Here is a 288,358-nt window from a genome sequence, read left to right as displayed (position 1 = left end):
AGAAATTAGGGGAGCTTTGAACTGCCTTGGAAGATTCCAGAAGCACCCTGGTAATTAAATGAGAGGGTTAATGAACTAATGAAAATGACTGCTGTGAGTTGAAGCAGACTGTGGTCTTTTGAAATCACAGTGAAACCTGCAAGTGACTCCAAACCCGCCCTTCCCCCTGTGGCACAGCTGGGTGGAGGCTCTGCTGCTCAGACCTGAGCTCTGCCACTGTGCAGCAGAGTTTTTGTGAAAAGACAAAAGGAGGGGAAGAAAACAAACTGGGTGTAACTTCTTGGGGATTTGTATTTGTCTGGGTGGTAAAAAGCTGAGGGCAAAGTGTGGACAGTTGGGAAGCAGACAGAAAGCTCAGCCAAGCTGTTCCTCTGCTTAAAAAGGGAGAAAAGAAAGAAAAGAGGAGTTTGTGCTACTGCCATGAAGCCAAATTGAAGTGTTCAGATGTTCTACTTGAAGAGATTAAGGGAAGGTCTCTGAAATGACAGGGACAGTCAGAACTTCTGCCACCACAGATGGTGGCTTTCACACTGCCACCTTCTCCTCCATCAGACAGGATGAATGTGACAGTGCCAGAAACAGAGGACGGTGCACGGTGGTGAGGAAGGAGAGCTTCCCTGTCAGCAGCAATGAACGGGGAGATGAGCTCAGCAGCCACCTACAGAACTCCTGCCTTGGCTGAAACCTCCCAGAGAAACACAAATGTCTCTGTGCCCCTCACCAAGCCTTGGGACCTCTCCTGTTTCCTGAAGAGCCATTTGACAAAGTGCTAAGCTCAGCTGAAATCAGAAGCAAATCTGCCTGAGAAACAGAGAAGACTGACCCACACACAAGCATGGGAACTGCACATAAAGAAGTGAACGGGCTCACAGAGCAGCTCAGTAAAACGTCTCTGGCTCCCACTGATGTATAAGAGAGAGAGAGAGGCAACTACTTGGTCTGACACTTCTTTACTGTACCCACTCCTCTCTGCTGTGGGAGGTTCAGAACAGTTGTACTTACACAAAGGTATTTTCCTTTATTTCAGTGGCACGATACGCAGGTATTCTGGAGAGGGAGCAGCGTTAGATATTCACTCTTGGCCAGGGCACACCAATTCAGAGTACCAAAAAGCAAAGGCTGCTTCTTCAGCAGAGGCATCACGTGTTGGTTTGGCTCATATTTGAACCACTGATTTGGAATTCTCCTTCCCTCAACAATCTAGGCTCTCCTGTCCTGGGAGCCTAAGGATTGCTCCCCATCACACAGCAGTCCCAGCCAAAATGGGGCACGTAGACAGATTTCTACTGCAATGTGATCACTCTGTAGTCATTTCCTGATTCTGGTGCACCAGATAGAAACTGTTCCAGGTTTTTTAGAGTAATTTGAGCACAAGACATATTGTCAGGTCTGAAAGGCAAAATATGTGGCAAGATTCATGGGTAAAATCTAAGCTGGTGGCTAATTCCCATTTTAGCAGAAGGGCTTGCTGTTACATCAGAGGCAAAAAGTGTAACTGTTTTATCTTTGAAAAGAAACACCATTTAATTAGCAGAGTGCATGCTCACAGTAAATCCATGGGCAGTTAGATCCTTGCACTGGCAGAAATAGGGTGTGCTTGGAGAGACAGAGCCAGACCTTAATTACAGGAATGCTTCTGGAGTGTTCACAGTGGCAAGCTGGTTACCGAAATAGCAAACCACACTTTTTACAAGTTCTTAAGGTTTTTTTACTTTGTTGTATCCAATTGGATTTGCTTGGATTTGGAGCATTTGGGCCACACCACAGGGGGATTTTCAAGAGAGTAAATAATATGTCTGACTCAAAATCACAGGAAAGGGATCTTGGCTGAAATACTGAATTCACGAGGTAGAAGCAGTTTGCTACAATCTCGACATTTGCATAAGAAAATCTGACATGCTCCATGTTTGCCCTGCTCTGACCAGTGAGTAAGTCTGAGCAGAAAAATGTGTGATCCATACATCCCAATTTGTTTTACCAATTATTTATTCATGAGCACGGTATAGCCCAAGGTAGAACTATATCACAAGATTATCAAAAGGCAGCATTTGCTTGGATCATCTATTGCAAATAATATTGCTTCTGGTTCTCTTCCTCAGACTAAGAGTTCTGCAACTTTTTGAAAGATTTTGAAATCCAAAAATATCAATAAAATATTTTAAGAGTATCCTTTTGCTTTTAATCATTCCTGTTATGTACTTGTTCTGAAATATATCATCAAATAAAAACAAGCTGAATTACGCCTACCTATGGCCCACGAATGTCTGGCAGTCAGACTTCTATTTTAACTAGGAGGCTGTAACTGTGAGAAAGGCATTGCTAGAAGAAATGGACAATGAAAAAATTCTGGCTTTATTATAATAAATATTTATGAAACCTTTCTCAAAGGATTTTCTCTGCTCTTCTCAGTATACCCTTGCTCATATTTTTAAATAAGGGGTTTTTTGCTGAGATGTTGTTCATATCATGGAACTTGGATGAAATCATGCTCCTTACAGCCCCAGCTATTTTCCAGGTCATGACTCAAGGTGAAGTATTATGATTATTATCAAAAGGCAGAGATTCAAGTCCTAATCCAGCTTGGGCATTTCTGTAGAAGGGACATTTCACGAGGAAGATTTTACTCTCTTTTCTGAGCCAGCACTTAGGTTAAAACATCCCTATACTACTGATATTAACCAGCTTTTCTTTATTACCACCGGTGAGCAAAGCATCTTATATACCTCAGAATGCACTGTGAGGCAGCAGGAAGAAAAACTCCCATGTGTGTAGAATGGTGGCAGGGAGAGAAAAATGAAACAGTATGAGACAAACAGCACAGAAAAAAATTGTAAGGGAGATGATAAAGTTTTGTGAGACCTTGTAAGGACAGTGACACTAAAAGAGAAAGATTTCAATGCAAGATTTTCTTCAACTTCAGATGACAGACCATGTGATACCAGGAGAAATTTCCAGTGCCAGAAAATGGTCTCAAATGCTCTCCCATCTGAGTGCAGTATAGCCATGTGGGGTAAATGGTAGAGAGAAAGGCACCCTGGGAATGAGCCAGTTCTGGGACTTTCTGCACCAGAAATGCAGCTAAAAACAGTGTGGAGAAATCTAACATGTCTGTATGTCTGCTAAAACCAGCTAGCATCTGTCCTTTCTCATTTATAATGAAAATGCACATCAGAATAGCTCATCATAGAATGTTATGGGGTTGGAAGGGCCCTAGAAGCCCAGCCAGTCCCATGCCCTGCCATGGGCAGGGACATTTCCAGTCTCCCAGGTTGCTCCAAGCCCCGTCCAGCCTGGCCTGGAGCCCTTCCAGGGGTGGGGCAGCCACAGGTTCACGGGCAGCCCGTGCCAGGCGTGAGCCCCTCACAGGGAAGAGAGGGCTGCTGAGGCTGGAAGGAGCCTGTGGCAGGCACAAGGAAACCTCGGCCCAGGCCGCTGGGGAAGCTGGTGTGCACACATCAGAATGGAGGAAAGCGGCAAACCACAGCAGGAAGTTACTGGTTGTGGCTGCCCACATGTGGCTGCAGTGCTTGGAAGCTTTGGGTTCCCTGCCCCGGCCTTTGCTGCCCTGTGCCAGGCCCGTGACTGCAGGGCAGAGCTGGTGCATGCCCGTGCTCCCAGTGCCAGCCCCTTTTCCTTTCTGGGGACTCCTAGAGCAGTGCCAGCGCTGCTCCCACCGCAGGGATGCACACACAAAGCACACCCGGGGCCGGTGACACGGGAGCTGTCAGCCCAGCCCGGTGCTCATGCTGCTCCTCTTTTCACTGCAGCACCACTAAAATGTGTGATCTGCTGTGTGAAGCTGTTGTACTCGGTCCTTGTGATGGCAGGAATGGCACATAGAATCAGACATTTTCTATTATGGGCTATCCAGCTCCTTTCTGCAAACTGCTGCAAGCACTCGTGTTCTTTAGTGACTTCATCTTGTTCAGACAATAAATCACAGAAAATTGATTTCAAATTTACAATCTCATTACTAAACTCTAAACCACCAAATACCAAAGAACATTTGTTTTTTACTCAGTTAATTCTAAGCATATATTCATGGCTTATGACTATCTGCTAATTAATTAGGCCTGGGTCCTACACCACCCACTGATTACTGCCTGATGTACAAGAATAAGTCATTAAAAATCTTTAAGCGAAGTCCTATCAATCATCCTACAATAGCTCTTCACCAACTTGCAATTTATGTGCTGTGTTTCTGCATAAACAATTTGCATCTTGTGTTCCTAGGTACGAAACTCATAAAAAGTAGATTTTATTTCAGCATCAGTCTACTGTAAGGACTCAAGCTGCCAGATTCTGGTCTTCCTGCAAAAAGAACCAGACAGAACCATTCTAACTTCTACTGTGTCTGAGTGTGTGTTAAGAATTGCCAGACATGGAGCAGGACACGTGTACCTTCTCCCAGAGTATATGTACAACCACATTGAAATCAAATGGGAATAAAAATATGGTGATAGCTGTGAGGCAAAATCAGTTCCAAAATTCTACCTACTACTTTTCAAAAGAATTTAGGATATTTTGTAGAAATTACAATGATTGCTGTTTCTCATGGCTGGATGAGCAGGATTTGATCTGGCTGCATGAAATCATATTTTATATACATAGCTCCAGCTCCCCAAAGCTCCAGATGGCCCTGTGCAGCCTCTGTGCCCTACCATCATTTCCCATTGCAGTCTGTGTCACTGGCCCATTTTATCCGCCCTGGCTCGGTGTTTGCTCCCAAAGCAGCGCTTGGCCTGGCGGCCTTCTCTGCCCACTTCGCATCCTGCACTTCCACAATTACCCTGCCTGAGTGGCTGAGTTGGAAGCTCTTTCTTGCCATTGTGTTTGTTTATTTGAACCAGGTTTCATTAGCATCTCTGCAAGACAGGAGACAGCATCAACTGATTTAAAAGCTGCCAAAACCTATAAAATCCAATCAAGAAAACAATCCCTAAGGGAGAAAATGATGGAGTGCCTATAAAGGTACCAAGTTCTTCTACCCAGATGGATTTTTTTTTAATAGATCTCTGCTCTATAAAGCCACTTACAGTGCAATTCTGGCACCATTGGGTGAGGCCTCATTACTTGGGAGATGAGGGGACTGTTTACAAGGAGAGGGAGAGCTCGGGGCCACTGAGTGGGTTAGAAGAGTGCTTCATTTGAGAACTGTCAGGTCAAATTGCTTCCACTTCTTATGTTCTCCAACTGTGAAAAATATCCGTATGCACGCCAGGTAGAACAACAGACTAAATAAATATAATAAAAGAAAAAGTTCTCCCTCAAGCCAAGGGGGGCTTTGCAGTATTTGTGATGTGTAGTTACAACAGACAAGATACCTCCTAGGAGAACCTTCCTCCTTAAGAGCCAGAGTTAAAGTAAAGCTTGAGTGAGCGAAGAAGGTGTGTGGCTGTGGCCAGTCACACTGTGCTAACACAGGGTGTTTGCAGGGCTGAGACAAATGAGGGAGGAAACAGGAAATATTCTTGAGAGTCTTGTAAATATTTATGTTGCAGCAAAGTATCCTTGGCAGCTTAGGCAGAGGTTTATAAAACATGAAGATAGAAAAGTCCAACCAGATGGGGTTTGGCAGAATGTGACCGAATAATTCCCAGATTCTATAAAGGGATTACCTGACTCATCCCTGGAGCACAGCAATCTGTGGGCTGAATAGAGGCAGCCCCTGGGTGCTGCAGGCTCTTTGGAAGGAAGGAAAGATTCACTCAGGGGAGAAGAGCACCAGTCAGATACTCTGCTCTTCTGTACCAAGTGTCTGGCAGGCTCTGCTGTGCTCCAGTGCAGCTCTGCAGACCCCAGGCAGGCAGCATGCACACAGACACATGTGCTACCTGGCACCACACCTCGTGTGTGCTGCCCAGTCTGAGTGTCCAGGCTACAGCAGGACAGCCCTAGCAAGGGCTCTCAGACGCCCAGGAGCCAGAGGATAAAGAGGGACACGTCTTCCACGCCTCTCCACGTGCAAGGAAATGCTGTCACTGCTTCTAAGTCAAAAACCTGCTATGGAACAACCACTTCTGTGAATAAAGCTGATTCTGAACATTTACCTGTTGCCTTTGCTCATTTGAACTGACTGTTCAGACTTACTCAGTAAAAGAATGGAAGATCTGTAGTGACCTCTCTAATCACTCCCTAGAAATTGCTGATCAGCTTTTGTGAGCAAAACCTCTCAGCTCCAAGTGTCTCCTGGGGAAGCCTGACTCCTGATCTCCCCAGGAAATCAGCAGGGCAGGGAGCCAGTTATGGCTGCATTCACCTTGCCAGCACAGCACAACAAAAACACACACCAAGGATTGTAAAAACAGCAATTGCAGTAAATCCACACCCTGGGGAGCAGGTATTGCTTTTTGCACAAACAAACCCCCGAGGGAAAGTCTCTGGCTGTACAAGTACAGGTCATTGCAAGCAGGTGAGAGGAGGAACAGAGCATGCTGTGACAGTGGCTGCAGTCTCCACTAGGAACAGAGTCTGCCTTCTGACCAGCCCGTGGTCAGACTGAGAAGGCCACAGAACAGCCAAGGGTTTGCTCCTGTGTTACCACCTCTAGCCAGGCTGGCTAGCTGTGGAGAGCTCAAATAACTGCTCCAAGGCAGCAGCTTGGATCAACGGTGAAGAAAAGATGATAATGGTTTTTTAAGACTGTGCATATATAGGAAAAATACCCCCAAATTTTCTCAAATTGTTCACTAGTACAGATCCATTGTACTTGTCATCATTAGATTTTTATGACAACTCTTTACATTCTCCTTTTTTTGCTTGAAGTCACCAAGAAGTTATTCAGAACATATCAATTCACTTATCTTGTGTTTGGTTCCTCATAAGAATGATAAATATTTCAGAAAGTTCTGATTTCTCATTGTTATTATCACCTTCATGCCTATTCAATCCTCACTTTTTCCTTTGGCATAAGTGTGGGAAGCTGCCAAAAGGATGAGTTTTGACAGCTCTAGCTCTTTTTTGTTTGTATTGACAGAAAACTTTCTTGTTTTGTAAATGATAATGACTATCTAGGAATGCAGATGAGCACGTGGGTACTGTGCTGCTGGAACAGAGAGAACAGGATGTTCTGTCACTGGGAACTGAGCAGGAACAGCCCACCTGGCAAGAGGAGCCAGCACACAAACAAGTGACAGTGTCTGGGTGCTTACAGAGGTGCTACAGCAAGGCTTTGTACTTCCCAAAGTAAGCTCCCATTGCTGCACCACACAACCCCCTCTGAAAAGCCATCTGATCTGGGGTTCCTCCTCTCCTCAGGGAGCCATGTGCTTATGCCTGTTACCCTCACAAATGAACTGGTGCATTTGAAAAGCACCTTCTTCAAATCTTTTCATGAGCACAACACAGCAAACCAGGCAGAGTTTAGGGATCTGATGACAAACACTTGGTGTTATCATTTCCACAGAGGAAAACCCTACATTGCTGTAAAGCCTGAAGTGGGACCAGCCAAGAGCAGCACGTGAGCAATGCCAAAGTTGTGCTCCAGGGAATCGGGATGTCCTGAGAGTTCTGCCAAACACGAGGAAACAAAACACAAGCACCACAGAACAAAAGCAGTAAAAAGAATTTAAGCCAATGTAGTCAAAGCAGAAAAAAGTCCCTAATAACAGTGTAATAAGGCAGGTAGATCTCAACCATACCATCTCTGATTTGGATGTGAGGGTTGCCCTTCAGAAATGGGCAAGGGGAGGGAAACTGCTCCTGGGGATTGATGTACCAGTTCTGTGGGCCATGAGGCTTGTGAGATTCCACTCATTGTGAATCCCCACTGCACAGAAGCCCTCCTTTAAAAGCCTCTGCATCCTATCAGACTTCATTCTACCATTCTCTGTTTTACATTTAAAAGCTCTGGATGGCCACCCAGCATTTTTGTCAGGGTACATACAAAGAAGGTCTGCATTTTCTTTTTCCCCTACACTGACACAAATAAACAGAAGTGCTCTTTAATACAGGACTAAATAAAAAGCCGAACAAACAGAACTTCCAAACAAAAATGAATGGCATACTTTGTTAGGGAAAAGAACCCCAAATCTCAGAACAGATAAGGAGGGACTGTATTCAAGGGACAGAGAGGAATAAAATGCCAGCACGAATTTGTGAGGGAGAAATTATGCCAATTCAATTTACTTGTAGAGCACTGAGACCTGGGATCACAAAGAAAACACAAGTTACCCTTAAATTTATCATAGTGTCACAGTATTAATGAGATACATTAAAATATCTTTAAGGTTAACACTGACTAAACCTGCAGTAGAACATTTTGATCAGCTCGGATGCTGAGTAAAAACATGGAAGAATTGGATAAAGTTCAAAGGAAATCAGCAGAAATTGTAACAGGTCTGGAAGACATGGCTCAAAGGAAATAATAAATGCTGGATTAGGATTATGCAAGTATTAGTGCATTCCTGACCACCTAATAGAAGTAAGTGCTGTGAAATGGAAGAGAGTGATTCTCTTTCTTCATGTATATGTTGGATAAAACAAAGAAAAAAGGATTGAATTGGATCAAGGAAGATTTATGAAAATCTTCATATTACAAAATGCCCTGCAAGACTGATTCAGGAGGTTTTGGAACATCACCACTGGAAATTTTAGAAAAAGCCTGACAGCTGTGTCAGGAATGACAAATACATTTGGTACACTGTTGTGGGGGAAAGGGAATGGACTAAATCATCTCTTGAAGTTGCTTCCAGGCCTGTGATTCTCTGATTTCATGGTACTTTCCTTTACACCACAGAGCTAAATGTTTAACATTGTACTGTTTAGAGCATTTCTCTCAGGAATTATATAATTTTCCTTTATTATTTACACTTACTATAGTCCATTCACTTAATATTCAGTATAAATATTGCAACATTGCACTCTCCTAAGTGAGTTTTTTATTTCATTAAACATTTTCCTCTGTGAAATACCTTCTTCAATAAAGCATGGCAGCAATAATAAATGACCCACGGCAAGAGGAGGAGTGGAATGGGAAAAGTATAACAGGAGGAATTCTCCTGGTTCATATACATTCCATTAATTTATTTCCAGCAGCAAACTCCATTTCCCTCTCAGCAGTGCAAACCCTGAACTGTGGCTCAGGAAATGCTCTTATGGTAGAGGCTCAAATAAACGCCTCTCAATTTTCTACCGACACCTCCTCAATAGCCAAAGAGGCTCCTCTGCCAAACGGGCAAAGTCACAGCGTTCACACTCAGCATCACCACATCCATCAGCAGGAAAACGCAAAGTTTCAGCATCTGTGAGTGTTGATGGAAACCAAAGAAATGCCAGGTGAGATTAGTGGCTGCAGGCTGAACAGGTGACACCCCGCTGGAAACCCAAGGTGCCACCCAGTGCTGAGTCACCCCCAGGCACTGCCACCACCTTCCACAGCGTTAGTAACACAACATCAATCCTTCCAAACGCTCGCGGCATTCAGCTCTGCCCTCAGCCCTGAGCTGCTTCGCAGTTCCACTTTCCACCAGGGAAAGTCTTGGGCCCAACCCTAAACCTGTTGGTTAGCACTGAAAAAGAGAAAGCCCTCTAATACTCTCCTTTTGTAATTACAGCCCCAACAGTTCAGGGAAAGTGCTTGACTAATATTTATGAATGAAGGCTTACAATGCTTCTTCCTTGTCCCCAGGCACAGATCACTGACAAGAGCAAAAAAATCCCAGAAGAGGTAAGTGATTTCTCAGAGTTACAGAATCAGCTTGTGGGAACACTTAGTTTTAACCACTCTCTGCCCAAACTGTGCTATTCCTGCTGCAGCCCTCACTAAACACACATCCCCAGGATTATCAAAATGTCTTTAGGATGTAAAATCCTTTTACATTTGCCATTTTTATGCAGGGGTTGTTAGCCTTCACTGAAATACTACGTATGCTCAAATATCAGAGTCACTTTATCTCAGCCTGCTCCTTCATTGCTGGACTACGTTTTCAAGGAGAAACCTTTACCAGTCACCACTGCACAGTGTCTCTTCAAAAGGAGCTGGCAGTACCTGTTTTCCATGGTCTTTTTGAGCATGTTCTTTCATTCCAAATCCAATTTGGATTCTTTCAGATCCCGGAAAGATCACTTGAATCTTATGCTAAACCCTTTATCGCAACAGGGCTAAGGACTCACACAGAACTGAAGCACAAATAGTTTGCTGTGAAGAGGGAGCCTTTACAGACCTGTTTTCAAGGTGAATGTTTCTGTACAAAACACTAGTTCAAGATTCAGGTTTTCTTAGAGCGCTGTAGCAGAAAGGCAGAAGTATTTTAGTGTGTTTTAGAACTCGGTGCCCAAAACTGGACGGATCCCGGGTGCACAGGTTCTTCTATACATTTTCCCTAAGATCCTCTCCTTGCACAATCAAGTCCTTTTGTGTTCCTACACAAATATATCTGTTTAGAATTTGGGTAATTTCAAAACCAGATGAAATGAACATATGAGCAATGGGAAATCAGTGTCTATTCTGGAAAATGAACTTGGGCAGAAAAGCAATGAAGATGTTGGCCAGTTTCCTCTATCAGGAGATGCTCCCTGAGCCCATCATTTGCTGTCCACAGGGAAAAAGAGTGAGATCTCCATGTAAACTTAGATCTTGTGATTTTCATCAGCTGCCTCTCTGGTGCTTCTGTGAGGCATTTAAGACTCAATGTCAGCTTTGGCATGTTTTTAAAAATCAGTGAAGTGGTAAGTTCAAAGCAGCTTCTGACCACACTGTGCTTTAGAACATTTAAGAAAGCCTCATAGACCATTGAGTCATTATCCTGATATTTATAATATTAAGAATAATAACATTCTGAGGGATGAGAGGCTACAGAGAGCATGTACAGTCATCCTCTAACAGAACAGCTTCAGCAGAGGAAGATGCTGTTAGAATAATCTCCCTGATTACAGTCAGGAAAGGACATAAATTGCAGAACAGATCACAGTCTTCCCTCAGCCTTTTGGGAAAGTGCTGACAAATTCCACTTGACAAGCCCTTTGCAAGATGTGAGCAAGAGATCCACAAGAGGATTTAGAGTTCAAATGAAAACCTCAGTTATACACAAGCATCCAGTCAATGGTGACCTCAATTAGTAGATTCTGTAAGCATCAAGTAAAAGCAGCAAATGAAAACCTGTGCAGGTTTATTTAGATAGCCTGTGGTAATGAAGTTTCTAATGTTTCTGTGTCATACTGTTTCTCTGAGCAGTCAGTGTGGCCCTATTGGTCCCCCATACTCAACTTCACATTTAATTGTCTCCTAACTGGACAGTGAAATTCTGTGTAAATGTATTTCTATTGTCATTCTTTGCACCATGCGACACAGCTGACCCTGAGCTAGAGCATCTAGGGGCAAATAATGCAGATTTGTAACCACAGAAGACTGTCTCAATCAGATTTAGGAAACGCATATTATTTCAATGTTCAATTGTTTCTATCACCAAAGCTCCTCTGAGGCTACCATAATATCCTCTGTGTGCTTTTCCTTTTAATTTTATGTATACAGCTAGTATCTCATTAGCCACATATCTGTCATGTCTCTACTCAGAGACTGCAGTTCAGTTCCTGACTCTTTTCCTTAAAAGACATGCCAGGAAAGGACTTTTAAAGAAACATTAGTACCCCTGCAGTGTCCCAGGCATTGTGTGAGGGCCACTGGAAAAGCAGCCCCAAGGACTCCTGCCACAGAGCTCTGCTCTTTTGCTGAGTCTGCACAGATCTGCTCCTGGCAGTGTCACACACAAGGACTCTTTATGTCAAGTGCCCTAACTGGGAAAGGGGAGCAGCCAAAAGTTCTTGCAAACCCTCTGTTCCCAGCATTTCCCTTCATACCCCGTTTCCAAAACACTGAATTTAAATGTCACTTTGCTAATCCCTTCATACATAGTTATCCATTGTAAAACCAAGGAAGCAATTCTAATCTTTGTTGGTAACGAATGAAAAAATGCTCTCAGGGCTGACATGACAACAAAGGCTTCCCAAACCAGATGCCTTTCCCCAGGCTGGCTGAGCAGTCCTCACAGCAAGGGTGTTAAAGCTCCCAGCTCAGTAAAAGGAAATGAAGCTGAAGAAAGGAGAACAGGAATCATCAGGACTGACAGGCTGGGTTTGGGGTGCAGTAGAGGAAGTGTTAACACGATTGAGCTGAGGTCTGTTTTCCTGGCTGCTTGTTCTCAGGACAGGAGACAGCGCCAGCATCCCGCCCGCTCTGTGCAGCCCCCTGAGGCAGCAGCACCGCCAGAGACCTGCCCGGCCTGCAGGCAGCCAGGAAAAGCCAGGAGCCCTCCAGCGGCCAGAGCTGCCTCAGCTCCTCACACGGCTCCAGGCTTGTTTACCTCCCCCGTGCAGAACTTTATTGGAAATGGGTGCTATTTTTACCCGTTTTGACACTGTTGATGGATGGAGTCCCTGACAGGATCAAAAGGCTGCTATTTTCTTGGGACTGTTCCTTGGCTCTCAAACTTGTCCTGCTTTCAGATAACCCAGATCTTTTCACTAACCATGGATGCTGGAAAGTATTGCTTTAGCTGGGCTTTTGGGAAATTAGGAAAGTGATTTATTCTTTGATTGTTCCAATACAAAAATTAGTAAAGGACACTGGCAGAAAACTTGAGTACCTTGGTAGAATTTTAAATTCGCAAACTAAGTATTTAATGAGGCTCACATGTACCCTTGTAGCCACAAAACCATCTACTCACAATGTACTCTGCACTCTCTTCTTTGTGATATAAATTCAATTTTCTTTCACTGCAATGCAAATACCTTCATTCCATAGGTTACAGGAACTGGTCTCTAAAGAAGAGTGAAGGCTTTCCAGTGTACCAATCTCTGTGGGGCTCAGGGGTCAGTGTAACACTGATCTTGAATAACATGGCCCCAACTTGAGGAGCATTAATGGTCTCTCTTAATGTTCTTTTACACCTTGAATTGTGCTTTCCTCTGCAATACCCTCGGATACTTCAGGTTACTTAGAAAGCAGGGCCCTACCCTTTGCAAGCCAGAACTCGCTGAGACAACACACCCAAAGCACAGAGATGAAAAGAATTCAGCTGCAGCAGATCTTATCAAGGCACGGGATAATCTGAGCACGATGAAGTGAAGGGGGAACTGTCACTTATTTCCCCTTCTCTGGAGCTTCAAGGGAAAGCAAATCTCATTCCTGCCGGCCAGCCTTTTATGTAATGTCCTTAAATTGTCAAGTGCATGCCCAATAATGAGGAACAGAGCTGCTGCCCAGGGTTTTGGCATGACAGTGACCAAACACTGAAGTCCCTGTGTTTCCTTACGAAGACATGAAGCTCCAAGGCAAGGTGTCATATTTTGGACAGCCTTCAGCTGGTGATGACGTATATTCTTTGGAGAACTTATAGAAAAGCAGAAGACAATGTTATGTTATTTTTTCCCCATTTTGCTGCTCCATTACTTTCAGAAAAACACCCCATATATAGATTACAGGTTATAGAGGCAGCATCTGTGTTCTCACCAGAAGCACATGTGGCTGGTTAGCTCTTCCAGAGGAACTGACTGACTCAGACAACTTTATCCATGGCTGTGAAGATGAGTTACACCTTTTCCCCTCACCACACATTGCAGCTGCAGTACCCCAGCTGTCTGGGACACCCTTAGATCTCTTCAGCACACTTTGAGCCAGATTCTCGACTCAGGGAACTTTCCCTGATTTACCAAGCTACAGACCCAAATTGGTGTATCCTGTTTAACAGGAGATGAGGAACAGTGTAGTGTTCCCTAGATGAACATCACACTGGATGAAAAGCTTTAGGAATTACAGTTGTTAAGTAAATACATTTGAAACCCAGAAGACTATTGCCATATTTTTGATACAAACATCCATCACTTCTCAGTTTCTTTTAGCTGAAAAAGAGTGATGGATCACTTGTGCTCTCCTGACTTCAAATCTTAATTCTGCCTCATGAAAACCACTGCTTTTACACCACAGTTGAATTTGCTGTTGTAATTTGAGACAGCAGAGAGGCTGGAGAGTTATAACAGGTATTCTTGCCCAAAATAATCCACATTTGCCCTCCTTTTCTTGTTAATTACTATTTTATGAGATACTAATTCTTGGCCCAGATGACATATTGATATAATCACAAAGACTTGGAAGAATTGTTCCTGCTATAGAAAGACTGACTTAAGCATTTTTACTTGCTGAAATAATTTTTAAGCCCCCATTTTACAAAACCTGCAAAATCCTATCTCAATAATAGATCTTTTAGCTCTGCAGAAGAATGTGAGTGTGTTATAAATAAGCTATAGCTCTGTCCTGCTTTATGGCAAGTGAAGATTAGCTTTTTCCAGATATTACTTACTGTGAAGTAAATATACTGGCGTCCTGCTGATAAGTCCATTATTCCTTTATAGCTGCAAATAAAGCCTGTTCCCCCTTATAGATGCCTCTGACAAGCTCCTGAAAATATGCCTCACACAGACACTGCCAGTGAGTCACCCACAGTATTGCCCCAAGTGTAGTTGAAGCCTCTGTACTTTCAAAAGTGTTCCAGAAACTCAGCTCACCTCCGCTCTTCACAGCCTGTACCTGAGGAATAAAAACCTTGATAGGCAGTCAGAAACCTGGCCAGCTGTTGCCAAACACTGGGGAGGGATTTCCAAAGGTGTGCAGGCCTTTCCAAGAGAACCTTCGCAACCACCCAATTTTAAATGAAATATCTCTGTGGATCACAACTGTGATGCAGTTCATGCAATGTGTCATTAGTCTGGAGCTCTGGGGAATGGCTGCTTCTGCTCCAGAGTTATGGACTTCGACACAAGGAATTCTTTTCCATCGCCCCAGGTGCAGCTGGGAAAGAAACAAAGTTTGCCAAGAGTGCAAGGAATGTCAAGACAGCAAGTGCTGCAGGTGGCTCTTGACAGCAATTCAGCAGGGGCGTCTCTGATTTGGGATCAGAGCTGCTGCGGCTGGAATCTGTCAGCAGCCAGTGGACATACTCTGAGAGAAAAGTGGGACAGATCTTTTCAAAGGTGTATGATGACATTTATTTCACTTAATCAAGGGCTGTAAAAGCATTAAGCACACAGTGCCTAAAAGCCTGAGGTGTCTGCTGCAATGCTTGCGGGCTGGAAAGGTCCTGTGATTTTGGCATGCAAAACCAGGGCTCCAAAGAACATCACAAGTTTGCTGAACATACCAGCGGCCAGCTTGGGCCTCTTCTGCTAAGGGAGGAGTTCCCATGCAAGGCATGGAGCTGAGCAGACGCTCCAAGTCCCTGGGAATAGCAGTGGACAAACCAAAGGGGCTGCAGGAGCCCCATGGCGAGGCTGTGATCTGGCTGACCATGCTGGACAAGGATCCTGAAGGAAGAAGGTTTTGGCGTCTGGGCTGCTCTCATCTCTGACTCCCAAAGTCCTTCAGTCTCTGATGGCTCTCAGGAATACACAGCACAGAGCTGCTGGAGCTCTGACACAGGAGGGTGGGAGCATTTTAGCCACCCTAGCCACGTGAGTCCTCACTTAGCAGGCAGCCATTAACCTCTCCCACTGACATCAGCCATCCCTCAGCTTTCTCAGAACCTTCCAAATGGGATTTTTGACTCAAGCTCTTTGAGTAGTGTCCATATACTGAAGGGAGAGGGAAGCTATAAGTAAATGCAGCGATTTTTCACTTTTTCAACATGGAAAAGCATTGCATGCCAAGAAACGTCCTCTTTGTACTTGTTCAGACAAGTTGCTAACGTCTATATTGCAAGATTCAGGAGATAAAATAATCTCTGTTCTGCGTGCACATGTGGGAAGGAGAAGGGCTAGCAGAAAGTAAATTTTGACTCTGTTGAAAGCATGGCCCTGTGGGAATAACGCCCTGCCCTGCTCAGCTGCAATGAGGAAGCACTGCTGGAGAGAAGAATCAGGAGACTCTTGTGAGTGCTGCCCTTTCCCCTCTGTGCCTGTCATATTTAGCAAGTCTTTCCCCAGAATATTGGTGGAGTTGGGAGTGATCTGTTCTCCAACAGGGTGGGAAAGGACAGCTCTTTATTTCAAACACATGGTGAAAACGCTGAATATAATGTTGGGAATTTGCAGCTGGGAACCGGATAGCAAAAAGGATGTGAATTAAAAAAAATAACCCAACAATTAAATCATAGCTCAAAAAGAAGTAAGCAAAATCTTTGCAGCTGGAAGAGGGCAGGAAGATAGAATGGATTTGCACATTCAGTTTATTTATCATTCCAAAATAAACCGAAAACCAGGCTTAGAAGTGCAAATGGGCAGCCCAGCACTGGAAGGGTGGGCAATGGTTGTACAGAACATTCTTTAAAGATTAGTCACTTTAATATGCCCATATGTATCTTCAAAAAGTGGACCAGATTCTCTGTGGGTGTAAAGGCAGCAGTTCACAGAACTCAATTATTTATACTAGCAGATAGTCCAGATAATGTTTCTACTCCTGGCAAACGCCAAAGCATGAAAACTTGACAAAAATACACACAGAACAGCAAAGGGAGGAAGAGCAGACCTTGCAAAAAGTGCTTCTCTTCCTGCTAAAAATACACATTAGATTTTCCTTGTAGTTTAAAAAGGATTTTGCTCTAGAAGTCTACTTTCCCCAAGCTGTGCAGCTAATTTTAGTGGCTTCCACACGTCACAACACTACACAATTGTGCCAGCCTGCCCATTCCTAATAGAGGGTATTTATCTGTTTGCTTTCCAAGCAGTCACCGAGGTGGAACCTACCTGGCAAAATTGAGCATACTGAGAAGAGAAAACCAGCTCTGGTGCCCATAGATATCAACTTCTGCAGAGTAACCAACTAAGCCAGCTCCCGTTAGCAGTATCTCTGAGAACCATGGGTGTATTTGTAACCCCAGCTACCCTTGGGCTCCTGTGTCCATCTGTGGTGTTCTGGCCTTTTCTCTGTTTTGTGACCCCTCCCTCCTTAGAATGAAAATAAATTATCACGGTCAGAAAAGAGACTTAGTCTAGGCTGCACTAAAAGCAAAAAATCCAAATGCCTCCCAGCCAGACTGCCATTCTCTCTTTCTCTGACAGTGGCAATGGCATTCAATCAGAGAAGGGGGAAGTTCAAACTGAGGAGGAGTCACTGATGCAGAGCTGTGTGTAACTGGTGGGTAAAGTTTTGCCAATACTCTTCACCATTTGGAATTTCACATTCATGCTTTTATCCTCTGCTAAGGATAACTACGTATGTGAAACTCTAAGTAGAATTCATTTGTCTAGGGCTTTTTTAGCCCAGCTCACCATTTACCATTAATCCACCTGTCCTAGTATGAATTTTCTGCTCATCAATTTTTGGCATAACTCCCTATTTTTCCTCAGTATTTTTTTAGAAAGAAGTTGAAAAAATAAAGTAGATACGTTATGCTTAATACACACAAGCTGTGACCAGAGTCTGACCTATTGTTCTTCTTTGGGACTTCCAAGAGGGAAAATAGGGATTTTTCATCAATAATTTGATCAAATGCAAACCCGCGAACTTTCCTCTTTTATAACACACCAATACAAAACTGGAATCATACAAATGCTTGAGAAAACATTTCTCAAAAAAAGTCAATTGTAAAGGACAATTAACGCTTTGCAGTGGTACAAAGTAAACTTTTTACAGGACTTAGAACTTGTGTGCCAATATTTACCAAACAAAGCATCACAAGCCACACAATGACCCGAATTCATTTGCCATTTACAGCCATGCAAATCCTTCTGAAGTATAAAGAATTACACTATCTCAAAATAAATCTAGCCTTACATCAAGACGTGAGATTAGCATCCTGCTTGAGAAATGTACATTATAACCTGAGAGAAAGAAGTCTTCTAAGCAGCTCTGACACGGTATTTGGACAGCTGTTTAATAACAACATAAAATCCTGCTAGTTGAGGTCTATTATAGTTTCTCCTTGTGCTTCCAGCTGGCCGCTGCCTGGTCTAAGGGGACCAGAGAGCAGAGCCAAAGATACACATTGCTCTGTGCGAGAATCAGGGAAAGGAAAGGCTGGGAGCCAAATCAGCCCCTCTGCTGCTGGGTGCCTTGGGCTGGAATTCACACCAGCCCGGCCGGAAAGGGCCTGGAATCCTGTCACGAAAGGCACACACAGATGTCACATTTTTCCATACGTGGTCCAAGGCCACTGCACACCTTCTGTGGCTCTTGGGTCTGACACCCTGTGGGATCACCCACCTCCCTCGGGGATGAGGTTCCGACCCCTCTGGAAAACCCAGCTTTGAAACTTGCCAGGCCTTCACTACGGAAAACTGACTCTGATCTCCCACAGCAAACCTGGGCCCCGAGCCCATGACAGGAAATGTTGTGATGGATAAAGGCTCCTTCATGCTTATATACGCAGAGCGTCATCGGGGAGGGTGACACCATCCAAAGAGGAAACGTCAGTGCATACAGCTTGCTGGAAAAACAGCACTGGAGGCACGCTCCATCTGAGTATGCCAATCGAGCCAAGTCAAAACTGGGAGAATGAATGGCTTTTATCTCCTTTTGTTTCAGGAGAAAGCAGAACAATAGTTTAAAACATGTCACTGCAAAAATGAAGTGATTTTGTGTTTAAAATACCAAACATTTTCTCTTTGTAAAGGATTCTGAAATGCTAGCATTTTGTTCCACTCCGCAGTGTGACCAGTCTTCGAAATTTGTAAAACTTCCCCTGAAAGAAACTCTGGTTTTGCACAGCTCCAAAATTTAGACTGCCAGCTCCTAAAGCATTTTATGACCTATGTCCTACAACTATAATGGAGGAGAAACAAGGACACTAAGAAAGCCTCTTGCCTTATTTCTTGCCCCAGTCTGGCAGCCTCTGGCTTTAATCCCATCACAGAATTCAGTATCAGTGCAAGCCCTCACTTTGTTTATACACAAACCCTGCAGTACTGCGGATGTAGAGAGACAAGCAGCGCAGTCTTTGACTCCATCAGACCATACACATTTTAATGTCATGTGTGAGCAGTAATGTTCAACCTCCGAGTTATATTTGCCCTAACCATGACTAAGGTCCTGTGCAGACTAAGGATGTTGAGCAGCTGATAGAGGAGCTCTGTACACAAAACTTTCCTTTCCCCATTGACCCCCCAGAGTGATTTATTGAGAATTCTGCCCAGATGCATTTGCCTGATGTGGAGCCTCTGCACGATGCCCTCCTCTTTAATCAGTGTTCTACAGGACCTGCTTTCCTGTCTGGCCATCACCCAGAAACGGCTTTTGGGCAAAATGAGAAAACACATCAAATAAGCATTAAATATAAATCAGGTGGGATTTGATATGCTTCACATGGAGAGCTCCTCCTTGATTTAAATATGTGTCAGATCAAGTGTCTTGAGCATTTTTCACCAGAAGCCAGGGACCTGGGAATGAGTCCCTGAAGGTCCCGGCCCAGCTGCAAATGCTCAGGAGCAGCCTCTCCTGGAATGGCTCTGGGGCAATTAACTCATGCTGGGCAATGCACACTTCCCATAACTGTGTGCCTACTCTTCCCATTTAATGTTTTATATACTACTCTTTCTGCTCATTTGAGGCATGTTCAAAGTAACATTTTGCTGAAGCAATTAGTAGATTTGTCACAGGTTAAAAAAGTCAGGGTGGTTTTCATTTTTTGTTCCTTCAAAGATTTTTTTACTATTAATGGATGAATTTCCCAATCTACTCAATTGCTCCCATGAGCAATTTTTTACCTAACTAAACTGTTCCTAATATCTACATTTCAAAGTCCTGCCTTGCATATTTGCCTCAAGGTAGTGTAGATCAGTGTTAGCACCAAAACCCTTAACAGAACTGGAGGTACCAGGCATACACAGGGATTGTTTCAATGTGTGTCATGTTCTGTGGAAAGACACCAAGAAATTCTCCAAGCTGGGATTCCCATCCAGCTGTCAGTCCAGCCATTCAAATGTAGGTGCAGGAAAAATCACTCTAACTTCACAACTGCCTCCTGAATTTAGTTCATTCTAACATCTTAATATGCAACAACCTGGATAGAAATTATATGATTAATTAATCATATTTGATTTTACCCTCTTAGCAACAAGGAAAAAAACCCCACACCCAGTGCAATACCACCTTGCAAGACAGAGAAACTGAAACTCAATATCATTTTATTCAAGAGGACAAAAAATCACAGTTTTTATATGAAGCACCCTTGGTTTGCACAGATCCCTATCACCCTGCAGCATAACTCCCTGATGTTATGCAGTTGGAATTAAATATGGGAAGCCAAATCTAATGCTTTTCTACTTTTAGAACACCTGCTTCCTGCATTTATCTGCACCTGAAGAACTGGACTTATTTCTCATACATATGAAAAAGAGAAATAAGAGAAAATGGAATTTAGATGCTAGATTTAAAGTGACAACATAAGCATTTAAATTCCAGCAGTGGATGACTGCTGGCTTCCTCACCCAGTAGAACGCAGGATTTAGGCCAGAAACCACTGGATGAAATCTATACTTAAAGAAGCAAGACATCAGTTGAGAATATCCAAGAGGCTTCTGCCATCAAAGTCCTCTGACTGCATCTAAACCTTCCATTTTCTGCTCGCACTCGACACCTTTACCAATGCAGGCTGAGGTGGCACATTCAGGTGAGACCCTGTGGTTAAAAGGAATAATTGTCATAGCTCAGTGGTTTCCTCATGCACATGGTGGCACCTTTCTGAAATATTAATGATAGTTGTTGGAAGATCACTGCCAGGCCTGGACTGCTTGCAGGATGGCTGTGATGTTTGCTGGGGAACAGAATGTGGTGTTCAGATGCTGGAAAACGTAAATGAAGTGGCAGGACAGTGGTATGAATTAAAATAACTGAGCCAAGGAAGAGAGGAGGAGGTTTGACCTTAGGAAGAGTAATGAATACCATGTGAGCTGACTTGCACAGTTATTTAAAGAAATTAGAGTATCTAGGTAAGAGAGGAGGATTTTTACATCATCAGGAGATGGTTAAGCCTGAAGGTCTGGGTGAATATCTGCTCCCCAGCCAGCTGAGCATCACGGGTCACAGAAAGAGCCCTGAAACCTTGGAACCCATTCATGTGCTCATGTCAGTACCACAAGCCCAACAGTAAAGGCTGAAGTTTGGTTCTGTCTGTGCAATGAGCAGAAGTTATCTGGGATAGAATCTTGTGCATTTTTGTATTTTTATGTTAAGGTATGCACTGAAATGCTGGGCAGACTCTTCAGATGACGAAGGGAGAAACCAGGAAACTCCTTAGGAGGCAACCTTCTTCAGAAAGCTCATTTGTGCACCCGCCAATCCTCGGGCACAGCGAGTTTGGAACTGGCCAGGAGAAATGAATCTGACTCACAAGGAACTGCAGCAACCAGCTGAAGGGCAGAATACAACTGCAGGATAACAAGGTAGGCTGAGAATCTTGTGGTTCTCCAAGGTCTGGGTAACTAACAGCCAGGAAACAGTTTGCTCTGTCAGAGACCACAGCTGGCCAGGAACTCATTTATTGAAGAGGAGACCCCCTGCACTCTTGGTTTTTTATAGCATCTGCAACTTCACCTCTTTAAGCTGGTACCTGTGGAAAAATGCAACCCTGATTTTTGGCCCATGGGTTTTTTGCTATTTCACTCCAAAGAGAACTCAGCAGGCAAAACATGACACCTCCCCAGTAATTTTCACACCTCAAACAGGCAGTGATATTTTTCTAATACTACATATTTCTCTATTTGCACTTTACTCGCCAAATATTCCTGAGTTGAAGGCAGCAGATTCATATTTGTGATAAACACGTTGCAGTAAAGAATATTCTGTGATTCTAAAGAACAAGAATATCCCTGAGACTGGAAAGGTGCAAAGAGAAACAAGCCAACCCTCAAAAGAGACTGGTACTGAACTATTTGTGAGGAATTGAAGGTGAAAAGGCTGAAAAGAATCTGTAAACTCCAGAAGTCTTTAAAGTCTATTTTTGGAGCATTTGAAAGAATGCTAGACTAAGACAGCTGATACTGAAATTACAACAGCAAACCTGAGTGCAAGCTGGGCATTAATTGCTGCACCATTCCTCGCTGCCCTTGAGGTGAGCTGCAGCAGCCTTCACACGAGTTACTGCCAACAACCAAATGAGACCAAAGAAACAAAGCAGAATTGTTTAGTGAAATAGCAAAGGGAAGCATCTTGGCCCAAAACCTGGTACTTAGGTATAATCTCTACCCAACAGGTCCACATCCACACCTCAGCTGACACAGGTTATCCATTTTGCTATTTATTAATGGTTTGTGTAATTCAAAGCACTCTGGTACTCCAGGAACTTTTATGTAGCAAACATCCTCTCTGTTTTTCAGAAGACACTTTAGTGGCTCTTTTCTCTCAATGCTTAAACAATGGTTTATATTGTTTATCCTATACTTCTCCATTTATTAATTTAAGCAGAAAATTATTCAGGAGTTTAAAATCAGAATATATTAGTTTCTCTTTTCTTTGAGCTGCAGTCTGCCTTTGAAAGAAACTGAAGATCTCTTTTGATTGAAGGCATTCTGCCTTCATCAGACAGAATAAATTTATGCAGAACAGAAGGTGCTGAAGGTGGGTGTATTTAACTACTAAAGGAATTGGCAGATAATAATGACATTCATGAAAGATTTGTCAAATTCAAGGTTGTACTTGTTGAAGTTTGTTGCTCCTGTTAGCCTTCTAGAATAACAGAATACCTGCTTGTCAAAAAAAAAAATCTTTCTATTTGGATCCCTTGAAATCCAGGGAAAAAAGAATCAAAACATCACTCTTTCACTTAGAATTTTTTCTTCCCTACTTGTACTACAAAATTGCTTTTCCTTTTTAAGACAAGAAATCACAGTGGCTAATAATCAATACCACTCAATTATTTACACCAAATGGTAACTTATTACTATGATTTAATGAGAGGGTAATTTATATTGTTTCATTACTGGCTCATGAATAATCTTGACTTACATTGCTAATATGGCAGGTAATTAATTTGCTTCATGCCATTCAAGAATTTTAACCTGTGACTGTATTAAGATCATGATTTCACTTAATGCTTTCATATCAGAATTCAAAGAAGTAGAAGCAATAAGTACAGAGATAAATTGATTCTAGCCTGGTTGTGTTCCCTGTATGCTGGGGTGTGTTTATATCAGATTTGAAACTGAAACAGTGACAAAATAGCTGATGCAGAGAAGAAAGAAATTGCCATGTCTGTAGCTCAGGAAAAAACTGACAGCTGCCAGTATGAATTTATCTTGTCATTTATAAAATAATTAAAGATGGGTTTCTGTGGTGGAAAGCAGAGGAAAGAAGGGTTCAGTCCAGCAGAAGCTGTGCCTGATATTTGTCTGTGGAGAGGAAGCTGAGGAGATGGGTTTCCTTACCCCCTCGGGACTAGCAGTGTGTGCCCTGTCCTCGCGTGTGCTGAACTCCACATCCATCCTCACCGCAGTGCCCTCCCTTTGAAGGACAGCCCCGTGCTTGTCACTGAACGCTTGCAGGGACAGAGCTGTGCACAGGCAGTGGCAGTGGAAGGGCCGAGGGGAGTTCCTGCCCTTTCCCTGGGGATGGCAGGCTCAGAGCGCAGCTCCTGCCCCCGGAGGCTGCCACCCCTCCGGCACAGGAGCTGCCCCGCGGCTCCCACCACACTTCTGACCCGCAGCGAGAGCCGAGGCTGCAGAACCAAGCGCTCCCCCAGACAGGGACAACAGAGATTCCAAGGGCAGTGCCATGTGCCTACAATAGCTCATGGTTGTTTTAAGGATTAAGCTGGATTAAAGCAGCAAATTGAGCTGAAAACCCCATTAGTTAACATTTTCTACTAAATATACTCCAACAGAGGGGAAAATTCACTTTTAAGAGTGAGTTGGCTGGTGGCTGTCTGCTTAAAGCTTGACCACGACTAAATTAAATCTCTCCATTCACTGACCTGTACCTCAGCCCCAGAACTGCTGCAGCAACGAAACTTTTCCTGAGTCAAGAGTTCCTTCAAGGAGCTCTTTGCACCAGCCATCCCTATCTGCTCAATTTATGAGCCCATTTGAAAAGTTCCTGCAAAACCCAGAGCGTTCTCAATACTCAATTTGGAATGCTCATAACTCAATCCAATGAAAACCAATTTTCTCCAGAGAACTCAAAAGCCTTTCTTCTTGGTGAGAGCAATTTCCAAGCCGTATTTCAAGTTTCAGCTCCCATCGGTTTTGGCTGTAAAAGTGTTTAAAAAGAGTCACTTTCTCTATAAATATAAATGCATATAAATATTACACTTATATTTTACTTCGGTATAGATATTTTTTAACCTCTCAATTTCATCAGATACAGGAATAGCTGAATGCCCTCCACTCAGGAGCTTCCAGGCAAACTAAGATCACCATGAGTTTCAGGAAGAGACAGGTTGAAATATTTAGGAATCAAAGGTGAAACTGCAGAAAAAATTACACTTGACAGAAATGGAAATCTTATCGTTGTTTGTTTTGCTTTCCATGGACCTCCAGGGTCCCCAGAAATTCTACACTGAGCTCAAGACTCCTTGTACTTGTCACTCTGCAGGAAAACACATATTCAGAAATAGTTCTTTCCTCAGTAACAATCTAAATGTACTCCGTTAACGGCGAGAGAAGGAACTGAACTGAAATCGAAATCCCAATAAATCATCCAACCCTCATATAATTCAACAGTTTAGCCACAAATTAAATTCAAGCCGCCAGCCTGATTGTCCTATATTCCAAATCAACATAATTCTGTTTCTCACTTATTATTTGTTTGTCTAGCACAATTTCAGTTACTTCTAATACACTACAGGCTTTGTTGAGAGATCTGATGCTTCCATGTCTTTCTCCTTCCACGTTTGCCTCCTCTCGTGTCCAATGTGCACTTTTACTTGTTCATATCAGCAGGGACAGATTCAGCCCTTGGCAGCCAACAGATTTTAAAATATCCCCTAGTTCCTTTCTGGAAAGGCTGATATTGTGATAAACAAGATGTGATAGAGATCCCACACAGATGAATCCTGGCTTTTGTAAACCACATTAGAGTAGGAGGAAAACTATTTTTGTATCTCTGAACATTTCAGAAATATCGTTTTTTCCACTTTTTGTGTGTGCAGACAGTTGGAAATCTCAACCTGTTACAAGCCAAACTCCTAGTCACTTGTTGAGTAGTTCAAAAATTTTCAGTGTGAATAAAACCACCGCAAAACTTATCACTGTTCTTGTTAGCCCTACCTGACATTTCCAAACTAGGACTTAATCAAATATTAAATAAATGTCCCACATTATCTTTCATACTGAAGACTGCAAATATTTTTCTGATAAATTCAAAATCTTCTGATTGCAAAAACTTTTTGCCTTATTCCATTCTCTTTGCCTTGACTTTTGTTTCAACAAATTTCAACAACATCCAACCCGTTGTGCCCCCAAGGCACTGCAATTCTGCAATGCTGGTTCTCATCTTGCAGCTAAATTTTGATGCAATCTGTATTTCCTTGCTCTGCCAGTTCACATTATTTCAGTGGATTTTGGATATAATAACCACTGCCACATGCAAACATGAAGTTAACAACCGAGCCATGATTTTACATCTGCAAATCAATGGCAAGCAATCAGGAGTTAAGTGTAATAAAGGTTGGGACAATATCAGAAGCCACAGCTTGGTTCACTTACTACTAAAATTTCCTGCAGGAACTCTGGTCACTTTGACAGCTGATGAAATATTAGCCTAAGCAAAACACATCAGCACTTGTACATGTTTGAGAAGAGTAATTTATCAGAAATACAATAAATGCCAGCTGTAATTCTCTCAGAGGTCATTAGAACTTGGAAGTTAAAATTTAGATTTTTTTTATCACAAGGAGAATTTACATTGGATTGAATTAATTTTGGTATGTCCATGAATCATTTGGTTTTAATGGAGTTTCATCAATTTATAGCAGCAAATGATTTATACCATTGGCATGAGACCCTCCTAGGTTTCAAAACTTCTGAAATGAAGTGTTGGAATATTCCCTGTGGTCATTGTATCATTTTGAAACCTTGCAATAGTCTGCATCCCTTGGACAGAAAACCACGCAGTAGCATTTCTTTCAGCCAGAAGACGAGGCTGGAGACAGACTCTGCTGAGAAACAGGTATCCAGCTGAAATAGCTGGCATCAGAGCTGAAATGAGCATTTCTCTAAAACCTACCCTCCAGCACACAAAACCAAACAGAACCAGTGGTCATGTCTGAAATGGTACTGAAGGATTCATTCCTCCAGTATTTACCCTTACAGACTGCAATAAAACATTGCTGCACTTACTCTGACAGTATTTTACAGGTATGAACTTCCTAAAAAGAACTTCAAAATATCTCACCAACTTTGTTCTTTTCAGCTCTGCTTTTATATTTCTGATTATTTCTCAAGTTTTGTAATGTTTTCAGTTTTAAAACTTCTTCAGAATATATTCAATAAAATGTTACAGAGACACGAAAAGACCTTCTATACACTGCAGAGAGTCAATTATGTATGATTCAGCTTGGGTGGAAAAAAAAAGGGATACTGTAAGCACGATGATTTCATGTTGCTTGCTAAAAAACTAAGGCTTCCTGGTATTTTCACCCACAAACTTTGCTTCTTTTTCCCAAGAGTGGGCTGAAAATTGGTTGTTTTCCCAAGTACTACTGTGCAAAATAGTTGGTAAATATATTTTTTAGTAGTAACTATTCCATAGACAGCTAAGCTGGAAAATTATCCAGGGTGATGCTTTCAAAGGCAGCTTCTATTCACCTTGGTTAAACTAGTTTAGAAAAGTTTCTGCTTTCCCGCCTAGAAGACTGGGCAGCAAAGTTTTGAACCTTGATTTCATAGAGGTAACTCCTTTTTGTTTCCAACACGTGGAGTTTCTCTGTCTACACACAAGCATCAGTGAAAGGGAATGCTCAGGTGAGTAAGAACTGCAAGTCTCTTTAATTAAAAAAGCTATCCTACACATACCACAAGATCATCCCACGAATTTTATCTCAACTGGAACCTCGCACATGCACATGAAAATAACCAGAAATCCACCTAAATAAACATGAATCCATAAAAGCAGTGGGAAAACACCTTGACCTTTTCTAGACATCTCTTGAAAGTGTTTTCAAGGATTCATGGGCAGGCCTCACCTATGTGACAGTGCCACTGATGGTTCCTAACTGTGGGAATGGTATTTACTGGCACATCTCTTGAGCATTATCTGCACAGGGTGATGTCTCTGCCACAAATACTGAATATACTGAGCAGACTGACCTGCCTGATATCAGTAACTTGGAATCAGCTGCAGCACACAGTCAGTGACAGCTCCCAGCAGGAACACAGCGGCTACTCTGGCTCCCTTTTGATGGCTGAATGTGTCTGGCATTTTCTGCAACACTGGACAGTAAGACGAGATCTACACCAGTGGAAAGGACCTGTCTTTATACTCTCTGGAGTGTATTTCTCACCCAAGGGTACTTCCAGCTCTCAAAGAGCCCTTGCAGCAAGGGCAGCTGCCTAGTGCAAATTGTAGGTGAGTCCTTACTGACCTAGTCACACCAGCAGAAATGGCTGGCCGTGCTGAAAAAGCCTCCTCAGTGCACTCATTGAGGAAAGATTAATGGAACTGACATTTGTGAGAGCAAAGATAAAGCTGAAAGCCAAGAGAAACAGATCAAAACGTGCATCAGCAGACCAGAACATAAGTGTTTTTTCTATACTGCCTCATTCTCTGTCCAGAACTACAGATTTACATGAGATGTTACCTATAACTCACAAACAAAGGGAAAAAGCAGAACCTCTAACAAATACTTTGACTTCTTGGGTTCAGAGTTGGGACTTCCTGCTGGAAGAGACTGGAGAAGAGAAAGACTAGTACAGAAAGAGCAATTAAATTTCTCAGATTGAGTTTTGATACTCAAAACTGTGACTAACTTGTGGGTGACTGACAGCAAAGTGAGAACTGGCAGCATTCCCTTCAAAGAAAAATCACTGCACAGCCTAGTAGAATATTATTTTAAGGTATGACTTCTCTTATTTGAAAAACAGGATTGACAAATGCTATTTCTGTCCTGGATCCATTTTGAAGAGTTTCCACTTTTTAGCAGCAACTTCAGCTTCAACCTGAGTGCTTGCTGCTGGAAAACACAGGGAAGTCACGGCTTCAGGAGCGTGGCTACTACAGACCACCTCCTGTGAGCCACATCCAAGCATTCTTCACAGATAAAGCTAAAGCTGGTTTTGAGTTCACTGAGAGACCTCACTTACATAAAGCTGGTGTGCTACAGATGCCTTTAGAACAGATACCTGCTCCCACTGAAGGCAGCAGCGTTACCATTGACATTAGCAAGATCAGGCCTGGAGGTTAAACACTGCCCTGTGGTACAAGTACTGATTTTCTGTGCCTTGTAGGTTCTTACCTTAAACATTACTGAGCTGAAAAGAAGTGTTTTAAAAACCTCTTTGCCAATGCATGTCCTTGACTGGAGAAAGAATTCTCTATCCTTTGCACTTGTAAAATCACTAAACAGAGATGTTCCACAAAAATACTAAATAATAAATCAGTTCTCTTTTGCTAACAGATTAGATGAATTAATTAAAAAGCCCTCAAGCTTTCAGAAATGCATATATATTTTGCATAATCTCCTTGGATATGTTTTAGCAAATTAATAAATGAAGGTTTACAGTTTCCTTTCCCCTGTACTTCCCAACTAATGTGCTTATCTGTAAAATTCAGCAGTGGGAAAGGATAATTATCCCTGATAGCTGTATGTGGAGAGCAAGACATGCAGAAGCCAAGTGTCTGTGTGCAGACTCTGCTGTGATGGAAGCAGGTTCAGCCTTCCCGAGGTACAAACCCCTTCCAGACTGGGAATGACACAGGTCCCACAACGGGAGGGCACACGGCACCTGGAGTTTATTTACAGTAACCACAGCACAGCCAAAACCCCAAACACCGAGAGAGTGAACTTGGGTCTCTGCAGCCTCAAAAATACAGCCTGGCCTTACAGGGAGTCACAGCAAATAACTGCTCTGGCTCTCCCAGCTCTCCAACTCATAGCATGAGCCTCAGAACAACCTCACTTCATAGAGTGTAAAAGTTCACATCTCATTTGATTTTGGGCTGATAAGAGCAGTACTTACAGCACTTGGAACTTCTGCTTAGTGCCACTTAGGAATTTACCAATAACCCAGGCTATTAAAAAGTATGATCTAACAGGGAAGACTTGGATTTCAGTATCTTTTTCCTTTCAATATTATTAATTTTTAAATGGTGGCTTTTGAACATCGCAACAACCCATAAAAGAAAATCTTCCACATTTTTAGTATCTTTAATTTAAACTGTTGTATCTTGAGACCTCTGATCTTGCGCACAGAGCTTTTGAGAGCAGTTTGTTTGGCTTAATGAAATTTCTGCTGAGGAATAAGCTGAGGAGTTCCTAATGTACCATTTTATTTAACGGTCCTTTTTTAACACAAGCAGCAACCTACTGGATTTCTCTTTGCTTTGGCAAGCTTTGAGCACCTACCCTTTCATCATTCTTTGATCTCCATCTCTTCCTAGCTCTCTCCCCGTATTGTGCCACCAACGCCTTTGATGTCACAGGGCTGTGCCATGTCAGACACCACAGAATGCTCACCACGAGCTCATTAACTCATGGGGCAAACTGCACTGCTGTGCCATGCAAAAATTTACAGAGTATCCCCTTTTTTTGTAGCATTGCCCAAAAGACTGTAAAAGGCATCATTACAAAGTGGGGCAGACATCTCAATGCTCATTTTTAGTTTATGTGGCTTTGGTTATCTTTGGTAGTTTCTCACATCCTTGTTAAAAGCCATTAACACTGTAGAAATATATACATGCCTGTATGTTTTGTGAAAATTTTTGTTTTTCAGATGCAGCATATTGTACCTCTTAGTGTGGACTGCTATAACTTCAGCACAAAAAGTCCTGCAGCACTTCAGAAACCACTTTGAAGATTGAACTTTCTGCTGGCACAGCTCTCCGTAACAGGCTATGATTTATCTGACAGATGTTTCATATTGTTTGATAGGGAGAAACACATTCAAGATCATAGCTTACCCTTTCAGCAAGACATTTGTGCAGCCTCGTGGATGTGGTGTGAGCACACTCCTGGCAGTCACCAGCACATGTGGCAGTGCTCAGTGTGAGCTAGGAGCTCCCAGCCCCTGTCCTGTCGGAGCTCTGCGTGTCTCACCAGGCATCGTGGGCCCTTGCGAGAAGGGCCAATAACCAAGGAGCTCAGGAATCACAAGACTGGACTTTTATGTTAATGGACAGTCCCTCACAGCCCAGAAAGCATGACAATTCCATAAATTATGCACCTGCCAGATCACAGCGTTAGCAGCAGCTGGCTATGCCAATGAATCCCATACGAATTCCTGCCATTCTCCAGGGAACGGCAGCATAAAAGCCTCAAACAGAGATTAGGCAAAAGAGCTCACCCAAAGCGCTGAGGATTCAACAATTAACTGAGAGCTGTGTATTTGCTGGGGGACCCAGCACAGCTGAACTTGTCCCATGACATCCCATGGCTAACAAAAACCTCAGGAGCCCAAGAGCAAAGCATAGAAGCATTTTGCTTGTAAATAAATGGTATAAAAAGGCACATGCTGGCAAAATCACTCACTGGGGGGAAGACAGCAAGCGTGCTGGCAGCACACTTTCACCAAAATAAAGAAAAGTTAATAATTCCAAATTCTTTTTTTAAAGGAAACAGAATATTTCACCTGAATTTTGTATTTTTGAAAGATTTCTAGAAAACTCTGCAAATAAATTCAGATCCTGGATTCTCCTGAGAACACAATGTATCCAGGGAGGATCAGGAGGCATATTTGTTTCTAATTTCCCTCCTATGCTCTCCTCCCTTTCTTTCCTGCTCAAGTGACAATTCTCCCCATGTTAATTCCTCTTAGTGGTCCTTAGCTGTTACATAAAATGCTTTGAATGTATTTGCTGCAGATGCTTAACTTGGCATAGTTTGAAATGTGAGAATAAAAATAATAAAAATGCAAGGCTGACTCTGGTGTGAAAGGGTGAGATAATGGCAGATACACCTCACTGCTAATTCCCATCATTGGCAGCACATCTGACAGAGCCATCCCGAGTCATGTGCACTCCACACACCTGAACCAGGATGTTCCAGTAGCCAGAACTTCATTTGCTCTCGGAAAATCCTTGGAGACTGATTTTTAGTCTTGTTTTTTGGGCTTCAGTGAATCCTTAGATTAATGGTCTCTGGAATATTTAAAATACATCTATGTTAGCATTGATTGATAAGAGTCAGTGAAGTAATTTATCTCTGTTACACTTTGGAAAAATAATTATGACCATGTGCAGCAGAAAAACATTTTTCAGCTTTCTTGGTCTGGATGTAGACTTTTGAAATTTTTTTCATATCTTACAAACTAATGTTATGCCTATTAGTAATTATAAAAGACATTTCAAATATGTTTTAATGGGATAGGGTTCTTTTTATATCTTCTGCCGTCTTGCACACCTTCATTGATGTCTATAAATTTTAAAAATTACTCAAAAATATTTATGCCACATATGAGGCTTCATTTTTAACACTTCATTTTTTAACATTTTGGGTAAAGTCATAACTTTACCTACTTTTAGACAAAATGACTAGGTCTCTAATAATTCAGTTGCTTTTAACATTTCTAAATGGTTTTAAAAGTAGGCTTGTATCTTTATTGCCTTAGCCAATTTAGAATGAACAGACGTTTCCAGACCTCAATTTTATTAAACCCACCATTCACCGTCACTCCAAATAGAAAAAGCCATTGCTAATCATTGCACAGAAGAGGAGCTACAGCTTTGCATAGTTTGTTATATGAGAACAAACAAAAAATGCATTCTTTGCTTAATAGTCAACACAAATTCTAAGGTTGCTGTTGCAGGCCACAGGAAAACTGAGAGATAAAACACGATTTAGTCAATAAATGCTACCTAATATGTGGAGTTTAATTCCAGAAATAAAGCAGAATACAGCCATGCCAATTTTCATGCCAAGAGAGGTATTTTAAAACACAAGCAGGCAGTTCTAAAGTGACCCACAGACACATTACTGCACTGCAAATATCGTTAGTTTTAATTGTGACACACAAGGGGAATACAGGAGAATCGCAACTAGACAGAAAATGCATGAGTAGCTGCATCTCCTGCCATGACTGAAAGGAAGGGCTCAGAGCAGGATTCAATCAGGAGAATCCCTGATTAAAGCAGCTGCACAAGACAATCACACAGATTCCTGACTGCCATGGGCACATCCATTGACTGCACCGAGAGCTGAACGACGAGGTCCATAAGTCACAAAATGATTTGAGCTGGAAGGGCCTCAAAGCTCATCCAGTTCCATGGGCAGGAAAAGTCCCCAGGAGTAAATCTCTACTGATTTTTCAAATATATTTTGGTAGAACTTTCTAAGTGAGAAGCTTTACTTAACTTGTTATTGAAGTAACAAAACATTCAGAAAAGACTGAGAAAGGAAAGCATTTGTAATAGCAAAACTGAAGTCCTGAGTGTTTTTAAAATTATAATTTACAACTGAAAATATGCTCAGATAATGGAAAGCCTAGAGAAGAAACCAGAAGCCAAAAAGATGCTTATGATTTTGTGCTACATCATTGGTCTTCCCAACCTAACAGTGTTTGTGCCTTCAAAGATCTTGTCAGAACCCTTCAGTGCATTTTTATTATGAGTGTTATATTATTCAGATAATTTCCTTTCCCTTTCACTTGGTAAAATAAGTTCCATTACAGATTTTCATATCAAGGCAGGCAGGGGATGTTGAGTTGGAGCTGGAAGTGCAAGAATCCATAACACTGAGAAAGTTTAATGTACTGAATTGGCCTTTGGCACTGCAGTTCAGTAAGAGCCACACTTTTACAACAGAACTCTGCCTCTGGAAAGATGTGAAAGGTAAAGACAAGATCTATACTCACATGAAGGACAAATTCAGCTTAGTTATGTTTTGTGAGGGATATAACTTCATCTCTTCCCATCATCTATCTTCTAATCATGTTTGTGTAGTATAGGGCAGTATAAGCCCCCAGTGCTACATAAACAATGGATAACGAATGAGTGCACGTAATCCATCTCCAACAATTCTATTATGATCTCAGGAGTTACCTGGAAGCCACCCTGGAAACATCAGGGCAAAAATGCAGTGAAAAAGAGACATAGAAATTACATTTCCTTTTCTTCTAATTAGACCTATCAGAGCCCCATCTCTTTTCCAGAGCATAATGAAGTATCATTAGCTGGAGTGGGATCCTGTCTGACAGAACTGTTGAATTTCTTTTGATTTATAGCATAGACTGTCTGCAGCATCTATTGTGAGCCTGCCTGGTTTTGTCTGCCTCCTTCAGAGCCAGGAGCTGTGTGCAAAGCCAGGGAGGTTGGGCAAGCAGGGACAGCACTTCCAGTTGCGACACTTCAGGCACGGGAAGGAGCTCTCAGGACTCCCCACAGCCTTCTCTTGCCCAGGCTGAACCTCCCCAGCTCTGAGCCTTTCCTCATAGAAGAGAACCTCCAGCCCTCAGGGCCTCCCCTCAACTTGCTCCAGCAGTTCCAACAACAAACCTTGCTTTGAAATGGCATTTCACAAACATCAAGTTACCTGGGTTTAAGGCTGGATGGCAATTCCCTAGTTTTTCAGTGCTCTGCCTAAAAGGCTGACTCAAACAGCAGTTTCAGTCAGAGCCTCAGTTCACTGGAGGAGGGATCTGAAGCCTGGGAGCAGCACAGGGGTGTCATGCCCTCCTTTTCAGGGGAATCTGGGTTGTCTGAGAACAACAAGCCTCCGAGCAACACAGCCACATGTCCAAGGAAGAAGCAGCGTGCCAAGTCATACTCATGGCACGTACTCATCGACATGGCCAAACACTGTCCACAGATCTGGCTCTCTGATCACTTCTAAGATACTCCAGTCAGCCACAAACTGTCAGACACTCCCTCAGGGAAGCAGAGCTCCTGGAGACATGGCTGAAACATCCGTGCCTGTGGGTATTTCTGCCAGTGTATCCTGCCATAAGAGTCTCTCTCATCTTGGGAGATCTCGGCACGTTTTTCCAAAGTTAGTAGGCATTCCAACAAATTTCAATGGATCAAATTACTTGAGGCAAATATTTCACTGAAGCCCAAATAAAACATGCAACTGCAAGCAGAGTGGTGAGCAGTGGTAGGAATATGAGGCAAATATTTGACTTCTACACGTGAAGCTCAGGCTAAGTTTATGACAAAGTCCTTCTCCTGGAGGGAATGGGTTGGGAATCACAGCAGACACAAGGCATCCTGTGTGTGCTCCACAGGCATCGCTGTCCTCGCATGAAGGACAGGGGGCCATGGGGAGAGCAGCTCTCAGGCTCCTCAGGAATGGCCCAGAGGTTAAACCACAAAATGCAGGTGCATAACCCTCCTGAAGGCAAAAACTATTCCAGGGTGATAGGGGTCATCAATACACTCCATTCCTCCTTTGCTTTGGTTTAGAGCTGCAGCAGCCAGTCTGCAGCTCAGCCTGTGACAGCATCAGCCATGGAGAAACAACTGCAGAACTCTGCTTGTACTCACAACAGCAGACCCAGGTTCATGTAACCTGCTCATTAAACCATCATGTAAAATTACAGAAGGACGGAAAGAAAACTCCCTAGTCCTTGGAAAATAAACTTGAATACATTTGGAAGCTACTGTTCCCATTTGCACAGAATAAAGCAAAGCCTTTGAGTTGCATATCATTCCTCTGTCTCTGTGTAACATTTCAATCCAGCTGGCCCCATAGACCCAAGGACAATTAATTCCCAAACTGTTGCTAGTGGTACTCCCACAACAGTTCACATTTTAAGGCAGTTCAGCACACATCCATCCAGAATCCTGTATTTACCAAAGGCTAAGATTTTAAAGCTCAATGTCAAAGTCCTGGGCCCTAAAAATATAATCCCCCTCTGGTTTATTACATTGAAGGAACATGGGAAATTAGCCTTATAAGACAAGGATGAAACAAGCCCCTAGGATTTTTATGGAGGTCTGAGAGGTAAAGACTGAACATATTTAGTTTATGCTGCTCTCTGTTGCCCTTGAGGAATATGGGGCACACTGTCTCAATTATTACTTTTTTTATTACTACTCCTTTTGGCTTTTGTGATCTTGTCAGAAGGTTAGTCCTTTATAAGGGCAAGTGTGCTTAGCAGAAAATGGTAGCCTAAAGTCTATTCACCTCCTAAACACCTGCTTCAGATTAAATTGCTGTTACTTATCAAGCTCAACTGAATTTACACAGTAAATAAACACAGCAGAAGATGGACAGAAGGGCATATAAAACAAGCAAAAGAGTGGAGCTGCGTACTTACATTTGTTACACCTGCTTTTATTTCCCTTCTCGTTTCTTTCATTTCTGGCCCTGATCAGCCCTTAAATTTTGAGAAACATTGGACTCAATTTTTGATGTACAAGATCAGACAACTAAAATATTAGCCAGTTGTGAAATGCCTTCAAAAACACCCCCTGCCTATCTAGAAGTCTGCCCCTCAGACTGCTGGGGATGGATTTCCTCCCTGTACAGAAATCAAACAAATGTAAGATACTCAGAGTCATCCCTGTTATTGTAGCACCAGCATATTCCTGTGAGTAAGGACAGGAGGGTTATTTTACACAGGTTGTTTTTCCAGGTATCCAGAGCTCACTGGGTCTGAACGCAGAACAGCAGCAGCCACTCTCCTGCAACTACAAGAGCACAAAAGCACCAGGGCACCTCTTCTCTTTCTGGGGCAGACCTCTCTTGTTTCTATAGAAAAGGGAGGTAGCTCTCAGGTTTATACCATCACTCTCATATCTCAAGTGAACAGACACAACACCTCTACTTTCCTGGTCTACTGCTCCTGCTGCATTCCAGCTCTGCAATCAGACTAATCAGGCTGCTAAGAACTTTTCAGGGAGCACAAATGCCATTATTAATCCTTCTTTGGCTCCACGGCTAAGAACTCGGCAGCTCTCAGCCCGCACAGACCTCAGCCACACAGCAAAGCTCTGAACCTCTGAAAATGGCTCTGAAATGGGACGTGGCACAGCACAACCGGCCCTCTGAGGCTTTCAGCAGCAATCTCGGTATGATGCCAAGCTGTGTAAAATACAGCGTAATTCAGAGTGTTCCTCTGCTACCAGAAGGAATAATTAATGCAAGCAGTTATTATGGAAGGCCACAGCAAACCTCATTTGCATTGGTGGTACTCTGCCAAACTCTTTACATTTGTGATAAATCACGATTTCCAGGCCATTTTAGAGTCCCTTTGCATGAGCAATGTGAAGAGCAGAAGAAAAAAAAAATGAGAAGGTCTGAAATATGAATTAATTTTAATGTGAGGAGTTGGACATTTTTAGGTACATTAAATTTCATATTGAGCATGAAAACACCAAAAGAACCCTTGAAATTTTGTTCTAGTTTGGTTACTGTGTAAACCCTGTCTCAGGAAAGGTCTAAAAATAATTGATGCTGCAGCTACTGAAGATTTGTCCACAACATAATGAAAACCACTTCATGAACTCTCAGTTTCTCAGAGCTGCATGATCAAAGTGAGCGACATCATTAATCTGCTTTTGTAAGGAAATGTGTGAGACATCTGCTGGTAGCACATTCAAAAACCAGATTTTTTTCTTACTGGTTAAAGCAAGAGCAGAGTCTAAAGTCTAGTTCAAAACCCAGTAAGATTAGTAAAGTTAGTTCTGTTAGCTTCAGTGGGTTTGTTATTTTTTTTAATTTGGCCCCTGATATATTAAAAAAGTTCAAAAGACAGCAAGTATGCTTGTCCTTTTTTGGTTTTTTTCTTCTTTTTTTGGGTAGCTGTAGCCTTCTGCCCTCCTTGCTCTGCAGTGCTGAAATGCAAATTGAAGACTTGCAGTGCTCCCAGTATAAACAGTTGAAGAACACAAAAACAAACAATTTTCAAAAGAAACAAGTAAGAACTTGGAAAATAGCTTTCCAATATAGGTTGTAAGTCTCTTACTCCACAAAGCCCAGAAGATGCACATTTGGACAAGGGGTACTAGCAATACTGGCCTTTATAGATGATATCACTGAGCTTCACCTAACAACCTTCAACTCTTGTGGTTTTCAGGTTGTTTTGCTCTAACCCCCAGAAGCCATTACAGTGGAAAAGAGCTGATTCACTGCTGTTGTGGGGGGCCATTCAACTTGAAATAAAGACTGCCCAATTTCTATCTGCTCTCTGCATACATGCTCAGTGGAGTGATGCTGACATATCTAGATGGAAGCAGAGACAAATGGAAACAAACCACCCAGTCCTCCCCACACATTTCAGTTTCTGGCACGATGATTTGAAATTAATTACTGTTTGCATAACAACAACTGAAAGGTTTAATTAATTCTTTCAAAACCACATCAAATTAAACACCCTGTGTACAGTCTACATTCTGGTGTGGTATGTGTGACAGGGATACACCGAGCACATTGAACTGGGTAGAGGAGCTTATGTCTACCAGGAAATAATTACTGAAATGATGACCAGGTGTTTCACTGGATCTGCCAGGTAAAAAGTTCATAAAGAGAATTGTTTTCCTGTGGCAAACAGCAGAACATCTTGCATGCACCCACCCAGAATTACCTGCCAGAAAATATCACCCTGAAATATTTTCTCTTAGGGTTTCTCACTCCTTTTCCTCTGTCCTTAAGATACATTTGAGGCATACCTTTTCAGATTTATTAGCACTACAGCAAATAAATTTGCTAAGTTTCAAAAGTTAAGGATGACACATAAGTGTTCTTGAAAGACAGAATCCAGGCATCTTTGTCAGCATTAAACCTGCCGCGTTTCTTTCAAAGTTTCATTGGAAACCCATCCTTCTTTCTAGAGAGACCCACTTCAGCATCAAAATCTCCTGGCAGCAGAAGATGACATTAAGTACTGACAGACCAAGATATGATAATAGCAATAAATGTGATGGCATAAAAAGGAAGAATAAGGCTAATTATTCCCTATAGCCAGTGTTAACTCTGTTGAGTTGCCACATAGGTCACATCATTTGAAGGGTTGTTGTTATTGTGCTTTGCTTTTAAACTCTAGAGAAATAAGCAGTTCCTCCTCACCCTTGACATAATTCCCAATAAATATCCACAATTAAGTAAGGTCTGAGAGGCAGTGACACAAAACACAATGAATTCAGCCCTTTCAAAGGCATTTGTGCAGAAATGACAATTTTTTAAAGCTGAGTCAAGGGTGCAATTTTGACAGGGCGAACAAAACACTCATGGAATACAAAGCTGTGGAAAAGGGAACTTGTAAAGAGCCTCTGAGGAAAGAAACCACCTGAGCTCAGAAAAGAGCTATATTCTAAGCAGTAATTACAAGACTGATTTTTCAGTTGTTCCAATTAACGCTACAGCTTGAAATTTCTGATTTGGTTTCTGTTCAGAAATGATTAACTGGCTTCACTGGACTGCTTAAAAGACTAGCAGAGGCCCATGTGAGCCAGCCCTCGCTCAGGAGCAAATGCAGACAGTGAACAGTCAGGTGCCAAAGGCACTGCATCAGTGCCATACCTGGGCAGCCCTGAACACCGAGAGCAAACACACAAAAATCCTCCCTCTCCCCCACTGAAAGCTGCCACCATTGCCACTCATGCACACAGTGCTCACAGACAAACCTTCCCTGGCACTTACAAACATCAGCTCCACAAAGATGCTGCATTTTCTGGAGGCGGGGCAGGAATCTACCACAGGCAAGATAATTTCTCCACAGCTGCCTCATGTGTGCAGCTTAAGGGTAGGACTACAGAGAAGAGTTAAAAGGCAGTAGGGAATTGGGATGAACTATTTGAGACATTTCAGTCCCAAACAAGCCCTACTGGAGAAAGCTAACAAAACTCTATATAGTTACATAAAACAGAATATACATTGCAAACATAAGTCAAACTCTTTCACATGTGACAGCAGAGTCTCATTTTCCTCAATTTCCTGCCCCAATACCTACCTATTTGTACAAAATATTGGTGTTTGATAAGAGGCTTTCTTAAAATACTTCAGTTGCATTTGAATACAGAACTCTGCTGTGCCTAAATGGCAGCAGAGCTGTAAGCACAGGTCTTTCCCATTCCAGCTAAGAGTACAAACCACGACACCAATGGAAATGCCAATTGCTGCCAATCCAGCCATGCATTTTTCTCTCATCAAATTCTCTCTCAGCTCCACTGCCTCCACCGTTGTGCCTTTCAGTTCTCACTACACATCTGTTGGAGCAGTCCTTGCAGACAGATACAATGAGAAAAGCTGATAAATCCTTTTAAGACAGCCTTCTTCATGGGTTTAGAGCATACGAAATGCTTTGGATCATGTTCACCCTGGAGCAGCACACAGTCATCATCATATCAAGCCTGAAACCATTACAGAAAAGAACCATTCCAAATTCCCATACTTCACATTCCTTCATAAAAGAGGATATAAAACGATCAGATTTGCCTCAGCTATTATTTCCTGCTGTGCACACTTCATGCCTTTTTCAATCTGCCCCCCTAATTAAAGACATTACATTATCATGACTGTGAAGAACTTTTCCCACTTCAGCCAGATAAAGAAAGTGACTGGGCAAGCCACCACACTTGAACTGCACAGGCTGAGTTCTCCAGGAGCCAGATATGCTCAAGGGCAGCAGAGTCCTGGTGCTGGAGCCCTGCCTGCACACACCCCTTGTTGTGTTTGAGCCTGTGACTGTTGTGCCAGCTCTCCTCACGCTGAGCACTTGAAAAGCCCTCCTTGATTTCACACATCACAGCAACACCATCAGGAACAACTTCAAGGGGCTCTGCTGTAGACCAAGAACATTCCTAATAAAAAAGAAACTTGCCACAAACTGTGAGCACTTCAGTGGGCTGGTGGAGAGAGGAGCTGAGCTGGGACTGACAGTGAGGTGTCCAGTCCTGCTGGCTGCTCCTTTACTCAGTGCTGCAAGCAGTGACAGGAATGTTCGTGAGCTCCAACTCCTGGCAAACCCCTCCTGCCTGCAAACAGCTAAAACTGCAACATAAGCAATTCTCACTTGTGCCTTCCTGCAAGGAGTCAGCTAAAAGCCTTGGATCCAGATGTTGCAATCAGTGTTTTCAATTTACTCCTGTTCATAAACCAAACGTGTCCCGGGGATGACTCGCACATCCCCTATATACTTTTATGTATGACCTACTCCATACAGACTTCTATTGCGTGAGGAGTGCTTTGCCAAGAAGGTTACTCTGAACATCAGAAATTAAAAAAAACAGCGCTCCAGGCCAATTTTGAACAACTTCTACCATAAACCCCCTGTTTCCTAATTATTTTTTTATACACAGAGTGCTGAGAAAGCCACAAAAGCAGGTTTCCCAGGGCAGCATGCTGATAATTGGTTGCATTTTTGTTTTAGCAAGTCATCATCTTTTCTCTACCAAGAAGTTGAGCTAATTTTGTCTCCTGTCCAGTCCCAAGGCTTTGGAGCAAAGAAAGCTTCCCAGGTGAACCACCTGCCTTTTCCAGCCCAGATGATGACTAAGCACAATCTATTTCACACAGATTTCTTCCCTAAGTAAAATCAGTATTTGTACGTTTTAATTAAGAATAGCAAGTTTCACATGAGGCATTATCGAACTCATGATCACAAGTGATAGAGACTGAAAGTAGGAGATGAGAAACAAAAATAAGAGATGAATTTGACTTTTCCTGAACTTGACAGCATCCTGACTTGTTTGAGAATGAATCTGTTCTCTAATTAAGGCTTGGGAGTGCTCCGGGAAGATGGATTTTCCCAGAATCTTTGCTGACTAACAGAGTAACCTCATCCCTCAGCTTTGACAAGACAGAAATGCTTGATGAGCTTTCCTGGCACACTCTGCCTTGTGCCAGACACATCTGACTAGGCGAGTGATGCTGGCTGCAGACTGATGGACTCTTTGGTAGGCACTGAGGCAGCAGGGGAAGGATTAGAGGCTCTAGGATGTGCCCTGGCATTTAGAAACCAACTCCCAGTCCAGAAAAACAAATGCTGAACTGCATCCAGCCCAGCTGGGGAGCCGAGAGAAAACAGATTCATTGTGTAAGAAACAAAAATTTTCAGAAGCAGATCCTGTGTGCTAGGATCAAGGGGCTGGTAAATTAAGGCCACTCTCTAGCAGTAGAATAAATTAAGTGTCATAAGGCAATGATATTTATGAGGTTTTCCTGTGGCAGAAGATCTCTCTACATTCCAAAAACTGAATCCAAATAATTAGAAATTAATAATAATTCTTCTTCAGAGCTACTGTTACATTGCTGCAGGATTTTGGCCCATATATCAATAATCCTATTTCATCTGCATGGCCACAGACCTCTTACTGGGAGAAAGACCAGTCGAGTTTTTGGGTGCTGGGCAAGTTACAGCTTTCAGCAACATCCAGAGTCTTCTCTGGTGACAATGCTGAGCTTTCCACACCTGAGATAAAGACAAAGGCAAGTTTATTTACGTGGGAAATCCCACTGATTTTTACCTAGACCCTCAGGTGAAAACCCTCAGCTTCTTCAGGCTGAGAAGCCTGAGACAACCCATAGTGGGTTTCTTTCTTTTAGGAATAAGTGGAACATTCCTCTCCAAAGTGAAGTCAGAAGTGAGCTAGCTTTCCCAAGTTTCAGAAATAATTCCTGCCTCAACACTGCTCAGCCCTACAGGGCTGAATCCATATGCCCTGATAAACTGCTGAGATTCCCAAGCATTTCATGCAGTAAACAAAACACTACCAGGGATGCAGTTGCTGCAAATACTCAGTACTCCTTGGCTTTTCATCTTGAACTGAGATTTTTTTTTCCTCTTTCAAACTGTAACAGTTCAACACCAGGTACAGCCTCATGTGGATCTAATTATCACAGGAAAAGCAATCAAGCTCATTACCTAAAACAAGCAAGCAGCTGCCACATCCCCTTTCCCCCAGCCCCCCTTCCCTAAACAGGTTTTCTTCACCCAAAGCATTGCCTGAGAACATGACCAACTCTTGAGTGTTTTGTGTATTATTAGGGATATGAATACTGACTAAAGAGAAGAGAATAAAGCAATAAATTATTTAGCCAACTCATGAGCTTTACATGACTCAACCTCATTGGCATTGATCCTGAATTTTTCCTCACTTGAAGGATGAATTGTAGTCACTTTCTCTCATGTCAGTTACTTCATATAAATTGAAGAGGAATAAAAGATGTTGGGTTAAAAAGTTTTTCCAACAGCCTTTGAACTGAAAGGGGGGAAATTAGGTCCTATTTTCTTTCATGTCCTTGAATCTGAGTTTCTACCAAGGCACACTGATACTGGCAAACTTGTATATGTGTTTTTATTCCATCAACTCCTCACACACATTCTGGACACCCTTGTTCAGTATTTTATATACATAAACCCAGAGATACTGCACAAATGCTGAAGTACCAGTAGAGCCTGGTTTCAGAGACCAGAGCAGTAAAGATGTGCTAAGTCAAAGGAATATCTCAAACCAGCAGCTAGGTTTGCCCAGTCTCACCATCCTATCACAGGCTTTTATGAGATTTGGTAGTAAAACACCAGGGAGAAAAATCAAATACCTTCTACTACTGACAGGGATGATCCTGTGGCTGTGCCCTGTACAAGATTTAAAGCAACTACTTTCTGTGTTACCTTGGGAAATTCCAAACCAGGAGGCTACAAAGTGCCACATACTTGAGGCACTTGAGGAAGGGGGTGCTATCTTTTCCTCCAACAGATTTCAGAAGCAGCTTGTATTTGATGAGCAGATGTCTATTTTCTCTCACTTTCATCCCTGCAATTTTGATTCCTGTTACACAGCTGCCACCTTGAATTCATTTCTTGCACCTGACAGAGCTGTTCTGAGGTCACTGATATTTTGGCTGTGGTTCTGCCTGCTCTTCCAGCAGCAAACCAGGAACCGGTCACGCCCTTTTCCTGTCGGGGAAGCCAAAAGAAGGGAAACTAGAAATGGGCTGCAGTTGGTATTGATTGTCTGAGTCAAGCTGAGAAGAGACAAGGCTCCTTCTCACCAATTCACTACATGCTGAGTGTGTAAAACCATGCAGATGCAAGAAGAAATAATTATAAACTGATCCTTGATAAGCTTAGGCTGGAAATTAGGAAATCTGAAATTATTCAAGACATGAAATTTTGTATTTAACTTTCACAATGTTTCATCAGAGTTCAAAGGACAAAGCAGCCAGCCAGTTCAGGTACAGGTGACAATACAATACTCTTTTCATAAAGGCATTCTGAGTGTCTTCCACAGAGTTCAACACTTCTCTTAAATCCCTCAGCTACTAAAGGGAATGGTGTTAAGAGTGTTTTACAGAGTTGACCACTACATGACTTGACATATCTAACAGAAAATAATTTTCCATGAAGAAGGTGTATTTCGGTGAATAAATGAGATTGAAACACGGCATTTCTCAGTTCCCATTCCCTTTCCGTTCAAAGAGCCTCCAGCGCTCGGTAACCAAGGCAGGCAGCGATGCCCTGCCTCGATCCGCGGTGCCCCAGCGCTGCCTTGCGGGCACCCCCTGCGGGTGCACCCGGATCGGCTCCCCCGCCTCACGCTAAAGAGCGGGGAAAGGAAAACACCAACTCTGCTCATTTCTTGTCTCCCCGAGAGTAAAATGGCACTGTCAGTTTTGAAGGGGAAGGTGCGAGTCCCTCCGACATCTTGCAGAGACTTTTCACCCATGACCGCAGCTGTAATGTTCAGCCTTCACCCCAATGACACAAAAGCTCGTGCTCACCTCACTGTTTGATCTCCTTATAACATGAAAATTAGATTATGTACTTGGTCAGAGCGAGTTGCTGCACTTAGGGACACTTTAGAGCTTTAGAACTAAAGCTCTCCTAGTTCAGCAGGACTGGCTGAGGACCTGCCCACGGTGACCCTGCCTTTGCCTTTCCTGTGACTCTGAACAGCCCAAATGTCTGCACACAAATCACAGGTTTTTTCATCTTTTACCAGACTGACTGCCCAAGCACAGAAATTACATAACTCGTACCCTGCATCACAAATAAAAGTACTTAAATCACTAGGTTCCAATAAATTTCCTTTGATATAAATATTAAATGAGGGAATCCTGGGTTGTCTTCACTCTCTCATTTTTCCACTAATACACCTGCTCAACTGTTATGTGATATGTCCCAGCAAAGGGACTGGGTACTTGGCAGCTGCTGGTCTGCTAGGACTATTTTATCACAAAAGAAGTGAGAGTAGCTGCCTGTATTTGCTTCTCAGCCTCCTCTCCTTTAGATTTTATATTATTTCAGGTTATCAAAGATATTTACCATATGCAAAATCTCCTCAGTTCTCCTTTCTAGAGCTGGACTCAAAATTTCTACAGGAAATTAAATAATTATAAAGAGCATGTAAGAAGTGCAATCAAAGAAGACTCACATAAAAATAGTAGACTTCCTTCATGGCAATGTACAACTCCTAGAACAGTATTAAGTACTTATTCTGACAAAAACAATTAGCAGGCTTTAATCATCTGTTTCAGTAGGGTTTGGCTCAATAACTGTAGAACACTGACATCTTCAGGTGGAAGAGCTATTGAAATACATATACAGTAGGACAGGCTGAATATAAACCATTCAAATATGAAATAATAATTGAACCAGGTTTTCCTTCCCAGATACCCTCATTTGGCTCTTTTCTCTGTGAAAGAATTACACATGGCTCCAGAGACATTTCCAAAGTGTTGGCATAGGCATGGAAACACCTGCAGCCTTTCCAATATGTGACTTGAGCAATGCTTGCACGGTGTCAGAAGGGTTCCTCACAAAATATTCTACTGCCAAAATATCCTAAGTGCCAATAAAATCTACAGCTCTTTGAGACATTTTCCCAAGGATTTATTTATAATGGGAAAGCCAACATTTTCTGATCAATTCATAGTCTTGGTACAGGGAAGCAAAACACATTTCTTTTAGTTTCTTCTATTTGTTTCTAGCAGCGGTTTTTCATGACACGCACTCTCAATATTTGGATTTATTTGACTCAAGGCAAGTAAAGAGGCTAATTCTGAATTTACAATCATGACAGAAAATACTGAAACTTTGTGGTCCCGTTGGTAACTTCACTATATCCAAGGAACAATTAATCTGCTTTTGGCACTCAGCACACAGATACTCAAGTGACATTTCAAGCAGGTGTTGTTAAAGATTTTTCCTAATAAGGGCGTTTGGTGAATTTAATTCTGAATTTGAAGGCCATAATTTTATAGGCTAGCAAATGATGGTTCTCAGATGTCTCAGTAAGAGGTGATTCAAGTAATGTTAACCTTTTTGAGAAATTAACTTACTATTTACTTTACTTTAATCAAGTCCGTACAATTTAAAGCATTTTACTATTTAATCTGTTTATCTCCAAGTCAAAGTATTAGCATAAACATTTTTTATTAAAAACCCACCAAGCAAGTGCTCATTTCTCTAAATAAAACCACCCCAACCCAAATACAGGAACATAAGGACACAGACGCTGCAGCTGCCTGGTTAAACAGAATACTGTTAAATATTCTCCCTATCTGGAATCAATTCAGCTAACACACATTTTTACTCATCATGAATGAGAGAGAAGGAATAAAAATGGCAGAACAATTAAAAAGCAATAAAAAGCACATAGATGTAACCAGTGCCCCTACTGTAAAATGAAGGAGGTGAAATAGGCCTGTTAAAGACTGAGAAGGAATCTCAATATAAACATTCCTGATCCTCCACGCAATGCAGCCATTCCTACTCCAGGGCACTCTGCACAAATGATCCCTTCATAAACCCCAAGGCTGCAAGGAAGACTGGCATGTTATTTATGAAATGACACCTGCACTTAGATAAGAATGGCTAATATGAGTAGCAAATGCACCAAAATCAGGTATTTACTGACAAGATAGCACATTTTAGTCACATATGAAGATGGATTTCAAACACCAGTGCAGGTCGTCTAGCATCCAATCCCTGTATCAAGGAAAATTGTTATCTACGTGCTCAGACACGTCTGTAATTAGAACAGAAATTGAAAGTTCGTGTGGACGCATGAACAGTCAAACTCAAGAAGACTCAACTCCAATGTAAATGAAAGCCTTTAGCACCTATGGGTTTCTCACAGGGACTCTGCTGCGCACGCTGCAGGAACACAGTACAGGAGGGAATGACCATTTATACTTTTGCTCGCTAGAGGTCCTCCACGAGCTGTAAATGCCTTCAGGTTCTGGCTGTTCCGTGGCGCTGAGCGGCACCGGGAGCTGCAGCTTGGATTCTCTGCGTACCTAAGACACCATAATCTCTCTCTGCATTCACCCAAACAGCGCTGACCCTGCATTTCAACCTGTGCCCAGCTGAGAATTCGGTGCCAGTGCCTGTCACACGCATGTCCCAAACTAGCAGCTGTCACTAATACAGAAGAGTTAATTAAGCTTCAACAGGGAGAGGTGCTTTCTGGCCCTGCCATGCATCTTCATTTCTGGCAATGACAGCACAAAGCAGCCTCTGCTTGTATCAGCCTGAAAGCACAGCCCAGAGCCAGCGTGCCTGTGGAAACCACCAAATACAGACTGTGATGCTACCTTACATCTACCCAGGGAGGAAGAGAACACATCAAAATGAAAGGTTTTCTGAATTAATTTCAGCAGGACAACTCAGGAGTACATGCAGCCAAGACAAGGGGTAATGTGGGCAGTAAGGAAATTTACTCTCCCAATGAAGAATATAAAGCAGAATATGGGACACGCCTCAAAGACATCATCAGGTAACTGAACTTACTTGGTTATCAGCAGATGACAAATCCCTTTTCTGCCACTAAAGCACAAGAACTGAACAGCACCATGGGCATGCTGCAGCAGCCTTCATTTCAACTGCCTTGGCTTTGTTGTAGACCTCTTCCCCTAACCAAGCAGAAATAAGTAGAACTCAATAATTGTAAATGGAGCTCCATTAACTTATGTCTGCTGATTTAAAAAGGTCATATATCCAACAAGATGAGGAAGAAAAATTTAAATGCAGGAAAGCAAGGCTTTATGTATATGGACACTCCCAAACAGTACTAATTTAAAGCAACACTTTCCACTCTAGTTCTCTGGAGTTCTAATTGAAGTTCTAGCCCCAAAGTGCTCTTCCTTCCTCACTGGAAGGCTTGCCTCACCCACCGCTGCATGGCAGGGGCCCCACTGCAGACCTTGGGCACTTCTGAGCTGCCATCAGAGCTCCTGCTCAGCAGCACAACGCCATCTACCCGGGAGTAAGGACACGGGACCTCTTCCCTGCCATCTGCCTGAGAAACAGCAATCCTGGGGGAGCAGTGACCTCCTCCTTGGTCAGCAGGCAGCCTTCATGTCGGGCCCTGTGTCTGCCAACACTGCTGCTAATTGCAGGCTTGGCCCCAGGCTAACCCGGCCTGCCGATGCTGCCAACTCCCCTTATCCTCCATCTCACCTTCCCCACCCCAGTGCAATTAGCTGGGAGGTACCTGCGGGCAGGGACCAGGCCTCTCACACCAGGGCCCAGGGAGATTTGTGGGTGTCCCTGAAACACAAATGATAACCTTGGCTCCTGATTACTCCACAAAACACAGCCCCTGCTTAAGAGATGATAATGAAATGTTGTTTACTGGATGTTAGCATAAGGAGCTTGACTTTATTTTTTAAGCAGATAGCTATCAGATTCTCACAGCTTTTTACTCTCAAGGGATACGTAACTATTTAATGGACGACTTGAAGTGATAAAATGTTATTCAAGTAATAGAAACTATTTCCAAACCTTGTTTCCTCTTCTAGTCAATTACTAATATATCCTCCACTCTTACACTAGAAGACTCTAGTCATAAGGACAATTGCTGCAAGACCATTCAGTGTAGTCTAAAATGCCAAATGCTTCAATGAAAATGTCCACAAGGACTCAATTCTGCATTGCATCCTCACTACAACACTTCTCCAAAAGCCTTTGCCCAGCTGACCTGTGCTAACAGTACTTCCCCCCCCGTTTGTGGATCCCCCTAAAGAACACCACCAGAGTACAAAAACAATTCCAGGAACAAAAGCCAGGATTGCTTTCACATCATTCATTCAAGACTTCTTTCCCTTTTCTTTGCTATCTGCTTAACTTCCAGATCCATCAGGAAAATTAGCTGACCTGTGTTTTTTTTGAAGCTGTTGCATTGACAAGAACACCAATGTACAGTCAAATGAAATTGTAGATATACAATTTATACACCAAGCATTGACTGAGGCCTGCAAAAGCATAATTATTCCGATAATAGCATTGACAGGTTGAAAGATTAGACCCCATAAATGCTGCAATGTGTGAAGACCATGTTTTATGTTCTGTCTCCAAGATGTTTTTGTAACTGGCTGGCCCACACTGCTCTGAGTTGCAGTATTCAGTAGGAACAGATAACTGGGAGTTACTTACCCTACACAAATACTGGGAAACCTCTTCTAACTGCCCAGCATTTTTAGTTGCTACCTAAGCAACTATGACAAGGAATTCTGATCCATTTTTCACATGTGCTCTCCTGAGAGCTTCACCTGCACTCACAGTTAACCTCGAGGACACACCTCTCTTACCTAATCCCCGTACAAAGGAGCCAGAACCTCATTCTATATTCCTTTGAGGTTAATTACCCCTACTACTTCTAAGAACAAAACTTTAGTTTACTAGAAACCTTTTGTTATCCTCAAGTATTTTGACTTGCTCAATTATTTTTGAATTACAGAATACCTAAAACATTCCAAGAAACAGATGGAAAGACAGAACCAGTTCTCCTCACAAAGAACCATTTTTTTCTGTAGCACGGGGGTGTAGAATATTTGTGATGTTGACATTTGTGACTTGGTAAATACCAGAATGTATACTTTGTACCACACAAGCCTACTCAGCAAGAACTCATACATACCTGACCGTTCACAGGGAGCTGTAAAAGGAGCCATCCTGTGTCACAACTGAAAACTGAAATCAGGGCAGGGCAGCTGACTCCAGATCCTCATGAGTAACCTGACTAATGGGATTGTACAAGAGCATTGTAAAAAAAAAAAAAATAGGGACACAGGACAATTACAAGTGATTTTCCACTCGTTACAGATGAGGGCATGGATTTTGCATATGGATTTTAATGCCATAGGAGAAAAAGTGTTCTGAAACATTGGCTTACACATGTCAAACATTTAAACAGTCTCAATAAACCGACCAATCCAAACTTGTATTATTCAAAAGCCTGCACAGAAGTTACAGTAAGGAAAAGCCTAGCATTTTCAAGATTTAATAGTTCTTTTAATCCTGAATTTATCCCATGTGCAGAATGGGATAATTATACCCATTGTCCCAGATAATCTGGGAAAATGCACGTTTTTGTATTAGAGGATCACAAAGATTTCTATATTTGTTCCTTCACTGTGAAATCAGTATGGAGAGAAAGCAGTAAGGCTGCTCAATCAACAATTCTTGTCATAACTGCAAAAGCCACGTCTGAGGAATGCCTGTGCCTTTGAGACAATACTCACATGCTCTGGTATGTAAGGCAGAGTTGTACTTCAACCAAACCCACTGATGTCTAGGTTTCTGTTCAAGCCTATTCTTCAGTACTGTGTAAACTGGCACACATTCAACAGTATTACTACAGATTAATATGATAGTCACACATTCTTCTCTCTAGAAACACAGGAAAAGGTATTCAAAATAAGCACTTAAATATATGAAAAGGAACACACTAGCTAAAAACAGCTTCCACATGTTTTCATGATTTTTCACTAGCAGTTTAGGATCTCATCTGCCTTTGCCAGTGGAGGGTTCAGGAATGGCTGTTCCCTGACACACAGCTGCAGGCCAGAACCTTTCCTCCTGCAAAACAATGCTTTTGGGATGGTTTATAGCCAGTTTTGTAACACTCATGTGGATCATGTTGCTGCATTGGGTCCTTCTACCCTTCTCCCACGTGTACATAAATCAACCTTTATTCATGGGTGGACACAGTTGTCCCCATTCCCTCAGGCTGCCTCATGACACACACTTCTGCTCTGACATCTGCAAACACCCAAGATCTGATACCTCACCCATGACTCGTTGGTCTGCATCACCTGAGCACACCATGGTGCACGTACACACTTCTGGCACTTCCAGCAGCTTTCTACCAGAAGGAAAAAACATCCAGGTTAAATGTGCATTGGAAGGTCTCTTAGTCAGTAACATACGTAACATTAAACACACAGTAATTTGTTTTGGTGACTTCACAGCATTTTTGAGGCACGTCATTCCTTTTCCATGACACCATTTAGATACGGGAATTTGGGAGGGCTTGCAGATCCCGAATGCTGGATGCATATCCTGAGAGCATCCTGACTTGGTGTTGTAATCTGACCTCATAATTTATTCTGTGCTGGGCAAAACAAACAAATGAACAGCTCTCCAGACACACAAGATAATGGAGAAACAACACGTGGAGGCAAGCGAGTGATCTGGACGAGCTGGGACCTGGAACATCAGGGTTGCCACAGAGCACCCCTGTGGACAAAGGCTGATACACCCTGACCTCTTTCAAGAGCCACTCGTAACACTGCAGGTTGCAGCCTGTAAAAAAAGAAATTAAAAGATTGAGAGCACCAATGCTATTACACGATGATTTTAATTCTTATGTGGATGTTGATCATGGATTACAGCAGGGTTTGATTCAGCCACTCCCTACCTAAATCTGAGGTATTGCTTGGCATTTCCAGAAGTGTTTGCAGTAAAACTGACTTCCCAACCAGAGGAGACAGCACACCAAATTACAACCTGCAACCCACTGTTTGCTCTTGTGCCAGCACATTGTACTTATTTTCTTAATATGCATTTTAATATGGGGCTTGCTACACAAGTTGGGTGCTTTTTTCCATGAAGCAGCAGAACCAGCTGATGATCTTACTGACTGGTGAGCTAACTGATACAAGATGCTAAAGATCAGAACAAATACTTGGTTTTCACAGTGTATTTGTTCCTGTTGTAATTAGCTCAAGAATAGCTGTCTCAGAACCCAGACCACCAAATCACTGCTCGTTAAGCCTTGGCCCTTGTTTGAAAATGCAGGAGAGTATCAGAATATGAATAACAGAACAGAAACCACAATTTAGTATGACACTGCTGCGTCCTTGGTGTCACTGCTCAGGGTCCCTAAACAGATAACAAACATCAAGTATTTCTTCTTCTTTCTGTCCCTGTCTCATGTGATTTTTTAAGGCACAGGCAACCTCAAGTCAAGGGACATAAATAATAAACTTGGTAAGCAGGCTCATAAAAGAAAGCAGAGGACAGACACCACCAGCTCCATGTCACCCAGCCAGGGTGACAGCAAAGGTTATTTCCAGCAATGCAGGAACTGTGCAGCTGCAGAAGCAAACTGCTCTACTGCACCATAGTGAGGTATGCAGAGGCAGGTGTCCTGCTATTGCAGGACTGGATATGCACAGACTGCCAGGATTAAGACATTCCCAGGGAAATAGTCAGGAATATTTGTCTCTTCCCCTTTGCCTCTCCTGTCATCATTCACCCATTTCAGCTCCCTTACTGTGCTTGTCACTTGATTTCTTAATTCTCTAATCTTTGAGAAGCAAATGGAATCTAATAAAAATCTCCATTAAATCAGTGGTTCTGAATATTCCATCCTGCTGACAGAAGGACAGCTTATCACATTACGCAGACAACAAAGCAACACAGAAGGACTAAGAAAATCAAAACAAATCCTCAGATGACCATGTGGCCTACACACATTTTTTTGAGTTCATTTGCTCCATTCTGGGCACTGGCAGAGAGTTGTTTTCCAGGACACCCACTCATTTTTTTTGTATGGTGGAACGAAACAATTAGCTGAACCTCCATCATATTTAACATTTGTTTTAGTAAGTAGAAGAAACCTTTCACAAATGGTTACTACCAACTAGCATTACTACCTGTAGCATAACTGCAGTCAATTCTTTCTTCCTCTCTCTTGCTTTCTTCCCCCTTTTTTATTTCCAGGTTAAAACAAATGCCTTCAGCATCCTTGCTGCAATAAGCAGCTGTTTCTGGCAACTAAAGCTACTAAAGGGCATTTTGAACTGCACAGAGAACACTATCCAACACTTGTGACTTATGGATCAATAAGCCGGTCCAGATAGCAAAAAGGATATATATACATGGTCTTAAAGGAAACTATCGAGTGTTGAAGAGAAAAATCACTGCCTTCAGAAAAGCAAAACTGCCTGATTATGCAAGTTGTCTCCAACACAGACATTGTATATTCTTTGGAGGGTAAGGCAGCAGGGGAGGCCCATGTACATTCCTCTTAAAGCCCACTCCCACTAGCTGGGAGGGAATGTGTGTTGCTAGGACATTCTTCAGGCTTCTGAGAGTCAGCACCATCTGCAGCACACTGCAATAAACTGCGGAAGAATGACAACCATCTCAGTAGAAGCCTCCGTGTGTTTGTGCATACACACGCCCGAGTTTGGAAATGCCACTGTGGTCAGCCTGATGTTATTGGAGATCCTGGCCACAGCTCCCAAAACATTCAGGACCCATCTCTTTTTCCTAGGGATGGAGTCATACATGGCATGGAAACAGAAAGAGCAAAGAAAATAATTTCTGTACATCCATGGTGGGCTGGTTACAGTCTCAAATAGGCCATGAGAACCTAAATTCAAAGACTGGGGTTTTCTGCAGAAAGATAAACCCACTTTGCAGCAAGGATAATTTCAACACCTTTCATTTGATAATTATGCTATTGAGAGCATTACCCAACTTCCAGAAGTAGACCTAGATGTGACTGTTTAGATTCTGTGGCAACCCTGCAAGCTCTGCAGAACCGAACGTGCTGTGGGACCTCAGAGCTGTTTATGCTGTGAGCCCAGCATGGGCAATTCCTGTCATTTCACATTAAGTGCAAACGCTGCTTTGTGCTCTAGGAAATGCTTTCTGCACAAAGAGGACAGGGGTGCAATGCAAATGCCACAGAGTTCTGCCCTTCACACAAGAAGCCTTCTCCAGAACTCCAGAACGGGTGGAAACAGGTAACACACGAACAGGAAGTCAGTGACTGCTCCCAAGGGCTTCATTTACATCCCAGCAGGATTCGCGTACTCCAGAGTGCTTAGGCTACCCCCTGAACACCCGGTAACAAAACAAACCTCGCCAGCCCCGTTCAGAGCGGGCAGGGTCTCCTTGGACTACGGCTGCTCAGTGACCCGCGCACAGGAACACCCCTAGAGCCAGAGCGATTGCAGCAGGCTCTTGTCACAAGCGCAGGCACCCTCCGAGTGACAGTGAGGGATGCACAGAGGGCATCAAGCGTACCACGGCCTTGGCGTTCCACTCCCCTGCTACCACTGGTTTTGGCTAAGCATCGCCGGGGTGTGAATCACCCCCTTGTCGCAATTGCCGATCACAGTTAATGAGATGGGAAGAAAAGAACTTGCAACAAATCCCTTTGCTGAACGCAGCACCTTGTTCACGATCCGAAGACTGACAATACAATTATAGCTTATTGAAAGTTCCCCTATATTTTTGCTTGGCCTAAGCACATAAATACAATTATTTAGCTACAGCCTTGCCAACTGATCGTTAAGTGTTTATCCCTTTCCAATGTTTTGTCACCTCCATGCTGGTTTGGACGCACAAACTTATGACATACAAGCTTCTGGAGTTTCATAATCATCAATTCTGGCACTGCACTTTACATTTCGCAAAAATCTCTGCAAACGAGACGTGCTGCAAGAAGCAAGAAGGATTTCAAGCTGAGCAGTGCACAAGCTCATGATGAACTATTCTCCCCTGTGAATGGCTTATGGCTGGAGCAGGGTGTATTCATAGAACCATGGGTGTTATCTTAAATTCAGGTACCTCACAAACTTGGTGGTTTTTTTAGACCAGTGCTTCTTATGGCTTAACTGTGTCCCCCACAATAATTTAAAATCAGGCAAATGACACACAAGACTTAAGTACCATACATGCAACTCATTTTTATACATACTCCTGCATTGCATGGGCTTTTCATCATACACAGTAGCTAAGAAATCACCCCAAATCCTTGTTGCAAAGCCAATGAGTTATCAAGGACAAACGCCCTAGCTCCCATCTCCCAGCTGGCATGACTGTACCACAGAGTGCCAAGAACTTGGATCACAGCACAGGAACAGGAAGGGCTATCTTCAGGCCTTATCCCCATTCCAGGCTGGGAATCCATACAGACCTCTGTGCTGGGATGTGATTTCACAGCCCACATGATAGGCACAGGTCCGTGTGGAGGAGCATGACACAGAACCCAGCCCTTTGCAAATTCTCTCATCATGACATCAATGAGGGCAGCAACTGCAACTGTCCAACAACATTTGATTACAATCAAGTCTAAACATTCGTGTGCTGCAGCAACAGCAACCACAAGGTTTGACTTCTCCCAGCCAGAGTATTCAGGCACTACTGGAATATCTGGCACACATGGCAGCCGCTGAAGTGTGGTGTGATACCCTGTGATAAGTGACGTGTCACAGCTCAATAAGCTCATGGCTCAACCAGGAGCTGTGTTCACCTAATACTGAATGAGTCTGTGGCTTATAAATCACCCAGCTACCACACCCCTAGCTGTGACACACACCCCAAATCAGGCACATCAACTTAGGTGCAGCATTGCAAACAGAAGAGTTCTGATCTGTAAACGCCAAGCATTGGTTCATTTTCCCTGTTCACACACGACCCCTCCAATGTGTATCAATATTCTCTCAAACACTCCCAGCCCCGCAGAGATTTCCCTCTCTTGGTCACTGACAGCTGCTGTTCAGACCATCAGAAGCAGCACACTTGGGTTGTTCTGCACTGCTGAGGGTGGCCAGCTGCCCAGGCCCCACGCTCTGCACATCCTGCTCCCAAGGGTGGTTGTGGCAGTGCTCGAGCTCTTTCTTCCATCAGCAGCTCTTTCACTTCCGACATCTCTCTTGCTGATACACAAGGAGCAGTCACAGATTTGCCTAATGCATTCCTGCAAGTTCAATGGGATACAAGAGTGTAACAGAATACCACAGAGGGTGGTAACCAGGGACACAAAAGACCTGCATACTGCTCAGAGGAACAATTCCAATTCTCTTGGTAGCTAAAAAAAAATTTTAAATGCATATATATGTTTCCAGGTGATGACTGCATAAAGCTAACACTGTCAGTGACACTGTAAAGATGTGCCCTGCACTACCTTCACCCACTACTCTGACAAAGATTTCATTCTCATGTCCTTGGGAACATCTTGCAGCATTGCTTACATTTGCATAAGCCATTACACCATTTTTTGGTTTGTTTTTAATAAAATTGTCTTGAATTCAAAGGCAAAGTAACTCAAGAGGTCATATTTCCTATACTGTAATTTCTCACCAAATAAGCATAGCTGGAAACTCAGTTTTCCACGCTAAGTGCATGCCTTAGTAGTGGATGTGGCCAATGCTCCTTAATTCTTAGCATCTGATTCTACTGGACATAATTCTTACTCTAATTTTCAATTCTTCCTGTCCCCACTTGTCATTCATGTTTCTGAAGCAAAGGTGCAGTATAACCTCCCAAATGCTATAAAATCTCTTACAAGAACATCAAACTACTTTTCTAGTTCAAACATATCTTATACATTGACACAAACACAAATCTCAGAAGAAAAAAATTCTGCCCATGTAGCATTTCAGTGGTCAACTTCAGCTACAGTTAAAAATACAGCACTTCATTCATACTTGGCATTCCTAACATTCTGAGTTGATTATTCGTACTAGTTTTGTCTGGTGAAACCACGGTGGGATACAATTACTGTGCTTAGATGGCAAGTGTTTGGAGGATCCTCATAACTTCAGGGCAGATGACTTTCTGTTCAGTGTACCAGCTTCAGAACTGAAAGTCTCCAGGTAGTTAATGCAGACCAATCTTCAACCTCGCATATTCAGGAACTTGACTTGTTATTGGATTAGTTGGGATTTGGAGTGTCACAGCACACAGGCCTGTAGGGAACAGCACCAGAGCTGCAGGCAGGACAGCAGCAACAAGAACAATCAAGTGCCACTCATTTTATACTGTTACACACCCCATAGAGAAACTTTTCCTTAGTTCAACCTTGTGCAATAAAACCCTCTCTCAGAAGCAATGACAAATCCCCGTGACAGGCTCACTCCATAACTGCCTTCTTTTTTCCATTTGGAAGAGAAAGCTTTTGGCACTAGTTCCCTGATTATAATTGTGCCAATTTATCAGTATGAAAAGGAATAGGAACAACACTGATAATAACAGAGAAATACCAGAACCACTTCAAGTTCTTCTATCTTTTTTTTCCCCCATCAACTCCCTCATTTTCTTGGAATCACTTTCTTCAGTATACTAATGGGAGAGCAGAACAGGTACATACCTAAGAGCAAACATGTATTTTACTGGCACAAACTTGTTAAAGTCATGTTTTACAAAGCCAAAGATGAGTAACAGAGCAGTGAAGTTCATTTTGCTCCCTCATATGCATAAGGCACAGCAGAGTGTTCATTTACAGGCAGAAACTGATTCTGGGGATCTCTGTTCCAGAAACAATCAGTGCCACAATCACCTCTGCCCATCAGGGGATCCAATTGCAGCAAAGGGTTTCTTAGTGACTGCAGTCCTAGGTGTGCTGAATACAGCACCAGCCTCGGTACAATTTAACTTCCAAGCTCTCCAAGTCTCTACTCGGGCACTTTCACGTCTACAGGGTAAAAATCTGTCAATGACAGATTGACATGCATATGTATATTTTTTCATTAAACTATTCCACTATCAAATGCCAAATTCATGCTTTCCAGAATAGCGGTAGTACAGCTTTACCGATTCTCAACATTTTATACTCGCACTTTGGCCAAGCAGGGTACTTTTCCTGATCTCCCTTTTCAAGTAGCCTACATATCATAGCCAAAATCATATCATTACAACTCCAGAAAAGCATGGAAAAAAATCTCAATTCAAGCCCAAGAGAGAAAATACTTTAACATGCTCTAAGATGGGATTTTAGAATGCAAAGCCATTACAACAACAGATGGCACTATCACTTTCTTCTGTAATTAATACTTATGATCTATGTATATTTGTGATAACGTTTTTCAGGATAAAAATATTTAGATTTTTCACACACTTATAGTATTTCTCTTGCTACACAAAACACCTGCACCATCTTTGATAAAGCACTACAGAGTTTAGTTAAACATAGGTTAAGAAAACAATTTTATTAAACAATTAATTCTTTTGAAAACAAACTTGTGCTGAACAGTGTAAACTAGCAGCAGAGAGAAAACACCCCAGACCATTTTTCAACTGCAAAGCACAGGGAAGGCAAAAAGACAGTCAAAACACTGAATGTTTGACTGACATTGAATTGAAAAGGAGCTTAAGTTACAGCATTCACCTAAGTGATCAAGCAGCCTTCCTGGCACCAAGCCCAAAGCAAGGAAGAACCACGACACGGAGCTGGAAGGCTTTGCCTCTCCTCATTAAAGACTCACATTTCCTGTTCTACTGAAAGCAGCAGCCAGAAGTGCATTCCTCAGTGCTGATGGTAGAGATGGGGGTTGGCATCGCTTTGGTGAACATCCCTAAAAATATAAATCTAACTGACACATTAAAGTAAGAGGGAAGAATTGCAAGTTGCAGAAGTTATTTTGGGAAATAAACTCCCAAGAACTCTGCCCAGTGATGGGACAGAATTGCAGGGTATGGAGGAGACCCAGTGTTTGTCACAGGTTTGCAGTGGGTATAACAACGTGGGTGGTTATAGACACATCATACTTGATTTCAGACCAAATTCACAAAATTCATCAAGAATTCTAAAATACCCTTAAACACACTTCCTTTTTCATTGCTTGTTAAGAATAAAAGAGATGCTCATTCCCTAGAAAGTCACCACCCTGATTCTCACCCACTTTAACTAATATAATGTCACTGATCATTTCTTGCATTCCTCCTGCTTGTGCATTTTTAACAATACCTGATGTATCTTGCCAGTGAATTCTTTTTCTTTAAAAGCGTGATTGTTTTAGCATGAATTTGAAAAAAAAAAACTCCATCAGAATACAAGTGCTTTCCTAACTCCTTTCTGAATGGCTTTTAAATGCACCTGTATTCCCAGAGAACCACAGCTGTACCACTGCACCTTTGCTCTCCAGAGGCAAGCCGTGGTTCATGAACTAGTTGCAAGTCTGAAAGCAGCCCACATCCACAGCACAAGTGCTCCTGGAATCCAGTGATGACATCATTCCACAAAGTAAGAAATGCTCATTACAAAAAGTCACAGATCCCCAAGAATTGTAAAGCCAAGTGTCTGTGAAAGTGCCTCTAACTCCTCTATCAATCAACTCAGTATTTCTTGATAATCAAACCTATCAGCCCTGTTATATTTATGCTCTCCTGCTGCCTTGGGATCACCCTGAGTAGGTTATCACCTGCCCTGAGACAGGAGGCAGCAGGCATTTTGCCTACCTACCAAAGCTATCCCTCTTCCCATGTTCTTCCCATTTTGTAATGCAAACCACTCCCTAAGCTGGCTGCTCTCACTGGGGCCCTGCCAGTTCTGTCCCAGGCACAGAGGGCTCTCCATAAGCAGGCGTTTCCAAGGTAGGGCTCAACCAGCAAAGGGAGGTGTCCCCAAGCTGCTTCCAACGGCGAGTGAGTGAGAGCTGTTCTGTCAGCCACAGCAGAGGTCAGCCACCATGTTCAGAGCATCCTCACCATCACTGTGGTGACCACTTACCTTTCCTGCCTCATTGCAACACTCAGAACAGCTTCTAGAGGCTCACACCTTCAAATTTATTTTCCTGCTCTGTCAAATCAAATTCATCAGTGATCTTTAAATTCTACAGCCCCTTTCATTCTCCAAGTTGAATTTTGTTTGTCCTTCCCCTGCTGGCCTCTTGAAGCCTTTTCCCCAATATTTGCATTATAAAAACAGAAGAAAGCAAAGGTCACATGATGCATATGTGTATTGCACTTCCCAGGGCAAAAGAGCACTAGGAAACTAGTACACAACTTAATCTTGAACTAAATGTTGATAACCCTAATGAAAAATTAACCCTAGGACGAGAAAAGGAACCAGCCAGGAGAGGCAAACAAATTCACCCCAAAGTTGTATCATCAGTTGGAGTTGCCCCGTTTCTATGCCATTGACTTCTGATGCTACAGAAATCACAAAAAGCACATTGTTTCTTAAACACTACTCTGCAAACAGAACTAGCAAGTTGCCATCATCTTGATTCTTCTTTTTCTTATTAGTACATATCAAAAGCCCCATAACATGGCAGCACTGAGCCTACTGGCTGCAAGTTCAAACCTGCTTTTTATCTGTGCTCACAGCTGGAAAAAACATCAGCTGTGCACTTCCTCCTGTGCCAAATATCTTTTGTAAGCGAGCCAGACAAAATGCAAGACAACCATGGAAGTTTGGTAGCCTAACTACTAGAGCCTATCTCTCACTGTGCCTCACTGCAGGAAGAAAAAAGAAATTAAAAAATCCAACCATAGAGCCATATAAGCCACACTGGTCCCTGTGACAGTTGGCTTAGAATTCTGTAAAATTACTTGGGGGATGCACAGGAATGTGTGGATATGTAGCGAAAGAAATGTTTCAAGAGAGTGTAATAAAATAAAGGAGGGAAATCACAAAGTAATCTTATAGCTGCTCAAGAATTAAAATAAAATAAACTTGCATGACCTTGTCCATGAACTCAGATACAGCCTAAATTTAACCTTTGCTCATTAAAGTAAATGTAGTTATTGGCTGGGAAATTTAAAAGATGTGTTACCCTAAGAGAGCAGAACAGCAGCAATAAATAGCAGCATCTCATCTGTTCCATTGGCTCATTTCATGATAGAAACTGGGCTTCAGTCATACACATCACATCCACAACTTGTGCCCATTAGCAACATAATACAGTTTAAGTATAAAGCAATACTTTAATCTTTGTTCACAGTTCTCTCTGCCTCCCAGGGATACACACGAGAAAGAAGGATGTACTACAGCAATACACACTTAAGTAACTCATAACTTGTGTGACTAATGCCTAAAGCAATAACAAACAACACTTCCATCCTCCTTGCATCAGCTCCACTGCTCCAAGCCTGATTTACAGACTGAATCCCATTAGGAAAAGAGTAGCAAACAAATGCACTGTCAGAGGGAAAAAAAGCTACCCAGTGCCACAAAGCTGTGCTGGTGCTCACACCAAAGGGGATGCAGCAATTCCACTGGAATGGGACATGTCCAACTGCTTCAAATTGTTTACGTAAATACTATCAATACACAAGTTTATTTCAATTACAGTATCCTATGTATTCTACAATTTTTAGTGCATTAAAGGATTACAAAGAGAGGAGCTGTAAGAAAAGAACTCTTTTTGGAGATGAGTTGCACTGTTTTTAACAACTAACAAGAAAATATGCTTGGTGTAGGGGAAGAGCAGCAGCAGTTCATCCATCTGCAGGGTTAGATCCCCTCACAGCCCTGCATTCCCCACTTCCCATCCCAGCAGCACTCCTTTTCCCATTTATAACCAATGGCACACTGGCAAACCCCATCTGAGACAAACTGAGGTGCTTCCCATGGCACTGACTTCACACATGAAGCACACAGTGACACAAGCACACACGAGTGTCACTGCTACCCCTCCCTCAGCAGTCCCCACTCAGTAGAAACCGCTATTGTGCTTACTCACCACAGCGTACTGAGAGACAGATGATCATCATTCACAAAGGAAGTTGCATCCACTTCTGCTCCGCTGTGCTATGCGCCTTCATTGCCTGTCAATCAGGAATTGTCCAAAACACACGTTTACCTGTCCAACTTGCACTCTGTGCTCCTAAAGAAGCACCACATAGCATTGTTACCTCTCACTGTACTGCAAAACTTGAATCCCAGCACCGCCTTTCACCTGTAACAAAGTGCTTCCACAAAATACTTTGTTAGCTTCTTTTTCTTCCTATATTTAAGCTCACATCTGTAATGTGGGATTTGCATTAGGTTACAAATGAAAAGGCTTTCAATCAAACTCATCTGGAAAACAGCTCCAGGTGAAATTCAACGCATGGGCTCAGACCAGAAAGGGATTTAAGAGGATCAGCTTCTGAGATGTAAGCTGTCATGCTTTTATTTGCAGTGATGAATGACATCTGAAGTGGATTGTGTATTGCTGCAGTTGCCATAAGGAAGGGACCTGCTCACACATAGCTTTAAATTTTATACACAACACACCAAGCAGAGAATACAATGCAAACAACAATGCAACCATGTCAATAAAAAAGAAAGGTAAGTTGGGAAGGAAAAAGAAAAGAATAAATGAAGAAAACAATGCTGTATCATTTTACGTTCAATCTGTTTTTCCCCTTCTGTGGAGGGCTTGGATCTTTGTGCTATTTTAATGCTCAGCTACCGTTTTCCGAAAGCACTTGAATGAACACTGAAGGACAAAGGTGTCGTTCTGGAAGATGCAGCTTCTGCAGTGAGGTAGCTCTGAGATGTTGATTCTGTTGATTCAGTGTCTCTTCAGCCCAGATGAGTGATAGGAAATCCATCTGTCAGCAACTCTGACTTCATCTGTACTGCCAAAGCAAGGAGCTCAGCAGCATGGGAGTGGAACCCAGGGACAGCCCACAGCCTCGCTACTGAGGAGACAACCGAACGGGATACACCATTAAACGAGCTAACAACTCTCATACCCAAATTCACAGGCTCAAGTCTGCTCCAGATTGCTAAATTTTCCTTTTGAAGGAAAACTAGAGGCTGACTTCCAGCTGCTTTATTGTTTAGATGACCCAGATCGTGTTTTTAAGCACATTTGCTCAGCTGAGCTATGAATTGGTTTCTTTGGGGAACAAGAATTAAGCAGAGCATTAAGACCGATTATGAGACACCTTCTTTCATTTCAGAATTCAGAGAAGTCCCGCAATATTAAGGAAAACTGGTCATGAAGATCAAAGGAGAAGGGAAGGCAATTAGCAGATTGTTTCTTTTGAAGAGGGATAAGTGCCAGTTTCGCAGCTTTTATTGATAAGAACAGGTGACAGCCATTATTTTGAGGGGCTGTTAGGAAACTACTGCAAATCACAGGGACATCAGTTGGAGGCTTGTCAAAGATCTCTGCTTACTTTAAAATCTGAAATTGTGGGAAATATTGCCTATTACAGTGAGGCAAGAAACTCAATATTCTAATGAACAGAGATAATGCAAAAACATCAAAGAAGGGATAGTGCAGTCTGCACAAAGTTTGGAAAGCTGACACTAAAGGAAGGGCATATTAAGTGTTGACAGCTACTTTCACTGAAACCCAAGAAAGCCAAATATAGTCAATCTTATACCCAGTCCATCTTGTTTGCAGTACAGATAAATAAATTTCATATTGAAGGTCCCAGTAATGACTGAAGATGTAAATGGCAATGAGCCAGACAAGGTGGGCTTACCTGATTTTATACATTCCATAAAGCAGCAAAAGCTCTCCAGTTGTCATTGGAAAAGAGGAGACTAAACACAGGTATAAACCAGGAAAAGATGCACATGCAGAAAGAGCTGATAAATTCTTGTTGGGGATGTCAACCACCAAGCTGTGCCCAAGGTGTACCGGGTGGTAAAGCAAATCAAGACATTCCTGGGTACCTCTCAGGGAGGTTTTCTGAGTGCATGAAATCCCAGCAAATGGGGACAGGACAGTTGTAGCTTGTGCTGTTTCTGCACTCTCTCCTCAGCACCATCACATGAATGACACCACAGCCAGGAGGAAATCTTGGCTGAGTTCTGGGCTACACTCAAAGGATTCAAAAATGTATTCAGCCAAGCTAAAATACAGCTGATTCTGTAAGACAGTATGCAAACTGAAGCAGAAATGCAACTACCCCTTACTAGCCAAATGTTCTGTCTTCAAATATACGGACAGAAAGTCCTAATTAATCTTTTGAGTTTTGTCTCCAAGAAGGAACTCATGGATATACTCGATCAAAAAATAGGAAAATAGATGAATTCATTATGCAGGAATGGAAAAGGCAATGTGGAAGTCAAAGATGAAGCTGGCATTTGCAGTCTCAGGCACTGAAAAAAAATCACATATTTGAGAAGGCTTTTGGATTTCAGTTAAACACAGAACTATGTAACAGAAAAGCAGATAATAGAATTTATGATACTATGTGGGACAGAGAATACTACTGACTCCTGAAAAGTGTTGTCAACACAAAACTGGAATTAATAGATGTCAGCTCCTAACTTTCAAAGGAACAAATTTCACCTATAACTGAAGCTCAAGAAACAGCAGATCACAAGGGCTGTGGGAGATGCACTGCAAGTGTTTCATCCAGGGCTTCTCAAAAAGGATCCCAAACTGTCAAAAAATTGCAAATCACACATTCCAAAAAACCAACTAGCTACCCAACACAAGAACTCACTCCAAAAAAAAAACCCTCAAGCCAACAAAAAGAAAATCAGTCCAATCTCAGTCACATTGCTATTTTGTCCATGAGATTGTTAATCAGGGCATAGTTGTCCTTATTTATTTGTATAGACCTTTAATGCATCCTGACGAAAGGCAGCTTTTTAGTCAGGTGCCAGGGCAGAGCAGGCTGTGCTGTGACCTGACAAAAGCCCTGCTGCATCCCAAAGGATGCGAGCGCTCACACTGAGCTCACGGGTGATCCGTGCAGCCAAGAGCAGCACCGACACCGACCCGCGGCTCATGCGGCACACTGCCGACCGCGGGACACGTGAGGTGCCAGGCTTGGCTCAGGGCATCCTTTGGGAGAAGGGAAAAGCAAAAAATAGAGAGGATCTTTGTTTTGATGGCTTTACCTTAGCAATAGCCAGCAGCCCTTGCAGAAAGAGAATAATGTGCAAGGTAGGAAAGGGCCCACTCATTGATGTCAGACTGATTCTGACTGCCCAGGTGGCTTGAAAGGTCATAGCCTTCAATCTGCTCTTCTCTTCATTCCCATTCTTCTCCCAAACTGTCACAGTTCTGTCAAAAAAATCTGACACACAAGCTGCCAAATATGTACATTTTCTTATTTAATGTAAAAAGTCACACAGGCTCATTTTGGGGAAACTATCCTGTCACATGCACACCAAAAAATAAAAAAATCATGTCACTTGTTCCCAGCAGTGCTTCTCTCCTCTGGCACACAGTAACTGTGGAAAGCATGCAGGGACATAAGAACTGCTCCAACTTGGCATAGCAGGCTCCCAACACAAGCACATTATCCCACAGCACTGAAAGCAAACAGGTGATGCTCCAAGGAGTTTGAACATGAAATACATCATCTGTATCATGTTTAATTCAAATAACTCCTTCACCAGAAAACCTCAACCACATTACTGCTAACCATGAACAACACTTGCATTTTGTTGCTTTGAAGCATTAGGAGCAACATGGCTGAAAATGCACCTGAAATTCCCTGTTTATGGAAAAGACATAAGATCTCCAACTCCTGGCCTATTCTAGGAGTGCATTTGACATAGGAAATCCAAATAAATATATTTATGGAGAACTGGTCAACATGCAGCTGTTAATCCAGCTTCAGTTCAGGTGTTACCTTCTCATTACAAATGACTTTAGAATAACTTTAGGTTTGGAGGCCCACACTAGAACTGCCCAGATATGAAAGCTGCAATACATAATAAAAAATTTAGCACCCCACTTATGTTGTAGGGCCTGCACACCTACAGGATGCATATAACTTGCATCTGTTGCTGAAAGTGGTCCTTTCAGTTTAGGTATCTGGTTTAAGGATCAGTAGACAATTAACAATTGATAAGCAGCTCAAATAACTCACTTGATATCTCTGTCTCTGAGCACACTCCCACACTGTCAGTGTCTCAGTTCGCTCTCTCAGCTACACTGAACAATAACTCCAAATCAAAACAGAGGCAGCTGCACTAACAATGTCAACATGAAGACTGCTTTAGTGCTGCCTTAAAAAGTTACAATCAAATAAATCAGCATTTATCAGCTACATTTCCATTAACCTTGAAGCCTTAACGCATTCTCTTATAAACAAGTTATTAGCGGTAGATGATGTTCTGCAATGTTTGTGAATTGCTGCTTAACTGCATTTAAATAATTGAGAACGGAAAATTTTATCACTGTGTACTAGAACCTTGTCAGGATGAAGTGCTGGGGAGCCAAAATTTGCTTTAGTTTGGTGTTTTATTTTAGAATGAGAGAATTCTGGCTTTAGCTTCTTTTAATTGAATTATTTAAACTATCTAATAGGCTTGTTAATTTTTAAGGGCAATGCACAAGGTAAGAAGCAACTTGTTAAGAAAAGGCCAAGTCAATTGCCCCATAAGTTACATCAGGGACAAATGCAAAGGGAATGTGTGCATCCATCAGTCCCAGCTCTGGAAAGAGCAGACTGCAGTGTGCCAAGCAGCTCGGAGGCGTCTCCTCCATGCACCCCTCCTCCTGCACAGGGCAATCAGTGTCCCTCACTGCTGAAAAGAGATCACATTCCTAGAGAAGAGGTTTAGAACCAGCTCTCCCAATGGACAGTGGTAAAGCACACAAATTGCCCCTGCTGTATAATTTTTATCTGTTGATTCATCATCATTTAAGAAAATTAAAAACCAAGCAGTATTGATGTCAGTGATCAAAAAGAATAAGAAAATACAATTGAAAAATACAACCCGCTCTGATAGTTAAAATTCCTCTAAGTACATACCCACTTCGCATCTCCCATTTGTTTTCCCTTCTGCAAGCCACACACATTTTCCCTGTTTTCCTCATTGATAAGACAAGAGTCATCCCTTTTAGGAAATAGATTAGAAATAAGAAATGCTTGGATTAACCAGGCCTTACTGACCTTCCTTCATGAATAAACAATGAGCTTCTCCAGAACTGTGAGAGAAATGCATTCCATAAAATGAATGTGTTTCTTTGTTGTCAGACAAAAAAAAAAAATCCAGCACAGAATCAAAGCACTTTGTTCTAGGCTACTTGCACTTAGCATGGGTTTTAAATCTTGAACTTCTGGAGAGAGGAATTAACCCTGTCAGACAAAGGAGCCTCAACACTTGTCCATACAAGTCTCAAAAATTACACTGAAATCAACTACATGGAGTAAATTTGCCTTGCTGGAACTCCTGACATGGGGTAGATTTAACCACAACAGGAATACACAGGAATACACTATTTTTCCCCTCTTACCTTTGGAGCTTTTCCCCTTTCTTTTCCCCACCTGAATTAAAGCAGGAAAGTGTTAAAACTAAAGAAACCAATTAAATTCATGGTTTAGGACCCTGGTTACAAGCAATGCAAAACCCAGTGAAAAAAACACACAAGAGTGTTTAGTCTGCTTCTCTCATAAATAGGTTCTATATTTCCTAACGTAAACAAAGTTGTTTATTAATTATTTTCTCCTCTAGAGTATTCAGAAAAAATTGTTAAAATAAACTTCTCACGCAACTACAAACAAAATTTTTTCTGTGCATATTTCTCGGTTTCAAAATAAAACTGTGGTAGAGAGAGGCACCATCCTCTGTGCAATAATAAAACCCTGCTTAGCAGAAGGTGCTCTTCATGAAGAAGTGAAAAAAAGGAGGGCTCAGCTCTTCCTGTATCAGGTCCCAGGGCTACAAACCAGCTGTGATTCATGGAGCAACCCTGACTTCCAGTGAGTATTTACTCCCAAGGGAAACAGGAGGGCCCACCCCAAGGACAGCCAGCAGGATATGCAGAAACAGACCCCAGGGTCAGTCAATTGTACTGGTTCCAGAGCCTCAGCCTCTACCTCCACGCTCGACATGGATTTGGAGTGGTCCTTTTTGGGGAGTAGTTGGGGGATAGCAGACAGGAGGAAGGAAGAAACATCATCCTGTTCTACCAGCACCTCCTGTTACACAGATGTTCCCATCATCATCATCCAAGGAGCCAAAACCCAAATCCTAGCCTATACTTAATGCTTGAATCACAAGCATCATCAAATGATTAGACAGTAAGGGAACTGCATCAGGGAATAACAGGATGAAGCAGCTTCTTAGAGAATTCATCTCCTATCTAATTCATATTATTCAGAGCTTGACACATTTTTACTCCTAATAAAGCAGTACTGCTGACATGCCACGCTTCATGAAACTCTTCTTTCATAATCACATGGTTGTGATAAATACAACAGGGAAAAAAGACCAACTGATTTTGTATCAGTAATTTGAAATGTATTCATAAGCGCTGCTGTAAAAAATAGATTCTGCAAGTTCCAGGGACTAAGTACAAAATTCTATTCATAACAGTTCTTCAGCTTATAAGCTATTTTTGGACTACATTGGTCAAAGTTACAATACAAATAATGGAGGAAAAAGGACAAACTACTGAGATATGATTGATTATAAATCTATTTGTCAAACCAGATTAGAATGACAGACAGCACGTGTGCCAGAAAAGCCACACACCAGGAAGCCTGCCTCTAAATAATACAAACTTCTATGGGGAAAAACATGCAGCTTTCCTTTCCCATTTGTACCTGCAGGTTTTCTTTTCTAGAGCCATTCACTACATCAATTTCTTCTCAGGATCCCAATTTCCTCTTTACTCACCATGAACCCTGAAGAACAATTCTTAGGTTTTGGCCACGGACCATTTTTAAGTGCAGTTAAAAACAGCACTGGCAAATCATCACGAACTGTGGTTACAGCTGAGAACATTCAAGTCCCCATTACCCAGAGGCACCTGTATCAGCAGCAGGCTGAGACTCTGGCTACGAATTCTGGGCTGATGCTGAGCACAGCTGGGCTCACTGCATGCTTATGGTATAATGGCATTGCTGCCAGAAGACATTTGCACAATTCTAGCTGTTGCTATGGCCTCTACTCAGTTAGTAAGAGACCATGAATTAGCTTGGATTGAGTGAGTCAGAAGAACACAAATGGCTCTCCATTACAGTTCAAGCAACCTAACAATTCAAGAAATATTGCATAATTTTATCTATGGTTGTCTCTTCTTAAATGTGTGATGTCCAGCAGATTTTGCTTTTCCATACAGAAATAGAAGCTTTCCATCTTCATTCCCATTCCATTTCCTTTTAGAACCTACATCCCATGTTCTATACTATGTATTGTTATCTCTAATACTATGTGGACACAGACAGAGAAGTACTTGTGTATAGAATATTACCAACACAGCCCCTTTGGAATGACAGTCATTTTCCTATCCAAGAGGGAAAAGTAGTAGAAATGACAAGCTGTTATTTTTAACTACAATGCTAACTGCTATTCCTCAGCAGCCTCTGTTCACCCGAGCTGGGCTGGAACAGATGAGATTTTAAAAACGCAGCTGACGCACGTTTGCTGTGGAGCACTAACAGTGCAGCAAGTTCTTGGGGCTTCCTTTCCTTGCTTCTTCCACAGCCAGAACAGAATGCACACAACACAGGACAACCCTTACTACGTGCACAGCAGGGCATTATGTGTTTAACAGTGAGAAAAGCTGGGAAGATACAGCTTTTTCTCAGTCCCACAGGCCACAAACTTTCAGTTGGACATCCCCATGAGGACAGAGTTAGGGAAACGAAATTTCCACAAGAGTGTACAGCACTATTAGCTCTGCAACAACAGCATATTTTCAGGAAACAGGAAGAGCTGTAGCTACCATTATTACAATTATGGCATGAATGAGATGCAAGCCTATGAAACATGCCAAAAAAGGTATCAAAAGTAATTAAGGAAATTTTTAAAAGATCAATATCGAGTATTTTGTATACCAACAACTTGATCATACTGCCTTAATCTAAGTCTTCTAAATGTGAACTAAGTATGCTCATTCATCAAATAACATCTTTTGTTTAAAACTGAAATGAAGACCTACATCATACCCTTGCTTCTCTAAACCTAATTAGTTATTTAGTAAAATTAATGAGTTATTGCTCTCATCTGCATTTTCAGACACTCCCAGAACCCAGGTACTGCTTTGCTAAGATACAGAAACACAGTTGAGAAGAAATGCTTATTTCAGGGTTCAAATTCTACTTAATAGTATAATACTGGCTAATTACAGGGAAAACAACTTCCATTTAATTGTTACCTTGCAACATCTTAAGTCCTTAATATCACCTAATTGCAGAAATAATTAAATGCAATTATGTCATTGATTGTTGATGATAGATATCAATTATGCATTAATCATGATCCTGACCTAACCCAAGTACCTCACGCTGGACACCACAACAAAGTTTGTAATTAAAATAGAGAAAATCCCATTGCAGAATGGCAGCCCAGAAGCTGGATAGAATAACTTGAGGTCCCTGGAATCACGGAATGCTTTGGGTTTGAAGGGACCTTTCAAGATCATCTCATTCCAACCCCCTGTCGTGTGCAGGGACATCTTGCACTAGATTAGGCTGCCCCAAGCCCCAGCCAATGTGGCCTCAAACGCTTCCAAGGATGGGGCATCGACAGCTTCTCTAGGCAACCTGTCTCATCACCTTCATAAAAGAGTTATTCCTCATATCCCACATAAAACTATCCTCTTCTCAGTTTAAACCCATTGCTCCTCCTCCGCATTCCCACAGCCAGCCTTCTCTGCACTGGAAGCACTGATACACACTCCCCAAGGAAGAAGGAAGAAGTCCATTTTCTGTGCAAACAGTTTTTCTGAAAACTAGTAAGTTTTCCAAATACTATCAATACAGACCATACAGAAGAGCTTGCATACACATCATAATTCCTTGGAAGAAAAAGCCCAACTACACCAAATGGTGCTGTGAGACCTTGAGGAGTGACCTCAAAGCTGCTGCAATGCTGTGAGCAATTGTGCTACTCAGGCTGTTCAAATTAGGCTCTTCTTGCTGTGACAGCAGTTCCCGGTGCATGCCTGACTGAGCTTTCAGAAGGGATGTATTTGTTGTTTCAGTGTGGACCCTTTGGAAACAACCAGGACTTCAGAATCCAAAATGCATCATTTTTTGCTATCCTGCACACTACTGCTGGTGCTTGGAACCAGAGTGCAGCTGTATCTGTAATTTCCTAGTAACTCGACCTACCCTGATTTTGTAGCAACTCTGCAATAGCAAGAAAAATTTCTGGACCCTAATTTAAGGATTAGAGCTCAGAAGTTGATCAACTCACAACAGAGGGAAAACAAAGCATCTTTTATTATTTCTACCTGGGATCAGACAGCAATTTCTCACATATGATATTTAATATATTTCACATAAAGCTCTTCTCTCTTTATTTCCCCAAACTAACCCGCAATAAAATACAGTACAGCACACACAGGGCGTACATCCTGTGATGCAATCACCCAGGATCTGTGGTGTTCACCAGGCTACTCTTCCAAAGAGCAGTAACACCTGCCTCCCCTTTTACCAACACAAGCAGTATCTGTAAATGAGTTACTTCTGTCACTATGAACTGAATTCTGGTTGGAGACTGAGGTTCCCCAAAACTCAACCTGCCAGACAGCTGTGACTGTAGAAATAAAGAATATAACACTTCTGTACAATTATTTTGCCATTCAGAAACCTGTTTTGGATGAACACAGAGAAATAACTAAGCTGATCAATAAAATTACAGTATCTCTAATCTAGTATCAGATCAGAGACTCAGCTGCCATATAGAAAATCAGGAGCTGTACTTTGGCTTTTAAATTGATAGATGAATCTCTGCTAATAACTGTAAAATGTACAATAAGTTACTCATTAAAATGAGACCTTACATCTGAGGTGTAATAACATCTCTACTCAATTTCTAAGCACTAACATAACTGGGAATGCAAACATCCCAAACTCAGCAAGCACCAGAAAAGAAAAAACCCAACACAACAGAAAGCTAAGAAAGTAGAAACAGTTTAGTTTTGTCACAATGACTCACCTTCAGGTTTAGCTTGCCCTTTTCCTTACCCTTACACATCATCTCCCAAAAACATCCCATCCAATTGCCCAAGCTCCAAGGAAGAAGTTTACAATTAAATCTATGCAGTTCATCAAACAGATAACATGCCTTGCTCCAGCTGTACAGCTCACCTGCCTGAAGCAATGCATCACTAAAACCCATCACTTTATGCTCTGTGATTATAACCTTGATTTTTTCCCCCATGATAATAAAATTTGACTGCAACAAAGCTAAATATATGGCTTCCCTTGTGGAAGAACGCTGTCTTTTAGCAAGGGGCTGCCTTTGATCTGCCAATAGCAGGGATGCAGCAGCAGTGTCCCCAGACATGTCCCGAGTCTCATGCCCATTTCTCCCTGGGTGTGGAACTCCCAGGGCAGCTCAGAGGCAGGCCCCGGGCACACAGCTTGCCTGGGGCTAGCAGCGTGCCCTCACTTGGTGCCGGCAGCTCAGGCGGATGCAGGAACTCCCCAGGCTGCAGTTTCCGTGCCCTGGAGCCCCGGGTAACACTTGCGGCTCCATCGAGGCAGCAGAGCGCATTACAAGTCCCATTTGCTCCCGCATAAGAAATGAAGCTGGTTTTTCTCCCCTCAGCCTCACCTTCTGCATTGTGATACCTCTGGAATCAGCCATGCCTTGGCCTGTCTCTTGTAAACAGCAACGGCAAGATAGCACTCAAACTTTTCCCTCAAAAAGGGAAAGCCAAGTTTCGTGCCACAATATTCTGACACTCAACAGTTTTAAAAGCAGCTTGTGGCCCCAGCAGGGGTCATCACCGTTTGGTTTCACAGGAGATGAATCCAAATCTGATAACCCTCCATGGACAGAGAAAGGTAGACGTTGATTGTCATCCCTGCTTAATTTCTTATTTCATTCTGCATCTCTCTTTCCCACAAAACGACGCATAAAAAGGGTACTTTCCAACAGCTTGGGACTCCCAGCGAGCCATTAGCACCTCCTCGGCCACTGAGGGACCTGCGTAGAGAGGACATTCGTGCTTCCCAACAGCAATGGGAGAGAGGAAATTACTCCTACTGCATAAAGAGTGCTTCTTGTTTGCACGGGAAGAAGATGCCCAGTGGAGGTACATTATTCAGAAGAACCCCCTGTTTTAGTGGAGCTGCTTCCGCTCAGTGTCACTGCCCTGCTCATCACAGCAACACGTGTTTAAAAAAACCTTTTCAGGACCACATCAAAGAACAACTTAAATATTATTGGTAGTTACAGTTCAAGTCAAGAGTAAATTAAACTTTTCTGCTTAACTATACTGAAATTTAAGACAATCTGTATTTCAGTAATTTACTTCATAGCAAAGCAGGAGCACAGGAAAGCTCTGTGCCACTAACTTTGCCCACCAAAATTTTTACCAATGTGTGTGGCTCTAACATCACCTTTTTACTACCAATATCTACATTCCCATCTTTAAAGCAGATATTGAGATGCACTATTTCAGATAACTCCCAGAACTAGACCTGAAAAGGGGAATGTGTGCAGCAAAAAGCTGAAGTATAGTTTAAGAATGAAATGCAAGAGATCAGAGAATGTTCCCTGGGGACTTTGCTGCGCAGTGGGCAACACCCAGGAAAGTACAGTTTATGAATAGCTAAGTGCAGGTTATACCTTTGAAACCAGTTTGATTTGCTTCCCTCCAACCGCTCTAAATCCTGGGAAGGGAAGGCTAACAGAGCTAGTCAGAGGTTTGTACTAAAACAAACGGTGTCCCTAAAAACACCTTAACATTTACAGAGAGCTTCAGAAGCCTTACTGAGGTAAACAGATAGAGCTTTTTTTTTTTTTTTGAGGGAGAATGGAGCTTTCCCAATAGTCAAGATCACCATCAGACGTCAGAAGCTGTGAACACTAAATGTCTTTACACAGTCAAATTGTCTGAGCAGTAAGAAAGTTTAGGATCTTTTTATTCTAAGCCATATTTTAGTAATTTTTAAATAATTAGGACAACTCCTCACCACATCTAGATATATACCCATGTTGGTATTTTTACTTCCAACTTACTATCCTCCAAGCCTGTTACTCTTTTAAGATGTATATGGGCACGTTACCAAACTTTTCCCTGAATATCTCTAATACTTTAATTACAAGGAGATCTGATCATAAAGACCTCACATAAATCAGCTTGATGGAGAAAAATAGATGTTTCTTATTTTGTTTTAAACTCCCCTGACAAATATTTTGAAATTTACCAGTCATTCTGTTACACAAGTGATTTTACTGACTTTCCTTTAGTGGATCCAGAGTATTTGAGACTACAGCACTGATATCTCTATCTATAGAGGGAGAGAAAACTTTAATATCAAAACTCTTGGATGCTTCTCCCTACCACAAAATTAACAATAGTTAATGCAAGGCCAGAGACAGAGCTCTGAAAACCACACAGCATAGGCCCAAAGAAACCAAAATCTTCAAGATGATTTGAACCTTTCCCTCTGATGATTTGCTGCTAAAACCAGCATCTCCTCTGTGTCTAGACCTAATGTGCTCGTGATCTTGTGTGCGATGAACACCAGTAAACTAAAACCAGGTAAGCAGCTACTAAATATCCTGAAAGAAGGGAAATTCATTGTAATAAGGAAAATAGACAAAAAAGGACTCAGTGTTATGATCCCAGTTTTGCTGCCATAAATTCTTCATAAACATAATTAGTGTAGCTAACAAGTCATCGCTACCAAAGCAGCCAGTGGTTTCAGTTGCTTGACTTTCACTGCCATCATTTACTTCATTTTGCACTGGAATCCTCCTGGCAAGCTCAGAAACAAGGAGAAACTAAGAATTTCAAGTACTTAATCTCTGTTTTAATTGCTCATCCTCCCACTAAGTGTGCCTTTCCAACTGAACAAATTTTGAGAAGCTGCTAAATCTCTCATCTGTATTTACATTCATTTGGAAATCTTCAGGGCTGCTACTTCACAGCTGTTCCATGGAAAAATTTTATTAGATCAGCCAAATGACTTCTCATTACTCATTTCATAAGGTCAAAAATGCAGAAAAGAACCCCCTTTTTTCCATGATACCTGATGACATAGTGCTATACAGTCTCTGCAGAAGAGATTAAATCACCAGCCATTTGGGATCTGTGCAAGTATGAAGCACTTCCTGTGAGCAATGTGCAAATTCAGTTCTTGGACTTCCCAAAGTCGTAATACATAACAGAAAAATCTACTACACAAGAAGCAATGTGAGAATGAAATCATGAAGCCAGGCACCTAAGGCAGCAGCACCACAATACTCCTCAGACAATAACTGCCCTAAGAAGAACTAAACAATAGTCTTCATTATCTACAAACAGCCTGACTAAGTAGTGTGTTCTGGGGGGTTTTCTGATCAGAACAACAATAATATGTATTATTTCCTACTATTTTGCATTATTAATACATATTATTTCCTATGTTCACAAACACACTCAAGGTTGTAGTCTTTATGTAACAACCTGTCCCTTACCAGGCACAAACACCACAGACTGCTCTGCAGAGCCACAGCTAAGATAAATTCTAGGGTTCTCAGAGTCCTGCTTCGGAGGAGCAGTGCTGTGAAAATGGCAAGTGGGCTTTTAATGGCTCATAAGACTGGTTAATGAGTGACATTAAAATACATCTGTTGTTTGGAAAACCTTGAGCAGTCCTACTTCCTGGTATCTGGTAAGGAGTGCAGCATTTAACACCATAGTGAAGTCAGAGACAAGACAGATACAACAAAAGCCTTTCAAACTAATCTAAAAATCCCATTGAGTAGAAAAACACAAAATAGTTTAACACAGGTAGGATTTTAGATTTTGATTGCATATTGGATTATTAAATTCTTACAATTATTCTTCATAGGTCTGAAGACTGCATACAATTTATATCAGCAAGAAGAACAACTTAGAATTCTCACAAGTTAATGAGAAAGCTTGCAGACCCCCAGACAGAAGTTACTTGGATTCCTGTAGCATCAATCCTCTTCACCCAAAAGAATTTCATTGTTTGTCCAGTAAGCATCATTAAAAGTGTTTTTCTATAAATACACAAAGTAACTGGCTGACAGATTCACAGAAATGAGGTGACTTAACCAGACATTCCTAGCCCAAGTACCATTTTAGCCATGGGTAGCAGCTAGGTCACACTTTTCCACACTAATGTGCGTATTTAGCAGAGGCAGAGCTTAAACCTTCAAAGCATAACTGATTTGATCCTGTGATGCCCCTGTTCATGAATCATTAACGCCATCACAGACTGAGGTTGGAAGGAACTCCTGAAGTTACGCTCTGATGCCTTTGGAGGGTTCTTGGTGCTGTCCCAGGCTTGCTCCCAGACCTGCCTGTGACTTAGTGGACACCACACTGCTCCAGCCAACCTGTGCCGGTGCTCCATCACCCTCACTGCAGAAGAATGTTTCCTGCTGTTCAGAAGAGAAGTCCCCTGTTTCATTTAGTGCTCAGGGGCTCTGGGTCTGGCAGCAGCAGCAAAGGCAGCCAGATCCTGTCTCCTGTGTACCCTCCCCACAGCTATTTGTCCCCCGAGCCCTCTCTTCTGAGCAGAAGAACCACAGTGCTCCCAGCCATTCCCTGCAGACAGGACGGTGCTTTTCCTTCAACACCTTCCCGGCCCTTGGCTGCACCCTCTCCAGTATGTCCATGTCTCTCCTGTGCTGAGGAGCCCACAGTATCCAGGGCGTGCTCCCAACAGTGTTTAACACCTTAGAAAAAGCTGCTACAAGTCAGGAATGGCTCCATACAGGAAGTGTGTAAAGCTAAGTCAACTTTTCTTAAAGCATGCCAGCACACAGTAGGTTTCCTAATACCACAGATTACCATTATCTGACTTAGCTTTAACATCTCTGACCACATTCCTGACCCAGATGTTAAATAAAAAATCCGTCCTTAATGTTATAGTTCAACAGAGGAAGTCCAAGACAACATTTTAGCATCAAGTTGCTTTCCAATAAAATTACTTCAAAAACACCCTGCATTCTTAGTTTTGGCCACTTTACATTTTAAACTAATAAATGCCATTTAGCACTGAAAATATGAAGTTACATATCTAGAATAATTTCCTAATGTTGAACACAGACCTCCAAAAAGGTCTATTCCATAAAGTTAACATAGCCTTTGATTGTCTGGGGATCTCTTCCTGTCACACACTGAGAAGAATCGCTATGCAATACACAGATGATGATACAATCTCTACTTTTGGCATTTGTCTCCTCAGTAAATTTTCTGAATGACACCACAAATTTAATAGCACTCCTTTCCCAATCCTACTAAGGAGAACATCTGAAATTAGTCATTATCTCTTATGCCTCAGCAACAGCTAGGAAAAGTTTAGGGAAGAAATAAGTTGGTTTATGTTGATTTCCAAGGCAGTAAATTGAGACAGTAAAAGATAAGTAATCTGAGTGTGTCAGAAAAATTTGGCAATGGAATAAACCAGAACTTTATTTCCTGAGTTCTGACCCAGAGCCTTTTGAACTTAAGCTACAAACTTGTTGATTGCACCATTTGTATACCAAAGGCACCATGCACAAAAGCACATGGAGTCAGGAATTAGAATGATGCACGATAATACAGCTTCTACCAGCAATCTATTAATGCTTTCCTAATCTGTGACTGTACTGCAGTAACACTTGGGGAGGGGTGTAGGTATGTATTGGGCTCTTTTTCCTCCAAGTAATCATGCAAAGGATAAGCAGTGCATGTCAGGCTTCTGCTCCAAGTCCTCACAACACCTTGGCACAGACAAATGGCCAAAGCATACCTGTGACTCCAGCGATCCACAGAGGCAAGCACAATGACCCCTAGCCTGTGAACCTCGCAGAGATGCCATCGGTGCACTGACATCGCTGACATCCCCACACCTGCCTGGGCAGAACCCAGCACAGCACCCGTGGTCAGGCTGCATCCACTGCCCAGGCAAACGCCAGGCTGTGACACAACCCAGTAGCTCTGCCCAGGGGGGAGCATGTCAAGCATGGAGATGAAGAGAACTGTGTTTAGCACGCTTTTGTTCCCGTACCATAAACAAAGGAAACTGAAATATTCGCCCAGAACTTCCTTGTGATTCACAGTGAGTTTCCCTGGCAGACTAGGTGACAGTTACTGAGAAGCCAGAGAAATGTCTGCAGTACCCAGTGCCTGATGTCCTCCAACACTGACTGTACAGGCAATCCGAATGCTCAGCATGGCCCTCAGGAGCTTGGTACTGTAGTATTCCTCACACACTATCACATATCAACCCTTTCCTTCCCCTGCAGTCTGAGAGATACTTAAAACAATGTATTATAGCAGGAAGCTTGCCTCACTGAAGTCCTTGCAGCATCTCACAAAAAAAGTCATAATCAATTTTATGGTTCTGTGTTTAAATTCTCATCCTAATTTCACTCACCACAATGTTTCAGAATTAAGGGGAGAGAAAGACTGAACACTTGGGTCCAGATTATCTTTTTAAATATACACACATACTGATTCTTATGTATATAATACACATAAAATTTGTAATATAATTTTGACAGACAAATCACATAAACATTTAAATGGAAGCAATAGCAAGGTGGGTTGAGCTGGAGGAAGACTAAAGAACAAACAGACCAAGTAAATAGCAAGTGGCACAGAGATATCTTATCCTATAATAAAGGGACATCTTTATTATTACAGAGTATAATAAAAAGAAGAACTACATTGGAATGGAGAAACCCCATGGATAATGCTTCACACATTTCACAGCATTCCCCTTATGGAGAACAAGAACAGATGAAGCCATCTTTCTCATTTACACTGAGATATTATCAACTACTCTGACTGGAGAGATTCTGAGAAAGAAGGGGAAAAACACAAGACTTGCGAAGTTTTTGTACATCTAAAAACATGTGAGTAGACCTACAGCTTACCTGGAGAATTACAGGTTAGAAACTCTTGCACTAATAAATCCATTTTAGAGTTCTGTTCCCAAAAAATACCGTAAGGAGCAAAGTGCATTCCCCAAAAACCAAATTGGCTTATCTTACCCCAGATCCTTTGGTGGAACCTAATAAAATTCCCAAGTTCACTTTTGTGTTCTCTTTAATTGCCATGCACTTGGAAGTCACTGCCTCAGACAGCTAATTGGCTCTTTGGAGCAAGATATGCAGATACATATCCCAAAAGCTGTGCCAATCAAAGATTTTCACAATAAATTGAGATAGTAATTCTACTGCTGTGGTGACCTAACAGAGGTCAGGCTTGTAGGAACAGGTAGCCTTGTTAGGCAAACCCTTGGGCATGCAGTCACAGAAGACTCAGTAAAAGGTCACCTTTGTGAACTCACACAGGTTGAAAAACACCAGAATAAGAGGACTGAGCAAGCAAAAATTTATTGTGAAATTTAATAATGGGGCCACATGTGAGTTCTGCCATGTGAAAAGGAGTATTCCTGTCCCATCAGCATTACAATAAAACTACAGACTCCCACATGCAGATGTTCTGGAAGCTGGGAAATGAAAGCCTTTGCATACAATGACACACATGCAAGACATCATCCATCTGATGAGGCTTTTGGGTCCAGAGGCTGAAACTGGTTCAGGAGCTGACAGCTCAGAAAATGATCCCTTACTTAGCAATTAACTTTTCATGGTGCAAACACTGCTCTCTTGCCTGGCACACAGGTGCTTTCAGCGCATTGCACAGCACACGGCTCCAAGCTGCTTCTGGACCTTCACCCATTTTGGAATGACTATCCTTTGAAATATCACTACACGCACTGTTTATGTCAGTCTGAACACAACCACCACTAAAGTCACATTTGGGAAGACCTTTGCCAATAAAGCCACTCTTTTAAAAGCTATCAGCTCATGTAGTCAGATCAGTGGGCAGCCAACATTTCTGGTAGCCCAGCTGCACTGTAGTGGAATGGGACTGAGGGGAATGTGTCACAACTTCCCTTCCAAGTTAAGATTAGCAGCATTACAGAAAGTAAAGAAAATAATTTCACAAGCCATTACAAAGAACAGCCCAAGAAAGGGCAAATAAAACCCCAAAGCACCAATGTAACTATGACTGGGGAAATACATTTATTCATCAACTACAACACCATGGCACAGGTGCCAGTGAGGAACTGAAAACCACAGAGATGAAATTCAATTCAGACTAAATAACAAAAGAAATTAATTGATTGACTTGCAAAGAGACACAATCAAAGACAGCTGCAGTGATTACTTCACCTTACTGGCATAAAAGGCCCTAAAAAGATTACTTGTTTTTATTTAGTCTTTAACCTGGTCAGAATCAGCAAGTACATCAAGTGTTAGCTACAACAAATAATTCCACCCCACAAAGCAAGGGGTTTTTTCCTGGGTTTTTTTTCGGTTTGGGTTTTTGTTTGTTTGATTGGTTGTGGGTTTTTCATTTTGGTTGACTGGAGGTTTTTTGGTGATGTTTGGGTTTTTTGGCTTGTGGGTTGTTTGGGGTTTTTGTTTCTGTGTTTAATACTGCTCCTTTTTTTTGTTTGGAGCTTGTGTGTGTGTGTGTAGTGTACCAAGAGCAGAACACCAGTACAATACCAGTAGAGGTCCTTGGTTTTCAGGGCTAACCTTCACTGTTCCAGGCCCTAAATGTTCTCAGACTTGACCAGGTAAATATAACCTGCCTACAACAGGAAGTTCCAAGCATGGTCTATTGCTTCCCACCTCACAGAGTTGGTCTCTAAATAAATCCCTTTTCTCAAACAATTTGATACTGCATCTCTACACAACCCTTTCCTTAATGCAAACGGAATCTCACCACATCTCCCAACTTCTGGCATTTATTTCTTTCCAGTTGAGTCACTATTTACAAAATGCTTCATCTACTATGATGTTGCAATTTTGGAATAGGAGCTGGTAACTTATTGTGGCAAGGTTCACATACTTAAATTTCACTTACCTCAGCAATGTTCCAGGTGTGAAGAATTTCCACAATTTGCCCACTGTCCTCTCCCTGTTTCAGTCTGTAGATTTTCTCTTTCTGCGTTTCCTTCTGGGCATATACTGTCACAAGATGAAATAAAACACAATGGAATTTATGTTGCTAATGCCATGCATTAAGTGGTGGTACTGTTATGCATTGCACACACACAAAAATATACATGTTTCACCTTCATTATCCAACTATAGCCATTCCCTCTATAGTCAAAGCAGTTGGTCCCTCTTGCTTATTGAGTGTATCTTTGAAGCTAAGCTGTCTGTTTGAAAACCATCTCAGCTCTGTTGTAACCAAGAGCTTCACAGTGAAGCATAACACTAACAAGCAGCTTTTTTCTTTCATTTCTGATTGTTGACTTTACCACAAACCTCATATCAGTGGAAAACTGAATGAGGTTAGGCTGAAAATGTTTCTAGGATCAAAAGCATTACAGGCATTATTTTCATCTCGGTAATTATGTGTCATTTTCATGGGCCAAACCCCACATGATTTCAAATTCCTTTCTACTGAAAGATGCTCAAACTCAGATTTTGCCCTCCAAATGCTCAAACAAGCAGGTTGTCCCACACTACAGGACAAGTCTTTTATGATGGATCTGTCAAGATGCTGCCCTTCCATATTCACATATTTACTGAGCATCAGAAAGCACTTTTTCCTTGATATTTTTAAGGACATTGAAAGATGCCTCTGGTGCTCTATATGGTGACAATAAAAAGGGCAGGTAGTGTTAATCTGGGAGGGAGAGAGAAATTTTCCAAGGGTTTGTCCCATTACCAGTCACACAAAGTGTTTAATCCAGGCAAGATAGCAAGGTGTGACACCATCTGCCCATCACTGTGGTTGTCAATGGTAATGAAATTTAGTTGTTCATGAACATTTCCTCTGTTTTGCTACTAGAACACTACTGTGTAGTCAGAATGAAATACTGCTCATTTTACAGTGCTGCATGTATTTGTGTTTTGTTCAGTGACCAGAACAAATAAATTATTGGCACAATGACGTCCATCCTGTTAAACCCGGGCTGTCATATGGAAACAAGACAGCAACAACTGCCAGCCCTGGTCACCAACATGTGTGAGTCACTTCACAAATTCTTTGATGACTTGTCCTGACTTCTCCATTGACTCTTCACACATGAGCACTGATGTATCCAGCTGCCTTTAATTCGCTGACTTCCCACTGATATTCTCCAGGATTTATCATTCCTACCGTTCCTTACTTTCTGGCTCCTGGTCACTTCCAGGCCTGTATCCCATGGTGCTTGCTTGCTTCTGCAATAGGTGGTAGAAGCTGTCTCTGTCTGCAGCTGCCATCCTTGTTCTCGTTTCACATCCTGCTTAAGCGTGCACTCATTGCTTCTTGAGTGCCACTCCTCTTGTCCTTACACCTTACTGCTTGGCTGTATCCAAAATACGCATAAACCACCTGGGAAAGAATCCCAGAACAGTTCCCAGAACAGCAGCTCTCCTCCCCCTACCCTTCCCACAGACTCATCTCTGCCTCTAGAGCACACCACAGTGCAGAGCCGCCTGTTTCTCTAACACAGCAATCACCTTTTGTACTTATCATTGGTCACTTCTTGGAAATCAATCCATTTGACTTACACTCCTATCAAAAAAAATTTTACAAAGGCACCACAGAGGTGGGACACAGCCAAATTCTTCCGAATGTGAACTAGGCTGGAAGGGAATCTGGAGAAATGCTCTTGAGCCTTATTTTTGCTCTGAGCCAAGACAAAACAAGAGACAGATTTACCCCAGAAAGAAGCAACAGAACGTATTCCTTAATTTCTTGATGAGCTTGTACCACTGGATGGTACTCTCAAGAGAACCAAACAACTCAAGTCAAAGCAACAGGCAAGGTCAACACACCAGAACTGAGAGAAAAAAGCACAACAAATCAAACTAAAAGCATACCCTTATGTTGTTAAACTCGCATTCTAGTCCACGTTGTGGTTCTCTGGCAGAGAGAGCCTTAACACACCCTGTCATCACAACAGGGACATGATGAACAGTGACGCGGTAATAAATATTCTGAGCTCTCAATCGCTTCCAGCAAAGGATAGCAGGGCATGGAGAGAAGAAAATAGACTCGAGCACCCTCTGGGCAAGCAGATGTCATTTTCAGAAAAGAGATGAATTACACTCCAAGTGACCTGAAGCCATCTCACTTACCACCTGTCATAGTCCCTCCAAGCACAGCACTGGATCGCTGGGCTCAGCGGTCTGGGGAAAAAAGGAAAAAAGTTGGTGTTTGTCCTTATGAATAAGCATGAACTGAGAACTTTTCTGGTTATTTCCACCATTCAGAAGCTCGTTAAATAAACTGTAAGAAAAGCTTGGCAACTGCCTTTTTAATCATGTTTTAAAACACATGTAACATTGCTGTACAGATACACAGCTCAGCCAGCTGGAAGCCTCAGGATGTGTTGTTTTGCCTCATGCTCCAATCAGGTAATGAATAGAACATGGCACAGAACAAATATATACATTTTAATTTCAGTCTTTGCACTGTTTTATTGTTTGTTTAAGCCAGCCCAACTGAGACTCCTTGCACTATACGCCCCTGGTTGCATTCCATTGGAAACAAAGGCATATTTGAGGGAAGTACCTCTCACAAAGAGGTATTGATGAACCAGAAATCAGAGTCTGGACAAATGACCGTTTTTCTATAAACACAGCTCTATTGTTTCAGCTGTTCTTCTCCAAGGGAATAAATATTTCATTATTCAAAGCAGTGGATGAAAAAGCAGAACAACTCCTCCCCCTTCAACCAATAATCTTTCCCTCTCCACTCCAGAAAAACCAAACTCCATGGTATCTGTGATACCTCTCTTGCAATATTTGTATTAATTTTTTCACTCCTACCTTGTCCACAAACATTACTGTGGAGTTAGAAAGAGAAAGTCTGAGCCAATTAAGACGTGTACAGTAATTTCTGTGATCCCTTGCCCACCACACATTAATTCCAACATGCTCTTTCTCTTTGCATCTTCACCACCTCCATTTAACTCTTGGTTTTGCTACTACCAATGCCTTTGTTTTCACTAATCCTATCTTTTTTTCCTTTATTCCATTACTCGAGCTGCCTCTTCTGCAAGAACTTCCTTCTCAAGTGTGTTCTCATCCATTTCACAGACAAAATCAAAGGGAGGAACCAATTCTGTCCTCTCTCCAGCCCTAGCAGATTTTAACATCTAACCTGAGTCAGGAACACTTTCTTTCTGGTATTCACCGTTTCTGATCCCCATGAACCCCACAGCACCAGAGTTCCAGAACAAGACAAGATTTTTGTAGGATTGGAGGGATATTTCCATGCTAACACCCAAACCCCACACTCTGGCAAGACAGAAGGAATGCCAGTGAATAACTTCTCTTGTGTCCTGTATGTCAAGAGAGCTGAGGGGAGAACTCACTACTGTCTTCAGCTGTCCAGTGGGGTTGGGTAATGGAACAGCAAAACTTTTTGGGAAGTGCTCAGTGATAGTATGAAAGGCAAGGGACTCAAAGGCCAAAAAGAGCTGCCTAGCTGCTTGAAAAAAACAATATTATTGTCAAACACTGAGAAAGGCTGCCCAAATAGGCTGTGGAACTGCATACTCAAACGTTCCAGACAGAAGCAGCCAGGCCCTAAGTACCCAAAACTAATATGATCAGTTGTGGGCAGGGGTGGGATTAGACCTCCAGACATAGCTTCCAACCTGGATTATTTTAGGATCCCCATGCTCAAGGGTGCCTGTGTCTGGATTAACTGTAGCCAGTAACCATCTCCAAAACTGTGTTCCAAAACTTCTGCAAGGGGAACATGAAGCAGCAGACTTCTACAGCAGGAAGACGGGTTAAGGCTCCCAAATATTCAAATCTACACATGCCAGTTCTAGAATGGATTTTAGTACACTTCTCCATTCACAGCACTGAAAATCAAAAACCTCAATAATCAGTTACTAAGTCTCAGTTAATAATCACATATAGAAAAATATCCAACCCCTACAATCAATCACAACAATTTACAACACAACAAAAGGAAAAAAAATACTTTAACTGCAAACTGATCAAGCTTTACCATGCTTTATCAATTAAAAAAACCCTTTCAAAATCACAGGTAAAAGCACAGTGTAGGAGGAGAGCTTAATCATGAAATGACAATTTTTTTCTTCCCTAAACATACACTTTCATCAGCTGCAGTGCAGTCACTACAGCTAGAGTAACAGGACAAATGAAGTGCAACAGTTCACTGCTCCAAACATTTTCATGCTCTTGCATATATTTAAAACACTCTTGATATGCAATAAGCTCCAGGCTCCCTTAGCAAAGCATTCAGTGTATTACTCCATGTCCCCAGGAGAGCTTTAATAGGGATACACTCAGCAAGAGACAACAGCTCCAAATTAAATCACTGAGGGCTGAGTAAAGGATGAGGCCCTGCAGAGGAAGATGGTTGATAAGAGGAGACAGGCACAGGAAACACATCGTTATGTGATGATATCAGCCCGGGCTGCAGAGGGATGGAGCCGTTCTGTACTGAGAAGTGCCTGCTCTCCCCGTCACAAGTTCAGGCCAACACCTCTGTCTGCAGTTATGGTATTCCCATCCCGTTTTGGTGTACCTGCTACAGCACAAGGGCAATGGGCTTACACAGATACACCATACAAGCTAGTTAGCTCCACTTCCACACAACTACTTGAGACTGTAGTAATCAAAAAACAATGCAAAGAAAATAAACAGAGGATTAACGCAAGGCTAATTCCCCCTCCAAGAGAAGAAAAGAAGAAAAGATTCCTAGAAAACAAAAGCAGATAAAGTGCTTATTGAAAAAGAAAACACAGATTTTCAATAATAGAAAATATTAACTGCTTTTTTCTGCAATTGTTTAAAACTGACTCTGTGGAGTTTGTGCAAATCTTGTTGCTGGTATTCTTTACAAACTTGCCACTTGCTTAAAGATATTGCACTGTTCTATTTAATACTGTTATTGGAATGTAGCCTTTAACATTACATTATTCAGAGTTACATCAACATCATTAAATGCACGAAAAGTTCAAAAGTTAGTACATAAACTCATGAAGAACTTGGACAAATACACATACAATGACTCATTTGAGACCTTTGACTTGACAGAAACCAGTATGTCAGAAGGGGCATGACATGGCACACCAACAGATTTCTAATATCTACACATATAATTAAAAATTTCTTTTTAGCTTGTTGGGGCTTTAAGTTAGTAAGGCTTAGTTTTGTGAGGAATGGAAATGGGTTCCTGACAATTCTTAGAAGTGTCTTTCCAGCTCTTCTTTTGGTATTTAGTTCATCTTCTAAATAAAAGGGAAGAAGAAAGTCTTCACTGAAAACTAAATTAACGAGAGCAGTTTCGAGGGAAAATGACTTTCAATTTGTTCTCTCTTCCAAAGCCGATGGCCTGCCCTAAATGATTCATTCCACACTTCAGGCCTCCAAGCTCCCTGGTTGCCTCAAGCACAAAGACAGCATGAAATAATTGAAACCAACAACAAAGAAAAAACTTGACATTGTAGGAAATGGTACTGGACACACTTTTTAAAACCAGATAAACCAGTAAGAAATGGTAAAGCCACAAAAGGGTCAATGTTAAATGACCCAGCAGGTATTCTAAAAAGTGTAGCTATTAAAGAAAGACAACTTCAGCTGCAAAAGGCTGTGGTTCCTCAAACAGATTTTGATGTAGAATTGGACAGTATGATACATTTCTTAGGCCCAAGCAGAAGTTGCACCTAAGTAAAAAAGGCTTCTGCAGCATTCAGAAAACAGCTTGACAGAATGCTTTTATTACACGGGCTACTTAAAAGCACAGACAAGGGAAAGCAGTTGGTAAGGCAGACAGGAATGCATAAAGATGAAAGTCTGTTACTGTAAACATTGACTAGAGAAACAGGACAAGTTTCTGGGAAGCCTGCTTCTCCACCTGAAGCACAAAGAGGTCCTCAGATACTGGAAGTGATGCCAGTACTATATTCTCAGAGCCTTGCACAATGCCTGCAGAATGAAACACACCGACACACAAGTGAGGAACTTGCTTGGAAGGTCTGGCATGAGGATGTGGTGGTGGCTACCCAAACCCCAAACATTGGGAAACAACCTCTTGGCCTGTGGTAGGTACAGAGGGACTTGGGCGCTTCCCCATCACACCCAACAGCAGAGATACAACAAGGTGAACCAGCACTGCTGGTGAGGGCCCACAGCTGCGCAAGAAGTTCAGTAATGGAAATTCCTGGCTTCCCAAAGCACTACAGAGCTGAGATATGCTTGTGGCAACTGGAATGCCATATCCTGTCCCCTCTCTGGACTCACATCAGTGGCCATACTTGATTCCCATAGCAGACTGGATTCACCAGAGTTGGGTTATTTTGCTTCTCACCCTTTGCCAGAAGTCACTGTCCCCAAGCCCTCCCAGCTTTGTATATAACTGTATTTCTATTAGTCACTTGGCACTGGAGCTAAAACTCAGAATCTCTGCCCTATAACCCTTGCAAACACCCCAAAAAGAAGGCTGGAGAGCCCTGTTCTGGTTCTTAATCTCTCACTGCTCATAAATATCTATTCAGCAATTCAGGATTGAAAGGGACCTCCTGAGCTGGGACTATGTACCCATACAGAAGCCAGTCCTAGAGGAGCTTTTACAGACCCATCATGTTCACGTTAAAATCAGAGCAGCTTTCTAACAAAGACAACACTACAACAGGTTACAGTCATAATTAGTTTACCAAGTAGAGCTCAGCACTACCTGAAGAGACAGAACACATCACATGAAGGAAGGACATGTCTTTTCAGCAGCCTCTTAATACTGTTTAACAAACATTTTCAGACAGCTGCTTAGACTCATCTTCGACTAAAAAGACTTCAAAATGCCAAGCCCAATAGGGCCTGATAACACATGGAAGAAAAAAAAATAAGGAAAAAGAGAAAAGGAATCAACTGCGTGAGACACAAAGAAAATGCAGAACTTCATTAAAGAGGTTCAAAACTAATCTTCTGTCAAGCTTATACTACTCTACAGCCAAGGCTATGAAGACTCTCTTATACTAATTTATAAAACAGAAAAGCAAACATGCACACACTGCACCACACCCCTATCACCTGTGTCAGCATGGAACTACCAAGCAGATCCCAGTTCATTCAACTGTTTCCTTGAGGCCCTTCTGAGGTGCTGCACACTCACTCTGCTCCTTACAGTTACTGCTCAGATGGGCTAAGGAGAACAAACGATGCACAGAGCTTTGGCATTTGGTGTTTTCTTAACAGGTGTGGCAAGAGCTCTTTTATCAATGAGAAATGGTGCAAGAACCAAACACAATACAATACTGCTGGAGCAATACGTTTGTTTGTTTTACTGCTCTTTTTTTCCTGTCACTCAAACACCAACACCTTTTAGAAGAGCATTCAGGCACTATTAATTATTTGACTTATTACATATGAACTAACCTTTCCTGCTAACCCACAAAAGATACATAAAGCATAGCTTACTATCATGGACAATTTAAGTTAGAACCATAAATGCAAAACTAAGCAGTGCTTCCTGAAGCTACTCACAAGGAAGTGTAAAAGCAGAATACAATCAAGCACCTAGTTGGATTGGTTCACTTTCTCTGCAGCCAGTTTTTGAATTCAGTACTTATTAAAATACGTACATAATGACTGTGGGATCCGAAAAAGCTTCTTGCAAAGGCTAGGTATAAAATTAGTACTAGCTCCAAGCTAGTATTTTAGAAATTCTTCTGCCTTGTAAAATAAAGCTGTTATAGTAGCCTTTTGCAATTACTTCTTCCTGTTCAATGAACTAATTACAACAAGCAACCCCCCCCGGGTAACAGACTTGGAATACCTTTTGATATTTTAAACTGAAAAAAGACCACCACCAATAGCTGTTCCATGTTGCTTTCCTCAAATTTAAAGATATAAAGTTCTAATGCTTCTCTCTGAAGAGGAGTGAAGAGACCTATACATAGTCTTTTTTGCTAAGGTAATAAAAACCTGTGAAATAGCAAACTACATGTACAAACATTTTTAACTGCAATAAGAGAACAAGGTTTTCACATGCAGGTTTTTTACAAACTTAATGAATAATCTTATGAAATTGAATTTAAAACAACTTTCATGAAAGCATGAACAGAAACATTCTTCTGTTTCTATATTTCTTTTTAAAAGTACACTGAGGAATATGCTACCACACAGTTCAAGAAGTGACTAAGAAACTGGAGAGGAACCATATTCAAACACAGGAATGAAACTGAGAGTTACACAGGCTTTAAACCCACTTCCTTAAATCTACATTAAGTGCAGAAAAAACTCCAAGTGAATAAAAGGTCACCAAAACAAATGACATAAAACCCACTATACAGCTAAGAAGCACCCACACCATACCTAATACTTCCTCCCTACTTGTGTTTCAGCATTATCCTAGAACTTGAAAATGCTCAGGGATAAACATAGCCTAAGTTCCCAGAAGTAACTTATATAAAAATCTATTATCTCCACTTACTAACAGGAAAACCACTCCAAGAGTCTTTCCATTCTCTAACTATATTTTCACACACAGAGTTCTGCCTAAAGCAGGAAAAAGATTAGGAAAAAGAACTTAATGAGTGCTCTGCTCTCTAGATTAGAGTTCTCAACACCAGAAATACTCTAAGGGTTAGCAAAGTTCTTCTAGGCCACTATTGAGTTTCTAACAGCAGAAAAAGACCCTTGAGAGACAGCATAACTCCTTCTGACAACCACTCCCCTCATTATTCACTCACAATGCTCGGTTACTGTATTTGCACAGCAACAGGCTCAAAGCCTACCTCCAGAGCTGAATTACAGCACTGCCACCCACATTGCTGCTCTCACTCCGCTACTAACCTTGCTCAACCAGCCTGCCTTTTTAACTTCTCGCGGCAATAAAGGAAATCAAGATCAGCTGCTTCTCATGAAAACTTTCTTCTCACCTCTTTAACCTGCTTTGGTTACTGTCACCTGTTCTTAAATCACAGCTTCCAGTGAATAGCAGCTGTGTACCCCTCTCTACCCCCTTCCTGGTTTTGCAGATCTTGACCAAATCCTCTCTCAGCTATTCCCTTTCCACACAGAAGGCTTACACCTTCTTCAGTCTTTCCTCATAAGAGAGCTGCTAGATCTGCTCAAATGCTTTAAGTGCTCCTCCCCGTGCCTTCTTTGACCACAGAAGGACCCTCATAACAAGGCACAGCAATGTGGGATTTAGCTACATTAAAGTGTCCTGACCCCATGGTCAACAAACCTCGGAAACTTACAGTACTGCCAGACAAGGAAGGTCTCAACTAAATTTGTCCATAAAGGATTCCTTCTTCCTTTGTTAAAATTTTTGCCCCAGGAAATAGAAGTTTCTGTTTTGTAATTACACAGGCTGTACTGAAAGAACAGCTGCAGGCACATCACAGATTTGTCACCTAGGAGAAAAACTGTCTGCTGCTACCCAAACATACATTAGTTAACTAGAAATTACCATTTCACACCTACACGAGCCGCAGAGCAGGGGGTGATCGCGGTAGTTCTCTGTCGGGAACCATTTACAGCTGCAATACACAGTCATGGGGCCCACCCATTCGGGTAGAATCAACCTGTGTGTTAGTGTCACCTGTGTGAGACAATAAGGCCAACAGTTTGCTACAGCAAAGGCAGACGCGTTTGTACATTCTTCTTGCTTTTATGAGGATCTGTGAGCAGGTTCCAAAGAGTGGAAAGCAGATCTAGAAGTGCTGGTTGTCTGGTAACACTGCAGTTAAATTGGGTACTATACATTTCAGATGATTAATTCCTTCTGGCATATTGGAAAAGCTAAAGAACTACAAACCCTATTTAAATAAATTAGTTTGGCTGCTTACGACTGCATATCAATTAGGAAGCAAAAGCAGCTAAGAGTGTCTTGGAATCTGAGTTACAAGGAAGGAAGGTGGTACTTGTACTTTGCTCTGTAAAAACTCTTGATCTATGTGCATGTATAGCCAAAACAATCAAAGCTGAGGGAAAAAAACACTTGAAAAACTCAATTTGAATCATCATGATCCAGCAATATTCTGGAGAAATTCCCTCCTCTTTGGCCAGACCTGTACAAATCAGTGGAAAAGCACAAGGGGCATAATCTTCAATATAATTTACACATATTGTCCAGTTCAATTAACCGGATTTGCAGAATCACAAATCTGGAATTAACAGGGTAGTACTTCTTGATTCTTATGAGCATGATAAAAACTCCACCAGGACAAAAACACAACAGGGAACCATTGTCTTCCTCCAACTTAATCAAGTTCTAACTTAACTCTGTTGGATGAAGGCACTCTACAACCTCAGAGAAATATGTCACGTCAAGAGGCATTTCTTGTTCCTCAGTCAGTAAAAATAACTTTGATGATATCACTGTCCAAATTAAAAGCAAATTAATTAAATTCCTCTCTTGAAAAATAATATGAAGGTTGCCCTTTGGACAACAATAGAAGGGTGTTCAAAAATGCTTTGAAGTGTTTATTAGCTCAGTAAAGCTTTAATAAAAATTAAGAATGCTTCATATTTGTAGCATTTTATGATTTTTTTACTATTTTATTTGAATCTGATTTCCTTAGCACAATTTTGGATGCCAGGACTCCAAAACTTTTGCAGCACAGAATTTCTTTGTTAGGATCTGGAATATACTGGAGAACAAAAAATCCCCAGTATTTTGCTGTATATTGTGTACCTTAGAGTTATAATCATAGCTTAGCTAATAACAAATGCCTCATATTTACTTTGAAAGAAACACAAAACTGTTAAATACAATATTACTGTATATATGATATATCCATATCTGGAGTCTAAAATAAAATCAATTTGGCAATAGAATGGAACCATAACATGGAAAGACAGGACAACATGATGTACATAGCTATAGCTACAGCTGAGGAAAACTCAAGGAAAGTTGCCATTACAAGGCAAGGAAAGATGCCATTACAATAAATGTAGGATGTTATGAGAAAATCATTAAGTCCTGAGCACATTAATTTTCAATAAAATGTGTCTGACATATTTCATCTGTTCAAGATAGGAAACTGGGAAGGCAGAACAATGACAAAATCAAGCAAGTATGACATATTGACAGGAAAGGTAGAGTGGGTGGGGAATAATACAAAAGCTTTTAGAAGTTGCATTGATTCCTGAGCTCGTATTAAATAGCACACAATAATGAAATTCAAAGTTAAATTAAACTCAATGCCACCACTGTGAGACATTTTCAGTACAACATTCCATGTGGACACCTTTAATTTTCCCCCAAGGTCTGGTAAATAATTGTGATAGCGTTGCCCAGGTGGGTGCACTGATTGCCACTTTCACAGCGAGAACAGCGCTCTGGAGCTGCTACCCAAGAAACCACAGAACACTGCCAAACGTGCAGGGGATCCCAGCTCAGCGCAGGCAGGGCTGAACAAACCTACACTGGCTTCACATCTACACCTGTGCCCACGCTTATGCCTTAAGAATGGCTCTGCTGGTTCTGGATTTACTGAATCGGTTCCCACTGGAATAAGGTGGTCATTTGGATTTGCAGAGGAACTGAATTTATTCAATTCTTACCTAATATAAATTGAAATTTATTTTGCCTATAAGCAACTAAACCTTTCAACACAATAGTGCGAATATGGTTGATTTTGGGACGTTTAACTTCAGAACTTCATTTCTAGAGTTCAATATCTACCTTAAGCCAAGGGCCACCATTAGCTTGTAGAATTTCAGTACCACCCATGAAAGCTTAACACGATTTAATGTTAACTGGACATCAAAAGGGGCCTAAGATTTGAGAAGCTTTAATGATTTGTTCTATATGTGAGAAAAAAATGAGCTTTTAAAAATCTCTATAATGAATATTAAAAAAAATTATGTCCCAAATAAAATGGATTAATCTAAATGAAAGTGAAGTTTCATTTTCTTTTGCAAGTCATCTTGACTAGAATGGAGAATAATTTAAAGCTTATGTTCATTTTTCTTATCATGCCATTTCATTAACCTATCATTCCAATTTCATTAACTTTTTTGTTTTGTCTGATGAAACTTAAACCTTCACTTTTATTAAAGGAGTAACTTGATCTGTCAAATCAGGAAAACAATCTGACACTTCTTGTCCTTTAACGTTCATTGCAAAAACTCCAGCAAATGTGTAAATTAAAAGAAACAGAGAAACTTTCAATTTTAGTGTGTGAAAAGTGAGGGGAAAATCTTGTTGTTTCAAAGAGCTTTACTGTCAGCTATAAGAACACAGCTTTATTATATTTTCATAGATCTTTAATAGATAATAAGTAAATAACAGGGGAAAAAAACCCAAATCCACATCCACCCAAACCACACACACACAAAACCAATTGGGTAATTGGCGTTTGTATTTAAAGCCTGTTGTGTGAGAGAAGACGGGGTAACTATACTGTTTAGTTGTCGCTTAACTAGCCAAGTCGCTGGATGTTGCCCGAAGCACCCTGGTGCGGGAGTAGCTCTCCCTGCCTATGGCGCGGGGCTGGGACCGAAAAGCCGCCGCGCTGGAGCTGATTGGAAAAGGCGGCCCCGGTCCCACCCGCCAGGGGCGGGCACAGGGGACCTGCCCTGTGCCGGGAGCTGCCCGCCGTCCCGGCAGCGGGGCAGTGCATGGGGCGGGAGGGCAGCCGAGCCTTTCCCCGGACGCGGGGGCCAGCGGCAGCGCCGGTGCATGCGGTGGGGCGGAGCGGGGGCAGCCCGGAGTGATGCGAAGTTGAGGGAGGACGGAGCGAGGGAGCCTCCTCTGCTCGCAGGGCAGCTCAGCCCCGCAGCAGGTGCAGCAGAGCCCGGGCGGAGGCACCGGCGGGCCCGGCGCTCTCGGCGCCGCAGCAGCGCCGCAGCCCGGGCCGGGCGGACCCGGCTGAAGGACAAGAGCCCCGAGCGGAGCTGCGGTCGTGGGCTCCTTACCAGAGGCAGCGACGCGGAGGAGCGGCCCTGAAGGGAGAGCGGTGAGGGGCCTCGGCGGTACCGAGGGGGCCGGGCTGAGGGTCCGGGTGGGGAGGTGGAGAGGGGCTGTCGTTCCACCTCGCCGCTTGCCCTAGCCTACCTTCTCCTCTTCCCTCCCGCAGCGCAGGGGAAGCCTCCGGGCGCCCGCGGCGGAGGGTCTGGTGTAGCGGGAGGAGGGAGAGCCATTCAAGGAGGGGGTGAGAGTGGAGGGGCTGAGGGGAAGAGATGTGGAAGGGGTATGAGAGCCGAAGGGCTGAGAGGAAGAGTGATGGAAGTGGGGGTAAGAATTGGGGATCTAAGGGGAAGAGCCGTGTAGTGGCGTGAGAGCCGAGAGAAGGAGCCGCAGGGGAGCCGCGTTGATGCGGTGTCTCCGAGCGAGGGGACGGTGTGACCTGAGGAGGGAGCTGAGGGGTGTGGGGGAGCGCCATGTCCTGAGGGGCGCCAGAAGGACACGTCCCTTCCCGCCTTTTTCGTGAGGGGCGCTCGGGCGGGGAGACAAGAGGGGCCCGGCGGCGGCGCGCACGGTACCTGTGCGGCGCGGCGGGCGGGCGCTCATCGGGCGGGCTCTGGCGTGGTCGTTGTCCGGCGCCGCAGCGACGAGTGCGGGGAAGCCCGGTAGGTGCCGACGCTGCTCCCTGAGGAAGTTTGAGCGCCGTGAGGGAAGAGGGGAGCGGGAAGGCTGAGGGGGCGCCCGCCCGCGGGGTCCCTCAGCGGCGGCTCCGCAGCCCTGAGGGGAGGCGCGCGCGCGGCGCTTGGCGCGCGCGGGGCGCTGAGGGCGGGAGCGGGGCCGCGGGGAGCGGCGCCTCCCGGACACCGAGCCCGGCTCGTCTCGGCGGGGCCCCGGTGACTGCCCGGGGTCGCCGTGAGGGGCTGTCGCCGACAGCCGCCCCGCGGTGGTGCCACCGCCGTGTGCGGGTGCAGAGCCCCCCTTGTCGGGCTGCCCGTTTGGGGACGGTGGTGTGAGGGACATCGTAGAGCTGGGATGGCTCCCGGAGCGCCTGGGATGCAGTGCCCTCCCTGGATGTTCCCCGAGTTTCCATCCCAGCCGCCTCAGAAGCCACAGCGTTGCGTAATTGCTGCTGCGCCTCCCGGTTGGGCTCAGAAAAGAGGAAAACGGTCAAGCGTGAACTTTTCCGGCGACATGTCGCTAAAGTTGCGGTGTTTAGGCGGGTTGCAGTGGCATCTTGTCTCTTACTGTCTGCCTACTCGTTTGAGCCCTGGCCGTGGAACAGCAGGGACTCGTTGGGAATTGCGCAGCCCGTTTTGCAGGCTCATCAGAGTTCCCTGGGGATGGACAGCAGGGAGCAACTCTAGTAGTAGGCATCCTTGAAGGTCTCCTCCCACAAAGCAAACACCTTGAAATTAATATTTTTTGGGTTTTTTTGGTTTTTTTTCATGTTACATCTAAATTACTTAGTTTTGGGAATAACTCACGTTATATTATTTATTTCCAGACTTTTATTGCCAGCATTTTCTCAGTTCACGTTTCCAGTGTGAAGCTGCCTGCCTGCTTTTCGAAGCAATTATCCCACAAGGTCACTTGGATTTTTAGCTGAGCTAGTTTTAAAGCACCGACACTACATCGCGTGCAATTAACCTTTGCTTCACGTTTCCTTGTTTTTGTTCCTTTGTTTTAGTCATTGATCCAGGCTGAACACTGGATACTGCAGTGGCTTTTCTTTTCCAAGAGACCAACCAGTTTGTGCCGGAGTCTTGTGTTCTGAGACTATTTTCATGCTGTTTTGAAAATACTTCAGTTGAAATACAGGAAAATGAGTATTTAGCCTAAAATTCTTGTGATTTATTTTTTCTCTTTTTTTGCATGTTTCCTGTTAACAGAAGCTCTTTATAGAAAGTGAGAAAAGAAAATATTTTTTTTTGTGATGCATCTGTTAAATATTGAGACTGAGGTAAGAATCATGACAGTTTTGTAAACAGTAGATTTTATTTTCATAGGGTGCTTCTAAACAGTTGGGTTGTTTTAAAGCAGGATTTGGGTGGAGAAACCCATGGGATTAAGCAGGGCTGGAGGAGAGGCCATCTGAAATGATCCTGCATCCTTCTTTTGTGCAGGGTGATGTCACCTGAGCTCTGAGGCCTCTCCATGCCCGTGTGAGTGGGTTGGAGGGAAGGGACCTGCTGAGGAAGTGCCGAGGAAGCAGTGGGTTGGTTTTGGTGGATTGATTTGATGGCAATTTCGGCTTGGTCCCTAGCTCTTGTGCCTTGCTGGCATAGCCTTGTGCATGGCCTTCTCTGTACCTGTTGAGATGTGCACCGTGGATAGGACTTGCTGGAATACTCTTTCAACTACTTGAAAACTGTTCTGCAATTAAAAGTGTAACAACTTCTGTGCTGACTTGGTTATTTTCTAATTGATGCTCTTAAGCATGAGATACTTTAGTTCTGACTTAAACTGCAGAGTGTTTATTGCCCGCTTTTTGTGATGCTTTCCACTTTTGCCTCTTTAAAGAAATTTTGGCTACATCGCTGATGTAGCCACGTTTGCTCCCTTCAGAACGGTACAGGAATTTACCTGGGTTTATTCCTACTGGTCAAGTCCTTTGTAATTTTCTTACAAGAGAAATCTCACTGCAGTATTAAAGCCTATTGGGTGGTTTGTGGTGAGATCAAATCCGTGAGATGCTTAGCAAATGAAATAACTTTTTTTCTCCAGCTCTAGACTTTCAACACTTTTATTTTGGTTTGATTATTACAAAGTCATATCTGTGAAGAGAACAGAACTGTGTTTGAGAAATGCCGATACATGAGAAGCGTTTGACATCATTCACCTCCTTTGTTGGTATTTCTAGTCCTCAGAAAAATTTCAGCATGGATTGACCACTTATTGTTGTTTTAGGAGGTATCTTTGGGCTGAAAACTGACATTCTGATACAGCTCCAAGGGTTTGTGAATAGGTATTGTAGAGGGCTCTTCTCCCTCTTTTCCAGGAAGTAAAATACACTGGAAGCATTAAATAGAATTCGCTGTCCTTCCCCAGGACAGCTTTGCTGGGAGGCAATTTCCAAGACTTGTGACATGAGGTTTCTGGAACCCTTGGACAAATTATTTGTGATCTTTTAAGACACTTGGATGTATGTATGTTAAAATGCTCAGGGTGTGAGGTCCTGATAGTCCTTGTAAGAAATAAGCATTTAAATGGCGTGTAGCCCAAACTGTGGCTATAAACTGGTTTGTTGTGGCCATTTCTCTTAAGCAGCACAGTTGTCATGCTCATAATTTTATTTGTATAGGGAAACAAGCATTGCTTTCTTCTTTGCTCTGTGCTGGTTTTTCCTCCCATGAATGGATGGTTCAGCTTCACAAAAAATAAGCAACTTGAGACTATTTTCCCTTCTTACTCAGTAACTAAAGGGAGAGTTAATGGGAAGTCTTGAGTCAGCTTCAGATTCTGAGCTGGAAGTGAGCCTTAATGCCCTGCAGAAGCAGCATGCTTTAAAACAATTCAAATATTAAGGGTCTGTCTCAATGTATTTAGAGGGAGGTAACAGAGTGAATATAGAAGTTGGAGGACCTTCCAAGTCCTAATTTAGAGAAATTATTTTTAATATTATTTAATATAATTATATATAATATATATAAATATATATAATTATTTAATATAATTATATTTACCAGCAGTCTAGAAAAAGTTATTTATTTGTTATACCTGAAGGTGGAGTGCATAAGTGTAACCAAAACTTCAGACATTAAATTTAGACATCCAGGATTTTAGATTAAAATGTGGTTACGTATTCTGTGTTTGATTTGTTCTGGGTTTTTTTCCACAGCCCCCATCCAGTTTGAAAGTTATTTGACTTAAGTCAAATAGTGCTTCTATGCCAAGAGCACTAGTTTGTGAAATAAGACATTTTACAAAGTATTGCAAAATCTTTGAAGAAAAATTAAGTGCTATCTTAAAAAAATCACAAAAACCTAGCACAATGCAAACAAAAAGAGAAAAAAAGGCCTCAAGAAAACACGTGGCCTGTACTCATGTGTTCTTACTTGCTCTTAGCTTTATTTTCAGGATATCGTTGTTGTCTTCCCATTTTAATGTTTCAACTGAGAAATACTCAAATCTGAGGCAAAGTGAGGTCTGGTTGCCACTGCAAAATGAGGTTTTGTGGCTGACACTGCAAGTGAGATGAAAGGAGCCTCTCTCTGAATGAAATCTGTGAGGAGCAGGAGTCCTGCCCGGGATGCTGCTTTCAACACGAGATGCACAGCTTGCTGGTGAGGTGGGAAGTGTGGCAGCACAGCCAACCCCAGCAGCTGTGGCAGTCCTTCAGGTAGTATCTGCTTCACATTTCTATGTGCTGGAGATTTTTTAAATGAGATAGCTGTTAGACAGTGTAGGTGCTGTTTGCAAGGAGCTAAATGGCTTTTTTTTGTAGGTTTGCTTGGGAAGCCACTTCTGCCAGTTTATCATGATGCAAGCATCAGCTCAAAAGTCCCTTTTTAACAGCGTGGTGTGCTGATGTGGACCTTGTGGCAGTATCCTCAGCAGTGTTCTTGGCTGGAAGGTTGCTGCCACTGAAAAGCTGGGTTTGGCATGGTCCAGTGTCATGGAGTTTGGTTAAAACCTGTACAGCAATGCACTGTAAATGCCAGCAAAGCTTTGGTGGAGAATTACACCCCGATGAAGCCTTGCTGGGCCTTAGAAGAACATTATTTCCAGAAACTGAGCTTTGAGGGGTGTGTGGTGATGTGTATGGCGTTTGGTCCCTGGGTGCAAAACTTTATCATAAGTAATCGAGCTTAAAATGCTTGTGTGAAGTTCTGTCCTCACGCATTTTGTTTCCCAGCAGTGCAAAGTGGAAAATTCTACGTGTGCTTCAGTGACGTGTCTGGATAGGCCAGTCTAGAGCTTGGGGCATCCGTGACTCGTGGGGCTAAGAGTAAATGGGAGCTGCTGGTGTCAATCTTGTGAGGACTTGTGTGGAAACTTGCCCAAGGACGGTTGATGATTATCTGAATTTTTTTTTTTTTCAAGTTGAGAATCTGGTAAAACAGATCTGAGTGTGTCAAATATAGTAGTAAAGCTGTCATATTTCTTTAACCACTCCTAATGACAAATCATTAATTGCTGTGCTTTGTGATGCTTTGGTACTTATTTTCCTTGTTTATCAATTAGCTTTATTTTTATGGAAGTACACTTGAGGATTGGAGTATTGCGAATCATTATATCTCAGCCTATGCTTTTATTAGACAGTGAGTTTTGCCTTAAGCTGCTTACTAATGAAATGATTACAGATACAGGCTACAAATTTATTTCTGTTTTAAACTCCCGTCAGGTTTGAATTACTATGTAGTGTTCATGTTGAAAAAGGTCTAGTTGCTTTCCAGAAGTGGAGGAATACCCAAGAAGTGCCTATTTGGTGGGTAGGAACAGACATGTGCACACTTGGGGGGTGCCTGGACGGGTAATTGTTCATTTGTTTTGGTTTTACACCCAGATTATTCTGGGAATTGTCTTGGAGATCGGAACCATCTTCCTCTTGGCCCTTGTAAGCTTTGGATTTGTCTTCTCTTTTCCTAATATTTGTGAATTAACAGATTGTACTGAAGTCTCAGGCTGTCTTTGAAAATCTACAAACCCTGTCTTTAGACCATTCCTTTCTTGAATTATACTCTAGGCTTACTCAACTACCGGTGCTAGAAATTTGCAGGAAGCTTATGTGTATTTTAAAATCTTTATACAGCTACCAAAAAAAAAATCCCCAACCCTTACTGGGGTGTATTTTGCACCTTTTAGAAGATTGCCAAGTTGATTTCTGTCCCTTGCAGCTCTGGTAGGTGATGTGGTCTTGCTCTTAAAATCAGAATCTCAGGATTAAACTGTACAGGAAAGTTGTTGCATTACTTTTACCCTTACTCTAGTCCCAGGTTCTACTAGGAGATAGTTCAAAGCAGACACTCAAAATATGAATTTGAAAGCAACAGACAACAACTGAATTTGAAGAAAACTGACCTGTAAATTTCATAACCGGACCTATTAATTATCATACTGAATAATCTAATTGTTTTTGGCATGTGTGGTATTGCTGCAATTATTTTAATTGAGCTGAATAAGAGCAAAACATGATGAAACAAAGTGTTTTTACTTTATTCCAAGTTGTATTTCCCAGTGCCGAAACAAACCTGGGATGGTTTCCTTTGTGATTGTGTTTGTGTGGCTTGTTAAAATGTGCTTATTTGCTATAGGATGAAGTCAGAAATGGAACAAAGCAATTCATTGAGTGCTTCTGGGTGTCATGTGATGGCGTGACCAGGGAGAGCTTGTACCAAGCTGAAGCCAGCTGGACTGAAAAGCAAAGCATCCCCCCAATAATTACTGAAGTGAAGTGAAAATCCCAGTGAAATGGGTTTAAGTTTAAAACTAATGTTGTTTTAGGTCCTGAGGCTTGCTCATGAGGCAAAATTCATGCTTGGGTGATGGGAGCATGTAACTACAGGCACCAACAAATTAGGCTTACAACAAAGTGCATTGCAGTTTCTTCCAGCTCCTTCTTCAGAGAGTCATTATATCAGAGGAGATCCAGTATTAATTAAAGTGTTGAAAATCAGAGTCAGGTTTTGTCTTTCTTTCTGTTTTCCATGTTTTTAGCACTTCATTCAGCCACTATTTCAGCCTGTCTTTTGATGCCAGTGTGAGAGCAAAGACTTCATGGGTGGCCTTGACCCTTCAGTGGGGGCATCTTTATCTCCATCAGCTGCTGTGGCACTGAGGCCTTCTCCTCTCTGCGGGTAGAAAGTTTCCTTTTATTTCAGCACTTAGTCCTGTGGCGAGTTCTTCTGTTCCTGGTGTCTTCAGGGCACGGAGGTCACACAGCAGGAGCAGGGATGAAAAGCCATTGTCACCAGCACTGGTGTCCCCTGAAAATGTGCAGTGACCTGTTGGCTTGTGTCTGCTAATACCCCAGCCCTGATGTCACAGCAATATTTCTGGTTCTCTCTGGTGCAAAATGGCTGCAGCGGGGTGAGAAACTTACGGATTCAGGTCTGGGTACCTGGAGGAGAGGTCTCCAGGAGCTGAGGGGACTTCACCAAGGGACTTGAATGTTGTTGCCAAAACACCGTGTCTTGTGTGAGCTCCCGGTAGGGGGGAAGGAGAACGCGTAATTTGTGAGGAAAGGTTCTCACGTCACGTTGGATGAAGCAGACAAATCTGTCCACCAGGAATACACGTGTCTTGCTTGCAAACAGATGGCTCTTGGCTGTGTGCAGTCAGCAGTTGTCTTTGCAAGGTGCTGGGGGTGGGATAACCGTGGGCAGCGAGGAGCAGAGCCGCAGCATGGAGAGCGCCAATGCGGAGAAATGCGAGCTGCTGGCACGGCGCGTCGGGCTGCCCGCGGTGGAAGGCACGCGGGCTTTGGAGCAACGTGTGAGCCCTTGGCTTGGCTAATCCTCGCTATGTAAAGTGTTACAAATTATGGGCATCTTGAAATGCCCGGTTTGAGATGAGCAGTGCAAAACAGGACGAAAAGCACTGGCTGTTCGTGCTCTATTTGCTTTTATTTGGGTTATTAAAATGCCTCAAGAATATCTTTTAATTTGTTTTGACTACCCTACCTGGTAGGTCTGCAGAGGTTAATGTTTCACAGGTTTCAAATCTTGATGAAACTCAATTCCATGCAGTTAGTTGGGCTGAACTTGGAAAATGGATACTCATAAAATACTGACCTTCAATAAAGTTTAATTTTTTTACTGTGTATTGTTTGCTCAGTTTTAGTGTGTAGAGTATTAAGGAATGTAGGTCACGTGGAGTGGAAGATGCCTTTGCCCTGTTGGAACTTAGTTCACGTTATGAAAATATTTAATTAGACTTGAGTCCTTTACTCTAAGGGAAATCAGATTTTGGCTGATACAGTCACTACTGCAGCATTATGACCCCAAAGCATGCAGGGTTTGCTTGGGTTTGTAAGGGACTTGATTAAAAAATCAAATTATTGCTATTAATATATGTGAGTGTCCTGAGTACATTTAGAATATAACCATTTCATAAAGATAGTATCTGTAAATATTTAATCTTTTTATAGATATGATTTGTCTTCTCAGAAGTTTGGGACACTTTTCCACAGCCATGGAGAATCACAGAGCACTGCTTTCCAAAAGCCAGTGGTGAGGTGCCACCAGGAGTGTTATACTTTGGCCACTTGCTGTAAAGTCATCTTAATAGGACAGAATGCATTGCATAATAGTTATATTCCCATGCAACTTCTGAAATACCTATCTACTAGTATGCTTATTGAAAATATTTTGTGTATGAACTGTAGAACCTGTATTTTGAAGAAGTGCCTCTTCTGCCATGCTACCTGTGAAGTGAGGATTTTTAAAATCCTTTTTCTGCTGTGGTTGAGTACAAAAGCTTAGGTAAAACCCTTCGATGTTTGATAAAACCTGTTGCATGTACAATAAGTGGTTACTAAAACTGGTTTTACAAATTGCAGATCCTTTTGACTCCCTCTTAATAAATAGCTCCTTTGCTGTTTGCATAGCTGGCACAGTAAGTCTTAACAGAGGATTGCAGTGACATTGTAATGCCTATAAATCTTCCTCTTTTGTCGGTGAATGTTCTTGTAGTCATTGAAATGCTTCAGTCATTGGATAGATGATGTTTGGGAGACTGTACAAAGTACATGCAAAAGCCTGCTCTTGATACATGTGTCTTACTGATTTCTTAATTTATTCATTTAGTTGAAAAAGGAGCCTGTGGTTGAAAGCCAGATCACACCACTCATCTAAAACATTGCAACACAGAATAGCAATCACAGCACAGCCTGTGCCTCAGCAATTAGTAACAGGATGTGTGATAGGGAAAATTTAAGGACATAAATCCAAAGGTTGTACAATACCTGGTACCAGAGTCTCTTCCCAGGTAATTTCCTGGATTGTTGCTCTGAGACTCTGCACGTTTCTGCATTTCTGGTGGGGTTTTGCTGCTTTTCAGCACGTGGGCTGCTTAGTACCAAGTGCTTCCTGATCTTAAACTGCAGTTTGGTGCCTGAAGTCAGCTTGTGGGCCTGGTTTACTGTTAATGCTCCTAAAGGATTAGGGAGTAGTATTTTGGATTTCCTGTGGAATATGTACAGCACAGCAAACAGTTTTATGGGTTAAGAACATGTTCTACCATTCCCAGCTTAAAGGAATGGTTAGGAGGCAAGTTTTAGCTTGAAGGTCATGGTCTTCCATACTGTCATCTGTTGTGCCACTAACTAAAACCTTCCTGTCTCCATGATAAAATTATTTTCTGAAGTTCGCTGTCAGACATAATTTGGTCAGTGCATTTCCTTACACAGGTAGCATTTCTGGGTGCTGGGTGAAAAAGCATGGATGTGGACTGCTGTTAAATCCTAAAATCTTTGGGAGGAATGTGAAAATTGGAGATTTTGAAGGATGTGTAGAAGGGAAGAGTTTTCCTTTTCTCTGGTCATTCCTTCATAGTTTGGAATCAATGCACTTCTTGCATATTTGTGTGTATGTGTATCTGTATTTTGCCTTGAAATCAACTGCATGTATTTGGCTAAGATTTGATGAGTACATGTATTTTTAGCATAGAATCCTGGCGTCATTATTAGTGAAACTTTGTCTTTGTCTTGAAATATTTGCCTTGTCTTTCAGCATTAGACTTAACTGCAAGCACCTTCTGTTAGTCATTCCTGGCTATCTTGGGCTTGATAAAAGGCTTTGCTTATGGGCCTTTGGTCATGCAGCCTGGGCTGTGGGGCTTGGCCCTGTATTTGTGTAACTGAGGTGTTAACAAGCCTCTGGAGGATGGGTACCGTGTTCTACCTGTAAAACTGTTTTTAATAGTAGCTAAAACAAACAGAACTGCACATGAGGTAAGTTCATGTCAATGGGGTTTGGAGTGGGCAGGGCTGGAGCCGCAGTGGGTTGGGTAATGTCAGGTAACAATCTGAGATCAGTGGTCACTTCTTTCCCTGTTTAATGCTTCCTCTCTGTTAAGAGCAGTAGTAAACTGTAATCAGCAGCTGCTTGTGTTGGTTTTTTTGGTTTGGTTTTTTTTCCCAGAGGCAGTTTCTAGTGCTCTCCATGACCAGTTTTTCTTCAGCTTCCCTCAGCATTTCTCTTGCTATGCTTTCAACCACATCTCCTCCTACAGCTACAGTACATCTGATCTTCAGAGGAATAAACACCCTGCTTATGTTTATCTTGGTGAAGGCTGCAGCTGGGCATGGTAGGGTGGGATTGGCTCCTGAGGTGACCCTACCCTGCTCATGGTTCCAGTTTTTGACCTCAGGTGGGATAAGTGAGGGTCAAATATGCCTTAGTGGGAAAAAAGCAACTGGCTCTGGAGCCTGGCATGGGTGGTTGCTGTATGTAGCTGAAAATTGGTCAAGGTCCCTCTGCCTACGTGGAAACTGCATCAGATCTGCAGCTTTTAATGGAAGTTTAGTTGCTGATTAAATGCATCTTTCTTCTGAAAAAAAAATTAAAAATTGTGTTTCTGCCTTTTTGTTCCAGCTGGGTCAGACACTGATGTGAAGTTTTGAAGAGTTTACAGCTCCTAGGAGCAGAGTTTGTGTTCTTCCTCCTAAAATACTGAGTTTTGTGTAATGAGGTGTAGTAAAGAGAGGGAGACAACACTGAGAGCAAGATGAAGGAATAAATCTGCACATTAACACCACAACTGGCAATTTGTAGTATGCACTGTTTATTAAAAGACATGAAAATTTTACATTTCCCCTTTTTAACAAACAATAATATTGCACACATTAGCTTTCCGTTTCGGTATGGTAATTTCATTGCTAATTAGCTCCCACCTTCGGGTTGCAGAGGTGGCAGCCTGTTCCTTTAACCTGCGCTGTCTCTGTGGAATGGTAATGAGTAATTTGAGCCCTTTGGGTAAGGTGAGAGTGATCAGCAGCTCAGAGATTGCTCCTGTGCTGTCAGAGGAGAGCTGCTGCTGGGGATGAAGGGCACCTTTCCCGGCAGAGGTCCCGCTCAGGCTGCCCAGGTAAACTCGGCAAATCTAAAGAAAAGCTGAACAGAAGGGAGGAGCTGAAAAACGCCAATTGCATCGCTGAACTCAAACTCGGTAAAACTTCCTTTGCTGCTTTTGAAGACAGCGGTGCTCTTGGTTAGTGAATAAAAAAGACTCTATATCCTTATTTGTAAGTGCCTAAGAACTGTTTAAGCTTTTGAGTAGTGATAAATGTGGGAACAGTTTGCATTCATGCTGTGCTGGATGCAGGTGAATGAGAGGCTCTTCTGCTTTTGGATCTCTCTACGATGGAGGAAAATGTGGACAATGGTATTGCTGGCTTGAAAATAGCTATTTCAGAGTTTCAGAAATAGCAGGTAGGCAGCCAGGGGTGTAAAGCAGAAAAAAAATGCCTCAAACATGCCAAAAAGTTCTATTAGCAGTGATTAGCAAATTATTAAAGATTGGCAGCAAATCTAAAAGTAATCTTGGGTATGTGTTCCAGGACTGTAATTGACTGTTATACCAATTATTAATTGGAATCTATCTAAAATAATTTAAGGTTGATGTTTATATAGATGACATTGTTAATGCTTAAATCATTATTCTAAAAGTCAACTAGCACTACACTTATTTCAATGTCATTCAGTTCATTTCCACATTCAGTTCATTTCCACATTTCTTCAAGTATCAGAGCTTTGTGAAGGAGAGGGAAAGATCCTTCCTCCTATTTTTTTTTCTTCTGAAAGTCATTTTATTTCCTGTGTAGTCACACCTCTTGTTGTAGGTCCTGCTTGGTTCTTCCGGGTGGATGGAAAAATACTTCCTTAAAACAAATAAATCACGATTTAGAAGTGTTTGGTCAGCTGAAAACTTCTCCAACAATCTGACAGTCAGGAGTGTGCTTGACTTTCTGTAACTCTAAAACTCTCACTTCTTTTTTTCAGTGGAAAACCCCCACATACAGGCTATTAAACCTACTCCAACAGCTACTCATGAAGTTAAACATTAACTTGTTGGTGTGTCTTTAACTTTTTCTTGCTGCGCTCCAATAGGAGAACCCTTTACAATCAGCAGTTGGTTTCACTACTATGAAGCCATTCTGCATCTGGTTCTTCTCCATATCCTTGGTTTTAGGGCTTTTTGACTGAAAGGAATGGCTTCAATTCAGTGATCATTTTGTGGGTGGTGTTTGGTTTGGGGGTTATGTTATATTTTGGGGTTTTTTTTAATGTTAGCAAGTTTGGGGTTTCCTTTTTACTCTCTGTGATAAAAGGATGTTGCATGCTGGTTGAGATGCCAAAACAGCCTTGTTTAATGGAGGCAAAGCCTAAGAAGAAGGACTTATGATAGAGGTACAAAGTGGTTTTATGTTAACTGTCCTGGAGAAATGCATCATTCTCTGTGTCTGGGTTTTTCTTTCCTCTTTTCTGTCATGATACCTGGCAATTCTTTTTCACGCTCCTGGTGTGCAGAAACAGAAGGCAGTTGCGTTGGATGTTGATTGTTTTTATTTATTTTGGCAAGTGGTTTGTTCTGGGAGTTGACTGCTGGAGTGTGGCTGGGAGTTAGCAGGAGGAATCCCTGAGCTGTAGCTGAGATCAGCTGGCTCCCTGCTGGGCACTGCCTTGGCGCTGTGCTGGCCCTTGGGAAGCGCCTGGGCGCTGCTGTGGGAGATGAGCGCAGTCAGAAATCCCCAGTGGCACAGGCAGGCCTGTCCCAGCGGGAGTGCCCGCTGTGCTGAGGGCAGTTGAGTGTCTGGGAGGGAGCCTGGAGCTGAGTTCAGCTGGTTGATGCCCTGCTGATGGCACCAGGCACGTGCCTGTTCCCCAGCCCCAGTCTGCCAAATGGGAATTAGGCTCACGGTTAATTGGCTTACAGAATGCTGTTACCTATTGCCCTTGTTCCTGCTGAATTCAAACCCGAGCTCCCTGCTTCTGTCTGGCCCGGGCGTGAAGTGATGAGGCTGCAGGTTCCTGCCAGAAGTTCAATAGAAGGTCACTGCAATTTTTCCCGGTAAAAATGTCACTTAATCGGCATTTCTCTAATAGCATCATGTGTTTAACATCCCTATGGCTTGGCAGGTCCTGTACATATATTTTCCAGCTTGTGTTGAAAAGGGGAGTTGCATAATAGGTTTTTGGGAAGTGATTATTGTTTTACCAGTTCTGAAGATACCACAGGCTGCCAGGGAAGTGTGTTGTCATCTCTTGACACTGATACACTGCAAGAGGATAAAAAATAAGGTTTGGTGGATGGTTTTAGTTGCATTGCCAGGTTTTCATGTTAGTGTCTAGAATACCTTCACAAGGAGTAAAATGGCCAATGTGATTCCTTCCCATTTAGAACTTGGCTGCCAGATCAGTGTGGGGAAGCACTGTCAACATCCTAGGGAAGGATAGCTGTAGTTGCCATGGCTTTTGGTGGCATGTGTGTCACCCCAGTCTATTTTCCTTAAGGAAAATATGCCTTAGGGCTAAGGATTGTCTCTTCTGTGCTGTGCCCTAGGCCTTGGATCAGGAGATGAAGGAGAGCCAGCCTGTGGCAGCGTGTTGGATCATGAGGAGCCCTTAGGCTCCTGTAACCTTTGATTTCTGCTGCTGATAGAAACGGAGCTAAGCTTCCCAGTCCTGTGCCTCCATTCATGGTTTTGTAATATCTCTCTTGTTGACAGGAGCAGTAACTCAATACCGTGGGAATGCTTCTAGCATGGAGAGATGGAATCAATAAGGGGATTTTTCCAAGTTTGAGTAATCATTTTTCGTGGATGTTTCATTGGCAAACCATACATACTTACTTCTTCTAACACCTCTCTTGGCTAAGGAGTGTTGCCCTCGGGCCGGGTCCTGTTCAGGATAACTGAGCATGGGCCAGGGCAGTGATTCTCCCTCGGTACTTGGCACTTTGAGACCACACCTCGAGTGCCGTGTCCAGTTCTGGGCCTCTCACCTCATAAACCATATGCAGGTGCTGGAGCACATCCTGGCAAGGGCAGTGAAGCTGGGCAAGGATCTGGAAAACAAGTCCTGTGAGGAGTAACTGAGGGAGCTGGGGGTGTTTAGCCTGGAGAAAAAGAAGCTCTGGAGACACCTAACTTCTGTCTACAACTGCCTGAAAGGGATAGCCTTCAGAAAACTTATTACAGAGTAATGGAACTCAAAAAAACCCTTCAACTTTTTACATAATAAACATATAGGAATATAGTCATTTATAAATAGCTGTATAAAATATGAGGTGCTGTATTTGTTAGCTGGTAACCCATGTAACATTAACTAAGAAAAGGGCCTGAGCAATCTCTTGTAGGAGGGTTATGTGATTATACCATAGGGAGATAACAAGGACTCAGTAGCAGTTATCTCTTGTTCTTATTTATGAAGGATACTGCAACAGACTCAGGCTTCCACGTGGATTGATTTGGCACGAGGAAAGAGCAGATTGTTTGGTTTGGCTTGTACTTGTTTCTCTGTCCTAGGAGGGTGATGGTGACTGAGGAGTTCCTGACATGTCCTCATTGTGCTTCTAAGGCACTTTGCTTTCCTCTGCTGCATACAGAATTTTAAATCACCCAACCACGCATAAAAAATATTTTCCCTTTCCCCAGCGGTGTGCTGCTGTGGGGAATTGTGCATTTAGGATGGCAGTGGGGTTTTTCAGCCTAGGTAGAGCTGGTGTTCAAGTGGGTGTTTAAGTGCTGATTTAAGTAGGTTCAGAATCAAGTACCTGTTAAAGTGCTTCAGTGGTAGTTGCAGTGCTTGTGTGTGCAGTACTAACTCCTGTTACTACACTGGTTCTTGTAAGCAGAATGTCATTTTTGGAAGCTCAGAGCTTAGCTATGGTAGCATCTTCCTGCATGATTTTTTGCTTTCCACCCCTATGTGTCTGATCAGCATTGATACTAAAGAGAAACATGGCATGAATTTACATGTCCTTTTGGGAGGAAAAAAGCTCTCTGTGTTCTTTGTCCTGTATGATGTCCTCTGTTTTGTATGAAAACAAACCCCAGAAAACGTATGCTAAAGTCAGAGTGGAGAGTTGCAGCTTGAAGCGTGTGGGTGACGGTCAGACGAGACCTCGCAGTGGAAGCGCGCATAACCGTGCGAATGAAGGGGTGGTGTGCTTAAGCTGCAAAATGTGCTCCTGTTGTCTGGGATGTAATGCTCTTCTTTCTCCTTTCAGCTATGAAGCCGTACACTCCAGCCTTCATTCTCCTGTGGAGCGCTGTCGGGATAGCCAGGGCTGCCAAAATCGTTGTTGTGCCGCCAATTATGTTTGAAAGCCATCTTTATATTTTCAAGACTCTGGCCTCAGCCTTGCATGACCAAGGTCACCAGACAGTGTTTCTCCTCTCTGAGGGCAGAGAGATTCCTCCATCTAATCACTACAGACTTCAGCGCTACCCAGGGATCTTTAACAGCAGCACCTCGGATGATTTCCTCCAGTCCAAGATGAGGAGTATCTTCTCGGGGAGGCTGACCGCCCTCGAACTGTTCGATATCCTGGACCACTATTCCAAGAACTGCGACATGATCGTTGGCAACCAAAACCTCATGCGTGCCCTCAAACAGGAGAAGTTTGACCTGCTCCTGGTAGATCCCAACGAGATGTGTGGATTTGTTATAGCCCATCTTTTAGGGGTTAAATACGCCGTGTTTTCCACTGGCCTCTGGTATCCAGCAGAAGTGGGTGCTCCAGCTCCCCTGTCCTACGTTCCAGAATTTAACTCCCTGCTCACAGATCACATGAACCTATTCGAGAGGATTAAAAATACTGTTGTTTATCTTATTTCAAGGTTTGGAGTCAGTTTTTTGGTTCTGCCAAAATATGAAAGGATAATGCAGAAACACAAGGTTCTTCCAGAACGGTCCATGTATGACTTGGTCCATGGGTCCAGCCTGTGGATGCTTTGCACTGACGTGGCACTGGAGTTTCCCAGACCTACGCTGCCCAACGTTGTTTATGTGGGAGGAATCCTAACGAAGCCGGCCAGCCCTCTGCCAGAAGTAAGGTTTGCTGAGTTTTGCAGTAGTTTCTGTGGTTTCTGCTTCAACTCATGTGATGAGTGGCAGCTTTTAAAAGCAGTGATTCTCAGATGAGACCTGTTCTGAGCTTGCTTGGTGAAATATTCCCTGGGAGTCGCTTCATGTGGTGGTGAGGGGAAGTGTTGGTCTTAAATTCAACAAAATGAATCTTTTTTGGATGCAGGAAGTATTTTGCTCTTGAGTGAAGTTCTTAGTGCTGCACTAGAGGTGAAAGACAGTGTACTCTGTCTTGGAAGTCACATCAGTAGCTTTTAACCAAACATGGTTTAAAATGAACATGAGGGAGAATGGATGAATTCTGTTTATGCTTAAAGAAGCCTGCTGGTAGGTTATACTAGGTAATTTCATGGTATGGCTGTCTTTATGGTATTTGTTTTTATGGCTCCCTTAGGTTTGATAGTGACTATAAGATTACATGCACATAAGCATGAAAAGATTGTACCAAGTGAGAAATGGAGATAAGAGTTGGCATAAATGGCACTATGGCTGCACTCAGATTGGAATTTTTACTGTGCATGTGCAGAACATCAGATTCTGAACTTCAGACTGAAACAGTGATAGTGACTGGACTGACTCCAGAAATCCTGGCTGCACAGATTAATTATTGAATTTGATTAGTTCAGTGATCTTTGATACGTATACCTAAGAATGCCTCTGAGCAATGCATTGGTGAGTGACAGGCAGAACAAGCTCACAGAAAACCATGTCATTTACACTTGTGTTTATGTGTACATAAACAAATAGATCTTGAATTGGAGTGATTTTTAATGGATGCTTTTGGCTGGATGGTAAAAAGGGCTAGGTAGACCTGCAGTGCTCAACAATTTGCTTCCTAAAATGGTTCTTTCAGCCCTGTGCTTTTTGTGTGAACAGTGCTATTGTCTGTTCTCCAGGGCATCATCAGAGGTGACCATAGCTGTGCTGCTCCTAACTGGTTCTTTCCATGTCTGCATCACTGTGTTTGTGTTTAGGAATGCTCGGGTATCCTGAGAGAGCTGACTGAAGGTACCCTTGTGCTGTCTAGAAGTTCATCCCTGTTTTCCCTCTGGGAAAACTTTGCTGGCTGGATTGAGGTTTTTTCTTTGTTTTCCGGGCTGATGTTTCCTTTTTCTGTAAGAGAAAAAAGGTATTTCTGTAATCAGTATGGGCAATAGGTTAACATTTTCTGGTTTTGTGTCTTTTGATGCTCAGTAAAACAGGAGTGAGTGACCTTGAAGCAGACCTGTAGGTCAAGTAAGTGGTGGTAAATGTTTGCTACAGTGGGGAAATAAACTACCAATAATAATTTGTGAGCTGAGGCATTATTTACCTTCTTTTCAGTTTTATCAGGCAATTTATTCTTTGTGTTTGAAGCATGAGCTTTCATTGAATGTGAGACGGGGACCAAGTGAGCATGTTAGTCTTTTAGCCTGTAATTTGTCCATGCCTGTTATACATATCCCTGTGGTGTGTGTATTGTGTGGGAATTATTGGGCAATCAGTTTGTTTCTGTGAGCAATTGGATGAAATTCATAACTGTCCTGGCAGATGAAAACTGTGAGTGCAGACAGCGAGTGCTGCGGCTCTTCCTGCTCTCGCTGCATCTCCAAGGCAGCAGCCTTGGCTAATTTATTTTCTGCAGCTCCTAGTTTGGTGCATTAAGGTGAGCCAGAGGCAGAGCTACTTTATGTTTCTGTGCTGGTGATGCTTCAGCAGCTCTCTCAAGTAATTTTCTTGTCCATGGACGATGATTAGAGAAGGCGAGCATATAGATTGGCACAGTAGCTAAAATTTGCCCACTAAAGCTGTTACTACAAATCTTTTGGGTCTCTTGAATGCACCAAAACTGCTTATAAGTAGCCTAATCCACTTTGTCTGCTAGAGAAGTATTGGGAAACAAAAAAAATCAGGGGTCTTCTTTCGAGTCCAAAATACCTGTTCAGACTGCCTGGGCACCTCAGTAGCGGCACTGTGTTGTCAACAGTTCTTTCCTTTTTTCCCCCCACCTCACCAAAAATAACCAAGTAGTTTGTTTAACCATAATAGAATGGCTACACATAAGTTAAAAGCTCTAGCTTTCTGTTCGTAAGCAGCATCTTAAAAATAAGAGGCACATAGTGACAATTAAGCAGTCAATGAGGAGATAAGGGTCAAGATCTTTTAAGGTGTTACAGGGCGGTCATTCTTTCGTTCCAAGGGATGGGATAGCTCTGTTTTGTGGCTGCTCAGGTCCTGCACCTGTTCCTTGAACTTCTTGAAAGAAAGGTTAGAAAAGCACCGCTTTAAAGGCAGCACGTAGCAGTGGGTGCTGAATATTCATGTCATGTAACTGTGTGTGTGTGTGTGAGGGGAAACAAACCTGACCCAGCTTTGCTGGTCATCTGTGTTAAGATTATATGGTTTTTATTTTTATATATATTTATACATGTAACCTGACCCAGCTTTGCTGTCCCATCTGCATTCATATTTCGATCCTGGGGCACGTCGTCCCCGCTGATCCTGCAGTTAGCTTGTGTCAAGCGTGATTTTTAGCTGCTGCCGAGCTCTGTAGCAATTACGCTGCAGCCCCCGGCGGTGGCACACAAAGTGCCAGCGTGTCTTTGGGTTGCGGCTGCCCGGCTGCCTGGGGAAGGCTCCGATCCCCGTCCCCGCTGTCCCTCCCGGGCAGTGTCCCGGTGTCCCGGTCTGCGCTTGGCGCAGTGTCCCTCGGGAGGTCGCAGTGATCGCCGTGCCAAGGAGGGGGAGCCGGCGGGGAGAGCAGCGGCTCCCTTGGAGATCACGGCTGTGCGCGGTCCCTGCGGTGCCTTGCGGCTCCCTCCGTGGCTGGGCAGGGTCAGCCTTCCCTGCGCGGGCAGTGGCCGGGGTGCCTGGGGTGGCACATTCCCGAATTATCCGATCCTGCTGCAGGTGGATGCAGCCGAGCACACCCTGTCCCTCTGCGCTGCCGTGGTGGGAGGGCTGACGGTGGCTTTGCGGAGCTCTGCAAGGGCGATTGTCCTCTCTGAGAGCCAGTGTGACATTTGCACAGCTTAAACTGGGTTCAGACAGTGCTGCTGGCACCAAGTGTGCTGTGCTGCTCAGTAAAAGGCAAGGAGATGGTTAAGGTGACTTCACCCACGTGCACGTGAAATTTTACTAGCTTATGCGTGATGGGTGCAGAGTCCAGGATTTGTGTATGTAACTCATAAAACTGTATGCTGAATTATACAGAGGACAGTGTGAACAAAATTAGTATGAAAAGCTAGAGGCAGACTGGCTAGCAAGTCCTTAAGGTCATCAGTGACTTAAACTATTTGAGGGTATGGTGTTCCCTGGCAGTGTTTTCCGGATAGCTGTCACTGGCCATTAGGAAAATCACGGCCTCCTCTGCATCTTCCTCACTACGCTTCTCCAGAGGGATCTGAATGAGGCTGGCTTTTCAAAGGGGCACCCTTTTAAGCATCAGTGGGGGAACCTCTGCTCTGGCATTTGTACCTTGTGACCAGGTTGATGTGTACTGGGCATTAATCAGCCTGATCAGGGCAGGAAGCCGAGGGGTGCTACAAGCAGCTGCCTTGGGAAATACTCAGTCCATGAGTAAACCAAATGTATGCTGCAGAGGAGGCTGTTCTTATGCTGGAGTAATAAATTGTCCTTACAGCCACACCTGTCAGCAGATAATTACAGAACTTCCTCACTCCTCCATGGCCATTGCTTATCTGAACTCATTATTATACAGATCAAAGTCTACGCAGCTAATTGGTGGCTTTGAAATATCTTCACTAAAAAGTATTTAGGGGGCTTTTTGTTTGTTTTTTGTTTTCTTTTTTTCCTCCTGGAGCCTTGCTGACAGTTGTATATTTGCTAGGTGTGTTAGCTGATACTGATATTTATCTTGAAAGAGTGGTGGAAGAATCAAGAGGTGTTTTATTCCTTAAACCTGGCTTTTCTCCTTCATTCAGATTCAAGGACACATCTATAAGCCCTTGCAGACTGTAGCAGTAGGTTTTTGTGCATGGTGTAGCACCATCATTTTAGTATTATTTTTAAAGTCCATCTGGGGAATGGTTCTTACAGACCTGTGTGGAGAGTAAATTTCTGGTGATGTGAAGCAACTCTAGAGCTGTTCTAAAATGCACGTGATTGTCTGCTGGGGAGGCAAGGAGTCTTTTAAGGATGATGGAGAGGATGCAGCACTGTGTAAATTCTGTACTGAACTGTATGATTGTGTATTTTGGCTCTGAAATATATTTTAGATATAAGCTAAAGCTTCTTCCCCCCCAGATTTGATGTTTTGACCCACAGGAAAGCGTTGTGTGAGCCTGCAGGTAGCCACAGCCCTGAAACTGTAGTGTCCAGTCTCTGGTAGGAGCGGGTTGGTGAACCATGTCTGTTCTGCTGTACTGCTGCATTTTAAATCTGGGAAGAAATGTGACTCAGCATCTGTCTGTTTAGCACAAGGCACAGGGAGAAGGACGCAGGGCTGATTCTGGAGCTTGGTTCAGCATCTCCAGTTCCCCTTGTGAGGAGGGCAGGTCCTCAGGTGCACGTGCCAGACAAAGCTGGCATCCCATGAGCTGACAAGGGAGCACAACCCTTGAGTGAGCCTGTGCTGTCCACCAGACAGCGAGTTTAAAGTGGTTCATGGATTACAGTCCGGGGTGGCTATGTGTTGAGTTCAAGCACTTGTGTGTATTGGGAATGGAAAACAGAAATTCCAGACCTCAGGTGTTGGATAGGTCAGAGGATGAAAGCTGAAAGCAAGAGAAGTTACTTGGTTATTTTTATTCGTACAGAAAAAAAACCCCAACACTTTAATAAGCTACTACTGTAAACAGGCTTTGTGATTTTAAATACTCTAATTTATCATGTTCATATTGGAACCCACAAACTAACAAGATTTATTCATTTTGGTAACATGCGGAGCCTTAACTGAGTGTCTCTGCCAAATTTTGAGGTATGACCTCCACAGAGGACAAATAATGGCCCACTGTTTTTCCCACATTTCTCCCATTTATAACATAAAACAGAAGATGGGAATTTATTGCAAAGGGTGTTCTTTTTTCCCGGGGTTTTTGGAACATCCTTGAGTTTGGGTACCATATTCCTATAATTTGGGAAGTTGGGATGTGCTCAGAATTTGACATTTAGAAGTAGCAAGCTTAATTATTAATATTACTGACTTGGAAAAAAAAATCTTTAATCAAGACAGCTTTTCAGATGTCCTAGTTGCTTAAAGGTGAAGTGGATAATTGTTTATGGCTGATCCCTTGCTTTGGGGGATGAGGTGTCTCCAGCAGGGGCTTTGTGAGGAGACACCTTCCTGAGCCTTCGCAGGGGAGTTCTGCTGCTCCCCCTGATCAAGGGGAGCCTGCGTGAGGGATGTGGGTCTTACACTGCCTCAGGAGCCAGCTGATCTAGGCTTTTCAAAGAAATGATGGTGACTGATGGCTTGTTTATAGAAATATAATATAAAAATATATGGGTATTGTGTGCGTATCTATATACACTTTACATGTCTTTATAAATCTGTAAACAAAGAGAAGGGAGGAGGTAGACCCCAGGAAGAAAGAAAAGCTGTTTTAGCTAAAGAGGAAAATGAAGAAGAAATGGCAATGATTAGATTAAAGGATTTAAAGCTGCAGGTCAGAATTCTATCTCCTACCATTCACAGGGCGCAGGTGTCATACTGGAAAAGTGACAGACAAAATTTCCCACCTAAATGAGATTATCGTGTGGATTTATGGATGGGGTGTATGTCAGTATTGGTAATTTAGAGGTCTGTATTTAAAATTTAGCGTCGTGTCAGTTTTCTTCTTAACTGTATTATCAGCAATTTAATTTGACTTTATGTTCTGTAGACAGAATAAGAACAGTCTCCATACATAATACTGTTTTTTCTTAACTCCTGTAGAGGTTTTTGCTCCATATGGAGCAACTGGGAGGATTGGTAAAACCTTGGTTTGCATTTCCATTTGATAATCATCAGCTTCACTGTGCATGCTTGCAAGTTGATGCTTAGGAAGGTGGTTTTTGGGTATTTTTTAACAGAATGCTGCCTGTGGGGTATTGCCAGCAAGGTTTTTAACTGGAACCCTGGGTTTGAGGATCCCATGCTGCACCCGCTCCTCTCTGCAGTGATTTTAATAACCTCTCCTGAAGGGCAAGCTCCTCGTTTTCCACTCCTCCCATTCATTTGAAAGGCAAGGTTGCTTTCCCAGGGTGCTTGCCAGAGGTGTGGTGAGTAATGGATTTTTGCACCAGGGAAGTCCTTGCGTGGCACTTTGCTGGTTGACCTCTAGCTGTGGGTAGGGCGTGTTCCCGGAGCTTCGCTGGGTGCGCCTGCAGCTCTGGAGGGGGCTCAGGTACCAGAGCAAAGGCTTGGGGGACTGCCTTTCCTGACTGGTTTGGAGCATGAATTTTATTCCTCTTTAAAGTTACATGGACCTAAACTCTCTGTCCCTGTTGGATGCTACATGGGAAAAGGCAGTAAAGGTCCAGGATAAGGAAATACAGCATTGTAGGCACTGGAAAGCTTTGTAAGATTTTCAGGATTTTTTTTTTAATACCCTGGGTATTTTGGAGAAGGCAGATACACAGTGTATATATATATATATATATATATATATATATATATATATATATATATATATAAACAAATAATTAGTGAGAAATGTGAAAGGAAGAAGTTGTCTGTGTTTCATCAGGGCTGAATCTGTGCCTGATACTGAAAAACTTAACAGTATTGTTAGATGAATATGTGGTGATTGTACTTAGTACTGCTTGGGGTTCTGATAGCAAACAGTTCAAATCTTTAGAGTTTGTTTCCCAGCTGGTAGCAAGGTTCTTTCTTCTTAGCCAGCAATAAAACAGGGATTTAGTCTAATGCCACAATCTCAGTATGCTTCTTTATTGGGCTCGAGGTACTGTTTCTGGAGTACCTTACTCTGTACCAGTATGAATTACAAAGCATGAAAAGATGGTGTGAATAATAACTGCATCCACTTTCTGTAGGGTAGGTCCCATTAATGAAGCCCAGGGAAGAGAAGAATTAACTCGTTATTAGTGCAGAGGGCAGTGGGAGCTGCGTGTCTGCTCTGAACTGAACTACAAACTTCACGAAGGCGGATGATATGGAAAGGAGCAAGAACTGATAGCATGGGAGAATGGCTTTTGCCTGGTGGCCGTGGTTTTTAAAAGGCAGGATCTCAGTCAGTGGAAATAACCTTTGGAGTGTGCCCAAGGCAGAGTGTGCCCAATCCAGAAGCTGCTGGATGTATGGGTCAGGGAGGCTGGCTCCATCCTCTGCCTCGTGCCCTCGCTGTTGTTCACTGCCATGTTCTGTGCCCTGTGCTGCTCCCAGCAAATAAAAACCCCTATTTTTGGTTCTACTTAAAAATTCATAGCAAGTAAATACAAACAGCTATTTTGTCTGGAGTGATAGTTTCTCGGAGTTGGCTGTAGAATTATGGGCTTTTATAACTTTCAGGTTGTGCGATATGATCCTGTTTGTTTTGTGATAGTAAAGGTTGTATAAGGGCAGCTGTATGACCTTAGACCACCTGTTCTGATATGTTGTGTTAGTAAAACCTGAAATAAAAAAGTATTAATATGGAATTTAAATATGTCACATGAGTGAAATACTATTCAGATGATGGCAGGAAAGTTTGGATGCTCAAAAAAGTGGTCTTTATACCTTTCTGCTTATTTATCAGTGAGTATCTCCTTTCTAAAGATGGCTTAATGTGGCTACTTATTTTAAAATAGATCTGGTTTTGTCTGCTCTAAGCAGCATTTTGTAGGAGAAGTTGCATAGGATGCCTGTGCTCTGCCTTGGGGAAAGGATGGTTTGCAACCATATTCAAAGAACAGGCGTTTGTGCTATTGCACATTTGAATCGAGCAGCTGAACAGGGAAGGCTTCGGATATGACACCCGGTTATGTTTGTATTTGTGCACTTTGTTTATGTGAAACAAAGCTCAGTATTAGGCACCACTGGTTAGTGCCAGCTGGGCCCTCGCTGCCTGCCCACAGCTGTGTGTTAGCACGGGGCCTGCAGAGAATGGCTAATCAGAGCCCAGCCGAACAAAGGCCACACAGTGGGGCTGCCACAATAGCATTCCTGTCTCACACGGGTCAGAAGATGGGGTTTATCTCTGTATTCCTCCCCTCGCTCCTATAGTACAGCACAGATCAATAACTGCTTCTTCTCCCTGTGCAAGCAGGGTCCTGTACTATTTCTCCCAAAGGACATGCATTTGCACAGAACTTGTATGGAAACAAGCAGAGACCTGGCAGGGTTGGGCACAGTGTTCTAAGTAGAGATCCTTTTAGTTTTTTATACTTTAGTATGCATTCTTTATTATTTTTAAAAGTAACTTGTGAAAATGGTAATTAATATAGGTATTAGGTGATATTTGCATTATTTATTATTTTTTAAACCATTTAATTGAAATTTTGAATTGCTTATAATATGTGTATTAGGTGATTCTTTATTGTGAATGTGTATAAAGCTGTAACTAGATGGAACACAAAATTGAGCTGGAAAATGCAGTTTGCAGTTCAGAATGTGAATGTGCTGTATTAGGCTTGCCAGGCTACAGTTTTAATGGACATGATGTACACAAGCTCTGTGTGCCTGTTCTGGTTCTTTATTAGAATTTCTGTTGGAAGTTTTGCTGTAAAGTTCACTGAGGTGTGGGGGTTATGATTCCTTAGTTTGATTGCTGGTTTGGAAGGGAAAAGCCAGATCCCTGTGTTTAACTAGGTTTGTCAAGTTGGCAGTGTAGCCTCAACGAGGCAATGTTGTCTCTTGCTAGGACTTAGAAAAAGCCCTTGCCTCAGTTCAAAGCAGACCTGAAAATTACCTTTGTTTGAGGGGGATAGAGAGGCTTGGTTGTTCTCTTCCAGAGAGAGCCATTTAAAGAAGTGCATTTCCTGATGATGTGTATCTTAAGTTTGAATTAACTTCCCACTTCTGTTCTCAGTTGAAGTTGGAACTGCAGTGTGAGGAAGGCTCAAAGCAACCCATCATACAACAAACTCCCTCCCCTGATTTTTTTTCTGTAGGTTAGACCTCCCAAATGGTAATTTACTTCCCTTGTGTTAAAAGAAAATCATCCCGAGTTTACAGGAAGCCCAAGAATCCTTTAAAGTGGGCAAAAGGAGGTCGCTGTGCTGCAAGGCAGGAGCAGTGAAGTGCTGCCCGATCAGGGAGTGCTGCTTTTAATGAGGGCAGCTCTAATGACTCATCCTGACTCAGTGCCTTTTCATACAGAGAGTAATTAGATCGCCGGGGCAGAATGTGCTGGAGGTCAAAAGTGTAAGTGGATTTAAGGGGAAGAAAGGGGTGAGTTCATGGGGGATGAACTTGGGTGTCTCTGAGGGTTTTTTGTGGGTTCATCGAGGCTGCTGTGGGGGATGTTAGGGCTAATATGGGCCTAGGGAGTGGAAATGTAGGAGGGTGACTGAAGGCTGCTGAAATTGTAGGCAGAGTTGTTCTGTGGCCTCAGTGTGTGCTTTTCCAGCGTTCAGGTTCTGTGAACATTGCTCCCAGCTTCCCTTTTGTGGATGTCAGGAGTGTACACGCAAGCATTAAATGACACACATAGCCCCAGTCATGGTGGTGCTGAGGTATTGAGTCCCTTTCGGAGATGTGCCAGGAGCACAGCCGGCTCTTTATCTGCTGTCTGAGATCTGCTGGTATCACAGCTACGCCTTGTGTACCACCCAAAGAACAGGCAAAATACAAGAAAATACGGAGGCTTTGTGCCATGGCCTGCCTAGTTGTACAGGACATTCAGATGTGTCTTAAAACCAAAGGCCTGGGAGTGCCGCTCACTCGATTGTTTCACTTGATCTTCTGTTTAGAAATTCGGTGCTAAAAAGCTGTCACACAAATAATTACCAGAAGTTTAAGGAACCTGTGAATAGCGGGCTCATCCAGATCACAAACTCAGGGAGCTTTAAGAGGATGAATTATTCCCTGTTTTCCATTGCCTAATTTTTACCCAGCTCCCTACGTTTGTGCTGATCCCATTGAATGAAGGCTGTGTTATGCCAGCGGTGACACAGATGTTTGCAGGAAAACCTTTGTCCTGATGAGCCTGTAGTTGATTTTGTGCAGCCCATGCACAGTAGTGATGTCCAGCACCCCTCTGGGGAAGCAGATTGGGAAGGGGCTGCAGGTCAAAGGGGCAGGTATGCAATTCTTCTTGCTGACAGCACCATGCAAAGCATAAATAAAATCTGGGGTAGGAAAGAACCTTTCAGTTGATGTCAAAGGACAGCAAGCTGAGCTGAAACTCTCTGGGTGTTCCTGAGGTTGGCCCTGGGCAGTTTTGACCCTGAGGAATTAACTCCATTCTTTCTAATTTAGCACTCTAAAAGAAACTCAAAGGACAGCATCAGGTTCCTCAGCTGCTGCTTTGGCCGGGTGTCCAGCTCTGGTGTGGATGTTAAGGTTCTGTTGATACAAACTATTTTATTTTCTGTTCCAGTTATTTTTATGTAATCCTTTTTAATGTGACGAACAAATCCCATGCTTTCAGCCTGATGGCAGGATCTTGTCTTTCCTGTCAAGATTTTAAATTCACCTTTGTCCATATGATGTTCCACTGAAGCAGTGGGATTACCTTCAAAGGGAAGGATTACAGAGGCTTGGCTGTAGAACCACCATAATAACATGGAGCAGGCTGCTTTCCTGTTCCACAACAAAACACAGGAGTCTGTAGGTAACATAGTAAAGTTCCTTTTTTAAAATTATTATTCTTCTACATTAAATTCCAAGTACTTAGCAGCTGTTTTTTTACTATACATGGGGATTTTTTGAATGCTGTTTTAGAAGTTCCATTACAGGGAAATATTTATACCTCCCCTATGCTTCTGTAATGAAGAATTGTTACTGTGTGAATACACCTGATCTGTGAAGTCTCCCAGAATTTCTCAGTAAGCACAGAGGAGCAGTGGCAGTGGGAGCCAGTCCTCAACTGGGACAGGCTCACCTCCAGCAGCAGAAATCCCGTGTCTGGCCAAGGAGAGGCAGTCACAGGTAGGACCTTCTGATGCCAGGATGATCCAGGATTATTCTCCATCGCCTTCCAGGGATCCAGTTGGGAAGAGTAGACCACTCCATGAATTTTCCTCATAAAAACGCAAGTGTCACTTGTTGTTTATCCTGTTTCTCCACCCATTCCACACCAGTTTCCAGACACCTGGCATTTCTGGGTGCATCCTATCCAGCCCCCTGTAAGGAGTGTATGTCCGGTTTGTTTAGACATTCCCTCTGGTCTGAGGGGCCTGGCACTGCCAAAGGCCAAACCAGTAAGGGCTGAAATGAAGAAAGCAGCAAGCACCTTGAATTTTTTGACACCAGCTCCCTTGTCCCATTCAGCTTTGGCTTTCTAGACCCCATCCCTGCAAGCTCAAGCAGTGCCTGGATATTCCACCTGTCCCTGTTTCTGACTCAAGTGTGGGATTTTTTTTTTTTTTTTCTTTTTACATCTTTGTTTATCTTCCTGCCACCTTCACTGGCATCCTGCTTATCAGCTTGGACCACGCTTCAGCTTGGAGGACGTGGTACTGCAGCATGCTCTCCCAGGCCGGTGTTTCCAGGTCCATGTCCCATGGGGTTCTTGCAGGCAGGTCTCTGAAGAGCTGGAATTGGCGTTCCTGAAGCCCAGGAGCTGCTGCTGTCTCTGCCATGTGGCCTCAGTATCCCGAGCTCCATCTCACGGTCACTGCAGGCAGGGCTGCCCTGGCCTTTGCATCCCAAGGCCTGCCACGTTGTTTGTTTGAGCACCAATACCGTGTTTGTGGCTGCCTGAGCCCCTCTGTCAGGGAGGTGTCATCAGGAAGGCACTTTGGAAACCCCCAGGAATCTGTCCTTCCGCTGGGTGAGTGCCCAGTGAGGACCAGGCCTGTGAATATTGGCCTGTTCAGAATGGTTTGTCCTAGAGCCCACAAAAAGCTCTTTCCTCTTCAAACAGCTGATGGGAAAGACTTCAAGATGTAACTAGTTGAGGCACTACAGTGACAATAATATAATGACATCTGCAGTATGCCTTAGGTCCTGAAGTAAGATTCAAGGACGAGCTTTAAATAAATCACAAAACCACTTGGAAACTTTCGTGTCAGAAGTTCAGCCCCTAATAAGTGATTCAGCTTTGAGGCAGGTCAGAGCCACTTCCCCTCCTTTGCCTTCTCCCTCTCCATTCCCATGAATAAAAAAAGGAAAAGAGTGCACTGGAGAAGGACGAACTGTGGATTTTAAGGAAAATGGAAATCTATTTTGCTCTCTAGCAGAGCAGTGCCCAGCCCCCAGTGCAGTGTGCTGGGTTCTGTGCTCAGATACGATAGCACGGTGTTACTCCGCTGCTGTCTGCCCTCCTATTTATTACCAGCACAAGAGGCACATTGTGAGCGCGGCTCTTCATTTGCTCTTTGCTCATTTCCTATGGCTGCGCTGGCGTTGGGCAGGCTTGTGCTTAAACTTGACGAGACCAGAATTAAGCCATATCCTGAGAAACAGAAGATACTGCTCATCCTACTGATGTGTCAGTGGTAGGATATTTTTTGTGTCCACTGCTAACAGTTGTGTTAGGAAAACCCCAGAATTTAAATCTATGCTTTAGAAAGTGAAGGGTGCTTTTTTTTATTCCTTGAGCGGTAGAAACTGACACTGTCTTTAGAAGCTCTGGCTTCTTTCAAGTTGTGTTTATTCTTTTTATATAAATGAAAGCAAAGCAAGGCTTTTGAAGTACTCTCACTTTTCCTAAAGGCTCGAAATGACACAGCTGAGTCCCGGGCCTCATTCACACCTCTCCTGTGCAGGGCTTCCAAGCTGATACTATGAGATGGGTCTGTTTATGCTTTGCTGAGTTAAAATGCAGCCTGTTAACTTGTGAATGTTGTCATGATCAGTTAAGGAGGCACAAATTGTTTTAAGCTGCCGTGGTTAATACTGCAGCTAAAACAAACACGGAAGGGTTTTGCCGTTCATGGCCTCTGCCCTGGATTATAAATTGTGAGCCATTGTTCTTGGTGACGTCTAGAATGTTTGGATTTGTAAAACTTGGCCTCTGAAGCAGCAGAGGCACCAGCAGCTGCTCTCTCCAAGCCATGTTTGCCTGCTGTTCCTGTGCTTGGCCCTGCAGCAGAGTTCAGTGTGAACCTTGTTCTCCGCAGGATCTGCAGGCGTGGGTGAACGGCGCGCACCAGAGCGGCTTTGTCCTGGTCTCCTTCGGCGCTGGAGTCAAGTACCTGTCTGAAGACATCGCCAATAAGCTGGCACACGCCCTGGCCAGGCTGCCCCAGAGGGTCATCTGGAGGTAAGGCAGTGCTGGAGGAACCTGGGCCGGTTTGGAGCATGCTTGTTTCCTGCAGAGTCGCAGAAGCTGCAGTTGAGACTGCCTGAGTGGCACAGGTGATGTGACACTCCTGAAAATCCCTTGGCATGAGAATATTGCAATATCCTGGTAACAAGGAGAAGCAGTGATTGTCGTGGCAGAATAAGGCGTGGGTTCATACATACCCTTGGAAGGACTGGGGACAGTGAAAACAAGCTAAGGTTATAACATTTGGGATATACTGCCACTATTTTTGATGAAGGAGCTACCCCAGGGCTCAAAAATTAATCAAAAAAGCCTCCATTTTCTTTCTTCTTCCCCCTTTCCCTCACTTTTTTAGGCCCTTTTTCCTCTTTCATGTGTAAACACAGGCTTTCATTATTCATTTTCCCACTTGCTTGTTCTGTGAGAAATTGAAGGAGGAGAAATTTTCAGGAGTCAGAATCAGTAAGAAGCATTCTCAGTTCTAAAAACATCCTGAGTAGTGCTCTCAACTCCCTGTAAAAATCCAAAAACTGCTTAGCTTTTCTGCACATCAAGCATCGCTGATATAATTTGGTGGTGTTTATGTGAACAATTTTTTTCAGCTGTTCAGTGTCTTACACCTCATGTGGGTATCTCACAACCCTGGCACACTCTTGGAGTTGTATTAACAGTTTTAGTGGCCTGTTCCTACAATTCTTTAGGGAATGTCCTCGCTGCTGTGTGTAGTTCAAGGATCAAACCCCACTAATGAACAGGAAAAATGGGAATTTTTCAGGCTGTGGCACAGAATCTGTGGTAGTAAAGGTAACATCAGTTTTTGTTTGCAGTAGAGCCACTGTTTTTGTATGAATCCAACAACACTACTTGGCTTCTAATTCGTAATCCAAATTTATCTTACTGCTTTTCTTCTGTCCTTTTACTGTGTTTTCCCTGGAATACGTCTCTTTAGGAAGCATCCCCTTTTTATAGTAGATAAATCAGGAGGATTTTTTTGAGGATAGCTTTTTTTAATGCCCATCCAACAATTTCATTTAAAGCCTCCCATTAAAATTTAAGTATTTATATATCAGCCAAATGTAATTTAGAGTTTTTGGAGATTTGGGGTTTGCTTTTGTTCCTCAGCTCATGGGCCTGTATGTTGGACAGAAAAGTGGTGAGTACTGCTTGGCAGTCTTAATGTCACAATGCTAAATCAAAGGATTTTTGTAGTTTTTTTATGCCCTTCTGGTTAGGGAAGACACCCGTGTAACACAATTAGTTGCTTTTATATCACTTAGCATAAATAATTTAGGCTTTTTTCGGCATACAGAAGTACAAGCCAGTTGCAAAGATGTGTCTTGCTTAATTGGGCACGTGCAGCTGTTTCTTTCTGAAGCTGCAGTTCCAGTGCTCTGTGATGAGCAGAACTGCTCTGTCCTTTAGTAGTTACTTTGGAGGGTTTGATAACTGTTTCTATTTCGCATTACTGGTTTAGGTTTTCAGGAAACAAACCAAGGAATTTAGGCAACAATACCAAGCTGATCGAATGGTTACCACAAAATGACCTCCTTGGTGAGTATCTGTTTCCATTATTTATTGCTTATTCTCACTTGAGTTCAGTTTGTTCTTTCTAAAATACTCTACTGAAGTAGCAGTTATTATAAAGCCAGGATAATTTCTATTATGGCAGTTATGGAGCAAGAATATTAAATTAGGATCTGAAGGGAGAATTGAACACCTCTCTGTTAATTGTCTTTCCCTGATACAGGTTTCATGTTTTCCTTAAGTTCAAACACTGTGCAAAGAGGAGCCATGAAACGGAGCATCAGAATAAGTTTTAGGGATCTGTAGATACTGTTTCATAAATACAGGAAAGTTCTACCAGAATTTGGGCACATGCTGCAAGCTGATAACCTTTCTGTTGAACTGAGGTGCTTCAGGTTCTCAGGGGGAAATGAAGTTTGATGTTTTATTTTTCTTCCCTGTCGAAGGGTGCCTGAGCACCTGGCAGATCTGAGAGGCCAGAGAATATCTGAGCGTTTCTGGGAGACCTTGGGTGTCTGTGTGTTCCCTACACAGCTCCCATGGGTGTGTTAGGCATCAGTGTGTGTGTGTGTGAGCTGGAGAACTTCCCATGACGTAGTGATTAGCACATGACTCCTAAAGCAGGGAGATCTGTTTTGGTTACAGGATTGCTCTGAGGCAGGCTGCTTTTCCATCCCATGGGGCTGTTGCTGTGATTGTCAGGGCTTGCTAACCTCAAGTAAGGCATGCAAAGCTTTAGGGAGACTATGACATCAGTTGTCCTGGCATTAAAAAAGTTATATTTCATAAAAAATCATGCTCCCCCTCACTCATGTATGCTGCTAAACCTGCTGGGGTCACCACCTGTGGCTACTCAGGAGTAGGTAAGGCATATTAATTACTCCATTAATCGTTTTCCATTGATTTACTTTACACATGAGAGTTTTCTTTGTGTTGGCTGCTCTCTCTCTGTGTCTAAGGAAATGATTTAATGTGTGAGGAGTTTCAGCAGAGTGGGTTTAGGTAGAACTTCAGAACAAGTTGCAGTTATTTTTACCTGCCTGAGTTGCAGCTGTAGAAACGTGATGATCAATTTGTTGTACTCAGGTGCTTCAGTAACTTCATATAAAGGAGACACAAGTGCATTTTGTAACCTTCCTGCCTCCTGTGGTTCCAGGTCACTCTAACATCAAAGCTTTCCTCAGCCACGGAGGCTTGAACAGCATTTTTGAGACCATGTACCACGGGGTGCCGGTGGTGGGCATTCCCCTCTTTGGAGACCATTACGATACCATGACCCGCGTGCAGGCCAAAGGGATGGGAATACTGCTCAACTGGAAGACCATGACTGAGAGCGAGCTCTATGAGGCCCTAGTGAAGGTTATTAATGACCCCAGGTATGGCATGAGCAATTGTTGGTGCATGAATATGGAAATGAAACCTCTGTGTGGTGGAAAAAACCTGCGTTTTGTTATTGTTTGTACAGTTGAGGCAGCTCTGGGTGTTTGTCCCATTCCCAAGATTACCCAAGAGCTGAGGTTTCTGTGTGGGTGCTGGGCTCGTTGCTCAGCACCAGAACTCAATTGTCTCACTTGCTCTTTGTAGCAGTTGCCATGTGGAGGGCACAGAGGTTATTGAAACAAACCTGTCTCGACTTATTTCATGTTGCAGACCAAGGTCCCTGTGTGTCTGTCTCGATTACTCCACATGAGCAGCCTGCCTGTGGTGCTGCTTGCAGGGCTTGGGGCAAGATACACGTACAGGGTTTGGGTTGTAGCTAAAATGGGGAGGTATTCAGAAAGAGCGACTCCAAGTTCTCTGATTTTATTATAAAAAAAATTAAGATTTAAAGTGTTATTTTCCTGTTCTGGCTTGCAATATCTCTCATATTCAGATTAAAAATAGTGAGGGGTTAGCTGGCAGTGTGTTGTACTGGGCCAACCCTGATTTTGGAGCGTGGTGCTGTTGATGCTTCGTGCTTTCCTGGCAGCGGAGCCTTTCTGGGAAAGGAGATCGCTGTCAGGAGCAAGCGGCAGAGAGGGGAATGTTGAGAGCAACCCCGATAACATCAGTTGCATCACCTTCCCTTGTGCAATTATCCCTGGTGTGAAGGCAAGCCCTGTGTGAATAACCTGTCGACCCTGCAGACAGGAGAGGAAGGATTTGACAGGGTCAGCTATCAGGATGAAAAACCAAAAGTTTTGGGCGAAACTCTGCACCCGAGCGGAAACGGTTTATTGCAAAAGCAGCGCCAGGTTTCTCGCTGCTGTGCATTTCTCTGGTGATTCAGTTGCACAACGACAAGAGGTGACAGCTTTTCCTTTCCTCCCTGTGTGCTCTCCTCCCCCAGCTACCGGCAGCGGGCGCGGCGGCTGTCGGAGATCCACAAGGACCAGCCTGGACACCCGGTGAACCGGACTGTGTACTGGATCAACTACATCCTGCGCCACAACGGGGCCCAGCACCTCCGCGCCGCTGTCTACAGCATCTCCCTCTTCCAGTATTTCCTACTGGATATTGCCTTGGTCCTGCTCGCGGGGGCTGCCTTACTTTACTATGTGCTGGCCAGGATGGCAAAATTAATCTGCAAGCAGAGCAAACACCTCTGGTCCAATGACAAACATAGCGCTGTTAATGGACACTACCAGAACGGGATCCCCAATGGCAAGTATAGAAGAAACGGCCACATTAAGCATGAAAAAAAGGTGAAATGAGCCAACAGCCCTATGTAAAGTAGTAATGAATCAGATCAGTAATCGAATTTTATCGCTGTAACTTAGTCTAACAACTACTTAAAACCTCAGTAAGCAGTTCTAACACTCCCCTTCGGTATGTAATATTATGTGACAAAATTCTACAGAACTAAGAGAAGTCTTTAAAAAAAAAAAAAAGAAAAAAAGGCAAGCACAACCTAAAATGGAAAATATTTTATTCTTAATACTGATGCAGAGAGGTTATTTTGGCACTGAAGTTTTTAGAAGCCTTAATTCTCTAAAGTTCTATACAATGACCATATTTATGAATCTTCAGCTTTTAAAAGCTCAGTGTGTGTTTCCCAAAGGAGGAGAGGTTTCTTTTTATTTGCAGAGGTGTTCTCCTTTTATTTTTTTATTATTTAATATCTCCATCCTTCTAGCTGACAGAACTCTAGTGCTAGTTCTGTGTTTCCTTTATGGAAGGTTCAGCCTGTTTCGTAAGAAAACACAAATTATTTCCCCCAGTCTTTATGTGAGAAATAGCAAGTTGTGGACTGAGAACACAGATGTTAAAAAAATAAAAAAAGAAATAATCCTAATGAGCACTGAAGAAAAATGGCAAAAATATGTACTCGTTTTACTGATAAAGCTGCATGACTCTTCTGCTCGCTACCAGTACTTTGGAGAAAAGGGTTCTGAGCAAGTCTACGGTGTGTCCTAACTTTAACTGAGATAAAATTTTGTTTGTCGCCTTTCTCTGCATACAGAATTTATGCCACGAAAATATTAGGGAGTCTTATTTCAGTTCCAAATACGGCCGTGTGGGAGGTAGATTTGCATAATTAAGAAAAATGAGTGAAACAACAGCAACAAACAAACAAAAAAAAAAGAACTTACAAACACCTAGCCCTGTGCTTAGTGCAGAAAGTTTTGCCATGGCCCAGAGCTGTGCAGACTCGAACCACTCCTTGGGGTTTGTTTAAAGGGAACAGCCCCCCACAGCACTCCCCCGCGCCCCCAGAGTTGAATGTCTTTCCTGTTAATTCTCATTAAGTTCTTTCTGAAGCGCAATGTTGTAGATGTTCTCTTTCAATGGTTGTACCTGGCAGAAACAGAGATATTACCTTCTATTAGTCTGGGCCACGCAATCCATGTTCCGCGTAGTTGCCAATGGGAGTTCTGCGCCGCGGGCGGTGCCCGGCCGTGCCGCGGGCTGTGTGGCTGATCCTGGCCCCCTGGCAGGTGGAGGTGGCCCCGTGGCCCTGCCTGCAGCAGGCCCCTTCAATCATTGTCACGGCCACGGGACGCTGGTGGCGCACGCTCCGAGGGCGGCGGCGCCGGCGCGGGACCGCTGCCGCCCTGCTGAACCAAAGTTGGCAACTATGAGTTTTATTTCCGTGTCATTCTGTTTACTTGGGATTTGCACTACACACGTTGTGAGTGTACGCTTTATTTATTTGTAGTTCGAGGTCCCGTGGCTGAAAGAGAGAGGAGGGAGGCCCGTTTTGCCTTGTGTCGCTCACTAACATGGGAGGAGTTGGGATGATGACGGGATGCTGAGCTCATCTTCATACACAGTGATGCAATATTTCATCACCATTCCATCAGGAGCCTCGGTCCTACAGCAATAAATAACAGTGCAGACATGTTTCTAATATGCAGGGCAGCTACTCGTGCTGCTCTCTGAATACTTGAAGAAAAAATGGTATTATAAATATAAGCCTCTTAGCTATACCTTTTTACAATCTCGCAGCCCGTGGCAACTACAGGAGCACACAGAGGCGATGAATGGTGGGATGGTGAGGAGACTTCGAGTGTATGAATGACTTGGTTTAGAATGTGGGGGTTTTTTGGCATTAAAGAAGGTACAAAAGCACTGACCGGATGATTAAGCATAATTTAATCTCCACTGTGATAAAACTTAAGCAATAAACATGGATTTAATAGAGAAATTCTGTTGTTGGGAGCATGTTTTTGTTCAGCTGAATGCTGGTTGTCTCGAAGTACTCACCGTGTGTGTATATAAATGTGGATGCTTATTGGGATACACAAAACTTCTCAGTACTGACTGGTGCATGGTGCATATTTGAAATCAAAATTACTGCTGTTCTTTGTGAGTTGTAGATTGATTCCTGTTGGAGCTTTGAACTGAAAGAAAAAATTGTTAATTACATTTCTTAGAAGCAATTCAGTTTTTTTGAAGTAGGTGGACATACCCGGCACAGTGGTTTGTGTTTTGGTGTTTTCCTGTACGTGGTAAACTCATCCCTCCCAAAGCAGGGCTGAAAGGCTTTTCACAGCAATCTTAGATGAGATGATGGATTTCTGGAGTAGTCTCTGTACGTACAAACATGCTGCAATTCTTCTGCAAGAAGAGGCAGTTGCTGCGTCAGTGGTATTGCCAAATTCCTGATGAGTCTAATCCACCTCATCTCTAGAAATACCTGTTGTGTTTCAACTTTCTTCTGAGTTCAAGCACAAGCTGTTGCTGTTATTTCAGTCTCCTCTTGGCCACAGCAAGCAAATTGTTCCTGTGTTTCAGACACAGAAATCGAGTGATTGCTGTTGGTGCCCAGCCAGCGTTGAAACCAGCCAGATGGCTGAAGTAATGTTAAAAAGTGTTTAAAAATACGTGTGGCTCTCCAGACACATCACAGTATCAGGATATCAGGACTGAGGCTTTAGTCACCCCTCTATCAATACTAGTTAGTACACATTGAACAGAGAAGACACTTAAAAGAAACCAAGTTCATCTCCCAAGACAGTGCTCTGCCACTGATTGGAAAATGCCACAGTTGGGCCTTACTTACCCTAATGAGAATTACACCTTTTGAGAGTTATAAACCTCTTTATTTACAGATATCTGTGTGTTTTCTCAAACAGAAGCCCGCAAATGCTGAATCTCACTGCACTGTAAGATGACAAAACACTATGTCAGGCACTGCTGCTTACTCTGTACTAACAAAAATTGGCTAAAAACCCTGTGTTCCTCATACATTGAGGGGATGGAAAGTTAAACAGTGTTTAGGGAGATCTTGGAAATTCCTGTTCTGGAACTTACTGTTGGAGCAGGGGATAGAATTATCCACTTGTTGTTTAGGTGCATGAGGCTTGTATTCCTTGGGTATTTATGCAGGAGTTAGGAAGTGAACAGATCAGGAATGCCAAACCTTCCTTGGGTTGTTACTGAGCCCATTCAGGAGCTGCTCCTTTGAGCAGCGTGGGCTGGGATTGAGGGGTTCAGGTGTGTCAGGCAGGTTTTTGAGGCACAAACACCAGGCTTCCATAGGTTTGGGAGTGCTGGTCTGTGGAAAATGGAAACACTGACGTAGCAGAATTGCACTGTCTGGGGCATTAATTGTTAAATGTCAGTGCAATTATGTTTTAATGAAATAATGGTATCTCTGGGAGTAAGAACTGCTGGGGAATAGTTACTGAGGTAAGAAACAACATAGACTTTGAATTTTGCAGATGAGTACCAAGATTTTTGGCAGCCAAATACTCTTAAGGCAGGGAACACCTATAAACACTCTTATTGAGGATTAAGAGCCTGAAATAATCTCAGTTTGTACATTTCTGTACAGATAGTAATGGAGACAGAGTTACTCTACTGTGCATCTGTTCATCTTGTTCGCCTTGTGATTTTGTTGTGCAGTGATCAAATTTTACCAGAGCTTTGTATTACTAAAAATATTTTACTGCATTCCTACATATTTAAGAACCACTTAGAACAAGATAACAGTCAAAATTTTAACTTGGTAGCTGCAGGTTTAATTTCTTAGGGAAAAAAGTCTCACCCGATCTCATCAAATGGGGAAGTTACTTTTAAGGAGTGTAGCTGAATACACATATACATTAATATAGACAGTGTTACCTTTCACAGAGGATCTTGGGCTCTGGAAAACCAACGGGTGCAGCTGGGATTGGGAAATCCTGGGGGGCTGGAGGTGACAAGGAGATGTTTCTTTCCACACCAGGAAGAATTCCTTGTCCTGCTCCTCCTGAGACGGTGCTGCATCCGTGGGCTGTGCAGGGTAATAATTACCTTGGGAGAGATACAAGCAGCATTTTATGTGTTGGTGTGTGCTGGTGTTACAAGAAAATGCAGAGTTAGAGCAGGTATTCAAAACTAGAAGGGGCAAAGGTCTGGGAGGATGCTTGGACTTTAGGGGCTGGTTGGACATGAGCTGCAGGTGGCACAGAGGTGTTCAGCATCCTCTGGGATGTCCCTGTGTGCTCCCCAAAGCTCACCTGGTCATTCCCCTAACTCACTGCAAAAAGGTGCACTGAGCTCCTGCAACAGCCTGGTGGGAAGAAACTGTTCTCATTTGAAACACAAACAACTCCTGGCTTCTTGAAATGAAGCAGCAGATACCTGATAATCTCAGATCGAGGCTTTGAATAAATTCCTGTTTTCTGTTCCTGTGAGATTTACAGCAAGGATAAAAGTTTTCAGCTCCAGGAGATGCCCACTGAGGAAAACTTAGTAGAGACAGCAAATATATATGTAGAGAAAATAGAGTTCTTTAAGGAATTAACATGTTTGCCTGCATTTGTAAGAGGTTCTACTCTGTTGTGCCCTGCTTTTTATGCTTTTATGCACCTTTTTCTAAATGTTCCTGTATCTTCCCTTTCTGGTACATCAGCCTTTCTCAGCAGCATTTTTCTGAGCTTGCCAAGTGTGGATTCACCACTTTCCTGAAGCCCCCCTTGGCATTTCCCTGCTTGTGCTTTCCAGGATGCCTCCCCTGGGGACACCGTAACTCTGCCAGAAGCTGTTCCATGGCTCCATCCAGTTCTGCTGCTGTGGGAAGCTCCTGTGTGTCCCTGCCTGGGCTCTGCTGGCTCCTGGGTGGGGGCAGCCTCGCCCCAGGGAACATTTCCAAGGCCGCAGTTTAAGTTTGGTTGTTGGATTTCACTGCAAACAAGACCTTTCAACACTTCAAGCCTCACCCATGAGCTTCTTGATGAAAGAAATGTTTACTTAGCTTTTCTTTTTTGTTGTTTTTGGCTCTGCAGCCTCTGGTCTGGGAAAAGGTGCAATGTTGGGTCTTCTGGTGGCACTGAGAACAAAGCGTGACAAGGAGACACGTGAATTAAAATCTGCATTACTTTTACTGGAAAAAAATGCTGGAGTTCTGGTTTTTTAGATGAAACGATAAGAACTTGGAGTGTGATTGATGGCTGGGTACAGCAAGGGGAATAGTTTTTTCCCTGGATCCCAGTGCTGGTTTTATTCAGGTACAAGAGCTTCATCCATTCTTTTTTAAGGCCTTGTTCCTGCTGGCCACCCCTCCTGCTGTGGACTGCAAATGGCTCCTCGTTGTTGCAGGCACATCTCCTTTCTGTGGAGCTGCACCACAAACAAACGCGGTGAGAAGGTCCAGGTGACAAATAACCCCATGGGAATAAACCCGAGGTCATTCCCTGTTTGTTTGTCTCTTTCAGAGCAGCCTCTCAACAGCAGACGGAGCAGTGGAGAACCTGGGAGGTGAGGAGTGACATGTAGTGAGGGGCAGGACTGTGTGGCCCCGTGCTTTTCATAAAAAGGCAAACAAATCCACGCCTGTGTGTGACACTTGGGATTCCTGAAAGATTCATCTGCTTCTTTAGTTTTATTTTTCTTTGTTTTTTTTTTTTTTTTTTGTGTTTAAGCGTGCACTTAGTGGATGTAAAGAGAAGAGCATCTCAAGGTAACAATAGGAAACATTCCAGTCTATCCATGGGAGCCTGATGGGTATTGCTGTATAAAATTAAGGAAGGGATACAAAAAAAGCTTTTGGTTAAGAGGGTTAAAATAATATTATAGGTAAAACAACTTTTTAGAAGTAACAAATTGTCATCACTGATCAAATAATGTAAGCGCAACTTTAGGGCAGATTAGCATTCCCAGACCTGTGACCAAATTTCTTGCCACCATTTTCTTAGATCATGTCTTCATCTTCAGGGAATCTCCCACAGACCCAACCATTCCACCAGGTGTGCTGTTATGGACGGTTTCTGGGCAGTCCTGCTTTCTGTGGGTGTGGGAGGAAAGGTTGGGAAAGCTGGACGCTCTTATTTGGGTCATAGGAGTCACCACATGTCCACCTGGGTGGCTTCCCTGGGGAGGGCACACCTGGGTGTGTTGGCAGGAGAAAACGCAGAGGGAATTATTGAGGGGAGAGGGAGGAAGGGCAGGTGTGTGACCTCCTATGGCGTGAGGAGTTTGTGGGATCTCTCAGGAGCTGGGTCGGGGCTGTCCCCCCATGGTGCCGGGTGCCTGCTCTGCCTCATGCTCCCGCTGTGTCCTTGCACGTTTTTCAGGTCATTGCCCTGCCCAGAGGGTGACCCCTGTGGCCTTCCTCTGGCCAGGCTCTTCAGTGGCTGTCTTCAGTGCTGAGTTTTCCCCGTTCTGCTCCAGGACAGGAGGGACTGTTCCCACCACTTGCTGGTTGGAGATGTTCTGTGTAGGGCTCGTCACCTCCTGCCCTGTGACATCCCTCCCTTGTGCCCCTGGCTGGGATGCAGGAGAAGGCAGGAGCCCTGGGCCGTGCAGGAGCCCTCAAGGAGGGGATGTTGGGGTGAGAGGTTCCTTTTCTCACACCATGACTGGGAACGTGGTCTATATCCCACTGTGGGAGTGGGGAACAAAGGAGCTGTGTGAGTGGAACCAGAGGGCAGCTGTTCAGGCCAAGTTTGAATATCAGTGTTCAGGCTGGAGGGATTTAGGCACTGTGTAATTCTGGTCACTCTTTAAAGGCTGATTTCTCAAGCCTTTAGCGTACAAACTCAGCTTGAACCGTGTTTGAGGCTGAATGAGCTGCACCACCGTGGTCTGTGTAAAATGGAGGGCAGGTTGTAGCCCCCCTTCAGTGTCCCTGGGCAGCCTGGGTGCCAGGGGAGGGTTCCTGCAGCCTCCCGGGTCTGCACGGTTCAGGAACTTCCCGGCAGAGAACAATGGGTTCTCAGGCTGGAGCTGTGTGAGAGCCCTGGGCAGCCCCTGCCCGGTGCAGGGCCATGGAAAGGAATGTCAGGTGTGGTGTGAGAGATTATTATCCACGGCAGTCATGCGAGCCAGGACACTTCTTATTGACATTCTTGGGGAGGTTCAGCTGAGCTGAACACCAGCGTTCCCATAACTGCTGAGGCACTGCTGCCCCCTCACTCTCCTCCTGCCTTTATTTACATTTTATCTCCTAATGCTTTGCCTTACTCTGAGAGAAATATGAAGACACAACCACCTCCCAGAAAAATCCCTGCTCGGCAGGAGCTGCCCTCTCCAGAGCATTATGTCCATTTTGAACACCCCCAGGGAAGGAGTCTCCCTCTCTGGACAGGCTGCTCCAGCGCTCCATTGTTGGAGTGCTGCTCTGGAGTCCCTGACCCCCTCGGTTTGCTGGAGGTATCGATATCAGGGAAGGAAAGGCCAATTCCCAGCTCCTTCAGTCCCATGGACAAAGGCTGGGAGGAGCTGTGGTTACACAGCAGAAGAGCGGGCTGGGAAGGGATTTTAGCCAAAGAATTGTTCTGTGAGGCAAAAACGGAAAGGGAAAGTTGGCCAGGAGGATATGGAGGTGTCCAAGGCCGGGTTGGATGGGGCTTGGAGCAGCTTGGTCTAGCAGAAGGTGTTCCTGCCCATGGCAGGGGTTGGAATCAGATGGGCTTTAGGGTTTCTTCTCACCCAAACCGTTCAGGAATTCTGTGATCCATTCTGTGATTTTGGCTGGTAGCTTTCTGATTATAGCAGGGAAGAAAATGCTGCTTAGTTTCACCCTTGAGCTTGATAAACTTGCTGCCAGCCCCTCCTGGCTCATATGCAGACTGGAAAACCCTTTCCACTTCTGTGCATTTCTGGGCTGGGAGATCTCTCTGTGTTTCCCAGCATCACCTTTGCTTCTCACTGTCTGTTTTGAAGGATGGCTTTCCTCAGAAAGTGTGCTGGTTTGCTTTTACAAGGCCTAAACCAAAATCTGCTGCTCAGCCTGGCTGATGTTTTAATTGAAATCCCAAATCCCAGTTTATGGCATTAGCTGAAATTTACAGTAACGTGTGCTTCTGTATAAAAGATGGTTTTTGATTTTTTTGAGGGGTTGAGGAGGAATAACAAACGTGTACATGCCTGTACATGTGTCAGCATCCTAAATTTGTGTCCTTACACCCCTGTCCTCTGTGCCAGCCCAGCCCTTTGGTGTCCTGGGCTGCTTTTTCACAGGGCTGGAAGCTGGAGCATCCCATTGGAGCTATTCCCGCAGCAGAGCTGCTTTCCCTGCACACAGCCTGGTGGGTATCCACCGCTTTTTCCCGTTTCATCCTTTTTTCCTCCCGTTTTCCAGTCCCCCCTTCTTCCCGCTGCAGCCCGTGGCTGGGGCTGTGCTGCCACCTGGTGTCACCAAGCCGGGAAGCCGGGAAGGAGCATCCTGCTTCCCGGGAAAAGTGTTTTCTGCCGCCTCTTGGGGCAGTGCCACCTTCAGAAAACCCTCATCAACAAGCAAATATCTCCCCTCCAAAAGAAAACAACGAAAGAAGGGAAGCACAGTGACATTTTTGGCAGCTCCTAGAGAGCTGCAGCTGCCTCCCTGGGAGGGGGTTTTATTTTATGTTATGTGTTCTTTATTATAAATTATTATTAGGTAGTGCTGCTGGGATTTGAGCCCTTCTGCAGTATCCTTTTCCTTATCCCTGTTCCTTGCTCTCTGTAATAAATCAAGTGGAGTCTTCCACGTGTAACCCTTGTCCCAGAGGATCCCTGTGGTTTAGGATTTGTGTTTTCCCACTAATCTCTCCTATTTACACCTTCTGGGTTGTGCACGGCTCTGAGGGCAGAACCAGTTCTGTGCCTGGTCAGGAGCACCAGCCATGGCCATGAATACGCCGGGCTTTGGGATGGAGGGCTTGGGAGAGAGAAGGGCAATGTTTATTTTTCCTTAGGACAATGGGGAATTACTGTTTTACAGGGAGTCTCCCTGGGAAACACTAACTGCAGGCTTGGAGGGTGTCCCCACTGCCCAAGGGGAGGTCGGGGACCAGGTCACACTGCCTGCAGCCCGGGGTGGGTCCTGCTGCAGCCCTGCCCTGGCTCTCCTTCCCTGGTGTCCAGAGGTGCGGGTTTGCCAGGGGCTGGAGAGCGCCCAGTGCCTCTGGAACTGAACACAAGGGGGTGATTCAGGCATCGGGGAGAGGCTCCCGTTGCTGCCCCAGCACAAAGGCAGGGTTCAAGAGGAGCAGCCCCATCCCAGGATGAAATTATAGCCCCTGCACTGTGCCTTGTTTCCCTAAGCTGCTGCCGCTCCACAGCTTGAAATCTGAGGGAAAGAAAATCTGGATGTAAATGCAGCTGTGAAAGAAGTCAGTGATGGCAGGGAAATGTGATATAAAACTGTAGCCAGAAGGGGCGGGCAGGGATTTATTGTGGATGTGGGAATAACAGCCATGTGTGCACATATAACCCCAAGGCACCAGTTTCTCTCATCCCAGCCTTGCCAAACAAGGGTGACCTTAGGCAGGGATAATTTTAAGGCCTGCAAGGTCATGTCTTACTCCTTGATTTGGCTGCATCCTCTCTCTCAAAGGTGAATTTGAGAATTGGGAATGTTTTTAAACCCCTGCTTTTTTAATGGAGGGATTTCTCACCTTCCTGGGTGGGAAATTGGCATGTTTTCCTCCACACATTTTCCCTTTCAAGATTTGTGTAGATTGTATGGAGTAAATTACATAATCAGTTAGTACAGAAGAATAGTTGCCAGTTGAAGATTTCAGTGTATTCCTTTCCTCAGTGCATCCCTAACTCAGGAAAGGTGCAAATGAGTGGAAATCAGCAGGTATCACAAATAATGTTGTTCCTGATGAATTAACGCCCTGACCTCCTCAAGGCAGCTCTGGAGGTTGTTCCGAGCATCCTTGGCATTGTTTAATGGCTTTGCTCTGACATCCATCTTCAGCCCAAATGGGTTCTGCAATAGCTTAAAAAAGAAATTAAAAAGCAAGTTAGTGCTTGAAAGGTTGAAAAGGAATTCTGCTTGGCTTGACCTTGCTCCTCACAGGAATGATTCTTCCGAGATCTCACACGCATTTCAATCCACAAGTCGGGGGAAAGGCACTCCAGGTTTTATAGCTTGAGCACCTCAGGTCTTTTTTCATCAGCAGAGATGAAGCAGCCCCTCGGAGAAGTGAAGGTGTTGAATTCCCATTTCCATGGAAGCCGTGTACAATCCATGGTGCCATGTCAGTGCAGTATAAAGTGGGATGGTTCCTGTGATTCCCCCAGGACCCATTTCCTTCTGATTCTCTTTGTAAATACCTGGCTTTGTTCTAGCAACACTTTTTGCTTCAGGCTTCCTTAATATGGTGGGATGTTTACCTGTACTAGGCTGTGCTATTTGACTGCTTATATATGTGTGTGTATTTATATATATATGAAAAACTATTGCAAAGGAGATGAAGACATATCCTGGGGATGGCCTGAAGCTCCAGGGGCTGGCTTTGACTCACAGCAGTGTTTTGCTTGTTAGAAAAACTGCCCTGCAAAGGCAGGAGCTGCAAAGCTGCAGGTCTGTGGAGGCATCTGGGAGAGGATAGAAAAGGTAGAGGAAGCACAGGGGACCAGGTTCTCCTGCTGCAGCTGCTTCCAGTGGAGGTATTCCCCAAATCCTCGCCCTTCTGAAGCGAATCCCAAATGTTTCAGGTGCAGGTGTGTGTGTGTGTATTGAACCACTGCTAGAGGATGTTGGTTACCTGCAGTGACAGAGGGGGGGTTCAGAGCTTTTAATAACTTTTGCATTGTCTGTTGATGTTTTAATAGGCTCCAGGCTGGAAGTTTAATCCATAAAAATGTGTGTCAGGTGGCTGATGAATATAAATTGCTGAACACCATGGGCCTGCGAGGCTGGAGGATGCAGGAGGGAGACAGGGCTGTCTTCCATGTCGGGGAACTGGACTGTGAAATTAAGGACACGGGTTTGCAGCCTTGTCATTCTGCCTTGTGTTTGCTGGAGTTCCACTGCTGCGCACACGTCTGCTCTATGAAGATGCACGAAGAGGTAAGAGATCCCCTGTGGCACAGACAAAAAATCATGGAAAAGTTACAGGGAGGAGGTTAAAGAGTGCAGGAGCTGGTGTGGCTGGAGAAGAGCCATGGAGAAATCCAGGTGTTATCCAAGTGGCACAGGGAATGGTGCCACTTCTTCATCTTCAGGAAGGATAAATACGTGAAATGTCCTGCTCCAAGCCTTTTGATCTGTAGGCTGGAGAAAAATAGTACAAGACCCAAAGTTTTAGGAAGGGAGACAAGGATAGCCCGGGTGGAATGATGTTGGGCAGGGATGAAGGATATGATTCTGACACCAGATTTGCCTTGCCCATGTAGGGAGATGTGACTTTCACAGGCTTTGAGCTTTGGTTCAGTATTAGCTGTAGATCAGAGTAAATGAGGTGTGTAATAAACAGCGATGCAGAGGGGCTGTGCTGGCCATTGCTCCGGGCTGCAAAAACGCCTCCCTTACCCTGCTGGCCTGAATGTCTTAAATCATCTCAGCAGCCAGGAGCTCAGGGAGAAATGATCTGTCGGAACTCCTGGTTATAACAAAGAGGTAGAATGGAATCCATCACAGCAGGGGCTGCAGCCGCCCTTCCTCCCGCACGAGCAGTCCGGAAGGGCGGCTGGCATGTCGGTAAATCGGGACACGGCCGCCGACCCTGCGCTGCTCCAGGGAGGGGGCTGCGCTCCAGGGAGGGGGCTGCGCTCCAGGGAGGGGGCTGCGCTCCAGGGAGGGGGCTGCGCTCCAGGGAGGGGGCTGCACTCCAGGGAGGGGGCTGCGCTCCAGGGAGGGGGCTGTCCGTGCTGGGGGCTGAGGGGAGCGTGGCTGGGGGAGCTGGCTTTGGGTACACAGTGTTCACAAAGTGTTCTGCTGCGCTCTGGAGCCGGAGCAGACGGATGGTAGGGAAAAGCTTCATCTGCCCAGGATGGTGCTCTGGAAATAAAACGCCGCCAGAGGTTTTCATCTGCCACAGGTGCTGCCTTTTAGACAAGGCCTTACGATGGATGGGGCGGGAGCTCTGAGCCGGAGTGCTTGGGCAGGGCTCCCAAGATGACTGGGATTGCAGATACTGCAGCTGTGTTCCTGTTGCTTTAGCACATTCCACAGCCACTCCATGTGCTCTGGGGGGTCTGGTGGCCTCAGTCTGTTTGGGGCAAAGTGCCTGATGGTTTTGGGGAGGATTGGCTAAAATATCAGGAGGTGCAGGCCTTTGTGGGGAATATTTACACACCTGAACTCTTATTTGCAGTTCTTCCTGGAATAGGGTCTAAAGCTTTTTCTTGTGAGATCCTAAAATCCTGGAATGGTCTGGGTTAGGAGGGGTTTTAAAACTGGTCTTGTTCCAACCCCTGCCATGGTCAGGGACACCTTCCACTTGACCAGGTTGCTCCAAGCCCCATCCAGCCTGGCCCAGGGGCCCATAGCACTGGTCACTGCTGGGATTGTTACTGTGGAGTGGGATTGGCACCCGGGGAGTGCCTTCAGCCAGTGCCTTTATTTGCAGAGAAATTACGTGGCCAAAGCCCAGAGTCAGAGCTTGTGCACAAATGAGGATGGACGTGCCCCGTGCACTGACCCCCAGCTCATTCCCCAGCCTGCCACCACCCTCTGGAGTGTCACCACATCCCTTCTGCTCCCTGGATGGCTGCCTGCACGACAGAGACCCCTCTGACAGGGATAAGCAGAGACCCCTCTGACAGGGATAAGCAGAGACCCCTCTGATAGGGATAAGCAGAGACCCCCTGACAGGGATAAGCAGAGACCCCTCTGACAGGGATAAGCAGAGACCCCTCTGACAGGGATAAGCAGAGACCCCTCTGACAGGGATAACCAGGCAGAGACCCCTCTGACAGGGATAAGCAGAGACCCCCTGACAGGGATAAGCAGCCCGTGTGGAAGATGTGGGCACTGGCAGTCAGGCGGGAGGAGGCGATGCCCGTGCTGGCTGCTCAGAGCCGTGCTCCCCCTCTGAGTGCCATTCCCCGGAGGCGGCTGCCGCGGCAGTGACAGAAGGATGACAGTCTGCCTCACTGCCAGGGGCTCAGCGTGCCTGGAAATGGGAACTGCAGAGAGAGAGAGGCTCGGGAATGATCCTGCTGCTCTCCCTTCAGAGCCTGTTCGCTCGTCAGGGCCTGCGGGGGCCATGGAACCCTGGCAAAGCATCCGTCTGGAATAAACGGGATGGGAGCGGGACTGCCCTGATGGCAAACGTCACTGCCCACGGCAAAAGCCTGCTGGACACTCAGCAGTGCCCGGGTGGCTTAGGGAACACCCAGCCCCTCTGCACGGGCCTGCACAGCCTGGGGTGAAGCCTAGATGTTGGCTTAGGGTAAACAGCAGTTCCTCTGCTTCCCAGGGTGTCATCCTCAGTAATACGGGCTCTTCCACCTGAGCCTGACAAGGATACTCTCCATCAGATCACTGCCTAAATCCTGCATGTCTTTACTGGAGGTACCAGAGCAGGACAAATGATTCCCAGTTAGACTTTTCTCTTTTTCCCTGTCCCCGAGAGCACTGGGAGCAGTGTGGTGAACCTGTGAATTTCCAATTTCTGAGCTGAGCAGATGGGACAGGGCCTGACCAGCCCCAGGGATGAGACCTTGGGAAAAAACAGGGAAGCAGCTGCCTCTGTTATTCCCTCTGTGCCCCATCTCTGGAAGTGTCCAAGGCCAGGTTGGATGGAGCCTGGAACAACCTGGGAACAACCAGGAAGGTGTCCCTGCCTATGGCAGGGGCTGGGAACTGCATGGTCTTGAAGGTCCCTTCCAGCACAAACCATCCTGGGATTCCCTCTCTGAAGAGATTTTCTTTTAAAGAGTGGTTGCACAAATGAGGAAAAGGGGTTTTTTTCCTAATGGATAACCCAATCACCATCTCTAAGAATAAATATTTATGGAAAAGAATATCTTGCAAATAATTCCAAAACACAGAGTAATTGCAAAGCAAAATTTATAAATATTTTCAAAATTAATTGGCCTTGCTTCCCAGTAGAGCAGATGGAAAAATTTCTGTTAAAATGTTTCTCCATTGCTCTCTAAATATATTAAGGACTTATTCAAATGTAGGGATAATGAGGGCTTAACATAGGTTACTGATTCTTCCCATTTCCTGTGTGCCCTGGAGATTAAGCCAGAATCAATCTTTACATTTGAATTCAATCCCAAGGAAGTGTCACACTGAGCAAGCTGAGGGTTGTGCTACCAAAAATGCGCCTGAAACCACACGTTGTGTCCAAATAGTTGAACTTTGGTGGGAAGGATGAGCAACCTTGTTTATGCCTGGTCTGAAGCCCCTTGATTCCAAATCCGTGGGTATGTGCAGTGTTTGGGCTGTCCCTGTGTGTGCTCTGCCCAGCCTCGGAGCACTGTGTGGGAAACGCCAGAGCCAGGAAGGAGCCCCGGAGCTGAGGTGGTGGCCAGCACCCTCCTGGGTGGCTGCAAAGCCCTTGCCATCCACAGACAACAGACAAATCCCTTGTCACCCTTGTCACCCTTGTCACCCTTGTCACCCTTGTCACCCTTGTCACCCTTGTCATCGAGTGATTTTGTGGGAATTAGGGATTGAAAGCCTTTCGCCCATTTGTTGCTTTTGTCGTTCTGTGGAAAATGCTTTGACGTGCCTTCTCCAGGTCTTTGGGGAATGATCATCTACACAGATGAGGTGCCCTAACAGTGAGAAGTGAAAAGAGAGGAGGCACAAGCATTGCCTACACCGTGGTCCTTTACAGGCAGGCTCTTGCTGTGGCATCCCTGGGAGTGTCCAGGGCCGGGTTGGCTGGGGCCCGGAGCAGCCTGCTCTAGCAGAAGGTGTCCCTGCCTTGTTTCAGGAGAGCTGTGTCCCTCCAGAGCCTGGACTGGTATTCCCACGGTCCCGAGTGTGTCTGTCCCCTTTAGAGCAGAACTTCCTTCCCGTGGCCTCTGGAGGAGCCCTGTGTGCTGGAGCTGATGGATTGGCATTACCCCCGTGCCCACGGCAGAGCGGCGCTTTGTCTCCTCCGGGGACTCTCCCGGTGTGTCCCATCCTCGGCACGGCTCACACTGGCAAGGCCACCGGCCTTCATGGCCCTGCAGGATTGGCTCTGCAGCCAGTCAGGGGCAAAGCAGGGTAAATCTGCCAGCCCGTGACTCTGAGACTTAAATCAACAGAGGGATTCAGACAAGGAGCGTTCCTCGTGCACTTACACCTGCTGCAGAACTCGTCATTCCGTAGGGAAAAAAATGATAGTGTGCAAAAATCCCATCTTTACCTTGTGAGTGAAGGTTTCCCGTTCATCTCCCTCGCTTTCTATTTATTTCCACGTCCTCCTGGAGGGGCTGTTTTATCTGGAAAGGGAGAAAAAAATATTTTACATATTTCAAATAACCTCCATCAAATTAGAAGCTGAGTGGGAAGCATTCCCCCAAATGTCCCTTGGAATTTATAAAAGGCCGGACATCAAAAATGATGGGATTATTTAAGGTTTTATTTTCTCTGGCTGGAACACCACGAGATAAATCAGGGGAACGATGTGATGTCTTCAGAGTGTCTGAATCCAAAGCTCTGGCAATTTTGTGAGCATCTGTACAGCAGAGCCCGTCTCCATTTCCCTTTCATTCCCATGCAGATTGCTCTCCCGACGTGCTGGGAGGGAACAGACTGATGTGTGCTGGGCAAACATTTACAGAACCAAGTATTACAGTGCCCAAAATGATTCCAGAATCAGCCCCGCCGCGTTGCCGTGAGTGGGAATCACCTGCGGCCCGAGGGGATCGGTTTGGAGCTGGCAGCCCCACGGGACAGCGTGTGGGGAGCCTGGGGTGTGCCTGGGCCTGCAGGAGGGGACAGAGGGACAGTCAGAGAGCCAGCCCTCTCCTGAGCTGCATCGTTTCATTCCTCCTGGGAGGGGTCAGGCCATGGCACAGGGTGCCAGAGCAGCTGTGGCTGCCCCTGGATCCCTGGAGGTGTCCAAGGCCAGGCTGGACAGGGCTGGGGGCACCCTGGGCTAGTGGGAGGTGTCCCTGCCCGTGGCAGGGGGTTGGGACTGGATGATGTTTGAGGTCCCCTCCAAGCCAAACCATCCCAGGATTCTATGGTTTGGCAGCAGCTCCCTCCTGAAAGCCCAGCTGGTGTCAGCCAGCAGCGTGGGGTACGAGGGGACATCCCCGGGAGCTGGTTCCATTCAGGGAACAGTTTCCCCATCTCACAGTACTGACACAGCCAGCAGTGTCCTGCAGGGCTGGGGGCTCTTCCCTGCTGCCTGGGAATGTGGTGAGCCGCTGGCTGTCCCGGTTACCTGTGTGCCTCCCCAGGAGCTGAGTGTGGGTGCAGTCCCTGCTTTGCTGGGTGAGGTTCAGTTGTGTTCAGAGCCTGTAGCTTCCCCACGGCTGGGGTGTTACCGGGGAGTGTCGGCAGTGCTCCCCTGCTGCTGGGCCTGTTCATGGGCGCCCTGCGGACAAGAAGCTCCTCTGGGTAAGGCAAACCTGGATTGTGAAACCCAGAATGAGGAAACCTGGTGAGAAGTTCAGGGAGCTCCTTTTCAGGCGTGTTTAATGCAGGATACAGAGGAGCAGGTCTGGTCACACCCTGCCCTCGTGGGCTCTGGGAAGGAGATGGTGTTTGGGTGGAAACGGGAGCCCTGGAGCGTGCAGGTGCTGCTGTTCCAGCTCTGAATCCTGTGCTTGTCTCCATCCCATTGCTCTTGTAATTCACACACAGCTCAACTGTCAGCACTTGGCTTCTTTCAGTGGGAAGAGGCTGAAGTGGGGTTCACTGTTGCATTTCTGAGGGTGAGGGGTCTCAGGTGATGCTAAAAATCCAGGTCATGACATCCTTCCCACAGGGGGACACCAAACACTGCAGTTTTTATTGCAGAGATATATAAAGGAAGAGATAAAATAACTAATAAGAAGGAAAATTCTCAATTCTTGAGTACAAACCTCAATTCTTTTTTCCAGAGAACCATCTTTGTTTTCCAGAAGATCTGATTCTGGTAGGCTTTAAACCATCCACTGTGGCTGTAGTGGGGGACCAGGGGGACGTGGCTCTGCCCAGCACCTCCTGTTTGCTCCCTGGCCAGACAGGAACTAACTCTGGGAGTTGTGAGGGATGAGAGACAAATGGCTGCCCACAGAGCAAAGGGAGGAGAAAGAACAGAACGAGTTCTTAGCTCACCACCACTGCGTCCATCACTTATTAAATTACATCCATTGTGTGATCTGAAAGAACTCCTCCTTTTATCTGGACAGCCATCAGGATGGAAACAATAATAAAACTCTGCTGACAGGTGCCACAAAGGAGGCTTTGTTTTCAGAGCCCCTCTTCAGTTTCTGCTTGATCAGAGAGCAAACAAACCTGAGGAAGTTCTCGCTGGGCCGGTGCAGGGAGAGGAGCAGTGTGGTAAATGCTGGTTTTGGTTTTGGCTAACTGCTGGAGGAGAAAAGGGGAGATGTAACAGGGGGTTCTGTGTCTGCTCATCCTGCAGGAGCCGGGAGCCGAGGCAGGGAGGGTGACTCGGGCTGTTGCAGCAGTGCTGCTCCTGGGGTTCATGAGGATTCGGGCAAGCCTCTCCCCAGGGCGGGGCAGGAGCGGCCGGCACCGCCCGGCTCACCCCGGCACAGATGTCACAAGGCTCTGCAGTGTCCCAGTATAAAAAGCAGGTTTGTGGGTGTTGCTGGGAGTGGACAGGCTCACAGGGGGCTGTGTGGGGGCCCTGCTCTCCTCACACTGATAAAGGCCCCATCACTGCCTGTCAGGAGGTGTCAGGAGAGCAGGAGAGTTCTGACCCAGCTCTGCAAACACTCTGTACCTGTGCAGCACCACTGGGTGGTTTATCACACGTTCTGACTCGTACAAGACATTTTATAATGAGATTAGCAGGTGGCCCTACAAGAGCAAAGCCTCCTACCCGGCACCACGGAATTAAGCCATAAAAAATAAAGGCAGCTTCTCTCCTTGACAGCTTATAAGTATTCCAGGCATTGCGGTGTCATAGGCTTTATGACAGCTTTGAGCTTAAGGAATTAAAAAAAAAATTAAAAACCTATATTCAGTAATTTAATTCTAATTAATTCATTATCCCAGAATCTTCTTTGGATTGCAGCTCATAGCCACAATATTTCTCTGGATTTCTTCCAGATTTTTTTCCCCAAGCTTTGCTGCTTTATTTGTGGGCGGGTAAGGAGTGCATAGATACATTTGTGGTCCTCAGGCTGTATACTAAATATTCTTCAACTATCTTAAAGTTCACCTATTGAACGCTGTGTCATCCAGGCACAGCCTTTTGTTAAGCAAGTTTCCGGATTTTATTGCTCTCCCTTGTGGAATTTTTTTTAAAGGGCATTAAGAAGTTCTCTCTCTTCTCTAGCCCTGCCCTGGAGAACTGACCTCACCAGGGGCAATCTTTGTGCCCCTCGGGCTGGTTTTGCTGAGCCCATCTGCAGGGTCTGGGGGCAGGAGCAGCCCTTGCAGGTAACCTGGGGCTGCAGCGTCTGTGTGAGCAGCGTCCCAGTGCCTCACCTGAGCTCTGTCCCCGGGGCAGTGACCGCCTGTAGCTGCGTGCTGGTGGCTTTTGGGCAGGGTGGCAGCAGGTTTCTGGGCTGGAGGGAGCTGAGGGTCCATAACCCGGCACATTCCCCACCTGGAGAACGCACACAGCCTGCTCCTAGTGAGGTTTTAGGGCATAAACCATCCCGGCAGCTCTGCCCTGCAACATTAATTTATCTTAGGAGTGTGTGAATGCTATTCCCAGGAACTCTGTGAGAGTCCCCTGGGTACTTCCAGCCCTCTCCTCTCACAGGCCAGCAGGGGCAGGGCTGGTGGATGGCAGCACCAGAGAGCTTTATAATCCTGGGAACACTGCCCAGGGGCCAATTCCCTAGGCTGGAAAAGTTCATTGTCTGCACCAGGGCTGGACGGTGCAAAAGTGCCTTTTGGGGAGAGTGGGGTGGGTTTGTTTTACTGTTTGGGGGTTTTTTAATGCATTTGTGCGTTATGAGGAGTGATGTGTGTGTGTTGGGAGGGAAATGATGCAGCTCTGCCGTGCCTGAGCTGCTGCCAGATGAACGAGCAAGGTGGCACTGTGGGGCTGCTCTGGCTCTGTGGAGCAGTGCCTGGGGCTCTTCAGCTCTGCTTACTGCTCCTCTCTGGTCTTACGTGAGATGGAGTTAAAATACTCCATCATGTTAATAAAAAAAGAGGAAGGAAGGGCATTTGAACCTGAATAAACTCAGTTTGGGGAGAAGACACAGTTCCTTGCTGCTGAGAGTATTTAAGCTCTGAAAGGTGGGACAGAAGAGTTATGGCCCTTTTGCATTGGCCTTTTAGGGAGTTGGATTGGCTTTACCAGGACAGCAGCCCAGGAACAGGGAGTGCAGGAAAAGTCCTCTTTTGAGCCCACTTTGCCCTGTCTTTCTCTAACAGCCATGGGTACATTCCTGCTGGTGTCTCATGTCCAGGGCTGGGGCTCTGGGCAGCTCCAGGGAGGGAGGGCAGGTTTAAATTCCTGCATTCAGGTGTGGTCCCTCCCTTGCCCACATCCAGGGGGGGCCCTGGAGTCACCTCTGCGTTTATTCCAGTGGGGATGTGGTGGGAGAGGGGCTTCCCCTGCAGGGCTGAGGGATCCTCTGGATTGTCACCCTGTGCCCCTCCGTGGCCCCACGACAGCCCAGTGCCCTGCCACCCTGTCCTGTCCCTGTGTGGGGAGAGGAGACAGACGTGAGACACCTCACACTCCAAACAAAACCTGCCAGAAAAAATCTGTTTGATACTCAGGCAGCTAAAATGGGCCATAGTGTTTATTCCCAGAGCTCCCTCTTCCCTAAATATGGGATCTCTGCCAGTGCCAAAGGGGCTCCCAACCAAAGCACCGTGCCTTTGACAGCAATACCAGACAGGCACCCACGGATAACTCTTCCCAATGGCTTTACAGCCAGGTAATCAATATATCACAGCAGACATGGTGCCTTTGATTTGCTGTTTATGCACCACCCAGGATCCTTGGATGTGGTGTTGATGCCAGCACAAGGATGCAGGAGCTGGGGGATCGATAGGGAACATTTCTTCAGGTGCATTGATTACCCAGAAAGGAATGGCGATAAATTTTTGTGTGTTCCCACTCTGCCTCTGGGCCTGTTAAAAGGGAAGAAATACCCTGGTTTTCCTCTCTATTTCTCTCTCCTGAGAAGCTGAAAAAACCCCTGAAAACAGCATGGCAGGAGCTTGGGGATGTCAGGTCTTTTTTTGTTTTTTAGAGAGTGGGCAAATCTAATATATTTATTTTTTGACCTCTTGTCCTCTTATCCCATCTTGGGATCAGAGAAGACAAGGATGACAGCTAAAAGGAAAGAATGCCAAAACAGGAAAAAAACCCAAACCCCAACCCTGAAAAGACAGCTGCTGCCATCCTTCTGTTAATGTAATCAGAATTTGGTTCAGTATTGAATCCCTGAAGGCATGAACTGGGTTACTTTTGGTTGGTGTGGAGAGCAGGAGCTGCGTTCCGCAGGCCCCGTGGTGCCGGGATTTAACCGGATCCCTGCCGGCACTCAAGGCCTTGGTGCAGCATTTGTGCTCCAGGTGCCCGGAGTGCTGAGCGCCCCTTGGAGCCCGGCGGGCAGGGGGGGCCCTCTGGGCACCCATCCCTGCCCACCCATCCCTGCCCACCCCAAGGCACTGCCGGAGCTGGGCTGCCTCAGCAGCGCCTCTGTGTCCTGGCAAGCTCCGGGAGCAGAGAGGGACGTGGGTGAAACAAGGGGAATATTCCAGCCTGACTCCTGGAATTAAAGGCAGACACTGTGGCCGATGTTGGGAGGCTGGGATGGGGCTGGTGCTGGAAAAAGAACTGCCTGTGAGAAGTTAGGGAGCTCCAGGCCTCATCCCTGGGAATGGCAGACCCTGGGCCGCAGGGAGCCACACCAGCCACCGCAGGATGGGTAAGGTCATCCCACCTCCCCCAAACCCACCAAACAAAATCTGGAGCTCAGACACCAGATACACCTGCAGTGCATGCGTTCATTTATGCCTGAAATTCTGTGTCCCCCCGGGCATTCCCTGGAATCATCTTTGCACAAGGCAAATTTCCTTCTGGTAGCTTGGAAGATTGTTATTATTAAGACACAACTGGGAAAAAATATCTGAAAATAATGTCATCATCAGTGCTGCCAGGGTTGGGTTTTTTTGCTTTTGTTGTGCTGGGTGTTTTTGAGGAACAGTCTTTTGCTGTAATGTTGTTTTATGGGGTTGTTTTGCTTTTTTTGCCTTTTTTCCAAGTGATTTACAAACATCTCTGTCACCTTTTCATCCCTTCTGAAAAAGCTTTGTTTTTGTGAAGAGGCTGCAGCATGTCAGAATAAAGTGCAAATACCCACTTCAAGGCTCTAACAAGTTCTGTGCCACTAAGTGCCTTTGATTCCTGCATTTAATTATGTCACATTGGATTAGAATAATCCCATTCCTCCTTGTTTCTCCTACTCAGTTTTCCACACTTATCTTGCACTTAATTAAAAGTGCCTCCTTCACTGCTGGGCTGGTAGGGAAATGAAGGCTGAGGGATCTTATTTTTAACCTGTCATACTCTGCACCTATAGACATATATTTATCCCACTTTCCATTCTTCCCTTGCCTAAAGAAATACTCATCTCAAGTCCAAAAAAATGAAAGGTTACTTTGTGAATTTGCTGTTAAACATTTACAAGATATTTGGAGGAGTGAGGAAAGGAGACGTTGAATGCCGAGCTAATTTCTAGCTAAATTTGCCTAAACCTTAGCTAATGTCTTGGCAGAGCTTTCCCCACCTCCCCTTTTTCCTTTAATAGCCGTGTTTGGACTTGACAATCCTAAAGGTCTCTTCCAACCCTAAGGATTCTCTGATTCCGTGACTTTATCGCAGTCATGAATTTGGGATTTTCACCCACCAACAGGAAAGGCTGTGAGGAGACAAAGCAAAGCAGATGTGCTTTTGGCACTCTATACGTGATTATTAAATTTTGAGTTGGCAGCTGCTTCGAGGCACAATGCCTGATTTTGAGGTCTGTGCTATTCATCTCGAACTTTCCTGGTAGCTTTCAGCTCCAGCAGTTGAGAAAATTGGTTAGAATTTTTGCAGGCCCCTGCTCCTCCTTGCAGCCCTAATCTCCTTATTTCAGCGCTGCTCCAGCAGCAGCGTTCAGCAGAGCGGGTTTTCCTGCGTGACTCAGGACCCTCGAGTCGTCCTGGCTGCCCGGGATCAGCAAAGGATTTCAGGGCATTACGCTTCTGACTCCTGAAGAGCGATTTGGGATTTTTGAGATTAGCACAGCTTTTCCTTTGATCCCCGTTTTCTCCTTCAGCCCGTTTCCTCCATCCCGCGGTGCTGGCAGTGCGGATGTGGACGGGCACTCCCAGGCCCTGGCAGTGCCCCAGCCTCGTGCTCCCTTCCCAGAGCTGCTCCCGCGCGTTCCCACCGCGGGCGGGAGGTGCTGCCTGCTGCCTTCGCTCGGCGGATGAGGGAACGTGTCTAAACCCTGTCAGCCTAATGGGATTACGCCTCTAAACCGGAATGATTCCGGCTCCAGAGCGGCATTGCGAGATCAGTTCGGATTCCCGTGGATTTGGATTATTTTGGGGAGCTGGGGGGGGATTCACCACGCTGATTGCGGTGAGGCCGGCCTAGGCCCCGCGCCCCAGCGGGGCAGCCCCGGCTCTCCCAGGGAGCCTGCAGCCAGAAAAGCCCCTCCGCGACCAGTCAGGGGGTGTCGGCACCTCCGGGCTCATCCCTGCCCGTGGGGGGAGCCCCGGAGCCCCCACAGCAGGGGGAATTCCTGGGGAAGCCGTGCCAGGCTGCTTTGGCTTCCAGCAGCTGGCTCGGGTCTGACAGCGCCTGCAGCGCTCCCCCAACAGTCAGGACCAGCGAGTATTTAAACCTGGAGATTGTTCCTGTGCTCCAGGCCCTGCACGAGTACCTCTCGAGGATATCCAATCCCCGTGCCACTGCGTTCCCTTGCATGAGGAATTCATTCTTTGCTCCGCTGCCAGTTTTCTCCTACTCTCGCTTGCTAAAATAATACATCGCAGTCGCCTCTTAAATTAGACACAAGCTTCCCCCTCTGACAGAGTTCCTGGACCCTGTGTGCTGTGAGGAGAGACTGGAAAATGCGTTTTAATGTGGGCAGTGCCGCAGGTGTCAGCTCGGTCAGCCAGGTTTTACCTGGCAATTCGTAGGATCACGGATGGGTTTGGCTGGGAAGGGGGCCCTCAGGAGCATCTCCTGGGCTGTCCTGAGGGGTTTGCTAGGAACCCCAGCTTTCCTTTCCACAGGCAAAAATCTGTCTGCAGAGAAGTGCTTTCTCCTTCAGGGTGTGTTACTCATTTCCTACTCCCTGTTCTCAGTAATTTCCCCCTGGCTTTCCTCTCCATCACACACCTCTGAGCACGGTGAGGGTTCTCAGCAGGCAAAGGGCAGTGCCTGGGCCAAACTGCATCTCCAGGCTTTGCCCTCGGGTGCCCGCAGACGCCTTCCTGCAGTGCCCAGCCCTGCTTCATGGGCAAACCCCTGTAATCCCAGCACAAGGAACTGCAGAGTTTTCCTCTGCCCCTCCACTAGGGTCAGGAGGCTGCGTGTCTGCCCCACAGTTCAGCTCTTCCATGGCAAAAACAACAAAGCTGCGAAGGAATAAATTATTGAGGCTGTTAATCAACAGGTGGCAAATGGAAAAGGCAGCCAAAATGAAAGCTAATTATCTGTGGGCAAAATAGAGTCATTTTAAATGGGCACTAAGCTCTGTAATTGAAGGTGCAAGAGTGCAAAACTTAACATTGGAAGGAAACCAGAAAATGGATGTACTTAAGGCTGGGCACTTATGAAAGTAGTTCTATTGCACATTACTAAATTTTATAATGTCTTCATTGTGTCACTGTTAAGTGTCCAGAATTATTATTCTTTAATGTGTAAAATAAAAATGTGTTTAATGTGCCAGTATGAAATAGGTCTGTGGCAAAGTCAAGTCTTTGAGGGCTATTTCTACTTCAGCACTCAGTATTTTGTCAAATAACGTTTTATGAAAAACCCCACACAGAGTGGGCTGCTGGTGGGTGCCTCACTTCCCTCCCCTGAGAGCTCAGTCCTGCAGGGAGTCTTTGAGAGGGGCAGAAATGAGTTTCTCATTCACGAGGGGCTGGGTGGCCCCGCCGGGCAGGTCCGTGCCAGCAGCTGCTGTGCAGGGAGGGGGAGGAACTGCCCAGCCTGTGCTTTCCTGGCAGGTTCTGAGAGCTGGGCTCTCACTGTCAGAGCTGTAAGAGCAGGGAAGCCTCTGGTAGATTTTCTAAACACAGCTGAGATTTCCAAGAGGACACACAGTTCTCTTCCTTAGGGATTTCCCTGTGAACAAGCATCCTAAGTTACAATATTTTCCTGATTCCTGCCCCTGTTCTAAGCCCACTCACGGACTCACCCTGCACAATTCACCTCAGTGCCTGATTAGTGGTTGGCTCCATTCCCTGAGCGTGCCAAGCCTTAAGTAAAAGCACTTGGGGTTTATGAAAATATGGAGCTATTTTGGAAAAAAGGATCTGCAGTGCTACAGGAATGGTGATTTAGGATCCACACTAAAACCTTCAGCTGCCGAGCAGGCTCCTGTGCTAATAAAAATCCTCCGTTCCACAGATGTTTTGCACACCAGAGCCAAAACACTGTCGCAGGATGTCACCAATATAAAGCACGTCTGTCAAAATTTTATGTCCCAGCTTGTCCCACGTGGGAGGGGAAAAAAAATTGCTTGTCATGAGATGGGCTTTAGAAAGAATGTGACAACGTGGTCTGTGTTAGAGCCCCGACACGACACCTTCCCACAGCAATCCAGGCAAGCCTCCAAACGTTTCTTCTCCTGCCACATGGAGGGAAATAAAAGAGGAGGCTGCCTGGTGTGCGTCTGACCTTTGGAGAAATGAGTTTCAGTGTTGTGCCAAGGTGCTTGTCCCTTCTGATTGTCCTGGCTGCCTTGGGTTGCCTCCCTGTGCCTCCCTGGACTTTCATCCTGAGGTATCAGTTGTATCTTTTAAGAAGATTGAAGGGAATTAAGGCTCAACTCTCCTTTTCCAAGCAGCTGACAAGTTTTAGTGTGTTCTGTGTGGCAGTTACTGGAAATAGCTGAAGTCTGCAGAGGGTGAGCCAGGATCCATAAAAATGTTCTTCCTCCTTAGGATGACAATTTATAATTTAGCTGCAGCTCCCAGCCTAATGATGGCAGATTTACAGGCCGTGCCATCCAGCTCTGCTGTGCTTTATGACCAGGGAGCTTCCCTGCATGGCTTCTGGGCATGGGAACAGCAGGAAAGTGTGGGAATAATGCAGGAAAGCCACATCAAAGAGATCCTCAGCACACTCCTAGAACACGTTGCCTTAATTAACTGCCATAACTTAAAAGCAATTGAAGCGTGTATGGTCTAGGAAATGAAAGTGATGCTTCCTTGGGAGACCTGCAGTTCTCCTCTCTGGGAGCAGGGAGCAGAAGTCACCACTGGAGAAATTCAGTGGGATTGAAATCTGCAGGTGAGTGAATGGGTGATGATGATGAGAAGTAGCCCCAAAGAGCGTGGGTGAGTAGGAAAGCACGAAGGGGAAGCAGGCTACAGAACTGCCTTGTAGGAAGAGAGAAAACCCCAAAACCTAAGACAGAAAACTTTCTCCTAAAATAAGAAGGTACCCAAAAGGTGGTTTTGTGCCTTTTTTTTTTTTTTTTAATCAGATTGCTTATGAAATTTTAAACGCTTCACGTTGCAGAGCAATTTCTCTTTGCTTACTTGGTGTGATTACACAAAGCTCTGCAGGAAGATGTGCTGCAGCTACAATGTCATTAAATAACATTTTCTGTTGGTGGGTTTATTCTCTCCTTCACTGGAATATTTAATTGTCACCGATGCTGATGGGAACTGTGTGCCTTTGGAGGGCGTGCAGATTTAATATGGAGATGATTCCCCAGCCAAGGCAAACACACACAGAGAATTAAAGAAAAACTGTAAATAAATATCTGCCTCAGAGCAAGTTCTGTAAAATCTCAACCCCTCAAACTTGCAGCTCTTCCTTCCAGCTCAGCTCCTCCTCTGAAGGGAAGCTAAATTACCCAACAGGGGATGTGTGTTACAGATAAGTTCTGCAAGGCAGCGGAACATCCACCAGACTCTGAGAAGTAGAAAGTACAAAGTCAATTGAATGGCATGCAATTATCTCCCAAATTATAAACCACGCTTTTCAACCCCCACAGCATTTTATGGAATTGCAACTTAGGCTGAGAAATCCCACTCCACCCGCTGCTGACCTTCCCTGGCTGCAAATGCCCTCTGAGAAAAGCCCAGGACGGCTCTAACTGCAGCCCAGAGACGCCGCTCACCTCCTGCCACCGAGACAGATTTGTGTATAACGTGTCCTGTTCCCGTTCCCAAAGAAAGGGAGCGCTGTGGAACCGGCCCCAGTCTGCTCAGAGCGGCTGCAGCAGGACAGACAGACAGCCTTGCAAACCCACTGTGGCAGACAGGGCTCTACTGAGATGTTCGAAATGTTTTTCTCCCCACCCAGCAGCTGCAGCTGACTGAAATGCAAATATCAATCTGGTTTCCTGGGAAGTCTTTAATTCCTCATGAGTGGAAATAGGAGTATAAATTATATGCAGAATTCATTTCTGCCATTCTGTAAATCAGTTTCAGACTGGGATTTGGATATTTACAGGCCTCACAAAGACTCCTCTCCTCTCCTCTCCTCTCCTCTCCTCTCCTCTCCTCTCCTCTCCTCTCCTCTCCTCTCCTCTCCTCTCCTCTCCTCTCCTCTCCTCTCCTCTCCTCTCCTCTCCTCTCCTCTCCTCTCCTCTCCTCTCCTCTCCTCTCCTCTCCTCTCCTCTCCTCTCCTCTCCTCTCCTCTCCTCTCCTCTCCTCTCCTCTCCTCTCCTCTCCTCTCCTCTCCTCTCCTCTCCTCTCCTCTCCTCTCCTCTCCTCTCCTCTCCTCTTTACACAAACAGATCACCTCACCAGTTTGTTTGGTGCTTTCAGGTTTCCAGCATCCGGGAGGGAATATTCTGGTTAATGAATTTTGTGGAAGCAGTAAATTTTGCTGTTGTTTTATTAAATAAGACGGAGGCAGGAAACCTGCCAGGGCCTGGAAAACCTGATGGAAATCCAGGTGATTTTTAGGGCCTACAAGTACAGGGGACTACCAGTTTGTTTGTTTGGGTTTTTTTAAACAGACCTAGACTCCTAAAATACTTGGGAAATTTTGTCTACAAGCACCAGGCAGACCTGGAAGAAAAAGCCAGAACTTGTGGTGAGACCTCTGTAATGTCATTTCTAATGTGCTCAATGATAGAAGCTCTCGGCAGGTGGAATTTGCCGTTCTGGAAGGTTTGTAGAAAGAATCCTTGACTCAGATAAGATTTAACCTCATTCTGACACAGATCAGTAAAACAAATGAATATTTTATAATAAAAAATAGAAGCATTATGAGATTTTAGAGAGGGAAAAAAATCTGTCTTGTACTTCTGAGTGCACAGTTTGAGGAATTTGCAATAGCTGGAATCAGGGCCTTTTAAGATTCCTCTGACAGAGCAGAAGGAAATTATTTTTAATTAGGGCAAGCTCTTGCCTGGGGCTGCCGCATGTCCCTCTCCTGTGGGCTGCAGGGAGGGCAGGCCCAGAAATGTGTGCAGCAAATACTGAGGTGGCAGAGGCTGCTGAGGAGCAGATTTTGGCGCAGGAAATGGGAAGGAGGGTGCAAGGACAGAAGCAAAGCTCTCTCTAATACCCCATCAGAAGTGTTTATTCTGCGGCAGTGAGAAGAACCCAAAGTCAGGTGTGTGCACATCAATTATTTAAAACAATTCCAGCAAATGCAGCCCTTGACCTCCCTCACCACCCCCCTGAACAAAAATACTTTGAGTGATCAAAATTTATTTTGATTTTTTCTGCTTCAACAAATCCATTTGTTCAACTGGATTTGCAGTTGTCACATAGGAGGGGAAAGAAAAATTTTTAAAAAATGAGCTTGGGTAAGACAGTGAAGTTTTTCCTCAGCTCTATCAACAGGATGTCCTTTGTTCTGAAACCCTACAGAAACCATGGTGAGTCTGGTGAAAGTTGTCCAGTCACTGGAGCCCTGAACACTTCAGAATCTGTCGCTTGTAAATCCTGATTTCTTTTTGGCAGCTTTTCTGGACAGGAGAGCGATGGAGGAGTCAAGTCCATGGGCAGGTCCACACCTTTGCAGTCACACTAAAAGGATGAACTGGAAGCACAAAGAGAGAAATAAAGGCAGTGTAAACAATGTTGTCTGACAGGGAAAGTCCTGTCCTGTGGACAGAGTTCTGTAAAAGAACCCCCAGACTGAGCCTTACTGAAGGACAATAAAATCAGCCATGGGGTCACTGCTGGTTTATGTACCTGTGCTCCACACAGATTCACACACTCACATTCCTGTCAGAAACATCAATTTTAAGCCCATTATAAACATAAGTTGTTACTGATGGGAATGAAATGAGTGGCTGGGGCCTCCCTTGTGGGTGGCCCAGCAGAGGGGAAAGGAGCACCCCACACCCTGTTTGCTCTGGCCAATCGCTCAGGGGATGAAAGATCCCCAATCTCCCTGGCTCAGGATGGGGAGGGAAAGAAGAGGAGAGAACACTCAGCTCCTGCTTTCGTATTCAGAGCACATCCCCACTGCCTTATTATCACATCAGAGAGTCTGGACCCATCAGGCTTTCATTACACAACCATTTCCTCCCCCAAGAATTTCTAATTCCGCCATTTTAATTTGTTTTGGGGACACTCGGCAGCCTGCTCCCCTATCAGAGAGGAAATTTGGTTTATTAGACAACATCTCTGAGCAGTTAATCCCACAACTTCATTCTAGACCTTGAGAGGTCAATGCATAATTTAGAGGGGTTTGGGTTCCGTTCTGATTGCTTCTCGCTCAAAGACAACCTCAATTATCCGAGCTCAGCTTCCCAGGGCCAAAGCCCTGCTTTAATCACCAGATCTGCTGCCACGGACCCGGTGTGGGCACAGGGACACATCCTCAGCGTGCCCCGGCTCCTGGGACCCGCATTCCCAGGGGAACAGGAGCAAACTGCAGCTGCAGCAGCGCGTAAAACCCTTACTGAGTTCAGCCTGCACACGTGGAGGGCAGGACTCCTGTGGCTCACACACAGGACACACGGAGCAGCACAGCCTGGCCCAGCCCAGCCCTCTTGCCGTGGGGAATTGTTTCATTTCTGCTGCCTTTGTTTGGCTGCTCTGTAGGAACCCCTCCAGTTTCGTGGCCAGCGACATGAAAAGGCCTAAAAGCACAGGAGATCACTTCCACCACAAAGGCTCCTCTGTCACACGGGGGCCAGAGAAATTCTGTGCCCGTGGCTCCTGTTACAAGTGGAGGGAATGAATCTTGGAAATACTGTTATTTCATCTTTATGAAGCATAAAGAAGTCAATTCAAATGTCAGTTTTCAATGGAACACGAGATCTCTCAGAAATGTGAGGCCCATTCAAACTTAAAAAATAGCAGTGAGGTATAAAAATATCTGGTGTATTTTCAGGACATGGTGCCATTACAGAGCTGAGAGCTGGAGAGACAGACTTCTTTCTAAATAAAAAGCTAAGAACAAGAAATAATTTTCTGGATTCTATAGTGTTTGTCTCATTTCCTTGGAAAGCTCCTGAAACCAATGTCATGTTTATTTAGCTTTTAATCAGGAGTTAGGCAGCCCTTTTTTAATTAAAGCTGAGCCAATTCTAATGCCTTTTAACAGCTATAATTCTGTCAAATGGTCCATCTAGACCTTCTTCTTTGACCAAGCCTTACTGATCCAAAGCTCTCATTGCTGCAGTCATCTGTGGTGTTATCAGTGCTCTAAATAAGGCAGTATGTTTGTTTGTTACATACAAATACATGTATTTACCACTTCCAGATCTGAGGAACGACCTCCACCCAGCGCAAGGAAGGAGTTTCTGCCCAGCCTTGCTGACCTTGGCCCTACAGCTCTGAGAACCAAGCACAGTTCATGCCATGTTTCTGGTAATCCACCCTTTCATTCCCCTGTGGGCACAAAAAACTGTGTGTGTGTGACCTAGGGATGCACTAGGTGGATCCTCAGGAATGAGGATGTGTGTGTCAGACATGGACATGTGACACACAATGGCCGTGTTTGTCCTTTCAGCTCCATCACCGTCTACAGGAAGAGTCTGTGCTTCAGCAGACTGCAGTTTGTGTCCCAAACATTAAAAAAGGCCAATAAAGTCATTTTTCTGCACCAGCTTGCAGAGGGAGACCCCAAATGACTCACCCAGAGTCTGAAGGCTTCAGAGCAACGGCGCTGCTTTGCAGATAGAAACAAAGCTGTCGGTACCAGGCTGCTGGCAGTGCACTGCTGGCATGGCCTGCTCGGGATTTAGGAGGGGTTGAACACAAATGTGGAGGAGGCCCAGCGGGTGACCAACCTCCCCGTCCAGCGAGAGCCTTCCCGTCCTCTGCCCGTGTCCTGACACACCGCAGTTAGTCAGTGCCACCTCCATCCGTCCTACGCGCGTTTCTGGGACTTCTGGGGAAGGGAGGGACGAGGCTGCGCACGGGTCCCGCTCCGGGTCCCGCTCGGGTCCCGGTTCCGCTCGGGTCCCGCTCCCGGTCCCGGTCCCGCTGTCCCGGCCGCTGCTCCGCCGGCAGCTCCGGCAGCGCTCGGGCTGGGGTCGGGGTGTTTCAGTCGCTCTCCGGGCTGTGTCCGTTCGCTTTCGCTGGGCAGGGCGGTGTCCGTGCGGGGCTGGGTGACGATGCCGAGTGAGCCGGGGCTGTGCGGGGCGGCAGTGGGGCCGGCCGGGTCCCGCCGGCGCTACCCGACCTTCTGCAGCTCCTGGCGCAGCCACGAGGGCAGCGGCTGCCCCAGCCTGTGCAGCAGCTTGGACAGCTCCACGTTGTGCTCCCGGTAGTAGCTGGACAGGAACGCTCGGGACTGACAGGGCGGAAAAACAAACCCAGGTGCGGTTAAAGGGCAGCCACCCGCGGGCATCAGTGCTCTGCTCCCGCAGGAGCTCCCACAGGGGGCATTCAATGCCCTCTTTCTCAAAGCTCGAGTTTCTGATTTTTAGAAACATCAACCCAGTGAAAATACAACAAAGAAAGAAAGAAAGAAAGAAAGAAAGAAAGAAAGAAAGAAAGAAAGAAAGAAAGAAAGAAAGAAAGAAAGAAAGAAAGAAAGAAAGAAAGAAAGAAAGAAAGAAAGAAAGAAAGAAAGAAAGAAAGAAAGAAAGAGAGAAAGAAAGAGAGAAAGAAAGAGAGAAAGAAAGAGAGAAAGAAAGAGAGAAAGAAAGAGAGAAAGAAAGAAAGAAAGAAAGAAAGAAAGAAAGAAAGAAAGAAAGAAAGAAAGAAAGAAAGAAAGAAAGAAAGAAAGAAAGAAAGAAAGAAAGAAAGAAAGAAAGAAAGAAAGAAAGAAAGAAAGAAAGAAAAGAAAGAAAGAATAAAAGAAAATCAGTGTGTTTATTTACTCCCATAAATGTCTGAGGAGCCCTCACCTCTTGGTCCATGGGTGGGTATTTCCGACCTTTGCTTTTCCCCAGGCACTTTGTTTTCCCTCCTTCCAATAACTGGCACCAGAAGCCTTTCTGAGGGTCGAACCTGCAGAGGATCATATCTTTTAAAAGACCTTGCTACAGAAACACTTCCTGGCTACTGAGACATGGGTGTTAGCCCACAATTACTGCTGCACACATCTCTCTAGGTGGCCGGAATTCTGAGGACAGAGTGGGAAACAGCTTTCCTCTCCTGTGTAAACTCTGGGGATCCATTTTGTCCCCCAGCTCTGCCCTGGAAGTGCCCAAAGGCAGGAAGTTTTCCCCACTGTCCTGCTTGTCCAGCACACAGGTGAAGTGCAGATCTGCAGGTCTCCTCAGGAAGGTGGTGGGGTCTGATGATTTAACCTGCCTGAGAAGTTGCTGCTGCTATCACTGCATCTAAATTCCATTTTCGTTCCTGCGATGGCATTGTAGCATCACCAGTGTCTGAGCAGCCTTCTCTGGAACATGCAGTTTGACTGGGATGTGTGAAAGGCAGGGACAGAGGAGGTTTAGAGGCAGGCTGGGGAGCACGCGCTCGCTGAGGAGCCAGCAGTACGCGGCGTTACGTTTGGGATTTATTGCTGTGGGACGTGCAGCAGGCATAAACCATCCGAGGGCTGCACATTCCTGCTGCTCAGCGGGTGTCTGAGGAAGATGAGGGATAATTGGCCGGGACACAGAGGTAATTAGTTACACAGCACCTTTCTGCCCCTCTCTCCCCCTGCGACACGGGTGCACCTGCAATTTGCTGCTGCACAGAAGGCAGAGCATTTCAGGAGAAGGGTGAGCCTTCTGCATGGGTTTTTTCTTGCCCAGCCTATTAATGCAGCCCTGACCTTTGTTTCCTAAATTGTCTGTGTAGCCGTATCAATTAAAAATAAATAAATCATTGATTAAATGGGTATATTGATGATAGATTCATTTCTGCCTTGGCCTTTCCCATCTGCTCCTTGCATGGTGAAGTGCTTCAGCTGCCTTGCATTAATTTCCCAGGAGGAGCAGCAATATCGTGTGCTGGGTAAAAGGGAAACTGCAAAACTGTGCCCCAAACAGTATTTCTGCCTCAGAAGGAGCCTATTAAATGAAAAGGATGTGCAAATTTGGGAAGGGGAAAAGAGGATGAGACAGTTCAGGCTGAATTCAACCCTCTGTGTTCAGAAATTACAGAATTCTCAGGGCTTCTGTAAACGTAATTGGGCACAGTGGAAGTATTTATTTAAAAATAGTGATAGCCCTAAGGCTAAAGCTACAGGGGAGCGTTTTGGAGCTGTCAGCAGAACGCTCTGGAGGCCTGGTTCTCTTCCCTTCCCTGCAGAGTGAGCCTGGGGGAGAGGCAGGGCTCTGGGAAGGCAGTACCTGATGCCAGAGGCAGGGAGTGCCTGCGAGGGGAGAGCTGAGCAATGCCACTGAGAGCATCCTTCTCTCATTCTGTCACAGAATGCAGCAGCCCTCCAAGGGAGAGCGTTTTCCTAAGCACACTCCTCTCAGCCTGTGCTTTCCTTGAGCCCTGCCTCCGTGTCCCCTCTTCTCCCCTGCCACGGCTCTGGATAGGGCCTCCCTTCTGCCTGGGTTGATTTTGCTCTCCTCAAGACTCTCACAGAAGGACTCAGGGTGATGGACTTGTTGCTCAGTGCTGTTCACAGGGCTGGCTCCTCAGGCTGCTTCCTGACACCTTTAAAAAGTGTGGTGTGCAGCTGTGGGGCAGCAGTGACTAGGAACAACCCTGTGCAAGCTTCTCCCCTTTGACAAGCCCTGCCAGAAAGCAGCGACACACACTAATGCCTTTTCCCCTTCCATCCCAAATCCGTGCAGAGGTCTGTGCTTCCATGGCACATTTGCAATCTTGGTGCTTCTAAACAGGGAGTGCATAATTTTATGGATCTGTTTACAATCCATTTTTCCTGTCCAAACCAGTATGAGAGGCCAAATTTCTTCATGCTGTGCAACTCCACCGACTTTAATTTAGTTCCAGAAGGAAGATGTATGTCTGTGGGTGTGGACTGTAAAAAGCCAGCAGAAGGCACTGCAGATGTGCAGTTGTGGGTTGTTCAAACATCAATAGCTCAGCTCTGTGATCAGACTCCTCCTCCCCTCCATCCGCTTTGGAAACCAGTGACTTAAAAAAATCACGTTCTGAAATCCAAAATTCTTCCTGTGGAAGAAGCTTTTGGCAGAGCAGCTTTCCTAAGCCCTGGAGTCTTACTTTGAACCTGCGATATAAACGAGCAGCCCCCTCCCAGGAGAGGAAACACGAAATGGTAACTGTAAGCAGAGAGGAGCAGTGTGGGGCAGGGTTTCCCTGGCCCGTGGCTGTGTTTCCCTCACTTCCAGCTGCAGGGAAGGGGAGGCAGAGCCTTTTCTGCTTCCCACCCCAGGTGCTTGCACAGGGAGAGCCTCCCCTGCAGAGCCAGGCCTCCCACCCACGAGAGCTGGGCCGGGGCTGCAGCAGAGGCTGCTCCTCACACGGACAGGCTCCGGGCAAAAGCTGCTCTCAATTCTCTGCTGGACAGAGAGGGGAGAGAGGAATCCAGCCCACCCCCACCCCTGCAGGAGTCTCAGCCCTACATGGAAATCCAGAGAGGAAAATGGGATTAGGGAACGAGTGCTTCTAACCCAACCTCTGCCATCCGGCTCCTGTGGGAATGATAAAATACTTCAGCCAAACCTTCCACACCTGACACTCCAGGCTCCAGCTCCCAGAGACTGACAGAGGAGAACCCCAAGCTTGTCAAAGTTCACATTGTCCTGATGCGTTATCTGTTTGTAATTAATAATCAAGGGATCCTGGAGGGAGGGGATGTGCCCTGGGGTCCCACGGGACAGATAGAAAAGGAATACACTCACGTTAGGGCTTCAGAGTAATTGTAATGAGGAGAGACTCCCAGAAACTTCTGCACTTCATCCATCACAGTAGCAGGGTCACTTCTCAGCTGCTGTCCATCAATGATGAGCAACTGCAGGGTAAATATGGCACTTAATTGGGAACAGGACTTTTGTTAACTAAGGTAACAAAATAATGCCATTATTTTACTTCTGTGACAACCTGGATTTAAATTAGCACGTGACTTTGTACATTGCTAAAACATTCATATGGATGAACTTTTGAGGTTTACTTTTTGCTTTATTGAGTTGAATTTGCATAGGTGGGCACCTTGTTCAAATGCAGGAGTTAAACCTCCCAAGCCAAACCTGAGCCTCAGAGGATTCTGACAAGAGATGAGGAAAGGATGTAAAATATTGTTGAGGTTTATGATGTGTCTGTGGGGAATCTAGAGAAGGCAGCAGCTCCAGGTGAGGGCAGAGGAGGAGCCCAGGGAACAGGGCATGGGATGCTCAGCAGCCTTTGCATTCTCAGAGTTTGCCAGGACATCCCCATCTCCCTAGGAGGAGTAAGTTGGGATGAGGTGGGTGAGGAGAAGACATGGCCTGTTTGCTCCCAGGGCAATACTGCCCTTGCTGCCAGCTCAGCAGCTCTGGGCAGGACTCCTTCCCCATCTGTGAAAGAGTAGAAAGGCCAGAGATGAGAGAAGGAAGTGAGTGACTAACTTAGATTTTCTCCCTTCTCCTGGAAATGGGCTTCACCTGCTTCTCCCCTCTGCAGTACAGCTGAGGCTGTATAAAAAGAAAAGTGAGGACTGCAAGAAGGCAGAGCTTCTAGTTCTTATTTTGGAGGTTTTTCCCCTAGGTCCCTGACAAAGTAGGCAACACTCAGCTCTGCCTTCTTCCAGCAAAATTCTGTCCCACCCAGAGCAGTCTCTGTGGATCCTTGTTCATTTGCTCGCTCATGATGATGCCTAAAGTTCCAGCTTTCATGTTTTTCAGGCTCTGTGCTGCCCAGGGGTGCAGTTCTGAGCCTCACATTCAGTGTCACTCAGCTCTTCACAGAGCAGGGAGACAAAACAAATCCCTTTCCTGCTGGAGACCTAGGACGAGTGCAACTTTCAGGCCCAAAAGAACCAACAAGGGTGGAGTGAGAGAAAACAAGAAGGATGAGACCTCACAACCTGAAGCTGTAATTGGACAATTAACCCCCAATATGCAAATCACCAAAAGTTATCAAAGTGTGAGGCCCCATGACCATTTGTCCATTTTGTGTCCATTTTGTGACTGTTTTGGGTCCACCTTGGGTGCAGCCCGGCCAGGCTCTTGTGCTGCCAAGTTGTATCCTAAAGGCCTTTTAATAAACACCTACTTTATTCTCCAGCTCTGTCCAGCTCAGCCTTCCCAAGGCATCAGTGGAACAGCCTTTTCCAGCTCTGTCTTACAGCAGGTACAGATATGAACTGTACAGGTACAGATATGACCATGTCCTGGATACAGAGTGCCCACATGGACTTTGTAGTACTAAAATGTTCCCTTTAGGTTATTTTGTTATTATTATTACTGCTTCAACAATGGAAATACTCTTTAGATCTATGTGTTTAGGTAAATTTGTCATGGCAACGGTTATAAAAGACAATTCAATAAACTATCTGAAGGAAGAGGGGGCAAAAGAAGGAATCTATGCCCCAGCCCTGAGAAAGGCCAATTCCATATCAGGATCAGATAAATGTGAAACTTTCTATGATGGGAAGCAGGATGGGAATTCTCTTTGGGAAAAGGCCTGGCATTTCTAAGGGAATGTGCCAGAGCTCCCCACGAGGTGTCCCGCGGCGCTGCGGCTGGCGGGGGCCGCAGGAGGCTCTCCGGGCCGTGGCAGGGCGCTGTGCCTTACCTGGGAGGCGGGGAAGTGCGCCAGCCAGCGCTGGATGTGCAGCGCGTAGCAGCCGGGGGCCAGGCAGCGCCGCTGCAGCGCCCGCAGCTCCGGCGGCGCCCGCGGCCCGCAGCTGATGGCTTGGTAGAAGTTGGAGCTGAGCGCGGCGGGGTCCTGGTGCGAGCGCTGGTGCTGCGGAGACACCGAGACACGGTTCTGTCACTGGGCTGCTGCAGGGCAAGGATCACTGCCCCAGGAGGGCACTGCCGGCAGCCCCGGCTGCCCCCGGTGTCCCCAGGCAGGGCGGGGTGGGGACAGTCACGGCTCCCCGGGGTGACGAGGCGCTGCTTTGCCGCTTTGCCTTGGCAGCTGCAGAGGTGCCCATGACATTACATGGGCACAGACTGCAGCCCCTGGCCGTGCTTCATTCCTTGCAGAACTTCCTGGCACTCTCAGAAATGATGCATTTCATGCTTATTGCCACATTATTAATTTGAGTCTCTGTTAACACTGCATTAAGTGTTTTCTTTATGTGTATGCCTATGCTGTGTTTCACAGGCACGCTTCCACACTGCTCTAAACATAGAATTTTTGAATTGTGCAGATTTTGTTAGGGAAGGGTAAGGTAAGGTAAGGCTCGGCAAGAGGCAAGGGAGAGCATCCTGGAGTTTCCTGGGGAAAACAACAGGCTTGCTCTTGTTTCCAAGGAGAGAAAAAGCCAGTGTCTCCGACACAGCTCTTTTTAACTCCTTGGCAGCTCAGGAGACCCTGGGTCATTTGTGCACGGCTGCACACTGCTGAGCTCACACGCTGGGGAAGGGCTGTGGGGCCAGATCCCCAGCATGGAGACAGCTCTGCCTCCCTGGCTGTGCCACGCTGCTCCTCCCTGTGTATCTCCCTGCGCAGGGAGCGCTGCTCTCCCTGGCTGCCCTGTCAGCCGTAATTGAGATTAATCTGTTTGTTTCCAGCTGGTGGCAGCTCTGCGCTGGGAATTTGATCATTTCTGACACCGGTGTCACGGTGCCCATGCTAAGCTGGCATCCTGCGTCCCCGTGCTCCCACAGGGTGCCAGCAGCGTGCTCCAGGACACAGATCCCCTCTGGGGCTGGCCCTCATCCCCCGCCACGGCCCCAGCGCTCCTCCAGGCACAGAGCCCGTACCTGGTACCAGGAGTAGGCGCGGTCGGACGGGTCGATGAGGATGGTGATGATCTTGGCCTTGGGGATGAGGGAAGCAGCTCTCCTGGGCGCTTCCTCAGAATGGAAATAGTTGGCACTTTTCTCAAAGAGGAGGTTGGTGGTGATGTTGGAAGGAGTGGGGAAGAAATCCATGTACCTTGGAGGGGAAGAGACTTGTTAGAATTCGCGGTAGCACAGAGGGGTCATGGCCCTGTGCTTCCCATTTCATGGTGGGTGAGAAGGGGAATTTTCAGACATAATTCTCTAGAAGCAAAATTGAATTTCTCAGCTCAGCCCAGACTGGAATAATGGGAATGCATCTTGGCTCTTAGGTAGTGCTGGTAATAGCTAAAGCCCTCATGAAGTCTGGTAATTAGGTTTTTCCTGTGATGGATGGGATTTTTGCTAATAACTTCAGTGTCAAAGGGATATCTCTCACCAGTTTGGAGTCAGTTCAGTCTTAGCTGCAGAAAAAAAAATGGGAAAAGCTTCAAAATGTCAACATTTAATGTCAACATTTAAATGTCAAACTGTTTAATTTTAACATTGTTGAAGTACTTCATTTTGGAACTGACATATCTTTGCTTTTGGACGCTTTCAGAATGCAAGATTTGAATTTTGGCTTTGAATGGTCTTTTCCATTTAAAATTGATTGGATGGATTCTCGTGAAGAGATAAATGGAACCTCACTTCATGAAAAGCCACTTTGGAAGGAGCAGGGCGTAAGTCAGTGCAGCTACGATGACAAGACAGAGACATTATTCAGCATGAAGACAGAACTCATGACAGAGCTGCCTCTTGCATTCATTTGTGTGAAAACTCAGAAAATTCTTACTATCTAAACAAAATTAGGGGCTTGATTAAATGTCCCATCACTACCAATTAGATTCTCTTTCTATCTGATAACTCCAAGCATAACGAATTCATCCAGTAATTAAGGCGATGTCACACCCGCTCCTGGAACTGTTCCACTGTGATTTTCCGTGTATTAAGAATGAACACCTCATTTTTGTCATTCTTCTTACCAGTCAATTCCCTTGTGGTAGTTGTTGCCATTGAAGAATTGAACTTCTTCAAAAGTTTTTGGACTGGGGAGGTTGCTGATAATGGAAGGATGCATCAGAAGGAATAAATAAAGGGCTGTTGTTCCTTTGATAACAAAAAGAGATGCCATTAGGAAATACTAAAAATAAAAGGCACCTTTGACTTTGTAGCAACTTTTTGAAAGCTCTACTTGCGCTTCTTACCTGTTTTCTGGGGTCCTATCACCAGGAACTTGGGCAGGTGGTCGCAGGTTTTGTCTCTGGACCAAATGTCTCTGTGTCGTTTATCGTCACACGGGTTCTGGAGGAGAAAAGCTGGTTGGATCACACTGGGGATCCAGAATCTTTGCAGTGTTGTGCACTTCTGCCTGAGCCGTGCACTGAGCAGTAAAATCCCACAGTGTGTGTACAATGGTTTTGAATGACTGAGAACTAGGTTCAGTCATTAGCAAAAAAGGAAAAGAAGGGGAAAACAAGACTGAAACATTGATTTAATCACGTTTCCATTTGAGGTTAAAATGGAAACCTCTGAATAGCTTCGAGGCATTACTTTCGGGGCTGTCAGAATGGCTTCAGATGCATGGAGCTTAGTGCCAATTTTAATTTACGTGAGAATGCAAAAGGGAAGGACAAAAGAGAAATGTGGGATATTATTCATCTCCTTATCTTTCCACTACCTATGAATACAAAATAAAACCCTGGGAACAAAAGAGGTGGGGATTGGCTGCTCTTCAAAGCAGTTCTCATAGAGATGCTGCTTTTCCATAGAGTTGTCTGGTAACAGATACACTTTGCTGATGAATAAAATTTACAAAATGTGATGGAGAAAACCATCAACTGATGGGAATTGCTGCAGCCCAGTGGAAATATTACAGATTTATACTTCCTTTGTAGCTGGGCCAAAAATAATATGGGAAGTTTTCTGCACCTTTTTGCCAGTGCAAGCCCTAAATAACTGCACAGGTTTCCTTGGTGCCACCCTGGATTTATGCCTGTGTAGCCAAAAGCACGGTGTGGCTCATGGTGTTCTGGTCAAGAGGAGAGGCAGGTACGTGTAACCATTAAATTACAGCATTGAGATCACATTCCCACGCTTTACAAAGGCTTTCTAGAGGAAAAGATGCTTGTCCCAACGAGCGGATTGCAGCTGGAGGAGGAAGAGGAGGTGACTTTACCTGCCACAGAGGGTCTGTCTGCTCGGGGAAGAGCTCGAAGTACTTCTGAGCCAGCTGCACGGGGGGCAGCGTCTGCAGCTTCAGGTTTGTGGAGCTCTTGACGAAGCTGGCGAGGTTGGCAAAGGTGTACAGGCCCAGGCGGTCGTTGCCGTAGTTGGACAGGTGGGTCATGAAGATGCTGATCTGGGGGCAAGAGGAGCCTGTCAGGCACGGCACACCAAAAACACAACATGCTGTCTCCCCCCAGTGCGGGCTGCTTTGCCCAGAACTGCACGGCTGTAAGTAGGGAATTCATTCTGACACAGAAACACTCCCAGGCTTTGTGAGTGATGGCATCTCAGCTAAGTATCTGTGTCTCTTTTTTTCTCCTTAAAGCTGATATAACTTCTGTCTTTTTATCAGCCTTTACCTGGCCTTGTAGATCTCATGATTTATTTCAGAGGGATATAGAGAGTTTATGAGAATAATGTGACAAATGAATTTCCCAGCATTTTCTTTCCACGAGGTGATTAAACTCAGTTTTGTGGCTGCTTGGCCTGTAGGTTGTCAGTATTTACATTCATGAAGATGGCCCCACTGAGTGTTGTCACTTGGCTGTTTCAGTCAGTGGTTGGCCTGAGCGGGAAGGACTGACAGTGAAATCTGATTACAGCTGCAGGCAGATTTGTGGGACCAAAGCATCTCACTCTGCAGAAATTAGCTCTCAACAGTGAGGACACCTGATTCTGGGTCAATGGTTTGCTTTGCAGAGAGATACCTGTGCCCAGGTGAGCCTCGCCAGGGAGGATCAGCAATGGGAGGGGTTCATAAAGTCATGTGCAGGCAGGAGGGAGGAGTTTCAGGAGAGCACGTGCACCTTCCTCTGAAAGCGGCTGTAGCAGTCATGTTCAGGTCAGTGCCTTTTGCTGTTTTTAATTCTCAGATAATTGAGTTGATGTGCTGGATGTGGTTTGAGAGGTGCCTTGCACAGCCCAGGCATGGGGCAGTGTTCAGACAGTGCTCCTTTGGAGGCTGCAGCTGGGCCAGGTGTGCTGAGATCCGTTCTCAGACACCTCTCTGAGTCTCAGGAGGGTTTGGAGCAGTGCTCCACCTCAGCAGAAAGCTTTCCCTCCGGCACGTTCCTGCTCTGTAGTCCTAGGCTTGCCCCTAGCACGTCAGGGGACAAGAAGCCACCAGCTTCCCCCTCTCACCCTCTTGCTGTGCCAGGGCGGTGCTTCTGTAACCATCAGCCCCGCTGTTTGAAAGGTGTCCATTAGCTCGTTTAATTATTGACAAGGCTTTTAGTACTCCTCAAGGGGGAGGCAGATGGAGCTTGGGAGGAGGTGTCCCTCGTGGCCCTTCTGCAGTGGGTTTGCATTCTGCACACTTTGACACAAAAGGTAATTTAATCTTCACTTTTATTCTGCTCTGGGCCTCGGCTAAGCAGAGATTGGAAACTGTACCAGCTGTTATTTTCTGTGGATTGATTTGGTGGATTCCAGTGCCTGTGCATTTTATGACCCCAGGTATTTTATGTAAACAGAGTGAATCTTAAAGTTGCCCTGAACTTCGTGTGTGTCTCTGTGTGCTATCCCAGAAACTTTTAAGGAAGGTAATAAATCATCCTCTCCTCGCAAAATAAACCCCTAGCCAACACAAACAGATCCTTGCTAGTTCAACTCCTGTATTGTGAGAAGTTCTTCCTGCAGACTGTTCCAGAGTGATGAAAAGGAAAACACTGGTAGGAAATGTTGTGGAGAATATCACCGCGTCTCTGGAGCATTTGTTTGATGAGTGCTAAGGGGTCTGCCAATGACATTTAATAGTATTGCAGTAAATGAAGTATGCCAGTAAATCTGTGTGCTCTTTGTGTTTTGTTTACGCTTCAAAATGGATGAGATTGTTTTTAATGTTAAAATGTATTTGTAGGAGATAAGTAGTAGCTTATTCTAGGAGTTTCATTAGGCTGCAAACCAATTTAAAAGATCCAATTAATCACTCTTCATGGAGTCAAAAGATGCTGGCCATTTCTCTTGACTTCTTTGCTCACTTGGTCTTTCTGGAAGTGAAGAACCCCCAGATATGACAGTATTATTCATGGAATAAAATGGGATTTAATTCTTAATCTACCTCCAAATCACTGGGAATGAAAGGGAATGGGTTTTAACTGTTCATATTTAAAGCATGGATGATATCAGATTCTTTGTAAACTAATGGCAGGACCATCACACCATTTTACTATGTGCTTTTTGTTTGTAGGGCTATTTCACATTACTTATATCCACAATTTAGATATCCAGTGTTTTCTCTATATGGAATGTTTGTGTATGCAAGTTTGTATTATCTAGAAAATGAAACAGTACCAGTAGGGAGAAACAAAGGGTTTTTTTTTAAAAATATTGGAATATAGACCAGTGCCTTGAAACTGCACTCTGTACTCAGAGTCTGTGTGCTTGCTCTGGATGCACAGCCCTATTAATGCAGAATAAAGAGCTTTTTTTCCTTCTTTAATTGCCAGACTTAGCACAGATTTAGCGAAAAGCACTTGTTTTTGGACAAAGATCAGCCACCTGCCTCCGGAGGGCACAGCTGAAATGCAACACAATCTCAAGGATGGTAATCCCGTGTTGGGAATAAAATATTGGCGGATTCCTTTCTGTTGATATCTGAAACTCTCCCTATTCATCGATCAAGCACTTGCAATGAGAAAAGCCATTAGCGAATTTAGGCATAAATGTGTTCCACTCATCCTCTGAGCTGCTCCCTAATTAAATAGGATCAATGTTCCCTTCTCGGCCCTTTCCTCCTGCTGCTGCTTGGCCCTGGCCCGCTGCTGGAAAGCCGGGGAGCCAGAGATGGGTGTCATGTGGGAATTCCGCTGCTCCGAGGGGAAATTGATGCTCACTGTCTCTAGTGGCTTTTCCCTTGCCTCTTCACCTCTGAACAAGATGTGCCAGAAGGGAGGAATTAGCGCAGGGGGCGTAGCTGGGCCCTGCCCGGCCGTGCGCTCACTGCCCCGGGATGAACTCCGCTCGCCGCGGCTTTCCCATCGCGGCGCAGTGGGACAAAGGACAGAGTGAATCTTTGCTAAATATGGGACCATGTTCTGTGTCAAATTCAAACTGCATTACGAGGTAAATTCTGTGTTGGACTGGAAAACTAATGTGACCCAAGGGAAAGACATGACAGGAGTCCGAGGACACATTCGTGGGGCTTTCTGTCTGGTTCCATTCTGCACTCGGAGCGGGCAGTACCTCACGGTCCGGTTTAGGAACTGCAGTGATCCTGTGGGGATCTCCGGCCGTGCAGGCGGGGCGGCAGCGCTGGGGAACGCAGCCCTGGCGGCTCCCGAGGGCCGGGCTGGCCGCGCACTGCCCCTCAGAGCCCAGCCGGGCCGGGCCGGGCCGGGCCGGGCTCCACCGTGTCCCCGGAACGCGGCCGCTTGTGCGCCAGCAGCGAGCCGCCAGGGAGACTTTGTGTTGACAAAGCACTAATTTTAATAGTGACAAATGGCTTCGCTAGCATTCAGCACTATTCATATTCATCGCCCTTCTGCCGCTGAGGCAAAAACATTTATATGCCTGAAAAAATATTTTTTTAAAACTTTTACTCCCTTTCCACTCTGCACATCTGCTTATACTTTAATGTTCTTGACAGGATAATCAAATATTTTCCAAATCTAATATCTCTAAAGAAAGCACGAAGTCAGTGTTTGGACAGGAGCACTTTTGCCTCTGACTGAAGGGGACACAAATCCACAGAATGGGATTTTATTCCCCGTGCCCACACTCATTCCCGTGTCTGCTCTCCGCAGCGCTCCCAGGGTGGGAGTGGAGACTGCTGTCCAGCAGTGGTGGGAAGTGGCCTGGGGATAGCTGGGCAAATGCTGCAGAGCCTCTGTGTTGTTCTAAAATTCCCTAGTGGAAGAGCAGAATTGTTTCTCATTTACCCGGGACCGCTTTCTACTTTTCCATTGTTTAGTTGGCAGGATTAAATGAATTCCTTAGTATTGACAGAACAATCCTGCGCCTTGTTCCTTTCCTTCTGAGAATACAGTTGCTAGGTTTGAGATTTTTTTTTTTTTCTATTATCTCTCCAAGTTCTGCTTCTAAAATAAAGGCTAAATCATGGGCACATTCCAACACAGCCACTGTTCCCCAGCTCATGCACATTTTTGACACCACAGGTGGGTCCCAGATGAAGAAAACTGGTTGGGAGGTTCTAATCCATTAGTTATATATATTAGTTATATATCTTTTTTCAAAGCCCGCAATTAGAAAAAAAGGGTTTTTTTAGTTTAGTTTTTTAATCTTAGCACATGCGTTCAGAGGCTGTGAAAAAATAAGTGCTGCTTGTGATGAATTTGTGCAATTGGCGCGTAGCTGCGTGAGGGTGGAAAATGTGAATGGATGTTTTATGGCTGCTCATTTGTCACACTTGTGTAAGTGATCAGCAGCATGGCTAATTGTGGCCAAAGCTGAATGAATTCTGCCCAAATGCACTGCTGCCACTCACATCTGTGGGCCCCAGGAAGCCTTTGCAGAACTCTACAGCAATTCAATCCTCTTGTTATTTCCATTTTCTGGTGAAATTCATGATACAGGAATTTGTTTTCTTGCCATCTGTGTTTTCTCATTGAAGACTTCCTTAGACTATAAACTCTCTCTAAAAAAATCTATTGAGTTCAGACTTGAGAATAACCCCAAGTTCAAATGGAGGAAATAAAGCAGACTGCAGTGGTTTCGGGTACTGTTGGCTGAGGTCATGCTGAACATGCAGCAGAGCTATGGAGGACAAGGGACATCCAGGCAAAAAGAAGCCCAATGATGATGAGTTTGGATAAATGCCCATAAATGACAGCTCTCTGCCATTTCTCCTCAGAGATGTGGTAAATTAAGATCTGCTTCTAACTGTGCTTGGAATGATGGGATGAATGATGTCTTTTATCCTTGACGTGCCACTCTGTAATCTCCAGGCAGAGGAAAGAAATGCAATCCTGGCATTCCCTGTGGAAATGACTGCCCAGGATGCTGCACAGACCAAGTGTAAATCATTCTGTTTATTCTGAGCACTCCTATGAACACTAAGTAAGAGTTTTCACCAGGATATTTTCTTTTGAACTCCAAAGAAATGCCTAGCAAGTTGATATAGGTTGTAGATGCAGGAAATTTATCATTTGTTTTTATGACAGTTCTACTGTCATGTTGCTATCTTAGCAGTTTTCTGACTGTTCTGGGTTATAGAGTGCTCATAAATGATGATTAATTAATCCAGTTTGGTGGCCTACTCTGAGCAAACAAACCTCAGAGTTAATTTAATTCTCCACTCTTGGTTTCAGAGAAAAAAAAAAGCAGCATTTTCAGTTCACTAGAGGATATAATATTCTCAAATCAGCCCCTTTCCAATTAATTCTGAATGGCGAGCAGAGCGAGGAAATTTTGTTCTTGTCCATTTACTTCTATTAAGGATTCATTTTCAATAATCAGAGTTCTGAGTCAGCTTGTTTTCACCTGCAAGGCTAGCCCCTGACACTTGGATAAATTTCTGCATGGTGTGTGCAGGAAGGAAAGAGCCTTTCCCTCTTTCCCTTGATGACACTCGGTCGTTTGCGGCTCGTTCTGCCATCACCCAACTTGCTGGGAAGGAATTCTGGTGAAATATCGAAATGTGTGGAGTGGAACAGCAGCTCTCCTAACGCAGGGAAATGTCATGAAAAAGGGAAAGATGTGCAAGCCTTGAAATGCTTTCCTCATGCTCTGGGTTTCAAGCTAATTAGTTTCTAAATATGCTGCTGAAGGCTTGAGTTTCCATGAGATATCCCTGTGGTAGCTCGGTGCAGCCATGTGGGATGAGGGGGAAGAAGATGATTGATTTACCAGGGGGAGAAAGATTCAAAATGTGATGAAGGCCAGGGTTGATTTGGTGTGTTTATGACCATTAAGATAAGTTCTGATGTAACTTGTTAACAAAACCCCCTTTTAATGTGGTAGAATGAACCCTTCCCTCATGTCAGGTCGGAGAGGGACACGTCTGTCCCTGTGGGCTGTCCCCTGATAATTGCAGCTCCACAAATACTGACCTCTTTTAGTGGGGAGGTTGCCTGCCTGCTTTTCCCTGTCCCCGAGATGTGCTGTGCTCTGCTCACAGGGCCCTCAGCAGAACTGCTCTGTGAATTACTTTTGGATTGCAGCACATTTCCTACCATGCCCAAGGTTATTTTTTATTCTTTCTATAGCTATGCTCAGAGAAACAAAGCAAATAAAAAGAAAAATATTATCAACACTCAAGATGTTCTATAATAACATTCCCAAATCTCTTGTGGAAGGTATAAATTAACCCCTCTCTGCATTTACTTTTAATATTCCGAAGCAATAGCGTGTGATTCTCCTCTGTCTCCGTGATGAGGGAGAGCAGGGAAGGAGAACAAAATCTGCCAAGTGTGGCACATGCGGGACGTGGAGAATGTAGATCTAACAGGCTGGAAATGAGCACTAACCCTTTAGTCACGGTGAGAGTTTAAAAATGGAAATGCCTTTAAGTGGCCTTCAGAATTAAAGGCATCCCATGCCACTTCCGAGGGAGTTAGAATAATAATGTACATTATTATGGGCTGCCTGTAGCTTCTGCTGAGGGGAGTTCAAAGTTGCCTTTCAATCACAGCTCTGATTTCAGTCTCGACAACCAAATTCCCACAAAAAAGCTAATCTTCCTGAAATTCATCTGCCACGAATCACCTCTGCTTAAAGCTTCTTAGGGCTGTTTGATTGAAGTGGGAAGAGAAGCCTGCAGAAGTGTTTAACTTCTCCCTTTTTCTGCTGCTTTTCCATTTTTAACCTGAGCTGTCAGATGCAAATATGTGATACTTTGTGTTGTGGGCCAAGTGTTGTGCAGGGTATGCCTGACTCCAGATCCCACACGGTGAGGCAGGTGTACATCTAGAGTAGGGAGGGTTATATATACAAAAATATGGAGAAAAATGGCCTGTGCCCATTCTCATGGTGGAACTATGGAAAGGAGTCAGTGGGAGGTGGAATAAAAACACCCTGTGAGAGAAGGGGAAAGGAAGAGTCAGCCCAGGCACATTCCTGTGGAACAAGGAGAGAAAGGAAGAGTAGGGAGGGCGCTGCAGGAAAGGGGTGGCAGGATTCTGGGCTGTCCAAAAGCTTTTCAAGGTGAACAGGTGATGAGAAAATGTGCCTCACACTGGCAAATAAATGCAACTCACTGACTGCTCAACCAGGCCAGTGGGTGTTGCTGCTTCTCCTCACAGCCCCACGCACTGGCTCTTGCTGTTCTGTTGGACTGAGGTGCCTTTTGTGCTGTCACTTGCTGCCTTAATAAAAAGCTCTCTGGTTTAAAGAGGTGGCTTTTTTAGGAGAAATGACTCTCTCGCTGTTGTTTGTAGAGGCAATAATATTTAGGGCTGTATTTATTAGCTTATCTTGGCTGTTAAATGTTTATGGCTGTTGTTTATGGCCTGTGGAGCAAGGAGGAAAGGAGAGGAGCTATCAAACAGATAGTGGGAGACCTTGTGGATGCTGAAGAGGTGGTAAATAGAACAGTTTGTAAAAGCACTAAACATGTCACAACTTTTCCCGGGAGACTGAACGAAGGGCAGCAGTCACAGAACCCACCCGGTTTGGAGCCACTTGGATATGGAAAACCCCCCTGAAAATTTCAGCTCCAATGGAGCTCTCTGCCTTTTCCTATGAGAAACCTGCTTTTTTTTTTCTGCTGAAAGCATCTCAGTTCTGGGGGCTGTATGTTACAAACGGGCTGTTTTTCATTCTGAGTTTTCCTGGGTTACATTTGGAAGCAAAGCGAGGGATCTGCTCTGTCCATCCCATTTGCTGTCTGCACCTCCTGCCCGTGCTTGGCCATGCCAGCAGATGCTGGGAGCCCTGGAAAACCCCTCGGCACAGGCAGCTTCCACAGCAGCTCCCTTTCCATGGAAAAGCAGGCACCCTGAAGCAGCCTGGCTCTACTGCTGCCTACCTCGCCTTCTCTGCGGAGCGTGGCCAAGCCACAGTGCCTGGAGAGCTGCTGGGAGGTGTTTGGAAGGAAAGGAATGGGGCACAGCACTGGGGAATAAACAGCGAGGAAAGGGGAGCTTAGGAACATGCTCTGGGAGAAGAAAAATTATTCTAAAGCGCAGTTAAGCTAAGCAAATAGTGAGAGGTAGAATTTTTAAAAGGCTGAAAATAACTGAAATGTTAAACTCCTCGAAATGCCATAAGTTTTTTTCATCTTATATAACCCAATGAAGCAAATGTTAAAAAAATATCATTGAAAGCACCTCAAAGCACTGCAAAAAGTTGTAAAGAATTGGGAAGGTTTAGGAAGAGGGAAAAAAAATGACATGATGCTGTTTAAGATGGTTTTAAACAGAAAATAAATTTTTACAAGTTTCAGGCTGACTTTGCTTGTGCTGCTGGAGCTGTGGAATGCTGCACACCTGCAGAAAACCTAAATATTTTTTCACAATTCTGTTCAGAACCAGGGAATTTTCTAACATATTTACATAGTTGGGTAGTGTTATATTCCTATTAAGGACATGGTGTTTTTCTTGTCTGATGCTCTTTGGTATTGCATTCCTGGCTTTGAAGATATGTATGAGTAGCAATGGACTTCTTTGAGTAATAACGTGTTTTCTTGGCTTAAGATCTAACCACACTAAATAGAGATACTTGTGCTGTCACAAGAATCTTAGTCTTGGGACAAGTTTTATTTTGCTATCAAAATCAGATTGGGCACAAAGCCAGTTTTGTGAAGGTTTTTTACCTTTTGGTTGGTTGAAGTTTGAGATGTCATTTTTCCCTCTTCCCCTCTTTTTAGTGAGTGTGGTGGCTTTGCTGCTCTCTTTTCACTGCTGCTGTGCAAGTGCTGATGCAGCAGCTTTTGGGAGGTCTGTCCTAATTAAGATTTAGCAGCTAACTGGGTTTTGATGTTTGTCAAACCACATAGTAAATAACATCAAAGATGATTATAACTTAACTCTGATTGAACATCCAGCTTTGGTCTGGCAAGGGAGATAAGAGACTTCTAACTGAATTTTTTTTTTACTTGTATCAAATGGTAAAGCAAAAGCCCAAGAAGATATTTCCTTTTCTGCCCCAATCTGTAATTGTATTTCTTATTTGTATGTACATTTGAAGCTCCTTGTTGGTGCCCTAAGCCCCCAAATGAAGGGAACCCTTCAGAGGGGAGCTGGATTGATACCTTTGAAAGAGTTTCACTATCTGGGTTTATTTCAAGCCCAGTCTGTTTGCTGAGCCTTCCCCAGTAACTTTAATGAGCTTTGCTTTGAAGTGTTTATGCAAAGAGTAAGTACCCCAAACTGCAGACTGGAGCAGCCTGCTGCCTTAGCTGGATTCTGGAAAGGTCTGCCTGGGATTCGTGTAACCCTCATTAAAACTCCAAGGAAGTTGGTTTGATTTCTGTCTGTCTTGGTGGAATTTATCCCTCCTCTGCCTACTACTAAATCATCTCTGCCAGACATGACTCATCTTCAGGATTCATAAATTAGAAAGTGAAAATATCTCTCTGAGCCACAGAGTATTCAGTAGAAGCCATTAAAAAAAATTCCATCAGAAGATCCCCTTGACAATCTCTCTGCAAACTTTATTCCAAAGCAGTGTCCCTTGGGCACTTTCTGATTTAACCATCTGTGTGGTATTGCTTCATGGAAGCACAAACATTTCTGGTATTTGAGCTTAATACATACTTGGAATACATTTGCTGAAATTGCTAGCCATGACCTGAGGAAGGGGCAGAGTTTCTATAAACTTCTTGAAAAACTGTTTAATCAAAAGTTGATCACTGCAGTTTTTTTCAAACACCACCACCAATATCTGCAGCACTCTCAAGTTCTTGGGACATAGACTGGCTGAGGAATTTGGGCTGTTTTAAGCATTGCTCGTGAGGTAAGGAGCTCTACATGCTCTGCTGCAGGCTACTGCACTGCCCAGATCTGAGAAATCTTGACATTGGTGAGAAATGCACAGGTATCATCCAAGTATGACAGAGATCAGTGTGAATTCCAAGCTACACTTAAGGAAAGTATGGAAGAAAAGCCAGCCTGGGAGAACTGCAGGTAATAGGGAGACAGGATAAAGAAGAGGGATTTGTTTTGTTCTCAAATGGGGTGTATGTGTATGGTATAGAAAAATTCCTGATAGAAGTGTCCCATTTCTGTAAGACTGCTGAATCTGACTCAGACACCAACTTACCCAGCCAAAATGTTCACTCCTAAGCATCTAACTGTATAATACCAACAAATCTGTATTCAGGTGTCTAAATAAAAGTGACCTGGATCTGAGAGTCAGCTCCACCTGAAGTTTCTTTAGCTCTGCAGAGCAGTCAATGAGCACTGCAGCTGAAACTCGCTGAAAATGAGGCCACCTGGCAAGACAAGGGACATTCATCTCGTGCCTAGTGCAGCTTGTTTGGGTGGAAAGGGAAGGAGGGAGGACAATGTCAAGAAAAAATAATTGATATATTGGGGGAGTTTGGGCTCTTTCCCTTCCTCCTTGCACCTCCAGGCTCCTTAAATGGCACCAGGCAGTTTTTTAGCAGCTCAAAACCTATTTTTAGGAGCTGGTGGTGGAGGAATGATATCAAGCCTGAGCCCTGGGGTTTCCATTGAGCTGTCTGAGGAGTGTCTGAGGAGCCAAGCTCATGGAAAAAGGGAAAAAATTAACAAGATCCGTTTTTTCTACCCTCAAGGGTTAGTTTCAGCCTCAGACAAGTCTCTCAAGGGGGAACCTGGCTTCAGGCTGGGAAACAATAAGGAGCTGGAATAAATGCATTTTCCAGGAAATTGTTGCACATAGAGTTGTAGCTGGAAATTGGCAGAAGACATTTTTCTCCTTTCTTCTTAAACTGCTTGTTACCTCTGAGCAAGTGGTCCTGGTTATTTCTGGACCTGATCTTCCCTTCCTCCCTCCCTCCCCTGTTAGTCAGCACATCCAAAAGCAGCAAAATGAGGTACCTACGGGATTCAGGAGAATGGTGAGGAAGAGTTCACCTCCTCGGATGCTTTTGTCCAGCTCCTGAGGACCGCCAGGATATTCCTTGTAAAAGATAGTGTGAGTGAAAAGGCCACAGGTCTGCCGAGGGAGCACCTGGGAACACAAGAACAGCCTCTTACAGGTATTGCAGCACTGCAATCGACCCAGGGAAGGACTTTGGTTTCCCTTAATTAAAGTCAATAGTTTATCATTTTAACTCAGTTAAAACAACAACCAAAACCTACATTTAGTAGAGCATTTGCGTACATGTGTACAAACACTGCTGATTTTGAGTCAATCCCACTAGTAATGGGACGCTGCAGGAATTTGATTTTGAGACACTCCCTCTGCCTTGCTTAGGGGATCACAATTTTGACTTGGTGCGCTCAGGCAATATTCAGATCACCTCGTGGGGCTTTAAACCATCCCTTGGCACATTTGTCAGTTCACTTTAGCACACCCAGTCTAGGGGTTTGCAGCTGGCTGGTAGGACAGGCCAAAGGCCCTGGTTAGTTTTCGTGTCCTCTGTGCACCTTTGAGTGCATGGGAGGAGGCTCCTCTCCCGCACAGGCTGCAAGGCTCAGGCGGGTGTCCCGTCCTGCCTCTGGGAGCTGCAGGAGCAGAGCTGAGCTGCAGCCTTGCAGAAGGGCTGCAGGAGATTACCTACGCCTGCTCACCTTCCCAGGTGTGCATTGCTAATCCTTTCATGCATAAACATGAAGCAGAGCAGGGAACAGAGGTCTTAGGCAGTTTAATGATTTCACAGAGTGCAGCCATGACTTGGTTGGTAGCTGATGGGACCACGAGCACATTTAGTTTCTGAGGAATTTAGTTTCTTTTGCAGTTGCCTGAGTCTGCGTGGCCTGGTTTTGCCCCTCTTTTAAACTCTTTTAAAGTGCCTAACGAGTGCACTCATTTGGCGTCCTTCCAGCTGGGGGTGCCAGGGGGTTTTGGATGCTGGGAGGCGCCGGGTGGAGCAGCCCCGCGGGGTCCCTGCAGGGCTATTGTATGAACATGGAAATGCAGTGTACCATGATGCCATTGTGGATGAAGCCCCGTCTGTACCGTGCAGGCTTCAGGTGCGGGTACTCTTCGGTGCTGGTGACGCGGATGTGCCACACCTTCTTCCAGGCCTCGTAGAGCTGCACGTGCACCGGGTACACGCCCGAGTGGTGCGGAGCCACCGCGTAGCCCATGCCCGTGGGGATGCCGTGCTCCTGCAGCCCACAGGGATGCACAGCGTTAGGGGAGCACACAGCTGCCTGCCTGCACACAGCCCTGGCACACTGCAACCCACTGCACGGCTGGGAACAGGAACTGCACTTCAGTAACTGCAGGGCCAAGTGACCCTCCTGGGCTGTGTTCCACTGCTGCTGCAGGGAATGGTTTGCCTCCTGTTCTGTTACACACTGCGCGTGTCTTAATGTGCATCCTACCTGTCTGCTTCTCTCTAAAGGCAATCTAGTGAGCCAGTGCTGCTTATTTACTAAGCTAGTAAACACATGGGAAAAAATGTTGTAGTGATGTTCATGGAATTTTGTTTCCTAGTGCTGGCATAGGAGAAAGATTCCTTCCTAGTTTAATAAATAAATATTCTGCATATCTTCTGAACCTCCTTATTTTTTTCCACGGTACTAAGGTAGTAGCAAAAAATAGCTTGGACTACTTTTACATTTTACAAATATTTATATTTAGCTCCATTTCTATATGGAAATATGTGCATCTTCATGAATATAATCTGTAATAGATTATATTGAAAATATTTTCCAAAGACACAAATTCATCTTGCTACCAGTACTACTGGACACGTCAGCTCTTTTCTACTCCTTTAAAACTGATGGCCAGATGGGAATGGCTGAAATATGAGATGATTATTTTATGGGTTTTTCTTCCCCTTCCTCTTGCCCATGTTATCCATTGATTACTTTAATTACAGGAACAGCAGGTTCTGCTGGGCGTCCTCAAGTGCCTAACAAAGAAAGGGGTTTGATTCACTGGCAAAAATTAAGTTAAATCTTAACCAAGGGAACACTCATTCCTACATCACATAATGTAACCACTTAAAATTATCCACTGCTTATGGTAAAGACTCAGGTTACTGACTGATCTTGTAGAAAAGAAACCTAAACTCTCTATTTTGTAATTTACTGAGAACAAAATGTAATTTCAGTTTATTAAAGCTGTTACCTACTTGAGAGGCATGAGTCAGTTTAAGGCTGAAATGAGGGATAGCTCTATAATGAGAGATAGTAAATCACCCTGATCTATTTTTAGTTTTTTGCCATGGACATGTAAAAAGGAAAAAGCTGCATCAAAAGGTTTCTTTCAAGCTGGCCATTTATGGCGGTGCCTGAGAGGTGTGTGATGCTCAGAGTGTCAGTGTTAACTTGAATATCCTGTCTCAGCTCTCCTGTGCAAACCTTGGCCCAGTGTAGGGGTACACAGAGACACAGATACAAGGCAGATGTGCCGTGGGGCTGCTCTGGGTGCTGCTCTGGCTGCCCTGTGCCAGAGATGGAGGTGCATGGACGGGGGTAAGGGCCTGGTTATCCCTGCACTGTGTGCTGGGATTGCCATGGCAACAGAATGCTGAAATGGTGATTCCAGTCACAAATAAAGCAGGGCAGCTTCTCAGGGGTTCAACATCAAAAACAAATCGGGCTATGAGTAAAACCTGCTCACTACAGAGCTCACCGCACAAATACGTCAGGCACCCAGGTGTCCAGTATGGAGCCAAGAAGAAACAGCTGCCAAGTGATTGTGTTTGCTTTGGGTGGTTCTGCTTGTGGTTTACCTGGGAAGAGTAAACACTGCATGTTCCCTTTTAGTGATTTCTGTGGCACTTTTCTTCCTTTCCTCTCATTTGTTATTAAACTTGCTTTGAGAGTGAAAATTCATGTGTTAAAGGAGGAGTATACTGGTGTGTCAAGATATGAGAAATATCTGTACTGAGCCTTTTTGCTTGTATATTCTAAGGAACAACTTCCTGATTTTTACATTCGAAATGTACATTGGGTATTTTCCATTTCAAAACTTGTCCTCATTTGTTTAGTTTGAAATTAGGTATGATTTGCCATTGTCAGAGAAAATAAGAACGCAAACTTTTAACATAATAAATTTTATGTCTACTGTAGATCTTTTCACACAGTCAGGGTGCAAGTGTGAAGGTTTTTATTAGATGAAAAAGCTAAATACAACCTCAGCTAATTTTGCCCAACCTTTTAGCTTTGTCTGATAGCAGATGACGAAGCAAATGAGTATTTCAGAAGAAAATAAGGTGAGGCAGAATAAATCTCATCCTGCTGCCCAGGATGATGTTATCCTATATTTACAGCGCATTTTTAGAGGCAATCTCCAGTGGGCATCTCTCCTTCCCCACACTGAGTACAGATATTAATAAAGGGACAAATTAGGCTCCTTTCATCACATGTTGATGCTTTGCCTTGGCTGTGTGGTCACTGGGCCCTCACATTGCTGGTATTTAATTGGTGTGTTAAAAGCTGATGGTGTATTTGTGGTCGGAGCAGCTCAAGAGTTCCAGGCAGGGGAAGTGCTAATGTGCATCTGCAGTTGGTTGTACGCAGGAGGTGGGGGCCAAGGAGTGTTAGGTGACAGGTTCTCAATTGATTTGTTCAGTTCTACATCTTTCTTCCCTCTTCCCATCAGCTCAGAGCTGCCTTGTACAGCCAGTGACAGTTCTTGCCCGGTCTCTGCTGTGCTGTGGGCTCTGTACTCACAAATGAGCACAGAAGATAATCACTGAGCAAACAAAGCACGGGATGAAATAAAGAGCTACAGGCTCTGGATTAGACACATTCTGCTTGTGTTTGTCAGATAAGGATGTACAAAGGGGGAGGAGGAACATCTTGTTATTGATGGCAGGGGAAAGTTGGTTTGCTTTATTTTTGGAATATATGCTATCAGAAACTTCTGCTTGAGCAGTTTTTTGCCTCTCTGTGTATCCATTGCATTGCCTATAAACAAGGATAATAATACTTGAGGAATTATCAGTTTGTGAAATTTAATCCAAGGGTTTGTTCGTTAATGTTTTTAAAGGGTTTTGGCATCCTCTGACAGAGAAAGAAACCCAAACCACAGAATGTGATCAACTCAAACCCAACTGATAATGAAACTAATTGTAATTTCCCATTTCCTTAGGCAGGCTCTGGAACACACCATCCATATTTACATAACTAGGATGACACTGGGCTAGCAAAGCTTTGGGCAGCCTGGGCCTGACTTTACCACAGGTAAAATCTGTCTCTTGTTCCTCTGAGGCTGGGATCTTTGGCTGGATGACAGAGGTGGCAGTGAGGGCTCTGGGAGTGGTGCAGCTCTGGGGCGCATCGCTCAGGTACACGAGGCAGGCGTGCAGCATCCCCTGCTGCCTGCCACATCCAGAGCAAGGGGACAATGACATTTATGTGAGATGTGAGGAAGCCTCTTCCTCTCGCCATGTAGGCAGTGAAATGAGAAATATCCCAGTGATACACAGAACAATTTGGAGGGCTCTGGGTGAAGGCAGTCTCCTGGCTCACAAGCAGGGTACGTGGAAGGGAACCCTTGAAGGCAGATGCACAGAGGTGTCCATATCTGCCCTGAAATCAAGGCAGTTAGATACCTAATTAGCAATTTGTTCTGTGTGTACAGAACTGTTTAGATATCTGATTTTATCTGTGTGTTGTGACAGAGCTGTTTGAGGCAGGCTGCAATTGTAAGCTCCCATTTCATAGAGCCTTGTTAGGAGGTGTGGATAAAGCCGTGTGAAACAGAGCCAAGGCTTTTATCTACCTGCCAGAGGAGCCAAAAGGTCTTAATAAACAGAACTCTTGTGTGTTATTTGGGATCCTCAGCAACCTTGAGTATTGTTCTTACATATAATGATGTGCTCTCCCTTCCTGATGACCCTGTTACCTCCTCAGCCATGTTTGAAAAAAGTGAACAAAATAGCACATTAGGTGAAGAATTAATGGGATCACACTTCCAAATAATTACTGCAGCTTTCCCTGCAGAAGCTGACATGAGGTGTCACCTCTGTGTGCAGCCAAAACAGGAGATGGGGAGATATGGTCAATAAATGAGAAACGCAAGAGAAAATGGCACCAGCATCAAGCTGTTTTCTCCTGAGAATCATATTAAATAAAGATAGTGGACAACAAACAAAATACGTGTAACATCAAGCACATTTTCTGTGTGTTCTTCCAGATGTCTGATATAAATTTGGATCCCATTGTGAAATCAAAGAATAATGGAAAGAGGATTGCTTTAACTTGGAGGGCTTAGAGAAGTGCAGCTGCAGAACAGGGAGTTTGTTTCTCAAATAAGACGTGATGTGAGGATGAGAAAGCCAGGGAGGAATCAAACCCACTCTGAAGCCGTGGCTGGGACCTCTCTGATTGCTATCAGGGAGGCTGTCATATCGGGAAGATAAATTTCTCCCACCAGAGAGAATTTCAGAGGAAGCCTTTTGAAAAGAAATGTTCTCATAAGTAAATCGTACAGCTCATATAGATTCAAGGTCAAGGGGTTGATACAACCCCTGTCCAAATGTTAGCAGGAAATAAAAGTGTAATAACAGCAGCTTTTCACTGACATCAGCTCCTTATTTATAGGCACCCTAAGGAGTCTCTACCCTTCAGGACACGGGCTTTATCGTTCTGGAGTTGAAGTTACAAACAGATTCCATTACCAGCTCTGTTTCCAGGCTATGCTGCAGATTTTACTCCCAAAGGTGGCTTGACCTGGACGACTTCATGCTTCCTGAAAACACTAGGAGAATTTCCCCAGAGGTTTAAAGATGAAGGGACTGTGTATTTTTGAGATATGGATTGTTTTAAAAATTACTCTTGCATTTAAAATCTGAGCTCTGTGTCTCTGGGCCAGGCTACACAAGAGGCACGAACAGGCCGTGCCAGAAGTGAGGCTGACAGGGAAGCAGGACTGCAGAAAGGAAAAGAAGTCATCCTGCCAAGCAGGAGATGGGAAGGGGGGGGAAGTCTGACATAATGAGTAAACAGTTAAGCCATTTTTAATTAATTTTCTTTAAAGGTTGTTAGAAAATATTTCTATAAACAAGGGAATAAGTTGCTTCCAACTGCTTGTTCAGGCATTTGCCTCTCCCTTTTTGCTGATGTGCCTTGGCTGGTGTGAGGGATGGGAAGAAGGGGCTGGGAAGGGCTGGGATTGCTGTTCCGAAAGCAGCTGAGAAAGCCCCACTGAGTCCCTCTGCTCCTGTGAGCTGCTCTGGTTGCTTGGCACTTCTGTGCCTCGCCAAAGACCACACAGTGTCTTCTCCACAGCCAGCAGTTATGGATTTCAGGTGCTCTTTGTCGTGTGCAATAAGCCAGCAGAATTATCCCGAAAAGGCTGTAAGGAGTACAAGTACTGTGAGGTCTGGGCAAGGGCGGGGGATGGCTCTTGGAAGTTCAGGGCACAAATGAGGAAAAGGGAAGCACCATTATCTCTCAATATTAGCCAGAGGTTAGCTATATAAAGAGTATTTTTCAAGCAAGTCATTAAAAAAGGCCCAGTGAAATCCAGCAGCTTCACTTGTTGGCCCTGTCAGCATCGAGAGTTCTCCCAGACCATACACCAGGCTTAGGGTCCACTGCAGCTTCCTCCCTGCCTCGCTGAGGATGTCTGCAGCAGACTTTGGGAAGCTGACAACCTGTGTTCAAAGTGCTGCTAAAGCTTAGGAGCCCAGCTGGTGTCTGCTGCTTCCACTGATTCTATCCCTGTGGTCCTGCCAGCATCCCTGGGGCAGGGCTGCTCCCTCTCCAGAGACTGTGCCCGTGGGAAAGGCTCAGACAGAACTCAGAGTCACAAACTGGCTGGCTTTGGGATGAGCTTCTAACCTCGCTGCCCCTGTCTGCATACCTGAGTAAATACACAGGGATTGTACAGACAGGCATAAAACTGTGTGGAAAGCATGGCCATGGTAGTGAAGGCATCCCAGTAAATCCCTTGGGAGCTTTTACTCACTATTGCAAACTCTTTGTTGAGCATCATCTGCTCCACCAGAGAGGACTCATTGTGGAAGAGGTGTGGCTGCATGTGACTCCACATGTGGGGGAACCACCAGAACTCATCCACAGATCTCAGCAGCAGGTCATCGCCCTCATCCTCCTCCTCAGTCCCTGCAGAGGGGAGAAAGGGACAAAAAAGACACTAGAAAGGCAAAGAAGGCCCATCATTGTGTTTTAAACACAGAAGAGTCTGCCAAACCCCTGGTGTCCTTGGCCTGTCTCACTGTGTTCCAGTTATATTTATAAACTAAGGGAATAATAAATATAAACAATAGGATTTCTTTTTAAACATGTATGATCTTATAAACCACCCCCTCCCCATTTTCTCTATTTGCTTTATTTTAATGCCACACTATCTTTTCCTCCCCATAACCCACCAGCTTGGATTTAATGTGACCAAACAGTGTCAAGAATATTAATGCTGTTTCCCAGGTCTTTTGAAAGCCGGACAAATAATGGTGTTCAATCAGTATTAAAGAAAAGGTTCTGTATATATCTGTTATTTTCCATTTTGTCCTGACAATAATGCCACTGTTAGATACAAAATACTCTCCATAAAGGCAACACATGAATAAAAATGAAATCTTATTAATGCTTCCCCTCTACCCTCCTTGCAACTACCACTTTATTAGCCATGGTTAATTGAAATCTGATAGCTTCTGGTAAAGTGTGAAACAAGTTTTAAAATATAATTAGGTGGAAAGCATGAAGCTGTAATGGCAAAAGGCTTCCAAATATTTCCTAGGGTTGAGTATTGAATGTTGGGCAGATGTAATCTTGAAGCAGACCCAATGAAGCCTCCTGTGTTAGTGCAGGGTGTGTGCTGCAGGCAGAAGTGAGGCTCTGTGCTGTAACAGAGACCCTTCCATCTGAGAGGGGGCACAGTGCTGCTCCCACCATCTGCACACACGCCTGCCCTGCTTCTGCAGCCTGCAAAGGCAAAGCGACATTCCAAGAGCTTCACCCTCAAACTACCCATCAGTGGTTGCTTTTTAGCAGATGTTCCTCGTCTTCTTTGCCATTTGAATGCTTTTATTTTGCTTCAGTGTAAGAAATGATTGCCAAAATCAGTCTCCTGGTGCAAACATAGAAATCCTGTCTTCTTACGGGCCCTTTAATGTTTTGCAAAACGCATTGGAAGCAAATGCTCCACGGATGTCACTGTTTACTTGGCAGGAACACCCAGAGATGCCTGTTCAGTGCCTGCACTTCAGCTCTTGGCTTTTATTTTTCATTTCTGCGGTGGTTTTTGAAGAATGCCACTACACAAGGAGAGCAGTACTTTGAAACTTTCTCCCAGAGTCACCGAACCCCTTTGCTCCCCTCTTTGCAGCACTCTGCAAGTTCCAAGGAAGCTGCTGCTGCTGGGAGTGCTGCTGGAGAAAGAAAACAACCTTGTTTACTGGGGAATTCCATAAAGGAAAGAAAGGCCTGATGGCTGTCCCTCTGTGCCCTGCATTTCTGGAGTCACTGCTGCCTTGGTGTTTTGGGGTATGTGCTTCACCTGCAGTCACTCAGGCATGGGCAAGGGAAGAAACTTAACACAGGCTCTCAAAATGGGGACAGAGCAGGGAGAAAACGGAGTTTGGGAGGCAGCTGGGGATGTCTCTGATAAGCCAAAGTTAGGGATGAAGAGGAAGAAAGTGGGTATTTGAAATACATAAAGAACTACAATCAGAGTAGATTTAGGTCAAAGTATAATCTAGTGCCTTATTAACTTTTGAAGTAGAGTGTGGTTCTTGAAATAAATCCTACTTTTCCCCATTAATTTCTTTGTAAATTTAGATATACACTTAATAACACTTGATGTTTCTTTTACTGTAACAAAACCCAAACAAGATGAAGCATATTGCTTTCCATTTTAAAGAAGAATAACCCCAATCTGTAATGCCTGAGGTGAGGCAGAAAGGTTGGAAGTTTAACCTTACGTGGTGGCATTGCTCATGAGGTGAAGTTTTCTTGCAAACCTTAGAAAAGAATGTTGTTTGATTTTATGAATTCTTAGTGTTATTTCCAAAAAAATCTCTGGCAAAGTTGAATGGAGCATTTGGTGGGTGCTTATGATGTTTAAATATTTCTGCCCAACCCCTTATTCAGAGTAGTGGATGCCAAACAAGGGATCTTGAGGTTTTAATTTCTTGTACAATCAACATCCTTTCTGTAGCTTCCTTCATTTCAATGTGAAATCTGAAAACTGCATAAAACCTATGAACAGGGTGAGCATGTGTCTGCTTTGAGTGCACTTTACACAGGTAATAATTCAAAATTTGTTTGTGCTTAATATTTAACCCCATATTTTAAAACTGTAAGTGTACTTAGAGGTCTCTTTCTAGTTCAAAACTGAAGCAGAGTTGGAAGCTCTACCAATAATCTTGTACATCTTAAACACAAATCCTGAGAATGTTTTAATTTCAGTTGCTGCAGCATGAACAAGTGGGAAGTGCTTGTTAAAGCTGCAGAACTGACAGGGTCTGCTCTTTTTTGCTAGTGGTGTTAATGAGGTGCAGAGTTTACCTGCTGCTGTGGCCTGACGCACTGCAGCATCTGATTTGTCAGCAGCACCTTTCCATGAAAACGTGTAAGGGTTTAATCTGCCAGCGCATCCTCACACTCATCTCCCTCCCGGAGCTCTGAAATGATCCAGGTTTTGGAAAGGAGGGCACAGTGCCACCCTAAGGGAGCCAGGCAGGCACGGCAGCCGCAGAGCACTAACAGAACACTGATATCTGACAGTACAAGCCTCTGTGGGTCAGCAAGCCACGTGTACACTAATTACAGAACACCTTTCCATGCTTCATGAATAATGAGTCAATAAAGTCTCTTGCATGGAGAATACACTGAAGCCTTTCCAGCCAGCTGTGATGGCCAAGGGCCATCCTCACCCTGTGAATGAAGTGCTCTGTCAAAAACCCGGCTGCATCCAGGGCCCTGAACCGAGCCAAGCACAGGCTTCCCTTGGGAAGGGGCTCTGTGCCACTCTGGGGGCCCTGAGAGCCTTAGGAAGATGGGCACACATGCATGTCCTCCTCTTTTCTCTCCCTACAGCAGCAGCAACTCTGAAACTGGGCAGCACTTTATCAGAAAAACTGTGACAACGTGGAGGGTGTTGGGAGGAAGGAAGGAAGGAACAGTAGTGGTAGGTCAGGGAGTAGGGTTTTCACAAAAGCTGCATTTTCTCTGCCAGACACTGCCCAGTATAATATTAATTAAGTGAAGCCACCTCTTTCTCCGTCTCCTCCCCTCCGTGGATCACCTTTCTCCACAGGGGGCACAAGTGACTGATAGCAGCTGTGCTCTGGAGGTGGGCACCCCTGAGCAGGTTCCTGCTCGAGAGCAGCCCAGAGCCCCGGGCTGCCTTGCTGGCTTTGCTCCTTGCTCGTGTGTGCAGGTAATCCCCAGGAAGAACAGCTGCACTGGCAGTCAGCACCAAGGGAGGGGAATGCTGCAGTTCTGTCTCCAGAGCTGCTCTCTGACCACAGGTCTGCCCCTGCCCTGTTATCTGACTCCAGGCCAGTCATTCCATCTCTGTCTGCCTCTCGTTTTTCCCAAGCTCTCCAGCCTGTATCTTTTGTCCATGAGATTTCCTGGGCAGCAGTTGCTCAGCATTACATGCTTGCACAGCAGGGAAACAGCCTGGACTTAGTGACAGTGATACAAACACATCATTTTGCCTTCTCTGCTCATCCGTCAGAGGCTTCCTCATCTCCCTTCTCCCAGGGTGACCTGCTGCACTCCACCGCTGCCTCACGGTCTAGGAAAGCAGGGACTGCATCGTTCCCAGCTTTCAAACTCACCCTGCCATCCTCTTGCTGCCTTCTCCCATGCTCCAGATGAGTTTCCCTGGCACCACTCAGTGAGTGTGGCTGAACGGGCTGACAGCTGAGCCTTTTGGAGCTGCTCTCCAGAGCTGGGAAGGGTCAGGGGGTTTGGGAAGAAGGACAGGAGGTTCTCCCTTGCAGGGAGTCTCCTCTTGCCTCAGCAGTACTGGGGAGCAGCACAGCTCACTGGCACCAGAGGGAAGCCTGGGTGCAGGTGCAGCAAAGGGGAAGGAAAAGAGGAGGAAAAGGAATATCACTTTTTAAAAGGGGGTATTGTGCTGTGAGAGATGGAGCAAAATGAGAAAGGAGTCACAAGGACGGGGAGACGTGGAAGTGCCCCAACAAGTGCAAGTGTGCAGCTTGTTCCTGCAGCGAGTGTGGAAAGGGCAGCCTGTCAATACAAATTCCTTTTCAATCACGTTTCCCTTTCACCCTCCCTCCTGATCTGCAGATCACCGAGACAGATTACCTCCACAGGCAGAACAAAATCTGGTGCATCCCACTGAAACGCTTCTGCCTCCTCAGAGGTTCTGAGACATGATTTTCCCAATCTTTTATATTTCATCATGCCTATCACACCGGCAAATCCTTACTCTGTCTTCTGTGCTGGCCTGTGGAATTAGGGAGATCTCTGCAACTGCTCTGCCTCCTTTATAACACTAAGTTTTACCACCACACATCTTTCAGGAGAACACCAAGGGCATCCCTGTGTACCTGAGCAGCTCATCCACAGTGTCTTTACTCTTTGGACACTGAATTAGACACTGAAATGGTGGAACATTTCCCAGTGAGTCACTGGGTTATTTAGAAAGGGAATGTTTACAGCTGGATTTAAAATTCTGTCACCTATTTAACTGCAGCTACCTGAAAGCATGAAGTTCCTTCTTACCTGTGTGGTAAAATTTTCCTGAAAATCCAAGGTTGAAGGTAAAATTTGCAACCTGAGTGCGCAGTAAATTTTGAGTCTCTAGTAAAGCCTGAAATAAATAAGAAATTAACATGGATTTAGAAAAGTTATTATTTTGGGCTCATCTTTTTTTATAAAACTATTACAGAGAGCTTAATTGGTTCCATGAGAGTTTGGTGGACTAGAAAAGGAAGTGAGAGTGCCTAAGAATCCAAGGAGGTGATGGTTCTGTGGCTTGGCCCGGGCTATCATCCACTGGGGCAGTGATCTGTGGCAGGACTTGGATCCAGGCAGCAATATACTGGATCACTGGGTCTCCCGTGCTCTGGGTTGTTAGTGAAGCTTGAAAAATGTGCTTAACACCCAAAATAAAATTAGGAATAGTACTCATCATCTAGGCATGAAGGTGCTGGGATTTACTTACCTGCAGGACCATTTTGGGCTGTGTCTGAATAGCAAATTTGGGCTTAAGTGTGAATGAGCAAAGCTTCAGGTTTGAGCTATAGTAGGAGCAGTGTCCATGTCATAAATTAATTTTTAATTTAATTAATGTTTATTTTTATTCTCTCTTCCAAGCTAAGCCCACTGTAAACTAAATGGAAGGAAAGGGTGCTGCTTATACAAGAAATGGGTAGTCTTGGCCACTTTCCAGTTCTTGTTTTGGACAGATTTCCAGCTACTAGGGCAAGAGAAGATGGTTAAGCCTGTGTCAGCCCTACTTTGTTTACTACTGGTTGTTAGCTCTGCACTGCCCCTAGAGCTGGTCCTTGTGCACAGATCTGCTTTGGAATCTGGGTGTGCTGCGTGTGAGATGAGGAGAGCATTTATCTCCCTATTGGCCTTGCCAATGCTGAATAGGTTATAAACTCTGTTTTCATCAATTTTCCGTGTCTCCATTATGTGGCTCTTGAGAACTTTTCCTATTATCTATTAATAACACTTCTATTGATTGGACCTTCATGTTCTTGCAGAGTTCAAAGATAAAATGATTGCGGTGGTTTACACACCCACCAGCCCAGCTAATGTTGTCCTTCATTTGAAAAAATTACTTTCTGTATGGTCATAATATCACTTAACTTTGCAGAAAAATAGTTTTTTGGTGTAATTTAAGCAACAACCAGCACCCCTACTTGGGACTAGAAACCAAAAGTACCTCCAGTGCAGGACAAACAATGAAACCAGGGTGGAAGCAGCTGAGGCGTGTGTGTGACACAAGAGACTGCCAGGCAGGCTGCATCTGCCTTGTTATTTTAAATAAAAATGTAGGAAATATAGTTATTTAATTCATGTTTTATAAATAATTATAGATTGGGAACTGTGATATATATTGTATGAATTTCTGTAAAGCACTTCCCTGATCTTCCGGGTTCCAAAAATGGAAGGTGAGAACGACTTGCCCCTGCCTACGTGCAGCTCAACTCATTGGGACTCGCAACAGGTCAAACGCTACGTGCCAGCAAAGACGTGCCAGCGAGGACTTACACCGGTCATCACACACCTCTACGACAGTTACTCAAAGCAAGGACTAACTCTGGACATTAGCATTTGAATGTGCCCGGGGACCCTTTCGGGAATTAATGTAAATAAAGTTAATGGTCGATGATTAGAGAAACAATGGGAGGAAAGTTGCCGAGGGGGAAACTAAGTGTATTTAAGTTGGGTCTTTAGGTAGGCAAGTTTGTGAACCCAGCTAGAGACAAGGCTGCCAGGTCCTGTGTCTCTGGGGTCACCCTTGGCTCTACTTTTCCCGGGAGAACTTCGGTCAAGTAAGTTTGCTGTTCGTAGGGTTCGTATTGTTTTGTTTTTATTGTTTGAAATTGTTATAATTTGATTCTAAATTTTGTGATTTGGATGTTAATAAACCAAACTATTGAATTTGGCAATAAATTTGTCCTGGCGTTTATAACAATTTTGGCGCCCAACGTGGGGCCAGTTTTGAATATTCTACGGATCCCTGCTTCTGACCGGGGGGCGCCCCGCCGTAAAAAGCGGCCTGGCAGAGCGGGTAAGTCCGGAAGAACGAACTGGCTTTACGAACCCAGAACCCACAACAGCAAAGGAATTAGGCATTAGGACAAGCTAGCTTGGGGGGGCTCGGGAACTCAGCAGGGGTTTTCCCCTGGAACCGCGGTATTGTTTCACTCGTAAAAATCTAAGTGCACGAAGAATCCACGCAGGAAAAGGACCGTAAGTATAGCGTGGTTGAGTGGGGGTGACCAAGTGCTTGAGAACGTGTATGTGTGTGTGAGTGTGTGTGTGAATGAGACGTGATTTATCACGAAGCGAGAGCGGACCTTAAGGTCGCGTTTCCGCTGCTCCCGCGAGGGACACGGCCGACCGACGGGGAAGCGATTGGAACGTGTGATATTTCGCTTCGTGTGTGAGTGCTACCCGACGGGGTGGGGGAGGTCACCAGGGGTCCTGAAGGAAAGAGGACGTCCCTTTTTGAGTTCGGGGACGAGTAAGCCTTCTTGACCGCGACCAGGGGGGTCGCTTAATTTTTTCGGTGGCGGTTACAGAGCCCCGCCGTTAACCGAACATCCACGGAACGGTCATCCGCTGGATCATTAAGTTAACGGCATCGAGTTCGGAAACTCGGGATTTAATTTTTGGTATCCCATAACTTCTGTGCCACGGGGAGTATGGGATCAGATCTCAGCAGAGATCGGGAGGATTCTTTAAGGGAAACCTCAGCGAGGGCTGATCTTGAAATTCCTCGGAAAAGTCCATTAGGAAAGTTGTTGCAAGGTTGGCAAGAATGCCCAATTAGGAGAGGAGCATCTAAAGATCGGATGATTTATTTGTGTATGAATGTTTGGGGAGGAAAAGAGATAGGACCTAATATTATATGGCCTGTGTTTGGTACTTTTGACGAATGGGCGTGGGAAGCTCTGTGGGAACATGTAGCGAAGAAGAAAAGGAGAGAATTTGAGGAATTGGCATATGTTCTGTTATGGTATGAGGTACGAGTAAAGCTGTGTTCTGAGGAAAGGGAAACACGGAATGAACTAGACTACGGGATAAACTTCTCTCACGGCTCGGTGGCCCCGTCCTGCCAGCCCCTACCCCTACCACTTCCTCCTCCCCGGCCTTCTCAGGGGCAGAGTTAACACTGCCATCCGAGACCCATGCGGAGCCCCGAGCTCAGCGGCCACTCCAGAAACCTCCCTCCCGTTCAAGGAGATTCCCGAGAGGGAATCCTGCCCCCGTTTCTGGTCCTGACCCCGCACCTCGGCCACCGACGCTAAAATATGGAGAAAAAGAGAAGAAGGGTAAGGAAAACGAAGGGTGGAAGAATAAACCAGACAGGTATATACCAGTTAGAGCCCTGGCTAAAACCAGGACCCCCGAAGGAGATCTTGAAGAGCCCGGGAGGGATTCGGGGTGGGACAGTTGGTGTGAGAGCAAGAATGGCCCGGGAGGAAAAATGGGGGAAAAGAAGCATTCCCGTAAGAAATTTGACAGTAGAGCAAAACAGAAATTACCAAAGGTGAATTGGAATGCATTAGAGAATAACTAGTGGTGTTGGGAAGCGTGCAAATTAGAAATGCGAAAATTCACGTGAGTCTGCAAAAGGAGAAAAAGATAGAAAAGGGATTAAAAGGAATCTTGCCTACTCTTTTCCTTGGTGGTGGTAGATCTTTTACTTCAGGCTGAATACATTTTGGAGACTCCCTAGAGTTGTGTATTTTGCTTTAAGAGTTTTTTTTCTCCTGGACGAGATCGGCGGAGTTGTTTTTTTTCTTTTTCTTTTCACTAACGTGGGAATGGAACGAAACCCGCCCCTTCCCGCAAGCGGCAGGGCGAGTCAGTCCATGGTTGCCGGGAGACGAAGGAAAGCGGCAGTTTTAAAGTGATTAGACAAAGCTGCCCGGAGCAGAAAACCGCCCTGTAAGGCGAAATAAGAAGCAAAAATAAATAAAAGTATTGAGAGAAGAGACCAAGAATGGGAGCTATACTTATGCGTAGGAAATACCTAAGTGTTTGTTCTTGAAAAGCTGAAAATATATCTTCCTTTTAGTTGTCTGTCTACTGTATGTGAGGATTTTGTGCAAATCAAAAGGTTGATAGTATGGTAAATGTAGCTCGTCTATGTTTGAAACAATTGCTACATTTTGAATTCGGATTGTCAGCTTAAGCAGGAATATGGCATTTGTGTTAGCAGACAGTGTACTGCAAGGGTTTTGTGTGTTTCAGTTTTTCTTTCAAAAGGTTGAAGCATGTGGCCGGTGAAGTCCAAATTAAAGCGGCTGTTGAGAGGCAGGAAACTAAATCTTTCTGTCGAGATAGTGTTGGAATAGTAATTGGAGTCAGGATTCTAGTATTAAGTTGGGAAAGTGGTATAATTCTCTGTGTTGGTAGTTACAGGATTTTTCTTTATTCTTTGCAGTTCCTATTCTGTATGTATTTTATCTAGTTGGGAACCGGGATTCTTAATTTTAGATGGTTTGTGTTGTCCCTTTGATATTATGTCTTCTTACTTGCTCCTCAATTTGGAGGATGTGAACCTTGAGGTTGCCCTGGTGCCTGTGTTTTTCTAGTGGAGAGTAAGTGATGTATGAGAGGCAGCATTTTGTCACCGGTGTTAAGTTTGGTCGGTGTTTGCTTGTGTATTTAAGTTTAATAATACGCAAGAATGTATAGCAAATACAGGAGCTTTACTTTGGGAATTAGGCACAAGTTATCTCGAGTTTGTTTGTTAAGAAAGGCTAAGTTTGTGAAGTTTTTTTAGACTGAAGTAAAAAGCAGTAGTGTTAATGTTCTGATAATTGTACTAGATAAAGCTGTCTGATTACCAGGGCCTGATGTTTACAGTGACTCCTGGCTTTGGAAAACTTCTGGGTTTTAAGTTCCGAATTTAAGTAATGTATGGTTTATTACAGAGTAAGTTCTGCTCTTTGTAATAGTTTCTTCTATTTGGTGTGCTTTGTTTTTTTCTGTCTTGTTAAAATACTCCCCCAAGATTATGGGTGAGGTCTTAAGTTTTTCTCTTAATTTGTACAAATTTTGCTTAAAGTTATCCTTTATTAAGTTGTACTACTCACTGACTGTTTGAATTGGCTCTCTGATGAAGGGAAGAAGTCACTTCAGCTACTGCTGCAGGATTGTATCTTGCCACGCTGAAATAGGGGTCTGCAGCTAATCCTGTCTGTGAGAAATGGTTTGTAGACGGATCTGCACGAGTAGTTGATGGGAACTGCCCCGGTATATTAACCGGGAGTTCCAGCTTTTCGTGGATGTTAGCAATCACACGGCGTATAGAGTTCTTACACAGGAGTGGGCGAGAGCCAGGAAACCGGTGGGGTATGTTTTAAATGGCTTACTGAATCCCGGCTATTGAAATATGAGGCAATTCTGGTAAATTCCCCGGAGTTAGAACTCCGTACTGCTGCTGCTTGAAACCCCGCCCAGTTTCGGTCCTGGGGAGGATCTGAGGAGTGTAGTCACAATTGCTACGAGGCAGTGGAATTACAAACCAAAATAAGAAGTGTCGCCATCAAGCTAACAGCAGAGCTGAAAGGTCCGATAGTGCTTCTGGAATTGTGTTAATTTTGCTGATCATTAGGGGTGGCTGAAGCAAGGGTGAGAAGCAGTTGTGAAGGCAGATGCTTCTTGGAGGCTGAGTGAGAATGGCCATGGCAGGGTGCACATCGAAAATAGGGACAAGGTAGTCTCATTGTCTCACTCAAGTTGCGTCCTTCTTTTGGCTGTGTGTATCTGAGAATGTGCTGAGTAGGGGTCTGGAATATAAATTTGTAGTTCAGTTAATTAGCAGCAGTGCAGACTCATTACACTGAGGCTGTAGAAACTGAGTGAGGATGTGTGTAACCTTAACAGCTGATTGTCCTGGAAACTGCTGTTGTCACCGAGCATTGTAGGATACTAGGTTTTATGAATATTTGTTTGTATGCCAAATCACTCTGAATGTGCTGAGTTTGATTCTTGAAATAAGCCCAAATTGTTTGTACTCATCTATGATTTTTTAAACTGAATTTTTCTTTAAAAAGCTAAAACCTGTGTTAATACTATGAGATTTAGAGTAGTCTTAGTGTTTATTGTTTGCTCACTATATATCCAGTGGACACTGTCAGAAGTATTGGTAGGATGTAAAAAGAATTGTTTGTATGTTTAATAAGAAGTAAAATTTTCTTTCTGATTTTTCCTGTAACAGTACAAAAAAGGGGAAAAATTCTAGATGGTATGGTACATTGGGTGGATAGTGAGGTGAGAATCATAGTGATCCAGAGACAAAATTGTTTTTATAGTAAAGGTGTGAATGTACTATTAGATAACTTGTTCTAATATTCAGATTTTCTGAATGGTAGACATGACAGGGATTCTCTTTATACAATATTCTTGTAGTATTAAGCTAGTTTGGAATTTTGTATTAGGTAAATTCAATCTGAAGAAGTTGCAAGATTTCGATGTATATTCATGAGATACAACCAGGAGGTAAAGTACTGATCAGAGCTTGGAAAGCGGTGTCATTAACCCCTCATTAGGAGAGACCCTTTCTTGTCCTTTTAACTACAGATACAACCATCCGAACAGCTGAAAGAGGCTGGACACACGCCTCCAGGGTTAAGAAACTAACAGCCCCGAGGGAAAACCCCGAATAGAAGGTCATCTCTTCCCCCGAAGATCTGAGGGTCCGGCTGCACCGAAGATGCCAACACCCTGGAAACATTAAGCTGCAGCCTAGAGGAGCCTCAAAGGAAACTTAATAACCACCCGACAAGGAGGACTGAGAGAGGGAAGGGTAACCAGAAGGAAGGTGTTAGAACATCAGGAAGGGTGAATCCGGAGCTCCAGAAATTTAAAGAGAAAGAACTCCAACCCCAGGATATCAGAAACAAATGGCAGAAGAAATATCCATGCGCTGCTCTGAACCTGGATGCCCCCCTGCAATCCATATATCCATTTCAAATACAATTATTGTCTTGAAATTTGGGTGGTGCACTGCAAGTGGGGGTGGGGGGGCCGCTGGGGTTATGCCCCAGGTGTTCTGAAGAAAAACAGACTCTGACTATGCGATTCTTAAACTGTGCCACACGTTTGAGATTGATAGAACCAAAGTATCCCGGGTAGTATTCAATATACGAAAAGGGGTTAAAGGGAAAATTAGATCTAAAGGCCCAAGTGTTAGCCACGGAGTGCCGTCGAACTAATGTAGTGCCGTGGGTGGCAGAGCAAGTAAAGTAATCTCGGTGGGGAATTTTTAAAAAAGGAGGTGTGCCGTCCGAACCACCCCGAAGGTCCGAGCAGAGAGCCCCTGCTGTCGCGAAGAAACTTCCCCGTTGTTCAGTTGCAACCCGACAGACGCTGGGCCAGACAGAGGGAAGCCTCTGCGGATCACTCTAGGGAGTGTGACATAAAGCTCCTCCAAAAAGTTACCCCTGTTAAGACACAAGTAACTAGCTAGCACTCAAAGGCAGTCAGGGACATGGGAATTAGAAAGATAGAAGAAAAGCAGAAAAGGCAAACATGGTTCAGGAATCGCTGGTCAGGTGTTTCTCCAAGGAACGGGAAACTCGAGAGAGGAAAACAATTAAGTTAAATACAAAACATGAATTAAAATTATTGACAAAAGAAAAGAAATGGGGGAGTTGTAGGAAATATAGTTATTTAATTCATGTTTTATAAATAATTATAGATTGGGAACTGTGATATATATTGTATGAATTTCTGTAAAGCACCTCCCTGATCTTCCGGGTTCCAAAAATGGAAGGTGAGAACGACTTGCCCCTGCCTACGTGCAGCTCAACTCATTGGGACTCGCAACAGGTCAAACGCTACGTGCCAGCAAAGACGTGCCAGCGAGGACTTACACCGGTCATCACACACCTCTACGACAGTTACTCAAAGCAAGGACTAACTCTGGACATTAGCATTTGAATGTGCCCGGGGACCCTTTCGGGAATTAATGTAAATAAAGTTAATGGTCGATGATTAGAGAAACAATGGGAGGAAAGTTGCCGAGGGGGAAACTAAGTGTATTTAAGTTGGGTCTTTAGGTAGGCAAGTTTGTGAACCCAGCTAGAGACAAGGCTGCCAGGTCCTGTGTCTCTGGGGTCACCCTTGGCTCTACTTTTCCCGGGAGAACTTCGGTCAAGTAAGTTTGCTGTTCGTAAGGTTCGTATTGTTTTGTTTTTATTGTTTGAAATTGTTATAATTTGATTCTAAATTTTGTGATTTGGATGTTAATAAACCAAACTATTGAATTTGGCAATAAATTTGTCCTGGCGTTTATAACAAAAACATACACTGGGTGGCAAGGAAGATGTAAAACAGAGATAGTGTTTATCAGCTACAGCAGTCACCAAGCAAGTTCCTCTCCTTGCTAAAGGAAATCAAGTCATCTTATGACAGGGAATCTTGTGCTTTAGCATTAAATATTAAGGTAGCTGTATGGTTTCCAGCATATCTTGCCAGACATTTAGTAAGTTGATTATTTCCATCCTGTGACAATTTTACATGTGGGACTATATTTACATAATATATAACAAGTAAATGTTCACTAAAATGTAAAACCTCGGAGATGAACACCGCTGTTAGCTGAGACACTGAGGAAAGTCCCCAGCTGGTAAAAACTGGCACTAAATTGACACCATTAAAGTCAGAAGCATAGAATCTGAGTCATTATATTTTAGAACATAATTTTCCAAGCTATCTAGAGCATTTTAGATATGTTGAGAAAGACTGATGGGCTGAGCAAAATCAATTTAATTTTCCTTTGAGGGAAGAACATCTTGAGAAATTATCATCGTTTAACACAGCACAAGAAGGGGCATGAAACAAACATCCTTTCCTCACCTGGGCTCCTCTCTCCCGCTCCCCTCACATCTCAGGAAGATGACAGAGCTGCAGGATAGGCAGGCGCCTTCCAGCCCAGTGAGGTCTCATTAAAAACACAGAGTGAGGATTAAGATGTAAATCCTGGAACCTGCAGTGTGTCAAGCATTTTCCTCTGTCTAAAGGGCAAATCTGTCACTCAAACTGGGTTTGGCTTGGTCCTAAAGACTTTTTTTTTTGCCATTTCAATTTCCATAAGTGCATATTAATTTATAGAATATGCAGCTAAATTTTGCTGTCATGACCTCCCCTCTTTTTAAAGCTAAGAAGATATTGTCAGCTAAGCCAGTCCAAACTTATTTGTCACTGCTTATCTGTTTGGGGGTAGGGCAGTAATGTCTTCCACCACCTTAATATTAAAAAACTTTTTAGGTGATTAGGGTCTGCCTTCCTTGTCTTTAATGACAGGGTGGAGAGGCTGCACATCCCTGGCCCCCCGGGATCTGCACAGGCCCCCTGTGAGCAGAAGGTATTTATTTCATTTGATTCAGAAGCTCTGCAGGATGGAGAAGGGCTGCTGAATTTTGAGTGCTGGGAAGCTGTTCCCTTTGCAAGGGCAGGTGCCACACAGCTATTCCCACTCTGCCCGCTGTCCCTGGTTCTGCAGGTGTCCCCCTCCCTGGGGGCTCAGTGGTCCCCAGCCCATCCCTGTCCCCACTGCACGCCTGTGGAAGCACAACCAGCATTCCCTGCTGAACCCACGGGTGGTTAATTTGGGACAGTTAAACAGATCATGCTCCATAATTCTCACTTTGCAAGGACAGAACCACGGAGCACCCTGCACATGGACAAACAGGCACGTCTCTGTGCCACACTAAGCAGACAGGGGCTTTTTTTAAGGTAATCGAAGCTGCTCTTTCAAACACAAACCCTTAATTGCCTGGAATCTCTCGAAACTCACGGATTTAACTTTATTAATTGATTCTTTGCTTTGTCAGTGAAGCTTCTCTCTGACACCCACAAGACACAGTTTCTTCATTATGTTGCATTCAGCAGCCCTTTACATTAATCCATATAATTACCTTTTGTAGATTTGAAGTTGCCGTGTCTTTATTCTTCATAATTGGTGCATCTATTAGGAAGAAGCTGATATTTTCCTGCTATGTCCTTGTTAATTATAACTCTATCCTTCATTTACATAATAAACTTTTTGGGGCGATTTCTGCTGGAACATTTCATGCCTAATAGGAAGCAATTTGCTTTCCTTCATTAAGTACATTAAAACTTCATGCCCCAGACATCATTGACTGTAAACATTTGATTCTGCTCAAATTTAATGCACCAAGGCATTTTGCTCTGCCGTATTAGGTTTATTTATGTGCTGTGTTCTGGATTGTTAGCTGCTAATGAGACTTTGGCTCTTATTGCTTTAAGGCCAGAACAGTAACCTCATTTTAATGAGTTCATTATTTGCTGCCTTCTGAGTGGAAGACAACAAATTTTCCTTTTAATTAAAGGTCAAAACACCTCTGGCTGAAGGAAGTGTAGAGGTTATCAAATCCTTAGAGAAGGCAAATGAATGACTTTTCCTGATTTTGATGCCAAGCATGGGCTGGCCAGGCTGAGGTGGAAGGTGCCTCTCTGGGGAGCAAAACTCCAGATCTGAGTTAAGTGATAACAATGCTAAAACGAGCTACTGGATTTCTGAAGACATTGTTAAGGCAAAACAGAACCTGAAAGCCAGCCAAAGTAATTAAAGAGGCTTTCCTCCTCACCCAGAGGTCTGTGTGGATCAATAGAGCTGCTGAAGCACGAGCCCTTCCTTGCACGTGCAGCGGTGTTTGGGGTGAGATGCCAGACGGATCGAGCCACGCGATGGGATCTCGTATTTCTTACTGGGGAAAGTGAGGCAAATACTGGGGGTCAGTACTGGGGCTGTTGTTTATATACACTGCAGACAGATGTGTGTGCAGCTGGGGGTGTGTGTGTGTGTGTGCAAGTGCACAGACAGGGACCGGTGAGCCCTGAAACTTCTGTTAAACCACAAAAGGATTAATTCTGGGAATTGATGTGCAGATCCTGTCCTTTTTGTAGCATTCTGTTAACCAAGGTTGTTTCAGGTGCCTTTCATTCTGTTCCCACGGCAGGTAACAGCATTAGAGACAAGAAGGGTTCTTGGGAAAGAAAGGACCAGTGTCTGTGAGATCAGCTGGGGAAAACTTAAAATCTACTTTTGGAGGGAAATCCCAAGAGTCCCTGAAACACAGACATTGTTTAGCTTGAAAACTGCAGCTGTCACAATATCTTCATGACACATCTAAACATTATTTCTGCAAAACAGAACCCAACTGCTGCCACTTGGAGGTGTCTGAGGGACATTCCCAGAAACTGAGAGCGTCAGGAGAAGCACAGGAGGGACACAGGATTCGCAGGACTTAACCCTTGCCCAGGGTGCAGCAGAAAGCCTGGCCTTTCACTAGGGCTCCTGCTCACACATGTGATCTGCCAGAGGCAGTGCTGAGAATGTGAATTTTGGGAAGCAGCAGAACCTCCTGGAGGTCCCTGTGTCAATGGCCAGACCTGTGTGGTCACGGTGCTCAGGGTGCTCTGACCCTGGGCATTCCACGAGGGAGAGCTGCCCAAGGAAGGAGCATCCCACGTTCCTACAGAGCCTGCTGGTGGGCATGCACAATGCGTGGGGCAGGGGGAGAGTTCTTCACTCCGTCTGGAAGGAGGGGAAGGTAGATATTCCTGCCTTGCAGTGTAACTGCAGTTTGGTGTCATCTTGAGTTATTTCACGTGCACAGACTGGTTTGAGGAGGTGCTTCTGGCACAGGAGGAGGTGCCAGTGCCCCATCCCAGGGGTGCAGGGCCAAGGTTACACTGTCCCACCACCTCCTGAGGGATATGACTGAGAGCCCTGTCAAAAACGGGCTCCCTTGCCATTACTCAGCATCATTCTTCATTTGGAGCAGATCCTCGTGCTGGATAGTGATTCCACTGCAGGTGTCTGCGCTTTCGTGTGTGTGTATAAAATATGGATATGCTCACTGTATACACAACACTTTTTATTTATATCTACTGTAGATAGAAAATGTGTGCAAATATTTGCACATATATAACTTTGACATTGCCTCTGCTTTGAGCTGCGGCTTAGATTAGATTACCTCTAGAAATTCCTTCCAACCAAAATTGTTTTTCACTTCCAGACAGTTTTCTCAGGCTTCTATGGCACATACTTGTTATTAATACCAAGAAGTCTTTTAATGCATTTATTCCCTTTTGTCCCTAACATATGTCCTTAATGCTTGTGCAGCTACATAGCCCTGAGGCTCATTCCCAAGCTGTTCTGTGCAGCAATTTGCTGGTGGTCTGTGGAAAGTTGGAGGACTACAAAGTAATAGTTTTAGTCTAAATTTCCAGCTGAAAATTTTTGGAAGGAAAAAACAAAAACCAAAGAGTACTTGCAGCAATGTCTCTTTGCACTGCAAGCAGCTGCTGTCAGGATGTGATTTTTTGATTGCCTCTTCCCATTCTTGCTCCCTCCCTGAAATCTATGCTAGGATAAAAAAATCTGACTAAACCTGCTGTGGTCTTGGCAATTTTCAAAGCCGGTGGAATTGGAATTGATAGGAATACCACAAAGCAGTTAAAATCATAGTAATGACTGGAAGGAAGGTGTGAAATAACTAGCCACTGCTATTTTCTGACAGGAAAGCTGTCAGTAAAAAAGTGATGTCTAGCCTGACATTACTGATGGGGTCACTGCAACACCAGGATTCCAAGTTCCTTATTTTCAGCTTTCAGATTGGAGCATAAATTTCTGTCATAAGGGGGACAATCAACTCAGCTGTATCTGCCCTTCTTAAAACTCAACTTGGTGAGAAATTTATGAGCCCAGTGGAGCCGAGTTGATGATTTCTGTGTGGTGAGGATTTTAGCCCACTTGCCATGCTTATGGCAGATAATGCCAGAGTGTGGGGCTTGGGAAGAGTCCCCATTATTGACTTACTGGCTGGAGTTTGAAAGCAGCTTAGGGGCTGGAGTTAGTCAAATCTTTAAGGGGATTTTGACATCACTCGCCCTGTACCCTGTGCCAAAGCTGACTGGAACAGCAGGGCCGGGATCAGGGACACTGCCAGGCCTCAGGGACCTGAGGAACTCCCCAGGCAGGAACTCCCCAGGCAGGAACTCCCCAGGCAGGAACTCCCCAGGCAGGAACTCCTCGCAGCCCTTCCTCCGAACGCTGCCATTCCCAGGCTGGCCCACAGCACTGGCACTGCCAGCCAGGCCAGCAGGGCTTTGGCCCTGCCCTCCCGAGGGGGGCTGCATTTCCGATTGTTTCCGTGGAGTGCTAATTCACAGTGCCACATAAATAATTCATAGGGAGCTCTGGGCTGGGGCTAAACACAGCCAGCTCTGGCTGCAGATCTACTTTTTATTGTACAGCTATTACTGGAGTCTGTTCAGCACTTCCCTGGAGCTGGCTGCCTGTGTGTGAGGTCTGACAGGATAGGAGGGTTTCTCTGAAGCAAGAAAATGGTGATGATGTGCACATATTTGCATAGTATGTTTACTGCAAACAGAAAAAGATATTTTTCCTTCTTGAATGGAATACCCAATTTGTCAGGTCTACTTCTGCTCCTGTTTTAACTCTGTGCTAAGGACAGAAAACTGCTGGGAGCCTACCTGTATTTAATTTGACCCAGAGGAGTGCATCTGTCCCAGTAGAGATTCAGCTCTTCTCAGCTGAAGGAGATGGACAGGCTGATACTGCACCAAATTCCCCACTCACTCCTGACTAAGTGGTGAATAACATCCCTGAGAACTCAGGAGTGGCTTTTGATTTAGTATTAGAAGAGAAATGATGCTGAGTGTGACCGGCAGCGAGAGCACCTTGACCAACTGCATAAGTGTGGGTGCACAGATACATAAAAATATCCCTGGCAATTAGCCAGTCTCTCTTCTTGGAAAAGGGAATTCCTGGCCTTGTTACAGCATCTAGCAGCATAAAGCTCAGATGAGGAGCAAGGGGACAGTCTAACAGGGCAAAGAGTACGAATTGAAAATAAAAAGCATGAATAAGAAGCAGGGTTTATTTTAACCAGGCCACACAGCTGAGTTAAGGCAATTGTCCCCCATTCTGGGGAAGGTCAGAGGTGTTGGGCCTGGGGGGGAGCATGCACAGGAGCTGCAGCTGTGGGAGCAGGGAGGGGCTGCAGTGGTTCCCTGCTGCAGCCACTGCTGCTCTGTGATGGCCTCACCCCTGAGAAGATTCACAGCCTGCCTGGGAAAGCACCGAGGGTCTCCAGTATCAATCACTCCTGATTCCGAGGGATTCTCTGGAATACTAACCCAATGTGCTGCCAGGTCCTGGAAGGGGAAAGGCCAGCCCGTGCCCGGGCTGAGAGCAGGTGGTGTTCCCTGGGCTGTGGGGAGCCCGCTGGCACGGGGCTGGGCAGGATCCCTCCCTGCATGCCCATGCAGCACCGACACGACCTGCTGGCACTTCCAGCACAGCAGTGAGGGTGCTGAGAGATTATTTCTTATCACTTCTGACTTGTCAGAAGCTTAGGCATTTTCAGCAAAAGAAATCTCTTGAAGAAAGGCTCTTCAGGCAGGGGAATCAGGGGAAGGCAATCTGCCAGTGGGAGATCATTTGGATTATTGGTCCAGTTGTTGCAACAATGTGATTGGGAATGCTTGTTCTGATTTCAGTGGCTCTGCTCCCTTTAGCTGCAGTGCAGCCTGGCCAGCTGAACAACAGCCCCACGAGATAAAGGAGAGATGCTCAATTTCCCCATATCCACATCTGCATGAGGCAGGGGGGGCTTGTCTGTCTCCAGTTCCGTTGTAGAGCTACCTAGAAAGAGGCCCAAAAGGCAGGGGCAGAACCCTCACGTCAGCTCTGATCCATCACAAAATTAATCTCTGCAGGAAGTATTGAACAGCAAAACCATCTCGAGGCTTAACAGGGACCACATCAAGGTCTAAAACAGTATGTTAATTAAAAAATGCATGTTGAGCCATAGTGGTCCTGTTGCAGTAAACTGCTGTGTCAGTCCCTGTGCTGCATGTCACCCACATTAAACACAGACTGGTCATTAGTTAGCTAAGGTCAAGCTTTGGCTATGCCAAAAAAAAAAAGGATCAAAGTCTCCCTCTCTTTAGCACAATACAAAGATAGGGTAACACCAATAACTGGATTTTGGTTGAGTTGTATATTCTTTCTTTTTCTTGTGTCTTGCTGCTTTAGACATGCTTCCTTAAGAAAAAAAAAAAAGAAAAAGAAAAAAACCCCACAAAAAACCAAACCAAACCAACCAACCAAACAAACAAACGAACAGAAAAAAAAAACCCCACACAAAAACAAACAAACAAACAAAAAAACACCAAAAAACCCCCCCAAAACAACCACAACCAAAAACCCCCCCCCCCAAACCCCAAAAGAAACTACAGAAAACCTCTACAACCCGTTACAGGTGGGTACTCAGTTGCTATAAATTATTTAAAGGCCAGACTAATGGCAGCGACCTTATTTATCTTCTTTAATTTATGGACTTGGATCTACTAAGGTTTAATCAGAGTGGTTTTCTGTTCCTTTACTGCCCTTGGAAATCAGTCACTTGGATAACTTGTCACAAAAATAAAACTTCCTTCAAGTTCTCATCATGTACATTTATCGCAAAATTCTGAACACCTACCAGCAATCTCAAATTCCTGCTTTAAATTTACTGCTTAAAAACGAACTGATGTATGTGCTTTGTGGTGGGGAATTAAGGTGGTTTTTTCCAGCACACATTCCATCATAAAGTAGAGATTGGAGCAGGTGATGTATCCTGAACTGAGGTCTGTCCTTCAGGGTTCGGAATGGGCGTGTTGGCACAAGGATGGGTCTGCCTTGTGGCTTTTAGAGAGTGCCTCCATGTGTTTGGGGTTTTTCCTGTGCCCACCCTGTCCATAAAACCAGCAACCAGGGAAGGCTGGAGAACTGTTTTCCTAGGTTATTGTGAAACCTTTAGTGTGCAAAATCTTGATGAGTAAGGGTGTGCTTTAAAAACCACTAGGATTAAGTGTTGCTTTTTAATATTTTTGAGATGTTTGATACTTGTCTGGCAGAGCTTAACATCTTTGACCCTTCTTCCTTCTTTGTGATGCTGTCTTCTATTATCCAGGGAGCTCGCCTCAGTATTTTGATAACTAGAATTGGATGTTTCCGTGGAATGAAAAGGGAATTTCAAGGCAAATGTTCTGGCTTTACACTGCATCTCTTTCACCAGAGATCAGAGTGCTTCTGCCACCCCCTGATCCTTCAGCTTCAGAGCAGAGGGAGCTAAAACCTTTATTGTCCTCCAGGACAGGTTTTAAAATGCCTCCATCCCAGAAAATCCTCCTGCTTACCACTGCTTTATTATCCTTCCCAGCATGAAGACAGCCTAGTGAGCTGTCCAGAGGAGGAGGCTGGAAGAGCCAAAGTAAAATGGCAATGCCCATCTTGCATTTCTACTCATCTTTCTTGAATGGAAACATGAAAGGCCAGTATGTTGTCCAATGAAATCAATTCAGATCACCAGCTGAGGCTGGCACATTTGAAATCAACAGGTTCAGAAGTTCCAGTAGGTTACTTTTCCATAAAACTAGGTGATTTCAGGTCAAATTGAGAACAAATCTCTGTAACAGTCAAAGGAAATGTTTCAGGTTCAAAAGTATCACCACACCTTTCCCAAAAGTGGGAAAATTACACTCAGAGCAAAACTGAAGTACTGCTCTTCCTCAGATCACTCTGGAACGACTGGCAAAAACCTCAAACCTGCACCCTTGAGAAATTCAAGTGGTCCAATGTAATTGTGGAAGAGTGATGAAATCCTTCAGTCCTTTCAGTCACTTCCTAGGAAGGAAACTTCTGAGAACAGGGAGCCCTTCTCCATGGCCCCTCCAGCTTAGCCTTAGGTTATGCCCACAGCGAGCCGCTTGGTCCCAGGCTCCCTGAGCAGACCCCACAGGAATGGTGTGTCTTCCAGGAGTCGTAATGGTTGATGACAGTCATAGTCCAGTGAAAATCAGTGTTTGTGATCCTTCCTAAGTCTCGTAACAGCTGAATCTCTTGGCTTTTCCCTGTTCTCACACAGGAGAACGCTGGATGTGAACCCCTGTGGTGAGAAGGTCTGCAGCACTTGGGAGCAGGGAAGAGCTGATCTCACAGCACACTGAGGGTGTGCACAGCATTGTCTGGAACAGGGAAGAGCTGATCTCACAGCACACTCAGGGTTTGCATTGCATTGTGTGGAACAGGGAAGAGCTGATCTCACAGCACACTGAGGGTGTGCACAGCATTGTCTGGAACAGGGAAGAGCTGATCTCACAGCACACTGAGGGTTTGCATTGCATTGTCTGGAACAGGGAAGAGCTGATCTCACAGCACACTGCGGGTTTGCATTGTGTGAAACAGGGAAGAGCTGATCTCACAGCACACTGCGGGTTTGCATTGTGTGGAACAGGGAAGAGCTGATCTCACAGCACACTGAGGGTTTGCATTGTCTGGAACAGGGAAGAGCTGATCTCACAGCACACTGAGGGTTTGCACAGCATTGTCTGGAACAGGGAAGAGCTGATCTCACAGCACACTGAGGGTTTGCATTGCATTGTGTGGAACAGGGAAGAGCTGATCTCACAGCACACTGAGGGTTTGCACAGCATTGTCTGGAACAGGGAAGAGCTGATCTCACAGCACACTGAGGGTTTGCATTGTCTGGAACAGGGAAGAGCTGATCTCACAGCACACTGAGGGTTTGCATTGCATTGTGTGGAACAGGGAAGAGCTGATCTCACAGCACACTGAGGGTTTGCATTGTGTGGAACAGGGAAGAGCTGATCTCACAGCACACTGAGGGTTTGCACAGCATTGTCTGGAACAGGGAAGAGCTGATCTCACAGCACACTGAGGGTTTGCATTGCATTGTCTGGAACAGGGAAGAGCTGATCTCACAGCACACTGAGGGTTTGCATTGCATTGTCTGGAACAGGGAAGAGCTGATCTCACAGCACACTGAGGGTTTGCATTGTGTGGAACAGGGAAGAGCTGATCTCACAGCACACTGAGGGTTTGCACAGCATTGTCTGGAACAGGGAAGAGCTGATCTCACAGCACACTGAGGGTTTGCATTGCATTGTCTGGAACAGGGAAGAGCTGATCTCACAGCACACTGAGGGTTTGCATTGCATTGTGTGGAACAGGGAAGAGCTGATCTCACAGCACACTGAGGGTTTGCATTGCATTGTGTGGAACAGGGAAGAGCTGATCTCACAGCACACTGAGGGTTTGCATTGCATTGTCTGGAACAGGGAAGAGCTGATCTCACAGCACACTGAGGGTTTGCATTGCATTGTCTGGAACAGGGAAGAGCTGATCTCACAGCACACTGAGGGTTTGCATTGCATTGTGTGGAACAGGGAAGAGCTGATCTCACAGCACATTGAGGGTTTGTTTGCATTGTCTGGAACAGGGAAGAGCTGATCTCACAGCACACTGAGGGTTTGCATTGTCTGGAACAGGGAAGAGGTGATCTCACAGCACACTGAGGGTTTGCATTGTCTGGAACAGGGAAGAGGTGATCTCACAGCACACTGAGGGTTTGCATTGCATTGTCTGGAACAGGGAAGAGCTGATCTCACAGCACACTGAGGGTTTGCATTGTGTGGAACAGGGAAGAGGTGATCTCACAGCACATTGAGGGTTTGCACAGAATCGCCTTAAAGAACAAAAGCAGCACAGAAAAGCTGGGGGGGAAAGGTTTGGTTTTGCTTGAAAACAAGTTCCTATTTCAGAGTCATTAGGACGCCTTTTGGTGGCAGCCAGAGAGTGGCATTACTGAGGCAGTTAACTTTTAAATCTAGTTGCTTTTGATCTTAATCATTAAAGGCAGTACTTTTCTCTCTAAATATTCCCATTGAAAACTGTAGCTACTTGCAGTGTAAAGTATGAATTCATGTAACACAGGATCATTAAATGGGGAAAAATATGTTCAGCAAACTATCAAGCTTTTAATTATAGTTGTTACATTAAATTTCCACTCATTTCTGAAGTGAGAGATTCTATTACTCTCCCAGCTGAAGGGTAATGCCATGATTTTATTTTATATGGGAATAGCTGTTTAAAACTCACAAATACTGAATTGCTGTGACAGGCTTTGCTCGGGTAATGCTCTGCTAGCCAAGCAGGACTGTTTGACAAGGTGTACATCCAAATCCTGGGAGCAGTTTGCAGCTGTAAGAAAGAGCTAAAAGCTGGGTGCTGTTTTTCCATTGGAAAACCTTCCTTTCCGTTCCTCAAGCTCTTCTTCGGGCTATGCATTCCCCCTTCTCTGCCCCCTCTCTACTCTGCTGGGGTTCAGCACACCCCATGCCTTATGCCACCAGTGAAATGAATAATCCAGAATATTTCTGTCTGTGGAATATCAGCTGGGTTTGAGCAGCCCAAGAGCAGAAGCCTTTTAAAAGGCTGATTTTAACTATGCTACAGCAGGCTCTTTCCAGGCACAGGTTTCCTGCCCAAAATTCCCTCTGGTCTTTAACGCTCACCTTGAAATATTTACAGCAGGGATGGGTAGCTTTTATTTCCTGATAATGCACTGGCAGCCTGTTCCCAGTTACAGCAGAAATAACAGTGAAAGCATATGGGAAACCCTATTCCCTCTCCTAATAACAAATACAGTGGAATTACACTTTATAATACCACAGACATATTTGTTTATGATGCACATAAATCTTGGGATATGTTACTAGGAAGACACATGCAGAGCTTTTTTATTAAAGAATTCACGTTCTGCAGCTGAACCTATTTTTTTAAAATGTAATGCATTACTGTTATTATTGTTATTATTGTTACTATTAACCATGTAGGGCATAGCCTCAGCAGTTCACACTTGTGCCTGGAACTCCTAAATTAACATGATTATGGAGTATTTAATCTCTATTAACTATAGATTCATACAGATTAATGCTTCTTTATGCATGTATATTCAATTAGTTCCCAAACATTTGTGCTAATTTCTTGAGAAACCCACAGTAAATATTATTGCAAAGGAGATCTTCAGTCGTGCAGCCCTCGGGGATTAAATGTTACTGGAAAAGGACAAAGCACTTTGATCCTCACCCCCCCCCCAATGGGGTCTGCACCAAGAAAGCACTGGTGCTATCAAGAACCACTGACAGCTTTAAAAGCAAATATTTCACGAGGTTTGGGCAAGGCAGGCAAATACAGTCTGCTGTCAAAAATGTGAATTCCATCATTTTTTATACCGTTTTTTACTTGAAGGGCTGATGTTTTGGGGTGAAAAACAGGTCTTGAAGCCCATGGCTTTAATTCAGTCTGATTCAATCCAGGCAGTTCAAGTGTAATATTGAGAAAACTTTTAGGAATTGCTTCAGTGTTGGTATTTTAGATTTAATATGTAATGTAAAAGCTCCATTAATAATTCTGGCTTTTACGTGAAATGAAGAGGCAGTAAAAACCTGAAATAGCTATTTCCTGGGATATTCTTGTATTAAAGGAGTCTCTCAGCAAAGTGTGAATTACTTGCATTTTTTAATTTCTGGAAGATCAGCAATTCCAAAGCTACATTTAATTATGATCTTTGGAATTTATTTTTTTTAATATTCTAGGAGCTTCCCCCTTTTCCTTTAGTCTGCCAGAGCAGATGAGCTGGCAGAACACAATTTTGTTTGAATCATATTCCAGTGAAACGTTCTGTATTTCATAAATCAACGTTTTGCCCGAGGAAGCTGTTTCACTGGAGCAATCCAGGTTGATCAAGTAACAGGGATATAAACTTCATTTTCCTTTGCCTTGCCACTTGGCCATTTTGGAAGGATTTTCCACCCATTCAGTAAAAGGATAAATGGCTGAACAAGTAGGATGGAAAGAAAATTAAAACCCTGACCTCTAACTCACTGATTTTTTTCCCTACCTTGGTTAGAAAGTATTGGGAAGGTGGTATTAGTTCTAATAGATTTAGTTTGTGGTTTTTAAAACTAAAGGCTAAAATGCCAATTAAATGACAACATCAATTAACAAATTAAACTCTGAGATAAGGGATTCAGGCTTTTCCAACCAGAAGTGTTAAAAATAGCAGGGATGTCATGTTCTAGAGAAGCTGAGCGTGTAGCACACCACAGATCCCACTTGTGTTTGGGTGCTGTCTGGATGAAAAATGTGAGCTGCAGACTAAGAGAGTGCTGCTAATTAGCAGAAAGAACAAAAACACAGAAAAGAGTAAGGCTTACAAATATTTAGAGAAATTTTCCTGGCTTGGGAAAGGATATTTATAATTTGTGCTTCTGAAGGGGGGAAAATACTTAATCCAAGGCTTTATTTGCTAAAGAAGGCACACTCTGGGCTCTGAAAGGGGAACTTCAGCTTCTCCCAGGAGCTGTCAGGCTGCAAGGACACCAGGCTGCCTCGGTGCCTTCTGTGCCAGCCTCAACTGCAAATACAGGAATTTCTAATTGTGTGCTCCCCTCACCAATGCCAAATGCTGCAGTTTGAGATCAGAACACTCCAGTGCAGGCAATGTGTTGCAGTAAATCAAATCCTGACAGAAGGAAACACTGCCCAGAAAGCCCCAGAGTGTTTCCACTAATACACTGGTTTGCAGCAAATTGTCAAGGGTTTATCCTTTAATTTTCCTGTAAATTTTGAAAACTAAATTCTTAATGGAATTAAATAAAAATGGTTTGGTTTTCTCCCTGACATTTCTGGAGAGAAATTCTTAACTTTTGTAAGATATTATCTATAAAATGGTGTGACTATTTAAGTTGTAAGTTAATGTATTCAACATTAGAAATTTTGTTGACACAAAATGACGTATTTAAATTCCTAAATAGTCTTCTATTAGAATTTCCCATGAGGTGAAAAAAAATCCTTAGTGCTTTGTTTTCTTTTTCTGCCTGGATGGAAAGAAAATGGGTGGAGGTGTAGAACATGGGGAATAAAAGCAGTAATGGAAGGGATTTCTGGCCATGTTCATAGAAAGGACACAGACCCTAAGGCTTCATTTGTGTGAGGGTATGTATATAAAGCTGTAGGAGTGGATGGATAGATGGATGTGTCTAAGGATTTGGAGCCTGACATAGTCAAATATTTGGTTTTATGCTGCATTGTGGCACAGATGTGGACAGAAAATGCCTGGTTAAATATTGCTAAATAATTTAAGTCTGGAATTTCTCCTTTTCTCTTGGAGATTTTTCCTGTTCCTCACCTGTTTGTCCATCCCTTCTGTACCCACCCTTTTCCTGAGCGCTCACTTGCACATCATTTGAATAATGCCAAGAGTGCTAAATTGAGCTTTTGCTCTAAGTGTTCCTTCTGCTCCCATTTGGATGACAAAGGCATATTTAAAGTCACTTAAGTAACGCTGCTCCTGAAGGAGCTGCATTATAGATGGGTTCCTGGTAATGTGTTTATTGCTGCTTCAAGTGCTTTTAAGGCAATAATTATGACTGCTCTTGCAGTCTGCACTGCCTGGCCCTTCTACAAGGCTATTCCATCATTTCAGAGTGGTGTTTTCTGTTCAGGAAGCAACTGTTAGTGCTCCTTTTTAACTAATACGCGTTGTTTTAAAGCGCAGGTTAATGCAGGTCTCTCGAGGGGCTGATATAAAGCAGATGTGGGTTTTGGTGCCTATGCATTCCCTAAGTGAAGCCAAATGAAATAGAGTACCACGTGTACCCTGGAAATACACTCCAGTTTGATACAAGCTATGACTTCAGGATTATTTTGGAGAAAGGATTCAAGAAATAAGTACAAATCCAGGAAATCAGTGCCAGCGTAGAAGAGGAATGCATCCCAAGTCAGTGGTGCTTGGCACAGGCTGTGAGCAGCAGAGATCTCTGAATCTGACCTGGAAAACCTGCCATTTCTATATTTTAAAATTATTGTGACCTTTTTTTCAAAATTAAGTTCTCCTGAGTTCTAATAGGCAGAATGAAGGATGATTTCTCTCTCTCTCTCTTTTTAATAATTAATTTGTAGCTTTGTGGGATATACTTTCTTCTTTGGGGAAAAAAATGCAAACATCAGAGATAATTCTGTGGTGCTTGTACAAAAAATACCAAATGGAATTCCCTGGAGTAATGTAATCCTACAGACCAAAAACCAGTGTGTTCTCTGGGACAGAAGAACACCAAGGGAGTTTTCAAACATCCAGGAAAATCTTGCTAGGGTCATAATTGTTTAATAAATTTAAGAGGTAGAAAATATGAGCAGCCAGAATCTGTTTCCTGGCAAGACTGTATAAAACACTGTCACGACCACCTAATCTTGAGTAGGAGCCTGGCAGATGAGAGAACCCCAGATCTATTACAGTTCAGGGAGGGTGCTCGGACAGACAGCCGATCCATCAGGCTGCCAAGGAGAAGAACACAGGTTCTGCTGGGGGCAAGGGAATTGTGGTTTTTAACTACATTGGTACTGAAATTCTGAATGAAAGAACAGGCCCTATTGAAACAAAAGAAGTATAAAACATTTTGTCTGATGTGTCTTGACAAGGCACTTGAGCAGTATTCAACACTCAAATTATTGCAGAAAGAATTGGGTGATTCAAGAGACCTGAACAAGGAAAATATTGAATGAACTGTCATCTCTGATGAAGCAGAATGGAGCAGGCACTCCCATTTTTAAATAAGATTATTAAAGTTTTCATGCACTGCCTCTCAGCTGCTTTTTAAATTCATTTTTAAAGACTTTAAGAGGGTCCAAAAGTGGGAGCTCCAGAACTGCGCTTCATTGTGTCCCTCACCGTCACTCTCGAGTGATGAAAAGGTGACAGCAGTGCCACCCGGCCTGCAGTGACTGATGCTTGGCCGTCTCCTCTGTCCCTGGGCTGGCCATGGGTGGGGTTACTTTGCTGGGAAGGTTCATCACCTCTGTTTAAAGGGGATCAGGGTGGCCGGTTTATCTCGGGACTGACCGTTCTGCCGTGCCTGGTGGCGTGGCCCAGACACTCCCAGTAGTTTCACCTGAAAGCAGCTGTCCTTGCACAAAAATCAGGGACAATCATATGCTGCAGAGATTGAGTGGTCGAGCTCAGCTCCCTGCTGTGCCAGTACTTTTTAATTTGGCATTGCCAGGAAAGATGCAACTCCAAGATGAGTTCTTGTCTTTAAAACGCTAAAATGAGCCAGAAATCATAGGCTTTAAGTGTTCCAGGCATTTTAATGACGGTGAAGGTCAAAGACAAAGTGGAGACTGTGGCAGTGAGGAGGTGTCAGAGACTAATGCAATTGTTATTTCCACTGAAGGAAGTGGACTGGAGCTCAGAGGGGGAGGCAGGAGAAGGCAGGCAGGCTGCAAGGGGGAGGAAGCCCTGCAGTCTGCACTACACCAGGGACATTCCCATCATTTCACTGGAGCTCAGAATGCCCAGGGATGCTCCCATCCCTACAGGGACAGTTAGAGGCATTACACAGAGGGGAAATAGAGGTTTCAGAGAAGGGAGCTGTGGGATGTGGTGGTGCTGGGACAAGCAATTTCTCCTTGGTAACCTGATCAGGAGAGGAGAGGAGAGGAGAACTGGTGTTCCTGAGTCCGCCCAGGAGAAGGTGTGTTGCAGTCTAGAGCTGAGAGGAGGGTAGAAAGTGAAAGGCTAAAGCTTGTTGCTTCATTTGGAGTGGGTTTTTATTTGCTTTACTTTTTAAAGAGTAAATGCCTTAGCTTGCACTGTGCTCTTGCAGGGCTTTTGAGTTAACAATAGGATATGTATTTGTGAAAGGTGTTGGAAAAGCCCTGGTGGCTGCTTTGAGCTCTTCCTGGGTGAGTAAATATTGTACTAGCTGATACTATGGCAACAGAAAAAATAGAAATACTTCAGCAAGTTCTTACTCCTTGTTTGGGTAACGCAGCCCTCTTTGTGCTCAGTTAAAAGGAAACTTTAAAGGTGAAAGCTTTGTATTTTTTCTGTTTGGCTCTCCCATACACAACATTTCTAGGGTTTTTTTTTGCCAAATCACTGATGCCAGTGATGCTGGACTTGTGTGGCTGGGAACCAGTATCATTTACAAGTACACAAATTCACTGTTTCTGCCAATTAACTGATGAATTCTTTTGCCTTCTAAAATCAAGCACTGAGATAATATATTGGCAGGCAGGAAAGGGAGAAATTCATTTCCAGGGGCTCGCTAGGCTCAAGCTAGAACTCCACAAAGCTTGGAAAAACAGCTTTCTGTGACTCTGCTGAGCTCCTGTTAATTACTTAGCCACACATGACCTTGCACAACTTCCTAAACACCAAAGAGTAGGAGATCTTCTGTGGTAAACAGAGCCCATATAACCCTGTTCTCTAATCTCTGCTACTGTAGCTGATGCCACCCTTTATAAAAGTGTGTGTGTATATATATATATATATATATCTCCCTGAGGCATCTGATTGAGAAACGGTTTTGTGAGGGAATAAAAACCTTGGGGCTGCAGGACGTAATTACAGCACAGGTTTACTTGTTTGATTACTGTCACATGCCACTATTGCTGTCAGAGGGCTGGCTGGGTGTTAAAGCATTCCCAAGGGGCTTGGGCACGGCCCCGTTGGAGAGGCTGGCACAGAGTCCCTGCATCTGTGCAAAGTGAACCCTCTGGGAGCAGCCTCAGCCCCTCCTGCCAAAGGCAGGGCAAGGCTTTGCCGCCACTGAAATATCATCCTCCTAAGTCGTTGTTATTTTTGCCTCTCAGCAAAGCTGCTGTGCCTTTCGGGGTGGAGGCAGGTCCGGCTCCTAATTGCCTCCTTCCCCAGTGACTCGGGAGATTGTTCTCTGACTGCCTGTAATTATCCTCTCCTGTAAACTCACCAAAGTGCACTCTGCTTTGGGTGTTATGTTCATTAACAGGATTCTGCTCTGCGCGTTGATGTATTCTGGGAATGTCCAGTCTTCAGGAACACACTGATTTGTGTAGCGAGTGTTTGTGAAATGCCCCGAGGAGCAAATCTGTGCCAGGTGACTGATTCCAAATGAAATCCGTAATGTTGAGGGCAGAGTGCCTACAGATGCTCAAGCTGCAGGGTGGATTTATGTGTGAAACATTCACCTAAAAAGGGGAGATAAACTTTTTATTGTCCCCAAAAGTGAGCTTGAGGGGAAGGTTGGTTCCGAGCCTGTGCCTGCAGAAGATTTCTCCCTGCGGTTAGTGTTTGTGGCATGATTTCTTGTGTGAGGTGAGGAGGGGATTTATCCTGTGAGTGGCACTTCTGGTGTTTTTGTGAGGAAAGTGGGTTGTTAATTTGGCACTGGAGAAATGTGGGAAAACTGAAAGCTTCCGTTTGTACCCTGGCTCAGACATAATGAATGAAAGAAGGCTCACCATGCATTGCTTAGAAAAAAAAAATTAAAAATGTCTGAATCCTACCAGATGTTTTTCCTTGTTATTGTCTAGATATTCAGCAGTGTGGACTGGTTGGTTTTGGATGGATAAATGCGTGCAGTACATAAATACAATTCTGAATGCTGTTAACAGCGTCCAGCTCCTGCTGGAGCCCCTGGATGTGGAGTTTTCTGCTGGCTCCTGTAATGAGCATGGCAGCGTGGCTGCTGTGCCAGGCACAGCTGGGAGGGTTTGCCTAGCAATGCTGGACAGTAACAGAGGTGGCTTGGGGTTTTCCTGCATAATGAGATGGTTCCAGTGAGAACTGTGCTCTGAATCTCTGGAGTGTCTGTGGGGACACTCTGCGGGCCATGGGGGCTCTTTAAGCGCTGTGGAACAGTAACAGGCTCCCTTGGCGGAGCAAACCACGCCAGAAAGACGCTCTCAAAAAGGCGCAGGCGGGAAGCTTTTGCTGAAAAACTTGTCTCACAATTGCCTTTTGAGTTAATTTCCTCTTGTGTACAAGCCCTTTCTCAGAGCATTTCCCCATGTATTTCCAGAGAGAGAGCACTTGATCGCTGAGCCTGTGTGCAGTGCTCGGATCTCAAAGGCACCAGGCACTTGGAGTGCCTGGTGCTCAGAATCAGCCCTGATGAGCATTCATACGCCTGGTTTGGCTAATAGAATTACCCCAAGTGTTCTGATGTGCAAAATTGTTTTAATTGTATGTGAGACTACTGCTCTTGCTGGGTATGTGGATACCTCAATGGTCTGGATGAGGAGTCAAATGAATATAGAAATTGTGGAAACGGAAATAAGGGTTTAGAAATGAAATAGGAGTCTGCTTTTAAAAACAAAAGGCTTGCTTATTGTTCTTGAAAGCATTGGGTATTTACAGCAAAACCCCTCCAGAATAAAGGCTGCAGAATGTGATATTGCATGCTTAGGGATTTAATTAATCTCTGACTATGATTCCCACATGTGGAAAATGACAAGAAATAACTGTCATGCTGTTGAGCTCTGTCTGTTCTTTCCAAGTTGCACACATCTTTGAAAATTACTCTGAACAAATTTAATGGTGTCCCTGGATACTACAGATCAGGAATATAAGTGTAGAGGGGCCCCCAGTGAGCAGTCTGTGTGCCTTTCACTCTATCAGATGGTTATGTCACTTGCTCAAGTGCATGCTGTGCTTCCACCCTGTCACTGGTAACTTTAAATGCTTACCTGCTAGTCTGGTAATGAAAATTATCCTGCTAACTCTTAGAAGTCACATCAGGGCTGTAACTTCTTCGAGATCTTTTTTTTCCTTTTGCTCTTTTTTGTTCTTTTTAAATTCAGTGATGGTGAGGTTTAAAAAGGCAACCATCTCTTATTGGTCTGTCTACAACAGTGAGAGAAGTAACACAGACAAGGCCTCTAGAAGCTATTATATGTGTATATGTGCAACATACATGCCCCTACAGATACACATCTGCACGTGCATCTCTGTACATATGTGGGAAAAATGGTTTTTAATCTCAGGCTGTGGTTTGTGTATCTGCTGGCTGCACTTCCAGCCCTTACCAGGAAAAGGAGCTTCCCAGCTTTTCCAGGCTGTCTCTTTTTGGCCACCCATTAAAGCACATATGCGTGCCTGGGCTGGCATCCCCCAGTTCTTGCCTTACCTTCACATCGTTGGTGTTCATCCTGGTCCCCTCCTTGCCAACAAAGATGTCGTCTATGTCCACCAGAATGTACCTGTCCAAGGAGAGCGTGAGCTTTTTTCCCGACAGGAAGGAGATGGCGTCGATGAAGACGAGCTTGTGCAGCCAGAAGGTCAGGTTGTTCCCAAACAGGACTCTCTGGATGCCGTCGTGCAGGCCCAGGTCCTGGACCACGGTTGCATAGAGGGCAGCCCTGGGCAGCGTGGCGGGGCTGGGCCGGGCGGGCTGCAGCTCAGCCAGCAGCACGGGCTGGAAGGTGGAGTGGTTGGACTGGAACACCGTCCAGTCCTCGCCGGGCAGGGGGCCCTTCTCCACCCTGGGCGCCTTGGTGATGCGCAGCAGGGGCGACCGCGCGCTCACCACGCAGTCTCTGAGCGCCACGTTGTTGTACAGCTGTAAGGGCAGCCCTTTCAGTCTGCTGCTCGGGGAGCTGTTCTCGTTGGCTTTATGAAAACCAATGATGCTAACACTGTATTCCACACAGTATTTTTCCAGAAGTTCTCTATTCCACGAGTCCATAGACACGTACTTTAAAATATTCTCATATATAACAACGGTGTACTTCCCTCTGCCGTTGTCTGTGAGAGGGGGAATGTCCCCCTTGGCCGGTGCAATGACCATGTGGTACTGGAACTTGCTGGACTCGAGGATGGCTATGATGTCTTGGCCCAGCTGGGAGTACTGGCTTTCCACGAACAGGAGCACGGTGGGGTCAGTCCTAGAGGGGTCAATTGGCTTAGGCGTTCTCAGCTCAGCAGACCTGTAGGGCAGAAGTTTGAGGCCCTCACAGTCTGCTTGCCCGGTGGTTTCCACGAGGGCCATCTCCTGCTTGTAGCCAGTGTAGAGGAAATAGGCAGAGATGACAATGCTTGCCAAGCAGAAGGTGGCCAGCAGAATGACCAGTGTGCGGAAGCTTCTGCGGAGCTTCCCGATGAGATTCATCTTCGGCAGGGCTCCCAGCTCCCGCTGGACTTGCCGCCTTTCCGGGAGCTCTTCCTACAGGGCCATAGGGGTGAGGAGCTGCGGAGGTTCCCCTTCCAAGCCCTTCATGTGACCATGGCAGTGCATTTACGAAGCGTTTAGCGAGGCTGTAAAGCTGCCGGAGCGGGAAGTCACAGGGCCCGGGCGGGTAAATTGAAAGAGGTTTGCTCAGAACGCAGCAGCTGCCAATAATCAATGAAGAGGACTCTTAACATTATCTGCAACAAGAAGTAAAAGAAGAGTAAGTAAAACAAAATCCATAAAGCAATTAAAACCACACATTAATAAGGCCGGTGATTGATACTGGTAATCTGAGTCAAGAGGGAAGTTTCTGAGTAGTTCAAGGAGCACTCAGTGTCACTTCCTTTCTCGGTGCATTAAGATAAGCTGCATTAAACAGCTCCCCCGTGTTCTTGGGATACAGAAATGAACTCTGAATGTAACTTTTTGAGGATGTGCATCTACTTATCAGCTTTTCTTATCTAAAATGCATTGTCGCTATTGCAAATGGGAACAGTGGACCATTTTAGGGGCAAAATTAGGACAAAGTGAATCTTTGCTAAATATGGGACCATGTTCTGTGTCAAATTCAAACTGCATTACGAGGTAAATTCTGTGTTGGATTGGAAAACTAATGTGACCAAAATGAAAGACATGACAGGAAACATTTGTAGGGCTTTCTGTCTGGTTTCATTCTGCACTTGGAGCGGGCAGTACTTCATGGTCCGGTTTAGGAACTGCAGTGATCCTGTGGGGATTTTCCAAGTGAAGGAGCGAGCTGCTGCAGCTGCAGGGCGCGGCTGTGCAGGCTGTGCCCCCTCAGGGATGCATGGGAGGTGCCATGTGGCAGGAGTACCCAGGGGAGCTGTTTTAGTGCTAGGTGGGAAGCAGGGGTGTGTGCAGGTCTGTGACACCTCGGGCTGAAGCCCTCAGCCGCTGCTCTGTCCCTGTACGGATGAAGGACGAGGTGCCTTAACCTCACTTCTCTGCAGCCCTTGTGCAATTCCTGGCACTTCTGCCTAAATTCATGAAAAATTGCCATTGATAACAGTAAACCCTATGATTCAGAGGCAGTTAAAGCTAACTAAATAAATAGCCCATGCTGCTCTATGGATTTAAGTAGGAATTAACATCTTTCTGAATTATTTATATTGTTTGTCTATTGGAACAATGCGAGACAGTAAACAATGAATGATTTTGGAACTGCAGAGAAGAAATGCTTTTTCCAGGCAGATACTTATCAGTTGATGTGTCCTCCTCCATTAACTCAGATTACACTTTTGACTTGTGTTCTGAAAACCATTCATTCATCTTAAGGTTTGCACCTACAACTGGAAAATGCTTGTAAGAAGCATTTAGAGAGCGGGAGTTGTTTGCTGAGACCATTTGTGACTCTGGCAGGTTCAAGCTCTCCTCTGATTTACCTTCCTCAGTTGGAAGCTGGCAAGGAGAGTGATATCCCTGGATTGTGGGCTATTCCAGCAGTGACCCTGCTGTGTCACACAACTGGCCAAGGGGAGAGCCAGGTAGGGACAGAAACAATAAACCTCTTCTCATTTAGTTGTTTCATATATGTGAGAGAAGAAATAAAAAAGAAATCACAGCTCCCATTAGGAAATTGAAGTCATCCTGATAATCTTAAGAGTATTTGCTCTGCTTTGGTGCTTCCCTTGTTCTGCAGTTGTCTGCTTGCTGGGATTTCACTTCTTATTAAACCTCCAATTAAGATTTCCTCAAAAGATATCAGTGGATCAAGTGCAGCATCCTCTGCGAGACGGTGTTGGAGTTCGGGTGACATTGATGAGTCACTCGGCCCGATTGCGAGGGTTTATCAGATGGGAACACTTGCTCTCCGTGATGGGGCGGCCTCCAGGCGGGGTGATGTGTCTGCCCCAAAGAGCAGATTGCAGAACGCCTGCTCGCTCAGCCCCAGACAGGCAGGTAACTTGGGAAAAGCCTGCTCGGACCGCGCCTCCTCGGCCTGCTTTGGGCACTAGAGGGCAATCGCTTCTTGCTTTTGCGAGGCAGCACCTGCGCTCCCCTCGCTCCGAGCGCGCAGCCCCGCCTGCGGCCACGCTCCGACAGACGGCTTCCAAAATCCCCAGGGCACCCACAACACCTGAATTAAGACTCCTGTGTTTAAAATTAAACAAAAGCCAGGAGTTCTGCTCGAAGAAATGTGCCGCTAGATCACTCTGGACGCTTTGCAAACGCTTCAGCCTCCACCTGTGGCACAAGGGAATAGTTTGTGAGAAGAGCTAAAATCGCACGTTTTTCCCTCGGTGTTTGGCCCTGCTGGATCTCCTGGGTACTGGTACTGCAAGCTGTCAAAACAATAAAGCTCACGAATATTAGAGCTTATATTACTAAAACAGGAGAAGCCCCTGACTTTATACTAGTCAAAACAAAACTATGGTCTTCATTCCTAAATATTTCCTCCCAGTAACACTGGTAAAATCTCATTGAGATAAAATACTAATAATCGTACTTAATGTCAGCTACTATCCATTGTATTTAGATGTTAGAATTAAGTGCAAGTATTCCCACTAATTGAGATGTATAATTATATATGACTGATGAAGAATTTAAACTTGCATTAGGAAACCTGGTATTGGAGCAGACCTTTTTCAGTCTGCACATTGTTTTGGAACTGCTCTGTTGAACTGATTATACTGTTCAGTAAAAAAAGAATGGTGTGAAGTAATTAAAGGTTATGAAAATAAATCAGCTATATTAGCCATTAGTGGAACTTTCTCCAAGGCATAATTGGAAATTAAGTGCCATTTGTGCCTTTGAAACTCTCCCCCTTAAAGTTCAACAGCTTTATATTCGCTCCAGAATCCAACTATCTTCAGAGAGTTCCCATGCTAGATTAATTCGAAAAACATGAAAATAGGCCATATTTCATAATTAGTGTTACTAATGGAGTTTCATTTTGGTAACTGATATTTGAGGTCTTGAGTTCCTGTGGTCACTGATGAGCATTCCCTGACTCCTCAGGGGGGTAAAGCCCAAAGTTGAGCACATTTGGTCAAGGAGTCAAGGTTACATTGATCCAGAGTTGGTCCTTCAGCAGACCTTGTCCATTCAGCTCATTTCCTCAGTGTGGGGCCTTTGCCCAGCAAGAGCAGAACGCTGCAGCACAACTCTGTTGTGATGTCAGAGACATCTGCAGGGACTCTAATTTTTCTTTAATTTAGGCAGCTGAAGAAAAATGGAGGTTTAAAAATTGCTGCCTCCTCGCTAAATAACACTTCCTGCTTGCCCGCAAAAATGCATTTGATTGATGACTAAAGCGTACTGATTGTGAAGATGATTGATCGGGAGATTAGGACTTGACTATTTCAAAGCGATGGCACGACAGCGAAGAGAAGCAGCCCCTTATTAATGGCACGTGTTAATGTGCATCAGGAATTAAAGCTGACTCCCGGGGCCCTTCCCACGGCACAGCTTCCCCCAGCGTGGGTGCCTGAACACGCGGGCTCGGCGTGTGGGCTGGGGGCTCCTCTTGCCTCTGGCCACGGGTAGACAAAGGATCTCTGAGCTACCTGAGCTTATGGAGAGCAGAACTATTGATCCCGAGCAGCAGCTGTGCTCGTTCACCCTGAGGATGGAGCTGAGGGGCCGCCGGTGTGCGGCGGGCTCAGAGCTGTCGGTGCTGGCAGCGCCGAGCGGAGGAGCGGGGCCCGCCCTGTTCCACAGGGAGCTCCTGATCTCTGTCTGCACCACAGGGCACTGCTGGCAGCAATTCACCTGGAGCGGGGCCACAGCTTTCCCGTCCTTATTGCAGCCTGAATCACAAGCCAGAATGTCTTCATTGTCCATATATAAAACTTCCCTTTAGGCTAAAAACCCAGCGTAAAGCCTTCCCTCTTTTCCAGCCTTTCTGAGCTTGTGTGACTCCTGTCACTTACTGGCAGCCCAATGAATCATGATACCTGCCTTGCTGCTCCTTGCATGGGACTCCTCATTCATTACAGAAACAAGCAACCTGATTTGAGTGATAAATGACTCCTGGTGGCCATTAGCAAAAATTCAAGGTTTCTGTTCACTGCAGAAGGAAAAAAGAGCATTTTTCTTTTCTTTCTCTCAGAAAAGTTTCCGGGAGATTTTTTTTTTACTGGGTTCACAAAATTTATATCCTTCCTGAAAGTAACTTTTTAAAAATATACTTAACAAAGCTGCAACGTGTTTTGTGTTTGTAAATGTGGCTTTGCTTGAGAGGGGTGTTGGTACCAGCTTCTGATAGCTCATCACAAGGTATTAGAAAACTCTTTTTACCTAGGATAAAGCCAACTTCTCAGCTGATAAAGGCTGTTGCAGACCTTCTGACTTCTGTTTTATCATTTCTGGCTGGAGAGGCTGCTCAGTACTTTCACCTCTTTTGTTTCTTTTCAATGCATAATCATGTCTAAGTTAAACCCCCATTTTTTTTGTATTTTCAGCCGTTTGATCAAGTCTATAGTGTACGTGTAATCTTGTGTGATTTCAGAAAGCTAAATGATGCCAGAGCGTGAAGTCAATAATCAATGAATACAAAGCAAAGAGGTTGAAATACTTTAACTTGTGCACTTGATGAAAGCTGGTGTGATTTTAGTGTGAAACAATACTTGGAAGGGAGCTGTTCGACCCTTCTGACTTCTGTTTCTCTTTGGCTTTAAACTTTTCCAGATGATTTCAGAAAGTGCTGAGAAGGCTCCCTGGTGGAGCAGTGGGTGGAGGGTGATCTGGAGATGAGTTTTGCTCACAGGGATATTCTCACACGTGTGCACACCTGTGCCCATGCACATCCTTTGGTTCCCCAGCCCACATGTGACATTTCACACTGCGTAGCTCCTAGCAGAAATGTGTTTTAAGACTTAGCCAGACCACACTTCTGGTGAGTGTTCCCTGATGTTCAGCCTCACTGCTTCCTTCTTCTGACCCATTAACTTCCAACAGTCCCACGGTCGTTTGGACCACCCAGAAAATCCCATAAATATCCCATCTGGGCTGTTTCAGTGAGGCTTCCTCCAAATGGCACAATTCATGGATCTCTACAAGTCAGTACTTCTGAACATAACGAGGAGTTGTAATATTTCCTCAGAAACTTCTGACTCATGCTTTGTCTGGAGTGTCAGGACTGGAAGCTCCTAGAAATCAGTAATTTAGGTATAGTCTGAGGAGAGCCATGCATGAAGAGAGAACACATATAAGTATTTTTTGTTTCTTGACAGAGTGGCTCTAGTGATCATCACAACAGATAAGTGTCAGTGACCACACTCACCCTCTGAGCAATTCCAGATGTTGTGTGGTGATACCAAAATTATCACAAGACGCTTAATATTTTGATGTCACCAGGCAAAACATCTTAACTCTGAGGCCAGACTTAAAATAATTTAATGGTAATTTTAGATGTACCTTCTCAAAGCAGTCTCTAATAAATGTGCCCATCTAGCATGAGTGATGGTATTAAGACCTACCACTTCTCGCCAGTAACTCACCAAAAATTCAAAAAGCTGAGTAGCATTAAAGGCCCAAGCCTGACTTTCCCAAGGTCACAGACACCCGTGGCTGAGCTGGAAGCAAGCCTTGCCCTTGCACAATGCCCTTCAGCAGCAGCTGTGCCCTTCCCAACCCTCCTGGCACGGGTAGGAGAGCAACAGGCTGAAAAGGTGGTGTTGAGAGACGACCTGAAGGGCAGCAGCTTACTGCCAAAGCCACGATGACAGAGCCAAAATGTCACGGCACGGAGCTGGGGCTGCCATCCCAGAGATGTGTGTGCCCTGCACCACTGAGCCCTTGCTGTGCTGGATTAATGGAGAGTGCAGGTGGAATCACCACACTGTCAGTGCCCCAGCCCTGTGAATGAAGGTGGGAATAAAAGCAGGCTTTGCACGGTGCTCTCAGGCAGCCTACAAAACATTCCCCCCGACCTGATGCAACAAATCTCCTGCTCTCGCTTGGTTAATGGCTCTTCATCACTTTTCAATTCATAGTTTAATGCTTCAGTGGAAGCCGATTTGAATTCATTTAACTCTTCAAATAAAACTTTTGTGAGATGCTGTATCAGATGTTTTATTACAGTCCATCTATTCTGGTACTGTTTTCCACTTTCATAAGGCTGTCAATTAGCTATCCAGTTCCAACAGAATGATTTGTGTTGTGAACTCAGCTGAGAGACAACATTTGTGCAATAGAATGGCTGCCTAACTAGGACTCCTTAAACTCAATCAATGCAGTAGCCAAACTCTGTACATGTTGTTTGACTGGGTAGACAAGCTAAGGCATTTCAAAAGATTGCTAAAAACCATTTTTTATAGTTCTATTAGCAATCAAGTAACTGCAGATTTTCTGCATTGATTCTGAAAATTTACCAAGGATTACAAATTCGTGGGTGATTACTAAAACTTTACAAAGAGAGATATAATCCCAGGCTCTGGAACAGCCTGTTAGAAGCTAAACTATTTGGTCTTTATGCCTTTTTTTTTTTTTTTTTGCAGTTAATTGTTTCCCACGCTTTCTGTTGTCCTATTGCTTTTCTGGGAGCTAAAAATGTTTGCCACCATGAGAGATAATTAAAATGTGTCCACTCTTATACCAATGCCAATATATTTCACAGAATAACATGTTTTGTGGTGTCTGTATCCTGTCCCAGGGACTATTTGTGAGCAAGTCAGATGTGGTCACATCTGTGCTAGGAATTAAAAGGAGGCCACTGACTTATTTCAGAGGGACTAGTGCTGTCACATAGCAAAGATCTATTGCTACTGCAGAGGAAGTCTATTGAAACCCAGATAACAAAGACTTTGTACTAAAATCTCTAGTACAGTGCAGCACGTTTGCCACATGAAAGTTAAACAGAGGTTTATTCCCAGTTTGCTCAGCCAGTCAGACACTGTTTCCAAGCTCTGTATACATTAATTCTCATTATAACGGCTTCCCTTTATTTATTCTTTAACTAATTTCTGCTGGGGAATTTCTTTCCCCATCTCTGTCCTCACTGGCTGGAGGGTTTTTTTACCATTGAGAGGATTTGGTAGAAAAAGAGGGAGAATACAGGAGTTTGGTGCCACCAATCTCTGATCAGAGCAGATGTGCAGGCTGGAGCCTCATCCAAGCCACCAGCGCTGGTGACAGCCTGGCAGGGCTTGGCAAGCAGTGGCTTTCCAGCAAAATGAAGCAGGGAGAGTAAATGAAGCCAGGGTGGCCCTCCATGTGCGCCTCCTCTTTTTTTGTGTGTGCACTTCTTGGACTTCCAAACAGCTTCTAAAGGGGAAAATTCAGTCACTTCCACCTTGCTCATAACTACTTGTGTTTCCCACTGCTTTTATTGCATGGAAGTTTGGGAGCAGGAAGTTCAGTTTATATTATCTCTCCTGTCTCTTCCTAGTCTGAGTTCTAGACTAAGTTCTAGGCGGTCCTTCAAGAAAATTTTGAGTCTTAGTACCCGTTCTTTACAGGTAAGATGAGCTTTTTGTGGGGACAACTTAGGGCTGCACATATGGCTGTTGTCAGTAAAACTAATCTTGACAGAGAAATTCGGTCATGTAACAAAAATACTACAATATCCAAGAGACTTTCACTTTAATGTACTTAAGTATTGCAGACAGGACAGCCAGAGGAAGTTTTTTGCAAGATTATTAACACAAATTCAAATTCTTACCTTGAAATGACTGGAGGGATACTGTTTGCCTATTAGGAGAAAAAATGTTTTATGGTAAAAAGATAAGGCAGGGAGTAGAATCTTTGATTTCTGTCTCTGCCACCATCATGTTTTGCCCTCTGGAGGCCACTGATTTTTTTTTCAGTATTTCATTTTTCCTGTCTTTGTTGAGGGAATACTAGTCTTTTCTACCTTTACATGGGCATTAGCTGTAAAACGCTTTATGATGATTCATGTTTTGTTCAGATGTGTATAGCATGGATATTGCAAAGTGTACTTTTGGGAAAGCCAGTGCAAAATTCATAATTTCATGTGCAGGCAAATGTGTTTGCTGTGCTTGCTTCCTTTTCCTTCTTTTTCTGTGTATCCTGGCTAAATTCCTTTGTGTTTATTCCTACCACTGCTGTATGGGGTTTCTCCGAGAGAAGCCACTTTGTCAGCCAAATTGAAAGATCTCTTTAGAGATTTCTGGTGTGTCATCTGTGACCTATAGATACTGTTTTGCTCTTGGTTCAAAATATAAACAAATGTTTCCTTTCGAAAGATCTATTCTTTGGTTTGTCTAGATAAAGTTCAATTTGGAAATGCCACTGGTAGGATAAGGGTTCTACTTGGGAATTCAAGGGAGTTTTTTGTTGAGTCACGCTGAGCTCAGAGACTGGAACCAGAACTAATACCATTAGAGCTCTGTGATGGAATAGAGAGGCTTTGATTAACCTCTTGCTTTCGTGAAAAATCTCTGTTTATTGAACTACTGAGGCATTAACTTATTGTTGAAGGGGGAGGGTGTGGAATAAAAAAAAAATCCAAATAGTTGTCAGTATTTCTGAGCATAGTGCCCCTGAATCAGGCTGGAATTGCCTTTACAGTCCTGTCCTCTCCTGGGGGCTGAGTGCATTACTCTACTTGCTTTTCAGTAAGAATCTCCAGGATGTGTCGTGGACAAGGAAATCCAGCCTGGCTTGCTGGGTTATGGAAGGGGCTTACAAAATTATGTCTTATCATGTAACACTTTGTAATCCATAAAGCTCAGGTTTAGGTAACATATACATAGAGACTTTATTTCCTGCCTGAACACTAATATTTTTTCCATGGAGTAGAAAGCCTTTTAGGAGGTCCTTCAGTTAAAAACCCGAGTGTGCAGAATGATTGCCTGTGATTGATGCAGGCACATGGAGGCTGATGGAGAGCCGTGCCTGTTTGGAGGCATGCATGGCTCGCTTTGCTGTCCATGTGGACATTGCACATCACAGAATTCTCTTTAACTGTGATTTTTGAGGTACAAATAATAGTACCGTGCCCCTCTGCAGGTGATTAAATCAGCAGGATTCTGATGCACAGTTCCACCCTAAACAGTAGGACTGTATGGGGGTAGAATAGCGAAGCCTTAAATAAAATTGCAAATATACTCTACAGAGTAGTAATGAATAAAAATGCCCTAGAGGTGTATCAGCTATTTAGGTGGGTAGAGTGCAGGTAGTCTAGCAAAATATCATGAGGGCCCTGCCATTTTTGGTTTAAATTAAAAATACCCAAGAAGCTATGAGGGCTTTAAAATCGAGTGTGATCAATAAGTCTAATTCCTGTATCTTACCCAGAAGCCTAGAACAATGCACTCTCCTCTCATTTTCAAGAACTCTCTGTGAATTGCTGAGCACCAGCCCTCCCCTCTGGTGGTTTGGGGGTGATCTATATCCCAGCGAGAGAGAATAAATTCAAGAATACCCTGAGGGTCTGGAACTTGAGCTCTGGCCTCCTCCTTGCACAATATGGTCCCATGGAAAAGGACAAGGTGTTGGCTAAAACAGCCCCTGCAAGCAGAACACAGAGGAGGTGGGTGCATATTTCATGACAGACTGTTTTAACTTCCAAACAGCCGCCTCTTTTATGGCCAGCAGCAACTATTAATTATTTATCAGAACACTTATTTATACACTAAAAGCTAAATGCAATCCTTTCAGTGGAGCCTGGCAGAGTGCAGGCTGGAATAAGTAGCTGTGGATAGTCCTTCAGGAGGGGAAGCTTCGTGCAGAGCTCTGCTCAGGGAAGAGCCTGTCCACATTATTCTCTCTGCTGTTTGTGCCTGGTAATGATATTTACATAGGGGAGATGAGAACCCAGCCATTAGTAGGAGTCTGTAGCTGTGGGGGTGCCAGCCTGATCTCCCTTGGCCAGCCCAAGTAAGCCAAGAACAGTTCTTATGTCACCAGGATCCAAGGAAGAAGAGGGAATCCCTTTTTGCTTCCATCCTCATGCAGGAAGCTCACCCTGCCCTTCCACTTCTGTGTTTGCTTTGGCTCTGTAAAACCCAAACTTGCAGCAGAGGAGGGAGGATTCATTTGCTCCCTTTGCCTCCACTTGGGGAGAGCAATTGTGACCCCTTCTGTTGCCAGAGGGAAGGAAACAGATTTAAATACTTCCCTGTTCCTTTCACAATTGACTTTAAATGGCCATCCATGACTTCTGGTGCCAATGTGTTTTCCTCATCAAATACTGACAAGGTTTCTACAGTGGTGTGCTGTTGCCATGTAATTCTGGTGGCATTGCTGTTTAGGTAAAATATTATTATTTTTCTATAGCAACTGTTAATTTCAGTAGAAATTCTGATTCCATTGTAATTATTCCAGACAGTAGTTGTAATAAATGTTTGGGATTGACGTGCATGATTTTCATTTTCTTCCAGCACTCGATGCTTTTAATAGCTCCGTTTTTCTAATTTAAATGTTGACATAGATGGAGAATTGATTCTGAATTTCTATCTTGCACTCTTCTGGGTGGCTTACCTTAGTGAGGGGCATTGCTTTCACATCTCAACAGGAGAGAGAGACTTGTTGCTGTGAGATGTGCAGCCTATCATCAGCCTATCTCAAAATGGGAGACAGGACTCTCTGACATTCCACCCAATTTCCAACAGAGAACCTCCTTTTCCCTAAGAGTCCAGCCCTTCCACCTGCTCTAAGGTCCTCACCTGCATCCCAGGCCTGAGAACAAGGGATCTGATAAAGGGCCACTGTACTCCTTAACACTTGCACATGGTTTCAACCCAGGCTCCCCTCCCTGTGGAAAGTGTGGAGAGCCCTTGGCTCACGCTAAGCTCGATGCCCTGGTCCTGGAATGACTCCCCAGGCTGAGCAAATTCAGCTTTGTGCACAATTCCAAGTTCACCTTTCCTGCAGCCATCCGGGCCCCGGCTTTCACTGCCTTGCTGCTCTTAGCCTAGAAGTTGCTCTGTTCAGAGAAGCCAATTTTGCAATTATGGAAAGCAGTTTCTTGGCTGCACCCATGAAGCTGCAGAGGTGCATCCAAGAAGGAGGAGGGTTGGAATTAGACACTTTTTAAGATCCCTCCCAACCCAAACCATGCTTAGATTCTGTGATTATGGAAGCTTTGCAAGGCAAACGCTTGGTGGAAGCAAACAGCAGTGTATACATGCGGCTGAAGCTCAGCCAGCCCTTTGGTCATAGAGGCAATCAAAATGACTTTGAACCAAATGACTCTGAACAGAAATGATACTTTTTTCTTTTTTTTTTTTGGTAGATGTTCATTATATGGTTTCCTTTACTGCTTGTGGAAAAGTGATGAATTTTCTGGGGGCATAGAGTTAAAATGCATTTTTTTTGTTTATCTAACTGAAAACTCATAGTCAGAACTAATAGTAACTCATCAGCATTTTTTGTGCTCAGTATTGCCATGGATTTGCAATATATGGCCACATTTTCCGTAAAGTATCTCATTACACTGCTGGGATAATTCCTGTACTGCTACCTTAAAAACCCCTCCATCTTTACTATTAGCATATTTTTATCCTGCTCATAGTGAATATCACAGTTGAACTCTAGAGCAGCTCATGATTCCTGCATGGTGCTAAGTCTGATGGTGGCCATTACAAAGAGTGATACAGCAGATATCACAGCCTCTAAACACCCATAAAGTTTTAATAGGACTTCCAGAACTTGATAGTGTGAGTTAACAGGGTGTTCAGGCTGACACGGATTTATGTGTGGGGAGGTGTGTGTGTGTGCAAGTGGTCAGTCACTGAAGCATCCTGCTCTCTGCTTAGATGCAACCCTTGGAATTTGATTTACTCTGATAAAATGCAAGTTAGAGGAGCATTTCCCCAGCCTTGCAGAAGAGAGTGGTGTCAACAAGACATTAAGATACTCCTGCTTCCAATTCCGAGGCTTTCAGACATTAGACATCTATTATGAATCAAAAAAATGGCCATGTTCTGGGGAAATGGCACAAAACCTAATAGACAGTCTTAAACTCCTGCACAGAGCAATGTCATTAGGAACATCTAACCCAATTGAGCAGATCACAGTAGCTGATTGCTAAGATTCAGGAGAATACTCGAAGCCAAGAATTTTCTTCTTAAATGCGACTTGGCAGTTCACACCCCACCCCCAGCCACTCCCTTAGAGCAGCATTTCCAAAAGCAAGGCAGACAGTGCAGCTTGGTGGAGGGGAAAAGGTGCACGGGGAAAGTGTACAGGCAGGATGGGGCAAGGCAGGGAGCACCTGCAAACATTGCCACCTATTGAAACCCTATGAACAAGGACATCCTGCTGTCCTTCCACACAGTTATGGCAGGAGGAGCATGATTCAAACCGCTGAAGAAATGAGGTGAAAATTAGTAACTTCTCTTTCTATCTTGTTCTCTGAGAGCACTGGAAGCTAGCAAAGGTAGAGTAACCTGCTGCAGGGGGTAGGCCAGATTCTGCAGCATTTATTCACAGAGAGGGAAGGAGGGAGGCTTCAAGCAATGTCAATGAGAGAGCCACAGGGGTTAGTAAAAAATGACCTGGTAAATTCCCTGGGGAAAAGGGAACTTCATGAGTGTGGTTACAGCAGTGCAGTGCTTGTAGGAAGAGAGTTCTTCACCTGTAAGCATTTTCCTGTGAGTGTTCCTTCCCAGCAGCAGTGACTTGGAGCCCGTGTGCCAGCTGTAGGATAACAACACTGGGCTGCTGCTGGACTCGGGCTCGGTGGGATCTGAGGAGCCCTCACTGATTTCTTCTGATTACCTCTTACTACCTCTAACAATCCTTGCTTCCACTCTATAAATGATCATGCTGTCTAAAAAACAAAAACCGTTGCTGACAGATGTTGTTTGCTATCAGACTGGTGGAAGAGAGCAGATCTGTAGGTTTTGGCTTCCTCACAGTACAGTTACTCTTACTTTAGTGCATATTTAATAGATCTCCATGGAAAGCTACCATGTCATTTTAGCAGAGTAGTTCTGCTGAACTTTGCTAGATGGTAGCAAATAAAAGCAAAGGATGTGGAGTAGACTGAAGAAGCAACTGTATCCTCTTTCCCCCTCACATAACTTCCCATGCTCTCCCTTCTGTGGTCCTTCACATATTTAGGCAGACAGCTGTTTCCCTCGGAAACAACATCCCCTTACATCAGGGGCACTTGCATGCAAACGTGGCAGAGACTATCTCAAACTTCCAAATAATCCTTGGAATGCCAGGCTGTAGGCAGCTTTCGGAAGCACTTACTGTGCATAGGTTCCAGGCAGACCATTTGACACGCTCTGGGTATTTATACCTGCTCTGAGTACAGGCACTGTCTGTGTGGCTGTATAAATATATACGCACAAGCAGAGGTTGAGAAGCTGAACAATAGCTTACCTAGAGAAGAATTTCTCTTCCAGCGTGCAGCAGACACACATCTGCTATTCAAAGCTCTTCACAGGGCTCCGGGTAAGCTAGGGAGAGTTTTCAGTTGCCAGCAGCTGTCTGAGCAGCATCGCAGGAAGGCTCCTCTTGCTCCAGCCCCAGCCACTGAACTCTAGCGGCACAGTCACATCTCATTTATAGCCAGCCTGTCCTTTCGGAGCGAGCAGCCGGCTGCAATGATTCGAAGCTCTGCTGAGCACACCGTTCAGAACGCAGCTCCCCTCTGGGGCGCGGGGATCGCGCCGGGGAGCCGGCAGAACTCTGGAAGGGCCGGGAGCAGCCGCGGGCGGTGCTGCCGGCGCCGGGCTCGGTCTGCCGGATCCCCGAGCAGCGGCGCGGATCTCCGAGCAGCGGGCGGCTCGGCGGGGCTGTGATTGGCAGGGCGGCCGATCCCTGCCGCTAACCAGCCCGCACACTTTCAAGGACTCGGAGCTGCTCTGATGTCATTCCGGCCCGGGGGGGGATGCTTCGCGGGGACGCCACGGCGGAGGCCAACTCGGGGCTGAGCTGCATTCCTCTCCACCGCCCTGGCGGCTGCCGTGCTCCGCCAGGATTTGCATAATCTGTCATTGTGCGGCTGGACCACCTCCCCTCCCGCCCGCCCAGAATGCGGGAGGGGAGCGCCGCTTCCAGCGCCCGGCTTCACACCTGGAGGCTGCGGCGGGAAGCCTGGGAGAAAGGAAAAGTTGAAAGAATCATTTCTCTGACAGGACGATGCTTGTGCCCCCGGTGCCTCCCCATCACCCCTCACCGTCTCCAGAGGCTAAAACTGGCTTAATAACATCCCAGCACTGGAAGACTTCTTGGTTCCTATTCTTGTTAGGTCACCTAAGATAAGATCACCTGGTACAATAAAAGGTGGGTTTTAGTGCATGACCAAAATGAAGCAGGGGTCACCCAGCAAGTTTGCTACAAATGATCTCCCTGGCACCAGCAAATATTCGGTGCTCAGAGTTTCTTGCTGTATGTGACACAAGTTCCACCTATTTGTTGCATAATTTCTTATTAAAATCCTTTATTTCATCCAGCTAGAGACAAAACCTGCCTCTACAGCCAAGAAACATGATTGCTATGTGACTTCAAATTATATTACAGAGGCAAAACTAAACACTTTCTATATTAAAAGAATTAGATTTTATTCCAATCTAATTTTCAATTTTTGCCAGCTTGACATCTTTCACTCCAAAACTGTTCTTTGCACAATACACCTTGGAATTGAAATTCAGCCAATTCTGTGCAGCAAATGTGAGGAGAAAATAGTTTTGTTCAAGGAGACTGGGACAAACCCATTCTGAGATGATGAATGACGCTGTAAACTCAGATTTGAATCATAGGAGGGTCAGCTCAACCTTTCGTGTTTCCAAAACAGTGTAAATAAATGGTGTTCCATGCAGTTCACCATTTACATCCTTCAGCTGGGACCTTCTATGTGAAGAGCTCTTTGTTCTCTGTGAATATCCAAGTTTTAAAGATGGTAGAGATTCTGAACTGGGGGCTAATTGATTCCTTCTGGCTAAATTAGAATCTGAGGGAAAATTAAAATTCAAACTGTCTGAGTAATTTCCTGCAATTTCTAATTACAAAGCACTTGCTGGGAGATCTTTTAAAAATGCTTGCACCTCTGGCCCAGCTCTGATTTGGGATTTGTTCTCCAAAGCCTGTTGTGAATGTTGGGCGCAGGGATCCCACTGTGGCTGGGTGGGGAGCAGGTGCCTCCTTGCATCCTGTGTGAACACCAGAGCTTCAGGCAGGCTGTAAACTAAAACAGCCAAACTGAGTTAGAGTCTCTTCCCAACACAAGGACATCTTCTGGTGCAGTTTGTCCAGCAACTGCCAGAGCTTCCTGTTGCTAATCTGATGGTGTGGAAAGAAAAGGTCCAGTTGTTTGTTGCTCTTTGTAGTGCTCTCCCTGGCTCCTGGCTGCCCTGGAGCGGGTCTGTGAGCGGGAGGGTTTGGCTGTGGGACAGCTGTGCTGCTCCAGATGTGGTGGGAGCAGCGCTCTGCCCCTTGGAAGCCACCACCGCAGATGTTCCCGGCGGGCCAGCGGCCAAGTGGTTGCACAAATGTTGAGAGTGCGTTTTAATTCAGATGCTAAAGTCATTCTTTGAACTGAAATCCTTGGCTTAAGCCCTGCGTGCTGGGTGAATCCAGCATGAAGGAGCAGGGCTGTGGATTCCCGCTGCCTCCGGAGCTGTTTGCTCTGCTGGTGATTCATTTTAAGTGCTGGATCAGGAGGATGACTGTGCCAGGGTCTGCCCTCATGAGAAACGTGTGGGAATCTGTTGGCAGAATTGCTCCAACTCTGTGCAACAGAAAGAGCACACCAGCTCTTGGGAGAAAAGAGTACAGTTTGAATTTTCACTTCCCTCTCCTTTGGGCAGTAGACAGATTTGAACTTTTCCAGCTCGGTCACAAATGCACTCGAGTTACCTAGAATGTCCTTCTGATCATGATATAATTCTCAAGCTCTGCTTGAGTGAAAAATAGACAAGAAAGAAAACAGGACAGCAAGAAACAGAAATTAGGCGTGGATGGAGAGAAACAGGGAAATAAGATAAATTCTAGTAATAAAATACTGCATTAATGAGGCAGCACACTTATGCTGAGATCCTTGCCACAGGATATATGTTTTTGTGGCTCTTAAGCTGCAGTACAGATTTTGCATTAGGCAGTGTACATTATTCTGTACCTGTTAGTCCTCATGTGGTTTATTTCCTCCCTGTAGAGACAGGCAATCACAACAGCTTATTCCACTTCTTTGGTAGCACAAAAACTATAGATGACTTTGCCCAAAACTTTCTGAAAAATGTGACTTTCTGATTTTGGGAGTGTGGGTTTGATGGTGGTTGAGTCTTTTTGGTTGGGTTTTTTAAGGTGGTTTGTTGTTGTTCTTTATTGGTTTGGTGAAAGTAAGTGTTGATGTGTTCTGTCCAAATCTTCTTGCAGCTCACACAACTATCACTACAATGTCCACATTTTTAAAGTGTTCATCTTCACATCACCAGATGTGGAAAACACAATTCCTGCAGTTCTGTGGTTAGAAACATGGACTCCTAGAACCATTTCGTTGGAAAAGACTGAAGATTATGGAGTCCAACAATTAACCCAGCACTGCCAAGCCTAGCACTAAATCATGCCCCTAAATATGATGCAGAGTGAGCAAATCCTCTCAGAAATTAGTGTGCAAACACAGGGTATGGCCCTGGTTCACTCTTCCAGACTATCAGAAAACTTTCACCGGGGTATCTGGATCGATGTTCTGTTGCTCCTGTGTTGAGTTTCTGTTGCCTGGCCGCTCCCAGGCTCCCCACCTGTTATTTCAGTGCTCCGATGGCACTGGAATAGGCACTTCCTACTTCTCCTCTCAAAGACCCCCCTCACAGCACCAAGGCCACACTTCAAAATTCACACAGAACCTTTCAGAACCTTCTCTTTCAGCTAAAAACACATTTATGGTCTTTACCAAAAGAAAGATGGCTTTTGACACCGAAGTTTGTAATGAGTTTAAGAGAACCAAAAATGACTATTCCTGGAAAAAACAGATTTTCTTGAGCTGTGGAGACTCCTTATGAATCTCCCTGTAATTAAACAGCAGTGTGTCTTATTAGACACACAGAGCAGTTCCTCAGATGGTGTAAATTGTCAAAACATCCACTGATTTCAGAGGAACTATGACAACTTATAAGAGTTATAGATTAGTCTTAATTCTCCAGCAGCAACTTGAGATATGCAGAACTTAATTATACTCACATCAAAAGTGCAAGAAACATGAAGGCATACCAGAATGTGGTTTGGGTTTCTTTGAGTATTCATATATTTCATTAAGAAAAGTCTATTTTGTTTTCTTGATGTCTCAATAAGTTGTTAGAGTTTTTCATCTGAATATTTTGGCTCTGACTCAAAATGTGTTAGAGATTTTGCAGAATAAGAAATGTCAGGATGAAATATGGATACACTTGGAGCTGAGTTTCATGCATTAGAACTCGGTTAAGGCATTCATGTCTTCTGCTGGCAGTGCCTGCCTTGCTGTGGGTTATTCTTATTTCCCAGATGTCAGGGGAGAATATGCTGCTAGTGGTCCACTTAAGCATGAAATGCTGATTTGCAACAACATCAACAGCAAAAATGCTGCTCAGTCCTCAAGTAAAATTAAAAAATGTGAAAAATAGCTAGATTCCCTGGCTGCTGACTTTCTCCAGCTCCACAATCTCATTTCCAGCTTCTATTATCCCCTCTTTGTGTCTGGACACACTTGTACAGATGATAAAGGCAAATCAGTGCGTACCAGTTCTGTAATGACCTTTATCTTATACTTTTATTCCTCTGTAAGATAACTTTGATATCCTAGTGTGGCTTTGTTCCTGTATGGCTTTGGATGTATTAGTTTCAGGGAGTGTGCTGATAGAAACTAATGTGGAAATATCTGTTAAACCAACATACATTCATTCACATCTAGCATTAGAGCTGCTCTGCATATCTCTAATTACATTACTGTTTTATGTCTTAAGTGCTTACTCAACTATGAAAATACAAACTGCAGTGTTTTAAGTACTCTTATTGAGATACCATCAAAGCAAAAAACCCCAGTTTGTGCTTAATCCAGAGCCTGGTGTTTGACACACTTCCTGTGTGACACTGAGACGGGTTCCTGAGGCGTGAGAGGGATGGGTGTCTTTGTGTATCCATAAAGCCTTTCGGGCTCTGTCCCAAAGCTCTCCTAACAGAATCCTGCCCAGGGGCTGCGCTGGCCTGAACCAGCAGGCAGCTCCTGGCAAGTCAAAGGAGGCAGGACTGGAGCTTAGAGGGAGAGGAGCTTTTTCCCAGGCCACACTTCAATGCAGCAGGAGAGACTAAAGCAGGGAGCAGATTTAAGCTCTGCTCAGCCCCCTTTTGATTTGTTGTTTGCATCTGTAACATGTGACACTGAGTAAGAGCTGTGTCCCCTTTGGTCGGTTTTCATGGTGGCACTTCTTGTGACCTCCCTGCTGATCAGCAAGTCAGTCTAGTTTTGTAAATCCTTGCAGAAACAAGACTAAAAGCAGGTGCAGGTTCCATTCATCCGACTGCCCCACCCAGAAAAGCTGGCTGCTGCCTTCCCTGCAATGCGAATTGTCACAAATCCAGATCTAGGAACTTTGGCTGTGCCCCATTTGCCCTGTCTGTGAAAGCACAGGGAATCATTTGCTGTGTGGCTCACAAAGGTTGTGCTCCACCAGAGACCGTCACAGGGTTTCCCTGGTGCCCAGCCCTGCAGACAGAAGTGTTGTTCCCATCAGAGACCGTCACAGGGTTTCCCTGGTGCCCAGCCCTGCAGACAGAAGTGTTGTTCCATCAGAGACCATCACAGGGTTTCCCTGGTGCCCAGCCCTGCAGACAGAGGTGTTGTTCCCACCAGAGACCGTCACAGGGTTTCCCTGGTGCCCGGCCCTGCAGACAGAAGTGTTGTTCCATCAGAGACCATCACAGGGTTTCCCTGGTGCCCAGCCCTGCAGACAGAGGTGTTGTTCCCATCAGAGACCGTCACAGGGTTTCCCTGGTGCCTGGTCCCGCAGACAGAGGTGTTGTTCCATCAGAGACCGTCACAGGGTTTCCCTGGTGCCCAGCCCTGCAGACAGAAGTGTTGTTCCCACCAGAGACCGTCACAGGGTTTCCCTGGTGCCTGGTCCCGCAGACAGAGGTGTTGTTCCCACCAGAGACCGTCACAGGGTTTCCCTGGTGCCCGGCCCTGCAGACAGAAGTGCTGTTCCCCCTTGGGCCTCGCTGGCAGCCCGAGCTGGGGCCGGCCCAGGGCCCGGTGAGGATGGTAACGTGTTCTTCACAGCCGCTCCTCTCCTCGGGGCTGCCGGGCCCTGCTGCTCCCCGCAGGAGCTGCAGCACCAGCTCCTGGTGGTCCCAGCCAGGCCACCTCCGAAATGCTGCCTGATGATCTCAGTGAACTGGAACACCATCTCTGTGCAACACCAGCGCTCTGCTGCCGTGTCACTGCCTGTCTGAGCTGGAGCACGGCTGCTGAGCCGGGCAGGGGAAAGGGAGCAATGCACACCAGCTGCTGGCAAAGCAATTATCACAAAGAGAATCGTCCATAAAATGAAGTGATAGCTTACAAATCTCAAGCCCAAGCATTTCTTCTTTGATTATTAAAAACAAAGGGGCTTGAACTCTCGGTTTGATCTATTAAGTGATTTTTTTGAGTTAGTCAAAATGGAATGATTCATAAAGTAGCTTAATTAGACCAGAGCTCCAGTGGGAGTCCCCTTTAACATGTCTACAGAGACTCTTTTAATACTCTAATCCACTTCTGAATAAAAGGTGAAACCAGGAATGGTCGTTTCAAAGGAGGAACTACAAAGAAGATTTATCTTTCTCTTCTTGCTCTTCTGTCCTTGCAATCTAGATATCAAGCTTCCATTGCATTCTAAGGATGACTTTTTTCTAGGTTAGCTAGCACAAGCAGAGCTTTTTATATACCATAATTTAAAACTTAAAAACCCCTCAAAGTGAAAAATCTATCACTAATGCGCTCCCAAACTGGTATTCTAGAATTACTGTAATAAATGGATGCTGTTGTACAGTGTTTTGTTTCACCTCCTAGCAATTTTTTAAAAAATGTAGGTCATCCTATTATAATTTGTTTTCCGCTTTATCTGGTGCTTCAGGAGGAGGCCTCATGCTAATGCTCCAGTAGGGTGGGAAATCCTGAAATCGGAAATAGAAGTATGGCCTAAGATCTATTTTTAGACTGATGTGACTAGGCTGTGCTTCAAAATAAAATTAAAAAAACCCCACACAGACCTGGGATCAGCAAAAGGGAGGCTAAAGGCTTGAAAATGCTGTAGTCTGACAAGGGAAATCAAGATCATGATGTTATATTTACTCTGAACTGGCCTTCTTTAGAGATGTGAAATCTCTCTGCAACATCTGCTAGAACAGAGTTAATAAGCTAAAGAAATGCTTTTAACGTCTAACTGCTATTGATTCCTTTTCTTGAGGCAGGAATTGCTTCCAGACTTTCAGCACTAACCTTAAAATATCAGGATGGTAGCAGAAGGAACCGTTGGGTTTTTTGTCTGGAATACACAACACAGCTCAATGTGAACAATGCCCAGGGATCATTGCTTACCAATCATCTTTTGACTGAGGTTTCTTTTTGAAATATACTTTTCTCACAGAAAGAAAACAAAGGTGACTTAATTAGAATGAGCAAAGAAAAAGATGGATGGAATAATCCAGAGAGCACTCCAAGTGAAGAAGAAATTGATACCTGACCATTATACTTCTTTATCATGCTCATTCCTACTTTACTCCTGGAACTAATGTTCAGCAGGCTGCATTTGACAATTTCTGTAATGATATTTTGGAGTTGCATCTTTGCTCTCTGAAGACTTTGGGCACTTTGGAAATAACAGTCTAAATGTTGTTTGTCTGTTCATACCAGTGATGTGGCTACTTCACTGTGTGCATTTTACGTTTTGTTTATTTGTTGTTTTTAAGCATGACAGAAATGCTGACATACTTGGAGCAGGGCTTCTGTGAACTGAAATTATCACATAAAAGCTAAATACCAGTAGTAGAGATATCTGTTACAATTTGAAGTATAGGCTTGAAAGAAATAAATTAAATTATGAGAGGATAGTGGATTGATTTCTCCTGGTGCCATAAAGCTTTTATGTTAAAGAGAGGTGTTTTAGGAAAGTAAGATACTATGCTCAAAAAAATTAATAGGACCAAAGAGCAGCAGCGTGCATATTTCTGTTGTAAATCTATTACATCTTGGGCTCCCATAGAGGGCAATATTGTATAAAAGATAGTTTTAAGCCACACATTAGGGGTCTGCCAATTCATCTGTGTTGATATACCTTGAGGAAAATTGCTGTTACAGTAAATTTGATGGCGCATTTCCCTTCAGTCAGGCTGTGACTAATACATGTAATAATGCACGCCAGACCACATAACAGAGCCTTGTTAAACGTGGAGGAAATTAGTTTTTTAGACTACCTATTTGTAGGTTGTAGAGGGGAAAAAGTCCCGTTTTAGCTTACAATGTTGTGTTCAGTAAGTGAGTCACAGCAAGTGTGCTCTCCTATAATACAGATGTTTGAGCAAACCCACAAGAGAAAGGACCCAAGTTTGTGTTGTCCGTCATGGAAACGGGGTTTGGAGAGAGATATGTCTGGGGTACATGAAATCCCCTGCATTTCTGATTGTATCCTGTGTTTCCTTCCTGTGGGACACACGGGCAAAGTTATCATGATGCTTTCCATTACTTCTGTGCTTTTCTGGTTTTGTTGTCAGCACAAGGCTTTGATTTCCCTCTGTCTCAACTGCCTGGGTGGTCAGAGCACTGAAAGATCCATGCCCCTTTAAAACAAGTTCATATCCTAAATTTCTCTGCTATACTTATTTACTGCCTGAAATCTCTGTGTTATCCGACCTATGTTGTGGAAGTACAGAGATGGTTAAATTATTTTTATTAATCTCTATTCCAGTAGTGACACTAATGACAAGCCCCACTGTAAATGTGGTACTCAGCCCTGGAGCTCAGTCGGTGAGGCTTAAATCCGTGGCACTACTTGTTTCACTGACTGTTTCTCAACACAAGTGATCCAGGGAGCCTTACAGCAGTTTCTTGTTGCTGGCATCTTGGAATTCTTCACAGAATAGAAAGAAAAGTAACCACCAGGAACAGAAACCAGCGATATAAAAAAGAGTAGAAAAAAACCCAACCTTTGTCCAGGACTTGAATATGGGCTATCAAATATTTTGGTGTATGAGTGGGTTTGGTTTTTTTTCTGTTTTACTCTGAATTAAATTTTCCATCCAGCTTTAGTACCTGAAGCCAGGTCCCCTCCTGGGAGTCCAGATGCATCCCTAGGGGCTCTCCTGTTGCTGTTGTGGAAGTCTGTGCTGGCAGCCAGTGCCTTCTCTCTGCAGCCATATGTCTCATTTTCTGCTCTCTGTTACTTCAGGAATCTGGAAAGAGTGGGAAAGAGCAGGTTGGGGCTGGCTGTACCAGTCAGGGTCCCAAAATAGGTAGATTGAATGAAAGAGAAGAATTACAGTAAACTCACAGTTAATGTAAGGGTCTGTGCTCTGTAAATGACAATTTTCAGCTCTTAACTAATGTGGTATTTGGCAGAGTGGGTTTTTCTGCACTTCTGTGGAGTTCGCGTCTCATTAATTTGCACATTCAGTGGTTATTTAAAAGTGAGTTAATGACACCTCATTGCGTTTGTATCCATCAATCTATATGATCCTTATTTAACACAGTGCACACAGTGGAGTGCTTTCTCCACAACCATTTCTTGGATTTCAATATTTGTATGTTCTCAACAGACGTACATGTTGTTTAACTCTGGTTAAATAATAAACATTTCCAGCTTCTATAAACATAGTATGCAGAGCAGACACTTCCCAACACACCTCTATATTGGTAAACACAAGAATACATATATTAGATCCAAAAGAACGGTCAGAAAGGAGCTCTGATAAATTTATCTGAGGCTTTCTAGAAGGACATGAACACTTGACATTTTTAATAACATATTTTTGATAATCAATAACTATCCAACACAGCTGTTCTTTGTATTGCTGTTATTCTGCTGCTAATAAGTCATTGGAATGACATCCCAATGCAAAATGTTTATGGAAAACGAAGATGAGTCAGTAGCATATATTGCAAACTGATGTAAGTCATAAATAGGAGTACTGATTATGGCAGTGGATCTGTCCTCCATCAAACAGGAATGAGGTGTGGAGTGAGGGCATTAGTATGTTCTTCAGAGCTCTGCTCCGTGTATCTACAGCCAGTTTGCATAACCTCTGGGGTTTGGATAATCCCCCTGTAACCGGGATGTAAGAATTTCAGGTTCGTTGTAAAGCTCCATCATTTGAGAGGCTTTGCACACGTTGGTGAGAAGATTTATAACGCCACTTCTAGAAATACTGGAATGCTGCCAACAGAATTATTGTTGGAAGAGGAAAAGTTAACATTTGGGTTAGAAATGGAAAACTACACAGTGAAATCTGTCCTAGAAATTTAGTCATACAAAAGATTGACTGAAGTTTAAAGTTTTGAGGTTTTAGGTCTGACTGGTAGCAGCTTACTGCTTCTCCGTGGTGGGGTTCTCTCACTTTGACTTTTTGTGGAAAATTGGGTATGGAACAAGTGGGAGAAGAAGTTAATATTTGCATGTAGGGTGTAAGAGTAGGGAATTATTTTCATTCTGCACAAGCCTGGAGGTGGAAGCTCATCTGTGGGCACTCCAGAAGCTCTCCATGCTGCCTGGTGGCCCTGCCACAACGAAGCCACCTGTCCTGGGGCTGTGCTGGCACAGGGCTGTGGGTGTGTGAGCCCCGGGGGCCCTGAGCACCCCTGGGCCAGCTGGGGCCCCGCGGGCGGTGGGGTGAGAGCAGCAGGCTGGGCGCTCCTCAGCCTCTCCAGCACCGGGGCTGGAGGCCCTCCAGGCCCCCGCAGGCAGAGCCATCAGTGAACAGCCAGGTCAGCTCATCATTTCCTGCCCTTTCAGCCAGCCCCTGCCTTCCGTGGGCAGGGCTGACAGGGATACGGATTCCCTGGACGTGTCCCTGCATTCCCACGGTGATGAGGATCACACACGACTGCAGGATCTGCAGTGGCGGATTTGGAACTAATTTTGTCTATCAGAGGCTTGGCTGGGTGTCAGTGAGTGACTGGAGGAGGAGAGCAGGTGGGAATACACTGACCGAAGATCCCGCGTCATTAACGGCAGTGTGGGGATAGTGAGATTCCAGCCGGGTAGAAATCATTTCATTTCAGGATAAATCAAAGCCGGAGGGTGTGCCTGGTGTGCTGCACCTCCCAGGAGATCTTCTTTGTCCCTTGCAGTTAAAATAGCAGCAGGAAAAGTCACCCTCATTAAAAACATAACGGAGAAGGCAAAAGGCTTCGAGACTAACAAGGATTCAAAATTAGAGTTTAAAAGAGTTCATTGATTATTATCCACTGCTTTTCTTGCCATGTGCCTACACAGGCATGCAGATGTTACCAGCTGGAGATGCTATTTAAATCAGCATTTCACATCCACTTCTCCAGGCACCAAGATCTTTTCAAACAAAGATGCAAATCCAAGAGCAGTCACAGTTTTAAACTCAGTTCAGGTGAACAGAAAAAGTCACCAAGGTGCCAAAACATGGAACTCTGTGTCCCTCAGCTGTTCTGACAGAGTTCACATTATTTTGCAGACAGGGCATATATAACCACAAAAGTGATTTTTTAAATCACAGTGGTGAATGTTTAGATTTATTTGATTTTCATGAGTCAGCAGGAAAAAGTGGGTTTATTCTCATGCCCACTGTGATAACCAATTCTGCTTCATACAGAAAAAACACCCTTCTTCTGTTTCAAGGAAATGCTAATTTAATTTAAAAACTAAACTAATTCCTCACCATTCACAATTCAGTTTTCTGTTTGTCCATGACCAAAGAATATTCACATAAAACAGGTTCATTTATTGTAGTTCAGTAGTGCCATGCAGCTTTCTGTACTGATAGAATGAAGCAAAGTCACCTGAAATAGAAACAGGTGTTTCAAACCCAGCAAGAAGATACGAATATGAAAGCTCTGCTAATAGAAAGCTAAAAGCTCATTTTCTCAGTGTTTAAACTCACTTGCTTGTGGTTGCTATGCTACCATCTCTGCACCTACTTTATGGAGCTTTGAACTATAGCAAAAGAAGTATTTTTGAAAATGACAGGCCTGAACTAAACTGAAATCCAATGTGAGACCATCCTGTAAAGTTTTTATAGTGGATAAAACTTTATACTGAGCAATATTTAAATTGGTTACTCTGAGGATTCAGCTAGCCTTTTTGTCAGAACCTGCTGGACTTTTTGGTTTTCCAACACTTTTTACTAAGTTTTATTTTTTACTAAGCTTGTACTACTGGCGTTACCACTATTTGTTTCAGGATATATGCAAGTTGCAGCTACTGATAACAGCAATAGCTGTAATGCTCTTTAATATAAATGGAAATGGATCAAACTCTCAGTAAAAAAATATTTGCATAATGGGAAAAACCAGCCTGCATTCAGATGAATGCAAGAGTGCTAGGCAAGTACTCTGGTGCTCAGGAGGCAGAAAGGTAATACCAGGTAAATGGTCTAAAAACATTCAAAAGCTGTAATAAGCACATTGGTGAGAGAAGAAAAATGGCAAAGAGAAGTCACCTTTTGGAAAGCCAGAAAATGCAGTCAGCTGTGAGCATCAAATGGTCATGATGGATTTCTTCCAAGATACCTCTGCAACAGCGCCTTCAGGAAAACTACAGGTACCACCAAACCAGAATGAAGGAGGGTGACGTGTGGGTAATGAATTGCACGTAAGGGAAATGGTGGCAGATAACTGGGGTGCTGCAGCTGGAGAAGACCTAGAGGGAAAGGGGATGCTGCTCCTCCTGACCATAGCAGGGCTCTGGTCCTGGGTCAGCCAGGCAAGGGAGCACGGCATAGCCACACCTCAGGGCCTAATGCAGGCAAGCAAGGGGAGCCTATTGTTCAAGACTTGGGCAGCTAAATGCAGGAAACAGGAGGCATCATTCTGCAGAGCCAAATGGCAAGGAGATGGACGGGATCACCTCACAGGACACTTATTTCATCTCCGGAGTGATTGTTTCTATGAAGTGGAAATACATAAAATTGCATACCAAGAGATCCATCTCACTGCTCTGAAGGCACCTTAGAAGAATCATTCCTGGAGGAGGAATATTAGTCATGCAGAAATCCCTGCTCGCTTTGCCTCTGCCTTTGCACACCTGTGTGTGTACACACATGCTTGCACTTGGGATTGATAATTCCTCTTTATGGCTCCGAAAGGCTCCCGCGCGGCTCCTCGGCTTGGCTGTTTGTCATATGGCTGTCACTTCTGTGCCTCCATACTGAGGCAGAAAGGGAGGGATGTGCTCCTCCAGAAATAGCTTAACCTTATTGACTATAGAGATGCTAAGGAATTACTGACTATTTAAAAGATGTAATGGATGGAAACCAGAACAAAGAAAGTTCATTTTATGCTTTAGGAGAAAAAGGCCTTCTTGAGGGAAGGTCAGTCTTACAATAACTTAGATAGAGAAACTTCACCATGACTGTAGAGGCAATGATGTGAGTAGCTGATAAGGTACACGAGAAAACAGAGAGGTATAGAAAAATAAATAGTAAATAGTTTGTTGTGGTAAATGTTGATGCACTAATGAGCAGCCGGAGGGGAGAGCCCGGCATTCCCTCCCCATGCTGGTGCTGTTTAGGATTCTGCTCCAGTGACAGCAGCAGCTGTTAATCGCCAGGGGAAGGGAGGCACAGCAAGATGATCTAGGAGGCCCCTCTCAGCTTTAACATCCACAGGATTCATTCGGCTCCCTCTTGGCACAGGAGTGAACTCAACCTACTCTGATTTATATATCCAAAGTTTTTATTTTAATACCCTTGCATGGAGGGGAAAAATATTACAGCCTGACAGGAACTTTAAAAAGTTACTTGCCATGGGAAGAAGTGCATTCTTGCTGTTGTCACCAGGGATTGCTCATTTTCTGCCCACTGGCCACAAGTGCATTAAAGGCTCAGTAATGGTAACACCAGTAATAAATAATTATCGTAAGCTGCAATATGTGCTGTGCAAAGACTTTTAGCCATCATAAAGATTACTTTCTGTACTGTCAGATTTCTGTACTGTGGAATTACAAGGATTTATTTTGCTGAAAAGAAAAAGCTGTCTGCTGATAAGATCACATATCAAAAATATGCAAAAATGTTCCCTTTACGTTTGGCTAAGGCAGAGACTGCATTCTTCTTTTGCATCCTAATTTGGAGACCCAAAAAGTGTAGTGCTAATATCGAGTGTCTCAGCAGCCTGTTTTCCCTCTGTTCAACCACACAGCGCCAGCATCTTAATTCTTCCATTCACACAGTAAAAGGAGAAGGGGTGGTTGTCCTACAGGACCAGAGTGCAATCTCTGTAAGACTGGTGTGCAATCTTGGGTACCTGCTCCTCTCTGGAACACCACGAAGGAACAGAACTCAGCCTCTTTTCTTACTAATATGCACAGTGAGCCCAATGCAACAGAGAGGGAGGTGGAAAACACACAGTGCATCCCTCTGCCTTTTCCTGAACAGCTTGAAGTACCTGTTCTAACTCAGATTTCAGCAATACAAATGGAGTGGACAGTTTCCTTGCCCTTCTCTTTAAGATTGCCGAATCTGGGAAAAGCTGAGGTCTGGTCACCAGGGGAGGCATCTCATCAGGTGTTCTCAGTGATCACAGCTTTGTTGAGTACACTACATGAAAAGAAGGGGTATGCTCTGAGGATTATGATCTCCCCATGCTTTCCTGGCTTTCCCCTAGGATGGTAAACAGCAATTATTTCTCCAGTGCAGACAGATGCATCCAAGATGTTCAATTTCCACCAACTGCAAGGCAGCAGGTGGGGATAAATGTGGGGTTTTTTTCTGTTTATTTCTTGATTTCAGTCTTTATTTTTCCCAGAAGAATTTTGTTTTGTGCTTTGATTTCCTCAGTGATACACAACATTTTGAGGACTTTATCTGTACAAAACAGACCAGAGTCTATCCCACTTTGCAACTTCAGTGTGCTTTTCTTCCCTTTTAAAACTCAGATAGTCAAGAAAACACACAATACAGAATTTGCAAGGTCCTTGCACAGTGACCTTTATATCTTATCTCTTCATCCACGCCTCTCTGGTTTTTAAATTCTCTACTATTGAGTTGCTTTACTACGTGTTCCTTTCGAGTTTATGCAGGTTGCTCAGACTTCTTCCCAAGCTTTCTATGGAAAAGCACAGCAAATACACCTCAGTCTTAATTTCTTGCATCACTGACTAAACATTCATACTTGGGACTCTTTTTAAATGTTTGGCTTTTTCCCCTGTATTTGAACGCAGGTTTTAGGGCTGCTGCATTTCAGGTGGCCTGATTGCTTTCTGAACTCCCAGTGCCTGTCTTTCAACCTCCTCCTCCTCTTCCAAAGCCCTTAATACTGATGAGTTCAGGCAGGCGATCTCATGACACCTGTACATAATTTATCCTGAGGTTTCTCTGGAAACAGGACTCCTATTTGTTTGGTGCTCTTGATGACAACACCTTCCTGCCTAGAGCTATGTACAGGTAATTAATTAGCAGCAGCCTGCTGCCACGGGGAGGGATGCTGCTGTGCTGTGCTCAGGAGGCCACACACAAGCAAGCTCCTCCTCTGTCAGTCCTGCTCCTCTCGTTTCATGTTTAAGAGTTGAGAGATTGAAGAGCTAGTCAGGAGAAATTGTGAAACAACTGAACACAAATGAGGGGTGAATAAAGCAGAAGCCAGGTCTGCATTGCAAGAGGAAAAGTACAGACACTGTCAGCCTTTTCAGTGAGATAGACATTCAAAGGCTTGGCAGGTTCAGTGAATTGTTTTTGTAATCTGTTAATTTTACAAGATTTTAAAAGGCTTATTTCCTGAACTAGTAAAGTTTCAAATGAGGTATCAGCACTCCCATTTCACTGCTTTTCCTATGGATTTGATTTTGAGACCATCAGCTTTTCTGTCCTTATTAACTCTTGTTAGGTACTTCTGCAGAGCTGTGAACACAAAATCTCTGACAAAGCAGCCACGCCACTGGGTAAAACATGAGTAGACGCAGCTGCATTTTACATGATGCTACCACACTCCATGAAGTGGCAGCTGCCACTTCCAGGCCCATGGGAGAGCAGAGCTAAGGACTGGCACGCTCCCTCTGCAGAGGGAAAAGTGGGCAGCAAATTTCCCCTTGGAAATGCCACCACGCTCAGGAGCCCATGGAGCCTTCGGTGCGTGTCAGACACGGGGCAGAGCCTGAGCCTAGACACAGACTGTATGCAAGTTCTGCAGCTACTTCCTCTCTTAATTCTGGCATTTACAGTCAAAACCCAAAGGGGGATGGGAACACAAAGGTAGGGTGGGAACAACCTGCACCGTAGCTTTCCCAGAAACGAGGAGCAGTCTGTGAACGCCCCGCTGTCCCTTCCTTGCAGAGGGGCTGAGTGCTGTCCCCAGGGCTGGCAGAGCTGGCTCAGATGCCGGCACTCGACAGCTGAAGGCAGCCCACTCCCGCAGACTGTGTGCAGGTCAGGAATCCTGCCAAAGTGTCCACAGCGACATGACGAGGGAGTTGAAGGGAGCAGATATGACAGCTTTATACGTACGTGTTCCTTAACTATAGTCACTCTAAGTAGGTGTAAATTGCCTACATTTTAAGAACAACTTCTCTGTTTTCACTGACATGCCAGTGAAGTTCTGGCAGATTTCTTAAACATGATAATTTTGCATGAAAGACAAAAAGGGCCTTCAAGGGAGCGTGTAAATCAAATGCAGGCTGTTTTACAAATCCAGTTGGCCTTTATCACTCTCTTTGTTCTGTGCCATAGCGCGTGTCCTGAGAGCAATGGTCAAATTAACTGAGCTGCATCCTAGTAAAGGCAGGTGCCTGATTTAATCCATCCTAGACATTCTCCCAACCCTTAATTTTATACCAAGTTCCTCTAGCCCAGCATCTTGTTTGCAAGTTCGAATTCAGATGTGAAATGAGCTTATGCTTCTTTTAAGATTTTTCTTCTGCTCACTCCTCAAAGCCTTTCTTTCAGCCTGCCTTCACCAGTAACACGTATGACAAGGTTTTAATTTTTTATTCTTAGGCCCTGCTTTACTTATTCCACATTGCATGAAAGAATCCCAGGCCAGACCTATACAGTCAGGAAAATCCTTCTGAATCTCCAGGTTTTGTTCCCATTTTTCTTTGTAATATCTTTCAGTCAATTAGACTGAAATTATCAAATGAAGTAAAAATCTTGTCTTCATTATAATGATCTCAGCAAGGAACAGCAAACAAAGAATGAAAAATCTCCAGCACTGTGGGAGCATCCTGCACAACCTGTAGTCTACCCTTTCATAAATACAGAGAGAATGTGAAGTGCTAATGAGACATTGGACACAGAAAACAGATGCCAGCAGGGGAATTTTTTACCTGCGTTATTCCAACAGAGCTTTTGAAAATAATTATGCTTTTTTATACTATTTCAATAGGTCCCCACGCCTACTGTATTACAATTGCACAATTCCAAGTATGCAATCACTAATTAAAATGTATTCACAGCAAGGTTATTTATTGAAATAAAATAGTTGTGGTGGACACAGAACACTCTTGAGACTAAATTAGCCTTTCACCTGTCAATAAAGCACAATGAAGAGAGTTGGGGGGGGAAGAAAATAAAAATAAAGGACCTCTGTTCCAAATGATTCAGTTTTACTTGCATGTTTGAAGAGTGACAGGTGAGAGAAATGTGGTTGATTGCCATCCAGAAAAATTACTTAATCACATTCACTTTTCCAGTAGCTAACAGGAGTCCTGTTCATACTGGAAATCTCAAAATGGAGGAAAGGCAGATGGAAAAATGGTGGAAAGAGTGTTGAAAAACTCAAGCCGAGAAGCAGCTGCTGTCCCAGACACGAGACAGAGCAGCTTGCAGTGAAAAAGGACAGCTCAGCTGGGTACCTGCCCTGTCTGAGCAAAAGGTGCTCACAAGTGGGAAACAGTTATGGGGAAAGTGCAGGGGCTGCACTGCAGGTGAGATGAGTCTGTCCTTGGAGCTGCGGGGTGTGATGTCCTGTGCCAGCCCTGCTGCACATCACCCTTGCACTTTTATTGTAGAAACCTGTTATGAAAATCGATGGAGAGAGCTTTTTGTCCCTCGTCCTCCGTCACCAAGTTCTTTTGTATTTGAACCATGTTAGTTCATCTTGTGAGATTATGAGCATTAGTCAAACCAGAGCCTTTAAAACAACAATTGCAGAACAGTTACAGCAATTAAATTTGGAATTGTGAATGCAAGCACCATGGCTCTGATTTTCTAAGGACTTGCATACAATCAAGAAGCAACCTATATTGAGAGCACCAAATGTTCCATCAAAATGTTCTTCATGTCAAATGTTGGTTGCTCATGAATAATCTGAAGCCAAGGAATTAAATGTTTTATCCAACAAATAAGACAGAATATTAAATATCTAACTTTAAACTGAGCTGCTTGGTATCTCCTGCAAAGAGCCAGGAAATACTAGAGATGCTGTGTTTTCTCAGTGCGTGACTTAGCACAGCTTAAACATGGAGTAAATCAGGGTTTGTTTTTAGCTAGTTTCTATGTTCTACAGGCTCTCCAAAGCCAGGCTTAGCACACAATATACCCGGGAAAAAAAATTCTTGTAAAGATTGGAAAAGCTTAGTATTTGGCATTCCCCATGACAAATCTGAAGTTTTAAGGCAGTTGTGGTTTTGGCTCCTCAACCTGGAGCATTTTCAAAGGAGCTGGTTTTGAAGCAATGAACACTCAGCACTTTGGAGAGGCTTCCACATCAGTACTCCTGGGACTCAAAGCCGTCCCTTGCTGCAGACACTGTCAGTTCCTGCACAGTGAGCTAGGACGTTTGGCAGCAGTGGGGAAAACGCTGAGTGTCAGGAAGGAGGGCTGTACTCCCACTGTCAGGTGCCTTTCGTTTGGCTTGGCACGCCTTAGGAAGCTCATTCCTGGATCAGTCAGCTGCACTGGGATGCAGTAAGCTCTGGTACTCTGCTCAGCCTGTAAGTGCCCTTGCCCTAAGGGCAATTTACTTGTCTGTTTTTCCCAGAGAAACTAAAGTAAAACTCTAAAGTAAAGTAAAGGGACTAAAGTGAAACACCTTCGGTGTAGGAGGATCTCCAGCTTTAATTCCAGCTGAGGACACAGCTGCAACTCAGCCAATGCTGTTATTTTGGCTGGACCAGTATTTTGAAGCTCCTTGAGGCACAGAGAGCTAGGTGGAAGGGGTTCCTGACAGCTCACAGCTCTAGTAATTAGGCAAATGCTAATCCAAACCTTCAGTGTATTCTTGGACACATTTTAAAACCTTTTACAGCCTGCTGTTCTTTTGCTGATGTGTTTTCTGGTGGCAGTGCCTTTCATAATTAGTCTCTTCTGAATAGGTCCCTAAAAGTGCATAAAAATTACCTTGGTCATATTCATAATCTGTTATAGGTAATGCACTAACTTTTGACCTTCTATTTCATCTTGTTATAGCTAATAAATTTTTGATGGTCACTGTGAAATTCTTTTGGAGACTACAAAAGCATTTCAAGTAACAATAATGTTTTTAAAGCACCCGTTAGTTACTGCCTATGGTGAGCGTGAACAAGGAGTCACTCTTTCTGCCAGGCACTCATAACAAAACGCCACTTTCCACCTCCAAATCTCCTGTGAAACAAAGACTGAGATGAAGTTCCTTGGCTTACAAGGCTGGCTAAGATATGGCACATCATATTTTTGGACAGGCTTGTTCAAAAAAGAGTTGAAATCAAATAGGAACAAGTGGGGTTGTGCTTTCTTCCCATCACATTTTTATATTTCCATTAACCAAATGCTAATAAACCACGGGACTCAGCAGTCCTAGATCATGATCCCAAATCAACATACCTGAATACAAATACCTGTGCACATGAACAAAACTTCAGAGCAAGTGTTCAAAGATAATTGAAAGACTACTTTTTTTTAAATCAGAATTTCTGAGCAGTAGCTCTGTTGTTTACAATGGTTAGGATGTTTTGGTTACCTGCAATTTTTTTTTTTTTTTACACTACAAATTTTGGTCCTTGACTTTAACAAAAGGAAAATTGTAGTCAGTGTCCCACACCTGTTCAGCCTTCTCGAGGCAATTGTGCTTCTGCGCAGCCACACTGTGCTGTTATCAAACATCACCTGAAATGACAGCTGAAAAGCTGTCCTGGAGAATTTGTATCCACACTTAGGGCTGCACACATCCATTTAGCAGGTAAATAGGCATTTCCATGGATGCTTTAATACCCTATTATTCTGCAAAACCAGATACCACAGCACTTTTATGGGTGAAGCTCGGAGCGGCTCCTTAATTATTTTGCTGGATGCTTACATAAAGTCCTGTAAACTTCAAGAAATATATATAATGTTCAATCATGTGGCAGTAATACTGGTGTACTGCTGACAGAAAAGGCTATTGGTATCCATCTGGGAATGTAATTTTCAGCTTGTTTACTGGCACAGGGCAAACTATCTTCTTTTCATTTTCTCTCTCCTGTTTTTGTTTCTTTTTTATGGGTATTAATTTGCTCTTTGGTGCTTGAACCCTTTTTCTGTGTCAATCCTTCTATTGTTCTTGCTTTGAATATGTTCTTAATTAGCCTTCTTAAATGTGCATTTATAGGTATGCCATAGTAGGTGAGGAGGACTGAGGGAAAAACAGCACTAAAAGGGCATAGTTCTCTTCAAAGAGAAGAAAAGAAAAAGTGAAACTTCAAATCTCCTCACTTTCCATTAGGTTTTACCATTGATTTCTGTATTAGCTCATTCACAGTGATCCTGAGTTTAAAGTTAAATTATGTTGTCCATTATAAGTAGGGAGCTTTAGACGTCAGTTCAGCAAAACAAGTCTACTTAAATGTTTAAAGCTGAGCATGTGGTAAATTCTGCATTCAGTTAGGATTTTAATAGGCTTATAGAATTTACACTACTTTAGCTAGAAATTTTTTTTTAGAAATTACACTATTTTAGTTTCAATCCTGTCATGGCTTTCCCTGACCTGAATCAGTGTCTTGTCTTACAAAAAACTAGAAGGAATTAGCAAACAAAACAATATGCAGCAATATATTCCTTTTGGAGCTGGTTTTGGAGTCTGTATGTAATTGTGGTTAACAATTGTGGCTATATGAGATGAAGGAGATAACTTGGTCTGAGTTGAAGAAGAAATGGCATAGAAGAATAAATGAAATAGAACAGGAGTAGTAACAGCCTACTGTAAAATGCAAAGAACAGACCCCAGGTGGCTGCAGGGAGGTGTGTGGTACATATTTGCTCCCTAAAATCAAAGAGAAGGGTCTGAACATAACTGGGTACCTGTAGAAAAAGAAGAAATCCAATCCCAAAGTGTTCTTTAAAAAGGGACACAAAGCCAAAGCAAGAATTATGGCTAAAATCTGGAGCTCACAAAACTCAAATGCAAATACACTTTTAAGACTCCAACTTATGTATTTTGTTTTTTCTCACTTGGACAGTGATAAAGTAACTCCCCCCCGGTTCACGTCTCTGATTATTTTTGCCAAGGGGCACTTGACTGAAGCTATTGATCTCAGTGCCAAATTAACATGTTATGCAGGGGTTAATGCATTTTTGTTATAATGGTTGCTGTTGCTTGTAGATTCATAAACACGGCTGTACTCTAAAGGAAGGCACAGAGTATTTTTCAGTGATTAGATGAGGTTGTTTCAGTAGAAACTGTGATTATTTGCAGGAAGAAGGTGCCCTACCCTTATGAAAATGCCCCTTGAAATAAGCGCTGTGATGTTTGTGTTCCAGTTGTAATAATGGAAATGCAACCTGTGAGCCCTCCTGAGTAAAAGTAGAAAAAAGAATCACTCTGAAGCATGTGAGTAACTTGGAGAGAAAAAAAATCTGCATTCCTGGAAGTGTGGGTCTTGAGTTCAGTCTTATCTAGAAGCTCATGCAACAGGTGTATTTTCCCTTACAATAAGGCTGTAAGGCAGACCAGACACTGCACAGACATCAGCGAATTCAGCCCTCAGCTGAAATAGTTGTCCTAAGCTCTCATGACAATACAACAGGAAAATCCCAGAAAGCCCTGTCAATGCAACAGGAAAATCCCAGAAAGCCCTGTCAATGCAACAGGAAAATCCCAGAAAACCCTGTCAATGCAACAGGAAAATCCCAGAAAACCCTGTCAATGCAACAGGAAAATCCCAGAAAACCCTGCTGAAACCCTGTTGGTATCCAGTTTTGCAGAATAATAGGGTATTATATCCCAGAAAACCCTAAATTTCACAGGACATGGAAAAGAGTGCACAGGGCTGCAGTGCCACTAAGGCATTCTAAACTTGTAAAAATAAGGGAAAATAAATGCAGCTTAAAGAAATACTGAAAAAGCACAGCATGTACCAAATTCTGATTTGGATTACGAGAATTTGCTCTGACACTACAAAAAAGCAGAAAGATTGAAGTGAAAGAGAAAGTGTCTGTGGTTTCCTGTCTGTCCTGCCTAAATATGAGCTTCAGCTAATTTTTTATTTGATATTTGGAACAGAAATATTCTGAACATTTCACTAAGTAAACCCTACAGGAATCCAGGTGGTAGCTGGATTTCAATATGGATGTGATGAAAGATATATATTTAGATGTCCAGAGTAGGCTGGTATGTGATGTCTCCCATAAAGAAACATATTTAATGTGGGTGTTGACAGAAACACTAATACAATTGATGCTGCTAACTTACCTTCCAACAAAAGCAGAAAAATCACAAGAAACAAGTCTGCTGCTTTGACTCGGTTGAAAGAATGAATTATTATTACCCAGATACTAAGGCTAAGAGGAAAAAAGAACAGATGTGTCTTATTTTATCTGTGTGGGTCTAAAGCTGTTATTTAAACAATATAACCTTCCACATGGGATGTTTGAGTAAGAAATCCTTGGTTATTTAGTCTCTGGCATAGAAACAAGGCAGAGTGTGGAAAGTTTCCCCTCTTGTCTAGCTGCAAGTGTTGAGTTTCATTCACTTTAGAATCCCAGATGAGCCCTGGCTTAAAAATCATAAAGAAGGCATAATAACAGAGTTACACTGACTGGAAAGCATTGTAATCTAGTACCTCTCATAACAGTAAGTCTATAGTAAGTTCTCATCCAACAGGTTCCATAATTTAGAGATCTGCAGCATTTAAGGTTATTGACACTGCCAGAACAAAGTCTTTGACTGGCCAGTATGGACTATTTAAACTCAAAATCTCGGTCCTTTGAAATTTGGAACTTTTTAGAGCAGCACTATCTTTGTTCATTAGGAGATAGGGCAATACACTAAAATTCTCTGGTGATTTTCTTTTCAGTCAAAGAAACGATTCACAACCACTAAAATTAGATCAGGGCCTCGACTTTAAAAGCTAAATGCAGCCAGAAGTGAGAAATAATATATCAAATTCTAGAGTTCATGGATTCTTTATGAGAGCAAATTTAAAGACAGAAGAGCACAAAGGAAGATCTATTGCGAACCTGTGGGCTTTTAACTTTTCAGAAGGATTTAGAGATCATCTTTCTAGTCATGTTCATGCTGACAGTGCTGTGTGGATGTAATGGAAGGCAGATCTGATTTCAGGTGACAAAAATCACAGTGTTTAGAGAAGGTCAGATATTTTTTCTCCTCCCTCATAATTTTATTTTTTCAGTTCTTGACCAGAAAAACAAAACAGATCTTGTTGCAAACACCTAAATGCTTGTAAGCCCTGAAGAGTACTAAAACAACTCCACCTCCCCTGAAATATTTAACTCATTGTGAATACCATGCATCAAGTTTTAAGGAAGTCTGATCTTTCCTAACATTTTAAGGGCACATTTAAGGTTTAACTGCAGGAAAACAAACAGAAATTAGAGTGTGGGCTTACCTTGCATTAGGTACTGCCTGAGTGAGAATTCTTGCTCAGGGGTAAATATGAGGTTGTATAGATCATTCTGAAGAGCCTTATTGCCTGTGAGATTAAAATTCTTGTATGAAAGCAAAATCATAACATATTTATAAAACTTCTGTTAAAAGCAGAACTTAAACCAACATATTTCCAAAAGCTGTAATTACTTAATAATGAGAATTAATGAGAAAAAGGTCAAGAATAGTTCCTGTTTATCTGTGTAAGTCCCTTGGGAAGCTCACAGAATCACAGGAGGGTTTGGTTGGAAGGGGCCATTACAGACCACCTAGTGCAGCTCCCCTGCACTGAACAGGGACATCTTCAGCTGGAGCAGGGTGCTCAGAACTCTGTCCTTGAATGTTCCCAGGGCTGGGACACGTGCCACCTGCTAGGCAGCCTCTCAGGCAGGCAGGCAAGAGGAGAACACATCTGCTTGTCCTAACAATCACCAGATCCCAAACTGACCTAAACACAAATTGCAGCTATTTTACTGGGAACTTTTGTCTGGGCTTTGCCTGACATATGGCTCATTTACACACTCCTGTTGGGGACAGACCCAATGGCTTGCTGATTTTCTGCAGACATTTCTTTTCAGGAACCCCTCACGTGTACTTTATGTCCCTAAATGATTATCTGTGAGAAGTGTATGGACATGGGACAAGTTTGAACAAAGCACAATATTTGTTGTCTTTGTGAAGTAACGGGGTTATTTGCTGGATAAATCTGTGAGGTCATGCAGTGCTCAAAATAGACTCTCCCTGCAGCATTAAATATAATTGTTATGTGGCTGATATAATATCCTAATCAACATCTTATCTTGGGTTTATAGAAGTGTTGTTATAAACAGGCAGCTTTAACCTTCATTGATTTCAAGGACTCCGTCATTATCCGTTTTCCAGGGTGAGGTCTCTAATTACTGAGCATTCTGGTGCTTAATTTCATGTGATAGGCCTGAAACTCACAGATAAATGGTCTCACATCACTCTGAGGATGAAATCGTTTAAGGAGAAAACACATTTGAAAGAAACGTCTCCAGGTGTACCTAAGAGCATACATTTCACATAGCAAAATATCATTTAAGCAAGGCTTGCCTACTGTTAGGCCACCAAGAAGTTTCTTCTGTCTGGCTTTTTTGGCACTGTGCTAAGGAAGCTCCCCCAAAGGAGGTGATTTTTTCACCCTTTTTGCCAAACATCTAAACACAAGGCACACTGCACTTGAACAGGAGGGTCATTATTCACTGAGGTGGTTTCTTTTGTGCCCTTGGCTATTTGCTTTGAAGAAAGCATGTGGGTTGTAATTTCAAAATACCATTTTTCTCTGTGAGACCATTCTACCTGCTAATGTAAGCTTCTCACCTAGTCACAGAACGAATATTTGGCATTTTGCAACTGACATCAAACTTATTTCATACCTCTATTTTTTTCTTTTTTGCAATAGTGTTGTAAGTATACATGCCAAGCGGCTTTCCCACTCTGGAAACATTAGACAGAAGCAGACATCCCTACAACTGGGCTCTCAGTGGGGAGATGGGCAAGAAATAAGCCCTCATCTTATTAAAAACACATGCAAACTCTTATTTTTTTCATAACCAAGAAGATATGCCACACATTTATTTATTCCAAGTCCCATTTTGCAGCACATGCACAGCCAGAAAAGCCCTCTGTCCAAATTACCCCTGGGTTTCTGAACCCAGTGTGGGTAATCCCCCTCCATCAGTGCCATCACACAGGCAGCCAGGTGTCAGGTTCTTAGCTCAGGCACTTCTGGTCACTCCCAAACACACATTTCCACCAGTGGAAAGTAAAGCCAGGGGAACAACCAGCAAGGCTTTTTTGTGGAGTCATAAAACTCTCCTTCTCTTCATTTCCCTGCCTGTGAGCAGCTATGCTGGAAACAGCTGGTCAGCCTCAGCTTAAAGAGCCTTGGGGGCTGTTTATGTCACTGCTTTTCATTCTTACCATTCAGCAAGAGGACTCAACTGCAAAACTGGAGATGCCAAATTAGAATAAGTTTCTGTTTTGACCTTTTACCAAATGTCAGCCCTTAAGAAGTTGCACTTATGCCAGCCCACTCCTCAGGCACCTTGTCATCAAGAGTGTGTCACGGGTCTCTGTCCCACCCCAGCACACACCCTGTGATTGCAGCATGCAGAATCTGTAGTGCCATGGTGGAATGGGGGGCAAAGGGAAAAAGGAGCACATAAAAAACCATGAAACAAATAGTTTTGACCTATGAATTATGCACTCAGTTGTGCATGAAGTTAACATAAAAATAATGCAGTCTTACAGGAAAATGCTCTGACAGTGCATCAGGCTGAGAAATCTTGCCTAGGAGAAATATCTTCTTAAATGGACTTTGGTTTTGGAAGTCAGGCTTTGTCTATGTATTCATCTGATATCTTTCTTAATTCCATCTTTATGAAGATGGTTTCATAGCATATTGCAGTGCAATTGTACAGGTTTCTTAGAACTAGTGAAAATCCAATCTCTTGTATCACATATAAAAGAATCTCTGATTCCAGAAACAGCAGTTTACTGTTCAGGAACTCCTGGAAGACATACCAACATTTTACCTGCTGATAAAAAGTGTATTAGCTGGAAAAAGTCCACAGGTATGACAGGTATGGATATCTTTGAACTGTCTAGATGAATCAAACCCACTTTGAATTCCTTTAGTAAGGACAATAATGCACCCTTTCTGACAAGAAAGATCCTTTGATAGCAGTCGTTTTTATCCTTTCCCTCTTGTTCTTGCATCGTAGAGAGAACAGAAACTATTCTTAGATGCCACGAAGAGTTGTGGTTCTGTTCCTTCCCAGCTATCAAGTGTTTCCTGGATTTTCTATTTTTTTTTCTATTAATGGTGCAGGGCACAGACTTTATGATCAAGATCAGATGTTTTGCTTCAGAGAGAGAGGGGGCTGTTATTTCCTGACAGCCAGCAGAGCTACTGCTCTAGCTTGAGGGGCTCAAAGAGAGACACATTCATTCCTCTGCATGTGTCCCATGACATTCCAGGCATCTATACAGGGTCCTGCCATTCCTTACAGAAAAAAGCCTGCTGTGCAACTGGAGCTGTTGGGTTCTAAAAACACAAAAAATAACTTGTCTAGCAAATTACATAGTGCTAAGTGTGTTGATAACAGTCCCCCACTGATGTCTACCCTGTGCCCACAAAGAACAGGAATCCAACATTGGCTTGGTGTGTGAGTTGTTCCTTTAGTCCAGATGTTGGGGGCTGAACGGGTTTTGTGCTGCAAGTCACACAGGTGATTCCTGCTGAGCCTGGAGCAGGCGTGTGTGCAGGCAGCAGCTGCTCTCTCTCCCACACTTACACACGTTTCCACACGCCGCTGAAGTGTCTTTGCAGAGGTGCAGCTGATGTTACAGAAATGCAGAGCCCTCGCAGCAGCAGCAGCCGCGGGCAGGGCCCTTTCCTCCATCAGTGTGGCAGAGTGGGAGGGCTGTGCATCAGCACAACCTCCAGCATGACTTGGATTTGCTATTAATCACTCATCTTTGCATAGAATCCTAACAAGGGCTTAGGCTGCAGCGTGCCTCGTGTCTGGGAGCGGGCCCTGGCATTAGCATTCAGAGCCCATGCAGGTTGTCTCGGGCTTCTAGACAGTGCAAGGTTACAGCAGAGCCGTGCCCGTGCTGCGCCTCACAGCCATGTGAGCAGAGCCAGGCTGCTTTCGGCTGACTGCTGGAGGAATTCAGCACAGCCAGGACATGAGAGAGGCCCCTGAAACCAGCCTGGCCAGTGCACACTCGCTGGGAGCCACCACAAGTACAGGACAGGGCGAGCTGAGCTGTGGAAGCTGCTCCTCAAGAAAGAGCCACCTTCCCTTGCCTGAGCTGGAGGTCATCTCCAGAGGGCTGAGGTGGTTTCACCCAGCTCCTGGATTCCTGCTCAAGCACACCTGCCAAAGAATAAGACACGTCCCACCTGCCAAAGGAAGAGGACACGTCCCACCTGCCAAAGAATAGGACACGTCCCACCTGCCAAAGGAAGAGGACATGTCACACCTGCTAAAGGAAGAGGACACGTCCCACCTGCCAAAGAATAGGACACGTCCCACCTGCCAAAGGAAGAGGACACGTCACAGAACCCTCCCTCTGCTACTCATCTCTTTGCAGTATCTCAGTAACCACATCACTCATGCACTCAGAACAGAAAATGTTCAGTCATTTTCATTTTCTGCTTTAGGTTTTTAAATCCTTCCTTGTTCCCCACACTCTAAACACAAGGGGCTAGGGTCAGTGGGGGAAAAATGACCACATACCTTGCCTCCACTAATTTTGCTTCAAAATTATGAGGCAAATAACTGGGACAGAGGGACTCTGGGGGCAATGTAGTGCTTAGTAGTTCTGGCAGAATTATCGATGGACTGCAGAGCAGTTGGATGAGAGCTCTTTTTATTGACTCTGTGTTGTAATAAGGAGCCATAGATTCAGTAGTACATCCATCCTTTTAAATTAGCAGACGCATTGCTTGTGAAAATGTGTTATTCTGCATACATATGTATAGGAAGCAAGTCCTGCATCTGCATTTCAAGTCCGACTGAAGTGATTCCTGTGTATAATATTTTTAAGATACACATATCAGCGTACACAAGACAGCTATTAAAGTACTGGGGGATGTTTTGAGAGGAGAGGCACGTAACTGATGCATTGCTGGTAAACACTTTGTCTCCTAATGTCGTTTGTTCCATGCCGGTATTCAAGCCCTGCCTTTCATTTCCCATTGTGATTAAAACTAGGCGGGTGTTTAGCTACAAAAGGCCCAGTGCTAATGCTCAGCACTGTTTATCAAAACATGCATATGCATTTCATTCCTGTAATGTGCGAGCCAGAGAGTGATCAGAGCTTAAATCCTGAACGGCGGGCTCTGATTTTGATTAGTGGCACTTACACACTGAGGCAGAGACATTTCTTATTATATGATCTACATTTCAACTCCATTTGGCATAAAGGTAAAATCATTTTTCCGTGCATAAAAACTGTAAATCAGATAAGAATTGATTGTATTTGTTGGTTTAATGAAGTAAGATAGTGGATTTCTGACTAATGCATTGGAAAGTATTTATATAATAGAGAGTTCTGCCATCATAAATCACTTTGTGGGGAATGCAACAATTTTTTATTGGAGGTCACCAGAGTTAGCAGCAAAATCAATTCAAATCAAATCACAGAGCTGCTGTATACATCAGGAGACTGCAAAGGAATTAATACACTTATGTATTTGCTCACCGGGCATGCCTAAATTAAATATTAACAGTTTGCATGAGGATGAAGATGTCTTGCATTACAACCAGTTCATGTGCTCTCATGCCAGGCAGTCCCAGTAGCTGCTCAGTAGAGGCTGGAGGAGTTTACATTTCGAAAATCAGACTACATCCTTTTGGCTAAGGAACACATGCACGGTGTTTTTCCACTGTACTGACCTGGAGCCAATTTTGAAAATGTGATGAATTGCTCTCACAGTCAAATTACTTCTTTTGGCAAGAAAAGTTCATCCCCGAACTTTTAAGCATTTTTTTCATGTTGTCTAATTAATACCCACAGAGCAAAATTGCTGCAGTGGGTGTTGTCAAAGCCATTTCTGCTTCCTCTACAGCTCAAGTTCAGAGTCTGCTATCTCATAATTCTGGTTAACGAGCAAATTCTAAAATACAAGAATAATTTCCTTCTTTAGTGGAACCAGAACCTGGCACAAGGATAAGCTGCATGGAGGCGTAGAATGATTGCTCTTAAACTTCCTTTCCTCAGTAAAAACAGGATCAGTTCTCTGAAACTGAAAAGTCAAAAGTAGTTGGGAGGCAAAAGCTAAAAAAGCCTGTTTCTCCTGATATCCTTTTCTCCATTTGGGAAAAATGAACAGACATTTGCTCCTCTGCCCATCCATGAAAAAGGATCATCATGTGTGTTTAGCACAGACCTACACCTTGGTGTACTTGTGCTGCTGAGGATGAGACAGTGGCTTCATGTACGTGTATTATCAGACCCTCATTTGCTAGCTCACACATCAGCAATACTGCAGGCCTTCTGAAGGACAGCCCTGTCTAGCAGAAAGGTCTCTGAGCAGGGGCTGTTCTCAAGTGCCCAGTTCAAAGGAGAAGCTGTAAACTCAGTGACAGGAATAATTACAATGTCAAACAGATTAACAGTAAGTCAGTTCCTGGCCATACAACTACAGGATGTATTTAACAAGTCAGTGATCTAAATTTAAAAGCACAAACTCCAGTCACGTGGACTAAATTTAAGTCTTCTCCTGGGCTCTGCAATTACAAAAATGTAATTAAAGAACGGAGCAGTTATTAGGGGAATTAAATCAGGCAGGAACTCAGTCCACTTTTGCTTTCTCGTATGAGTTAGGCTTCAAGTCATGCACAAGGGACGTGGGGAACCGAATCTGCTCTTTATTTACACCTGTGTAGCTCCATTTGGCCTTAAGCCTGAAATGCCATGGACAGCACAGAACCGCCTTTCCCTGAGCTGTGGCCCCTTGAGCACAGTAACACAACAAAAGGGGAAGGAGCTACATAAAATTAGATAAAGAAGGCCTTAAACCAATTCCTGAGACCCTCCTGGAGCTGCATGAATTAAACAAAATCACTTTGAGGTGTGCTACATCCTTCCCTGCACTTCACAGCACTGGGGATACATGCTGCCATGTACTCATTCCATAAATAAGCTGAGTCAAAGTGGATCTGGCTAATCTAAAGTGTTCCCGGATTTCTGTCGGCTACCTGGTTAAAATGTAAACGAACTGTTTGTTTCAGAAGCTAAAACTTAATTATATCTTTATATATTATGAATTATAAATGCATATACTTTATAAACTTAAATACAGGCATTAAGTATAGAGCTATATATATAAATTATATAGAGGCATACAAACAATGTTTCAACACTAATGGGTGATTAAAATGAAAAAAAAATCCACATTTAACAACTACAGTGGGCGACCTTTTCCCTCCAATTACGTTTAACCCCTAAACTCTTGCTTTGCTTGCAAATTTGGATGGCTCTGAAGGCTGGGAGAAAGCTGTGCTTAGGAATAGGCTGTTAAAAATTCTGCAACACGGGGATAAGGCAGAGGCCTCCTGGGAGCCAGCTAATGGAGTGTTTCCTTGCACGTCCCAACAGCCAGGGCAGAGCGGGCTGAAGCCTGACTGTGAACACCACACCAACAAAAAGCTGATTCCTAACGCTACAATTAACTTGACTTCTGTGAAACATTCATAACCTGCAGTCTCCTGTAGGGTGTTTTGCTGGGAAAGCCATGCCTGATGTCTTCTGCTGTAACACATTACCCTTAATGTGACTGCACTGGGTTCTGCAAAGTGGGTAGGCTGTGTTTGCTGCGCTAAATTTACCTCTGACAGAGAGGTTACTCAGACTCAACCAACAGAACTCATCATATGATGCATTATTCACAGTAATGGATTTATTCTTAATCCCATCAGCTTTATCGCCAAAGAAATGGGATGGGCTTTCTGAGGGAAGCTAATCTTCAAGATGTTCACAAAAACTATGCTGGTAATTGCCATGAAAAGCATCAGTTGAAGGTTTGGTAAAGCTTCCCTTCAAAACTGGGCCTGATTTTTCTAATCTTCACATAACACGTTTCTCTCAGGTTTATTTTGGCCTATGTAATCCTGTTTAGCTTTTCCACTACTGATTTCCAAGATGGAACTTCTGGAAACTGGTAATAATTTGGCTCATCTTCAATGTGCAAAGCAGTGCAAAATAGAGAGTACAAAATATACCAGGTTTAACACTGGTGCATAACCCTTCTAAACTCCCCAAACTTTCTCTGCTAAAACTATGAGCCCTTTTGCTGCATGAAGACTTTTTGGATTTTTGAGTGGGTTATCAATTCTTTTGAAATCAGCTGCCACTTACCAGACTTAATTATTAATTAGAGATTCCTCACACTTCCAGGTTATATGGGTGAGATTACAGGTAGTAAGATTGAGAAGAATGTTATTACTAATGACCACATGGTATAACAGTCTAGGAAATACGATTTTAAATATGTAGCTGGCATTTACTAAAACAGTTTGGTGATATTGCCTGTGATCTACAGTTAGGATCTCAAAGATCTAGTGGCAGCCTGCCCACCAATCCAGGTAAGTCACATAGACAGCACTCTTGGAAAATAACCTGAACAAGCAGCTGGCCAGGGCTGTGCAGCTCCACGCCAGGTACAGCCGGTGCAGGTACAGCCTGGCTACAGCCGACAGCAAGGGCTGGGGGACCCAGCTCCCCCACCTCCATCTTCGGTCACCGCTGCTGCTCTGGTCTTTAACCGCTCTCCTTTCCACAGCCGCTCGCTCTGATCTGCCTGCTGTACCCTGGAGGGGACGAGGGCCGGGGACGCCGGGCCGGGAACGCCTGAGGGGAGCCCCTGAGGGGAGCGGCTGAGGGGAGCCCCTGAGGGGGAGCGGCTGAGGGGGAGCGGCTGAGGGGAGCCCCTGAGGGGGAGCGGCTGAGGGGGAGCGGCTGAGGGGAGCCCCTGAGGGGGAGCGGCTGAGGGGAGCGGCTGAGGGGGAGCGGCTGAGGGGAGCCCCTGAGGGGAGCGGCTGAGGGGGAGCGGCTGAGGGAGAGGCCCTGCCCCAGGGCGCCTGAGGGGAGCCCCTGAGGGGGAGCGGCTGAGGGGGAGCGGCTGAGGGGAGTCCCTGAGGGGGAGCGGCTGAGGGGGAGAGGCCCTGCCCCAGGGCGCCTGAGGGCGGGAAACGCGGATCCCGCGCGAGGGCGCCTGAGGGCTGGGGCGAGCGGCGAGCCGGGGGCAGCTGTGTAAATTCGTATCATTTACTTGTAAGAACCTCCAAGGTAAGAGATGGACACAAGGCGGCTTGGGGCAGGCAAGTATTAAAATAGCCCACTTGGCTTCGCCAGACCTTAGCGAACGCTGGCCTTTCAATGGGGCGGCGAGGTGAGCGAGGCTGAGGGCGGGGCGAGGTGCGAAGGCGGCGGCACCGAGCGCTGAGGCGGAGGCCCTCGGTGCGGGCACCGTGGAGGGACGGGGGTCTCCCGGACCGGGGAAGGGGAGCTGGTCAGAGGAGAGACAAGGATGGACGGGGTTTTTTGCAGTGCTGAAGGCCCGTGCCTTTGGCTAGCCTGGTAGGTGTGTTTGGTCGGTGCTCAGGGAGGGAGGGTTGCCGTGGGGAGGCCATGGTGGCTCGGTGCTGAGGGCTCGGGAGCCTCTCCGGTGGGCTCTCGTGGGTACAGCCTTGTGGTACCACAGTGCAGGAGCTCTCAGCGCTGCCTGGGTGGTGGGGACAGGACCTCAGGCGCTCCTGGGGCTGTCTGGGCTGATGTAGTTTCTGTCTCCTTCCCCCAGGGCTGAATCACTTTAGGCTTCGTAGTGAAATTTTGGTTCCCTCTTCCCCACTATAACGGCAGAATAGCTATGTCAGAAATGCGGCTAAGTGCTCATGAGATGTGAAATGTATTGAGAGGATGCCATTAATTCAGATGTTTGAACAGCCTGGTTGGTTCTCCTTCCTGGTTAACACAAGCACTGGTGTGTCTTCCAGCCTGACATCTCTCTTCCAAAATATCTGTGCTCCCTGAAGTACACGAGTTACATGTCACTGTATGTGTTAAGTATACTGGAAAACAACGACAGCATTATTTATGTCTTGATTTATTTGAAGTCTGCAGTACTACGTAAATTCTGGTATATATGTCCAAGCTTGGCATCTTCAACCTCAATACTGAAATGCCTGGGCTGCTGTGAAGGCAAGAGATGAACTGCCTGAAGAGTGCCAGCCAGGTGTTTCAGGTGAGCCCAAGATAAAAGCAGGCCTATGTATTCACTCAGGCTGCCCTTTCCAGCTGTAAGGGCTAATTAAGAATTTCTTTATCCTGGCTTCTTTATTACCGTTGTCTCGGTTCTTATCAGGTAAAGTTGCACAGCTCTATTGACATTTTTTCTTAGAGAGCCTTTAGTTCCTAAAGTAAAACCTAAAATGTTCTTGAGAGAAGCTTACTGTGTAAAATAAATATGACATTTTAGCTATATTGCTTTTAAGCTCTTACCACTCTTCTGGGTAATTCTGAAGCAGCTTTGGGCTGTTACTTTTTCAGCTGACTTCAAGGTTACTCTGTACAAAATCCATGTTTATTTTTTTCAGCACAAACCTCCCAAATTGCATGTATCTTAACTGAGTTACGTTTCTGCCTAGTTCTTACTCTCAGGTACAGACCTATCTCTAATGAAAGCAAATACTTCTAAGTTCTTTGGGAGCTTCTGTCCTCTGTAAACTGGCAAGCATCTGCTTAGCAATACCTTAATTTTAGTGTTGCCTCAAGCAAAAGGGGTAAGGATTAGTTCTTGTGTTGTAACTACAAAAAATGAGGAGAAAAGGAAATGAAAGGTGTAAGCCTAGACAAAACTTTGGTATTGTAGCAGGAAGACAAAGTGTTTTGTGTGATGGCTGTGAAACTGTTTTTGTTTCTGAAACAAGTTGTTGATACAGTAGTTAAAGTACGAGGTAACTGCAGGGGGCTGAGGCACTGAAGTCTGTGAGGTGAGGGAAAGGGATGAATGCAAAAATTTACTGCTAGCTTTGAAAGCTTTTAAAGCTTTTTGTACCAGAAGTTTTCTTTTATGCCAACCAGCCTCTGTCTTGGGGCCTTGAAGTGTTTGGGCCCTGGGTTTTGTAATGCCATTTCACATCCCATGGAGGGTTATTAGTGGCTTTGTAAATACATACTGGGGACTTTTCAAGTCAGACTTGTAAATCACATCAGAAGATGCTGGGGAGGACCCTTTAAGACTGTGGCTGCTCGGGCTCACAGCTCCCAGATGTGGGGGTCTCTCGGAAAGCAGCTTGGCTTCCCCGTGCTCAGATCGTGTTACAAACCCCACACTGTGCTGAGTCTCAGATCTGTGCACAGTGGGACAAGCCCTCGGGTTTGACACAGCAAAATGAATCTTTATCTAAAGAAAGCACATTTCTTCTCTTTTGGATACAGTTTTGAGAGCCAGAGTACAAAGTATTGACTGAACCCAACCAGTCATGGGTGGTGATAAAATGCTCCAAATCCCTGCCTGGGAAAGCTGCTAGAAGAAACTTGTGTGTGCTTCTGACCCTTTCCTTTCTCTGTTCTGGTGAAAGGAGATGGTCCAAGCAGAGTGCAGCAGAAATACTCCTCTGATGGGAGCTGACAGCTCTTTGACCATATTCCCTAAACAATACCCATAACAGAGAAAGGCGTGTCATGTAGTTCTGAGTATTTCCCATCTTAAACAAGGCTGAAGCCTAAAGACTTTTCTTAATTGCCAAAAGGACAATGGTTTCTATTGTGCAGGGACATCCACCTCAGAAACTCTTATGCTGGTGTTTGTCAATGGCCGAGTGTAGAAAATAAATGCACGCAACGCCACCCAGAATGACTGTCATGAGAGTTCCCTCCCGTGACAAGGAGTCTAAAAGCTACAGTAGCTGAAAATTTAATGTCCATTATAGTGTGGAAGACTCGCTTTCAGTTAAACTAGGTGTAGCACTTAATGGAAAGTTTAAAGGGGGAGAGTTTTCTTCATGATTTTTCTGCAAATGTGTGTGGACTACTTTGCAGTTCTGTTGGCATTCCCCAGCTGTTTCCTCCTAGAAGCTGTGGCTGCCCAATCCTTGGCTGTATTTGAGGCCAGGCTGGATGGGCCTTGGAGCAACCTGGCCCAGTGGAAGGTGTCCCTGCCTGTGGCAGAGGAGTGGACTAGATGGTCTTTAAGGTCCCTTCCAACCCAAACTGTTCTGTGATTTCTCTTTGCATGCCACAAAAGAAAAACCTAGCACATTTTTTTGGTGGAATATGAAATGTCAGTTGTCTTTTTCCCTTGTGGCAATGTTTTAATAAATTCTGCAGGTATTTTTCATTCAGTTGCTCTGACAAAACATAATAAATTCTGAAATCTTTCTCATAATAAATGCATGTGTGGACTGCAGAAAAGCCTTTTTTCACAAGGCCAGTGTCTGCTTCAGGCACTAGGTGTGGAAGAATCAAAAACCCAGTGCAGTGAGGGAGCTTCTACACAGGCTGAACAGCAGTCCGACAAGAAAACAGTCTTGCTGGCTGATTTCTGACTTAGCTCTCAACTTCTTTACCCTCAGGGATCCCTGAGCTCCTCCCTCTTGCAGAAATGGGCAGAGAGACACTAAGGCTGCATGGAGTCACCATGTCCCTAGTGCAGAATTCTCTGTTCTTGGGCTCGGATACAGTGTGGGGGTGAAGGGAGCAGAGGTGTGAGGGCAGGGAAAGGCAGAGAGGAGAAAGAAATGAGAAAAGAGAAACAGGGCTGTGAGCAAGCACCCATTGCTCTGCAGAGTTACACAGGCTGCAGCCACAGCTGAGTTTTCCCAGCGCTCATCAGGTCACACACATGTTGAACTGAAGCACTGACGTATCTGGGTGGGAACTATGGACTAACATGTTACCTGTGCAGTGTAAATGCAGCTCTGCTTGATTCTGTTGATCATGCAGAAGTTTTTTCTGTAAGACCCTCCCACATTTCCTGGGAGAATCAAGTGGAAATAATGTTGGTTAACCTCAAGATGCTGTATTCAATGCATGTAATTTTTTTAAAAAAGGTTAGTGCTTTGGGAAATCAGTGACAGTAGACTTAAAACTTCTAAGTAAACAAAAAAAAAGTCACTTGGCTTTTCTGTGTATAGGTGAATGCTTATAGAATGCTTATAGTGTAGCTGGATGACCTTTAACATACACCATCAAACTCCAGTGCCTTGAGCATGTATATGGAAATCTGATGATAGCTGAATAAAAATAGCTGTATTTCAGTAGGGATAAAACAAAGTCTTCCAGGGCGGGGAGAAAGGCAAAGAAGGTGAAGAGAAAAATGTAATGTCTCTTGAAAATGACAGGCTGTTCTAGCAGGAACTTCCAGCTGAAACACTGGCCTGAGGCGCTTGTCGAGCATGGACTATTACACTCCAACCAGTTTAGCTTTTGCAAAGCTCTCATCAACAGCAAGCTCTGAGAAGTGTCAGTCAGCGTTAGGCACAGGAGCAGTGAGTGTCCCTGAACCCCGCACTCCATCCCGCTCTGCAGGGAGGGCACACCGAACACTCCCTGAGCGCCTCCTTCAGGCACACGGCAGCGGAAACGGGCAGGCTGCTCAGCACTCCTGGAGGCTGGTCATGAAATAAAAACATTTCTGTGTTATTAATTCTTTATTACTTATTTTGCTGTCTCTCCTGTGAGGTTTCTTCTGGTTTTCCTACTGATGTCCACAGTTACATACCAGCACAGTGTTTGGAATGAGATTAAATGAGGAACACAGGATTAACCTTATCCCTTGTGCGTGGCTGGTTCAGTGTATAGTGGCTGGTTGATGACATGTATTCAAATTTGTGTGCATATCATATTTTCCTATGCCATTTTTAGAAGGACAGAAAAGCTGTGTTCTGTGTTTCTGCTTTAGAAACTTGTTTTTTCTGCTTTGGAAACAAAGTTGAAAGGGTAGGAATCCTGTGGAGCTTTTTTTCATGGTGAGGCTCTGAAAGGTGAGTCTTGCTTGTTGAAGACTATCAATTTTCTCAATAATCTGAAAAGCATTTCAATGTTTTTGTGCTTGGCTTAGCAGAAAAAAAATTGAACATCACATCAGCTTTGAGCACATTCTAACCTTCAGAATTTTTAACAAAGCGTTCTTCAGGACACACACAATTCTGTACAATTGTACAAAAGCTTCCATGGGAGGCTCCCATGATTTCAGAGCTTCTATTGTGGCATTTGGAAAACGTGAAGACAGTCTGGTCCCATGGACAGAAAAAAGGGGAAAATGGGAGAAAAGAGAACCTAGACAGTTTAGAATAAATAATCCAAATCTGGGATACTAGAAGGAAAACCACATAAACAAAGGAGAACACACCACAAAACTCCCAAACCAACTAAAGAACAATTCAGAAAACCCCCAAAAAACCGATCAAAGAAAGAAACAAAAAAACCCCTCTAAACTTCCCCCCAAATCAACTTGTTCAAGTACTTGAACAAGATTAGAGACCACATAAAAACAGGTAGTTTATAGAGATAGTATATCAAAGAATGAAGAAGAAAATGCTTTAAACTTTAAGGAGAAACATTTTTTTTTAACAGAAACCTGATCATGTTTCTCCACCAGTGCAGAACTAGTGAGTATCTTCAGGCAGAAACTGTGGGCAAATATGCATGCAGCATTATTCAGTGCAGTGAGAATGGAGTATAGAAAGTATTAAAATGTTTAACACAATCATTTCCAGGGATTTATATGGCATTTAGTCTGTTATGAAATGACATACTGATAAAACTACTTCTAACAAGAGTGCTTAATGTACATTGGAAACTCTTGGAGATGTAATTGCGAGGGTGCAATCCTGCTTATTCTTGGGGAAAAAAATCTGGTTTACTTGGAGGGAATAGGATTACATTTCCACAGAGCAAAAAGTAGCTGGTATGTACTAAATGAATCTGCAACACAGCATAACGATGAAAGAAAATAGTTCATAGAACATCAAAGTTATTCTCCAAGTTTTATTTGTTTCTACATCAGCTTTCAGTAGAACAATTTTCACTTCTCTCTGCTCTGAATACACTGTTAACTTTCTGCAAGTCTTGTAAGTTATATAAAGCTTGTTTGCCTCAGAACTTCTTTGCAAAAGAAATTTTCATCCTGGCTTAAGGCCTAATGTTATCAGGTGAGGAACAGCCTCCAATTTTTTTAAAGGTAAGAGTGTGCCTGCTCAGACATTTAAAAGCCTTCAAGTTAAAACCCATAATGCTTGATATCTCACTGCTATTAATACTGAAGGGACCTGTAAATAAATTTGAAGGTATGGGACTGTTTGTATGTTTTTATGTATGTAAAACTTTAGGCAGCATTTGAATAGGGGGTTTTGACTGGAGGGTGCTGTACAGCAGTACTTGGCTGCAGTAGAATTAAGAGCTCACCCAGGGATGAATGAGAAGTTCAGGGGGTTATGTGGGTAAGGCTTTATTCTGTAGCAGTTTGAAAAAGCTCATTTTTTAACTGGAGAGAAGTTTTGCTCATAGCAGAAATCAAAAGCAACAGGAAAGCTTTACCTGAGGTGCTGCTCAGCCACTTCCTGCCCCTCCCTCTGACACTCTCACCCTCCCTTCCTCTCACCGCTCTCGGTTCTTTCGGCACTTATCCTTCTGTGGTCCCCTTTGGCCTCCTATACACCTGTCCCTGTATTTTCACTATTGTTTTCTTTCTATTCATTTGCCTCTCTGCCTGAGATGGTCAAACGCAGAACAAGAATTACTGCATCATTCAGCTTCCCTAGAAAATCAGCTGCAGGGGCTGGAAAGGGGTTACGTGGTGTCCAGCAGGAAATCTGCTGTGGTGCCTGTAGAAGGGGCAGAGGAAGTTATGGAGAGAGAGTTCAGGTGAACAGAAAGGAGTTGGGTGTTGTGCAGTTCAGGGGAGGATCTTCCCGGAGACTGCTCAGTTGTGCAGGGAGCAGCTTTGCTATCATAGAGACAGGCTTTGAGTCTTTGTAGGAAGGCCCTGAGAAACTCTGGGAGCCTGCCTGCTCAGGAAATGGCTCCGCAGCCAGAACAGCGCTGCTGGTGATGGACACTGTAATTGGGTTCCAGAGCACTGGCAACCTTGGAGCTTGGTGACACAGCTGAAGGAGCTGCTCGAATAAAAGTGACATTCAAGGTCAATCTTTGTGCTTTGTTTCATTTAAAAGAGAAGAGTGTGAGCAATTCTTTTCCTCAAGTTATTCTAGTGGGAAAGCATTGCTGCTTTAAAGGTAGAGTTCATCAGACTGGATATCCATGGATATTTTGCAACAAAATCATTTTCCTTTGTAATGAGAGAAAGTTATTTAGCCATTATCAGTAAATAGTGCATCTTAGAAAACTTGATGCTTTTCCTGACATTTTAATCTCTTTTTATATCCCAGAAAGCAAATAGCATCATGATTTTTCCCAAAGTATTAGTGAGATTTATTTTAAACCCACACAACCAAGCCGTGTAAACAGGTGCTAAGTCCTTTGGTGATGGCTCTAAAGTAATGTTAATTTTTTTTTCTGTCAGAGTGCTTTTCATCTTACACTAGGATTATATGACTTTCTGTGCCTCATATAGGATTAAATTTTTAACTGTCAGAAAGTTTTTTGGAAATCACTTGTACTTTTTGTAGTCAGGGTCCATATGCGATTTGTTCATTAGGTAAATCTAACAACCTAACAACAGGCTGGTGCAGGGCACATCTTTAACTGCAGATTTTGAAGTGTGATAATTGTAGTTGTGGACTGCTTGAGACAGTCTCCTGAGGCATGAGAATATTTAATAGCATTGGACTGTTGTCTTCATTTCAACGTCTGTTCCATAAGCTTGCTGTGCATGATTTAAAATATTAAAAAATGACAGGAAAATTAACAGCTCCAGCAGTTAGTCAAATGATAGAAAAATAGCAGTTCCAGTGAAAATGTTAAATATTTTCCATAGCATCATAGCTTGGAAAGACCGGTGCCTTTTTGCTGCCCTGTGTAATAGCAAGAGGCATCTGTGTGCTGCTGCTGCTACTGCTGAGATTGAGACCCTCTGCAGTCTCTTTGCTGGCTGTATTTCATTAACTTTTATAAACCTCTTGCCTTCAATAACAGCAAATGAAACTCCGGCACAATGTCTCCCTCTAGGCCACAGACAACTCCAACTTGCAATAATTCAGCGCTGGAGTTGAATAAAAGACAAATTATTCTGTCACCTGTCAGTAGCTACCATAGATCAGGCAGTAATGCCGGGTACTTACCGTGGGAGAAGCGGGGCTATTTTCAATTACTGCCAGCTCCTTAATTACCCTCGGCTCGGCTCCGAGCCGGCTGCAGGGCTGTGCTTCCTGCTCGGCCCAGCGCCGCGCTTCCTGTGCTGGGGCACACGGCCCCAGGAACAAAGAAACAAACCTGCGGTGGCAGTGGTTTCCTGGGGTACTTCACGGCGGTACAAGGAGCGATAAACTCGGCTTTACCTTCTGCGCACCGTGTGGTTGTGTGCGGCACAGCTGACCTGAGCCAGAGAGCTCAAACCTCTGCCTCCTCAGGAGCAGACTGTCCATGATCTAGCTCAGAGTAGAGCAAGGCAGGAGCCTTCCAGGCAGCTTGACACAGGAGCTCTCTGATGTTCTCCAGCGTTTGTTTATTCTCCTCGAAATGGTCTGTGTTGCACGTAGCACATTAGTACTGTCTGAGAACTGATTCTGGTGACAAGTCCTGATTAACCCTGCTCTAAGGAGTGACAGAAACAGTGCTCTGGCAGTGTCCACCTCAGACAGATTTGCCTTATTTTACCCTCTTGTTTTGTTTTCTAGCAGCTTGTTTTATTTTCTAGCAAATGCTTTGGTTCGTTTTGTTGGTTTTTATTTTTTTAAAAACTTCATAAGGCTCTAGCACCTCACTGCTTTTTTAGTCCAATGAAGAATTTGATGCTGAATGGCAGCCTACTGAAAAGTCATCTGTAAATTCCAAGAAGAAAGCAATGTTTCCATATATTTGTTTTCATGTTTTCTTTTCCAGACTACAGAGCATTATTTCTCCCACACCCACAAAAATAATGCCCCAAAGTGTGTCATTTGAGTAAAGGATAGGTTGTTTTTCTTGAGCCTGTCTCCCTTGTTCTGGGAGGAGTTAGCTATTCATGTTTCAGAACTGAGACAGCCTTGTTTGATAGATGTTGCCCTGCCGTGTGTGTGGGGCTGTCCCGGTTTGGGCTGGACGGAGGGAGGTTCCTTTGTGGTGGCCTGCACGGTGCCATGCTGTGCTGTGTTTAGGCTGGGTGCCCACCATGGTTGAATTCAACAGGGGCTGTGCCCAGCTCAGAGAAACTGCATGGATCCTGGGAACAGAAATTACCTGATTTAATGCTGTCAGTCCTTACGTTGTAGTTTGCAGAATTATACAAAACTGCTTCTGTGATTTATTGCACAGCTGGTTATCGGGAAAGGACAAATATATTTCAGCCTTGCTAAGTAATGTATGCATACAGCAAGCTGCTTTGTCAATGTCACATTAATTATCCGATAATATTGGACTTAATTCTTGTTGTAAACTTAGATGTGCATTCCCTTGCATCATAATAAATCAGGTAGTAAGCCATACCTGTTACTGCAAAAATGTTTCTAGTAAAGCTTATCCCCTCAATTAGCTGCAAAATGAATAGAAAGAGATTTCCCCTGTCCTCTTTATTTCCTCAGGTATTAGAAATTTATTTCATTCATGGTGTGGATAGACTTCACTGTATAATAAGCACCAACATAGGATGGTTTTGTTGCAAGAGCAGCAGTCTAATTAGGAGATTCCATTTTCCTGTTTCTGGCCTAGATTTCACTAAAGAGATGAGCTGTAATCATTGCATTCAGTTTCCCTGATCTTTTCTGCAGGATTCTCTGCAGCTAAACTTACAATAACTGTTTCTGTTTTGAAAACCCCTTCGTTCAAATGAATCCTTCAGATTTTAATTCTTGTTTTTTAAAAAAAACACCTAAGCAACGACAACAAATCATAAAAACTAAATCCTGTCTTCTAGGTATTTAGGAACTGAGAGAAAGCAGCATAATTTGCTGTTGCTCTGCTGGAACAGACTGTGAAAATTATCTTTGTCTAGTTTCAGTCTGTGTTTTATGATTGGCAAATAAAAGAAATAGAACAAAAAGAGACAAGTTATAAGAAATGCTGGCTGTTCTGGCATATATTTTCTTTTGCAATTGAAAACTAGTAAACCTAGTTACAATCTGACTATCAAAAACCTGTAGTCTGTCAAAATATTGCAGTACAAAATAAGATGGACAAGCCATTGCACCTGATGAATAGCAGCAGGGAAAGGAAAACCAGGTTAGAGAAACATAAGAGAAAAAAAGAGGACTACTTTGTTTCCTGGCAACTTTCTCGCTGTACAGTGCAGTCCAGAGATGCTTCTCTCTAAATTCATTCAATGTGACAGTGATGGGAAATTCTACAGCTTGTATCACAAGCTATCCTTTTTGTTCAGACACTCTAGAGCTCTGCTCGTGACAGCACGGGAAAGAAACCCAGGAGGTGATATGGCTTCACTTCTAATTGGTGATTTTACATTTGTTGCTGGTGTTAGTGATCAATAACCCAGAGCTGTTATTATAGGTGCTGGGATGGCTTCTCTGCTGCTCTCTCTCCTTCAGGCAGTAGATACAGAGGCACCATCAGGGTACAAGTTTTGGCTCTCAGTGTGTCTAACTCCACACTTGTTTAAAGCCATCCAAATCATTTCCTAATATCAGCAGGTGCATTTCAGGGATTGGCCAAATAACTGAGGACAGCAAAGACTATTGGGCAGCGCCTTCTGTCCACGTGGCTTTAGATGCAATATCTGAGTCAGGGAAGTCATAGTTCAGACTGTATTTGAAGAAAGACAAACAAAAAACCAGCCCAAACACTACACCACCACCCACAAATTAGACAAATAGGCTTTAAAAGTACACCATGTTTGCTGGAGAAGACCTCTGTTTTAAAAATACTTTCTAATGACCTCTTGACCCTGTCTCTACAGAAAACCTGCCAACAGTACCCAGCTGACCACCCTGATCCTGCTGTATGAGCCACTGACCACCCTGATCCTGCTGCATGAGCCACTGACCACCCTGATCCTGCTGCATGAGCCACTGACCACCCTGATCCTGCTGTACGAACCACTGACCACCCTGATCCTGCTGTATGAGCCACTGACCACCCTGATCCTGCTGCATGAGCCACTGACCACCCTGATCCTGCTGTAGAGCCACTGACCACCCTGATCCTGCTGTACGAGCCACTGACCACCCTGATCCTGCTGTACGAGCCACTGACCACCCTGATCCTGCTGCATGAGCCACTGACCACCCTGATCCTGCTGCATGAGCCACTGACCACCCTGATCCTGCTGCATGAGCCACTGACCACCCTGATCCTGCTGCATGAGCCACTGACCACCCTGATCCTGCTGCATGAGCCACTGACCACCCTGATCCTGCTGCATGAGCCACTGACCACCCTGATCCTGCTGCATGAGCCACTGACCACCCTGATCCTGCTGCATGAGCCACCGACCACCCTGATCCTGCTGTACGAGCCACTGACCACCCTGATCCTGCTGTACGAGCCACTGACCACCCTGATCCTGCTGCATGAGCCACTGACCACCCTGATCCTGCTGCATGAGCCACTGACCACCCTGATCCTGCTGTACGAGCCACTGACCACCCTGATCCTGCTGCATGAGCCAAGCTTCCTCATCAGGAAGTGCTTGAGCAGAGATGCTACGATGCCCTGCCTGCACCTACTCTTTCTGAGGTAAGCCACAGGAAAGGTCGATGACTGGAGGGCTGTGTTGTGTCCTGCCAGAAGTCCTGCTCCCAAAGATCCTGGGAAATGGGTGGTCAGGTTGAGGTAAGTTTTGTTTGCCTTCTCTGAGGTTATCTGTGGTGTGATGGTCCTTGCACACTGTGCCCTCTGGACCAGCCCTCTCAGGGCTGGCAGCACCTTGCCTACACCTTCCCTTCAGTGGGGAAGCCCTCACACAGGAGGAGTCCAGACCCTGATCCTGTGTGTGCACCACTGTCATGTGCGTCTCTTCTTCGTCATGGCGCTCACCCAGGGCGAGGAGAGATTTGATTAATGAGCAGACAGAGGGTTTGTAAGAATAGCTGAGATACTTCATGTCCCCCGGTTATCGTACAAGGAAATCATCCCAGCAGATCTGGCAGGACATGCTTCATTCATCTCTTAAGGCTTATTATGTGAACAAGCTTACAGAAACATGCCAGGGAATGCCTTAAGAACATGACAGCTCATTAATCATGTAGTCCTGCAATAAAAACAGACATCAAGTGCATTAATTACTTCTCAAACAGGTATAATTGTTGGGACTTACTCTTAGCTAGTGTTGAAAGATGGCTGATTTTCCAGAAATAACACTCACTTTGCTTCACTGTTTCTAAATAATCAGTAAAATTTTAACAGAAAAATTTCTTGTATAACAGCATGTGTAAATATAGATTAATTTGCTTGAAATTCTAAGTCAAACTCTGTGCCGAAATAATGATTCTTTTAAAATGCATCTAGTTAAAGGTTGTTTGCCTCCAATTTTATTACATGATACCGTTCTTAGAACTAAAGGAAAGTCATATGGAATAAAAGATGCATAATTCACAACATGAGGTGGAGAATGAAGAATACATGCTTGGGCCAGTGGTTCTTCTTTTGAGGTACCTTTATAAAAAATTCTTTCAGTCTTTTCCTTGGGTGCTGATTTACCTCTAGGAACTCACACATGAAGGGTAAACAAGGTTTAGGAGAGATGGTGATGGGGGCTTGTGACCTTCAAGCACTCTGCAGGTTTTTTTCCATCCTTTCAATCAACAAGCCTTATAGCCAAGCAAAAGTTAGTCTCCTTCATTGAAAATGCAGCCTTTAAGGTAATAACTCAGTAGACCACACTGTGCACCAGAGAAGGTTTAAAAGCCCATATGTCAGGGAAAGAACATGCTGTGGACTGATAAGCTTCTGAGCAGGTTTTCTTAAACGGTTGAGGGATTTTGGTGAGTCACTGGGGGCAAAGCTTGGTGCAATTTCTGCATGGGTTTTACTTCCTAGCTAGACTTTAAAAATTGAAGAAAAATAACATCAAATATATGTAGATAAATTATGGAATTGATAGAGAGAAAAGTAAAATTAATATTAAATGCAGAAATGTATTAAGAATGTAGGCTTGAAGACATTAGACAGTCATCACTGTGCCTGTTGGATATAAATCCCTTGCCCAGCTCTTAATTGTCATTCCTGCTCTGTGCAGACATCATTTCACATCATGAAGTTTCTAATCCTTTTGCCTGTGGCTTGAATAAAATGCAGAATTCATTTTTTTGGCTCTTACTGTCTTTATGGCATTTCTTTCAGTAGCATATTCTATGTTTAATGAGGCTCTGAGGTGCAAAATTTAAAGTGACATCCTGTTTTCATGCAAATTACTAGCGAATGGCCAAAAGTACCAGGCATTCAGCTTAACTTCTGAGAACCAGCCTGGAACAGGGGAATGGGAGAGTGATTTTGGCACAGGCTTGGTTTTCTGGAACTTGTAGATGACACTGGTGGCACCTCACCCCAAAAATCCTGGACTCATCAGTGCCAGTGGAGCTTGAAGTCTGGCTTGGCAGTCAAGCTGGCATTGCTTACAAAGAAAGTTACTGTGCAGTGTGAAGAAGCAAACTGTCTAATGGCACTAGAAATGAGCAGGAGCAGATGCACTGTCATCATAGTGAAATCAGGACTAATAAATTGTTGGCAAAATGCTGCAACTCATTTGTAAGGGATTTGATAGAAACTTTCCCATTTATATTTTTTCTTATGAACCTAGAGAAACATTTCCCTTCATTTGCTGCTTTTGATGATTTATCAGTTCTGGTTTTGGGTCCAGGTGTTTTGATAATAGTGAAAAACTCTGAAATAGGTGATCCTGGCTCCTTCCTGATAAGAGAAGCTGTTTGTTAGTCTGCAGTACCAATATGTATGAGTTCAGTGAAGAAAAACAAAGAGAAATGTGGATGCATTGATGTTTCCCTCTGGGTTTTTCTCCCATATTCTTTGAAAATAATATCTTTCAGTACCAGAACTGTGAACTGTGGAGGGGTCAAAAGGACTGGGAGAGTATCAACAATGAGAGCAAAGGATAAAGAAATAAAAATGAACTGAAGTGATTGAAAGATTAATCGGATTTATTTAATTTTAAATCACTCGGCCCTCATGCTGTGACATGAAAGGCCCAACAGAAAAACAGAAGCAAGAGCAAGGGGCAGAGCACAGGACCAGGAATTAACCAAGGCATTAGGCCACGTTAGGGGGGTGTGTGTAAATCTGGGTCTGGTGTTCCTGCCTGGGCTGTGGTCCCTTCCATTCACCACTGATTCCAGCTGGGAGTGAAGGAGGCTTTGCTCCCTCCCTCTGAATGCCCGTCAGGAGCCAATTGGATCTCTCATAGATACAAGACAATCTGCTGTGGACATCAAAGTTCATTCTGTGATCTCATTAGGAAATCTGATGAGACAAAGGTTCAAAATACAAATCTTGCATAAATGTCTAGCCATGACTCTACACAGAACTGTTGCTGTGATGGTCCCTGTTTCCTTTAAGCAGCAGGGCAAAATGAATTCAGACATAGAAAAATGACTGTATTAATCCACTAGGAACAAATTTAGATACTTCATGTGAAATCAGTGGAAACTCGAGATGTATTCCCTTTACTGCCTTTATCAAATTCCTTTGTAAAGAACTTCTATTTTTTTTTAAGATTCAGGTGGTGTTAAACATGACCCAATTTAACTAGATAATTTTTACTGTTTCACGATAGAAGCCTGGAGATTTGATAGTATTTTCCTCTACACTCTGAAACAGTGTCCTAAATTTGTATGATTGTATACTGTGCATTGGTGTATATTCCTCAGAAATGGCTGCAGATACTCAGCACTTGGGAAGTCTGATCAATGGGATAGGAAAGCACTGTAGGAGTCCTGCAGGTGAGGAATGTGTTTGTTTTATGAGACAGAAATGCCCGTCAGCTCCAGCCTACTGAAAGGCTCTAACTCTGTTGCTACTTTCAAGCTTAGGTGAAAGTTTTCTGTGCTTTGAAGTTGATTAATACCTAATTTTCATAGATCCTGAATTCACAGTAATTTCATTTTGTAATAGGCATCATGCAAGTTGAAGGAGACTGATTTATTTCTTTTATTATTTGTTTTCCTTGTGCAAAATGCAAAGAATTCTGAAAAGCAGAGATAATCACTGTGCATTTGTATGTTAATGCTACCTGGTAATCATCTTGAAAGACTGAATATGATTAACACCTTGAATCATAAACTAGGGAAAATGTACAACACTTGACAGGGAGTGGAACATCTAATACAATGTGAAAACATCTGGCCAGGAAATTGTTTTCCAAACACTGAAAATTATAAGCAATTATCAAGTATTTTACCTGACTATACTCATAACTCTGTTTTAGTGACACTTTAACTGATATTGTGCTTCATTTGTCAGCAGTCTGATTTTTGGATAATCACCCTGGGTCTGTGTTTTGCACTCTCCCATCTTTCTGCTTGATGTGCACAGCAAGCACTTCCCTGGTGTACTTTAAGGGGGCAATCAAGGCTGCAGATGAAATAAGGCACTCGTGACAATCGAAGGGAAGAGCTTAATTTGGCAATTCTCATCAGCGAGGGATCTGACAGGATATCCAGGTGGCCCTAAATCAGCTCGAGCTAAACTTCCAGGGAAGTGAGCCTGCACATGCCAATTTTCTTAGCATGAGCTGTGTGTTTCTGTCAGGAACTTTTCTTGGGGCGAACGGATGGACTTTGGGGTGTGAGAAATTACCAGAAAATGGTGGCAGTTGTACTGGCTTATAATAATAATTAAAGGTGGCACTTGTCTATGATACCCAGCTGCAAACCCTATGTGAAAAGAAAGGGCAACTCCAGCCTTTCCATACCCATCTATGCATTTCATTTCTATTACATTGTTTTCCAGAAGAAAAGGTAGAGTGATAGGGACAGAGTCAAAGGATGCTGGGTTTCCTTTGACTCCAGGAACATTTATAGCTCATAAATCCGGGTGCTGTTTCTGACTTTGGAATATGGTTGTGAACCATTCATGATTTTTATTGTGCTAATAACCCTTTTCCTGTAGCTCTCCTCGGACACTCAGTAGAAAACTGCCTTTTCATCTCAGAAAAGGAGCTTCCTGTCTCAAATCATTCCAGGACGTGCCATAAAACTGCCATCCCCAGTGGTTGTTTCCTCATCTCAGAGATGAAAGTTGCAGTAAGGAAGAATGGCTCTCTGTTCCTCAGCGAGCAGGTTCAGAGTAGGTCAGGTGCCGGAATTCTTACACAGCTCCAGGAAAAAAACCCATGTAAATCAGGTTGGCTTGTTAAGGAAATGAGGTGAATTTTCACCTCAGGTGGTGACAGTGCTGCGCTGGCATCTGCCCTTCAGCTGTGTGAGGTCAAGCCCTGTAGCAGAGTTGCTCAGAGTGTTTTATCAGGCAGTGGTTTTTGGGTGAACCTCCTAACCTGACCCAGCGTGAGGGGCCAGTATTGATGATCACACATGAACACAATGTGTTACTGGCTTTTATTTTAACTTCTGCTACCAGGACCTCATGGGAGGCCTATACCTTCCTAGTCTGCTGTTTTCATCAGGCTACAAAACCATGTGGGTTTTATTTTGAAATTGTTTGTTTCTACACAGTTTCTTTGATTTTTAGCAGGTTGAGGGAATATTCTTGCGTTTTCCCCAGTGATAATTTTCTTATTTCATGAGCTGGAAAAATAACAGGGAAATTTTCAAGCAATTTAGTGGTTTCGCTCTGAAGTATAGTGAAAAATCCAAGTCTCAAAATATTTCAAGGAAAGGCTGAAATAATCAAATAAACTTTGGAAAATGTTATTTTTCACTGCAATTGAATAATTCATATGAATGCATACAAGAGGATTAAAGATAAATGGAACAAGGGAATTTGAAATGAGAAAAAGGAACGCTTAAGATGAGATAAAAACAGTCTAAGTTCTGCATTTTGAATTTTCCTGTTTTTTTAAAAAAAGAATTAGTTTCAGTCAGCACATCCTGGTATTCTGGTACTAATATAACAACATCTTCTGCAGATGACCTGATGGGAATTCTTTTTTTTCAGCTTTATGAAATACTTCAGATACAGATTTCTGCTGGAATTCTGTTGTATTGTTTGACAGCTGATTTCAGACCTCATTTTCCTTCGATGATCCCTATTTGCTCGGGGGCTTGTTTCTTCTAAACTGTCTCAGGGGTTCAAAGATCTCCAAGCCATAGGTAAATGTGTTTTAGGCCCCCCTGTGTCACTTCAGGTGGCTGTTTGGGGAGAGAAAGTACAACGTGGTAGGAAATGGACTTGATGAGTTTTGGAACCTTAAAGATCATCCAGTTCCAGCCACCATGATGTAATTGTTAAATTTATAGTGGAGGCTGTAACCAAGCTAATTCATTAAGTGTTCTGCATCCAAAGGAAAAAAAAGGTGCTATTCTAATTAAAAACTTGCAAATGAGAAGGCTGGTCTTAAATTCAAGCAGCGAGTGAAAACTGCATGCTCTGAGGACCTGGCCTGCTTATGCTTTAAGTGACATTTCAGTCAGACTGGAGAGGGTCAGGGTGAACGCAGGGAGCTGGAAAGGTGGTGTGCTTCTGAATAATCAAAACAAGCAAAACCCAGGAAGAATAAAGAGTGCTGATTTAAATGAAATCTAATGTTTTCAAGAGATGTTTAAGAGTATGCATCATTGTGCCTTGTTCAATTACAGACTTAATTTCTTCAGCTAAGTCTATGCCTGACTGTGAGCACAAAAATTCAGCTGCCTTTTTCCATCTCGAAGAGGTTAAAATCACTGCTTCATATTACATGTTGAAAATGTCTTAGGTATTCCATTTAATTCACACGCTCCATTTAATCTGAAAGTTACATGAGTCAGAGCTGCCTCCTTTAATCTCCAAAGCCACAGACATACCTGAGGTACCTCTGGTGTATGAAAAAGATTGCAAGTGCAGCAGTCCATGAGACCTCTGGAGACCTGATTTGTTTCTTGGCTGCCACTGACTGGGTGGGTCTGGAGAGGCCACCTTGCTCTGCTGCATCCTTGGTTTGCCTCTCAGGAGGGAAGAGATAATATCACTGACCTTTAGAAAGCACTTGAGATCCAATTATTTATAGATTAGGGAGCATTGCAGGATAGGTTTGTGTTTTTTTCAGTGTAAAAACTTGGTTATTTTTTTGACTGGGAACAGAGCTTTTTCCTCTCAATTATTTGTAGATGAAATCACAGCTCAATGGTCAGTCCAAAGCAACTGGTGTTTTGAAGGGGAGGCTGAAGGCAAAAGATGACTCAGCCATTGGAAGAGTACATTTCATTTACAATAGGGTTAACCACCATTACATTTATTAAATGTAATGATCTAGTAATCGTGGAAAGATAAAAATCTCTATTAGCTTTTCATTGGATGACATTGTAAAATGTAGCTTCAAAGGCTCTTCATGGTAATTTGATCCGAGTGAATGTCATTGTACCTTCTCAAAAACTTGAATATGGAGATTTTGGTAGGTTATGCAATTTCTCTTTTTTAGTAAGTCACAGTAAGCAGCATCTGTATTTTTGTACAGCACAGCCCTATTGCTCTTTTAAACAGTGTGCTGACAAAACAATTTCACTATAATTGGAACAGCTCACTGCCACTCCTCTAGAGAAAATAAAACTGAATTTGATGCCCTGGTTGTTACTGACAAGACATTTCATCATGAATACAGTTAAAGCTTCATTTAAATCATTAGGCTAGGTTATAAACAGCGAAATATCTAATATCTGAGTTTTCTTAGTTGTTCTTAGTGTGAGCTTTGTGTTGCACAGTGAATATTGATACAAACAGCAGAAATCTGCAGCACTCTGTGGCATTGGCTTTATGGATAATCTTTGGCCATACATTTGTACCAAATGAGCCTCTCCAGTTATGCTGGCTGTGTTGGTTGTAGACTGGGAAGCATTGCTGCCTAAAAACAGAAACCCAAATATTTGGTCCATCCAGCCAAACAAGGTATGTCTCTAGGTTAGCAGTCTAGCTGGCTCAGCAATGGAATTATGAAAAGCAAATATGCAGCAAAATGGAATAATTCTGGGTATTATTGTGTACTCTTGAAGGCTCACCTCAGTTATCCACAGTTCAGTCATTTAGTGGGATAAAGCCTGGCAGAGGAACCAACTCTGTCTGTGTGGGCTTCCTTACGTTGGGTATTTGCACAGGAAACATGCTTAGGAGATCTTGTCTGTGTGTTCAGCGAAAGCATTTACCTTGCTGAAACCTGCATTTGAGTGCTTACTTACCTGACTAAACAACTCTGGAAAAATTCAGACAACTCACTGAAATTTCCTAAAGATCTCTACCTCAAACGTGTAAATGTGAAGAACTGCATTTAAAAGGAAAAGCAAAAATGAAACCATTGAAGAAACCCACGGCAAAATGCAGCAACCCCCCAAAGGAAAAAAAGCAACCATCAACACAACCCAAGCACTGTAAGAATGATATTTCACCTGGAGGCTTTGAGTACTTGTCAGCCTGGTACTTTAGCAGAGATCAGAGCCTTCTGTAATCCTGTTGTCATCCAGTGATAAAACTGGAGCAAAATGAAAAGGGAAAAGGATGCTTCCAGCTGAGATGGGAAGAAAATCTGGCGAGATAGAATTTATGGGTGTTCTTAGGGACAAAACAGGCTAAATGTTATGATTTGCTTTGTGGTTTTTTTAAGCTTTGACAACAGGAAATACTCAAAGGGAAATATTTTTCCTGTGACTTGTGGTTGTTTGTACATGTGTGGTGTTGTGGTGTTGTGCCTTGGTGGAAGGAGGGTGTGTGGTTTGCTGGTGCTTCTGTAAAGCAGTGATATGAGTGTTTTGTTATATACATATTTAGAAGTAGGCTTGAGCAGAGCATTCTGGTGGCTCCAAGCTTTGCCTGAAATCATCACAGATCTTCAAGGTTAAAACCCAAGAAGATTCAGATTTACTGGCAAGGTTTGTGCAGTGGTTTCAGAGTACAGGAAATTAAACAAGAAAACACACCACCGTAATCAACACTGTGGTTATCAGGATGGTTTGAGCTCTTGAAAACACATCCTTGAGAACTTTGAACTTGCTGAGTGAGGGGTATTTGTGCTGGTTTGACATCCATGTGAAAACACAGATTCTGAAGTCAACAGAAACCTTTCAAAACTTGTGCAGAATTTCATCCTTCAGGTGGAACTACTGCAGTCTGCAGAGTGCTTGGTATTTACGGGATTTGGACAAGAAAAAAGACCTGGTGCCATGGTGGGCTGTAGCTCTGGGGAGTGTATTTTACACAGAGGGCCCAGAAATTAGATGTCCATGTCCTTCCTTCCTTGGTGCTGTTGTAGGCAGAGAGGTAGTGAGGTGTACGAGCCACCTGAAAAGGAAACGCAGAACTCAGATCATTTCACTGTCTCAAAATTTAAGATCTTTTGTAGGCAGGTGTTGCTGCCTATGAGCAGAGTTGGAATCATATCTCAGGGAAAACCTTGCTGTGCACAATAACATGTGCACATAATTTCCTTCACGTGAACACCCCTTAGATACAGCTCTCTCTCAGAATTGTGTTCTGAGCTGGCGTCTCGATCTGTCTGCCCCACTGCCCATCCCTTTGCCATTAGATCCAGCTCAGCATGGGTGAGAAAGGTTACTGTGTCTCTGCCCTTTTCTCTGAGGGACACTGGTTTCCTTCTCTTGTGCTCTGTCCTTCCATTATCAGGTTTTCTTGGCTTGCTTTAGCTTAGTCTTTTCAGATGCCTCTAACCATTACAGATTCTTTCTCCAAAGCATCTTTAAGATGTTGCTTTGCTCTATTGCTCCCTGAACAGACTTTCACAGCTTAATGTCCCAATTTTTGTAACAAATTTGTGTATGATTTGAGAATACTGCCAAAAGATTGTGTACTGCTGATGCTTCTCATCATTTTTTACTTTGCTTTTTATTCCTCTGCAGACTCCCAATTTTCTTTCACATCAAGCATTTTAACCTGACCTTCAGAGGACCTTGCTTGCCTTTCCACTTTTTGCACTGTCATTTACCCATAGGTTGGATTCTGCCTAGGTCCATTTTCCTCAAATAGACTTCTGTGTGCTTTTTCAGCATCTTGACCTCACATTGTGTGACAAAGTTTCCAGGAACACCTGTGCTCCATCCTTTCAAACACCTTTTTTAACAGTACTAATGCTGGCAGTGACTCTCCTGCGTACGTGTCAGCTGTCCCCTACGCTGATCCGTGTCCCCCTTTATTTCCCAGTGCCACTCCGGTTTGTCCCTGCTGATCAGCTCTGTGTGGTTCTGCTTTTCCCTGCTGGCTGTTGTGCCGTGGGTGTGTAAGCTGTGCTCTGCTGGCAAGGGCTGCTGCAGTGGCATTGTGGACCGTGCTGTTTGCTGTGCACAGAGAGTTTGGGTTCTGTGGTTTCTGTGGTTTCTGTGTGGTTCTGCTTGGCCCTGCTGGCTGTTGTGCCGTGGGTGTGTAAGCTGTGCTCTGCTGGTAAGGGCTGCTGCAGTGCCGTTCTGGACTGTGCTGTTTGCTGTGCACAGAGAGTTTGGGTTCTGTGGTTTCTGTGTGGTTCTGATTTTTTTCTGTTGTGCCGTGGGTGTGTAAGCTGTGCTCTGCTGGTAAGGGCTGCTGCAATGCCGTTCTGGACCGTGCTGTTTGCTGTTTGGTTTCTGCTCCTGCTGGCAGCCCTTCCCTTTACAGGCTGACTGCTCAGGGGGACAGGTCTGTTCTCTGCCTCTGTCCGAGGCAGCACAGGGGCATTCACAAAGAAATCCCTGTCCAGGAGGGGATTGAGCTCACAGACCTTGGTTTTCCATTAGCATTTGCTCAGAATTGTTTGGTGCTTTGAGAACAGAATTTCACCCGTAGAGCCGCACTTGGCTGATGTGTTAGTGTTTATGATTTATGCTGAATTTTTTTTGTACCTCATCTCATTTTACACTATGAGAACTTGGACAAGGATATGATGTTTCCGTGACCCTTCTAGCACTGATGCAAAAGAAAAAAGTGTTAACATGGCATTAGACAAATTGATTACACCCTGCACACTCTGAGGGGTCAAACAACTGTTTCACATAGATGTTTTTCAGTTTGGGCCAAACAGAGACAGAAAAAAAATCCTGGAAATTTAAATGTTAAAAAATAAGGTTTTGCTCTGCTCTTTTTGTGTGCGTTCTTAGAAAAATGTCTCACTGGATTGCTAAAAATTAAACATACAATCCACAGAAGATGTTAGGCACTGATTCACTTTCAACGCTGTGAGACTGAATTCCAGAGTATATTGCTTCAGTTTCATATCTAATTTTTAGTGCTTATTTCCCTGTTTGTTTTTTTAAAGTTCTCTTCCACAGTTAGTTTTTGTGTCCTTTAACAAATGTTATAGACTCTAAACAGTGACAGCGTTCTCTCAAATTTTTATCCCTATTCTTCAATTCTAGCCCTAATTAATTTAGCTGCTGTATTTCTGTGGATTAAGTCATTCTTGTGCATGAAGTCAGACAATCGTTTTCAGCTCTTTTGGGATAAAAATTACAGGTGATATATATTGCAGCTGGACTAGATGATTGTTGCGGGTCCCTTCCAACTGAAATATTTTCTTCCCTGAAATATTTTGTATTATTGCCAAGCCTTGTGGAAAAGTTCTACCCGTCTTGACACGCTTCAGATTATCAAGCAGTTTGCAATTGGTCAGTGTCATTAATATCTTTTTATGAGCTGATTGGATGTGTATGTTCCTTTCCTTGCAGCGTAAACTTCGACGAAGCCTAACCTAATCAAAATATTTTCTTTGAAATCCATGTTTAACAGTAGGCTCTTAAAATTCTTCTGGTTTTCTATGGTAGAATGATAAATTAACTTATGATGAATTTATGATATGATATTATGAATGATAAATTAGCCTATGATATGAATGATAGATTAACTGTTTCTGACAACCCGAGAAAAGATAAGCCAGAAAAGAGTTAACATAATGTATCAAGAATGTTAATTCAAATAAGAAACTTCTTTTTCTACCACAGAAAAGTTGAAGGCAAACTAAAACTAGAGCTTTCCAAAATGTTTTAATGACCCTTATAGTATGCTGGTGGGGTATAAAAAATGCTACTTTTTAATTTAAAATAAATCCAACTTCTGCCTAATGTGTGTGGTGGGCAATTTGCAATTATGATCTTCATGATGAGATTCCTCCATGAAATGAGAGGTGTATTATAATTTAAATAGAGTTGTAGATCTGCTTGATTTTAATTTGTGACCCAGGGGTCAGTAGTTACTGGGTGCAATAACCCTGTGGTAATGTGACTCTTCAAGGCACATTTGTATAATGAGAAATCATAACTAGTTATAGGAAGCATGATGATTTTTTTTTTTTGCCTTTCCAATTCCAGAATGCTGCTCTCTCAGTCTCCATTTTATATGCTTAAAACTCCAGTTAACATGTTTTTTTTCCAATAAAAACCTCTGAAGCTGTTGGCAGCCTCTGATTTACAGGGGTTCACACATTTCTATTGTTTCAGCATGCAGCCACAGTCCATTGTTTGCTCTTCCCTGAAGTTCAGCCTCTGCTGTTGGTGGTAGTTGAGATTTCGGTGCACTTCAGCTTTTTGCCCCTGTTCCCCATTCCTGTCATTTGGGTGACTAGTGGATGGCAGTTTTATTACCTGAGATGAAATGACAGAATTTATCTATGTGTTTTTAACTGCCAGGAGACAGTTCAGGTGTGTAAGAGAGAAAGAGCGAGCTGGTGTCTTCTCCTAAGCATTTAAATATGTCCCGTGCTAAGACATCAGAAGCAGCTTAATTCTTTCTGTTGAGTACTTGTGCATCTGTCAGGGGTAAGGGAATAACAGCACTGCTTTCATGTCCTTGCACGTGTCAGAGGAAGTGCTGTTGTCCCCAGTTCCAGCAGTAATAACTCGGCAAGACTTTGCAAAGTCTGGTGGTGTTCTCAGACCCTGGCCTGAATCCTCTGTGTGCACGTTGCCTTTCAGAAAGAATTTCTTCAGGCCTGGAGAAGGAGGGAATACCTTCCTCACACTGCTGTGCTTTGACATATCAGCTTGATGAAATAAGGAGTACCTGTTGGAAAATTAATGAGCCTGCTTCATTAGAGTTAATAGAGGAGACAGAAATGATTATCAAATTAAATTTTAGAATTACAAGATGCCTCATAGATGACATGCAGCTGGTGTCTTGAGAATGCTAAGTTCAAAGTAGGCAAAGGATGTATTTAGCCAGGCTTTCTGCAGTATGTCTTTATGAAGAAATATCCATGGAGTAAGCTCTGATAGTGGTGTTGGTTTTCGTTTTACCTCCATTTGTCACTTGGACACCTCACTCGGGCACATGAGGGATTTGTCTCTACGTGCTTCCCCCTGGGCATGCTGCCTTCCCCTCTGGGCAGTCTTTGGTGCTTTGGTGTCATCTGGCAGGGCATACCGAGCTGGTTCCAGTTTAACAGGGCAGCCCGAGAGCAGGAGCACGCCCAGGCTCCTTTCATGCTGTGTCTGCAGGGAGCGAGCAGGGAACTGAAATCCCCTCAAGGAGGGGCAATACAAACGTGCACTTTGAGATGATGGATGGCTTTGCCCATGTGCTGTTGGACTGAGTGCAGAGAGGAATGGGGATGATGGCACAGGGAGAACAAAACCTCCTCCACTTCTGATTTATAATGGCTTAACACAACGTGTCTGGAGGCCATGGACACGCAGAGAGGGACTGTGGAAGCAAAGTAATCCTGGATTTAGAGCATGACTGCAGAAATCAGAGAGGTCTCAGTAAACCTCGGGAGCTTACTGAAAAACCCTTATGTGCTGAAGTACTTCAAGAAACTGGCTGGGGAGAGACAAGCTTTGAAGGTCTAATTTTTGAACTTGGGAATAGTTCTCACCTATGGGAAGAGCTAAATGGCAATAAAGTAGTTCTGCTTATACCTCTTTTCTCTCATTCTAATTCTGGAGAGTTCTCTGCACTGACACCAGAGCATTTGTACTCTTAGAAATGGAATACAGTGTTGCAAGTGTCCATTCTCAGGGTGTGCAGACCAGAAATGGGATGTCTGAGCTCATAAGGCCAGGTTTAAATCTGGCCTCTTTGTCTGCATTTTCCTTCCAATAACAGGCACATTGTTTTCCAGTTTAAAAGGACTTTTAAAGGAGTTCTTGTGTTGTCCGTAAGTAAAAAGCAACAGTACAAGCAGTGTGCATTTCCTGGGATTACTATGTTTGTATTAGAAAGATATATAAATACTCATTTATATTTGAGAAAGTGTTGCCAACCTGCTTTGTATTGACACTTAAAACCTTTTCCTTAACCATTCTTTACTTCAGAAATTTGTCTAGGTAATGCAATAAAAGCAGATTTTTTTTATATATGGGAAAGTCTTCACAGTGAAGTTTCTGGATTAATTTACTTCTTACTGTGTTAAAAGTTATTTATATCCATTTCCTATAATTCAAGTTGTGAGCTAAATCTCTTGATTTAATATAGATAACACTGAGGTGGAGTTATTCCAGACCCAAGACAGTGG

The 288,358-nt window shown here is 44.2% G+C and overlaps 2 protein-coding genes and 1 long non-coding RNA gene across 6 annotated transcripts; 2 read left to right on the top strand and 1 right to left on the bottom strand.

Moving 5' to 3' along the window:
- The first annotated feature begins 92,513 nt into the window (after positions 1-92,513).
- Positions 92,514-128,077, top strand: UGT8 (UDP glycosyltransferase 8). Of its 4 annotated transcripts, none has more exons than XM_063415480.1 (6): positions 92,514-92,655; positions 107,775-108,598; positions 121,781-121,923; positions 123,401-123,477; positions 124,607-124,826; positions 125,780-128,077. In XM_063415480.1, the coding sequence occupies exons 2-6, from the start codon at positions 107,777-107,779 to the stop codon at positions 126,141-126,143; spliced, it is 1,626 nt and encodes a 541-aa protein (XP_063271550.1). In that variant the 5' UTR covers positions 92,514-92,655; positions 107,775-107,776; the 3' UTR covers positions 126,144-128,077. The 4 variants fall into 4 exon arrangements, with proteins under 4 accessions (XP_063271550.1, XP_063271553.1, XP_063271551.1 ...); XM_063415483.1 differs by lacking the exon at positions 92,514-92,655 and adding an exon at positions 93,147-93,268; XM_063415481.1 differs by lacking the exon at positions 92,514-92,655 and adding an exon at positions 103,514-103,631.
- Positions 128,078-128,867: 790 nt separating this feature from the next.
- On the top strand, positions 128,868-157,226 carry LOC134559917 (uncharacterized). Its single transcript, XR_010082625.1, has 3 exons — positions 128,868-131,616; positions 136,906-137,143; positions 156,036-157,226. It is a non-coding gene; the product is annotated as an uncharacterized LOC134559917 (long non-coding RNA).
- On the bottom strand, positions 156,932-271,068 carry NDST4 (N-deacetylase and N-sulfotransferase 4). Its single transcript, XM_063415263.1, has 17 exons — positions 270,969-271,068; positions 254,150-254,233; positions 239,485-239,624; positions 230,607-231,323; positions 216,306-217,543; positions 188,481-188,568; positions 183,730-183,884; positions 177,780-177,965; positions 176,734-176,862; positions 165,761-165,943; positions 164,790-164,886; positions 164,568-164,691; positions 163,525-163,699; positions 162,386-162,556; positions 160,516-160,625; positions 157,630-157,732; positions 156,932-157,070 (listed from the first exon to the last, which is right to left on the bottom strand). The coding sequence occupies exons 5-17, from the start codon at positions 217,284-217,286 to the stop codon at positions 156,951-156,953; spliced, it is 2,622 nt and encodes an 873-aa protein (XP_063271333.1). The 5' UTR covers positions 217,287-217,543; positions 230,607-231,323; positions 239,485-239,624; positions 254,150-254,233; positions 270,969-271,068; the 3' UTR covers positions 156,932-156,950.
- Between the last annotated feature and the right edge of the window lie 17,290 nt (positions 271,069-288,358).

Source organism: Prinia subflava, chromosome 18 (assembly GCF_021018805.1).
Source record: "Prinia subflava isolate CZ2003 ecotype Zambia chromosome 18, Cam_Psub_1.2, whole genome shotgun sequence".
In the NCBI taxonomy this organism is placed as follows: Eukaryota; Metazoa; Chordata; class Aves; order Passeriformes; family Cisticolidae; genus Prinia; species Prinia subflava.
Note: the sequence above shows the minus strand (reverse complement) of the source record. Positions and strands in the feature narration are given on the sequence as shown.

Excerpts from the sequence above, each read along its gene's own strand:
- UGT8 (XM_063415480.1), top strand. The coding sequence starts at position 107,777 with ATGAAGCCGTACACTCCAGCCTTCATTCTCCTGTGGAGCGCTGTCGGG. Across the intron at positions 108,599-121,780 it reads CGGCCAGCCCTCTGCCAGAA|GATCTGCAGGCGTGGGTGAA; the intron begins GTAAGGTTTGCT and ends TGTTCTCCGCAG. Across the intron at positions 121,924-123,400 it reads CCCCAGAGGGTCATCTGGAG|GTTTTCAGGAAACAAACCAA; the intron begins GTAAGGCAGTGC and ends TTACTGGTTTAG.
- NDST4 (XM_063415263.1), bottom strand. The coding sequence starts at position 217,286 with ATGAATCTCATCGGGAAGCTCCGCAGAAGCTTCCGCACACTGGTCATT. Across the intron at positions 164,887-165,760 it reads AGACAGACCCTCTGTGGCAG|AACCCGTGTGACGATAAACG; the intron begins GTAAAGTCACCT and ends TTTCTCCTCCAG. Across the intron at positions 160,626-162,385 it reads CGCACTTCCCCGCCTCCCAG|TTGCTCATCATTGATGGACA; the intron begins GTAAGGCACAGC and ends TTTACCCTGCAG.